The following is a 288,358-nucleotide window of genomic DNA, read 5'->3' on the forward strand; positions in this document are numbered from 1 at the left end:
TACTACAAACTGCATCCCAGCCTGTTGGACTTTCATCAGGTTGGGTGTTACTCTACAAAGGGTTAAATAAGCCAATCTTTCTGCATTTTTCAGCATGCTAGATGAATCACCGTTAGTGAATTTTTAGCTGTGCTGAGCCAAGTGATATGCTTAATTTATCTGAGCTGGAAAAGAGATCTGAGAAGCCAGTAGAAGATCTTGCTTGCCTGTGTTAGCCAAGGGAGCCCATTTCAGGGTTATGTGGCAGAGAAAACAGCAAAGAGCTGCACAGGGTTTTTTGGGGGGGAAGTTTTTGTGTGCAATTGTGTATGCCCATGGATACACTCTTAGTGGTTGTTCTTAGATAGCCTGGGAAAATCACAATTCACTTCACAGGTCTGTGTTGAAAAGTATTGTTCAAGTCCTCAATAAATGTGACAGAACAGAGTATCATTTGCAGATGAGAAAACTCTTTAAAATCTAAGCAAATGTATTTCTCCCGCCTTCCCCCCCAGGAGCCACAGTGTGGATATTTCAGCAACTGTTTGAAAAGCATGCATGATAAGCTCATTTTCACAACCTTATCTCATATTTTCACATATTTATATTTTAGCTGACATGGAGCAAAGTCATTGTCACTCTCATTGGCTCCATCACAACCTCTTCAACCTTTGAAAATTCAGGATATCATTATGCAAGTGGCCAGCAGAAATGCCTTACCCTGATCTATCTGCAGTACTCGCCATTAGATGTGGCCTGGTCTGTGTAGGATTGTTTCTCAGTGAGTCATGCAGATCCCTCTGTAGTTTCTTCTAGGAAGTGCTGTGCTATGCATGATTAGCGGGCTCCGAGGGTGACATTGTTTCCTGAATGATGTAACTGAAAATTCCCCTTCCTGTGCTTCTTGTTTCCTGATCAGTTTTCTCTTTGTTTTCAAAGACATTCCAGCAGCTGCGTATCTTTTGTTCCTGATCTTTTATTCCTACAAATCTCTGTGGAGACAAGTTATGTCAACAGCTACTTTAATTAATTTGGTACGAAACGGAGGGTATCAAGTAAGAAGGAGAGCCGTGCTGACGTCCCGCCTCTTGCAAGACGAGAAGCGTCCGACAGCCGTGTGCTACAGCTCCACCTCCGAGCGCCGTGCTTCCCGCTTCGATTCAGACGGGAGTGGGCGACCTACCACATGGGACACCTTTGGCATCTGGGACAATCGCATTGACGAACCTATTCTCCTCCCACCAAGCATAAAGTATGGAAAGCCAATTCCAAAAGTCAGCCTGGCCAACGTGGGCTGTGCTAGCCATATTGGGAAGCGTAAGGAAAATGAAGACCGGTTTGATTATGCTCAGCTGACGGAGGATGTCCTATACTTTGCAGTATATGATGGACACGGTGGGGCGGCAGCAGCAGACTTCTGTGATAAGTACATGGAAAAATATATTAAGTAAGTGCGCATCAAGTGAATGTGTCTCAAATTACAGTAGAGATTCCCTCCTTAGGACTGAAAGGGAACCAGTGGGTCATATGTTGTTGCCAATCCTCCTAGGTTATATAGCCACCTAGCCCAACGGGACAGCCGGAACACTGGGCTGGAGCAGTCTGTTACATTGGACATGCTATGAACTACTTATTCTGTATTGTGCCTTCCCCATTGAGCAAGCCTGCAAAGACAAGAGAGGAAAATACGATTGTACCCACCTTCCAGGAGAGGACTGGGAACACAGGGAGAGTGTGAATCGACTGTTTTCAGATGGGGTCACTGGGATCGCTGACCTATGGCTTGCTTACACTTTTCTGTATCTCTGTGTCGTATCCCTGGGTGTTGGAAGAGGAGTTTTATCTATTTGCACAATTACAGGATTATGCTTCCAGTGCAGGTCATTAGTAAAATCATATTACCTGTTCACTGAAATCCAGCATTATTCAATGCATGCAGGGAGGAGATAGGGCCATAGAAGAGATTGACCAAGATGTATATTTCTTGGAAAGAAGTTTAATTTTTTGTTTGCTTGTTTGCTTCCAGAGAATTTCTTGCTGAGGAGGAGAACTTGGAAAATGTTTTGAACAAAGCTTTTCTAGAAATAAACAAAGCCTACGAAAGGCACGCTCATCTGTCTGCTGATGGTAGGTAAAAAAATATTCTACTCGTATGGGTGTGGAGAATAAGGTTTTTCTTATTTGCTCAGTAGTTTTGTAGTAAAATGTCCAGAAAAATCCTTGAAAAAAGTTTTACTTAACATAGAATTTTGCTCTGATCACTTACTGCAAATGAAACAATTATGCTTTACCTCCTTAAAATGCAAAAGCTGTTAAAAAGTCTAAATCAAATTTCCTGGGGGAGTTTTAATCTGAATGTTAGCATAATCATAAATGAATTTCTCTTAATGTGATTCTGTCAAGGAAAGTGTTCGTCGAGTTAGCGAAGAATGATTTAGATTTGCAAGGAGCATAACTTTACTGTGCAAGAAAAGCTGGAGGGGGGTTTTGGTTTGGTTTTTTTGGTTGGGGTTTTTGGTGTTTGGGTTTTGTTTGTTTGTTTTTTCGTTTTGTTTTGTTTTGTTTTTAAAGCTGTTATTCCTGTGGGTTAAAAGTGACAGTATCAAAAGTTCCCCTTTCTAACTTGGCTGCTGCACCTGAGGAGAAACGTAAGCCAAAATTAATACCATTGATATTGCTTCTGCACAAACAGAATCACAGGAGTAGCTGAGTGTGAAAGGGAAAAAAGCAGTGAAGAGGAGAACGAGGTTGGCTGTGGTAAGGCTGTGGTAAAGCTGGCACCAGCCCTTTTAGACTCCTTAGTCCTGGCTGTTAATCAAGTTCTTGTACATATGTCTAGAGACTAGGTATTTCTGAAGGTCCTGTTCTAGCAACTGAAGCTTATAGAGAGTAACTTGGGAAGGGAGCTAGAGGTCCCTGCCCCAGGAGTTTCCTCAACCATGAGATACAATTTTAAGAGTCACTTTAGCCAGTCTTAAAAAAAAAAAAACCAAACAAAAAACCCCCCAAAACGAACACAATCAAAACCCCCCCAAACCCACAACAAAAAAACCAAACAAAAAACCTGTCCCATTGCTGGTGCAGGAACTGGCAAAATGACTGCGGTCGTTTCAGAAGAACAGAAACTGTGAAAGTTTTCTCTCCAAGAAAGACTTGAATCCAACAAGCCCTTTAGGGACTGAAGTGATACTGCATTCTCAAGCTACTTTTCTTAAGCAATGAATGAATACAATCAAGTAACGGACTGGCTTTCTCCACTTTAACTACTAAATGGATCTAGGTAGACTCAAATATTTCCTGGCAGGACAGGTAGCCTGACTGTTACAGCACTGTGAGGGATACACACCTTTCCTCTTACCTGGTACAAGCTAAGGTATCAGGGGTATCAGGAAAAAAAGTCTTAAGTCCTGAAATGCAGCCATTAAAAAGGGGGGATTCAATCTATAAATCTTATTTCCCCATTATATCCCATTTTACTTTTTTTTTATATTGAAAACCTTTAAAAAATAACAACGTGGTAAAAAAAGTCCAGAGTCACTTTTGACCTACAGGGTGAGTTTTAACTGAGCTTATGAGAGACACATCAGTAAAGCAGATGTGCTTTTTATCCAAGATCCTCCTTACAAATGTGTTTTCTTAAAAGCCCAAATTCAAGAAAGTGTCTGAATACAGGCTTATGTGCTTCCCTGGATCAGGACCTTTCATTTTCACTAACATGAAGATCTGTTATATTTGTCCCCCTCCCCGCCCCTTTGTTAGTGGGACAGCTCTTGGCTTGGCTTATTGAAGTGACCTCTGTTGAGTGTCAGAGCAGCTCCTTGACGAGAAGGACTGGGAATTGTACTTGGTATTATTCTGTTATTCTGAAAACGGTTTCTGATTATAGCATTTCGTACGTGAGACTTGTGGAACCGGATAGCAACAATATTTGACATAAAACTTGTGCAGCAAGCTGAGCATTTTGGAACTGCTTATAGGATTTTTTTCATATCATTTAACTAACTGGTACTGCTTAATGAAATCTAATGCAAATGCCAGCAAATTTACGTAACAGTTACCAAGATACTGGACAAACCCTCTTCATTAAAAAAGCTTGAGGTCAAGCAAAATAGAGGGCAAAAGTGTTGTCAAACATTGACAGGGGCCACGCTCTGGCACGGGCTCAGTGTTTCTCAGGTAGGCTGAGCACCTGCAAGCTCTTGCAGGAGCCAGTGGGATCTAAAAGTGCCCAGTGCTTGTGACTGGTTGCCCAGCTGAGAATCAAGCTATAAGGCAAAGGGTGGAGTAACAGGATGCAAAGACAAGTGTGGATTTCTGAACAAATTAAACTTTTTGCATATCTGTTGTTAAAATAATTCAATGCTATGTTGACTGCTTGGTGTGGATATTTTTGTTGTTGCTGTTGTTTTGAAAGTTATATAAAATTTCAATGCTTGGCATGTGTTCTTGTTAGAAGCCTACTTCCAAACTGATTCAGTTTGCCAGCAAAATGTCTGATTAACTGTGGCTATTCTGGATGTGACAGTCAAGACCGTTACTAAAGTATCTTGAAAATGGTGGCTGGTTGTGTAACACAGGGTATCTGGGATACGCTGGATGCTCCCCAAGACTGACCTCCTTTTGAAATCTGGCCATAGTTGACAAAGTGGAGAATAACAACTTAGTCTTTTTCCAGTAGATGACCCTGTCAGGGTTCACTCTTTTCACTGTATCTGAAAAAAAAACAGTGCATGTTCAAGATGTCCAGGTCTATACTAACACACGACCATCTTTGAAAGTGTGTGCCTGGGTGTTTGAAGGAACGTAAGTCCTGGGACAAATCCCTGTAGCCAAAATTGCATGGATTTTGTTTGACACATTGTTGATAGTGCTATTTAAGGGGTAAAAACCTCATATAATGGCACAAATTTAACAGGACTAGAGATGTGCCTCGTTGGAGCACCTAGCTATGTCTTCAAGGGCATGGCCCTTTGTAGGTCATTTTACAATTACAGGATATTTGAAATTATAGATGGAAAATACATAGCATAATAGTTTCTGTGAGCTTTCAATAAAAAAAAAAAGTGTATGTATGTGTTCCAGGTACTGCTACTGTATCTGGCGTACAGCTCACTAGTGCTGTTGGAGTGCTGTAGTGGCCCGCTGGAGACTGGTCCAGTATCCCCTCTGACAGTGATCTGTACCTGTTGTTTCACACAAAAGCATAAGAAACTTGCTGTAGGCAGATCTGGGATAATCTGTCCTCCACCTAAATCCTTTCTAATCACTAACAGCTTAGAGATATGCCTGAGCCCTGAAGCATGGTGTTTGATAGCTCTTCAAAAATGCATTTTCATTCACTTCCACGCATTTAAATATATCCAGTCACTTTTAAATCACTGCTAAACTTAGGTATAAGACACAGTAAAGGAAGCTCACGTTCAACAAATATGTCATTATCCACAGGACAACTGTTAACACAGAATTTTCTGGTATTTTTTTTATCAGCCATAAAAACTGCAATGTAAAGGCTGAATAGCTTTGCCTAGCTAGGACAGAAATAAGGAATTGAATCATGTGCTTGAGGAAATTTGAGCATCTCTCTGGGGAAATGTAAGACAAACCTTCTCCTGGCCTAGTGCGGTCCTACAAGGTACTGCTACTGCTTCTGTTCACTGCGAGCCACTACTCGGAGAAAAGAACAGGGAGTCTTCCCATCGACCTCCGTGTTCAGTGCATCCAACTCTAATCACATTGGCCGCTCACTTCTGGAATAGCCATGTTATTAAAACATAGCCAGGTATTAACTGATGCATCTATGTTTGAAAGGCACTCCTGGAATCTTATTATGCTGAGCAAACAGCAAAAGTTATTTAAAAATAACTAAATTTAAAAAGTAGTGGGTTTTGGTTTTGTTTTTTTAAGTTACCATTCAAACATATGATTTTTATTTCTTTGAATATGTTAACCTGCAACACTGAGGAAAAGGGAGAGCTGCAGAAATTGTACTTAAATATTTCATAAATCCATTAATTTTACAAAGGCAGCTTTTTTATCCAAGGCCCCTGATTATTACCTAATCAAGTTAGAAGATACTAGTTACAATTTAAAGGAGTATTTTGCATATTTTTCCATGGGTCAGAACGATTCATAAGCTTACATTCAGTGCCTTTAAGATGGCCCTATTTTAGTTGGCATCAGTTTGAACTCCCCATTTTTGTGTTGTATATAAATATGCATATAAAAATAGATAAATTGCCTTGAGGAAAAAGATTGGGCCATATTCTGTACTGAAGATGTTCTTCAGAGTGGCCACTCTTGCCATGTATGAGACAGCTGACACTCTAGCATTGATACAATTCTTTGGTTGATTTGCTGGTTGGTTACTTACCTCCACAGGAAAAAAAAAAAAAAAAAAGTGGCTTTTATTTTGGCGGAATTGAAACTGGTTTTGTCACACAGTTTTAGCAAGAAGGCGAGAACGGTGGCAATTCCCCAGAAATACCAAAGCTGATCTATCATTGGCCAAAGATGCATGTGTAAGCCTGAAGTACTTCCTATATGACCTGCAAAAGACAGTGCAGGCAAACCCAAAAGTGACTACTTCCCCTGTTCTGCAGCCCTTGTTCTTTCATCTCCAGTGTTGCAGGTTTATTTTGTTTGAACAAAGTCCCTGGGTGAATTTCCTATTTGCCTCTGTGTGCGTGTTATTTGTGGCAGACACTGTACCTGGTCAGCAGCTCTAGAACTGGAGGCCCTGGACACTATATGCTGGGCTTCAGTGGAAAGAGAGATCTGCTTAATTTTGTCCCAGGTGAAGGAGTCCGGCGGTTCCTAGCCTGGACTACTGGAAGGTTCCCACATCCTCTTTGTCACATTAGTTGAGATGACTTGCAGTAAAAGTTGTCCAGTGAGTGTTAAGAACCTATTGAAAGATCTTAGTTTTATAGTGATATTGCTAGGAAAACAAAATAAACTCTTTAATTGTTAAAACCAATATATATGCTGATGCAATGTATTTTGATATTATTAAATAACCTAGCAGCAGTTGTTGTAAAGCATTAGAAATGTTATCCCATCATCATTCCTGTGTTTTTGAGCTGTGCTAGAAATCACATAATGCATGCAGTCTAGCTGCATCCATGTTCTTGCACCCCTACCCAGATCATGAACTGGTTCCAAGGAAGAGAGCGTGAGCAGCATTTATTTTTCTAGGAGTGCTATTTAACTAATAAAGGTATATAAAGCTCAAGTCACTATGACCATTACCATAATTCTGGACAATATCTTGACTTGTTCTTTAGTACTATCCCTGAATTTTGTGATAGCGGCTCTTTTAGCTTTGAGAGTCTGCACTTGAAAGATGCAGATTCACTCAAATGTCCAAATGTTTCCAGTCACTTATGAATTAAAGACTACGGATCTTAACTTTTTCAGAAACTGCTTATGTTTGTCAGCATAGTTCCAAAACCAAGGAATGAAATGGGAGAGTAGTGGCAGTTCTGCATTAATTTTAACGTCTAAATAAAATGTGTTTTCTGTGGAAAAAAAAAAAAGGTAGTTTTACTTAGGTTCTTCATTTAACTTCTTTTAACTGTTAGCTAAAACAGGTATTTTACTGGTTCTACTAAAATTTCTAATCACACTGGTACTTGTTAGCATCTTACTTTCATAATGTGCCTCAAAGTGAGCCTGCACTGCGCTAGTCCTTGCTCCAAATTAGAAACAGGATGTCAGTGCTTACCTCAACAGTCAGAAGCTACTGGCATCTAAGTAGTTTTGAATATCGTAGCCTGCATGGCAGCCATAATGTAGTCCAAGATTTGACCTAGGTTACCATGGTTACGTTCACGATTGATGTGTTGTTTAAGTGTATAGCTGAACCAAGTCCTCACTGCAGTAATAATACCTGTTTTAAATAATAACACAAGCTTAGTTTAGACTGTTTTGTGAGGTTTTTTTGGATTCATCAACTCACCGCTTTCACTGCACAACAAGGCTCAATGCATCTCTCAGGGCTTTGCGCACTTCAATTTACTCCTAACCCTGTTTTACCTACAGGGTGCCGAGACCTCACAGGGTTGGTGAACGAGGTCACCAAGATCCCAGAGCGCTCGCGTTTCTGTTTCCGTAGTACGCAGGGGGTCGTGCTGCGTGTATGCAGTTTGCTGGCAGCTGGTCAGAGATGGGGCTGGCTGGCATTCCTCCGGCTCAAACGCACAGCCCTGTCTGAGCTCCATCCCACCTCCCGGGGTCAGGGCTGCAGGGCCAGAGGTAGTAGGCATGTAGTTGTAGCTGAGCTCTGCGGGAGCGGTGGTGGAAAGATCTTTAACTGTTAGTCGTGTGAAAACAGGAATATAACAGGGGATTCTCATTCCTCAGTTAGCCCCAAGCCACTCTCGAACTGGCTTGCTTTTAAAACCCGGAAAAACTGGAAAATTCCAGAATGCAGGAGACCTACAGAGGGCCTTTCAAGGGGATTTGCACTGGCTGTGAATGCAAATGTGTTCTAGGCCAATAGCTTGTCCTGGCCAGACATTTTACTGTAATAGCTCAAGTCGGCAAGAGTTACTGCTTTCCAGGCACCTCTCACTGGGTTACCTTTGCATAATTTGCAGGAAGGGAAGATGCTAACTGTAAAATGGGACTGCTGCTTTCAACAAGCAAACAAAAGGGAAAGCTGTACAGTTATTCTGGCATTTCCTTCACCGCAGATCTTTTCTGAAATAGTCAAGACTCGCATTTCTCCTTTTCAGGCACTTTTTTTTTGTTCCCAGAGTGTTGTAGAAATTGAAAGGAGAAGCCCTTAAATTTACTTGCACCAGTTAATCCAGCCAGGTGCCTGAACACAGCCAGTCAGCTCAGCTCACTCCCTTACCCTGTAAGAGAAGGAAGACAGCAGCTAGGGCTCTGTTTTGCCCTCTAGGCAGGTACTGTACACCCCTGTCAAATGATCTCACCAGTGCCCGGGGCAGGATGCCCAGAGAGGCGCTGCCAGCTGACTGCATCCGTTTGAAGGCACAAGGAAAGGCAGAATCTAGCTTCACCTTTGTGGTGGGACCCGCAGCAAGTTGACAGGGTCTGAAGGGAGCAGCATCCCTTGCTGAAAAAAGCCATCAGCCTGTTGGCTGAACTCTTTGTCTCCTGGCAAGGCTGGGGGAAGCAGCAGGAGATCGTACCAACTCTGGCAGCAACTGGGAGATCCCACAGACTGGGGTAAAGGAGCGATCTAGTGTTTCTCTTCTGGTGAACCGTGTGGAGCTACAATTACTATTACCCAATTGCCCACTTCACCACCTAACAGAAGGGAGCCATCAGCTTTATGTTGGGCTACCCATGCAGTCACTGTGCCCAGGGATAAACACAATAACCCGGTAACTTCAGGGAGCTAGTGGGACAGAAAAACTATTTGCTACAAGCTGAAAGGAAGCCACTGTACCTTGTACCACTTTTATTCCAGTTGCTCTCTTTGCATGGAGCCATGTTGTTGCACATAAATACTTACCCTTTCCGCTTCCTCTCTCTCCCCCAGTCCTCCATGCATGCATGTTTGCTGTATGTTTTTTTATATGTAGATTTAGTTTAAACTTAAAAGCAGTTACTTACTGGTAATGTAGAACACAAGTTGTCTTCATTTTTACCAATTGAAATGGTTGCTGTTGTAAATGGTCCCATGCTTCGAGGCAGTGCTAAAACCTCTCTCTTTAATATGACATTTATAGCAACTCTGATGAACTCTGGGACCACTGCAACAGTGGCTCTGCTCCGGGACGGTATTGAGCTGGTTGTGGCAAGTGTGGGAGACAGTCGTGCTCTGCTGTGTCGAAAGGGAAAGGCCATGAAACTCACCATTGACCATACTCCAGAAAGAAAGGAGGAGAAGGAAAGGTACCTGTCAGCTGATGATGTGGCTTCCCAGGGAACGGCCTCGGTCAGGATGTGCTTGTGTTCTGCTGCTGGGTTGGGCCTGGAAGAAAGCAGAGAGTTGAACTTAACACCCTGAGACCACCTCTGAGCTGGCAGAAGGTGGCACAGCTCCAGTTAATTCATTTGGTTCCATTTAGAGGACCGGGAATATAGAAAGCCCTGCATGAGCATAAACTGTCTCAGCAGTAAGATCAGCATAGCTAGGACTCAGTACAGAGCCATGACCACATGGTAAAGACTTGTCCAAGACCACCAAGTTAGAGCCATGACCTGAAGAAATGCACTATGGTTCCCAGGTCAGGGCTCAGCCTGCCAAGCCACATCCCTTCTGTGGAGCCCTTCAAACAGCAAAAGCCAACCCTCAGTCTTCCAGCTTAGGTCCTCCATACCCTATTCTGCATCAGACAGAAACTGCAGATAGAGACAGGGCTAATGGTGTGAAGCAGTAACTGATATTCACTTTTTCTTTTGTGCCTCTGGACAGGATTAGGAAGTGCGGTGGCTTCGTTGCCTGGAACAGTCTGGGACAACCTCATGTGAATGGTAGACTTGCAATGACGCGGAGCATAGGAGATTTGGATCTTAAAAACAGTGGTGTGATAGCCCAGCCAGAAACAAAAAGGGTTCAGGTAAAAGAAGGCCTGGTTAATAGGGACAGCAACATTCGGACTAAGGGGCGTCATAGGTATTTGATGCAGGTGGCGGTACCCACATGACATGCGCCCACGTGAAGCCTGATGGCCAAGCGCTGATTTCTATTTGTGGTGAAGTAACTGGAGACCAATTCTAATTAAGTCATTTCAGATTCACACTAACAGGACGGAAAAGAATCTGGTCCTGATACTACATTCAATCAGATCAACTTCTAAATCCCATTTATCACAGTACAATATAGGATGAGGAAAGAAAGGTAAAACGTGACATCCACTACTGAAATACAAAGGCCTTAGTCTGCTTGGGGCTTGTGGTCCAATGAATAATTTTGAGGTTAATGCCGATATAAAACCATCACTGAGAACTAGGTGGGATATGGATGGGCTGTCATCAAAAAAAGTAGACTATGCAGAGGTTTGCACACTTGGGAGGAAGGGAGGAGGACAGGCCAGTTGCATGCATCTTACCAGAGCTCTGCAGTTGTCCCGAAAACAAACTAACCACCCAGAAGGTATTCAGCACAGTTGCCTTCACTTTTGTAGGAAGGCTCTCCTCTCAGCTCCTACTCTGTTTGATACTTTCCCCAATGCACCTCCCAGGGCACGGGGAACTTGCATTCAGTTGGTCCTAATTAAACACCACCCACTAGGCCTGAGGGGTTTAGGGAGATGACCGCTGTGCTATCATGTCTTCCTTGAAATCCTCAGTTTAAGGAAGCATTTTTTTTACGGGGTAATGTATGGATCTGGTCTTTTGGCCTCAGTGTATTCAGAGGCTGCTTCCTAGAACTGGAAGCACCTTAAGAGGCTCTCCTCCAGTACAGGGAACACAGTCTGTGTGGCTGATGGATGTGCTCGAGGATTCAAGGGGCAGCCTTTGGCTAGCTGAGGATTTGGGGGTTCCAGTTAGTCCTTGCACAGAAAGCAGGAGAGCATGCAGCACCCCCAGAAAAAGTGCTTTGCAACAGAGTAAAAAATTAAGGCAGTTACTTTGTCTTGCAGCACTTGCTCCATCATTGTGCATACTGTCTGCCTTTATTGCAGCTGCATCATGCGGACGACAGCTTCCTGGTCCTTACTACAGACGGTATTAACTTCATGGTGAACAGTCAGGAGATCTGCGACTTCATTAACCAGTGCCATGATCCTGCTGAAGCTGCCCACGTTGTTACTGAGCAGGTAACGCCAGGGCTTCTCTTGGCACCACATGCTTGTTGTTGTTTCTTGTTTGGTTTTTTAAAAAACAAGCATACAACCACACATTCAAGTGAATTGAACTGTGCTGGTTGAGACATTCACTAGTCCCACCAGCTGGTCTTTTCCTTACCCTGAGTCTTGCCACATCCTTGCCGGGCATCATTTCAGTTAACTTGCTTAGCTCACGATCCACTGAACTGTGTGGGACCGTAACTGCAGTTTCTTCCTGTGCTGAATATGTCATCAGCATAGACAGAAATGGCCATTTTCTCACCAGGGTTCTGGATAGTGGCATATCCTGTGGAAAGCTCTGGGGCATACCAGAATGCAGCATCAGGGCTGGGAAGGGGCAAGGAAGTCTTGGGCCTCAGGGCATGCTGTCCCATGTGGAGCCAGACACTTGTCTCCTTTTCCAAGCAAGATGATGATGCTGACAATTTGTTTCTTCTCTCAGGCAATGCAGTTCGGCACTGAAGACAACAGCACAGTTGTCATAGTGCCATTTGGAGCATGGGGAAAGTACAAAAACGGTGAGATCAACTTCTCCTTCAGCCGCAGTTTTGCTTCCAGTGGAAGGTGGGCGTGAAGATCTGCCACAGCTATCTTTTCCTGCCATAATCTGGACACAGCGTGCTACAGGAGAACAAATCCATCTGTTCTTAGGTTGGCTCAGTGTCTTGTCCATCTCTTCTGTTCCCAGTGTTAGAGAAGATGCCACTGTTCCCTCGGTGCGTAATGCCCCGTTGTCACTTATGGCTGATTGCATTTTGCTGTGTTTATTTATTCAAGTCAGCACTGAGGCAGCTATTTCTGTGGGCTTGTAGTCCCAGCGGCTCTGCACATCACTTTTGTTCACGTAGACGAGGCTCTGGGCTTTCACCTAAGGCTGGAGGTGTTGCACAATTGTTTCATACCTACTTGTATTACCTAGGACCCTTAGTTACCTGGCAGCTGTGTAAATCTGAGTCTCTGAGCCACATGCTGGCTTCTTTGTATGCTAATACACGGGGGAACAAACGCACAATGTTCTTAGGTAGACAAGTAGCAGGTTTGTTGTCTTCCTCTGCTGTGCAGCCACTCAAAACTCCCCTGTGCTTCAGGAGAAGCAGGTGAAAAATACGGGGGAAGTTTCAGAAGCGTTTAGGTTCTGATGCCAGTGGCATTTGGTGTAGCTGAACAACTTCCTGAGACAGTGCTGGGCTTTATGTTCTCGCCACCATCATCCGTGATCCTCTAGCTCCAAGGAGACAGAGCAGGCTGGAGCCACGTGCCGTTGGACAGGTGGGAACATTTTTCCATTGGGTCCAAAGCCTGTACAGTCTCTGTGGACCATGCAGCAGCCCCTTGCGCTGTCTTCTCTTTGATGTGCCAGTGCTTGACAGGAGCACAGAGGAGGGAAAAAGCTGCACATTTTTGATATCCAGAGACTCTCATCAACTTGAATTTTTTTTTTTCTTTTAAAAAGAAAACCAGCTAATTTCAAAGAGTTTGCTAATCGAGATTCTTTGGATGTGTAAGACAGGAGAGTTTATTTCTTCATAAATATATGAGGATTTTCCTGCCCTCTGCTGAAGGTTTCTTTTAGTTAGTCATGATGATCTCCTGTGTCTCTTCATGGTATGCAGGGAGCTGTAAAACGCCCAAAGCAAGCAAGCTAGAGAAAGGAGAGAGCATTGTAGTAACATAAGGTAATTTTTATAAGTTTCAGGTATTGTTCTTAGTAGGTGTCAGATATTCAGACACCAGAAGGTAGTTTTATACTTAAAGGAAGCGTTTCCACTTCCCTTTCCGGAGGGAGTCTGCATCCAGTGAGGCACAGGGGGCCAGAGCTCTGAGCCAGCTCCTATCACTGCTGTGACACAGACTGCAGGTGACGTGTTGGCAGCAGGCAAAGACCTGTCCCAGCGTGCCTCGTTCAGGCCTCCTTCCTCCTCTGCTCCACATCAGGTGTGCCTCCGAGTCACCCTGTCGCAATGAAATACGGGCAGAGAAGTACTGGGCTCTTCTCAGCCTCGCCGCAGTATTTTTCATTGTATGGATGTTTCCAACGGCACCATTGTAAAAACAAAACAAAACAAAAAAAGGAGTGAAAGAGAAGGTGCCTGATACTAAATCACCTTGCAGTAAGGAAAAATATTTCTGAGATGCCTGGCCTGATTCTCATTTTCCACTATGAAGTACGCATCTTCGTTACTTTTAGCCCTTTCCTTTTAGCACAGGGTAACACGTTAGGCAGTCATTCCACGTTTTTCCTTGCCTCTGGTTGAAGGCCTAGCAGCACCCAGCAGAGCACAGTGTTGTACTGACAGCATTAAGTACTAAGTGTTTAGAGAGTATGCTGGTTTTGTCCCATCACTTGGTGTATTACATGGTGTATATAATGTGTATATTCAGTTTGTAAGTACGAAAAGCTTGCGAGTCGATAAATGTAAATCTCTGTTGTATTGGATGCTGTTGCCCAGGCCTCTGTAACGAGCACATCACTGGTTTACAATAGTAATCCCTTCTCTCTCCCCAGATTTTCCCCAGGGTTGGGATTCAGTCTTCACCTGAGGTCAGAATGTTTGCTGGGCGTGGTCCTGGGCTCAGCCTTGCTTACCTGAGGCAGAGGGGCACTTTTAGTTGATACCAGTGAGGGCAGGTTCTCAGTCTGCAGCAAGTTTGAAGATTCCCACAACCCATTTGTGGCAAAAATGACAAAACCCAGCCTCTGAGCACTTGAGGAGAGGTCGCACCTGACAGAGGTTCAGAGAGCTGCTCCGGGAACATGGTTATGGCCAGTTTGCGCTGCAGCGTGACCAGCTGACGGGCCTTTCTCCTGCCAAAGAAGCGACCTGCTAAAACAGCAAGTCCGATAGTTCCTAGCAAAGGGTTAACCACAGCACGCAGCGGTCTTACTGGGAGCACAGTGAAGGATTACAGTCAAGCTCTGGAGAGGGAGTTGCTGTGGGGGTGGCTTTGGTATCAAGTGTCAGGGCTGTGAGCTGTGCTGCAGGGATTTGGACTAGCTCCATGGACGCTGGCCTGTTCCAAATGCTGCTCATTTCTGTTCGGCCAGCTAACCATCTATCCAGACAGAAGATATCAAGGGTGCTGGGGGTGTTCGTGACAAGTACACACCGATTTTTTTTTTTTTTTTTGAGCAGTACTGGATACTTGCCAAGCTGAAGACATGATATTAAACGCAGGCTGCTAATGAAAAACAGGTGCTCTGAGGAATGACCTGGCAGTTCGAGTAGCTTCTAGAGATTGACCCAGATGTAACACGAAATGACAGTTTTTTTCTTCTCATTGGAGGTTTTGAGGCATTTTTTGTTTTATCCCTATCTGGTTGCCTGATTTCATAGAGAACAAAAGTGATTGGGGGCTTTTATTTCTTCTAACAGAGTGATTATCCTCTCAGAGGAAGGATCCATCCATAATTTCTTTTAAATTTTATAAGGGAAGGGATAAGACAAAGCTTTGCAAAACAGAAGATGATTAGATAAAGATTTATCGGTGGTTGCTATGACTGCCTTTATACAATCACAGAAAAACTTAGATTGGAAAGGACTTCTGGGTGTCATCTAGCCTAGCCTGCTCAAAGCAGGGATAACTCCAGAATTGTGTACTGTAGTGAAGGGATGGCTGCTGACGTGGAAATGCAGTGCCTGAAAATGGATGGGAGAGAGAATTTCGCATGCAGTGTGGTTTACCTGTGGAACCACTGAATTGTATTGAAGTTGAAAACTTACCAGTATTTAACAGGCATTTTGTATAGCTGCCAATACATTTCACAAATAAATTAGCACATATGTAAAACTAAGATACGAGCCATTTTGCTCTAAGCAAAAAAGTGAATCAATAACTGACAGGAGATTACAGAGATCCATTTCTTATGCACAGGTTAATCCCTGCCTGTTCACTCTAGTTTTCTGCACCTTGTGCTGAAGTAAATGAGCCAAAGATTAAGATGAAATGCTTTGCCAAGTGGCCCAGTAGCCTGCCTGTTCCTCCTTCCATTAAGACCCGAGGTACCTTAACACTGAGGGAATCACTAAGGAATCCTCCTTACTTCATGCTGCACATGGCAAGGCTCTGAGTGCCAGCTTGAACAGTGTAGCATTTTGCAGAAGCACTCCATTACCAGGACCATTGGTCTCTGCCTCCTGAACCACAATACTGCTTTTTCCTACCACGATGACAGTGAACTCCCCTAAGACCTAGTGGCAACTGCACCAAACTTTGTTTTTTCTCCAGGAAGTTGGGAAAACCCTGCAATTTCCTGGGTGGTGGATTTTTCATCATTTGACACTTCTTACTGAAGAGTCATTAGAACAAGTCCCTGCCCTTGCACTTCATTTTTGGGGCTGTTGTAACACTGATACTGTGTTGGCAGAGTGAGCTTTGCCAACACGTTCATGTGTTGACTGGGACTTGGGTGTATGGCACTGAATTTGGAGTGCACAGACTGTGAAGTTGGTGGAGTAAAGCCATGTTGGGGAAACTGGAAGTGGTTTGTCACAGTGGTCCCAGGGGATCAAATTAGCAATGCTGCGGTAACGTCCAGCCAGCAAACCTCTTGGCATAGGGTTCTGCAGCAGAGCTGGGTACTGCTCTCCTGTGATGAAGCTAGATTTCTTTTTCCTCTCTAGTCAATAGCCTCCTGCTGCCTATAGCAGCTCTGCAAGCAACAAGCTTTACATGCCGGGGACCAGCAAAATTCTGTTGGCTAGCAGAGAGCTCCCTTCAACTTGAGGACAAAGAGCAAATTGTCCTAAAAACAGCAGTTGCCTGTCAGGGAGGTTTATTATTGAAGGATCAGTAGAGGTATCTTACACCGTGAATGAAATGAAACGGAATCTTAGTTTGCTCTCTAGCTCCCTGTCTTTCCCGTGCATCTGTTGTTTCAATGAAAAGAATGATATTTTTTGTTTATTACAGACTGAACTGAACGTAAAGGGTGACCTACTGAGCAAACCGTAACAAGTGTTGACTTTTTTCCTGCCTTTTAGGGATGGATTCTGAACTCTATTGGATCTGGTAAGAGTATTTTCTTGCCTGAACACTCCCCCTGGAGTAGCGGTACCTCTCACTGGACAGGCACTGCAGGAGGGTGGGCTGTGGGTGCAGAAAGGGGAAAAATTTTGTCCAGCTAGGTACTCGTTTTTACTGTGAGGATGTGGAAGGCACAGGGGGCCTCGTGTCGGGGGAGGATTTACTAGGAGAGGTGTTGAGACTGCAGCTGGAGTTCCAGCTTGGTCACTCCGCCACCTGGAAAAGGGGGTTTGCGCTTTGTAGAGGGAACTCGGTAAAATGTCATTTTCAGCCTTGATTTAGGAGAGCTGGCCTCTCTGGAAGGTGAACATAGTGCAAGAAATTGAAATGGGGATGAGATCCAACAGTTCGTTTAACACAGGGCCCTCAATACAATCAGTCCCTTTTGGCTGAAAACCTCAGGGTTGGCGAATAATCAAGGAGCACAGTTTGTGGTTGAGAACGGGAGTGTGGAGAGAAATCAGCAATATTACTGCTTTTTACATACTCGGGGGAAATGAAACTTGTGAGGAGCTTAGACTCACTGCAGGATTTCCGCTGACTTCCGCAGGATCAGGGTATCAGATCGCCTTTTCTGTCTCAGCAGGCGGATGTGCTGTGGTCAAAGGCATTGGGATTTCTAGCTAAGGGAGAAGCACCAAACAACAGATACCAGTGAAACTGGTTTAATATTAATTTTTCTTCAGTAAATTCAGTTGGGCACTGCTAGGTCCCTTGGTCACTCACCCAACAAGCCAAACATAAGCTATAGCAACACTCTGGCTGTTCCTTGGTTCCGAAGCTGCTGTTCTCAATGCAGAGCTATCCAGCGGGGTGTCCTCTTGACTCCGGATATCATGTGCTTGGGCAGCGGTCTGTGTCATAACTTTCTACAGACTTAAGTGCAATTGTGTACATTCGTTACATAGTTTGCCTTAGGACTGCATATAATTCCTGTGGTTTGATGTTTATGTTTGGTGTAATTAGCATCCATAATTCATCTACTTCTTAATTTTATAGAGGTGTCCATTTTGCCTTTTTTTTTTTTTTTAAAAAAAGTTTATTCGTCTTCATCAACTTAAACCTACAGCAGAGCAGATTAAGTCTGTACTGGAATGCTTAAAAGATCTTTTAATAAAGAATCAGCTTCTAGCATTGTGTCACTACAAATGGATTTTTCTTCTTTCACTGCATCGCAAACTACCAGAGAAATTTCTGCTTTTCAAGCTGCCCTGTTAGCCCTGGGCCTCAGCCCCTGCCATAAAAAGCTTCTGATAACCAAGGCTTTGCCTACAAAGATGTTCAACCAGTGATAACCGGTGCAAAGCACCTTCTGTCTCTGTGCTCCGTGAGCATGCATGGGCTCTGCTGCATCAGGGCAACATGTTCTAACTTGCTAGTTTTGTCGTCTATATTTTGATATATTACAATACCAAGAAATCAGAAAGACCTCTCTCTAAAACAAGTCTGTCTTAAAAAACAAAATTCTTTTGTGAAGCAGGAAAGCACCCTGGGTAGTTGTCATGGTGAGCAATGTCATGCTGTGACACAGTGGAAAGAAAAAAATTGGGCCTCCTCAATAAAAGAATATATTTTGGCTTCTGCATGGATTCAAGACTTTTCAGTTATCCTAAAAGAAATTAAAACCCTCAGCTGTTATTTTCTCCTTATAACTCATCCACAGACATAACCCTGAGATCACATATTATTTTTAATTACTACTGCTTTTACAGCTGCACTCAAACCTACTTTTACTCTCTCCCTTGAAAGGAGCAGCCTTGACTTCATTCAAGTCCTAGCAGTTTCCTACAGCTGAGCCCCAGCCCTTCCTTTCAGGATTGGAGCGAGTCCTTTTTTGTTACCCTTTGTTGCCCATCTGCTTCTCAGCTCAGGTCAGAGCAGATCAGCTCTTTGATATATGCATATATCCAGGGGGGTAAGCATATAGTAGTCACTGCTCAGGTGAATTTTAAGAGCTTGGGTTGTGTGTTGGGAAAGCCGCGGGACAGCTTTGCCCTTTCCTCAGGCCTGCCCTTTCACAGTATTTGTGAAATGGCTGCCAGGTTACTCTGCAGTCGGAGCGTTTGTCCGGTAAGGAGCGTCCCGTGACCGGCTGGTTCATGCACACCTGTGGGAGAGGAGGAGGGCGGCCAAGTCGAGCGGCACCATGGTGGTTCCCTGCCCAGCTTCATCAGGGTGGGCTTGGGAGAGCAGCCAAGCTTTCAGAAAAGCAGTCCTGGCTCTCACGTGGGGCGCTTACAGAAGCTGGCGCCCCAGGAAGGGCTGGAAGCTTTTGCAGGAGCTGAGGGCAGCTTGTGTCAACACCCCCCAGAGCCTACCTGCACGGGGCAGGGGTCGTGGCTGATTACACGGCGTTTTCGTCACTGCTGTTGTGCAAGAGCCTTGCTCTGCATGCACACACGCACAAACCATGTATCAGTATTTACATTTGTAACATGCTCTTTCCCAGAGATCATCTTTGCTCTTGCTCGGCCCTGCAACGCTTTAGGCTCCCTGCAGCTCTGCCCAGCAGAGCAGGCGGCACAGGCTGCAGTGGCACCAAAAGCGGGGAGGGAGCAGTCCGTCCTCCCGAGGGGAAGGTGCTGGCGGTACAGCCAAAGGCCCAGCACCTGGAAAACTGGCTGGGTTTGAGCTACCATTGGCTCTCAGAGGCCTGGTTTTACCCTTTCTTTCTTTAATGCGGTCATTACATTGTTTGGTCATTTTGCCAAAATTTGGTCGGTGGCCGTGTTCAAGGTTTCGTCCCATTTCTTAGAAATTCCCCTTCCTTCGGGGCCAGCTGTGCACCCAATGCAACATCACTCAACTCCCCCAGGAAGACAGGGCAGGATTTGGCTCCCAACCCATCAGTCCTGTTTCTGTGCTCACTTACCCCGTCCTCCTCTCTACAGCGTGTGGCACGCTGACCTCACCAGCGAATCAACCCTGTGCCCTGACACAGAGACAGACGTGTTCCACCGCCAGAAATTCTTTAAAAATACATATGCATTTTGACAATGGTATACAGCACAAACCACTTTGAGCCTAGAAAGCAGGCTCCAAACCTCACCTTTCTGAACTGTCGAAGTCATCACAACCATGATGAAAGACAATTTGGTTACAGCAAACTGGCCACAAATTCGGTAACAATGGACTGGGCTATGGCACCATCATAGAATGAAATGCTGCATTTTTTAGTTCGTAACAGCTTCCCCCGCTTCCCCTGCAAAACCATACAGCTCCAGATCTTCTGTGAACAACTGGCACACCCCACAGACGCATTGGAAGACCCGGCCATTTGTTTTAGCTGCTAAATTGAACACCGGGCCCCGGGAGGTGCCTCTGCCTGGCGGGGGCTGTGGTGGAGCTAAAGGCCGCTGCGCTTGCAGTGAGCTGCCTGCTCACTCACCGACTGCTTTGTTTCACTCCAAAACTGGCTGCTGGCCCTTCTGGTGCCTGTTGGGGATTTTATAGCTCCAACACGGACATTTGAGCTGCCACAAATGTCACAGGGCACTGTTCCTCCTTCTCCCAGACCCAGGTTTAGTGCAGGAAACTCACAAAAGGTTATGGCTTTCCTAATTAATCACCCTTTTGTTTGTCTGGACAGAAAGGAGCCAAACCAACTCTCCCAACACCTGATTTGCAACAGGGACTGTACTTTGCACTGTCTGAATGTCAACACCAAAGCCTGTGCTCCATGGGGCAGGGATGGGACTGTGCTTTCCCAATCAAAAGGTCTGTCAGAACCATGGCCCCCGCCGCTCGCCCACACTTGCTCCTGGCACCTCCACTCTCCAGTGTGCCTGGGGCATGCCAGAGGCAGCGGCGCTCACCCTCTGGCTCCACAACTCGCTGGGAAAACTCAAAATGCAATTTTTTAAAATTTTTGTTTGTTTGTTTCATCAAGGCAGGCTTCTCGGAGACCTGTGGAAGGGAGTTTTTGGACACGCCACAGGCTGGAGAGGAAGAGCATGTGCACACTGGGGTGCTGAGGGCACACGAGGGCCACAAAACCACCCCGTGAGGCTGGCTCACCTTTCCAAAGCTGAGCGAATGCCCTCCATCAGACTTCACAAGCGGTGCAGAGGAGGCACCGCAGTGCGCTCTGTAGGCAGGACGTGACACTAATTGCGAGTTCTTTGTGTCATTCACCAAGTTAAGCAAAAGTTAGCTAACTTAAAAGGGCACAGATCAAAGAAGGTGGCTAACTCATTTTTTTGCCCGCGGGGAGAATGAGGTTGAAATACTGCACGCTGAACGGTCCAGCGGCACAGGCCGACCTGGAGCTCCTGTTAGGAGGGCATCTCTCCCCCCGAAGAGTGGGCAGCGGTGCCAGACCCTACACCGCACAGTCAGCATGGTTTACTGGCTCAAAATGCTTTGATGAAGTTCATTCATGACCTGCTCTGTGACAGCAGAATAGCACGCGGGGCTGCAGCTGTCAAGTGTCTGCAGGTATGCTGAGAAGTACGGTCATTCCCCCCTAACTGTTAGAAAACATTTTTTCTAGTGTATGAAAAAGATTTAAAATATGGAAATCCCCAAGCGAGAAATACTTGAACCTATGAAAAGCAGACATTACCGATGCTATATAACCAAGATATGGCTTAGGAAGGCCACGAAAATTGCTTCTATAACTACTGTTTGAGAGCACACTTAAATATAATTAAAAACCCCAAAGAGTTCACGGAAGACGTTAAACACAGTAAGCATAGACAGTTAAGTTCATTGGTAGAAGTTCCTCTTCTTTTACAACCAAAGAAATCATACTGTCAAATACCAAGAATGCAATGTCAATTCTGGTGCTCATCAGCAAAGGAACATGGTAAGCCCAACTGCATCAAAGCCTGGTTTTTCGTTATAAAAAACCTGTTAGCCACCAGTGTTGGCACGTAATTAACTGCCACCATGAAACCGCACATTCTTTAGCATTACCAGCTTAGAAAAGGGTATAAAAGTGGATTGAAGAATTAGTAAAATATTTCAGCATTTGTGGATCTTAGGGTGTTTCTCACCAGATAAGGTCAAGCTCTGCTCTAGCAGTCATTCTCTCCTTGGGGAAGATGATTTAAATTGGATTTTGATACTTCCTCCTCTTCTACTGTCCTTATCCAGCACGACTGAGATCATTCTTTTCTATCTGCTTTGTCTATATTGGTACAGCCTATTCATCTACACGCTGTCAAATTCTGCTGGCTTCACACTCTGCAATGACACTTAAGAAGCAAAAAAGAATAAACAAAGACACATGATTTCACATTGCATCATCGTGGATGACCGTACTCATGTTCGGAAAGCAAAACCATAACAAGGAATAGAAATTTACTCCTCGTGATGATATAGAAACATGTTACTCAGTAGTTACCACTCCCATGTTAAAAACATTTATTCAGCTGCAAGTGTTGCGTCTTTCCAACAAATGCAAAACAGCTTTTTGGTGGTAAATAGCAGGTATTTATTTGAAATGAAAAAAATACTTCAGTACCTGAACTATTGCATTTAATCATGTATTGTTGTAATTGTGTTACTCTACCTTTTTGCATTGGAGACAAATATACAATGAACATTCAGATATCACAGATTGCACACTAGATAGTAAATCGTCAGGCCTTTTACGTAACCACCAAAAAACAGATATTGGATTCTGCAATATAGTACAAAATTCCACACTCCAGTCTTAGCCAGTTATCTTCAATTTACTCCTGATGCTGTACAAATAAATGGCCATTTAACTAGGGCTTACAAGTTAATAACAGGACAAAAAAATATACATTGCACTGACACAAAAAGTCAGCTGTGTTAATAGTCATGCAACAAGTAACCAAACTTGCTGAAATTAAAAATACTTTCTAAAAACAGTTTTAACTGCATAAATATTTTATACACAGTTCATTTACTGAAACAAAAGGAGTCTTTAAATGATACAAAGCAAATATAAGTTTCTACCAATTTTATACATAAGAAAGTGCAAAATAACTTATCTAAAGTGTTCTGCTATTGAACTGATGAATGTCGGCCGGAGGCAGCCAACCCCCACTCATAAGCATGACGTTACAGTTGCACACTACATACGAATGTTAAGAGTACATGAATAAGTATACTACAAAGAACAAGGCAGGAGAAGACATGTGAGGTACTTGCAGAGAATACAGTCTACTAATGTTAGTGTACATGAGTATATTTTTGCTCAACGGATTTTTACATGGAAAACAAAGCAAGTATTTGCATTAGAAGCTTGAAAGAAATGGAAAAAAACCCCACTCCCAAGTGAACAAAACAGTTGCCCACAGCACCAGCTGCCAGAGGACATATGAGCAGGTGTGTTTTTTCCCCTCCACCTCCTCCAAGCAAGAACATGGTTTTTGGAACAGCGCAACCGAAGAATTAAGTCAGAGGGCTGTGGTGGTTCGTTTGCAAAATGTAAACTGGGACTAATCTCTACACTACAGAATTTGTAAAGAGTAACGACCTTGCTTTTTTCAGTACGCTGCCAAACATCAAAAGTGTAGACCACCACCCGTACAACATGCTTGCGTAGCTGAACGCAGCCAACTACCTCTTCACTGACGGCCCACTATCTTCATGACCCCACACTAGTACTATATACCAACTGTTTGCATTAGTGTTTAGATTACATCAGTGTTATTGTCAGAAACCTTGTTTTTATTAGGGTTTAATTATGTGGCTGTACAAGTTCCAGTCCGCAGAAGACTTCCTTAAATTTGGTTTTGATTTGAAATCTGGAGGCAAGGGGAAGAAAACTCTGTGGACGCAAAGGCATTTAAGAGTTGTTAAAAGAGCCTTTTCTTCAAACTGAAAACGTTAAGGCCACTAGCCTGTCTTCTGAACTATGCTGGTTTCGCATCATTTTGGGAAGGGTGAAGGCAACGTTAGAGAGAACAGCTGAACACAGAAATTCCAGTGCTCTGCACATGCTTACTGAGGACCTCTTCTTGTTTTTAGGGACAAATCTGTCAGGGTAGCCATGCAGCGTGGCTACTTGATCATCGCTCTTTGGATCCAGAGGGATCTATTTGGGTCAGCTAATCTCAACAAACCTGCATTTACTCAACAGTGTGCAAGGGCTCTAGAGAAGCCTTTCTGTTCATTTGGGGACCTAGTATACATACCAAAACAGGAATATATCTCATTTTACAGACCAGCACATACATAATAAACAAACATGTATCAAAATACATATTTAACCTTCAGTGCATAAACATGTGATACCAGGGTAAATAGTAAGTGGTCAGGATTAACAAATTATTCACTGCTAAAAGCTCAAATCAAGAGAAGACAGGTACGCCCCCACAGTGCCGAGGACCTTCTGGAAGGAGCTCACACGACCACAGAGGGTCTGGCATTTTCCATGGTGCAATTCCAACGACAGTGCGGTTTTAACCATTTGCTGTCCCAAGGCCAGAGTCTGCCCAAGTCACTCCAAGTGAAGGTTAATCTCATCGCCTCGAGTGAAGACGCTCACTGAAGTACTAGCAGAGCAAAAGCAGGGCCACCTGTCTTCTGTTGCTTTGGGTCATATCCTTACCGCTATTTAAAAGAATCCATTGTGAATATACCTAGATCTAGATCAGTTTGTCACCCATTTACAAAATATATACACATATGTTAAAAACCAAAACAAAACCAAACACCAGCCTGCCCCCTCGCCCCCCCCTGCCCCCCCCCCCCCAACCAAAAACCCACTGGCAAGACCTCATTCAGAAATTAAGTCCATGGGCCTATCTGATGCATGTGTTCCAATCCCAGTGGATATCAGTGTCTCTACTTCATCCCATATGTAGTGCAAAATAAATGACAGAGTAGTAAAAAAATACTGCAATTAAATTCATATTGGAACCTTAAAACCAGAATGGAAATCTACTGCTGTCCTCAAGTTGATGCCATGTGCTGAAACATGAAGATAGCTCTTAGAAGCATTTCTGACATGACTAATATCACCCTGTTTTAGAGCAATGCCTATTGTTCCAAAAGTTTTTTTGCAAACAAGCTACAGGACAACAGTGGTTAAATTTTATGCACAAGGAATTAATTCTGTACCTATATGCAAGCCAATTTCTATTGACCGAAGAAGGTAAAAGCTGGTTCTTGCACTGCATGAATCAGCTGCTAATGAACATTAAGTAATTAACAAAACTGCAGCTCTGATATATGTATAAAAGAGGCCTTATTAAATATGAACAACACTGAGGTGGTAAATAGTTTGGTATAAAATGCAACACAAGTGTACAATTTAGTTCCTGGTTATCTTACAGCTAGAATAAAATACTCCAAGTCCTATTCTCAAAAATGTTTTCTTTTGAAAAAATCCATGTAATTCTATGAATAGCCTTACTTAAATTAAGATACTGTGGGCAACTGAAAGAACAAACATGCACAGACTGGATTTTTAACAGAAATACACATAATGCCTTTGAGTTTTCTGGTTTTTTTGTGTTTTTTTTTTTTTTTTAAACATTCGTATTTAAATTGATAGATGAGATAAAGATGCCACACAAAGTATAGTGGTTAATCTGAAGTCCCATGTAACAGGCAGTTAAGTTCATATTTAGATAAAAAGGCCATTATACCTATTTACAATATACACAGTCGCTTGCGAAGAAGGCAGATTTACAACTATCTTCTAAAAAGCCTTCCCCTCCCCCTCCCCCCGATAAAGATGACTAGCTCTACAAAACCAAGATGAGAATAGGTGTTTAGGATAAGTAAGGATTTTCTCAATAGCCATGTCAACATAGGTTTAGGGGTTGACAGTCCTATGGATTTGTGGTTATTAATCATGTCTTCCTGAGCCTTGCTCTTCACTTCATTATGCTGTTAGCCTCATTTACCTTCTGTCAACACAAATCAATTCAATGATCCCTTTTTACTTTTAGTGCTTAAAACTCAGTATAAACTTAAGTGTAAACAGACAACATTCTAATCCCTTCCGATCACTGCACGACACTCTTGCTAGTTCTTGGAGTGACGGTGGGGCTGGATGGGGTCTCCATTTGCCAGGACCCCATCAATTTCTGGGCCCCTCCTCTGAACCCCGCTCATGCTGCAGGTTGTAGAAGCAGATCTGGCAGACTCTGACAGGCGATGAAATCTTCAGACGCTTGATTTCAGACTGAAACCTACTGCACCTGTAGAGGAAAACAAACATCGCTGTGAACACAGGTCCTCTCACCACCTGGCCATTTTCTATCCAGGTGTGGAAATTATGACTTCAAATACCAGAAAACTGTCCAAACTTATCTTGACAAAGAACTGCAATGCAGCATGGCAGAAGCAGAATTTAACTTGTATGATCACCACAGAATCAATGCAATGACTCTGCGTGAGAGGTAGCTTAAAAACGGCTCTTGTCACCAGTTTAGACTCAAAGTATAGCTACAGAGATGAATCTAGAAATACTGTCTCTGACCCAGTGGACCAGAGAAGAGACTCCCACGTCAGCTCCTGGGTAAGGGGAGCTCACATACATCCTCTATGTCATACATTTTCCTGTCTGAGGCTGCATGCTACTGGCTCCTAAAGCAGCACCCTTACAGTCCTGCACACAGTTTACATTTCAGCTGGGTTGTTTGTAGACTGACAAGAACAACTAGTAGCTGCAAAAGAAGTTTGTTTGGTTTTTGGTTGTTGGTGTGTTCCCCCTCCTCCCCTCCTTTGCTAAATTTGTCTAGAGTTTTTCCCAGATGGGCGACAGGGAGGTTTTGAAAGCTGCAAGCAGATTTCATTCTCTCCCGATACCCGTCTTGCTAACTGGATTTATAAAGGGGCTGGTCTGTCTTTTCTAATTCCTTCCTGGAGGTTTTGACAGTTTTAATGTTTTTTCTTCATCACTTCTGTTTTGGTAAGGGAAACCTCAGTCTTTCAGCAGGGTTCTGTGGCATGCAACAGCTTTACCCAGCCTAAAATTCTGTATGGAAAAGAGCCCAAAGGAGACTGTTGGCAGGCTTACTTCTGGCAGAAGAGCTGTCCGCAGTTCCTGCAATGGTGACGCCTCTCAGTGAGTGAAAAACGCACTGCACAGCCCGAACAGCTGTCTCCGCCCTCGTCCTTCACCCAGTGATCAGCTGCAGATCGGCCGGGCTGATCACTTACGGACCAGCTGAACACTCTGCCTCGACCATCCCCAATAAGAATTCTGCTGTGATCCCTGCAAGAAAAAAGCGAAAGCATTCCTGCAACAACCCTGGCACAGTAACGTGCAGACATCAATGACTGACTTCACATGTCAGAATATGTTAATAAGTTAAACTACTAGCATAGTAACTAATGTGCAAATTAGCCTGGTCTGACTGAGAAACAGAGCTGTATCAACACTCTTATGTAACATAATGCAGCTGAATAAGTCTACTTATTTTAGGGTTTTTTTTAATCTCAGTCTTTGAACAAGGTTGCCCTAAAGAGAAGCACCACGCAACAGCATTATGCAAAGAACAATGGCTGGTTCACACTGCTTCCTGCTAACAACACTGAAAAAATGTTTTAAGCAATCACTTGCGAGCTACTCACTTAGAGATGCCGAGTGCAGTGATTTCTGCTGGATGTGCGTTGTCTTTGCGATCAAATGCCGTGTGCATAGTTAGTTTGCTTCTAAACACCAACTGACGCTCCCATCTGTATCCTAGAAATGAGCAGGAAGTAGAATGGGAGAAAGCAAATCTACTTGTTCTCATTTTTGTTCCCTCCTCCCCCAACATACTTGTATGTGTGACTTAGTAGAAAGAAAAAATCTCCCCCCAGAGATAACTCTCTGACTCAAGTTTCGCTCAGGGACAACACATTTTCCAGCTGCTCCCCAATGCATGTAAGAAAGGAAAGGATACAAAACAATGCACGGAGCCTCCAATTTTTTAAGTGCAGTTGGAAGCTGCAGAGAATGGTACAGGGAAGCCCTGTACCAAAGCCCAATAGGACTGGGATAGCTGCTTCTTTTTATTTTATTTATTTATTTTTAAAGTCAAGACTCAGATTTCCAACTATCATTAATTTTCTTCATAAAAGCTCATACGATGCTGTGTTTTGGGTATGTGGTTAGAACAGTTTTGATGACATACTAGTGTTTTGGCTGTTGTTCAGCAGTACTTGCAGAGTGTCAAGGTTTTCTCTTTTTCCGCACTCTGCTCTGCACCCCAACTCCCATCAGGAGTTTGGAGGTGTGCAATAGGTTGGGAGGGGACACCAGCTGGACAGCTGACTCAAACTGACCAAAGGGATATTCCACACCATATAACATCATGCTCAGCAATAAAACTGAGAGGAAGGTTTCTTGGGGAAGGCAGCCATTTGCTCAGAGACTGGCTGGTCATCATTCTGCTTGCGGGAGGTGGCACGTGATTGCCTTTGCATCACTTGTTTTGTCTTCCTCTTTCCTTCGCTTATTAGACTATCCTTATCTCAACTCACAAGTTCTCTTCCTTTTGTTCTTTCTATTCTCTCCACCATACTGCTGCAGGGGGTTGTGGTGGTGGTGGTGAGCAAGCGGCTCAGCTGCTGGACAGGGTAAACTGACCACAGCTTCTCAGGAGAAGCTTGAACAACATGCAACTTTTGCACACAAATTTTTCTCTTCATTGACCATTTTGGAATTTATCAGCCAACCCTGCTCAAAGCTGCATAGACAGAGAGAGACTGCCTTATGGGTCAGCGCTGACAGCACATTTATCTAACGGAGGATGTGTGCCCCATTTCTTTTACCTGGTTTAAGCTTGCTGTAGTGCCGGGCTTCAGCATAGCTGGGGTGCGGGTGGTTAACCTGAGCATGGGAATGCATTTTTGCTTGTCCCTCAGAATAATTCACAAAGATAAAGCCATCTTTCTCATCCAAGCTGAGCTGGTCTGACCAACGCCTGGAGTCATCAGAGCTGCTGTCTGCTGACCATGCTGCCGCTGCTCTGTTTGATGATGACCTAGGCCTGTGGCTGGTGCTGCTTGGTTGACTCTGGCTCTCCTGCAGTTTTGTGTCCTGGCCTATGCATGGATCATCTCCCTCGGAGTCACTGCTGTCCTCTTCGTGGGCTTCCTGCCCTGGATTCACCCAACAGGAGAGAAGACATTGTTAGCAAGGCTGCTTATAACGTGAGCTTTTTCCCTATTCTGCTGCTGCACTACCTACAACCCAACAGGTACCACTACAGCATGACTAGAGGGAAACTGCATGCAGGCTTCTCAAAGCCTTTGCAGAGATTCAGCTCCTGCCAGGAATCATCTTTTTTGCACTGGTCTGTCAGAGAACAGCACTCCTTAGCTGAAGCTATTTCCTACAATAGTCCATCTATGGCTACGATAGACACGAGTAGAATTTTCAAAAATGCTTAAGTTAGCAAAATCAAATCCTGCTGCCTTTCAGAAAAAATTACACAAGTAAGCACAGTCAGCTATGCTGAAACTCTGATTGACTGAGAAACATGATGCAGACTTGTTAATAACAGGTTTTGTTAATACAAAAAAGCAACCGCCAAAGATATTTATATTCCTAGTGACACTGAAAAAAAAAAAAAAGAGCTGTATTTATATAATAATTACTAATGAGTATCATGTGATCCAGATCCAAATCCAGATCATATCTTCAATATTAAGAGGGCAAGAGGAAGATGAGATAGCTAAAAGAAACACCCACCAAGCACAGACCAAAATCTTCCAACAGGGGAAAATAATATGGCCAGCATTGCTTGTCTAAACAGCATGCTGTTCCATTAGTAGATTTAACTCTGCTGTTATGCTACAACTCCATTTAAAAAAAAAAACAAAAACAAACCAACCAAAACCCAACAAAAAACCCCCCCAAAACCTACCACTGTCCAAAAGCTAGAATCCATTGGGTTCACCAGCAAAACAACCACACACAGAAAAGTTCAATCTTCACAGAAAAGCAGCTATGATGGGCATGATTTTTCTTACTCATGGCAGGATGAAATTACCATAAGCAAGGTGGTGAACAAAGAACTCAGATGCTCTATTTATTATGCCCACTGGATGTCTATTGTCTTTTGAGACAAAATCCCACAAAGTCCATTCTGTACAGCATAACCACAGGATTTTAGCTGCATATAGTGAAGATCAGATAAAAGGCAAATCCAAAACACTTGTCAGGAGACATACCTATTTGTGCTTCCTGACAATCCTCTTGCATTTCCAGCATCTCCACAGGCTCTGGAGCTGGCGTTTCTGGTACTTGCAAAAACTCCATCCGCCAGAACTGGAGGGACAGGTGATAAGCAAAGTGGCACGTACTGAACTCTTAGCTTTCTTCTGAGCTACTTCTAGAGTTAAGATGGCTTATTAGAACTGTGTGTTTGCACTGGTAGCATGAGAGGCAGGTCACATCTCCATACTAAGCCCTGTTTTCGGGGGCTAGACACTGTAAGAGGACCTCTGTGTTCATGCCTGAATCACAAGCGAACAAGTCTTGTGCTGTTATTTATCATCTTAGCTGTTCGAATTAAAAAAAAAAAATAAATCTACTCCACATAACAATCTGACCAGCAGACTCCAGTTAAGGCAGACCCAGGACTGCACACAGCAAAGTACTGAAAATCGGCTTACACTCGCAGTGATCAGAGATGCCACTAAGTTCCTCTTTTCCTTCTAGGCATCAAAATGAATTGTCCTAAGCTGTGTAGAACAAAAATGGTGACTGAAAACTACAATCTCCAGTCATGAAAGCTGGTGACCAAAAAGTGACCAAAATAGAGCAGGAAGGAAAACGTATGCTGCTGACTATTGCTAGTTACCACATCACAACAGGTGCATCGGAAAGGAGAAATTAAAACGGAAAGACTGCATAGGAATGTCAGTTCACTGAAAGAGTTTTCCATGAATCTTCAATGTCCAGCTAACTTGTGGACAGGATACAGTGCACCACCCTATACAGAAATGGCACACCTCATTCCAGCACCAAAACCAGTCTGCGTTGTCTACCCAGCCTGGACTCCCTCCTTCCTGCAGGACTAATTGTTCAGGCGGAGCACCCAAGCAGAGCAGGACTGCTTTTGGTACTGGCCAGGACACTGTGTTGGACAGACATGACTTCTCTAACTACTACTACTAAGGCATAAACTTATTCTTCCAAGCAGTGATTCCTGGTACTTACCCGGACAACTCCGTCTGAATGTCCTGTTACTATGACGTTCTGGGTATCCCACTCATTCATCTCTGACACAATGCAACACATTATTTGCTGGCTTCGGCCAGTGAAAGTGTTTACGCTTGCAGTAGGACTGCCATTAATGCTCCATACATGGATGTAAGTTCCAGCACACGATACAATATCCCCCTGCAAAGACAAGTAACACCTCCATATTTCAACACAAGTCTCATGTTTTCTTCAGAAAAAATATAAGCCAGGTTAATTTATAAGCCAAGTTCAGCCATCAAGGCTGGCACTTTTCAGGAAGTTCTAGTCAAGCTGAGTTTGGCCATCTCAACAAACCTTTAGGACGATATGCATTTTTTAAAAATTGTACATAGAAAACCAGACTTAGTAGCAACCTGTTGTATTTACAGCATATAACGAGTAGACCAATTCATCCACTTTTCACAGCGTAACAATCCAACAGTGTATTTTCAGTACTTTCCCTTCTCAGTTTTCAAAGACTCTGCTCACGTTGACTCTGATCTTTTTCACAAACATGTACCACCTTAAATTTCATTTGCTTCCTTATTGGGAGAAGAGCAAGAGATGGTCCAAACTAGTGCAGAGGGAAAATGGGAGCTGCAGTCAAACACTGGCAACACTACAACCACCAGACTACTAGCAGCTAATAAACTGTGCCTCTTGCTACCCCCTCCTTGCACTACAGGCCTGTTTTGTCCTGATTTCAACCACTACATCTGCTCCAGTTGCAACATGGTCCATCCAGCCCTGATGGACCAGCTACATAAAGTTTCACTCAGGCAAATTCTTTGATATGCGTGGAAGCTGGATAAATGGCAACCTGTAACTTATAGGACCACCAAGGAGACAAGCTTTTAGGATACATCTGTTTCCACTACAATTGCCACTGCAGCTCCATCCAAGGTATTTTCTGCTTCCTTTAAATTAAGCATAAAAGAACAGATGTCAACCAAAGTCACATATCAAAATCTTTTCTTGGCTCCTGTGGAAGGTTTGACAACCCACATCGAACGCCACACTAGCTATACTGCTGCCAGCACTGTTAATAAGCCCTTCCAAGCTCAAGCCTCTTTGCATGGAATAAACCCACGTGCATTCTCTGGACAAAAGATGCACATTATTCCCTAAACCAGCTAATTAATTTTCAGATGAGTTATCCATAAGTTTTGCCAAACTAACAGAAGAGCCTAGTTTGTTTTTCTTTGTTTTAACAATTTCTTGCTACTATTCCCACTGCACACTGGTGAATGGTATTTAGTTCTTACCGTTAATTCATTTATACAGAGTGCTGAAACTGGAGCCCTGTGACCTCGAAGCTGTGTTAGAAAAGAGAGTTTATTCAAATCCCAGATGATGCAGGTGCGATCCCGTGATCCACTCACAATTATGTGATAAGCCAACGATGCTGTTAAGCATGTGACAGTGTCAGTATGACCCAGTAATGCCTGCAAAACAAAAGTCAGGAGGAACATGCTGCAATCAGGAGAGGGCACAAAAATTACTACATTAAACCCACATATCTGAAAAGATTCAGGTAATGTAAACATGAATACCCTATCAGAAGATGCAACTGACTTACAAGTATTCAGTTGGCAACTATTTTCATAATTGAAAATGATAGGAGTAATATTTTTTTCCATTTAAAAAGTACTCTCACAAAACCAAATTTCAAGGGTCTAATGTTATATAACCTTCTACTGAAAAAAAAACCAAACCCAAAAATAAATTTCCAACCCATTCTGCATCCTCCATCTGCATCAGTAGCCTATTTATAATTCTTTGTAAATATAAAATGGCTCCTATATAAACTTCTGTTGATGTTTAAGAAAACATAAGGGACACAAGAAAGAGCTGCAATCAAAAAGGCAAAGTCAATTAGAAGGAGGAGAACATTACAAGCATCTACTTGTATTAGACCCTGCTGTTACATTTTAGGCTTAACCTAACCATTGGAACAGGAGTCTGGAATACAGTCAGATTATTGCAGCTTATTCAGTTATAAATCATTGCCTAAAGTACAGTAAATGGCCTTCAATATGCTACCCTGAAATTCAAGATACAGTGTTTTATCTTGCACTGTTCTTAAGTAAGAACATCACAGCTTCTACAATATGTTGAAGTAGTTGCGGGGTGGGCACGTTTGTTTTGTTTGTGGGTGGGGTTTGTGGTTTTTTTAGGGGGGGATTTTTTTTGGTTTTTTAGTAAACACACAAGACTTACTCTGCACTTAGCTGCAGCTGACTTTAAAGCACTGGTGCTTGTCTGTTACACTAGAAGTTGATGTTTTGAATTAACAAAGCAAGAGCAACTTAAGGTGATCCTGAACAAATATAGTCTGCTCCACAAACATCACTACCAAAAAGAGCAAAGTTTTGCGCAGAAGTGTAATCTAAATACATACATTTTTAAAGAAAAATGTAACAAAAAAAATTTTAAACTGAAAAAGAACCTTTAAGGCAGTCTCCTTCATTGCCCTCCCTGACACAGTTTTCAGATGGGGCTATTTTACATACAACACTGCAATAAAGCAGACAATTTCACAAAACATACCTGTATAATTTTGTTAACATTGCTACCAAACTCCCCATCTCTCCAAAAAGCTCCTGGTGATCAACTATCCTTAAAACCGATGCCGTTTTAAAGACGCATTTTGCCCACTTTGAATGCAGATCAGTACCTTGACTACTGAGCTCTCCAAAGGTCTGCTAGACTTATGGTTTCAAAGCTTGCTATTTGAGCAACACCCCTTTCATAATTCCTTTGATCTTGTAACATAATTTATGCAAAAGGTGTCTTTATTATATTTTACCTGTTTCAGTGTGAGGGCTTTAGCTTTTTCTTTGGAGATGCCCATTTCCCACACACACACCGCTGTGCTTGTTCCTCCAGTGATAACTAGTTTGGGGTTGGGGCAAATGGCACACAGTATCTGACCCCATTCTGACAAACATTCATAAACAATTACTGCCTAAAAATAAACAAAACAAAGAAGAATTACTTGCAGGATTAGTGTTTGGTAGGATAAAAATAAAAACCTGAGTGCCACCCTGCACGCCAGACCATTAGGTAACTTAAGATATCGCTGCTACCCCTTACAAAGTTTTTCCTCAGACAGAAGCAATTCCAGCCTCTGCCATAAGATGCCTCCCGAGAGAACAGGAGAGATGAGCTTTAACTGCATAGATTTAATTCACTTATGTGTTGCAGGCCTGGTAAAAAATTATTATTAATTGGTTTATGTCATTCTGTCAGCATTGTGATGAAGACCACCAGATAAGGAACGATAAAATATATGCAGTATAAGAGATTATTTCATTCACGTGTGAAATAAATTTCCATTGTTAGATTTCTTCACTCTTGAGTACTAATTGCTTTTGGTACATTCAGCACTGAAACAAATTTCAGATTACAAACCTTGTCCGACTCGTAGGTACCCAGTCTACAGCTGAAGTCTGCATAGCCCCAAGCAAAAGTTTTATTCCATGCAGGTGGGATGAGAACCTTATTCTGTTCTACTGCCAGAATGCCTTTATCGGTACACACGATCTGTCCCACGGGCTCCTTGAGCTCTAAAAAAGAAGATGGGGTTATGTTTTATTGTACAGACAAATACTCTGATCCCATTAAAGACCCAATGCTCTGCAAAAGCAGGATCTCTGTATTTGCTATGTCATACAAATCTTTGTTTCAACTGCAACGATGGCAACCTTTGCTTCATTCCTAACAAAGGCAGGGCTAAGCACCATCAGTAGTGGCGAGAACACCCCGAGGATCACAGATAGCTCTGATCCCACCTGCAATGCTGCACAAGGTGTTCTTCAGACAAGATGTCTGTGGTCATTAAAAGTGATTGTACCATTTTCAGCACAAGTAAAAGTAAGTTTTTGGTACTGATTCCTACATCTTGGCCAAGTGTTCCCACAGGCTGCATTCCTGACTACAGCCTGTGGTGTTCCTACCTGGTTTTCCCCAAGCTTTGCAAATATAGATTAGTGCTTTCTAATTTTCTGTCTTAGAGTGTAGCCCTGCTATGTCCCATATAATACTATGTCCATCTCTCTTTACAGCAGGCAGGCACAAATTCAGTTAATCAACTAGGAAAGAAATCACTGCATAGCATTTACCTGCCTCACAGACAATTAACTTCTGTTCAGTCCAGTGTCAAATATGAAGTCAAACACCACCTTTCTTGTCTCAGTGCAGCTACCAACACCACCCTTTCCTGGGAACATTTCTGAGTATTTCTTGGCACTGCGATAAAGAACCCTTCTGCTATGAAAAAATCACAAAAATTGAGGCTATCGCAGGCCCAGAAGCAGTGTACACTGAATATTATTTGTTAAATTAAAACTTTAAAGAGGTGCTTTGGCCCAATTTTATCCCTTTATTTTAAAAAAGTTATGTTAAACCAGCACAGATCGGTGCTTCCCAAGTACACTTTAAGGTAGCTAAGAACATAATCTTACAGCATTAGGCTATTTTAAATTTGTCTTTCTCACAAAAGTACAGGCATTAAGAACCTTAGAACTAAGCAAAACATGGAAAAGGACAATCTTGCTGAAACTCTGAATGCTCTAGCAAAGAGACAGGAACAATTACCGTGGTTTTACAGTTTACCTTTCACTGGGGCAAGAGATGGCCGCAGGTTGTCCAAATGATGGAAAAAAATCTTGTCACTTGTGGAACCAGGGGGCATAGAGGTTCCCACAGCCTCTCCATTCAGTCGGCTTCTAACACGCTTCGGTGGGTGTGGTTTTTTAAAGAGCTGAAATTCATCAAGAAATTAATTATCATCAAAAATTACAGGTTTACAAGAGCACAAGCTTAAAAAGATCATCAGTACGTTCAATTTACCTTTTAAAAATCCTGCAGGTCAGCAAACGTTACTTAACTGTTCTCAGTACTCACTAATAACTTATGGCAACCATTTCAATAAGAATTTAACAAATAATACGAAATCCAACAAGGATATAACAAGCAAGTATTTTTAAAGCTACCTCCAGTTGCAAAAGCAGTTGAAGTAAAGCAACCAAAAAGCCCAAAGTTGATGCATAATGCAGTATTAAATTCCAACCTAGGACAAACTGAAAGCAAATTTTTGGCACAAACTATGTCCCACAAACAGCAGCTCACACGCTTGGAGGCAGCCAGGCTACCAAAGAACAGAGTAACAGCATGGGTGGGCATGTAATTGGACCACATGTGACAATCACGCACAAGAAATGCATCTTAGCACCTGATTATCTTCTGCCTAGCTTTTCATTACGAGTGACTGAATTTCCATTTTATTGCTTCAGTGACCATTCCTGGTATCTCAGACAGTAGTAAACAAACCGATTGTCCTGGTTTCAGCTGGGATAGAGTTAATTTTCTTCCTAATAGCAGGCATAGTGCTGTGTTTTGGATTTATTAGAAGAATGTTGATAACATGCTGATGTTTTTAGCTGTTGCTACGTACTGCTTATGGTAGTCAAGCACTTTTCAGCTTCCCCTGCTCTGCCAGGTACACGAGAAACTGGGAGGGGGCACAGCCAGAACAGTTGATCCAAACCGACCAAAGGGCTATTCCATACCATATGATGTCATGCTCAGTATAGAAACTGGGCGGGGGGTGGGGGGAGGTGGCCGGGGAGCAGCGATCCGCTGCTCGGGAACTGTCTGGGTATCGGTCGGCGGGTGGTGAGCAATTGCATTGTGCATCACTTGCTTTGTATATTGTTATTATTATCATTATTATATTGTTATTATTATCATTACTATTTTACTTTATTTCAATTATTAAACTGTTCTTATCTCAACCCAGGAATGTCTCTCACTCTTACTCCTCCGATTCTCTCCCCCATCCCATGGGGGTAGGGGCAGTGAGTGAGCGGCTGCGTGGTGCTGAGTTGCTGGCTGGGGCTAAACCATGACACCGATCATTGCTTCTAATAAGATCGTCATAACACACACTAAAGCTTATCACATGATAAATTCATAATAAACATCTTGGATGGTAGATGCTATGTATTATAATATGTAAATGACAAACATAAACATTGAGTGATATTTTGTAGGATTTTGATTACTCTTTTGCAGAGAGGCTATTACAGCGCTGAAAGGAGAACTGAAATAACAAGGCTGAAAGTTGTTCTCCTTACAGCCCTTTGAGATGTGTTACCTGTTTGCCTATCCAAAGCAGAGGGAACATGCATAAGCCTGAGGTAGCTGAGCTATGAGCATGCACACATTTTTCTACTGCTCACACCTACACTCTGGGTACGAATGGTAACAACAGGCCTACATGCCACAGCTCTCCCTGAACTACGGTATGCCTCCCATCGGGCTATGAGAAGATGGAGAGAGAAGGCACATCATACAGTGTTCACATGGACAACTGATCTCAAAAAATATCAGTTCCAGCAAGAAAGAAAAAAAACCCTCCCTCCTCCTTTGAGCAACTGTTCCTCTTGCTTATTCATTCTGCCCTGGCCCCCCAGGCTGTGGCATCTCGGGACCCCCTCAGAGTCTGTGAGAGCCCTCTTCCAAATACAGCACCAGCTCTGGAATGTTTTGCAGCACAACTTTTTAAAATGGGAAACAGAACTACCACAGGCATTACTGGTGGAAAAGGTGGGATCTTAAAGAAGGCATAGTCCTCATGTTACATCTCCATGCAGCAAAGGAGTGAAAAAGTGCACAGCAGCCATGTCACTGAGATAGCCTGCCCTAGACCCCTGTGGAAAGTCAGAGGGTCATTAGCAAAACTCTACAGTTACATAAAAATGTGCTCCAAGAGCACTCACCACCAAAAATGACATAAGGAAGGAGTTTTGAGTTTCCTGAGTTTATTGCAGTCTGCCCATTTCCTCTAGCAAAGTGTCATGCAACTTCTGGTAGATCTCATCATAGGTTTGTAGCTAACAGGCATCTGAAGATTCAGGCAGACCTTTGGACTCAGCTGCAATGCTCTTCCATTGCCCTGCTCTCAGCCTGTCTTCATCTGTTCATCTGGCTTTAGCTGGGCCATGTCTGATTATCATCACATCCCAGTGATTGATTATTACTTAAAGAGGAGAAAACCCCACAGCTACTACATATCTAGACTATTGAGAGAGCGCGAGGCAGGAAAAGGAGAAAAGCAGCCCAGAGGATAGATGAGCAGTTCCTAGCCTTCCTTCCAAGCAATGAGACACAGACAGCTGTTAGTGGGTCCCCACAAGAAATATCCTGTGGCTGTCCTGAAATATTATGTGCTGCTGTCATCTAGAGTTCCCAACACGTGGGCTGGGTCCCAGTGAACTGTGGTTTCCACCAGATCTAGGATTGGAAAAATTCACTGATGACATTTAGAAGTTTCACTGGACAGTAAAAAAACACCCTAAAGGAATGCCTAATTTAAAAAAAGAAGGAAAAAAAAAAAAAGAGGAAGAAAGCAACCCTCAACCCCCCAAAAAACCTAAAAACTCACACAGTAAAACTTTAAATTATTAAATGTAAAATTAAATCTAATGTAATCTCTTAAAGGGAACACCAAAAATACGTCTATATAGCTCTTTAACTATAGCTGTCCTACAAAAGTCAGTCGTCTTAATTTAAATGTTGACGTTTTTTTCAACAGATTCTTCAAGTAAAAGATGTAGCCAAACTCTGCAAAATGCCAAGAGACTGGTGTAAAAAAAAGGAAGCATGTTATTATAGAAATTATTTTATTACAAGATAACTTAAAATACCTAAACACCAGGCATTACTTGGAAGTTGCACTTTCACTGCTCCCCTCTGGCTTTGCAGCAGGAACATACTTTTTTTTTTTTTTAATGCTGATTTTTAGAGTTGGACCATAATTCATTTTGCCTTTACTTTAAGGGTGCAAAGGGGAGGGAAAAAAAAAAACAACAAAAAAACAAAAAACCATTTCTAATCTCACAAGCAAAGCCCAAAGTTGATCTTCGTTGCATTTATGATGGAGACGTAAATTATTTCACACCACTAGAAGAATATTTATGGAAAAACACTCCCAGGAAGTTTTAGGAACGCTTTCCTGTTCTATAGTAACACATTTCAATTCGAGTGTCATCTGGCAAGTAAGAATTCTATGAATGGTGTACCTGCTTTGGTATCTGTCCAAAGTTATTAATGAATCCTATGGTAGCTGTCTCTTTTAATGGATCATTGATGTTATATATGTCCACTTGCCCCTCGTAGAAGAGATGGTGAAAGACATTTACAGCTTCTACTGCAGCAGGACCTTGCTGTTTATAGCCAAAGATCAAGTCAATCCACTCATGCAGATGTGCACTCACAAAGTCACACTCCAGAGCCTGAAATTCAAAGGGCATGCATTAAAACTAGCTGTATAGGTCATTGGTTGAGTCTACTACACCTGCCACAAAGAAGAATGTAGAATATATTTTGACATATTCTTGTTACATTTTGATAAAGCTTTTCATTGAAGTCAGTCTTGCCTCAACATACTCCACAGACAAAAAGGAATGGGAGGAAACACCATTTCTACAGATCTTTGCAACAATCAGCCATCAACTCAGAACTCATGGACTGGCTAGTAGCTGTGACTGCATGAATTGAGCTTAGATTAATATGCAGTGGAAAGTCCCAACTGACATTTTCTGTTGTCATTATTAAAATGCAAATTACCTCCCGATGAACTCTGATAAATTCACGAGGATCTCCTTTTGCCCATGGGGGGAGTATTACATCGCCAAGTTTAGTGCCATTTTGTTTACAACCTATTGAAAAAAAAGAAAAAAAGAAAAGAAAAATTTGGAGAGAAGCACTGAAACTGCACTGCAACAGCAACTGTCAAATTTTTTTTTTAAAAATCAAATTCTAACACCTTTTCTTTATAAAGCAAGCCATTTCAGTCTTTTCTTTAAAATACTGTGTCACTTTTAAATGTCAGGCAATAAAACATGAAAAATTCTGCCTCAGTTGTTCATATAAGATTACTCGCAAGAGGAAGAATTCAAATATTCCTTGCTAAGACTTTTGAAGATGATGACAGTCTATCAGCATACACTCTTCAAAACAACATTACCCTTCTAGCTAGAGGCATTCATTAGATTACTCCTCCTCAGTCTTCACAACTTCACAATGTACAGTGTGAACTCAAAAACCTTCATTTCTCCATCAAGTGCTCTTGGAACATGATTATTTTGCCTATATTTTTCTATTTAAGTAAACTTCTGCTTTTCTTTCCCCATCATGGGAACAACCCACTGCAGTGAACAAAAGTTAACGAAAACAACAGCCAGTAAAACAGCCTTGTGCAATCACTGCACAACCAGAATCTTGTTCTGTCAGTTAGCTTGCACCTAAGCAGCCAACCCTGCTACCAGGAACTGCTAGGACAGCAGCTGTCTGTTTTGCACAGGCAGGTTCATTTTCTTATCTCTTTTAGAGACTTCCTTGTTGTTATGCTATGAGGAAAACTGGGATAAATATGCTAGCCCCAATTTAAGAGAGAATGTAATTTCCTGTATTTGACCTCTGTTTAGTAAGTATATAGCAATGGTATGTCAATTGAGTATATTTTGAAGAAAATAAATCCTAGTACGAGACAGTGTAACAGCAAACTGTAATGAGAAGCCTTGGTGGAACAGTATTTCATCCCAGGATTTATTTTCTTCACAATACAAACATTCTGTTATCAAGGAATGGAATTATTGTTTTACCCATGAGAACGGCTACACATCACAGGAGTACAGGTTAAATATTCATTTCCTTACAGTGAAGAGCTAACTGGTATCCCCACAAGCTTCACATCCAAGGACACTGGTGATTCCCCTGGGCATGGTCTGGCCACAGACATTCATCTGGCTCTCGGATAGCCCCCTTCCCACTCTGAATGTTAAATGGTGGCATGTTGCGATTACTAAAATATATCTGTTAAGACTTCCCAGCTATATTCTTGTTTTGTCACTTGTTGCCAAGAGACAATTCCATGCTTCCTACTACCTCAGAGGAACACCCATAAACTTCAAAGTTTACAGGGGTACACAAGTACTAAGTACATTGCTCCAACAGAAACATTGCTTGCATCACCAGACTTTGAATCTTCCTCTCTTTTTATCTGGGGTGAAGGGGAGCAGGACTGCTATGAATTAACAGTTGACAGTTGTTCATAACAAAACCTTTTCTATTGTTGTTCCAAATGCTCAATGAAGAATTTCTAGGACTCTGATGGTCACAGTCCAAAATTATTAGATACAGAGCTAAGTGGACAAGACCTCAACATTTTTCTGGCAATGACCATACCATTCTGTGTGAAATATACTTGGGAGAGGTTTTGTGGGGTGTTCTTTTGGTTTTGCTTTTGTTTTTGTAAGGTTGTGCTTCCAATCTCTTACAATACATTTTGAATAAAGGATTTGAGGTCATTAAAACCTATGACTTGATTAATCTTTATTATTGCTATTAGATTCACAGCACAGAGCTCAGAAAATAAGTGCTTAATGCCACTGTTAAGAGTGACATACATACGAAGGAACATGTATGTCCTATGGCCAACAGGTGTGAAATTTGACTCCTGTTGAATAATCACACTCACAAAAGCTAGGTGCAACATTTCAACAAAACCTTTAATACTTTAAGAGGAAGTTCTAAAAGTGAAGACTGTCAAACAGATTTTGCAAACCTTAAAAAAATATGCAAAAAAGATGGTGAACAACATCATGGAGTAGCAAGTTACACGGAGAAAAATGTGAACCAGAGAAACTCCAAGTAAAACATGATTCTCTGTGTGTTTTGAACTGGTAAAAAGACCAAAAAGCAACTAAAACATGCCACTCCAAACAAAAATCCTTTTGGGTGTTTTAGTGTCTTGTTCAGCAGTTCTCAGAACAAACTTTGCATGAGTTGCTTAAAATGAACAACTCACTGCTTGGAAAAATATCTTAAGTCTGATAAATCTGAAAAAATAAATCTGAGGTATCACAGAGGAAATAAGAATTCCTGCTACACTATTCCTGATGAAACGATGAGTTCTGAATCATTCAGACTTTCAACTATAACACTGAATAAGCATGTAGTATCAGGAAATACCAGAAGTAGTCCTGCTTATGCTTTCATGTCAGAATGTGCAAGTCATCTATCATTTTCTCATGCAGTTAGACAGATCTTTTTCTGCCCATATTACGAGCTACTTTTCTCATGTCGGGCTGTCTGGCACTGCTCTTGCACCCGTAGCAATGCTATCAAGCTCCTTCTGCCTACCTAGGTCAAAATTGTTGGAATTGAGCAGGAACTCAGGGAGGTAGAAGAACTCCGGGATGAGCTCCTTCACGTCTGCCATGTTGTGCTTTGACGCTGAATACCAAGCCTCCCGTACGCTGTGAAACATTCGGTCAGCCAGGTCAAAGTGACCGCCCTGTGGGACAGAGCAAGAAGCATGTCAACATCGGAGTATCTCTCAGCACAGCAGATTTTGCCAAGAAGGTGAATCAGAACATCCTCTGCCTAATAAAGACACTACAGAATGAGGCACGTTACTTCCTCTAACACAATGGATTTAGACAGCTGCACATGGAGACCAGTGATGAGCGGTGTTCCTCAGGGGTCTGTATTGGGACTGGCACTGTATAACATCTTCATCGGCAACATGGACAGTGGGATTGAGTGCACCCTCAGCAAGTTCGCCGACGACACCAAGCTGTGTGGTGGGGCTGGTACGCTGGAGGGAAGGGATGCCATCCAGAGGGACCTTGACAGGCTAGAGAGGTGGGCCCATGTGAACTTCATGAAGTTAAGCAAGGCCAAGTACAAGGTCCTGCATCCGGGTCGGGGCAATCCCAAGCACAAATACAGGCTGGGCAGAGAATGGATTGAGAGCAGCCCTGAGGAGAAGGACGTGGGGGTCCTGGTGGATGAAAAGCTGGGCATGAGCCAACAATGTGCACTCGCAGCCCAGAAAGCCAACTATATCCTGGGCTGCATCAAAAGAAGCGTGGCCAGCACGTTGAGGGAGGCGATTCTTCCCCTCTACTCTGCTCTCGTGAGACCCCACCTGGAGCACTGCATCCAGCTCTGGGACCCCCAACATGAGAAGGACATGGACCTGTTTGTTGGAGCAAGTCCAGAGGAGGGCCAAAAAAGATGATCAGAGGGCTGGAGCACCTCTCCTATGAGGACAGGCTGAGAGAGTTGGGGTTGTTCAGCCTGCAGAAGGGAAGGCTCCAGGGAGACCTTATAGCAGCCTTCCAGTACCTGAAGGGGGCCTACAAGAAAGCTGGAGAGGGACTTTTTACAAGGGCATGTAGTGACAGGACAAGGGGTAATGGCTTTAAACTGAAAGAGGGTAGATTTAGGTTAGATGTAAGGAAGAAATTATTCACTATGTGGGTGGCGAGGCACTGGAACAGGTTGCCCAGAGAAGCTGCGGATGCCTTGTCCCTGGAAGTGTTCAAGGCCAGGCTGGATGGGGCTTTGAGCAACCTGGTCTAGTGGAAGGAGTCCCTGACCATGGCAGCAGGGTTGGAACTAGATGATCTTTAAGGTCCCTTCCAACCCAAACCATCCTATGACTCTATGATTACTTTTTGGTACACAGTAATAGTAAACAAAAAGCACTGAGATACAGATATACAAAATTTTAAGAAGAGAGTCATCTAGTCCTGTTTCAACGTTTAGTCTCTTCTAGAGAAACTCTTTTTGCGTGATGGCTTCTGTCTAGGAAAATATTTGACATGTAATATTTCAAACCCCATTACCCATCAAGCTGGCAAACAATTCCTGGCTCTGCAAGCATTTGTTTATTTTAACACTCAGTACTAAAATGGCTCTTTGGATAGACATATTGGTTTAAAATAACAACCTTTCAACACCTCCAGCACAGAACTAAACAACTGGCATATGATTCTTTCAACAACAGACAAATAAAGCATGATGAGCAAAGTATTTTTCACAATAAAACTTGCTTTGGTTTTTGTCTGCTGCTATTTTGTTCTGCATACATTTAGAAAAATATTCAAACTACAAGGAAAAAAAAAGTGAATTGCACTACATCATTTACGAAGAAACATCAAAAACCTCCCAGGCAATAACAACTCTGCTAAAAATATTTCTTCTACCATATTTAATGAAAACAAAGCCTATTGATCATATTTTTCACTTAGGTCTCAAATGTACTGCAGGAAAGAAACACAAAGTATCGTAATGTAATTTTTACCTGTAACCGTAAGAAAATCTGAGTAAAAGGCTCCATCCGGACAAGATAAGAAGCCACTATCATGGCCGATGAATAGTGGGTCCCATAGTGATAAGCTGGAGTTTCCCCTGCAGAAGTTTAAAAATCATAAACATAGAACAAATAAAGCAGTTATGTGACAGAATCAGTACTAACTGAATAAAAAATTAATTAGTGCTGCATTTTAATTACACTGTGACCTTGGACACATTTAAAATTAGAATTTGTAATTTTCAGTCTTGAGAATCTGAAAGCTTTATGTTTTGTCATGGCCACCACTTGAGTTTTGGCTGCAGTCCAGTAGCCCTAACTCAATGGGCTTCTGCAGAGCAATACTGAATGATTAGTAATTTTTCATTTTAACTAATTGAAATGTTGCAGCGCAGCTATGGTGATTTCTGCTGACGAGACTTTGGTTTTTTTTTTGTTTTTTTTTTTTTTAACTTTTAGTCTTATTGGTTACTGTAGAATTAAAGGCTTGGACAGAAATACGTCTCAGAATTGTTGGCTACAGATTATGTACAGCTTTCACTTTCTTAATTTCCTAGCAAAAAGTCTGCATAAATACACTTAGAACATACGGATTCATTTCTAGAAATGAACGTCTTTGCCACCTGCTGTTGTTTGATACAGTACAGCACTGCAGTAAACAGGCTTGTGTCTTCAATAAAAGCACTCAAGAAGAAATGTATCATGTAATAGCTGCCTTGCCAAACACACAAGTTTTATTTTCAATATATAAGGAAGCTCTAAAATCAAGAATACATAACTTAATTGCATCTCATTATGAGTTTTTTTTAAGCTAAGAAAATGCTGTTTCCTTAGCAAAAAAAAAAAGGTATTAAGATAAGAAATGAAAAAACGAGAGTACTACTAATGCGGAAGTATTCCCGCTCCTTTGTCCAACTTATTTTCTTGCAGCAGCACTCAAACTGTATTAGTAGAGACAGCTGGTTGCGTGCTTCATGTGCCTGCCCATTCTAGCCTTTAGACAATGTTACACTGTTCTGAATGTGCAACTGTTTTGTCTTTATTTTTACATTTAAAAAAAAAAAAATGCTGTCATTTGGATTTAAAACAAACAACACAGCATGAAAACCAATGCCCCTTTCCTCTAATTTAGTATTTGTTTGAGAGCCACTAAAACCCACAGTAGAGTTCTGCATATCCACATCCAGACCTCTTGACCAATAATATAAAAATCCATGACTCCCTACCATCATGTGACAGGCCCATGTACCTCTGCTCTTCCTGCAGGATGCATCATTACTTACCATTGGGATCTTCCCAATCTTTGTATCGCTTCTTGTACTGGGCTAACCTGTCTTCTGTTTGAGCTCCCATGGGCTTGGCCAGGTTTCTGAATGTCTTGGGATTCATAAGATCTAGTTCCTTTAAAAATAAAACAGACACCAATTTTATTAAAAAACCCAAAAACCAAACAAACCCTTTCAACACTACTGACTACCATATTTAACACCAAATACCTCCTAAGGCTGTCATCTATGTTTTCTACACACACAGCAGGTACAATATTGGATATGTTCAAAACAGTCCTTCAGTCTGATCTGAGAGAGTCAGTGTTTTTTATTTTAAGTCACATCTGGGCTCCGGATAATTTTTGCCCTGCTCCCCTCATCCTGTCCCCCAACTCTCCCTAATTCTATTCTTGAATACGCGACATACACCCTAACAATATTTTACGTTATGGTCTGGCTGGTAGCAACAGCTGCCCGCAAAAGCATTAATAGGATGTTTCATCTTTTTCAAGAGCAAATTCTTCACCGTGGGGCCAGATTCCATAGTAGCCCCTACCACAGTCTTCTGCACAAGCATGCTTTCTCTGTGGGCACAGTGTCCTTCAGGATATTCAGTAGAAAGCTAATGCAAAGACTTACAGGAACTGCTGCAACAGAGAGAGGCAACTGCCTTAGAACAAGCTATGTATCCCAGCTCTCACCTGTGCACAGTCCAGTAACATCTGTAAAATCAGTGCAGGCAAGGACCTGCCTGCATGGGACAGCCAAGAATCTCTAATATCCTACCCCACTGATAAGTGGGAGGAACTTTACAAAACAGATGAATCAAACATACTGGTTTTACCAAGGCAGTATGAGCCAGCTGTAATATCTGCAAACCCTCCAACATATAAAAGATTACTGACAAGGCTGACGATATTTTATTTACCTCTGAATCATAGTCTGCGAGGATCCAGGGAAAGACAGGGTACTGCATGAGATCATTATAGGATCTGCCCGCCAGAGTGTTTAAGTGCATCAGGTACTGGAAGTTACTGATTTCTCCTCTCTTAAGGAAGACAGATAACAGCACTGTAAAGTGTTCACTTTACAACAATCAAATGTCTACACTGCCAGACTGTCAAAGCGTTCAGCTCTCCCCAAACATACAAAACTTACTTCAGTATTACAATGCTCACTCTACTTTTACTATAGTCCCTCCCCTTGCATTTTCAACAGTAGAACCATTTCCTATTTGATGATAGTATCATGAGATACTACAAACAAAATGTTGAGATATGCTTTCTACAGTAGAATATTCCACCTGTTTGAATAAGAGGATGAAATTTATGTGCACTGATTAATTACATATCACTACAAAATGTGGACTTTAATACAAAAAAGCAACCAAAGTTTTCATACTTACTTCCCATCTTTGAGTAACAGATTTTTCTCCCACTAAAGTGCTAAGCAAGCCAGACCTAATGGGAAGAAGAAAGTGCATTTTCTGACTTAGCAGTAAGATCTGGGTTACATCTTCACAGGACAATCCAAAGTTTTAAGATTAAATTGTAATGTAAATTGTAGTAATTAGAAAAATGGGGCTTTGTTCCTTTTTGCTTTAGCACTGCCTTTTGATTTCTAAACATACAGCATTAAAATTATGCACATTAGTTATGCAATTCAGTGCAAGTACAAATCTATCTAACAGGCTGACGATGAGCAAAATATCTTTAACAACTTGGACAAATCTAATGCCTTTGGCATTGCAATTCCGTTCAGAACACATCCATACACTGATAACGTTAATCCTGATAGCATATATTAATTAGTAAGAAGATATACCAATGCTGCCAATTATATTAGTACATTTTAAATAACTGGAGCACAACATCACTAGTTATTTATTTTGGTAATTTTGAATTGAGGTTGCAGTACTCTCCAGTGAATCGTGACCTTAATGCAAGCATCATTGATGAGCTGTAGAGCTTGTGAGGAATAGAATCACCTACCCTTGTTCTACGCTGGTGTTTGGTCTCTGCCCAGACACTGACTCCGAACTGTCAGTTAGAGATGGCACCACAGCCAAAAACCTGTATCAGCAGTTGAAAGGAGATTAAGATTAGTGTTTCTGTCCTCAGTATGTCTTCTCCTTAGAAACAGAGTGAGTTTAGTACAGTTACAGGCTTTGTTTTGAGCAGCTACATAACATCTTCAACAAAATTGGAACGACCCTTTTCTCACTGAACGCATACCGCAAGTTTTGCATGCAGGCACTAGCGCTTCCTGGTGGTTCTTTCGTGCAGCACTAAGTTGCTATCAGGTTATCCACTGCCTAACACCCATCCCTCTTGCAATCTGCTTCAGGTTACTAGGTCACTTGTAGGCTCAAATATGGCTCAACACAGATATTTGAAAATACTCAGATTAAATGTTCTAATTTATTTTACAATACCTTTGATAAACTTTGTTTCTAATCCCTTTTTGGAAAGCTAGAAGATAGTTCCGTCCGTCTCCAGAGAAAACTTCAATTGCAATTGGCTGCAAACAAAGAGGACAAACCCATGTCAACACTAACGCATTTGCTCATCACCTCTGAAGATCAGGTGCAGACTAGTTTAGTGATGCTGTACTACATCTGACACCAAATTATGGTGAAGCAGATTTTGCTTAGTGCGGCCAGATGTTTTATTTTCAGAATGCTAAAATTCACTAATACACCCAATAAACTACACCACAGTAGGCCAAATGTTCAAACAGGGATGCCCAACTTAAGCACTTCAATTTCAACACAGTAAATATCTTCACTTTCCAAATACTCAGTTCCAAATAATCAGTTACGTATTTATTTTACTTTTTAAAAATGACATCATCAAATTCCAAAGTTGGCTCCTCAATTCAAATATGGTGTCCAAGTTACCTGCAAAAGGTATCTCCTTTTATGTACTTCCTTGATATCTTCATATGCAAAAATGCTGCATGTTCTTTTGAGTTGACTTGGACCTTGCCTTGCTCCCCTAGGTATAATTGGCTCATGCATCCTGTAAATGAGCATAAACAGGCAAGAGAAAAGTGATTAAAAAGAAGATTTTCACAATATACCACGCTACAATGAGCGATTTGTGAGCACAGAGGAAACTGCTCCTGAGGTCTTTCTGAATCTCACATTATTTTGGAGTTGACTCCTCAAAAATGTCATTAAATACTTCTTGTTCACCTATTAAAGATTGAGGAAACTCTCAATTAATCTACTCACTTTGGAGGCAGTGTCTCAATATCCCGTATTTCTCTGGTCACTGTCATGGTAAATCCATCAATGACATAGAAGTGCTCTTTCCCAAAGAGAAGCAGCCCTTCGCTGGTGTCAAGGCCCTGAACCCGAGCACAGCGGTACATATGCTGAATCTGTAATGAAAAGCAGACACTTAGCAAAAGCAGGTTAACGAGCTCAGGCTCAGATTGTTGCTTTGTTCAATCAAGCCCCAGACACTGCTTTATCACCTGTAGATACAGCAAGAATTCTAATATTTTCCCCCTTAATCAGATATATACCTAACACCTGCAATTAGCAATTGGGAAGGCAGTTAAATAAATCCTCCTCTGTATGATACACATTTATATATTTACCAACTTATTTACTCGCACCATGCTTCTTGAGCATATTTTAGAACCTGTAGCCCACTCGACTATGATCACAAATGTATTTACTGGTATACTTCAGACGGACAAAGTCTGAAGTAACCAATACGCAGCATGGTCATTCAACACTGTTCTTGGGGATAAAATACTAGTTATCAAGGTTTTTTATTCTAATGAAGGGAACAATTAATTATAGACAGTCTGCCAAGTTCAGTATTTATATTTTCAACTTATATTTTCTGTCTGGACTCATTAAGCCCACAGGATAATAATCCAACCATGGGATAGCTCGCAGCTTCCATTTCAGGATGGGTTTTTTTCCCTAGCAGGCAGAAGAAAAGAAAAGAACGTTTCCAGTACAGAGTTTTCAGCTCAGGATCTCTTTGAACCTGAGCACATTTGGTTTCAAGGAAGAAGCTGATGAAATATGAAGCAAATTCAGCTGTAGATCAAGGGAAGGTATTTAAGACATTCATTCACGCTTAGAATCATAGAATCATTTAGGTTGGAAACGGACCTTTAAGATCATCCAGTCCAACCATTAACCTAACATTACCAAGTCCACCACTAAACCAATCAGGGGTAGAGTAGCAACCCCACGCCTCCTGGCTTGGTGGCCGGATCATTTATAATGAAAGTAAAAACTAGGAATCATTAAGATTGGAAAGGACCTCTAAGATCATCATTCCAATCATCAACCCAAAACCCCCATGCCCACTAAACCACGCTTGTGACATGTAATACAGAAATTCCAATACAGTAAGTGCTTAGTGTGTTTGAAGTACACAGCACCTTCTCTCCTTCTTCAAGAAGTCGAAGCAAAGTTGTATTGTCAGTCTTCTCCTCTTCATCAATCGAACTCCCCTCAACAATCTGATCCTGCGATTGGTCCTGGTTCTCGTCATCTCCTCCATCAGGAGCAGAGCGAGATCGTTTCAGCGGAGGCTTCACCAGGCCTGGAGAAGAAGAACGGAGATGGGTAAATAGAAACCTGACACAGAAAAAATTCACTTTGCAAAACCTATTGAACTTTGAAATTACTGATCCAGTGTTAAGACAAAAAAACAAGAGTCCTACAGGATCCTTATGCTTATCTTAATGCAAATGCATGAGAAGATATAAAGGCAGATAAATTTGAAGAAAACAGGACAGAACAGGACATAACAAATAATCCAACCTTTGACTTTTGCAATAGTGTCCTCCCCGTGTTCTGGCTCCTGCTGAGTTGTTTCACCCACTGTATTCTCTTCTATAGCATCCTGAAAGACTGCAGGGTTTCCAGAAGCCAGGCGCATGTAGTACTCCTTACTGTCATAACTTATAGCTCTTCGGTAACGAGCAGGTTTCTTAGAAATAATTGAAAAAATTGCTTGGTCAGTCAACTCCTCACTCACTTCAGTGAATGTGTTTCAGGAATACTGTGTGCAGCACAGTGCATGCCCAAGAAGTGTTTTGTGCATGCTCAGTCACACCCCAACACATACAGAAAGAGAGACTCTTCAGTAGATCTAATCTGCCACCTAATTTGCAAGGGAGCTATTCAGCCACCCGAGTAATAACAGGGTTGCAGAAATGCCTGCAGATAGACCTGCGACATGCGAAATAAGAAGTGTGGCCAGTATGTTATGAACTGTCACAAAAGGCTGGAATACTTGTGCTTAAGACTGATAGAACAGATGGCCATTTTATCATCTTTCATAACTCCCTACAATATACATAGCTTATTCATTAGCCAGCTGACTTCTTTGCTAGGCAATAGTTTCAATAAAAAATTGCCTCAAGGAAAGATACAGATACGTGGAAGTTGATACAAACTAAAAGCAGCCAGGGGCCAGCTTTAAGGCTTAGAAATTCTTAATTCAGTTGTTTCTTTTTTAGTAAAGATTCTGATGTTTTGTGGGCAGGAGACCGGTACAAGAGTATCCATCTAACCAAAGTAATTCTTCAAGCACCATTTGTACCTTTGGGTGATGATAACGCATTATGATACATTTCATTATGGTGGTGGTGTGGTGCTTTTTTGGTTTTGTTTATTTATTTGGGGTTGGTTTTATTGGGGTGGGGTGGTTGGTTTTTGGTTGGTGGTTTTTTGGTTTTTTTGGTTTTTTTTTTTTTTTAAAACCCCCATCACAGGCTAATTCTTATGTTACCCACTTGATTATGGAGGTAACATTCGAAATAGAAGTAAGAACTAAATGAGGACAATAAATATGTCAGAATGATCACAGGAGATACAGGTGAAGATAAAAGAGGTATTAAAGAGCCAAGAGACTTTCTGAAATTAAAACACACTGACGCACATGGATAGATGAAAACCCGTTGATTTTATACTGCAGTTGAAAATTTTCTTCTCCGACTACTGTTTAACCCCACCCTCAAACTCTAGAAAGCTTTGTGAATGTGTTCAGTTCTCCATCACAAATAATTTTTTGTTTGTTTTGTAACATTATTTCCCATTAATTTCAAAATTAGGTTGGGATAATTACAAAATATTATTATTATAAATCCAGTTCAATGCTTTCAATATGTAGAATATCACTGCCATTTCAGTCAAGATTTTCCCTTGTCTGCTTTTGCAGTAATAACTGGAAATAAATAAAATGCGATTTTTTGTTTGTTTGTTTGTTTTGGTTCATCTCTATATTATAGTGGGAAACTAAATGTCCCATAAAATCAAACTAGCTTTATGACAAGTGGATGCTTGGGATGATGAAGAGATTAAAGTCAGCAACATGGAGATTTATTATTTCAGGTCAAATTGGCTGCCCCCAAAATAAAAAATTTAAGGCACTGTGATTTAATTTGCTCACTTATGTTCAACTAAGTCTTCACTGTTATCACTGCAAAAATGCCACTTAAGTGATGCTTAAATCCTCTGTGGAGACAACTTATGTATAGCCTACAAAGAGAAATCCTAACTAGCACTGCTAACATGAAGAAAGGAAAACAGTAACAAGTTATATTAGATATTCTGCACAACAGAATTATTTTCATTTATATGTATTAGTTTATTATTGAAAGTAACTCAAAATGAGTGAACGCACATTACACATTGTACTTAGTGATGGGCAAGACTGCAAATGTAATTAACAGAGAAGCAGCATAATACTGAAACGCTTGCAGAGCAGCCACTTCCAAACAAGCCTGTTGTTTTCAATGCAGGATTCATATTTTTTTTAAACAAATGTCTATATTTCATTAATAGTAAAAATGAGAAGAGTCAGCTAAGACAAAATTAATCTGGGCTCTAACAAAAGTAGGCCTGTTACAGCCCATTATGGCCAAAAAGGAGGAAAACTGCTCACCAGATCCTCTCTTAGGAGACACTTACTTTCCCCGTAAGTGCTTCCAAGTGATTGTGTTGCCCATTACTAAACATATTCCCCTGACCATTAGTTCAGATCCGAAAGCCACAACACTTCACACAGTGAGAACAGTGATAGCACAGCCCAACACAGCCTGTTAGTGTGTAGCAAAGGTAAGATCTACAGAAAGTTTTATTAGGTGAAGGTTGAGGAGGGCACAGTAACATCTTCCAATGTGATTACTGAAAAAACCTTTAGGCCTGGAAATATTTACTGAAAGAGCAAGTTGAAAGCCAAACATAAAAGCCTTGTTAAGATTGTCTAACATGCAGGAGGAAAAAAAAGTTGTATTTATTTTACATTCTTTCAGTCAGTGTACTTGTTTCTTTACCTTTTGAGGAATGGTATCATCAGATGTCTCAGGAAGTCTACTTGAGAAGTCAGACTGAAAACAGGGCATCAGTTATATAAGCGTCAGAGAAAACACTTTTGAGAAGAATGTATGATGGCATGTTCTCCACTTCGTGTGAATTACTGTCACTACAGCTATCGTGTGTCAGATTGCAAGCAGACAAATACACCTAATGGTTTAAAAGTGGTCAAACGCTATTTTTTGTTTGCTTGTTTTAAGAAATTTGACACTCATGCTTGAGGAAAAAAGTCCTGCATGCGTACATGCATGCCTAAAAGGACACAATAAAGACTGCTCCATTTCTTAAAAACGGTGTTCCAAAATTCACAGGAACTAACTGCCAAGCTTTCAAAGGCCACGTGTGCTTCTGCTACACAGCCCATGTTCATATTCGCGGATGGATGAAAGTACATTTCACAAACGCACCCAAACCAAGGCCTGTAGCCTGTTTGTTTTTTTCTTTTTTTCCAGATCACTGTTTACTGTGTTATCTAGCATAAAGCCAAGAACTCAGACTGAAACCTCCCATAGTTATGGTACTTCTCAGCCTCTACAGGCTTGTGAAGATGCCTCTGCTGTTCACTGGCATGATCACTTAGCTGATGCAAGCACACCTCATCTTATGTTGCAATTGCTAGTTTTTGAGTTCACTTAGTTTTGAGCCGAGTGATTCAGTCCCTTCCCTAAATATACTATGAGAAACAACTGGACCTTACCAACCATTTAGGACATACAGACAGAATACCAGGTAATACAGAGTAAAATAAGTTTCTTAAGAAAAACTTATAAAAAATACAGATTTTACAACAGGGCATAAAATTACTCATCATAAAATCTTGAATACTTACCAGCAAGTTGGTTTCTTGCTCAGCTTCAGGCATGTAGGGATACTGAATATAAAACATATCATTTCGCACCATCTTTTTCCTCATTCTGCAGGGACCCTCAGTCATCTCCAACATCCACTTGTCAAGATGGGAGCCAATGGGGGGGCCCCACAAACCTCGCTCTCGTAGTAACTCGTATTCAATTTGAGACCACTCTTCTGTCACGTATTTTAATGCATTCTGCTGACGCTGAATACAAAGACATTTTTATATGCATCAGGAGTGATACTTTCAAGCCTGTCTCTCATGTGAGCAGACATTTTCACTACATTACAAAATAAAAAAAAATAATTCATAATTCTAGTAGCATTTGCTAGTACACCTTAATGAGATTTCCAGTGTCAGTTACCATAAAAGCAGGGTTCATACTGTAATCTTCCCAAGAAAAGAAAAAAAAAAAAAAGGTGAAAGCTCTGCTTTTGGTTTGCATCATTAATTGAATGCATTTCTAAATGGCAAATATGAAAGAAATGCAACACTAATCCACTGATTTTAAAAAAGGATTTTAAGAATGAAAACAAAAATTGTTTTGGAGGCTTTGCCTGCCTGTATTTACACTGGAGAGAGAAGTTATATGAAGCAAAGTTTGGTGGTTGTTTTTTTTAACTAATTGCTTTCAATGACTTGTTTCTCTCAGAAGCCGATTTCTTAAGATTTATAGCACACAGCTCAGCAACTAGTTTGAACCAAAGGTCTTTGGGGATGCTTGGAAGAGACTGCAGGGTACAGTGATTTCATTCTGGATGGCACGGAGCAGCCACTTTCTATTGCTGCATGACTTGGCAAAGGTACCATAAAATTTTTTTAAAAAAAAAAGTAGCATTTGTACACAATGTTTCTCCGCATCTTCTCTTAAGTTTTTGTACAATGTTTTAGAAAGACAGCATATTCTAGCATATTTCCAATCTTTTTTTTTTTACTACTTCTAAGAAAAGACTACTTAAGCTTCTTAAAAAAAAAAATTAAGATTTAACATGTAGTATTGCTACAACAGTTTTCATCTACAACCAGATCAAAATTACCTTCCTCATTCGTTTATTTGATTGCATTTAAAAAAACCTTAAAAATAACAACTGTATCTAAACATTCAAGCATTTCACCAATATTTCACCTAATATTTTACAAGTCCCATACTGAGAAATGGGATCGGTATAACCTAACAGGTCAAAATATCAGAGTGAGGTAATTAATCCTCTGAACCATACCTCCTGATATTCTTTATACTGCATATCAACCAGGTCCCGAACCACTGCAATGTGAGTAAACATCCACTGGGAAATTTCCTAATGCAAAGGTAAGAGGACAGACAGAATGACATTTTATAAAAGATTTTGTTTGAATGAAAAGCCTGTGAATACATCACCTTGCTAAACTTGCTCACAAAGGATAGTTTCTTAAAAAAAACCCAAAAAACCAAAAAAACAAACAATAAAAGAAAAGAAGGACTTAGATGATCACTTTAAAACTATTGCATGCAACAGTATTTAAGGTTTTGTTTTGTTTGGTGTTTTCTTCTTTTTTTTTCTTTTTTTTTTCTTCTTTTTTTTTTTTTTTAAAAGGCAGTAAATTCATGTATAGGAATATCCTTTAAAAGAAACTGGCAAACATTTGGAAAATACTCCAAACACATGACTAACAGTTCAGAACATTCCCAAACAGCCAAAGATTGGCACTGACTAATATTACTACTTTTCCCTCTTTTCTTTTAAGTAATATTTTGTGGATGCTGCCTAGTTTGTTGGAAATCCTCGACACCCAGCACTCCTCACTCTGTACTGCAATATACCTGTTTTCACTTACTGCTCCCTCTACTGATACAGCCACCAATGGTTCCTGTCAGCTCAGTTTGTGAGTTGCTTCCTTTTCATTTTAATGTGTATGCCTGCTCACCAGGAAAAGGACTGAGAGCACTGAGAATTCTTTATTTTATCAAAGCCACTGAATAATTTTCAGATCAGAAAGAGAACTGGCAATGTATTTTTTTCACAGGACACAAAACCCTGATAAGTCAACAGGAGTTATACATTTCCTTGTGGCAGGAATACACCTACCCCCCTTGACCCAACATCTCCCCGATGTTTCAAGTGCTAAAAACAATAAGAACTCAATCCCCCAAAGCTTTCAAAACCCTCCCTTTCCTTTGTTTTCAATGCCTCAAGTACTTTATACTTGAGTCCTTGCAATGCCCCACCACGTACTGTCCTACTGAGAGCACCACTGCTGTGCTACTCTGGTTTAACTTTTTCTTTAATTATTTTTTTTAAGCAAGCAGGTTTGTAAAGCAAATGTCCAGTTCTACCGTCACATATTGTTTTGCTGAACTCTCCTCTGTGTAGCACAATAAAAACAGTGCAAAGTAGCATTTGTTTAGTCATGATACATACACACTCATAAGGATTTTCCTAAATGACATCATCTTAGGGGCAGGATGGAATAAAGGACAAGCATCTATCTCACAGGTTCCATTTCAGAGCAGTATTGCAAACTGAATTTAAGACCCAGACTAGCAAAGCAATAAAGCATATATGTAACCAGAAGCAGCTGAGCAGTCTCACCAACAACAAAAAGTTTAACTCTTGGCTTAATGTTACAGATATGCAGATGCACCTACTAGATTAGGACACGCAGAAGCAAGATGCCCAGTCTGGATATTCACAAAAAGGGAAAAACTAAGCACCAGATATCACTTCACACTCCGCAGGATTCCTTACGTTGGGATATTTACCACAAACCCTGAACATACATTGCTGGATTTTAGATTGCATGTTAATTAATTGACAGAAATTACCTGTGTAGAGAGGTTGTGCTTATTGAGTCCACTCTCCTTGCGGTTTCTTCTGGAGCCAGTTAGTTTAGAGAGGCCAAACCCACTGCTAACTCGTGAAAGTTTGGACTGTGTGGTTGGAACCAAAGCCTCCCCTCTACTGATGCATTTCTTCTCATGAGCTGAAAAACAAAAGAGAAACCATTGGGAGCACTTTTTAGGTGGTGGTTTTTTTTTCCCCCTTCCCCCTGCTATAGTTGTTTTTTTAAAATAGAATAACCTTTTCTGATGCTTTAAAAAGGTGGGTGTTTGGGGCGGGGGGGGGTGTTGTGTGTTTGGGGTTTTTTTTTTGTTGTTACTTGTTTGTTTTAAGAGTGCCCAGCAGCACTCACATTCTTATCAAACATTCATGACTTGTATGAGGAAAGATGAAATCTGCAAATTGCTTGCATTTTGAAATGAAACATGACAAACAGATTTGTTACTCCTTTTATCGATTATCAAAATTGGGGTCCATAAGCTATGAATTCTGTCCTCATCTGAAGAGGTGAAAACCAGCTATGTATAAACAAAATCATCACCTAGTCTCCCTTTACCCTCTCCAACTTTAATTTTGCTGACTTAAAACCCTTAAAGAAAAAGTAGGCATTCCAAAGAAGGGAGACAGCATCTGGAGAAATATTTTTTTTCTCAAAACAGTTACAAAGATAACAGAATTTATATAATTTATGTTATAAACAGTAGATACTACTGAAAAAAAATACAGCTGAGCACTGTATCTCCACCCAAAAAGGAGCTACATGACCCTGCTAACCAATCTGGCAGCAAAAGTACGCTTTATTGAGCAGAGGAGCTAGGTGGGCCTACTGCACCTTTTTGTGCACATACAACCATCACAGTTGATAGTCAAGTCCACAAGACTGGTGTGCTTACTTTGAAACTGAAGTTTAAAAAACAAAACAAAACAAAACAAAACTCCCAAACAAAACAAAAAAAACCCCAAAACCCCAAACCCAAAGAAAACCCCACCACTCTCAAGTGATTCATTCAACTCTCTCAACAGTTTAACATTCTCCTGATATTCAGCTAATGGATTGTACTGTACATCAGTTACCTTTGATTTAGAAAGTACATGCTCATGTTCCTCACTGTTTCTTTAATTCACTCCACCTCTGAGCTTTCTTCTTCTTTTTTTAAAACCACTACTACTTTCTTATAGCAATAATTTCTCCAAAGATCCCTCAATCTACTCAAAACATTTCTGCAAATATACTGACTATCAGTAAGATACTGAAAAATTGAGCAAACTTCAGCCAGGGACAAAGCACATCTAAAAATACAAAGAACACAAAAACAAGTATTCCAAGTTTCCAGAAATGCTTTCTGTACATCCAGGTTAACTTCAGTTACTTCAGAGCTGTGTAATCATCCAAGGAATCATGTCCATGGAATTTTATTACCTGCTGTCTAAACTCTCGCTAATTCAGTCCAGCAACAGTTAGCCTTCTTTAGTACAGGGGCAGAGAGCTAACTTGTGCTTAACTTGCTGTCCACCAAGATTCCCAGGTCCTTTTCCTGCAAAGCTGCTTCCTACGCTGAACAGATTTCCCAGCCACGAAGGAGAAGTCATAGTATCACTGCTGCTCAAGGGCTGTTCAGTCACATATTTCCAATTGTATCACCAGACCGAGAGTTTGCAGGCTGCACCCCGACATGCTCAAAAGGGGTCCCCCTCCCTGCCTGGTGCATCCAATCCTAAGAATGGTAACACAGGTCACCCCAATCCAAGTGTTCATGGGAAGGAGCTAAATGACTCCACCACTGTAATCCACAATACGCTATTTGGTGCATGCTGACTCACAAAACACAGGACGCTGTTGAGACCACTGACAGTGCTGCATAACGGCCCTGGGTGCAGTGGAGTGCAAGTATATCCTATACACAGTACAGTTTCTGAATGAGATGTTAAATGGTGACAGTTTAGAGTACTTACCACTACACAAAAGCTAAGCCCATATTAAAACATCCAGTGCACATGGTTCACTTCAGGGAAATCTACCATTCAGGTCAGAGAAATCCTCAGTTACACTTACCCAAATGATTTTGCCAACACTTTAAACTTGCTTCCTCAATAAAAGGTCTTGCAACAGTTATATCCACTTGTCCACGATCATTGACAGGTAGCGTCACTTTGAAAACTTCTTCTAAAACCTGTTTTTTACTATGGATCAGCTCTGTCCACACTCTGTTTATGGCTTTTAAAAGAAGCTGGCGACCTGCATAGGTACAAGATCAGAAACAGCAAGCTCTCTACAGTGCTTATAGAATTGGTATTTTTACAGTAGTGAACTGAATAATTTCTGCAATTATACTCTAGTTTTTTGCCCTCTTGCATGACTTGTGAAGTGCCTTCGGCCAGAATGTCTTTTTTTGCCATTTATATGCTATCAGAAAGTACCTAACAGTTAATTTTGGCAATTTTTTTCTCTGTGAATCTGAAACATTGGCTCCGATTAGTTGTGATTCTTCTCCCACATCTATTAACAAAATGAGATTCAAGAAAATCTTACAGAAGTATGTGTCTATATACACATATGCAATTCCATACATACATTACAGTTTAATATTTTTACATATGACTGGGTGCATAAGTACACACCTGCATAAATATTAAATATATACAAGGGGGAAAAAAACCAAAAAACCCCCAAACCACTGAATCCTTTCTTCCACAGCTAGTTCATAAATTTCCTTTGAGTAAATGATCCTGAGGATGCCACTGAATAATAATTTTACAGCTTATATCAATTATTTCTTACCTATGTTAATGTAAGATCCAGATGATACAAAACCATGGTGCACACATAGAATGACCCATTTCTATTGCATTCAACTCAATGCATATAAAGCAATATCTCTACTTCTGGTGCGTGTCCAGAAAACAATGAAGAGCTCTTGCTATTTTTACAGAGCAGTAACTTATCCTGGATATGTCTGTCTTGGTATTTCTAAGTGGTTTTTTCATCTATTTTTTATATATTTTTATACACACACCCCCCAGCCCTAAGAGTAACTGGGGTTAAAAGATTAGTGATGACAATACAGAAGTGGCATTAGCAGACATCTGTGGCTTTGTCACTCTCAGATTACCTTCGCTGACATCTTGATTGTAGACTCCATCTGGTTCTATATCAGAGGGGATCATAATGTGCCAAGTTGTCATCCTGGCTTCTGCTTCCAATCCAAACCCATCAACGTTGCTACGAATACACAATGAATTAACAACAACCGGAAAAAAAATACAAGCTAAAGCATTTGATTCCCTGTGACAGTATCACAAAGATTAATACGTGCTACTACAGCAACATATCTTCACTTCTGTCCACTTCAGTTCTGATAACCTGCAGTCACAAATTGAACTGAAGGTTTATGAAAAATGGCACATCGTGGACACTGATTTTGCTGGAGGAAGACAGTAATATTTGAAGAAACACAAAACAGCCAAGGCCATAAATGGAGAACATTAGGGTTTCTGCTGCTGCTGTTTCCCAAGTGTCTTTGGATGAAACACAAGTCGTACATATTTTTGGAAAGAAGAAACGAAAATGCCAGGCAGGCATTTGCAGCAATGCAGAAAAGTGAGTGTCTGCAGCATTTGTCATGGGCATCCGATTTAATGCCTGACTGGACTTATTCAATGCTATACATCCAAGTACTAAGATACGGCATTTATATGAAATGATTCAATAGACAATAAATCTAGTGACACACCTCTTTGACTATTAATTACTTAGCATCAGTGTTTCTTTCTACCTTGAAAATATTTCAAATTATCAAAGCATAACAACAAATGGTTAGATAAGCACTTGTGTCAGTATTTTAAATACCTCTGCAAAAGGAGGTAAGAATGTTCCTCTATACCTGGGCTCTTCAAACCTAGTTTTGTTTCAAAATGGATCACTTAAGCATCCTTGCATTTCACTGGATGGAAAGTTATAAACAGTTATCCAGAATTTGCTGACTTATTCGCAAGATGAGTGTCATTGCTGAGAGAGAACAAGTGATTTTAATACCTCACAGCCCTGGTTCTGGAATGAACTTCCATCTGAGATATTTACCTTCCCACATGCAGATTAATCAAGCAGTGAGCTAGGCAACTGATGAACTCTTGATCATGATTTCCAGGTCCCAAAATTAAGTTTCTGTTCACAGTAAGGACCCTTAGGGAATCAAGGAGAGCCACTTGCTGAGGAACAGTTTTGTGTGCCCTTGAGAACTGATACAAGATGGTCCTGTTCAGGCAGTGATAAATAGCATCCAGCGATAGTCCCTGAGATCTTCTTTTTGACTGATGTGAAGAAAAAAAAAACCATGATCAGATAGTAGCAGAAAATCAATTTACTGGCAGACAATCTTCCCCTGAATTGACCCATGCTCATTTTTCAAAATTGGTATTTTAATAAAAGCATCAATTCCATGAATTTCAGTGACTGAAATTACATCAGTACATGATGATAAACTTACAATTTTAACATCTATAAAGACGCTGCTGATTTCTAACAACAAGTCTTCCACTGATCTCCATTGAAAGTGCATGAGGAAGCTTCCCAAAAATGTCAAGGTAAATTCAGGAAGCTTCCCAAAATTCATGTGAGGTATTTTTTGTTGTTTATTTTGGGGGATTTCTAAAAAATAATATCATCTGAAAGCAGTTTTTATTCAACTGCCCCATACTGAAGCATACCACACTGACAAGATGGGCTAGGGAAGCTCTAGCAAAAAAGAGAGAAAGCCTGGGGAAGAAAAGGGTACTTCTGTGCTGACCTGACATGCGTCGCTACTAGGTTGCCTAGTGATATCACTCCATGGATTTTAATGTAACCTGCAAAAATGTTTTTGCAGACAGGCTAACAGACGGACATTGTTACCTGTGCAATGAGCTGGATTATGAAGTCAACAAGAAGTTTGGATTCTTTGTTGAACATGCCCTGCCAAAGCTTATCTACCACACGCTGCGTAAAATAAAACACATTGTTCACCAGCACTTGGTAGCTTCCTCCACTCGTTATAGGCAGAGATGCATCTTCGCCTAGGTAACAAAAAAAACCCCAAAGTTTTCTTCATTTATCAAAAAAACCCACATCTGCATAAATACATTCACGTTAGTCTGTGCCTTCTAGACTTCTGTAAAAGAGAAAAAGACTCAGTCAAGGAAAAAGCTAAAACTTCAAGGCTTCCCTACAATGAACTTTGATGGTAAGTGAACATTTCAAACAGACAGTGACAAAGGCCAAAACAGGGGGGGGCTGGGGAGGGAAGAGTCCAGAAGAAATGGTACTCCTGTGATCCTGAGGCATCATATTTATGTAAAGTCATCCTTTTCAACCGGACCTGCACATGTGCAGAACCACCCGTAGCTTTTTTAAATTATAGTTTTGCCTTTTCAAAAAGAAAAGAACTTTTCTAAACAGCTTGAGATGACAAGTGATAGCAGCTGGCATCACTTCTCCCTCACTGTGTTTTGTCCAATAAAACTGAGAGTCAGTGGCATCAGCTGCACATGTCCGTGTGTAAGTAAATGTCAGGCCAGCTATATTGAGAGAACCTTGAAAAGTACAAGTGCTTCCATTTAAAAAAAAGAAAAAAAAAACCATCAGTGGTGTTGATTTTGCTGGAAGTTCACCTACATTTATTCACTTGTCCCATCTGCACATAAAACAACTGAGAGCATCGCACCTGGAGGAAGCTGGCAAAACCTTGAAGAAGGAACGCCTGGGGAAACCAAAGTCCTGCTCCTGGGCTCCACCGAAGTACTTGTAAGGGCAGGCAGCTCTTCTAAGAGCCCAAACCTTCATGTAACATGACTCTGGATTTATTTTACTAACACACTTCACTCAGAGAAAGACAAATCATTGCTGTGGCAAGAAAGAGAGAGCCTTCCAAGCACATTTGAACAGAAATGCACGTTGCTCCATGACATCTAGGATGGAGACAGAGCAGATCAAGAGCTCCTGGGAAGTCCAGCAGGCCACCAAAAATCCAATTGGGCACTTGAGCAGCGATATTGCTACAGGCCATTTCACAATCATCTAAACCCATGCTCTGGTGGGACAGCCCACCGTACTGACACCCAAGTTACAAGCTTCTAATTCTCTTCCTGTTCATTTATTAACTGGATCAATAGAGTGCTAATCCCAGAGGCATTTTCTGGGGTGCTGCATTCATAATAAAACTACAGAAGGGGGAAATGGAAACAAAGCTAACTTTTAAAAACTGAAGCTCCACCCATGATAAATTGACAAAAGCTTCAGATCCTCTACCACGGCAAGAAGGACAAGAGAGATGATGCAAGATCCAGTTTTGTTTCTTTTTGACGTGATTACCATTTGTCTGGCTTACATATCCAAAACAGTCATCCCCCCCCCCCCCCCCCTTTTTTTTTTTTTAAACAACCTATTTTACAGCTTTGGCACAACTGAGATAGAAAGGGAACATGCAAGCACAGCAACACCATTTACACATCAAAGGAAAGGGAAGGACAGGGAAAAATATAAAGACAATCAAGTTGTAACAAAAGAGGACGCTAATAAAGAAAAAGTTAAATAACCAAAACCTTTTGCTCAAATCAACAGATTGATAATTAAACTTTGCTATATTACCCAATAAAACATCAGCTGCGAGTAAGTGATCCATCACTCCATCCAAAACGTACGTCTGAAACTCCTTCTGCTGCGTTCGTGTTGATCTTTCAGGGGAAGCCTGATAAAAGAAATACAATGTTAAGATAATGAATAACTCTGAGTGAGCAAAACGACGGAGAGGGAGGGTGTTCTAGGTGAATTCCTCTTTTCTCAGCTCTTGTGAACCATCTTTTTTTCTCTTAACATTCTGTCTCAAGTAAAAAGTCTCGGCTTTATCTAAAAATTTAAGAATGCATGTCAAGTATACACTGGCTGTATGCAGTCTTACAGAGTAGGCATTATTCCTGTTTAAATTCAGTAAATTTGCCTTCTGCCAAGAAAAGAACACATTCTGAAAAGCTGCATGGTTAACCTGTGACCTCCTCAGTTCACATAGTCACCTTCCTTCAGTTAAAAAAAAAAAAACAAAAAAACCTTAAGCAGGACAGATCAAACATGTAAGTTGATCATCACTTCTGTGTGGAGTTCTGCGTATTACTACAGCAGCCTTGGTATAGTCATATAATAAGCGGATGTGCTAAGCCTTTCTAATTTCCTTTGCACTTAAAGGGGAAAAACACTTTATCACCTTGTGTTGTTCAATGAATACATAATCATACCTAACTGAATGATCCCCTTAAACAGTCCTAGAAAGCAATATAACATTAAGTGAACCTGCTTTTGTCTTGCCCTGTAACAGTTTAGCAGTGTGTACATACCCAGTCCTCTGTTTATGCTAAGGGGTCAGTAATTAACATTGACAAGTGACAACAGATTAAAACAGCAGTAAAGCAACTACAACCAATTGAAATATGCTTCCTGATGTTCACATATAACTGCATCTCTTGACAATTCATTTTTTGCTTTGTGACAGCAAAAAGATGCCAAACTACTCCAAATTTTTTAGGAAATGCACAAGCACAGTCTAAAATTCCTGCAGCTATCAAAGAAAACAGGGAGACTCAGCAACACATAGAGGGTAACAAATAGGCAGGTCAAGCAAGAATGTGAACTGAATGTTTCAAAATACATTGTCTGAAGAAGGTGTGGCCAAGTTAAACAGTAACCGAACTCCTCATTCCCTGCCTCACCATTAAGAAAAGGATGCTTTCTGCAGATATCACAAACTTTAAAAGATAATTTACGGGAAGATAACAGTTATTTTGTGAACTTTTACAGCATATGGCACCATACGTCTGCCACTTCTTTTTATCTAATATGAATAAAACAGAAGCCTTAATATTTCTGCAGGGATTTGCAGGGATTTTATGTTTTTGACAGAACCAATACAGTTGTCATGGTCTGAAAGGTGTTTAACAAATGAATCATGTTCTACAAAAACAAAACTTGAAGAAAGCTACAACTTCTCATGCTGCACTGTTGAACATCTACTGTTGCAATCCATTACCTGGTTCCAGACGAAAGGAGGTATTGGCTAAGATGCCAAAACAAGATTCTGGCTGCTCTAAAGTGAGCACAAAATAGAAATAAAATATTGACATGGCATGCTCAGCAACTAACAGAGCCATTTGACTGGCCGAATGAGAGTTAAGGAGCCCACAAACAAAAGCAATAGCAGGGCTGTGGTGTGGAGGGGAGAACAGAGCACAGCAAGAAAAAAGCCAGGTAACCAGCATGCAGACTGTCAGCTCAAGCACGTGAGATGGTCACCAACATACATGAATGCTGGGGCGGGGAGGGGCAGGCAGGGAGGAGAAGTCCAGAAAACATTCTCAAAGTAAGGCTGAAATAAACCCTCTGCATTTGCTTTCTTAGTTTTTCCAAGCTGTTAAAGAAAGGGGAGCAAACTGCTATTTATGAGACACTAGTGTTCCTTTTCTTTATTTGCTCTTATTTCATGACAATTTACAGAATCATACTGAATCCCAGGCCGTCACTCCTCTAACTTCAAAAGGTATGTAAAGGAAAACATTTTAGGGAATAAGTGTCATAATAAGTTCAAATAATAAAAAAAACCCAAAACACAAAACACAAAGAAATGGTACCTCTAGCAGAAGATCTACCAGTGGAGTCTGTTTGCTGGCTGGTGTGAGACATAAGTTATCAATTATCAGCACACGCATGAAGTCAAACACAAACTTCTTGGCAGGATGGTTGGTTAGGTATGTCTTGGTGCCAACATTGCAGTATTCTGACTGGCTCCTGTTCATGCCCGAATCAGCTGCAAAGGCTTTAAACTCTTCAGCTGGGGACCCAACTTCATCATCAAGATCAGTGACCTGTGAAAAAAACCACGTTAAAACTCTAGAGATAGCAAATTAACAGTAGTTTGTTCGCTACTCCACTCTTTACTTGTCTTTCTAAGGCTATTCACTTCACATTTTGCTTCTTAAGAAGCCTTTTTACAAGATTATTGCCTTCAGGATCAGTCTAATACACAACAGGAAAAACATTGAAATTCTAGTTTTGTGTTCCCAAAGCAAACAGTAATCAGTGAAGGCTGGCATGTGTTACGTGAACTAGAGATCACATTTCATATTCACTTACCAATAAGAAGTACTTGAGCAATTTCTAGACACTTTGCAAAAATAAATTTTCTCATTGCAAAAAAGAAAAGCTTTGAAAAAATTAACTAAAGCAGTTAAAATAAAATCAAGACAGAAGCCAACTAAAAAAGGTTATCAAGCTTATGTGACAGAAAAAAAAAAAGCTCTCTACAGTTTTCCTCTTTCTGATGAACAAGAACCTTTGAGGGACTAGCTCTTAAGGAGGACTGTAACAAAAGCGCAAACAGTAATGACAGCTGTCAAATCCAAATGACTGGCTGTTTTTATCTAACACCCTCCTCCAAATTCAAGAGAAGACAATATGATTTCCCTCAACAGGCTTAGTGCATCACCAGCTTACATGTGAAGTAACCAAACATTTTGAATGTTTGGTCTGCTTCAGTAGGAGAGTTCTCCCAAGAAATGAAGAGAAGCCTAGACGCGTAGTCCTTCTGGTTTTAATGGCAACCTCAGAAAGGCTGAAAGATCAGTTAGGATCTTTCTCTCAAGGATGAATTTGGACTATAATGTTTTATTGCAGGGAAACTAGCTGTTATTAATCTATCTCACAAGGGATTGATTAGTTCTACATGTTTGGGCAGAGGAAAATGCTGGAGCAGCAAACTGATTTAGAGTCAAGAGAGCCCACAAAGAGCGAAGAGCTCAAGTTGTCAGGCAGCTATTGGAAGTTTCAAGGGACCTGGTAGTTAAAGTAAAACCTGCTCAGAGACACAAGGCTCCTCTAAAAAACTCTATGTAGGTGAATGCCAAATCAGCATTACCAGTTTGTAAGTGGCACTTGTTTTTTTTAAGAGTGCTCCTGGCATCTACTTCAAGAGCAAATTAATCTAAAAAGCAAAATAAACTATCTTTACGAGAGACTTATCAGCACACCCCTTTAAAAATTGATCTCCCATTTCTATTGACAACAAAAAGATAGTATGCCACCAGTATTTCCTGAAGTATTTTATCATACCCTCCCTAGTTCTAGCATTTACCAACCTGTAGCCTAACTACCCTTCCATGTTCTTAGTAAAATTACTTTTAGACGTTGGCTAACAATAACTGTTTCCTTGCCATTCATATTGTAGAAACAGTATCATTTGTAAATGATGCTTAGCTCAAAAAATACTTCAAGCGGCAATGCAAGCAAAGTTGAATTCACACCATCTCCTGGCTTGAACTCAGTAGTTCCAGGTAATACAAGAACACTGTTTTGTGGTTAAGCCACAAAAGAAGAAATGGGAAGTGGGAGGCAAAAAAGAAGTTTTAGGTTTTATCACATCCTCCAGACCAGAGGGCTGAAAGCATAGGCTGACCCAGCCTCTTTTGGTTTTGTAAATCTGAGCTGACATTGTTCATATGAGTGAAAAAACTGATCCACTAGAAAACAAATAAACCATGTACATTCCCCCTACAATTAAGTTTCAGATGTCGCTGCACAGCACTGCCCTTCAGATGAACATGCGCTTCTCTCAGTTCTACAATGCAAGTACAAAACATCCAGCCCAGCCTTTACAACAACCTCTTTCTGCAGGGTAAGTAGAGCTTTATCTTGTATGACTGTTAATTGATAAATCCTCAAAAGTAACATTCAGGGGAAAAAACAAAAGAGTGAACTACTTGGATTTCCTACCATCTCAGAGTAAGGTCGTATGTTGAAAGGAAACACTGTTGCTGCCAGCGCACACAGGAACTCTGGACTCATCCACAAGGAAATGAGGTCCGGCACATTGTGATACAAATATCGAAAGAACTGCATCAAGGTGACTGGATATTCTCGAAGCCAAGAGCCTTCTTCCTCTGACTGCCAAGGCTGGGTTGAAAAACAAACAGCACATTAGCACAGATGGTACTAACTGAAGAATGCTCATTTCAGAAAGGAGCTGCAGGAAGAGGAGCTGTAGGGTCAAATATGCAATCAAACACATTGTCAAACAGGCAATGAAACACATGATCGTGACGTGATCAAAGATGGGGCCAAATGTGATCAACCACGTGGACAAGCACTTGTTCAAGCAGAGTAGAAATAAGTGACTGAACATGTGGCCAAGCACATGACCAAGTGTGCAAAACACATATGGAACATGTCAAATGTGTGTTGGAGCACTTATCAGAACACATGACTGAAGACATGGTGTCTGAATATGTGACCTAATATCTGATCAAACAACTGACAGAAAATGTGTTTGAGCACATCACCAACGTGTTGCAAACCTGACCCAATGTGACAGAACATGTGTAAGCATGTCACCATACAATGAACACCTGACCAAACACATGGCTAATCTTGCCTCCAGAATGTGGGACAACTGAACAAGCTACCAACTTCTAACACACACATAAATCATATATTCAAACCATGTGCCTGCAACAGGTGACAACAGAACATGTGATAAGAGAACATGTGTCCAAGCCATCACAAACGCGTGACTGAACACACAGCAGCATGTCATTGTACCATAAATGCATGAGAAACACCTAGCTGAACATGACAAACATGACAACAGGACATGTCATGATAAAATAGGCTGGAACAAGTTGCAAGCACATGATGAAATGTAACCATACACATGACTGAACATGCGGTAAACCCACAGCAATAACACAGGGCAGCCTAACACATGACAGTAACTTATGCCTGAGTATGTGTTCGAGCACATCACAAACAGGAGACTGACCTGCTTACAACACATGACTGACCGTAAGACAAAACATGTGTCTTAACATGTTAATGATTCAAAACATTTTGGTAAACATGACCTGACTCATGTCAACCTAAAAATGTGATGGCACATTTGAACATACACCTGATAACACAGCACAAGACAGCAAGACAAGAGACAGCACATGTCTCTAAGCATGTCACAAATGCATCCAAACAGGTGAAGACCAAACACATGACAGAACAGGTCATCAGCAAGAGACAGAACATGTGACAACAGGAACACGTACCGCAGCAGGTCACGAACATGTAACCAGTACATACGTCCAGAAGATGCTTCTGAACATGTTAACATACAAGAGACATGCAAGCAATGCTTCTCAGAGCACATCACAAAACACATGACGACCAGACAGGCAACAACCGAACAGGTGCTGCTTTTCAAACATTTAATGAGAGAATTTTCAGCAGGTAACACACTCTGGCTCCAAGGAAATAAAAAATTTTCCCACTGAGAAACCAACTTTCACTACTCTTGACATTAGATTCAAAGATGAGAAGATGACACATTTTTCTGGCAGAAAATTCATTTCCTCCAGCATGCGGCTATTAATAGTCAGGGGACTTCTCTGCATGTGGAAGGTTCATGCACAAAATCTGCAACTCGCATAGCTCTGAGCAGATGGGATATAGAGTCTCAAACATTCCCCCACGATGTTAATCAGGAAAGAAATTCAATGATCTCTGCCAAGGGCATTTTATCCTTCTGCTTTCTTGTCTTGTTTTAATTGCAGCAAAACACAAAGCCCAGCCTTTTTGTGAAAAAGCAGCGTTAATTTTGTGGCCACTAGTATCTCTACAGATACTGAAAAATAAAGTAACATAGAATAACCCACTGACAATGATGGTTTGCACCCAAGTATTTATGAGCCTAACTCACAGCTGGGTTTGTTGTGACACTAACAAAACCTCAACTTTTCTAATTCGGCTTTTGACCACATGGCAAACTCAAACAATTCTGTACATTCAAGTATGAGCAAGATTTTTTATGCTTACGGAATTCAGCATGCTTCTCAGCATTCCCAGTAACAAGAAGGCAGCTTCTGTGCAAACACTGTGTATTGAGGAGGTAACGGTGCCACTGGAGGCAGGAACTCCAAATATGAATGTCCAAATAGAGTCTAAATCAAACTGTAAGAGGTGAAAGAGAAGAAAGAAGACATGAAATAATCCCTTTCTCCTGTGCAATTTGATACTGCTTTTTATTACATCTACAATATGCTCATTTGGCATTATCTAAAAAATTAATTGTTTCACGTCCTCCAAACTTTATCCCCAAAAGCTTCATATGAAGGTCGCGTCTCACTGAAGAAAATTCCTTCTAACCATGGGCTAATGTAACTGCAACTCGCACCTTCTCAAAGTATTTAAGTGTTTTGAAACAAGAAGAGATATGACAGCACAAGTGCTGCACAATCAACTCAGTTTACTTCAGTTGCATCTAGCCGTAAAACTTACATGGCATCCCACAGAACAAAAAAAAACAAAGAACAAACCAAACAAACCAAGTTGCTTTTTTCAGCAAGTTCAAAAAATTAAATCAATTAAAAAAAAGGACAAAGTGCCCACCTCTAGCATTAAGAGTGCTACTGCTAAATATTTTAAATAGTTGAATTCAGTTTTGATTTAACAGTGCCGTACTTCAATGCTGTAAGCAGGAGATGAGCTTCAGGCCTCTGCTTTACTTTAGCACAGTGCTGAATGCGCTGTCAAGTATTCCTCTTGAGAAAACAGGCAGGCAGAATACCTTCTGGTCTGAAATTTTTACTTTCCAGTTCCCATGGATAAATAGACGTTAGCACTGCATCCATTCTAAACAGGCACCTTGTCTATCTGGAGTGTGGCTTTTCTCCATAAAGCACTATACTAAGGCTTTCTAGGACTCTGTTGTAGACCATATAATATCTACTAATTTACATACAATTAAAAAAAGTCCAAAATCAACCTGTTCAGAATAAGAACAATAAACGTTTTCCAGCAAAAACTGAGATGCCTCCCTACAAAACCACAGAGACTTTCTGAAATAAAAGCTACCTTGTTTTGTCTGTAACCTCGTGCACTCTCTTCAAGACAGTAACTCCCCACTCTTTCAAAAAAACAACAAAAAAAAAAACCAACCAGCAAAGAAAGCAAGCAAAAAATTATGCCCCTTTCAATGCCCACACCACGCCAGCTCAAACCAGGGATCTGCTTCTCATTTGATCCCAAAACAGACAAGAAAGACACGAGCGACAGCTATGGCATAACAGGCTGGCTTCCACATACTCCCATGGTACCTTGTCCTCCCACCCCAAACAGCTCAGCACTAAACACCACATCGTGACTGTGAGTCAGCTGCAGAGATGAAGGGGGCCTGGTTAATCCATTATTTTCTTTCACGACAGACAGAATTACATTTACATCTTACTAGACAATCCCTACCTGGCAACCCTGATTACATCGGCTGCTGATGACAGGTGCACTGACCTGCAGGTTTTCGGGCAGTTCAGTGACCGGCTGCTGCAGGAAAAGGGCCATGAGGAGGAAATAGAGTGCAGGTACATTAGTGTGCTTTGGGAGGAGAGACTGCAGAACAGGAAAGCCTGGGAAGTGACAAGCATCCCGGTTAATCTCCCGGACTGTCGATCTGCCACCAGCACTCCTGCCAACATTGAACCCTAAGATGAAAAAAAAAAAAAAAAAAAAATACAAAAAGCCAACAATGTTAATAGGGAAATCCTTGTGAAGCTCACTCTTACTTAAGTAGCAAACTCGAGAGGGTACCTCCTCAGAAATTAATGCTGTAAAAAATGAATGTGTGCATACAGACTACCACACGCATATTACACAGTTCTGCTTCAGATGTCTAACTTCTTTAATCAATAAAAAAGGAAATTATTGCCTTCCAGTACCACATAGATGACACTGCTCCATACAGACTGCCTAATGCTACTGCATACACACACAGATCCATTTTCTGACCACAACCACAATTTCAGACTTTTAAAACACCCAAGCTTCTGAAAAAAGGTATTTTGCTGGCTGAGAGGGAAGCTCTCTGTACCTTAATTTCAGGTACAGATTTATATTATCAAGCAGCAATCCCATGGTTCATTTAAGTTGATGGGTGGCTGATTTGTTTCCAAAGATGTTTCAGGGCATCTTGTTTCAGCTGGTTTGTTACTGATTAATCAGTTGGTACGAAGCATTAAATGCTCTTATTTTATCTTAAGTGCTGCCAGAGGCACAAAACTCACCGTTTGTGACCCTGTTTCTACCTGGGTATTTAATTTTCCTATTAAAAAAAAAAAACACTAGGATGGCAGAAGCTCTTATTTTCAAGTGAGGAAGGAGACTAGAAGACAGTTCAGTCTCTGCACCAGCACAGACAGTGAGCTATTCTTCTGACACTGCGAGAGATCAGGTTGTTTTTCCAAGGCTCTAACACAGACATTCTTTCCACCAGAAACTGAGTTCTTAAACAGAAAACATCTACCAGGAATCAGACTAATGAAATCTTTGCTACAAAGTTGCAGGAATTCCATCAATAATCTTGAACAAAGATGGCTCATATTTGGTTTCATAAGAAATCTTGGAGCCAATGTGTTGTAATTTATTAAAAAACACAGGGTATGAAAGTTAGATAATCTGACACTACCATTTGATGAGGCACAAGTTTAAAAATATCTGTTTGGTCACAATCTAGCTTGGATTCAATTAAAGTGATACTATAATAAGAAAAATAGGAAAACTCTACAAATACTCTCCAAATGTGATTGTAAATAAAAACCTTATTTAGACAGATTTTCTAACTGAAGAAAATTTTTATGGTTTTGGACACTTAAAGCGGATACTGAATAAACAACAGTCAATTCCCTAAAATATCAATGGTTTTCAAATTTTAAGGCACATGCATGTGCATAAACTGTTTCTCAAATAAAATACAGGACCTTAATCAGAATTAGCCAAACAACAAATGCTATAGTATGTTAACAATGACTGACTGTTTGCACTTGTAGTATGGTTTCTGAAAAACTGTTTTCCTTAACCTAATTCATTAATAATGCAAAGAAACATCCTATGTTCCTAGTTGTATATCCTGAAGGATATATTATGGGAAACCACTGTAAACAGACAGACTTAATAGACAGTTTTATTTATGTAAAAAATAACAAGATAGCATAAGATACTTTGACAGATTTCAAAGAGACCAAACAGAAAAAAATGGACTTTATATTTTCATTTCAGGAAAAGTCCTCTTCCTGAAGTAAGACCACTTCAACAACACCTCACAATTACTTCCTTATAATAAACCAATTTGGAAAAACCTTTAGCGCAGAAACAGATCATATACTGCTTCAACACAGAGAGGTGGCTCCTTGTACAGTCATTTTAGAAACAACAATTAAGTTGAAAGTACTATTAATACCACTGCCCTGATCTAAAGCCTACTCAAGGTCATGAAAGACTCCCACTTAATGTCAACAGTTTTGCATCAGGGTCTGAACGGACATGTGTCTGAAAAGCACTACCTTATTTTGACTAAAAAAATACAGGTCCATGGGAAATCACCACTACCCCTGTCTACACAGAATTGACATCTGTTATTTCAGACACTTGGAGATGCATTTCAGACAGCTTAGAGATGCTGAAAATGGGTCCTGTAGCACTAAAGCCTTATACACTGAATTCTAGATCACATGGGGTAACGGAAAGTTCTGACAACCTGGATAAATGAGGCTTTAAGAACCTGCAAAGAAAGTCTTTAATAACAGACAGAGCGCGAGCGTGCATGCATGCAGGAGAATGCAGGAGAGGGAAAGAAAGGCTGAGACGATACTGTGAACAGCTCAGGTATAACATCGCATGATGCTCTAACTAATAAAAGTAAACAAACAAGTAAATTTAACTGAATCTTTAACACCTATGTACATAAGGTTCTATGCTATGCTACCTTTGCATTTAGCTCAGGTGTGCTTGCCCATAGGACATACTTAACTGTACCATGATGGTAACAGCAAAAACTGATTAGCTACACAGGCTTCATGCAGATGATGAGGTAATACTGAACTACAATGAAATCTGTGTAATGTCAGCTGAAGGGCAGTTTTGTAATACCACTTCTTTTGCATAGGAAATCTAACTCTTAGTTGTAAGAAAAACAAAGTGCAGAGGCATCTGATTGCAGCACAGACAACAGTAACAGAAAGGATGCATCTGCCAGATAGTACTCATACAATAACCTCCGCCTTGACACATACGCACACACACTTGCACACAATCCTTCAGTCATGAAGGGGCTGAGATGCCGTACCTAGCACAGTACCAATCTTATTGGTCAAGACAGAATCCGTCTGATCGAGCCAGCCTCCGCCACTGAGACCCTCCTTAAATTTGATAAGGATGGACTGGTTACTCAACAGGACCACAAGAATTCGCATGGCTGCTGTGACCGTGGTGGAATGCAGATGTTCTTCCATAAACATCATAATCCAATCAAAACCCAGTGTCTTGACCAGTTCTTCACAAGCCCTAATTAAAGAGAAAAAAAAAAGTAATCACATTTTACAGCATTTAGTTTCCTACTAGACAGCAAAAATCAGCGTCCTCCCCTACAGAGCAAACTTCAAGAACAGAGAAAATTCAGATCTATTGAAGAGTTAACTGAATTCTTAGGTGAGGTTTCTACACAATAAGAAATGTTGCTCACCAAATCTTGTTAAATGGAACACTTAGAGTGTATTTGTTTAGCAGAAAGGGAAGACTAAATACAGTTCTGGGGACTATTCCATTGCATGAGATTTCCCCAATTTCTGCTTTTGATAACAAATGTGGAATGCTAAACTGGAAATGTTTTACATAAATTACAATTTCCAAATACTTTTTGCTGAGCCATATGTAGGTAGAGAGTTTTCACAAGCCTTTTTAATAAACTGGTATTAAAAAATGAGGGTTTTTTGGGGTTATTTTTTTTGGTTAAGGGAAGAGTTGCATGGGAATATTTGAAAGAATATGGTCTCCCCCCTCCCCCCTTTTAAAAAACAAAAAACAAAAAACAACAAAAACCCAAAAAACCAGTATTGCTGAAAAGCTCAAACTGGTTCAGGTTGTATATCAACCAACACTCAGTCAATTGCTACATAATCTACATATGCCATATGTCCACATAATGTGTCCAACAAGCTCAATACAGCCTACTGGCCAGTTGCTTGAAAGTTGTATTTTGTCAAGGTTTAACTTGACAGTGTTTCAAAGTCTCTTCTCCAACTCACCATATGAGTCTAGTGCCTCATTAAACTATAATATCATGTTCCCTCACATGCAATTTTAAGGAACTAAGGGGCATTCTAGGGTCAGTGATCCTAACGATAACCCTACTGAAGCCATCTGATCTTAACCAAATGAGAAGTTGACTATCCCACTTCTCTAAAAACACAAGTTTTCTCTTTCGACAGATTTTATTTTCTCTGTAGCCACGCATGAAGTTATGAGAAAACAGCACCAAGAAGTACGCAAGGAGAGCAGAGGGTCAAAGAACCAGCTCGCCAGATAACAAACCTTAAAAAAATCAAAGTAGCCAGACATCCACTCTTGTTTCCACTGCATCCTAATTCACTTGTGATCCTCTGTCCCTCAAAGCTTTAAAATTAACAATTTTACAAAGGCTATTTTTCTTCCATGAAGTAACAATAAGAAGCAGGCAATCTCCCCCCGATCTACTACGTATTTTCCTCTCCTGCTGATACTTACTTCTGTTGTTCCTAACTTGAAGCATCAGTTTCTACTAATGCTGTCAACCATGGTCTTAATCTTTTTTTTTTAAAGATTCGAAACAAAAAAGTTAATGCCATAGCTGGAAGATACGTGTTAGTTACACCAGCATCTGCTTAGTACTGTTATTCTTGCTACCACAACTGACAGCATACAACTCAATAATCATGCATTCCATTTCTGCTAGCATACCCAAAGCTAATTCAGTGACATCTGCATAAATCATTCAATAGTTCTTATAAAATTATGCAATTCAACTAGTGAATCATATGGGGGCTGTATAATTCTCCCCCTTGAAATAAAAAATTATTTACTTTCTCTATCTCAAGCTTTTTTGTACTTACTGCAAATTAACAGTTGTCTTTTCTTTAGATGTATACAGAAGTTTCAGAAGGATATCTAAAAGCCTGTTCCGCAGTAGAATAAGATTAGCTGAAACAAGTCCTCCAAAATCATCCTCTGTTCCTAAACACCAAGTACAAAAAAAAAAAAAAAAGCAAAGTTAGGCTTTTGGAACTCTGACATTTTAAAGGCTATTCATATATTCCACACATAAGCAAACGCAACCTGATCCCAGTCAGGTCAGAAGGAAGCCATGCTAAAGTGCAGGCAGTCTGCTATACAGTGCTGAGAAACACTTGGTGCCCCATTATCATCGTCACACAGTTTGGTTAGTTTGAAGAACAGGTAAAAGGGAATCGCAGCCTCTCAGACAATAATCTAAACTGAGGTGGTCCAAATTAGCGAAACTAGTCACTCCTGGCAGGTAGAGACATAAAAACAATCAAACACACATTCCACCCCCACTCCCACAACACAACAGTTGGATAAGCATTTTGCATTATTGGGGGAAAGGGGAAATCCCAAGAAAAAAAAAAAACCCTGATACTTTTCAACTCCCTCAAAATCTAAGAAATGGGGAGAAAAATTCGTTTCCTTTTCTTTCAACTGCTCCCCAAACTCATCATCAGTTGAAAATCACACTGCAAAACAAGCAAATACATGCAGCTCAGGACTAGCTTTACAATTATTTTGTGAATCCCTCTTACTGTACCTTATACTGTCAAAGGAGGACTATGTTTTTACATTACTTAAAAAAAAGAAAATTGGAACTTGAGGCGACACGCAAAAATTAAGACAGATAAATGCACACTTCCTGGGCCAAAGTTTTGTGCACAAGTCACAGACACGAACACAAAGCATCTTCTGTGGCAGAAATACAGCAGAACTGATGAAGCCCAGTAACCTAAAAATCTCAGGTCCTTTGCCTCAAAAGCTTCTCTCTCCATTCCTTCCACAGCCTGAATTTCTCCCCAAGGTTCTTCAGTCCCCCAGGTAGGCAAAAAGCAGCTCAGGCCGTGGTTAGTCTGGGAAAAAAATATCACTGGCCTGTAGTGAGAACACCAATCTAGACCTGTCTCCAATACCCACTCCCTCTCTTTTTCACTAAAAAGCTCGACTTTAATCATCTTTGAGACTGCAATGAACAAAAGTATTCAGAAGGAACAGGAGAGGCACAGGGGGATAATGATGAATGTGCAGACTGTCTAAACCTTGTTTGTTGGGAAACTGGACTAATAAAGCTAACTGTAAAGTGGAAACACTTCTCTCTCACCTGTCCCTGTGCACCAGTATATTCCCGAGAGATGTAGAAACATAGGATCTTTGGGCACCCCCTTCTAGTTATCTGGGGGACATCCACTGTAGGGCTAAAACATTTCTGTTCAGGGAGACTGATCGAAAATACAATTGCATAAACACTTTTTCTTTAGGAAAACACGGGTAGAAATGGTCTCAAAATAATTGAATATAAGCATTCTTGAAGGACAGTAAAGAAACTTTTTTTTTTCCTCCTAAAAAAATAACTAGACTGTCTTAGTTAATTCTTTCACTTCTCCACACCTGGAGGGCAGATGCACCTAGTAATCTGTTTTTGCCTTTCTTCTCTCCCCACAAAGAAGCAGAGATGCACAGCTGATTTGAAGGAGTGAGTGGAGGAAGCAGAACAAAACTATGCAGTGTTAGATAAAGGAAAACAAAAGTACATGGGTTTTGTACTGCTTTGCACACAATACGGAAAACTGAAGCACCACAACTAACCAGCAGCTGGGTTATAACAAAATTACAATATTGCTAATGACAGTACTTCTACATTTTAAGTATTTAAGCACAGAAGAGATCGCAAAGTATTTCTCTTCTACTGCTTCTAAGCCATGCCATCACTTACCACTGTCAAGCTTTTCTTCATTGTTTATTTCCATGACCACAAACTTCTCACAGACTGCAAATGTAGGTAAAGTGGAAGAGATGAACTGTCCAAACCTTGATGCATACAGAAGAAAGAAAAAAAATCATTCATTGATATGACAGGTGCACTCTCATCTATCAATAATTCACCTTAAATAAAAAACCGTAACTCATGAGAGGGTGATACCCAAACCCATCAATTTTCTCATAGTTGAAGATTAAGGAAAATGGTCTCCATCTAAAGTTACTAGCCAAAACCCAGATTAATGTGTAGTAATTAGTAGAATCTTTGCAGACGAGTCTGCAGGTAAGGACCCTGAAAATGCTAGGATTCAAGAAGGGAAACTGGGAGGTACCACCAAGTCCTAGTAAAAGGAACACCATAAGTTAAAGAAAGGACAACAAAACATTATTCTCAAACCGCTACAGCTGAACAAGTATTACATCAAAAACAGTGATTATTTGACTCTGGTACAACGTTTAGGCCTATAGCTTGAGGTGATGTAACACAAGGTCATGGTTTTCTAAGACAAGGCAATGATGTGCTACTCAAAGAAAGGAGATGCAATATATTCCTCTTTCCTCTGGAACTAACCTGAAATGGTCCTAGCTAGTATAACTTCTCTCAAGTTATACAATATTTTTCATTTTTATTTCCAGGAAGGAGAACAAGAAACACTCTGATAGGCATTCTACAATATGTCCCATAACCATTTAAGCATAAAATCAACGGTTTTATTCTCAAATCATTTTTTGCCCTGCGTAATTCAAACAGACAGGTAAGATGTTCAGGTTGATGCTTCTGACACCTTCAGTTGTACTTAAAGTGAGAAGCTGAAAACACGACCACTTGTATGCAAAGAACCCCCAAGCCCTGCAATATTTTATCCACTTCCATTATAATGAAATGTAAGACAAGAAAAATTAAGTTTTCAAGGGGTTGGACTCATTTAAAAACATTTCAAATACTCTGTATGTATGAACTGTTATTATTCATGTAACTTTCATCGGTCAGAATTAATAGTACTGTATCTGACAGCCTTAAGTATTTTTCTAGACAGTGATGATTAAGAAAAAATCTTGAACTAAACCTTTCATGTGGGAAAGTAATCAAAGCTGCATTTTAACCAGAAGTATCATTATATCATCTTATATCATATATCATATATTATGTGATATATCACCTATATATCATCTTAAGTAATATTCAATGGTATTTAAGAAAAGTGCTCAGTGCTTCACATGAACAAGGGAGCTGCAATACAGCACCTTTCCTTTTCACCTGCAGAACATTAAGCCAGTTTAATCATTCAGTCATACCTGTTTAGATACAAGCTGAATTTAATATGCAAATTAAGGCATTAACAAAATTATTGCCTATGTCTAGTTCAGTTACTTCTCAGAGGAAAAAATTCAGTATGTGAGCATTTCATGCTACTTACTCCACAGCAGTATTACCATTACATATTTTTGACCAAGATCACCAACATAATAAAAGCACAAAAGCCAAAATTATCCTGGGTGTGGGCTACCTGAGCAAATCATAGCTGCTAGGGAAGCCTTGAAGCAGAAAGCTCAGCACATTACTAATCGCAGCAATAGTAGGCTGGGACAGAGACATATCTCGAAGAGTCAAGAGCAGTCTTGGGATGAGTTGGAATTCCCTCATTAACTTAGCGTTCTTTGCCGCTTCACTGGAAGAAGGAAAGAAAGGAGGTAGCAATTTAAAATTGGAGCATCCTCTACATATTTCCTAATCCTGTAAGTCTCATTGCTAGGCTGGCATCGGCTCATACCTGGACTCAGTGAGAAGTTCTATGAAGTGCTCAAATAATGACAGATGAAGCTCATATGGTGCATGAAGCCAGACCTGAAATACAGAATAAACAATGATATGTTTTGTACACAAATCCACTTTAAGATTTAAAACTGACTTTAGTATATCAAAGGTTACGAAAGGCTTGAAGAGATTAAAACTGTTCATCTACAAGACTATTTACCTGGCCATTACGTTTAAAAGCTCATTCCAAGGTTCTCAATTGTTTATTCTTCAACTTCAGTAAGTATTAAACATACTAGTGAAGACTAAAGAAACACACATTGGTACCAAACATATTCTCTGCTAGCGTATCATGCTGAAAACTTTTAAAGAGTTCTAGACAAAAAAGTTACACGCTATCTGGAATTTCTCTTTGAACAGATGGTGCAATGACTCCAAAGGAGTTACTGGGGTTTACAAGGCTGATGCAAAATGCTGTATTAAGTTTATTTGGCTTAAGTGAAGATTTTATCTTTGTAAAATTAACTTACTATCTGCTGCCAAGACTGAACTCAAGGTCTTCCTTTTTTTTTTTTTTTTTTAATCTTTACCCAGCATTTCCTGCACACCATTTTAAATGATTTAGCTCCTCTAAAAGAAAAAAAGTCAATTGTTCAATCAATAGAAGTAATAAAAGACATAAGTGCCAGAAAGCTCACAGTTATAGCTGCAAATCTTAAAATTGACTTGCTGTTGAACAAAGCATAATTAATACTTGCGTTCTGGTGTATAAAACTGGCTTAAACGAAAAGCTTCCTAGCTTTCGCTTTTCTTCTAATCTTATCATCTAAAATGATCAAAACAAATCTTTTCATTCCCTTGTTTAGCACAAGAGTAAGAACATCTAATTTATCCAATTTAAGTTAAAGGTTTGGGTCACTGATTTCTGAATACAGAAATAAAATAAGTAATTTAAAAAAAAAAAAAGCCAAAAACTGAGTCTTCTTCAAAGCTTCTTCTTAGTGACTCACAGACCTATTACTTGCATATTTTTTAGTTTTTTAGTCTGTTAAGCGTATTCATTCTCCAGTTGTTCTTGGTCTTCAGGGAAAAAAAAAAAAAAAAAGACATGAACTAAACAATATGAAATTGGATCTTTCATACAGTAGTTGCTGTCTGAGTGACTATATACCATTGATGAAATTTCTCAGCTAGTTCCTTTATGGGGGAAAGGGGAAAAGAAAAAAAAAGAAAAAAAAAAAAAAGAGAGAGTATTCTTCATCAGAATTCATGCCTCACTGTAAAAGGAGCTGGGCTGAGATTCACACTCTTCCCCGCTAAACAGTTCACCTACCTTAAAACCTCTACCACAAATATTACCCATTGTAGATGTAATAACTTCTGTTAAGTCTATGTTTAATTCTGTGAGCATAAAGGAAGCATTATTGTAATTTAAAAGGCTTGTTAAAGAATAACTAGTTACATGATGCTGAAGAACTTAGGTTTAGACATGGCAAAAACTTATTTCTAGTTTTAATATTATGCCTCAAAAAAAAAAAAAAGCAAACTTTGGTAGGTGACAAATTTCCTCTATTTTAGATCCCCACTAAGGCTAAAAAAAAAAAAAAAAAAAAAAGAGGCTCAGATTTGCCCTTTTCATTTCTTTTTTTTTTTTTTTTTTTATGCCATACTTATAGTGTATTGTTGATCTTGGCAAGGGGGGTTGGTTGGGTGCATTGAATATGTTTAAGCTCTTGAAAAAACGAAGTTAACAAGGCCAGTTGATTTTATTAAAATAAAGGCCATAGTAAGCAGCAGGAGTTTCTTCACAGGCAAGACCCTTAAATAAAGTTTCCAGGAGTGCTTTGAAATACTCAAACAGACATCTAAAAAAAGGGAAGGGATAACTCCATAAAGCCATTTGTGCAAGACAGACTTGCGCTATAAAGTCAGTATCTTATAGCTGGATTAGTAGTGGCAGTAGTTTATTTATTTATATTAGTATACGTGAATCAGAATACTTTTACTCAGTCTGTGTCAGGTACAGATAACGCCAAGGAGTAAACACTGAACAACAAGTTCTACGGCATTGTATAACGCTGTTTATCAGCCTCTATTACATTAGCATTTCCTTCTGAACTTTTCTGCTTTCCTTAGTTTAACACAACAACACTTAAATATTTTATAGGTTGTGGAAGCAAAATTTTAACTGCCTTACTATTAACTTCACAGGAGACATATAATAAAGTGCTTCCTATGTGCTACGTTGAAAGTTTACCTCCTGCTGTTATTTTCGGTACGTTTTTCATGCCTGAATATATGTACTGCAGTAGAGCACACAGGTCAAAACAAATCCTGTGGAACAGAAAACTACAAAACATATCTTCTAAGAACAACAAAACCAGAAACATCTGTGGTACCCATTCATTGTTTCTACAGTGATTCAAGCCATTTCAGCAGGAAAAGTTACCAATAATCTTGCTGCTCAGCTGCTTTACTGTACTATATATGAAATAGTAAGTTCTCAGGATAACAACCTAGTTTGCTGTTGTTCAATATTTAAGGTATGCTATCAGCACCTGACTTAATCACTATCCGGTATCATCATCACTTTTCTGTGTAGCTTTACATACTTCAAAATCACAGAGCAGATCCTGGAAGGCAGCAGAATTTGGTATAATGGAGGTCTCGTGCCCGCTATCGACAGTTCCCACCAAGGAAAAGGTCAGATGGAGTATGTGGCTGTTCAGAAGGGATCGTTTCTTCTTTAACAGCATTGCCAGCAACTTGAACAAGTAAACAGAAAAGGAATTAGTAGGCTATGAACACACAGCAATGCTGTATAAGCACAAAGCAGCATGGATGACATGTCCCTTTTGAGAAGGCCCTTGACCTATGTCTGATAGTTGATACTCTTGATGAAAAAGCTTGAAAGTGGCATTACGGTTGATTAGAGAAGGGGCACATCCAGGACACCCTCCAGCTCATAAAACATCTGTTCTACACTGCAGACAGTATCTAGGCTCTAAGGATCAGGCACGCACAGACACACGTCAGGTCTCTCGTAGTCAGGCACAGTTTAAGACAGCACATGACACGTTCGCAGATAGTTGTGCTCCCGGACGGCAACTGTGGACATGGCAGACTTAAATAGAGCACCCCTAGAGTATGGCATGCACAAATGAGAGGTATTCTGTCACTGAAGAAAAGTAGTCGCATGTCCTGGTTTCGGCTGGGATAGAGTTAATGTTCTTCCTAGTAGCAGGCTTAGTGCTGTGGTTTGGATTTAGTAGGAGAATAAGGTTGATAACACGCTGATGTTTTAGTTGTTGCTAAGTACTGCTTACGCTAGTCAAGGACTTTTCAGCTTCCCATGCTTTGCCAGGTGCACAAGAAACTGGGAGGGGGCACAGCCAGAATAGTTGATCCAAACTGACCAAAGGGCTATTCCATACCATATGACGTCATGCTCAGTATAGAAACTGGGGGGAGTGGGCCAGGGGGCAGCAATCGCCGCTCAGGAACTGGCCAGGTATCAGTCAGCAGGTGGTGAGCAATTGTGTTGTGCATAATTTTGTATATTATTATTACTATTATTACTATTATTATATTGTCATTATTATTACTACTATTTTACTTTATTTCAATTATTAAACTGTTCTTATCTCAACCCAGGAGTTTTCTCACTCTTACTCCTCCGATTCTCTCCCCCATCCCACTGGGGCAGGGGGAGTGAGCAAGCGGCTGCGTGGTGCTTAGATGCTGGCTGGGGTTACATGACACCATGGCAACATAAATCTGAATAAGCCTGACTTTCTTTTTTCTTGCTACCCTTTGTTGCCCTAGGCATGACCGTAGATGTCATCATTTCAGTCCTCATTTCTGCTTTAACTTCTTATAATCTGGGTTGGAAAAGTACAAATTGCTAGACGGACTACTGCTATTTCTTGTCTTCTGATGCAAACTCGTTAAAACTCTCAACATACTGGCCTGTTCAGCTTTACCATCCTCCTTGAAACATTACTAAAGAAATACAGATTTCTGGGAACCTCTCTCAAACCATGCTATTTGCTAAGGTCAATACAAATGGTATGTAAGGTCTTATGTATTGATCCACTGACTGCTTATGGTGCAAGGAGGACACTGTCTAGATTTGCTTGGTCAAAGTAAGCCAAGGTCTGCAACAGGCTTTGTGGAATAATATGTTTCAACGTAACTATACTAGCCATTAGCATTACAAGGTTTGTAAATACACTTGCCCAAACCACAGCACGAACTTTCCATTTCAGTAAAACAGTCTTCATGAGAAACATAAAATGCATTGGTCATGTGAAGATCTTTTCAAGTCAGTCAACCAATCCTTCCGCATAACTGATTACACTTTCCCTACCCCGATGGAAAACTAAGAAGTCTTCAGCTTGAAAGCCAACAGCATCACTAACTATAAAGTCTGTGCAGTCTCCTCAAAATGATGATTCTAGGAGTCCACTTGTTTCAGTTTTCTTCATGTGTCCCTATCCTCCTCTCTTGCTGGCAGATCATGGAGATAGAAGCCCCCAGGTTTGCAGGGGTGGATTGACAATCATGGGAAAAGAATCACCTAAGTACCATAGTTGTGCTCTTCCTTGCTATTAATGAAGGGTCAGTTTCAGCAAAGCAGCTAAACATGCACAACTCCTTAGCAAAACTTTCCACCCTCTCCTTTAAAAGCCATCCTAAATAGCTCATCTATGCTAATTAGCCAAGAGCTTAGTAAACTTAAGAGCAGAAACTCAGGTTACCACAACACCACAAGGAATTTCCACAGGAACTACTAGGACAGACAGTGAAATCCAGTAAGCCTGGTCTGTTTTAAGACATTCTTACATACCTGATAACCTCTGATTCTTTCCATTTCTTTGCTGGCTAGTGGATTGCTCTTTACCACACAGACCAAGGCCTTCACAGCTGCATACAACCCTTCTACATCTGATGCCATGGCTACAAGTCCCAAAATAGCAGCAGCTCCACCAATGTACTGCAGTGTAGTGGCAACAGGCTTTGGGACAAATGCTCTTACTCCTGAGCATAGGCAGAGAAAATAAATTGAAATCAAATCTAACTCTTGTAGGAAATCATTGTGAATACATGCAAGTTATTTGCATTCTTGCATTGCTTGAATTATGAAAATAATATCACTAGAAGAATCATGACACCTCAGAAGAGGAGGTAAAGGAAATATTGCACTGGAAAATAGTTTATGACCTAAGGTAAAGTAATTAAGTATATTTTCATAATGATAACTCATATAAACTGAAACAATCATCCCACGTTAGCAAAAAAAAAAATTAAAATGTTAAATAAATTTAACAATGTACCACTAATATCCATCAATTACATGATTTATCTTCTAGACCTAAGTTCTTATTGACAAGTAATTAAACATGTTTAAACATAATAACTCTCAAGTACTCAACTCACCTAAATATCCTATCAAAGCTGCACCAATGGAGCGCGCTGGTCCATTCAAATGCCCTGCTGAGTTATGTAGCAGCTTCACAGGTGTGGCATTTTCATGAGAAGAAATTGCCAGCTGAACAAAACAAGAAGAAAAGCAAGGGCTAAAGGGAAGAGGGTTTTTTATGTAAGCCTGAACATAACTTGTGTATTTTCCTCCTGTGATAAGGAGTGAGTAACATATAATAAAGCAGAACCATGGTAGAGTCATTATGACATTCTCTAAAGGAAAGAGACATCTCCAGTCTCAGAAGTTTAAGGAAGATAAATGTAACTTTAAAAATAATTCCACTGGATCATAGAATGGTTTCGGTTGAAAAGGACCTTTAAAGATCATCTAGTCTAATCCCCCTCCTGTGGGCAGGGACATCTTCCACTAAATCAGGTTGCTCAAAGCGCCATCCAACCTGACACCTCAAACACTTCCAGGGATGGGGCATCCACAACTTCTCTGGGCAACCTCTTCCAGTGTCTCACCACCCTCACGGTAAAGTTTTGCCCTTCGGCCCAATCTAAATCCACCTTCTTTCAGTTTAAAACACTTGCCCCCGGTCCTGTCACTACACGCCCCGGTAAAAAGTCTGTCTCTGTTGTTCTTATAAGCCCCCATATGTATTGAAAGGCTGCAATAAGGTCTCCCTGGAGCCTTCTCTTCCCCAGGCTGAACATCTCAACTCTCTCAGCCTTTCTTCATAGATGGTCCTTTGTACAAATAATTCACTGACTTTTAATGTACTTCAAAGAAAAATGTAAACCAATATTCTAGTTTCCAAATCTGAATCTCAGTCAAAGGGCTAAGCTATCAGCTTTGTTCATCTTCAACAGTAGAAATATTGTTTAACAATATAATCTTAACAGGATTACAACTGCCATCTACATTAAAAAGCAAAAATACCTCCAAAAGGTGCTAAGATACATAGCTACTAGTAATTTCAAGAATGCAAATAAAATCTAGGAGTACAATCTCCCTCCATTTTCTTAATTTTTTTTTTAAAAACATGAAAGTGATTATGTGCAACTCTTCTGACAAGTACATTGTTGTTCCTGGTTGCATTGAGCAAATTGCCTTGGAAGAAGTAACAAACAAGTAGTACACATTAACCAACTCACTTCCCAACATACCTGTTTGGCAATAGCTTTACTATCCAACTTGTTGTAAACTTTCCTTATTTTTGCCACTGTAAAGAAAGACAATGACAGTGCATAGAGACCAAAAGAGACCTTCTCTTCCGGTACCAAGGATACTGGAGATGGGTTGATTCCTTCAGACTTCGAATCTTTGCCTTAAAGACAAAATAAAAGTTCATGTCAGTAATAACACTGGTTTTCTTTTCAGTTTTAAGAGTAAAATCTTAAGCAAATTGTATTGCAGAAGAGATATAGAAGAAAGGTTTTACAAATAGCTGAGATTTTATATGGTCTTTGTATACTTGCTCACTGTGCCAAAGAGTAGCTTGATAGCATATGAGTTGTGGAATAAATCTGCTATTTAAGATAAAATGCCAATGCACAGCAAACATTTCTTTTCAAGGAGGTCTCCAATATTAACCCGTAATGGCAACTGGCAGTCCGTGGCTTGGCCAAGCAATAGAAGATGTGGTGCTTCCTCATCTGAATTTTTGGAAGGCAATATTACTCCTGCACTCAATTTGAGTACAGTCTAAGGGCTGTTCACTTTCCTTCCCACCTGAAGAAAAACAAAGTAATCAAAAAACAGAGGAGTATTTGGTACATCTGCATCTCTGCCTGAGACAACAAGCTTCTTCCAATGGTTTGCTAGGAAAACCGCCTTAGAGAATGGTACAAGAGATGCAAGACTGAATAAAGACCAAAAGGCCCAGGCATAAAATAGAATATATAACCGTATCTTTAGTCTTTTGTATCTACTGCTCCAAAAGTGGATGCTTCTTGTGAGACACTGCAAACACTATGACTGACAGCTGTCTACAACACTCAGAGGAACTGTGCAAAACTCAGCACCTGAAAGCTCAACATAGAGCTTCACTTCTGCATCTTCATTCCAGGTCAGAAGGTGTCTGCAACTCCAGTGAAACACATTAATAGCATTAAGAAAGCAGGAAGGCTCCTCACCTAACACTGAAACAAATGAGAAGCTGGGTGTCTACATAATTTTTTGAACCAGGGTCAAGTCTCTGTCAAGTCTCACTTCAGAAAGAATTCTAGAAGTCTTGGTTTCCCCATAAATGAAATCCTCATTGGATCCTCTGCTCATGCGGATGCCCTGAGAACATTCCTCCATTTCAGTGAACAGACAAAGGAATTCCTTCTCCTGAACCAGGAACTTCTCTCTGAGGGGTCTTTCCAAGACCTGAAGAGTATCAGGTTTTTCAGATGGCTATCTTGCTCACGGGAAACAGGGACAAAACTTCGGAAAGAACCATTGCATGGGCAAATGGCAAGTCAGACACGATTTCCCTGTTAAAGGACAACAGCAGAAGACTGCAAGGGCTCTTCCCTTCTTCAGGATTCCCACAAACAATGATTACAACTAAGGAAAAACAAGCATTTTGGAAAGAGAGGCCAAGATAAAAGGGTAACATACAGAGCTTCACACTCCACCCCCTATCAAACTCCTTAGGGTTTGGCCCAGTGCACGTGACATGAACAGAAGCTTACCCCAAATAGAAACACGCCCTTTGCTCTGGAGCAGACCACTTCTGAAATACAGCAAACTAAACAAAGCTTGTGCAGGAGAAATACATCGCCACACTGGAAAAAGTCAGTATGTTAAGAAGTGAAGAATTCTTTTAAGTTACTGTGGGCTTCCTGATGAATGTGGCCTTAGCATTAAGGCAGGAAGATCTTTAATTCTCAGAAGTGAATGAACAAATTCACATTCACAGAATTTGCTTTGGCTAATTCAGTACCTGCACAGCGCCAGTCAAAATGCCTTCCAAGAGAAATTATAATTGACTAGCAGATATCTAAATCCAGAGCTGCTTGCCAGGTTTGTCTAGCTGTCAAAAAAGCAAGTACATGACACAGATCTGTAGATGACAAAATTCAATTCTGTAAAGTTTTTCACTCAAGATGGGCAAGGAAAGCTACCTTCTTTTTCATGATACTTTGTTCTTTCAAAGCCTGAAGATCATCTACATTTGGGGTGGGGGGGGGTGTCTGCCACCACTCTAGGGAAAGCTTTCACTTTTCAGAAAAGTAAGAGTCTGTGCACTCCCTGTACATACTTTTGTTTTCCCACCACTCTTGTCACTCACTGCCTCCTTCCTTGAGGTGGTGACAGTTTCTCTCCAGAAGAGCTGGAGAGCGTTAAGGTCCTCATGGAGAAAGACAATGCAAGGACAAGATGACTCGATACGTTACCCATTTTTATTTATGTTTTGCTGCAAAGCCCTGTGATAGCCAGGTAAAGCAATGAGCATCTTCTGACACAATACTGATGTTAGTGAGCAGGTACTCTAACTACAAAGAAAGACAGGGAGCTGTACAGAACAGGAAAATCTCACTAGTGACAGTTCATCTTACCAGAGCTAATGAAGAACCTGTTGTCTGAATAGTTAAAAACAGGGTTACGGACACACATTTCTAACAAGGTTATTCACATCTTTTGGTGTTGCACTCCCCTCAATTTCAAACAAGAACACTTAAAAAATGTAACAGAATTGCCCATATGTGTTTGCAACGAATGTTTAAAGAGTATCTGCTGCACCACAATCCCTCCCTGTTTGATTTTTTTTTTCTCAGTTGACCTATTTAGGCCCTATAAACAATGACATTTCAGGACAGCTGTGTTTAAAGTACAGAATACATTGTGGATTTGCAAATGAGTGCTATCAGTAGAAACTGACAAGTTAAAATGCCTTTCCAATTTCACTTTCTACAGACAAATAGAATATACAGTATGAATAATGACACTTGTAAGCATTTCTAACTGGTTTAAAACTAAAGTAAGGAATACAAGCACTTCTAGCATCTCAGTACAAGAACTACCAGAAGTATGTTAAAACAGTAATTTGGATTTCTATCATCCTCTTCGATAGCAGCTACTAATCTTCTTCCTATGAACAGCTAGCTTTTCCTCTTTGCTACCTCATACTCTCCTTTCTCACCTCTTCTGCCAATATGCGCACAGAAGATTCCACCATACCCAGGCCAAGTTACTAGAGCTGGCATTTGAATTGTACTTACATGGTACATATACTGCTTGAAAGCTTCCGACGTAATTTGGTCCCAGCTCATAAATGGTGCTAACACCTGGGGCAGGCAAAACTTCCTCCAGGAAATGTGTAGGGCCCAAACGCCACACTAATGAAGACAGCTGGCGCTGTGCAGGTGGTGTGCCAATATAGGCGTAAACACTGCTGACTACAGGTGGATTGGCAGAACCAGACCCACTAGGGCTACTATGAATATAGTGAAGCTGTAAGGGAGAAAAACACAGTGAGGTTATTGAGACAGCATGGGTACCATGAATAGAACGTAGACTGATCAGAAGTTCAGGAAAGCCATCTGCAAACCAGGGGACGTTCCAAATGATTGCTATGTAACGCACAGTATTCTGATAGCATACAGCAAGTCAGTGAAGAACATTAATCAGAAGGTAAATGCAAAGATCAGAAGTTAAGTGGCTTTCAAAAGATGAAGGCGTGTATGGAAACACAAGATGAGAACATGCGAGTGGTGTGCTTAAAAATGCTAAAGAACAAGGGTGTATCTTGCTTCTAAAAACATGGTGCTTTATGATGGTCATTATTTTTTGCAAAAGCAATTGGACAGCCTCATAACCTTGTGTTCTTCCTCCTCCTGCTTCAGCCGCTAAAAACACGCCTTTGGTAATTTTACTGTTTTGAGCTAAAGTGCAAACATGATGAACTCAATTTGATAAGATTTTCAGGTGGCAATAAAAAAAATACACGGAGAAGATGCTGGCCTATATATAATGGCAGTAACAATCTCACAGGCATTTTCTATAAACCTTGTAAAAATTTTGTTATCAGCTATTGAATGTAGTCACGTATGACCAGATACACACGCATGTATTACAGTTATTAGCATAACAAAAAAAGTTACTATAATTCTTTCTGCAAAAGGAATACTGAAAGGTAAACTTTTAAAATCAAAATATTGTTTTACCTATAGCAGTACAGTAACACTAGCTAACTTGCACCCCGCACCAGGATTAGTTTACTCCCTTAAGGTCCATGCCTGCCAGGTGCCAAATACTTGTGGTTATCAGTTACAGGTCAGGAATACTTTGTGCTTAGTGAACAGATCCACAGTGCTCTTCACTGCTCTCTGCTTTTGGCCTCCTAGTTTTTTCCACCTAAGAACAAAAAACTGACCTTTACAACTAAATGCGCTTCATCTACAATTACTGGACATCTCAGTGGCTATCACTGACAAGTGGATGCTATTTCTGGGGTGGCAAGAGGGTTTGGAAAGGACAAACACAGCTAAACTGGCAAAACTGTCTTACTCTGTGATCTCCCTATTATTCAAAGTTAGATCTGCTACATGGTCTTGGGATAAGTCTTCTTCAGCTTCTTATCATCCTTCTAATTAGTCTAGTCAGCAGCGTAGCCATGCCACACTTGCCTCACATTCAATATAACATGTCCACTTCACTTCAGCATTACTATTGCTCATGCCCGAGAAAGTATTCATTACCTTCTCCTCTTAACAGAACTAGGGCTGGGTCTGAGCTGTATAGTGAGCAAAGACCCCTTTTTGCAAGGCTCCTCATTTTGGGTTTGGTGGGGTTTGCGGGTGGGGGGTGGGGTGGGGTGGTGGTTCTGTTGTTGTTGTTCTTGTTCTGTGTGGGATTTTTTTTTTTTTTTATTTTCACACATATGTATGCACAGAGAGAGAGAAATCACTCCAAACAGTAAAAATGAGGATTTAAAGATTTATTTTACCTTTACAGTGTTAACAAGCTGTCCATCAAGGTAGAGCGCAGCTGTGCTGTTCTTTAGCATGCCTTTACTCATGACCAGAACTAGGTGATGCCACTGGCCTTCCACAATGAGGTCACCACAGCGAAAACGGGCACAACAAGGAAGAATTTCATAAAATGATGATTCCTCGCTGAAGTCATCAACTAAAGAGAAAGTACCAGTTAGTGGGCACCGGTAGAAACGTTACTAGTCTGTTTTAGGCTTCTTCTGTCATTCAACTTTACGCAAAACAATCTACAGCAATACACCAAAGACAAAATTTTAGAAAACATGTACAGTGTGACCAAAAATACAATTAACAAGATACGAATTAAGTCATATGATTAACAAGATACAACTTCAGACTTTCAAATACAAGAACTGAAAGAATGCAATCAGAATTTTTGAGAAAGTATTCAGATCAAATTGTCACAATTTGACAGGCTGAACATCATTAGATACTTGCACATTAACAAACCAGTATAGTTTTGGTAGTATTAACAACAGGTCTCTTCTTCCTGCCTTAATTTGTCTCTAAGAAAATTCTCAGGATACTTTTAGAGTTTTGCCTATTACGTTTTACTTCTCCCTTTCTACCCTGCCTTTGAAATTTTAGCTGGAATGTCTAGCTTGCTCAAGTTTTACTAACTTTCTCATGCCGCTATGCAGGTCACAGAAAGATTTTTGTTGTTTTTCTAAAAAAGTTTTTACAGCAGTAGTCAGCAAGAAATAACAGATGTCTCTCTAAACCTATAGAACTATTTTTCACTCTTCTCATACTGTGGAAAGAAAGATATCCATACTTCCTGGACTTTCGCCTCACACTTTTCCTTGCTCCACAGTGGTCTCCTCCACAGGCCACACTACCTGCTCCAGTATGGTCTTTTCCAGGGGCCGCAGGGGGTCTCTGCTCCAGCGCCTGGAGACCCCCCCCTCCCCTCCTGCTCTCACCTTGGCGTCCTCAGGGTGCTTCCTCTCACATTTTTTAACTTACTCCTCTCTCCATGCAGCGTTTCACCCTCTCTTACATGTGTTTTCCCAGAGGCACCACCAGCCTGGCTGCTGGGCTCAGCTGTGCCCTGCGGGGGGTCTGCTGCACAGCCAGCTGGAAGCAGCCATATGCAGGCATGGGGCAGCCCCAGACTCTTCCCACAGAAGCCCCCTCTTGCTGCCCGCCCCCCCCCCCCCCCCCCCCCACCTGGACATAGACACTCAGTAGAAGCTTGCCACTATCTTGCTTAAACAATTAGGTCACACACAAAAGAAGATAGAAGTAAAAAGATCGCCTTTCAAAGCATCTGTGTCAGAATCATGCTAAATTACAAAGCATAAGTGAAGTTAAAGATGAGGTTGAAAGCCCGAGACTTTTTTCCCTTAATAAAAGCTGCAAATACAACATCTGGCTAGTGAGATGCATCAAGCACAGAGCAGGGGTACTCATAACTCAAGCCTCAGCACAGTGGCTCCTCTTCTTCCCTTTTTGCAGTTCTAAGGAAAATTAATTTTCTGAAGTGGTTCTACTGAAGGGGTAGCTCAGGGCTGAGACATTTCTGCCCAAGTCAAAACAAAGACTTCACGATGTCTCATCTGTTCCATTTCAGTACCGCAACTGCCGTGAGTCACTCTTGCCTTCCCTTCACCTTATCAGCAGTGGTGCCCAGGTCATACAGCCGCTGACCCGACACGAGCACCAGCTGCTGTGGGGTGAGGCAAGCTGCACCCGCGGCTCCATCGGCCACCCTCGTACCAATGGTGAGAGGAGTCGGAGACGCGTGGCCAGAGGAACCCACTCCCAGCCTCCCCACAGGGGCTGCAAACCACAAGCTGCTGACCACCCATTCCCAATTCATACACCTATACTCTTCAGCATTTCCCAGGTCTTTCTTCACTAATGGGTACTGAATTCTCTTCTCCTGAATGTTGAAATACACTTTTGTTCTTAGCACACATTTTTTTAAATGTCTCTAAAAGACATCCAGGGGGCATGATCAGTTTGCAAGTGCATTAGCTTCTCCATCACAAAGCTGAATGACCCACACTCTATTTCAAACACTCTAACTGCGCCCCCTTTCCCCAAAGACAAAGCTCGAAAATTCTCCACTAGGGAATGCTTCAACAGAAAACAGGAGCTTTTCAGATCTCTCTTCATTCTTTCACAGCGAAAGAAAAGAAACCACTAATCCTCTTACCTTAACAGCTGCCTGCACAGGGAGAACACTCATTTCCTTAGAAATACACAAGGAAAATGACAAAAGCAGAGTACTTGGAACTAACTTTCAGATACAAAAATAATCTCAAGCTCTTTTTCTAAGCCAAACACCTTTGAGCACAATTCTCGCTCACAAGAAAGACCCTTAAACCATTCCATTTATTCTTCAATAGACTGTCAGCACTTCCAGTCCCCACACTGGCAGGCCTGCCATCTCATTTCTTCAGGTACTTACCTGCTCAGCACTTGACGGTACACCACCAACTACAACTCCAGTAAAGCAAAGTATCCCGTTCAATTAAAAAACAGTCTTTGTAGTTAGAGACCTTCAGATCTTCTCTGACAAAACCTCTTCAAATCCAATCACTTTTAAAGAGTTAGATAATAGGGGCTTACAAACTAAAAACATACGATCTATAGCTCCAGTGCAGGCTAAAGCAATTAATATGAAGATAAACTTATTTAATTCTCTCTTGTAAGAATTCAGTCTTCTGAGAAAGATAACACTGTCAATATATTTGTAATTTAAGAGGTTTAGTTCCTCCCTTATACTATGGGTCTTCAGCTCTCGAGTTTTAGGTTTTGAACCTGACTTCTACTAAAAGCAACTACTGCAGTTAATGATGCAAATGCCCACTTATCATGAAAATAAGGAATATTCTGTAACAGTCTGTTTCACTGTTTGTTTTTGATTTTTTAAATAATAACAGTTGTATGAATTCTTTATTAGTGATCCCTACTCAAAAGGAAATAACAGAAGCAGGAAGATTTTTGATAACCACTTGTAACCCAGCGTGTTGGTCTGGTAAAGAGCTAAGCCTGAAACATATGCAGAAGGCTGCCCTGCTCCTCTCTGCTCCTCCACAGCCACAGTGCATAAACAGCCTGTCATAACTGACAATTTGTGGAGGCTCTGAATGGAGGACGAGGCAGGAGACAGGAGATAGGAGATGGCTAAGCTCAAAGCCCCCGACTGCACCCATAGCTCTCTCTAGCAAATTCACTGGCCTCACCAGCTTCACTTAGAGGAGGTGCAGTGAAGATCTATTTCCATCTTTGATCACAGATACTGAGAGAAGCTACAAACTCTTTCTGAAAACTGATCACAGCATTAAAACATGAAGTGAATGACTGATCGCCTTCAAATAGCCCTCCAGTGTTGGGACTATCCAGATTGAAAAAGCCTTCACAACCTGTTAGCTTACTATTTCCAAACTTCTTCAAAGCAAAGTTAATTGACACTTGCACCTCAAGAAATTATGTCTAAAATGAACTATACAAGTTCCATCACACACAATTCTTCTAGATACTAGGTTCAAAATAAACTTGCTGTTGCATCCCCATTAGCTGGTGACATGACATAACCCTTACCATAATTTTGAAGCAATTCTTCTTTAGTTGAAACAATCAGTGACCGGTCTTTTGCTGAGAGGACAATGGCAAGGCAAACATAATGCTGCTCCGAGGAGTTTGCACGCCGCACTACAGTAAGAAGTCTCACAGGATGGTTATTAGGAGGTGTACTAAAATGTTCAATACAAAACCAAGTTGAGTAGCTCAAACCAGATGGCGGTGGGAAAAATCTTTCACCTAAAAACAAAAGTGAAAGCCCATTATACAGCTGGAGTAGCTAGTACTTAGGATACCTACTTGTTCCTCTTCCTTTTTTCACATCAGCTCAGTTGATACTAGCTGTGCTTTCTCAAACTTTTCCTTCATGGACTTCAATGTTACTTCTTTCATTTCTGACTCAAGCTTTGAGGAAAAGCCACATAAAGCTAGCTCAGAGGGGTTTCTTTCAAAACAAAGTAAAGCAAGAATTGTACACTATTCCCTTCTATTCTAAAAACAAAAATCAACTCTGAAGCTGTGCTTGTTCAGAACAACCCAGTTTCAGTTCCCCAGACAAAAAACGTGGAAATGGATCAGGCCCTCAGAAACTGCTAATATTATGATGAGATGCTTCTTCAGTCAGTGTGACTCACTGAAGAAGCCTTTGTTGAAGAAGATCTCTCCACCACATACACCTGACTCCATTTCAACTCCTGGGGTGCTCCCACAGAACAACAAAGAGCTCACAGACTTCAAGTACTGTCTAATTCCTTCTTACTGCAGTAAACCTTCAACTTAGTTAAAAAAAGGTGTTAAGTCTAAAAACTAAGTGATCATGTTCAGTTAGCCCCACAGCACACCAGGTTCCTGTAGGGTGAACAGCCTACAGTGAACAACTATAAGGGACAGCAAACAATTTAAATGAGATTTGTGTGATGATATGTGTAACTACACCTGTAATAAATTCAGTCAAGAATTCAGCAGAACAAAGCTGCAAGTACAGCATTACAATTCATTCCACGTTTCCTATGCTCTTCACACTACTACCTCAACTTGTTCTTAATGCATCCAGGTTCATTATTCACATGCTTCTCTTGATTACAACTTAACCTTCTCCTGAAAGTTTTGTATTTTAAAGCAATCACACATTTCTATTTTGTATTGCTTTTCATTGACTTGGGGGCAAAAAGCAACAGGAACACACACAAAAAAAGACACAATGTCCAACACCATACTATCACTTCATGGCTAACAAAGAAATGTAAGAGAACTAAGCATCAGATACGAAACGCTACTAATAGTCATACTCAAGTACTTACCTGTTCCAATTCCACTGACAACCGCACCGTCAATAAGTCCTGTTGTAACAGCATTATTTGTAGGTGCATTATGTGGAGCCAAACTTGGCAAGAACAGACAGCTGTTAAACAGAAGACCCGTAACACACTAGAGTTTATGACAGTCAATATAACTAGAGTTCAATACAAACAAAATATAGCCTAGGAAAATATACCATGGGCACACCATCACTCTCCTTGACTGTACATCTTCATGAAAAGTAGAAACCAATTCTCCTTATGAGGCTAAATTATCTCCAGTGCAAAGAGCTTTGGCAGTGTATGTCTCTGGTGCAAAGGCAGACAGACTTATGCCCACATGGCTCCATAGTGTAAGATGCTCCCTTGGGGCAAACATAACTCGCTGCACTCTTTCAGATGTTCTGGACTCCCAAAGAGACTGAATTCACTAAATATTCAAAGGATCTGCTAATAGCATACCACGATGTTCTTATTTTAAGTACGTACACTCTCACAGTAACATCATATTTCACCAAATTAACTACGTTTGGTCCTTACAAGAGCCACTGATGCTGTGGACACAATGGAAACTGATATAAGGAGCACCTCCGCTAGGTACTAAAAGATTTTAAGAGCCCAGATGGTTTCAGTGACCAGACTACCCAAGGTGGTGTGAATCCCCACAGGAGTTCAGCTTCCAGTTTGTATAGATTGTCCTACTGCAGGCAAAATGATGGCTCTTCCACTTGCTGAAGAATCATCATTTTGTTGACATTTACACTTGAGCAGGCTAGTTTAAGTATACTGTAGCTGAGTTGCCTGACAGAGCTAGGAGTTACTTTGTTCTCACATAAGCTATAAAGAGTTAACTTGACCACCCGTCTTGAAAGCAACAGCAGTCCGTGTTTTGATTACAGTTCTCATTATGTACTTCTTCCTCCCTCTTGAAAATGTTCTTCTCTGGGTGAATATCCCATGGTCAATGGTGTTACAAGCATGTTCTCTCTAAGCAGATAACTTGGAAGGGTCCGCCAACTGTTGAGTTCATGAAACACCCTGGCACTTTAATACAGACCAAAAAGTTTCTAAATTTCTTTAATTGATTATAGCAGCCTTCTTAGGTGACTTGTTGAAATTACAAGAAGTCACAGCTGCATTACGTGGATTACTTTTGGACATGTTACCAGGACCTACAAATCTCCTAGAGCAACCACAGTGACAATTCATTCTGCTAGCCTATTTCAAGTTCTTCTTAAGTCCAAAACATTTTCTTTTCTTTTATGAAGGATGTAGAACAGAGCTCTGAGCACCATTTGTTTTCAAAGAAAAGTCTGTCCCTGACTATATTGGATATGAAGGCTAGATACAAAACAGGTGCTGCATCCTTGCTTTGCAAAGCTGAAAAGAGAATGCAGAGCAGCAGACCTCCCAAATAGCCAGGCTGGACTGTGCTCTTGTTCCAGTTTATTTGGGATGACTGGTCCAAGTGCACTAAGATTCAAGTGGCTCTGTCAAAGGCCACATCAGAACAGAAAGAGATTTAAGAAACACAGTAGTATAAATATTAGGCCTGGAAAGAAAAAGACAAGATGAACGATTCTGTCAGGTGGAGCTGCTTCTGGTTTTATGAAATCGTGGTACAGCTGTGGACAACAGATCATTTCTACCTGTTCTTACAATTCTTTTAAATAAAAAAGAGACTGAAAAAAACCATTGAGGAGCTACTTATCTCATACAAGAATCTGTCACACTCTTTTGGGCTTCACAGCAATTGTCATTTTTGGTGGTTCATGTCACTAAAAACCTCTTAATAAAGCTCCTAGTCAAGATTTTTAAGCTTTTAACTAAGCTTCTGAGAAATTCTGAACAATTACTTATCATTCGAGGTGCCATTTACAATTATGACTTGCATGTACCTCACAACACTGCCTTCTCCAAGATACTGGCTATTTGCAAGCCTCCACCTATGGACTAGTCCACAGGCAGTTAAGGAATACCTGTTCCTTATATATATTGGTCTGAATTTTTATAGCAATTTTTGAGATATTTACCCCTTACCACAGGAGAAAATGAGTGTTTTAAGGTTTTTCTATTCCATTTTTATAACCAAAAAGTCAAAACATTTTCCTTAAACAGATGCTGAGAATGGTGTCATGTTTTCATCTTCTGAACAGTCAAGTTAAATCATATTATACGATCTTCATAAAGTGCCTCACTCAGCAGGTGTTTAATTTTGGGGGAGGGAAACAAACAAAAAACAGTAAATGAAGGTGATACCGAGTGCTAAAAGACAAAATGAGTTAAGCGTTATATTCAGGCTACACCTCCAGTTAACAATCAGCTTTTTCCAGTTATTTGGACTCAACATAGCCTCCTTTTCATTTTACTTGTACTCCGCTTTGCCCACTTCCTCATTTCCAAGTTCTTCAGCAATTTTAAGTGGACTTCAGAGCATTTGGACCATCCAAATGTTGCACATAAACCCTAGCAACTAATGAGTTCCTGCAAGGGTATGTTGGTATTCCTTCATTTTGAAAAGGCCCATGAAATCCAGAACTGAGAGGGTACTATAAACATTTAGACACATGCCAACTTCTACTTTCACATATGGCAAGCAAGCATTGGTTTCAAGTCATTAATGACAGAGTGGAAATTTATGTGGCTTGAAGTATTCCTTTCTTTTCTTTAAAGAATACATTTGTCTCTGGTTTGCAAACAGCCCATTAAATTACAGGTATTTCTTTGAAAGAAGAAGGTAAGAAGACATTGCACTGGGCCCCATGCTACTTGAAAGCACCGTAGGACCTTACCCGAACCCTTCAAGAGACGTGTCAAACTCAATGAACGCCGGCGTAACTGATGATCCATGAAGCCTGATATCATGTGGGGTTGTCATGGAGACCAAACACTTCACTCTTGTCAGGGGTACTGTGCTCCCTTCTGCTGGCTTGAGCAGGCTCTTGCTTATCCGATAGTGGCTGTCTTCAGGCAAACTGAAGACACTGTCAGAACCCAGACCTTCCATTGAGGTAACCATGCTATCTACAGTAGAAGCCAAGAAACAAGACAGCGTTGCAAAAGGGAGGCATTTTCAGGCTATTTATTTGGACTTTTCAAGTACTGTTTCCAGCGCAACAGCTGAACTGTCAATCATCGTGAACTAGTTCAGCCTCTCAGAAGATTATGTGTTGGGAATTATTGTTCTCATTATAAAAACGTTCAACTGAGGCAGAGAGATGAGCATCTTGCACAAAGTATTATGGAAAGTCTGTCATAAAGCCAAAAAATTGAGCCAAGAGGCCATCCCATTACCTAACATCAGGAAAGTGTCCCTTTCACAGTGGCTCCATTCAGGTGCATTCCTGCTACCTAACTTAACAGGCAGGAAAAACTCTGCTTCATGTTTTTCAGATGCAGTAACTCTGAGCTAAAAGTCTCAAGAGCTCTCAAGAAGCAGGAAGGCTCAGTAAGCTTACCTTAGGAAATTTAACATAACTTGTGGTATTCAGAAGCTAGCTTTGCCTTCCCTTTCCTAGGTTAAAACGTTTTCAGACTCACATTTTCAGTTTTCATTGTTTACTTTCCCCTGTGATAATACCCTATTAAACAAATAAATAAAGCGCTGGCCAAGGTAAGTTGACTCTCTCCTTTCCTCCTCTTTTTAAATGTACTGAACCTGATCAAATAAGTGAATTGAGTTATTTTATTTTATTTATTGATTTCATTACTTAATGCTTGTAATTCAGTACCATCCAGGATATTTTCTAGCTCCTTTTAAATAATTCAAACATTTTAACTATGTGTTACAACTGGCCATACGATGACTGAGTTGACACCTAGAAATAAATACCACATGCTTTGGCAACTTATTAATAATTTCTTTGTATTACCATTTACTGAGATTCTCCTATACTACACAAACAGCTATTCCCAAGCTCTACAACTCATGGATAATAATAGGAAAGACTGCATGTGGAAGAGAAGTTTGGATCGACTCGAGGAATCCATCGGTCACAGACATTCAGTGCAGTTTATCAGATTGATTCATTAAATGGCTGGAAAACAGGTGTAACTTTCCAGTATGATAATCAGAGCTGATGTGTAATTGTTGACAGAATATGAAGTATTCCATCAGATGGATGAACTTCCATGACAGGATACCACACAAAGGTATAATGAAAATTTCCACTGCATATGTGTATCTATAATCTAGGAATATCTAGTGAATATCCTATCAAAATACATTGTGACTACCTTCCCACAGTGTTAATTCCACAACTAAAACTGAAACTGAGTTGTCATGGTGTCCTCCTGCCACGCCATTTTTTTTTTAAGCTGATAAGTCTGTCCTTTTTCTTGAAAATTTTTAAGTTACTATACACTCATAATTCAACACATGCTTATCACATACTATTAGAGATTTCAGTTTTAATATACTAGGAAAGTAAACATACTGAAAGTGAGCAATGAGTAAAACCATTGTCAATATTTACTATGAAAAATTAATGAATGTTAAAAGGGGACTGCTGAACTTTAAATAATTAAAAGTGGGTGTTCCAACTCCCAATTCTACCTCTTTAAAAGAGAAATGATTATTACATTAGGATTCTGCCAGATTAGGTAAATTGTGCTGATTTTTTTTTCCGATTCTTTTAATTTCTTTCTCATTACTAGTGATGCTAATGATGAGCCAGGTTCCTGAGTCTAGCTGAAATAAATGGAATTATGCTTAAGTGTAGGAATTTCAGTGATTTTATCTGACACCTTACTGAACCCATGAGACACTACATAAAAGACATGTAATATGCACATGAAAGTATCTGAGAAAAATACTTTTCCTTTTACTGTTAAATAACTACAAACTCAGGATCTACTAAGACTTAAAAGCAAACTACTATCATATTTAATAGTTACTGTTCCTAAAATAAAGAATTATAATTACCTCACTGGATATATATTAAATACAAGTACTACATTCCCTCTGCATTTAGAACTTTTTCCAATCAAACTGTTCTGATGATTTCACATTCATACAAAGCCGGGGCAAAGTCAGGTTCTTCTGGATGCTTATCTACAAATTTTACATAAGCATGCAATTGGGACATGTCAGTGAAGCATTCTTTATGCAAATTTCTAGCACTTCAGCACCTACTTCTCATTTCTGGTTCAAAACTCAGCGAGCTGGGTTTGTGCACTCGGTACTGTTTCAACAGCTTTTTGTCCCAAGCTCCACAATTCAAAGGATTTCCCAAGCGTAAAAATTCCCTAAGAAAGAGAATAAAAAAATTTACAAATATTTTTGTCTATTTATTTGCCTAGAATGGCACCAAATCTAATACCATTTTTTAAAAAGACAGTCATTACTTATAACAAACATAACTTTAACTAAGAAAATAAACAAACTAATGCGTAATTACATGAAACAGATTTGATCCATTCGAAACTATTTAAATTTTGAACACATGCTCTCAAAAGTTCACATTATTTTAACCAATCAAACAATTTTCATAAAGCTCCCAATTCCATTCTCTTAATTCCAAGACTTGGCAGGAGGCTGCTGCATCCTGCAGGAGAACATCAGGATGCTCACTGATGCACATTCAGCAAGCTGAACTCATCTGGAAAAGCAGACCACAGGCTGAAGTAAGTGACCCAGCTTTGTTTTATCCATGTGTCCTATTTGGCTGGGGGATAGTTTCACAGCTATCAACTATACGCTACAGTATCTATATCTACAGCTACCCAGGCTATCAGTATCTATGCTTAGGGAAGCTTATGTCCCTGCGATGCTACTACCAGCAAGCACGCTCCCTGCAGAATCATTTCTGACACAGCTACATGCCACTAAAGTCAGGTCAGCCAGTCAGTGATCCATAGGAGATAATACAATGAAGTTCCTTATTCCAGTGATCACAGGATGGTTTGGGTTCGAAGGGACCTTTAAAGATCATCTAGTCCAACCCCTCTGCTGTGGGCTGCAACATCTTTGACTATATCGTGTTGTTCAAAGCCCCATCCAACCTGACCTTGAACACTTCCAATGACGGGGCATCCACAGCTGCTCTGGGCAACCTCTTTAGTGTCTCACCACCCTCACTGTAAAAAACGTCTTCCTTATGTCCAGTCTAAATCCACCTTCTTTCAGTTTAAAACCCTTGCCCCGGTCCTGTCACTACAGGCCCTGGTAAACATTCTCTCTCTGTCATTCTTATAAGCCCCCTTTTTATACTGCAAGGCGGCAGGAAGGTCTCCCCAGAATCTAGCAAGCAATCCAAAGCATCATAGAACTGCGTGGGTATTTAACAAATGGTTCACAATATGCTCATAAACTTTTCAAGCTTTCTTTTCTAGTACTAGCATAGATGTACAAACCTACTTGCATTAATATGCAGAAAGATCAACTTTTTAAAGCTATGCAACCCCAGATTTTTCCAGACACCTCTGGTATCGCATTCCTGCATTTCCTTCACACAAACTGAAGTGCTAAATAAAACTGCTGGCCTGAACCTTTTCCAATCTGAGGTATTCAACATTGCACAGAAATGTCTAGGAATCCATCTTTTTCTATGGCAGCGTTGCTTTTAAAACCATTATGTTTCCTCTTCCTGAGGACTTAGCCAGAAATGGCATTTTTGATAGCCTCTCCATATTTGCAGGAAGGAAGCAAGCATTTAACTTAGTACAACCTCTGTGAAAAACAGCAAACAGATTTCTCCACTCCATGCTTCTTCCTCCTCCCCCGCCCTCCAATTCCCAGTGCCTCCAGGGTTACATGCTGATTAACAGAAGCAAGACAGTCTATTTGATAAGAAATAAAATGGGATCCTGTGCAATCACTACCACACAAGGTCACTTATGCTCTCTACCAATCCGAGCCATTTACAGCCAGCCAGCGACAGCACAGGCAGCAGGGCTCAGCTCAACCAGACGTCAATGCTAGCTTCCTGACCTCAACACCATCGGCTGCAGTGCCTGGGAGGCCAGCCTTTCAAACATCCTTTGGAGTGGCGGATGCAGCGAGTGGTCCTCATCAGCCAGAGCAGCACTGCATCTTTGTAGAAGTCGTGCGTGGAGCCTGGCTTCGCACATGACTTGCTGGTTTCTCTCTGTGTGCACTAGAGATTGCAGGATATTGGCCACTGCCAGCTGGAGATCCAGCGCATGCTGAAAAGAAGAAGAGCACACAACTTGAGAAGACGCAAACTGAGAAGACAAATAAAAGGAAGCCCTTATGCATAATAATGAAAAGGAAACTATCATTAACAATAAATACACAAAACGTCCTATACTTAAATATATGTGCATGTGTGTGTGTTGGGGGCGTGTGTGTGTGCGGGTGAAGAGACCCTTCCATCTCTTTATGAAAAAGGATAATAAGTTATATGAAAGATTACCACATCCATTATAAGGAAAAACAATCCAGGTAGGGGTGGTTAAACTAACCTCTCCTTTTCACCAGCAGAAGTGAGTCAGTTTAGAAGTTCTACATGCTTAGAGTGTACTAAGAACTTCTATTTTTCTGACTGCTAAGCCACTCCTAGTAACAACATCATTATCGTAATCTCTACAAAATTTAAGATACATGCAACAAAACTGCCAAATTAATGCCCCGAAGACAGTAAGTTGCCATGCTCACCAGTAGAGGACAAGAAAGAGGAATCAACTCTAGTAATTCTTGTAGGCTTTTGGACTTTTTTTTTTAAAAAAAAAAACAAAAACAACAAAACAGTGTTCTTCAGGGAAGACATCTCAAACAAAAAAAAACCCCAAACCTTAAGCAACTTTAAAAAAGGTCCAACAAATCCTTTATATACGAAACACCAGTAAAGGTTTTTGTTTGGGAATTGTACAAAGCAGGCAGTACAATTTTGGAACTAGAACATATTCCAGCTATTTCAAACGGCACGTATACACCAAGCTATAACGTCCAATCAAATGTCCTTCTCATATTATGTGTTAACACTTGAAACAGCAGGGAAAACAACAATCACAATGCTTGGAACTTATCTGATGGCCACTTCAGACATTTCTTTAAATTTACATTGCCAGGAGTTTGAAAAAGACAAACAAAACAAAGCCTATCAAATAAAACAATTTGTATCAGACCTCTATGTCACCACAGTTATTCAACTCAATTAGTCTGTGAAATGTATTAGCTTCTTAGCATGAAACAAGAGGACATCATCAGTCTTCGTATTTCCCATAGACATCCTTTCTCCCAGTCACTCTCAAAGCTTAAGACAGCAGAATTTTTTCCCTACCTCTGGGTGTGTAGCCGATCCAACAGAGGCCAGAAGATCCAGCATTGCGAGCATAGCACCAGGGTGGATAATGACCGCATCGGAGCTTTGTACAGATGTGGGTCCTGTTTGGAGTTTCACATCAGCTATGTTTTTCTGAGGGCAAACAGGAGGTGTTGAAACAGAATGATATGCGTGCCTGCAGGACAGAAAACATCCCACAGTTACAACACCCATCTACTATGAGCCTTGCATTTTTCAAATACCTGTAAAGTTGAATTGGCCTATAGATGTTACTACCCTCTCCCTTCTCTTCCCTCAGTTAGACAGACTAAGCGCTTTCCTGTTCTCAAACCTGTTGGACATGCTTCCCCAAAGACAACCTGGAAGGGTCTCAATTTCTTGACAATGCTTGAACTCAGAAGACTTTTCCCCACATGCTACACAGTTTGAAGAAGTTAAAGGTTGCTTTTACCACCTCCCTCTTTTCACTCTAGTTGCAGTGGCAGCACACAGCGACAGCAGCATGCAAGCTACCACTGGCTTCTGTTCTGGGGGACAAATTCAGCTTTGAATACATTTCTCCACTTTTGCTCTTCATTAACAACTGATTATAAAATGTGCTCTCACAAAACTCTCGGCAATCTCTAACTAGCCTACAGAAACAGAAAGTTGTTCTTGGTGTACACTCGTGCCAGCACCCCATATGCTCTCAGTATTTCCATGACTGCTATGGCACCTTAGCTTTACATTAAGCTGCTTTAGTCTGATCCAGGGAAATGAGGCTTTCACACACTGACTGAGAAGCAACCACTTGTGCCTGAGAGTTGTAGACACGTTTCCCATTGAAACTTTTGGAGGTATCAGCTTGATGCCGTTCTTCTTTCAGCACAAGATTCAACACACAAACAGCACAAGCAACTTACTGAACCTATGCTTTCAAGATGGTACTTTAGAAGCAAAAGATAGCTCAAAAGGCTCATGCTCACCACAAAAAAAACCAAAACAAAACAAAACAACCCCACCCCCCACCCCAAAACCACCCATACTCTCATGGTATTTATCATATATGCTTATTTGTAAGAAGAAAGAAAACAAACTCCATGTAAATTTTTCTTGAAGATGAAATATTGCCTGCTGTTTTACAAGAAGGGAATCCGTCTAGAAATGGGTCTCTTCCTATCAAATCAGTTGAAAGAGGCATTTCCTCTCTCTTGTTCTCAGTGACAGACATTCACCTACCCCTGACCCTAAAAGAAATAACACTCAGATTCGTTGTGCCTCACCCATTAGGCACTTCCAACTACAAAATCTCTTCTCCTGGGAAAAACAGGACATAGATGGGACATGAGGAAGGCTGCAAGCGCAACTCTGTCGTAAACACTTTGAAGGTTGCATCTTGAACACAGACACCCACCCCAGCAAGAAACATCACTTGTCAGGGAAGGCTAAGGCAATGGATTATTTAGCCTAAGACACGACACTAGGGGGTACAGCACAATCTTCTTCTGCTGGCTGGAAAATGGGCTGGATAAACAGTGTTGCAACAAAAGCGTTCCTATCGGCAGATCATAGCAGAATCAACAGGAACTTGGTGTCTGGAACAATCCAAGAACACTTTTTAAAAGAGAGTTTTTGAAGAAAGATTAAGTTACTGATGCTTTACTCATTCAGCTAACACTTACAGCAAACACTTACATGAAACAGTATGGCAATTCTATTGCAACCAACGACTAAGAAAAAAAACATGCTCAAATCAATTTTTCTAGTGTTTTTACAAACTCTAATCATGAATTTCCTAAACTTCTCAGCAGACTCACCAATTGAAACATCTGGCAGGTAGAGCAATGGTTTGTTGTCTCTTTTAAAATTAAATGGAATCAAGAACAGGAGAACAACTGGTAATACTATCATAGAGAGATGTTATCTCAACCCTTTTCTCTGTCTTAATGCAGAGATTGAAACACGGGCAATTGTTTCTTATGCATCCTAACAGCACTGCTCTTCATCTGAAGAAGAAAACTGCTAACTCTTTCCAATGTCACCTTGAGCATCTCAGTGCAAGTTTTACAGGATATAGTTTAAAAGCTAAATATCCATTTGTATTTAAGAAAGCTCTTCAGTCTAGTGAAACTCCCACTCCCCAAGACATTCTTGAAGATCAAGCTTCCATCCACTTTTAAGCATAAATTTTACTTCTAAGCACCCTGATCTGCACTATCACATTCACCTCATTAGGTAAACTGTGAGGTTATAACATGGTAGTATAGGGAGAGCCTAATAAAAACCCACGCCGCCATTGCTCAGTACGGTTCATGAACAAGCACATGATCCTGGCCTCAAATGGCCTGGACTTCAACATTACATACAACAAACTGAAAAGGGGATACAGTCAAGACTAGGCAATTTGCTTTTCTGTTAGCAATCTAAGTAAAAGTTACATCCTTAAAGCACACATTATTGAAAGTTTTTCCACATCACTTTAAAATACCTTCTATACTTAGCTTTTCCATATAAGGAGTACTTGTATCAAAACAGTGAAAAAAAACCCCACCCCAGTTCAAAAAGATTTCTCTAGGCAGGGAAAAGAAAACAGATCTTACAAAATCCTGCTAAAGTATTCATCAAATATTACAGGTCTATAGGTCAGTGCAGAACCTGCAATAAATTAATTTAGCCATGCTTTTACATTCTTTGTATGATCCCTTTTAAGGGAGAAAAGGAAGAAGTGGACAATGGAAAAAGGCAGTGTACCGAAGACAACACATAGATCTGTAATTTAACAAAAAAATAAAACTGAAGAAAAAATCAAACTTAAATTATATAATTAAGTACAACTCTTGATGAGAATTGTAACACCATTTTCATCTGGAAAGAAGTAAGATTTATTGTAGATAAACCCTCTGCACATCATTCTCTAAGAGTGATCACCACCCAAACTTTGTAAAAACAATAGCTAAAAGTACTTTAAAGTCCAAGTTACATTCTATTCTCTACTTCAGCCTGTCAGGCCCAAAGCATCCTCTCAAAAAACCAACCAACCAAAACAAACAAACAAAAAAACCCCAATGCCCTGTCAAGTCAAGTTTTTTCTGCCAAAATCTATAGCAATCAAAAAACTGGCAAAGCTGTAGTTCTTGATTCAAATTATACAGGAAGGGGGTGGAACAATCCATTCCATGTAACAGGGAGGACAGCCATGTACTGCCATCCCAACGCATGGGCTGAAGGAGTCCTACCTACTGTGTTTACATAAAGGATAATACTTGGAGGGCACCACTTCTCAGGGAAATAACAGCTTTGAGAGGTTTGAGAAGTGGCAGACATGTCTGAGAGAGAATATTAGCTTATCTATGTATCCAGAACTGCTCTAGACTGTATGCATCAAACCAGAACTGTACTATTTTTGCTTATAAGAATTATTTGTGTGCACAGTGTCTGCTTGCTCTTTTAGCCAAACAACACGGGGCTCTCCCTCAGGCACCTGTCTTACCAGTCAAATGGCAGAAAACCAAGCCACAGCAACAAGGGAGATTCCAGGGAAGCAAAGTAAAGGAGACAGAAAACAATAAGAGAAGAGCAAACACTTCTCTCAGAACAGTCAACTTCAACAGAATCTGACCGTATCTGACATTTAAAAAGAGAAAAAAAAGAAAATCAAATAATATTGGACTACAAACCCCAAGTTGCTTATTTTTGAAAGTAGGAAGATCCCAGCTACTGGCACTGAATTCGCTAGGAATGACAAACACGACGCTCAACAACCGTGAGAAAGCAGACAGCTGCTCAAACAGACTTTCTGAAAAGCCTAGCCCTGCCTATTTTTTACTTGAAAACATGCTTTTACAGAAAGGACCTGAAAAGTCACCCAGGCCAGCATGTTCATTCTTTCTGTCCACTTTTGCTTTGAGTCTTACACAACTTGTTATCACCCAAAGGCCTTTTTTGTTTGTGATCCATGTCAAACATGCTCCTTTACCTCAGCAAGCACCCACGTTACTATACTGGTGCTTACCTAAATTGCCCAAAGCACCCCACAGGGATACTGGCTTTTTAAACTATTCGACCTTTACCTCACCTTATACCACACAGTTTTCAAATAACTGCTTGCATTTTCAGTGGAAAAAAAACCCAAACAAACAAACAAAAAAACCCAAAAACAAAACCAAAGGAAGCCTAACATATCTATTCATATATACACATATATTTATATTTTAATTACCAGGCTGTGTCAGCTACCCATCTGGCACTCTTTTATTCATTACACCCTGGAATCAGCTCCTGTTTGGCAGGCGTTGCACGCGTTCTGCTGCAAGCCTTCACATACCTGTGCGTTTGAGAAATTCAGTGAACGTGAGCAGCCATGCCAGTTACACCTGGGAGAACAGCAAGATGTGGTACAGTAAAGGGCAAACCATAATGCTAGAGGTTAATATCAGGGCCAAAGCTGTAAAAAGCCTCCACAGGAAACGCTGTTTTCTTTCAAGTTTCTTCAGAGTAAATGAGAGGGAAAGGAGTCTGGCAGCTAAGGTTTTTCTCTGTGAACTGCAACTACTATGTTTGTTCCTAAATGCCTCAGTGTTAGAAAAGAAAGGAAATGACAATCCAAGAAGTTCTGAATTATTGGGAAAATGGCTTGTCCAAGCCAGACCCTTCAGAATACCCAGGTATGACTTGGGCAATGTCACTCAGCAAGACAGAAAAAGGCTTCTCTTTACTAACCTGCTCGAGTACAAACATCTCCTTTCAAAGCAGTTTCCAAAAGCAGCTTTGGTTGTTTCCCTTTGCAAAATATTTTACATTCCAAACACGAAACTTGACAGCATATTTTAAGCCAAACATGAAGCAAGAATGACCATATTTTCCACGCATGGCACCTGCACCTCAGATAACCCACCGTCTTTCGAATGTCTTTTTAGCCTTCAAAAGCAAATCTCTGCCAAACCTACATTTTCAGATAACGAATGGCTTCCCCCTTCCCTGGGGGCTCTGGGAAAAATCTCCTTTTCATCATTTGCACAGGCCTGTAACTCACACTGTTGTTGAATCAGTAAACTTTTTTTTTTTCTTTTCAAAAAAACAAAAAGTAATCTACCAGACACTAAGATGCATAAGAAAAGATAGTAGCTTGGGTGGTGGGGGAGTAGTGGTGGGGGAAGTGGGTGCTAGGATTTCTGCATTGTGCCATTTGTGCTTTCTTTCCATACCTTTTAATTTAGCATGCCTCTACATCATTTGATAGTCGAGTACTGACAGGTTCATTCTTTATTTTTTATTCTATGCAACTACTAACAAATGAGCACCTTAACAAACCATCCACCTCCTTACTGAAAGTACCTTCTCTTGAAAAATCAGTCAAGAAAAAAAGAAATCGTGCTCTATTTACTGATCTACTAGCATAGTCTGAACTTCTTTGAACTGCTCCCGAGAGTGTAATTTATACCTCCCATTTCTTATAGTAGACCTTATTTGGTTTTGAATCGTGAACTTTAAGTGCCTCAGGAGCCTGGAGACATCTCTAATCTCATACTTTAGCATCACTACCTAGGATTCACTATGAAACATACCTTTCCATTTATTTTATCCAGTAAACACGCAAGTGAAAATACACACCTCAGAAAAAAACAGCAACTTCAGAGAAAAAAAAAAAAAAAACCAAGAACTAAGAAACACAACAGTGAGACAGAAATCAGAAGCGAGGATCAACTTCTCTTTAAAGGTCGGTACCTTTTCCTGGACAAAGCTGGCGTACCCCAGGGAGAGGGGAGAGAAGTCTCATTTGTCAGGCAAGGAGGGATCTGTTCTGCACGACTACAGACAAAACAGACAGGGGTAGGACAGAGAGGTTAGAGAAGAAACCAGAGGCCATAAGCTTGTTAGTTTTACAAAAGCGCCAATAAAATAGTTACTAGGATCCATTCTTCAGAAACAACATGGATGACAAAGGACGCTACTGAATGACAAGCACCAGGTAAACACGCGGACATGCAAAGCGTGTGCTTGTTTTATGGCATGACTCTGCGGTCCTTGTTCATTACTCTGCAGAGCTTTATTGATATGACCATGCTAGCAAAACAGAACATCTTTCAATGTTAAACAGCAGAAATTCAGAGGAGAAAATAAAGCATGAGCAAAATAAGTATAACCAACATGAGTAAGAAATAAAATGAACATAAACTTTACAGGGAAGGATGATCAGAAAATTTAAGAAAGAAGGGAGAATGCAGTCACTAAAGATGACAGGGAAAAAAAAAAAAAAAAAAAAGGAACTTAATGAGATAGCTTATGCAACAGCACCATGGGTTTTACTTACCCCACTGATTCCTCATACTTTACTGTTAGCCAGTGTTATAACTTCTACAGTACATGTAACACATTCTTAATACACATTTTCCTCCCCCCATCTGAATAGTTTAATACTATTTTAAAAAGAGATCAAGTAAATTGATTTCCGTGCTTGGCTTTTGTTTTTTTGGTTTTGTTTTGTTTTGCTTTTTAAACAAGAGAAAAGCATTAAGATTTGCTGCTTTGGAGGCAAAATTTTCATTAACAAAAACATCAAGTTTATACTTCACTAGTCACCTAGTTTAAGAAAGCCTGACCAACTGGCAGCTCTATTAATATCTCAACATATGCAGTCACACCTTCAACACCTGGAAAATGAGACCCTGTGTTTGACTAACTAGGTGGCCCACCTTAGAAAAACAGGGTCACATGCATTAAATAGCTGGGGTGCAGTAGCTCCAAGGTCCCAAATACGAAGCTTAGGTCTGTGTTTTACTTTTTTGCACCTTAAAATATGGGTGACTATGACTTTCAGACAATCCAGTCTTCAGCACATACTTCAGTAAATTTTGTTATCATTTTCAAACAACTTTAAGACTTCACTGTTCATTTCAAATCTCAAGTATACTTTAAGTATAATTTAAATTCCAGTTGTTTAACTTTGGGAAAGTCTCCCAGTTAAATTTAAAAAACAGTAATTTACAGACTAGCTAGAACTTTAAAGAACATGCCAATCCATCTAAAACAAGATGTCTAGCCTATATGTGTTTAGCCTGGAGAAAAGGAATCTCAAGGGAGACCTTATCGCTCTCTACAACTACCTAAAAGGAGGTTGTAGCGAGGTGGGTACCAGTCTCTTTTCCCCAGTAACAAGTGATAGGATGAGAGGAAATGGCTTCAAGCTGTGCCAGGGGAGGTTTAGATTGGATGCTAGGAAAAATTTCTTCACCAAAAGGGTTGTCAAGCATTGGAAGAGGCTGCCCAGGGAAGCGGTTGAGTCACCACCCCTGGAGGTATTTAAAAAATGTGTAGATGTGGTGCCTGGGGACATGGTGTGTTTAGCAGTGCTAGGTTAACAGTTGGACTTGATCTTAAAAGTCTCTTCCAATCTAAATGATTCTGTGATTCTAAAGTCATCATGATATTATCTAATTACTTAAAGTCCTGTATCAAAGGAAACATGAACTTCAGGTGTGATGTTCAACAACCAATTTTTCATTTGACTTAATAAAAGCATAAAAATCTAGTAGCTCTGTACGATAAAGCAACCAGACAGTCTGCCTATCAACCAACAGGTTGCTTCAACACATCAAATATAACCATAAACTGATGTCTCTCTCAATTGCTGCCATGACAAAAACATTCAACATCAGAGAGAATGCTGCATACCCTGGAGAACACCAGCAAGCTAAGTCAATATTTGGTCAGATGTTGTCACCTTATATTCCTCTCACTGGAGTGAAGGAACAAAGAAATAGATTAAAATGGAAATACAAAAGCTTGCAACAAACATATTTGAAGAAAAATTAATTTGGGGAACACTGGGGTGGGGGGTAGGAAGAGAAAAAAAATGGGGGGGTATGGGGGGGTGTGGAAGCAAAGTTCATACCTGTCAAAAGAATCTGTTGCTACCTTGTAGAGGTAAATAAAAAGTTTGCTGCAGTGTCTTAGCATAGGTGACACAGAATCCAGGGATATTTGGTCATCCTCCAAAAGTCTTTGAAATAGTTGTGTATTTGAAGGGAAGACATTCAAGGGACTTATTTTTCTCAAGTCTGAGAAGCAGCCAAGTAATCGAACAGCATCTGCCAGTTTTTCATACTGGATCTCTGTTTTGAAGAAATGAGAGTTGGCTGGCTCATAGCGCATTGCTGCAGTCAATGTGCAGAACACAGTGTGAAGCAGTTCAAACACTTGATTCTGGTTTACTTTCTCCCAGCCATTCTTAGGCGGCGAGCACAAAGATCTTTCCATAGCAACGAGTAAAGATGTGACATACACAAATCCACCAACTTTTCTAAAAACAGTTCTTGTGCGGTGACTTTCTCTCAGCACCGAGAGTAGAGCCTATGGACAAAACAATCAAAACAAAGAAGAGAAAAAGCAGCAGCATTACAAACAGCTTGAAAAAAAGGTAGGAATTTTTTGTTTGATATGCTAGCAAAATCCTCAAGGCATTTGTCAGAATTTGGTAATGCCTGAAGTCTCCAAAGATCAACTTTGTACTGCAAGAGTCCCCATCCTCAAGAGCTTAAGAAAGAGAAAGAGTGGGTGAAAAAGTAAAGCATTACCCCTAATTTAGAAGAAATTAAGGAGGTAAGTGAAGCTGCCAACAGAAAAGACTTGACCAAGCATAGAATGGAACCCAAAATCCCTAGGTAATTCCCTTAATGATAAGGTAAAGAATATAGCTATTAGAAAGGAATCTACTCTGCCACCATATTTCACAAACAATTTCAAACAAGAGTGGGCAAACAACTGCCTGTAGCAATGAGAAATCTAAACCTTGGAGCATCCTAACACAGGCCTCCCAGAAATCTACAATGCATAAGCACCCGGCAGCTACAAAGCCACAACAGCACTCAAAGATAACAATGGCAGCAAAGAATTAGTCCCAAAACTGCACTTAGTTTTAGCCTTCCTCTACAATGAAATCCATAAATCTCTGAATCGTTTCATTCAATTCAAAGAGCTGCTGTTCAAAAATAAGCCTGAGAGAGAGAGAAACAAAAATGGATAAAACCTGATTTGCTGAACAAATGCAAAGCCACAGTATAAGCAGCGGAAGCTACATGACTCTAGGTACTAGAGAATACTACTCATTCATCTGTGAAATCAGGGAGTGGGGATGCCCATCCACCCAACCAAAAACAAACAAAAACCACAGCTGTCATGGGAAGTTTGACTCATGTGAATATGGAATACAGAAGAAAAATTCTCTCTACCTGAAGCATGACAAACAACAGAAAATGTTACTGATACAGAAAAATAGGCTAGGGAGGCGGGGGGAATCTTTCATGACCAAGAGTTTACTTCTTCAAAATCATGCTTTTTTTTTTTTAAGCACTTAGAAGATGGGTAGTGAAATAATTAGACTGTCATTCCTTTCAAGGCAGTATCTCATTTCCTGCCAAACCTGGATAAACAGTAAGGGACACATCACTGCACCATTCTGGGCTGTCAGTTCCATAACCAAAACTTCTGAAAACAGCATCGATGGAGGACAAATACAACACGTCAGGTGAAGGACGGAAACCCTGACTTTGGATGTTACATCTGTTGGGGAACTGCAATATCCTTTCTCTTCCCTTAAGTATCGTGAATGAGATGTTCAAAAACAACTGAAGACCTTGATAGACAGAATGCGTCAAATGAACCATTTTATTACTAGCTTTCCTTTCTGTCTTTTGGAATAATACGAAGCTGCTCATCTGCTAGAGAAATATTACAGCTCCTTTTAACAGAGATGAACCTAGATGTCTCAGAGTTCTCTCCGGTAAGACTAATTTACTTACTACTACTTGCTTAAAATAACAGTACTGTGTCAATTTACAAAAATAACATTAGCTATTTTGACAAGAAATTGTGGGTCTAGATTAGCAGTCAAAAAAGCTAATACGATAGAGAACAGATGAGAGTCTTCTCTCTTCCTCCTCCACTCACAGCCTTACGTTCCTACCTTTCCACTGTTTTGCTTAAGCAAGCAAGTTCTTCGGCTTTATCTTCTACTATGGTAACTACAATTTACATTTATATTAGCTAATTCAGCATTTATAACTAACAAATTGGTAAAATAAAGTAGGTCTGCCACAGGAAAACGCAAGCTGGCAGTGAAAACAAACTTATGTGTTACATGCTTGCTTTTTCCCAACCATGTATTCTCATTATTTTTAACTGAATAATACTCTGCCAGGGAAGATTATCATAACTGTAGAATCTCATTTCCTACCCACCGAAGCTGATTACAAGTGATGATGCTAAAAACACATACTCACTCACTAGCCTTCGTCTGAAACCTGCCAGGGACAGATGGAAGAAAATAAGAACCGTGCATCAAATGTACGCACTTCAAACTCCAGAGACAATCTACATTCAGTAGCTAAATACCATCCATCCAATCCCCTTCTTCAGTGTTTTCTTTTTTAAAAAGTGGCTTAGGAGCAAGAGTCCTGAGCAGTGCTTCATTTACCCTTAAGATGTCCGTTTTCAGCTGCAGTTCCGTAGGTGGAGCCGAGTGCATCAGTCCCAACAAAGTGCCCATATCATCTTCTCCACTAGGTGATAACACCAACTGCTGGATGATCATCAGGGCATGCTGTCGGCACTGGGGATACTTTACTATGTTGTGCACGCATCTCGCACCACCAAACTCCCTGAAAATACCTACTCAGAAAGGGGGTGGGGATAAGTGCATAAAGAGTATGAAAAATAAATCAGTAACAAATAATGACAACAACAAAACATGAAAAGTGTTTATATTCATTTCTACAGATTGAATGGCAGGGGTTTAGCCCTATGGATGTTTAATGACTTACTACTATTTACCACTCCTACCACAAATAAAAATACAACTTGAATGATATTCTTCTGATGGTATTTTTCACTAAACGTGTTGAGTACAAGGATGCAGGTCAGTTCTAAGAATTTCCTCAATAATTCTGTTACTCCAACAGTAGTTATTATTTTCATTCTAGAGCTCAAAGAGTCACAGGATGGAACAAAGAAAAAAATACAGCAAGCCCCCCATCTTCATTGAAGACTGTACACCGTTTTGGTTAGGGATAGTGTTTATATTACATTTAGTTCATTGCCAAAAATATAACTAGGCTGCTTCTGGACACGATGAGCAAACTAGGAGCACTGTTTGAGAAGTGATTTGGTCTATCCACAAGATTTGTAAGATGTCGCAGAAGTTTTCTTGTGGCAAGACCTATCTCTGTAGAGATAAAGCTTTAAGTCAAATAATGGTTCTCAAGCTTACTGGATACTCAGAAGAACACATAGAGCAATATTAACTGAAAATTAAATGAAAATTCATTCTGAAAACATCATTAAAAAAACATACATGGCACATATAACATGTATTTAGTACAGTCTCAGCACCTAGAGTACTGCCCTATGTTAATTACTGAAGATGAAAACAGAGTAGGGAAATGGATCAATGCTGCATTACTGCATCAAAAGGGATTATTTTCCTTTTGACCATAAACTAAAAGAGCAGTTTAAATGACCAAGTTCAGGATTAACAAGCTAGTCAGGACAATGTTTATTCCCTATAATGTACATATACAAACCTTAGTCCCACTATCCATTTCTGATTTCCTGCCTCCTGCTTTCTCTGATGTTCTTTGGATGAGATATGGACAAGGCAAAAGGAGAGGCCTCAGACCCCGAGACAGTTAAATTGGTTGCATGCCTTTGCAGGCAAAGCACTTCTCAGTCGTCAGGTCTCTTGTTTTCAGAGAGACTGAGGTAACATTTTATACTTCTCCTACTCTTGGTCTAGATTCTCAACTACGCAGTGAACCTGTCTGGGTCTGGACACCCAAATTTCTTGCTTGAAATTTGGTTATCAGTTATGCAACATTCAGGAAACCTTATCAGAGATACTGGTTTAAGATCAGAAACCAAGTTTTGAGAGTGGCATGAAGCGCTGCAAGGCTGCATAATGCCTACTTATGCCTCTCTGTGACGACCTAAAACCTCTGCTGGCCTCCGGATACAGTGCCACTGGGCTCACATTCCAGTCACGCTGCACACACAGCAACCACAACTTCTCTGAGAAATGGTTTCTTAACTCCCCCTGTACAGCTCTGTCGCACTCCTGAACTTGGAGAGCTACTGATGAAATGAGGCCTTTGGACTTGCCAGGAGTCCTCAGAAACAACATCTGTGGCATCATCCCACAGTCCTAACATGTTTTATGCTACCCTCTGTTGTTTCTCTGGTGGATACTCAAGAGATTAACTCAGTACCGAGTAGTAGTAATGAGGTACTGATGGCTGCTTCAGGCTTCCTAGGTAAGGTCAGGAACGCCATTTAACAGCAGCTGAGGATTTGTCACAAGTCAAGTGGACGCTACCACAGTCAGATCATAATCCATCCCTCACAGAAGCAAGGCTCAGGTACCACAGACGCTGACGCCACACAGGTACATGTAGTTCAGTCCTGTGAACCAAGACCGGTGGCTTCTAAAATATGAGGCAGTTCCAGTCCTTCAGAGATGTTACCATCACATACTTACACCACCTCCTCTCATTCATCCTTAGAAATCAAACCATCCTGAGGTTTTTTGGGTTTGGGTTTTTTCCCCAGTTTCTCCTTATATGGAAGCCCCCATATATGTACCTTTGTGCCACTCCTTTATGACTTGTTTCTAATTCTGCCTTTTCTTACATGGCAAAACCAAAGCTGAGTGATAGATGTACAAGTGTGTAATTGATTCATGCAATTCATCTGTAATCTATACCAATTCCTCTCTAAAACCTCCTTATTTCAGCCTAGTTCTCTTGCTTCTTGGTTCCTCATTGAACAGATTCATCTAGTAAATCAAAGATCATTTTTTTTTCCTTTCCATTGACAGAAGAGGTAGAAGTAGACAAAAGGGAAGTGGCAAAGGAGATACATCTCAACTTCAGCAAAGCTTCTGGCAGTGTCATTCACAGCTTTCTCATAAACAACCCGACCAAATGGTCTAAACGTGATCATGACAGCCTGAATGCATAACTAACTGAAATGTCAGCTTGGAGTAACCTCTGCTTCACTGCAACGCCTTTATATTTTGATGAAGGACATGCCACTGGGGTTTATCTTGAGTGCCATGAATAATGCCTTTCCTGATGGAATGAAGAACTTATTTATCAAGTACGTGGACAAAGCCAAGCTGGCAGATGTTGTAAATGCTCAGCAGGAAAAATTCAAAAGCCATCTTTGAAAGTAGTTTGAAACCACAAGCTGAAATGCAACAGAACTTGAAAACAAGCACAACCGTGAAATAACATAGACAACACTGGAGGTTACTCCATCACTGGGCCTAAAATTAAATAAAAAAATTTGCCCAGGCAAAAGCAGAAAAACCCTTAAGTTACAAGCTTTATGCCATTAGCCCATGAGCTAATGTTTAAACTGTGAGCTGTCAAACAAGCTGGACAATTTCAGGATTTCATTCTTAAGCATTTGTCACAGATTGTAGTTTCTCCTACTTAAATGAAAACAAAAACAAAACCAGAACTGAGAAACACCAGTCAGAATTGAGAAAAAGGAAAAAAACAAACAAACAAACAAACAAACAAAAACCCCTGCTAACATAAGGATGCTTCATGGCCTCCAAGGCCAGAAACTTCCTGGTTTCTTAAGGTGGTGTCTTGTTTCCCCACACTTGCTCATTTTCTTCTTCATCTAATAGAACAGACAGAAAGGGTTTAAAAACAGTTATTACCCTTTCTCAATCTGTTGTTTCAAGCTCTCAGAGACAGCTTTTACACATACTGTCTATTATCATGTCGCTAAGTCTTGGCTAATGAAACATAATATAAACCCGCCTGACTTAGAAGAGGACACTCATAACAGAGCCCTATTTATACATACTGACAGGGAATATGCCTTTAAAAATTAAAAGCCATCTTTCACTAAAGATGCAAGCATTTTTAATCACATTTAAGTAGACATGACACTGTCAACAGCAAACTACACGTCTAATTAGATGCGTAAATTTACCAATACACAACCTGTGTTACAAGCCCTACTACAAATTATTACAGTATTGTTGCAGAGTGATGGGGTGTGGTGGTTGCCTTCAGGTAAATAATATCAAAGAAACTCAAAATCAAAAAAACCCCACCCCACTATCTTGTACTCTTATTTTATGCACTCTAGTTTATGCTGTCTATTCTCTCTTCTGGAAAAACTTGGCAAGAGAAAAAGTATATTTCAGTGTGTTTGATTACTTGCCTGAAGATAGAAAGTCAAGACTACTTTGCTTTCAGGCATGATTTTCTGAGTTACTTTTTTATAAATATTTTGATAGCAGTCTCTCTACCTACCTGCATTTGTGTTTGATCCATGTAGTAGTACTGTCAAGGTCTCCATAACCAATAAAGCCAGCTGCTTTTGGTCCTCAAATGAACTGTTTCTTGAATCCCCTAAAAAATAATTTCAGAAGCCAAAGTCATAGTAAAAATCACTCTTTTCTAAGATGCTTCTTGGTACCTTCCACCAACACTTTTATTTTCTTTGCTTCCCCAGAGAACATACAGTCTAACCATATTGCAAAGCAAATTAAGATTTAGTCTACACATGCATTCCTGGGAAATCTTAACTATTAATTTATAAAGACAAGAATTTAAACAGAAACTTCTGAGCACTGTGAGCTCAGTGGCCGACACTGCAGCTGTAGGTGCAGTTTCATACCCCCAACTTCTGTTTCTTGAAGCCACAAAACCATACCATAGTTGAAGACTAACAGGATCTGTTCTTGTTCAGTATTCAGAAATTCCACACAAAAGCACAAAACTACATTCATATAATTACAGTAAATGTGCTGATGATGCAGTGTTGGTTTGTCTGTTACACCTGTTGAAAGTGGCATATTAAACACAGAGTAACACTCCAGAAAAAAACATTTCTTTTAAATGACTCTAATAAGAAGCAAGCCACAACACAAGGGCATGTGCACCCAGGTAGCACTCTAATCAGATGACAGCTTGATCCATCTACTTACAAGAACGTGAGAACTGATGTGTTTTTCAATGGAGTTGCTGGCAATAAAGCTTTCTAACTCTAATCAACTGCTACTGCTTCACTAATGAAGCTTCAGGCAATAAACCCAGGTGAAACATCCAACAATTATGATTAAAAAAAAAGTGTCACTGATGCACACTAACTCAACAACCGTTTGAATAAAGAATGTAAAATAAAAAAATATCTCTGTGTGTATGTATGCACGTATGGCACTTGCTAGTGCATGCTTCACAGGTGAAGCAGCTATGTAGCTTATCTCTGAGATGTTCAACTCTGGAGATAACTAATTTTTAAAATTTTTGGTTTTTTAAACAGTCTTAGAAAAGTGTAGACCCAACTCATAAAAAAGTCTGCAAACTTGAATACATACTCCTATTAAGAGCTCATATGTGTGCTCTATAGTATTTTTCAAAGCTGCGGCTAAACACAATGAAATGCCCAAGTACCTTTTGTGAGGAAGAGTACAGACACTATGTATTGCTCCTTCAGTTAAGTAACAAATATTAAACCAACACATAAAAAAAAAATTTACAAAGGAAAATATGAACCCTGCTATTTTGAATTCATACAGCATCTTTCATTAAAGCTTGCCCCAAGCTCCTCGCAGGATGTTAAGAGAGAAGCAATTCCAATGAGCTTTTAAGACGGCACAGCAGCCCCCGGCAGACCTCAGTCCTTGAGATACACACTCAGACTCTCTCGTTCCTCCTCTTAAGTGCTAGCCTCCACCATTCCGAGCCAAAAAACCCCATGTATTAGTAAAATGGAAGAGCATACACTACCTTGATCATTCAGGGCCTGAGTGGGATCTTTCAGAAGGGCTGCATATTTATGAAGAAGGTTTACCATCACCTCCAGAAGTCCCACTTCCCTGAAGACATCCTTAAAGATGTAGTCATGACGGGTGAACTTAAGAAGTGTCTTTATGGCAATGATGCTACACTGAAAAGAAGTGCTGGATTTTAAAAGGATGCTCACACTGATCAGTTCTTTACAGGGTATGTAATTCAAGCTGAAGACAACAAATTCCAGCATCTCAAAGTATTTGGTCTGCACTTCTGGAAGTTTAGGAATTTTCTCTGCAAACTGAGACAATGTGTGTTGTGATTCCAAAATGAAGTAGTTGGCATTGTCCGCCATATAAATATTCATGATGGCATCAAGGATGATTTGTGCTAGATAGCTGGTTTTTGCTCTCAAAAATGCATTCTGGAGGACCGAAAATGCTTGAATATTCCTCACACTGTGACCTAAATCAGGAAACAAAGTGGGATGGGAGGAAAAAGTAAAGAGAAAGTTCTTAATCACCATAAACAATGAGTACACTTATTAATAATGATCCATGCATTTTAGTAAGTGTGAATAAAATAACAGCATATGTCATGTATAATACAAATTTGTGTTAAAACTGACTCTTAAAAAAAGCCTCTGCACAATCCCTTACATCGCACATCCTACAATCTACTGTTCATTAAGATGGCATCTTCATCTTTGAAAGTAAGCGTTTACATAAGCAGCTAAATGGAAGATCATTTCTTTAAAATAGGTAAGCAAGCTGACCTATTGTTAAAACGTACAACAGGATAAAGTTCTAGAGACAAAACAAAGCCTGCTTGTCATCTACCCAGGCCATAAGAAAACTCATTACAGCAACCGTAACATATTCTGTATTCCATAATGCAGAATGCAACTCTGTCCTCTACAAGTATTCGGCAGGCTAAGTTTAGAATAACAGCCATCTGTATCCCCTCACTCAACAGAGCAATAAGCAATGACAAATCCTCATCAGCCGCGTTCAAAGCTAGACAACATGCATGGCCTCCAAATTATACTCTTGCTTCCATTCTTTGGCAATCGCCTGCGAGAAGAAGAGCGCTACGCGTAGAGAAATTCCACAGGGCAGCGTAAGGCCAGACGCTGCCTTCCTTCCACAGAGAGGCTGCTCTTGCTCAGGTTGGGATTAACTGGCATGAACTGGCATGATACTGGTATCGGAAGGTGGCATGGGGCTGGCTTTGGAAATCAGGCCTGGGAATAAGAAAGCTTTGGCAGGGTCCAGTACTGTTAACAATTAGGGAATTAAAACAAAGGGAAAGAGTTGTAAAGCATACGGTAGCTATAATATTAGCATACAAAGACCTCGCATCTTTAAAAGCTCCGTCAAATTTCTTCTTATAAGTACCTTCAAGTTGAATAAGATCTCGTTCATTTAGCCAAAGAATGCATCATTTATGAGTGCTCCCTGTGGCCCCCAGAATTTTCTATGGGCAGATATTAATCTTATTCTACTAAAAAGATGCCTCAAAGCAAACTCTAACTTCTGTAGAAACAGTACAAGTCATGGTGGACAAATCCCATGATACAGAAAACAACTAATGGTAAAAATAACTAAAAAAAACCCCCAACAATCAATCAAGAGTGAGACCTTGAAACACATTCTAAACAAAGCATTTAGGATGCTCTAATAATAAAATCTTATTTTCAAACAAGCTATCAGTAAACCATTAGCCTGATTTAAAAACCCTTTCATAAACAAAGAAACCTGATTTATTACATATGCTCTGTGGCATGCTACTCTCTTCATTGTTTATAAAATAAGTTGTCCAATTTAAAAGTAAATTTATTTATCTTCATGTCTAGCCTCACCACCTTCCCTGCCAGTATTTCTCCAGAAGGCAACAGGAAACTTCCTTGAAAACTAACATGGAACAATTTCACATACCGGAAGAATATTAATGTTATGTCGTAAGTCCCACTCATTTGTTTCTAAAAGGACATTTTTACATGCTTTCGTTACAAGGAAAAATGTTGAAAAGGGGATTGAGAGCTTATTAAATGTGACAGGAACATAGGCAGTGACACATACAACAGAATTTATATTCTAATCTAGTATCAACAGTTGTTCCAGGCAATCAAGCAGATTAATAAATTATCTTTGATTATTATGAGGACCCCTGAAGACACCAAATCTTAACCAGCTCTTCAGAGTTCAAGAAGTGAAAGGATTTAAATAAAAGCAATTAAGAAAATGAGCTAATATGGTCTTCATAAAAAGATAAGTTGCCAACATAATGAAAAGCAGGTAAAAGAAACTGAGAGATGTCGTGACAAATACCAGAAAATTAAATAAAAGAATTCCTTTGGAGATTGCAATAAGCCATAGTTCTCTTACGCTACTGTATCAGAACAGCTGATTAGTTTAAGCAAAAATTAGTATGTTATTATGAAAACATGGATAAATTAAGCTCCAAGTGTGACTATCACCTTCTTTCTCTATTTAGTTCAAACAGAAAACAATTCCCATGAACAATGAACTCTCTTAATACCACAGAAAGGAAGTTATTGTCCAAGGAACCTAGATATACAAGAGAAATTGTGAAAATAAGTCCATTAGCCTATAAATCTATAAATGTAACCCTATCACAAAATTTTTTCTTGTATCCCTGGTATTAACTAAATCCCATAAAAAGTCCAAGTAAATAGTGACCATGAAGCTAGTTTTAAATTCCATACTCTTTTGTTACATAGAAGATTTACCTGAATTTTTAAGTTTATACACAGAATATGAAAAATAAGTTTATTTTTATAAAACCCTTTCCCCCCTCAGACTTGCTCAGCCTTATCTCCATATCATAACTGACTGTGGCTGCAAGCACCACAGATTTCACCACTCTGAACACTGGTGATGAAACAACAGATTTCAGCACACAAGTTACACTTAGCCTAAGCTGACAAAAGCTAGCAGAAAGCAAATCGAGGCGGGGGGGGGGGGAGGGTGGGAATGAAACCAGCACATCAGCCTTTCACATCAGTTTAGCAAGAGCAGCTTAAAACACCATAAATCAAATCAGTGCATCTCTCCATTATGATAATCTCTTAAAACGTCCACATAGAAACTGTCATTTTTGCAGTGAGAGGTTTGACTCAGCCTTTAGTCCTCAAAGACAAAAGCCCTACACTTTCTTCTTTGGGTACCAACCCCAAAATAGAACCTTTGAGACCAGCAGAACTAAGTATTTGATATGCAATCTTAGTAAAAAAACTTTGACTCAATTGCAAACGGTTTGTGTAGTATATAGCTTCTCTGTGTTTTGTTGTTTACATTTAAAAATCAAAAAAACAAACAGAGGGAAAAAGAAAGCAGACTCACCTTTGCCTGCAGGCTGTGGGACGGCAAATCCAGGTAGTAAGAAAGGTACTCCAGTGGTAACACCAGCTGGCTTTAATTCATTGACACCATATGTTGTTAAGGAAGTTATCAAATTAACTAAGTCCTTCAAAGCATCCTTAGATTCAGTCTCTTTTGCCTGTTCTAATCTAAAGAAAATGCAATAGATCGGGTTAGCAGCACTAGTTTATTTCAACTCAAATCACTTTAATAAGATATCTGTTCCATTTTACTCTATTAATTTAAAGACCACACTTTTACTGCCCTATTCCTGTAGTATTTCACATGTTCACTGTTCATATTTCATACCATTAAGTCAGTCAAACATTATTGGATTTATGAGAGCATACATTTTTGTTTTCCATAGAAATTCACCTCATAAATCTTTCCTAGAACTCAGTCTGCTAAAAAGCAGCACAGATGTGAATATTACTTTTAAAACCCTCTTACAAACATGAAGCTACTGGATAGGAAAATACCCAGACAGTCTGTCATTAAATAAATCCATAATGAACTTGCTAGATTATAACTGCTACTTTGAGAGTTAATATTTTATGCTAATGAAACAGTACCTTGGTAGAAGCCTAACACTTAGAAGCACACAATGAAGCATCTTCATAAGAACTATTGACCCTCACCTTTGAAGGCAAGAGGATGGAAATACTAACATCCCATTCCAATCATTGTTTCCTGCCAGGAACACACCATCAGACCAAACCCTAAAAACTGACTCCAAACCCTAGAACAATCCTCATTTTCCTTCTACTTCACCAAAACTAAACCACACTTAATTGATTACTAACTCTACAGTTTCTAGAGATCTCGGGAGAAAGCTGGGGACCACGATCTCCTATTCACTCATGCAATGCAAGCTGTCGTCTTCTTCTTGCTGACAAGTGACCATGGGAGCCCTTAGAAGCAGCTCATTCTGCATCCTCCATCATTTTCTCAGTCAGACATGTGGCTGAACCTCCTTCAAACAGCCATTACAGAAACACTTAGCTCACCTCTTGCCATTCTACTAATCCTCCACACGTCCTGCCCTTTCACATCACCAAGGTGAAATTACATACTCACTCCTTTTGTCCTCACAGACCTCCTGCAATTTCTTATTAAGTCACCTTCTTCACACATTCTTCTGCATTACTGGCTCCAAAGCCTTTCTCCTTTGCAGCCTGATGCCCAGGGCCCAGATTTCATACCCCCACGTGACAGCCATCTTCACAATAGTGCCACAGAGCTGAACAAGTCTCTGTCAGTAGGTTTAAGCCAAAGCATGTCCAGGGAGAATACATTACTGTTGTTCATCACTGACCGATACATAGGCTTGTCCAAGATGATCGTTTTTTTTGAAACAAACTGTGTTTTGATTTGAAAATCAAATAAACTAAACTTGTAAGATGGCAAGAGATACAGCCATCAAAACAGCAGTCGCGTTTTGAACCATCTTCCATCTCCTCTACAATACACAAATAGCTAACAAATACACCACATGTTGGTGTGCACTGTTGACCTTATCCCAGGCATTTCTGCAAAAGTCTTAGTAAGTTTTCTAGAGCCACCCCAGGAATAAGTGAGGAAAATGCATTCCTATGCTTTTAACCTTAACTGATGAACTCAGGTGCTCTCCTTCTTCAATCAGACATGCAAACTTCTAGTCTTCCTATACCTCTGTCAGGGATCCCCCATTCTTTGATTTAAAGGATGAGCAAGCTCAGGATACGGTTTGTTTAAAACACTTGATCTACAGAGGATCACTTTTGTACCTGAAAATGAAATTGCTAATTACAGTGTGTTCCCCTCAAATTCCACCTAAACTCTGGCTGACAATTTCTGGGAAACAGCTGACTTTGAATTACATTGTTATATTTACTAACGCATTTGTTCAAAGCATACTCAAAACCACCATTTATACTACAAGAACAATAACAATTCCTTAACAGGTGTTTGAGCTTTTGTGGCACAGAAAATATTTTATGAATAATTTTAACTGCGATAAAGAATTTCAAATGCCATCTCTATGTCTGGTATCCATTTAAAACAAACAAACAAAATACTATGCGGTAGAAAATTTAGTTTGAATATTTGGGTGCCAAAACCTAGCATCCTAGCAACCAAAATGAATGGCTTGAGAGAGGGAGATAACATTAACACTTCTCATTAATGGCCTTTACAGCACTGTTTCTAAGCATCTTTGACCCGAGTTTACTTCATAAGATGTACACTCACAGACAACGTTTCCCAGTTTCTGTCGAATTTTTAAAACACATATGTATTTCAACAGCTAAGCATGCTGCTTCAGAACTTCATATCCAAACAAAGCAACCCAGACTGATGATAGGTTTTACACAAATAATGCAGCAGACATCAATTTGCTGACTGAGAAAGAAAAGAATGAAGTTTCTTTCATGGAAACAAATCACATCATGGATGGATCATACGTCCAAGTTTTTTCTGGACAGGCATTTTTATCACCCTATTTTGTGATGCATTAGTGGGTTAGCAGTACCTTTAATAAAAAATACAAATTAAAAAAAAATACATATATACACTTACTCCCTAGTAACGTGAGAGTTCTCTCCAGCACTCTGATATTAGAGCCTATGTACAAAAATGTCTCTTCAGTACTAAGTAGAATGTCTTCAATACTAAGTAGCATGTACCACATTTATGTACACGATTTTTCACCACAATAATACACTAAAACAAAACAAATGCAAAAATCTCTAGTTGCAGTCAAAATTTTATTTTCTGAATTCTTTCTAAATTTTAGTACCAGTTGTTTTTAAGCATCTGCTTTCTTAGCACATACAGAAACATTTAGTAATAAACCAGTACCAGTGAGTAAGAAGTTAAACAATATAGTTTCATAAATGGTAAGAAGCACATCATTTCATGTTTTGGTCCTAATATCTTCATTTCATAATAAACTATAATCACTTATTTGTTCAAACCTATTCACCTATTCTTCATTAAGAAACCTTTTCAGAAAAAGCTCACAGTGATCTGTCTGCATTCCTTCAAGCACTTTTGCATACCTGAGGAGGAGGTCACAGAGGAAGTTGTATCCTTGCCATATCCTAAAATCATCCAACAACGTTTGGGATACATCACTGGAGTCTTTGAGAAAACAAGAAAGTCCAGCAAACATCTCAACTATTTCTAGGGGAGAAAGGTCATCAGACTGCTGCATGTTCTGAACACATGTGGACAAACATTCCTTTTCTGAAAAGAATCGCAATTAAGAAATTTAGGATTTTACTGACACTAATCATAGCAAGAAGCATAACTAGTACAAGAATCACGGCTATAAGGTAACTGTTACTTAACTATCTCTTATCACATAACATTTAATATCAGAGCACTTGAAGACAAGTAGGATTCTCAAGTGGCTTTGGATCTGAACCCTAACCTCTTTTTGCCAACCCCTTCCTCCCTTTTATAATCTTTACTCTTGTAGGGAAGAGACTGTGTAGACAAATACTGTTTCTTCCCTAGAAAGTTTGACTAGATAACTCAGCAGAATAAAAACACAAATATGATAACTGTAAATAATTCTAAAACATCTTTTTTTTCTTTTAAAACACAAAGTTATACAAAGCACTGACTTAAACTGTTACTGATGTTAGGTAAAACCCTACACATAACCCTTTACACCATGTCTTCTTATTGCTACTCTAGTTACCATTTCTCTGGCTGGCGTATTTGCTTGCCCAATAAATCTTGATCAAAGAGACATATTGTCTCACTCCATATAGCTCTCTCACTCCATCAGTTCATTGGTCAGTTGCAAAAAGCTTTTCCAATTCTATAGTCAGATTTTAGGTTGCACTCCTGTTTTAAAGATGTTCCCTTCAATTATCTGCTATTTTAACTTCACAGTGTGTGCAAGACAAGTGCAAGTTTTTCTAGCTAGACTGATAACAAAATTTCCCAGAGATAAAATCAAAGCATGAGATAGTGAAAAGATGCTCTTTTGCATATGATAAAATGTCTTAACTCTTTTCCTGAATATGAGATAAGCCTCTTGATAGACGTTATTATCTCTTAAGTCAGGTTTATTTTTTATCAACAAGCAAGAGGGAATGCCAACTGGTTTTCTTTTTTAAGATTTTATTTCACTTTTTAAAGAACCTAGAATATCTTTTGATACGCCAGCCTCACTCCTCTTATGGGTCAAGCCAATAGAGAAGCAATAATGGCAGTAGCTGCAATGTGCCAAACACCACAGTCAAAACTCCGTTATTTTCTTTGTTGCGCTTCATAAGGTTTTCACATACACCTTCTACACTCATCAAAAACACACCAGAAGGCTGCTACAGATGCAGGCAAAATATCTATCACCTTTTAAGTCCTATCTTAAAATACTGAATTGGTGACTATTCTGTGCTTCCAAGTGATACTGTACATTCACATCTTTCTGACTGGAATTGTAAACACGCTGCTAGCACAAGAAAAAATAAAGGCTGAAGTTTTCTGTGAAGTATGTGGGAGCAGGGTGACATATTTAATAAACTGTCAAAATGGTTTTGTGGAGCCTTTTAACTACTTGCTTTCCAGAGTGTAAGGAAACTATGGGTTTCTTTTTTTCCTAGTAGGTGTACACTGCTAAAATGTATGACAAGGATGTTAGTTCACTTCAACAGTCATTCTAATTTAAAAACTACAAATGCTTCTATGTGGTCCTACAGTATAAAAGCCCTAAATATAACATTAGAAATATATTCTACCAAATTTCCTACCTCAAATCCTGCATAGCTAAACACCCATGCAGTTTTAAATTAATGCAACATGAGTATTTCATCTGCAAAGCTGCTCCCAGGTAGCTAATATCAGGATAACACTGGTTTTCATCTCGCTTTGCTCTCGCAAATTCTTTGTCATGTACCAGCTTGGCAGCTGCCCTTGCTAAGCAGACGGTGACCAGTCCCTTGTAAAGATACACAATGAATAAAGTACTTATATTAGCGACCAAAATCTGTAACCAGCCACAGAAATACCCCTGTACGCTACACTTTCCATACCTGAAACAGTCAGGATGCTATTTGTCTCGAAAAAGGACAGGAGATAAAATGGAATGATTCTGGCTGCTTCAGTCACTTGGTGGCTCACAGGCTGGATTAAGCCCATGAGATGATTTTATTTTGGCCTTTAGGATACACAAAATCTGCAATCTGTAAGCTGCATGGCAAGGTGAGGAAGAGGAGGGCCCAGCAGAAGAGACACAGGCTGACTGAACAGTCAGCAATCTAGTCAGCCAGCCAACAGGGAAAACATAGGGGCTGCAAACCCATCCAGACACCAGGCTCTTTCCAGCTGTGTCCCAAAAGCTCCACACCAGGTTGTGACACAGGCTCTAGGACAGGCTACATGTAAGCTTCCTAGGAGCACCGGTACTGAGAGGCTTGGGTCTCAGCCAAGCGAAGGAGAGCCTCCCTGGGCCAGGCCCTAGGGACAATGTCCTTGGGTTAGGGACCGCACAGGAAAAGCTGGGCTGGACCACAGAGGAGGAAGCCAGCTGACTGTTCCAACATGCCATCAATAAGCACGTGGAGGTTCGCACTCAAGTGTTTCAGTGCCTATACGCCGTGTTCCCTTGAGGATTTCCTAGTGACCCTATTACCCAGGTTTTGCTTTATCAGGGTACGCCAGCCCCCAATGCCCTGGATAATGGAGAGTACGTTGCAAATCAGTGGTGGTTGTAACAGTCTGACCCAGCCTCTTCCCACAAAAGCAACATGTCTGGGAGAAAGAACCTTCTCCCAGCATACCCAAATTAGGTCTCCCTGGTTTGCATAATGCACCAGTACTTGCTACATGGGCTTCTAATAGCTCAAACTGCGTCAGCAGAACACATGGAGTTGGCTCCCTCTTCCTGCGGCTTCCTCAGGTGTCTCTACACTTTTATCGCCAGCTAGAGTGGTACCCAAACAAGCAGCTGTAAACAGGACACTGCTAGCTTGCCTCGCGCCTTTGTGAGGAGCTACTGCTGCTGACTCAAACACAGGACAGGAAACAACTAACTCCTGTTAAGAATTAATGCTTGCAGCAAAAGTGACAAACCCATGCATCTTCCCAGTGACTACTTTTCAATATAGGCAGTTACTGAAGTTGCTGAAAGCCTTTCATTTTGGTTAGCATAAACTCTACACAAAATCATGAGGAAACTCCATCTTCCTGTGTTAACTTGAAATATGGACGGGCAGACTCAGCTACAAACACCTCTCTCACTACACAAGCGCTCTGAAATTTTACCTGTATATAAATGCCTACATGTCCAAACAAGCAACAACAAAAAAAAAGCCTGTAAGCTTTCCTTGATCTATTACTTTCATGCCTATTTCCTAACTAAGAAACCTATGAAAGAAGAACAGAAAAAAAAAAAAAAAAAGGATAAAGACACATACCATGAATGTATTTCACTACGTTGACACTAAGGCCATGACGAGATATGGTCATTAGTACTTCCCCTGCACTCTTCCTCCAAGGCAGATTATAGGGAGGGCACCATGAGGTTATTGCACTGAACAGAAGCTGGAGATCATCCTTTTGAGCCAATTCTTCCGCCGGGGACACAAAACTGCACAGTTTTACTAGGATCTGAAACAGTAAGTCATTAAACATCTACCATTAATACCCTGATCATTGCTATTTTTGTCCAGACTTAGTAAAAGGCAAAACATTCTTCCATTTAGCATACATATTCAAAAAAGGTGATGTGCTGTTTTCCCTTTGCGCGTTGTTTCTGTAATTTGAACTGAAGACAAGGTTATGCAACACATGGTTATTTCAAGTCCCAGTTCAGTTTAAAATGACTAGTAAAAGATTAGCAACAGAGTTTAAACCTCTTAGGCTGACACAGCATACTTGTATGGATACCAGGTTATTCCATTCTTGGAGAATCTGCCTGTTACCTAATTCACAGGCCTAAATACTGCAGTGGGGCAGAGGCTCTGCAAAGCAAACTGTTGTATCCCTTCCTAATCAGGAAGAAGGCTACTGATGTGTTGCTGGCAGAGCAGCATCCATACCATCTTGTCCAAATGAAAACAGCCAAAACAGTATGGCAGGAAAGGATACAGCAACACTGTAGACCTACCTCGATGACTGACTCTTGGATCTGAATTTCCAGGTTACCGTAAATAAGACAAAATGCAGCCATGCAAGCAAAGTTACTACGTTGCACTCCCTTTTCTGCATGTTTTGAGGACATCTGATGTCCATTTTGTGTCTTGTGCATGAAAAGCTGAGGCTCCCTCTCAGAAAACTGTAGGAAGAATTTGCAAGACTGCCTATGTCCGGAGGAGGTTTGGAAGCTATCTGAAACCTCACCCATTCCAGCCAGCTCATTTGAGAGCACCACTTTACAGCCTTTGAAGAGGGACAGAAAAGAGCTGAGCTGTAACATTTTGGGGGGGGCTCTATGTGGTAACATTGATCATTTATTAACGCTGCTGACTGAAACACAGCAAGGCATTTTTTGAAAGATGCTTCGCAGCACACCATGATTTCTGCTTTGGAAGACAGCCTGTAAGACAGCCTGTACTAAGACGAAAAAGAGAGGCAAATGGGTATGTTCTCATACAGTGACTGTTACTGTGCAGACTTTGTGGCTAGTGATGGTGCGAATAAGGCTCTCATCTTTATTCATGTAGTGCAGGTACCAAAATGCCTCTCAAATGTTATACTTATAAATCTTAACACTGCCTTCAAATCCCTGAAGGATGTGATTGCTGATAGACCTCTATGGTTTTGCATATGTGGCTACAATGACCCTACACAGAGACGCATCCAGTTTGCACATGGAAACTGGTAGTATGATCATCAACCCCTTTCTAACAGTAACTGTCAGCTCCTTCTAAAAGTTTCATCAGGAGAACGTATGGAAATTCCTTTGCAAGATCTCCAACTGAAACTTCAGAAAGCAGGAGCAGGTCAGATGGAGTCCCTGGTCTCCCTGGGAAATCTGGGAGATAATTGTAACAGTAACTGCAAGCTCAGATGGTTCATTCCCATATTTAAGTGATTTGTTCCCATATTTATGGTTTATTTCCATAATTAAAGGGAAAATAGCATATGTTAAATTAATTCTTAGATTATTATCGATACTAATGGTTTTTACTATGCCTACTTCAATCAGTAACAACCAAAGATACCAAAGACTAGGAACAGTTAGATTAAACCAGAATAATAGTAAACATGTTACCCCTTTTAAAGCAGCTGCACAGAGGAGCTGCATGCAATTTTTGTGGAGGAGATGTTTGCCGAGGACAAAAACCACAGGGGGAGTAGGAATTTAACCTCAACCATGCTTGAAGGAAAATCCATCTTACTCTGAGCCATCAGTTTGTGAAGAATCAAGGAAGAGCAAAACCTGGTTCAAGTGAAAAGTTTCTGGACTTTTCTCACATGAAGCATTTCCATTCCTCTTGCAAATTCCACAACCTATTTTACCTTTCTTACCTGTACAAAGACTTTCTGTAGTAGCGCTCGGCGCTCTGCGAGAGGTAGCTCATTCTGTGCTCCTCCAACTACCTCAGGCACATGTGGAAGGTCAAAAAACAGATATAGACATTTAACAAGTGTGGAAGGCACTGACATTGTAGTCATGCAGTCCACAGTTTTCTGGGGAAAAAGAAAACAGAGCAAAAAACCAGTTCAGCTTATTACTATATTCAAAAAGTCATGCTCCCGTAACACAGCTCTCAAATGCTTTTTTTTTTTTTTTTTTTCCTTTCTCACACCTTTGGTGAGATGTCCACACAGCAGTACAGATTTACCATGTATTCTTGAATGCCTGCCTAAACAGTAACCTTAAAAACAGGATCATAATTTATTTACATGACAACAGCATCTAACAGCCACAGTTCGGAGCAGTCACCACACAGGACAGAAACAAAAACTGACAGTCTCTGCCAACAGAAGCTTTCAAGTTAATTACAAGACCTTCAGCCAAGCCCTTGTTAGCTATCTATTCTTTGTAGCAGTAGAAACAGGAGTGGGAGGAGGACTATTCAATTTATACACTCACTTGGCAATAAGGTATAAGCAGGCATAAGGAGCAAGGTAGTAGAAAACATGAAAGCATCAGTGGGAAGAAAAGACAAATTGGGGTGGAGGCTGGTGACATACTAAACACAGGTAAGATGATGTGTTGAATTATAAAGGCAAATTAGAGCAGAAAGAACAAACCATGCAGCTGTCCAGCACATTGCCAGAGACTGGCTCTCTGATGGAGGGCAGCACCAAAAGCAGAGGCAGTAAAGATTCATGAAATCACCCACTCATCACTGCTGCTGGCTTCGCTTTTTGCAGCTGCTGCCGCCCTCTTTGAATGGGGAGCCCAAGTGATTTAGGAGCTGTATGTGACATGCATCTCATGGGGCACTAAGCAGCAGCATGCAAGAGAAGCCCTTGGGGAACAACAGAAGTTGCATGCATAATTCAATTGTAAAGTTCCAAAACAATGATTTTTTAGGCAACTGAAACCACAAGGAGCTAAAGCAGAAGTTCTGTGGCAGTATAACAGAAAAAACATCTTAATACAGAAAGCAGAATATAGTTACACCTTTTAGTGCGTGTTCATGCAGCTCATTATTTTATTGCTTTTCTCTCTCCCACCCCACAATTTATTTTTAGCCTTGCTGTTTAAGACTAACCTGTCCTGATGAAGCTAGTAAATTGATTGTGGTGAGCAGCATCCAACCTCTACTTGCTTCTTCACTTTGATTAACCTCCAGAAACTGGACTATGGCACGACTTGCAGCTTCTGTAGGGAAGCAGTTAAAAAAATGCAATAAGAATTCCATCTGATAGTGTGCAGAAGAGAACACATCCTCTCAACAGTCCCAAGCGCTGAGCATGAATTCACCTCTGCAGCACTACTTGAAAAAGGGACTAGGCTTAGGCCCTACACTCTCCAGATGCACATTCCAGTCTTCCACACATACCTGGCTTTGACACTAGCAAGGCTGTAAAAAGTATGTTTTTAGGTCATGCATCATCCTTTAAACCAGCAGACAGATTTCAGTAACATGCAACAACTTTTATTTGAGTATTTCGGTTTTATCAAATACAACATACTCTTTTCCAGAGACATGAAGTCACCATCACTTAGTGGTCTCAGTGGGAAAAGCTGATATTCGATTTCTGAAAAAAAGCACTGCATGGAAACAACAATATGGAGGATAATGGGAAAAGATTGGAGGGAAGAAGAGGTGCAGAAAGACAAAAGAAATAAAAACAGTAACAAAAAGTAAAATTACGACTAAGATCAGCAATTACTACATCCCCATCCTACATTTGTTTGAAAATGAAAACGCTAACAACTTATGGCTAATTCTTATGATCCAGGGACCACTTCTAGAATCAAATGCTATTCCGTATCAGTCAGAGCCAAAGATAAATATTCAGCCTAGTAAACAAGTTATCAGGACCAATAAATAAATCAACAGAAAATGCAATCCTATTTCACTGCTGTCTGAATACACACTTACGTTAAGAAATCTACAATGCCCGTCGTGATGACTGTCCATTACCCTTAAGGGAAATCTAAAAACATTTTTCATTAATAATTGTGTATCAATCATCTTCAGTGCTTTTAGTGTCAGCTAGGACAGAAAAGGAAGGTGCATAATACTGCTTAAAAAAGGAATTGCAATTGAATTACTAACAGAGGAATAAATCAGCAACTGAAGAAAAATCCAATTTTAATCTTGGTTTGTTTGCTTCATCTGCTGTCAAGATTCCCCAGCACATACCTGTGAGGGAGTTTGTTCTAAAGTAAACACATTTTATATGGCAAAGTACTTATCAAACTTCTAGCACTGACTACACTGAAAAGATAATTATCTGGAGCACCAGACCATAAGCTGAAATAGACTAGTAAACCTATGAAGCAGACAATCCTAGAAGATGTCTACAGCTGTTTGTTTTACATTCCTAACATTAACTTTTCCCAAGAGAGACTACCACCGTACAGAGAGAAAGCCATCAGCCACCACGTGTACTGGCAAATCAATGTAACAAAACCCAAGGTGTAAAGAAACACTTTTATCAACAGGAGGACAGCTGGTAGATGAAGTGATTACTCCCCTCTGCACAACGCTCGTTAGATCACATGTGGAATGATCAACAGGACTTCAGCCAAGGGCCACCAAGGTGTTTGGGGGCTGGAGCACCAACCCTGTGAGGAGAGGCTGAGGAACCAGGGAGAGGAGACAGCCTCAGGGGCATCAAACAACAGCCTTAGTGCCCACGGTGCGGGGAGCTATCGAGAAGTCAGAGCCAGGCTCTTCGCAGCACTGCATGGCTGGAGGGTGAGAGACAACATGCTTAAATCAAGAGAGGTTCAGACTGCATATAAGAGAAATCTCCCCCCACCTCAAGGACAAGAGATGCACTGAAACAGGGCCCAGAGAGGTTGTGCTGTCTCCAGCCTTGGAGGCTTTCAAGACACAGCAGGATCGCGCCCTGCACAACCTGGTCCCATCTCACAGTTGGTTTGGCTGTGAGCAGGAGGTCAGACAAGAGACGTCTCTTATTCTATGATGTTCTCTCACACAGAAAAAGGTCTATTTGATGTCTCACTCAGGGGGATTTCATTCTGCCCATGCTGGTGTCAGTTTCATTCCCTTCCAGTGCAAAGAGGATGTGTTTTTCCCTAAAGCCCAGAAACCCTTTTATAGTTATAATCCTAGAAAAAACACAGAGACACAGATTTAAGGTAAAAATCCAGATTTGGTTCATTTGTGCAATGGCTATTTTCCCATGTTTTTGTTTTGCAGCCTTATTCCCATAACAGGTTTTTGTACAAACCACTGGCTTTTCCAATTCTGGTGCTGAAGTAAGGAGAGGCACCTACCAAAATCCCTGCATGAGACCAACTGAGATAAAACAAAGCTTGAAATACCAAGGTGAAAGGTAAGGCAATTTTTAAAACTCACACAAATGCGGACATGCAGCAACGTCCCAGCATGCTGACCTGAATTACCTGGTGGGTACTTTGTTTTCCAAAACCATTGGTGCAAAACATTGGCCAGGTCGTTGGGTGTATGAGCAGACCAACTTAGAAAGCGCCACAGACATAGTTCCTACACTAGAGGCATAGCCAAATGCCAGAATTCCTGGCAAAAGCCACTTTCCTAAATTCTGAGTGTCAAGCACGTCTAAAGCATGCGCTGCTTCTACAATGACAGTGCCCCACCAGGCCAGCATTAGGTGCTATTTAGTAGGCCCATTCTCTTTCTATCTGACCACAGACAGAGCTGGGCAATCAGTCTCTGACTGTAAGCAGGTACGACTGGTACCAAATAGGGTGGGCACAGCCTCCTTTGGACACAGTCTCCAAAAGCCACCTGTGGAACAGGGGCTCTTATAGTCATCTTTGAAAGTGAGACTCAGGGGTTAAGCATATGCTTCTGAAAAATCTGTCATGCTGCTGGCATCCTAAATAGCATAGCAGTTGAACACTATAAATAGCAGTTTCAAAACTGTCAGTCTTAATTAAGCACTACCTAAAACACAGACAGCATTTTAAGTAGAGGAAGAAGTTCTCTTGTCATCTGCTCTGAGCAAATTTGATGGAAATTAATCTTAAATGATAGTGCTATCACCAGCACTAGTCTTAATTTATTTCTTTACCTTTTCCCTCGTTTTGAAGTGCTCAAGCCATCTTTTTAATTATAACATCCTTTATGTGCCCCATCCAGGTGTCCTTAACCTTTCAACTTCTGCAGAACAAACCACTAAATCTAGGAGTGGGATATGCTAGCTAGTAAAAACAGCAAAAGAACAAAGAGAAAAACCTATAAAATAATATGTAAGCATACATATCTTGACAACTGTGGAAGCATGAACGCGTAAGTATGACCACAATTATGTGGTCACATGGTTAATACACAGTAGTCAGATTTTTCATCATGGATTCAGTATATATGGTATAGAGGCCTGGCAGAATAAAACACGTGAATTTGTTTCATACTTAAGAGATGACACGGGTGCTTTGCATCCTGGACTTCAGAAAAGCAGCAGATGGAAAGCAATAGGATTAGAGCCATTCAGATTGCTAGCAGAAAGCAGCACTGCATGACAAGCAATGTTATTGCCTATAGCAATAGCACTAAGGATAAACTCAGTACACAAAGCTTTCAGTTAGATTTTCTAGTACCATAAACAGCATATAATAGCATCATCGGACTTTTGTATAGCTTATTCTTATCCTAGAGTGGAATATTAGTGAAAAAATATCCGTGCATCAGCCAAAGGGGATGGGGGGGGAATGGGAGGTATGGGTGGGTGTGTCGGGGGTGGTGGGGAGCAAGCTGAAGTCAGGGATCCCTTCTCTAATCAAGCCCTCAAGAAGTATCTACCACTTCTCACGGGGCATGCCTGGAAACACAGTCAGATACCTAGAGTTAAAGAATTCAAATTGTTCCAACTGCCTAGATAATAAGAGAGAAGTACCAACCCAAACGAAAATGGGATGGCAAAAAGTCTTCCTTCAATCATCAGGAACAGTGCAGTGCTGTCGTCACAAGCCACAGATAAGAAGTGGCTGATGCCTTTGCAGTGTGCAGAAATGAAGGACTGCTCATCCAAAGATAAACAACTCAACTGTGTCAGCATTCAGCCTCACTAACCTGGCTGATAAAAGAACGGGCTTTCTAGGATCTCTTGGAAAGGCACTACATTGCACTACACTTGCCTTGCATAAGACCTGGTAAAGAGCATCAAAAATAAATTGAAGCTTAACCAAAAATAAAAAGATATAGCAGTCGTTGATCAGAACTGATTCTTGATGAGTAGCTGATAGGACACTGCTTAACTTTCAGAGCAATTTCAATAAATTCAAAACAGAATCACCTTGTAAAGCAAAGTCACCCACAGGACAGGAAAAACATATATATATATATATATATAAAAAAATAAATATATATATAAAAAAACAGGACACGTGTAGTCACAGCACATGAGATCATTTCCAACATACTCTCTTCTCAACAGAAGAAAAGTTTAACTAACATACCAAAAAAGTCTGAAAGCAACCCCTAAGTCCACTTATTTTAGCGAGAAAGATCCTCAGCTCTTCAAAGGGAAGCAGACACTACAAGTAACACTATCAGGAAAACTTCAAACTTCATTATGGGAGGAGCCCTAAAGGGTACTTATTAGTAGATAAGAAGCTTCCTTTACCTACCCTCAGTAACATACTCAAAATGCAAGATGCACTTGAACAAATAATACTAACTCTTGTGTATTTAAGACAAACATAAAATTAGTTCTGGTGATGTGATAGAGGTGAACTGCAATAAAAATGAACAATAAAAGCAGAGTTTGCAGATCAATGGATTTTTAAAAAGAATAAAGGTAGGCATTGTCAGAGGCCAGATACAAACCACAGATGTGGTTTTCTGCAATGGTAAAACATTATGATGATGAACATTTATCAATTTGGTCTCCCAAAGTGATTTGAAGATGAGATAATGATGGTCTTTCAGCAGACCTGTTAGAGAAATGCCTAAAGAGGTTAAAAGCATTTTCACTAGTGAAACACTTTGAGCAAATCAGTGAAATGAAGAGTAAGGAGGGGGACAGGGTGGGGAAACCACACAAAAACACCCAAACAAACAAACAAACAAAAAAAACCCAAAACCAAACCACCACAACATTCAGAGGGTACAAACAGTAACTGCAAATGATGTTTCTGGAGGTAGGAGGGATTAGCTGAACAGTCTAGGTGTATGGTAAAAAATAAATTTAGCATTAAATAGTAAATACTGAGACAAATACATACAGAGAATGTTGCAAATATGGAATGAAACTTTGACTAAAACCAATGAAACAAGACACAACTATATTTATTTTAAAAGGTGCATAAAACAGTGATGTACACAGACTAGCACACATTAAACTTTTGAAACTGACCTTGAAAAGAGGTTAAAATGTTCCAGCCCTGTGATGAACTGGTTTGCTTTCTCATTCTTCAATATTCTACCCTTCTGCACAGGTTTCATAGATTGTCCCCACAACCACTTAATTCATATTCAGACTGCGAAAGGACCTTCCAGGTTGCAGGACTGCCCATCAAATAAGGGAATAATTCTGAACCTCCCTGTGATATCAAGTGTTTATATATCCTAATGCATTAAATAACAGGAGCTGCCAGTACATATTTTGGTGTGCTTGAGATGCAGACAACATAGGACTGAGTTAGAAACCAATTTTAGTAAACATGGAATAACCACTACAAGGTACCAAATCACAGGTTTGCACACCCTTAACAGCTGAAATATGAGAAGCTGTGAAGAGTGAAAGACAAAGGTGTACTCCGTACTTGCCCTGTTACTTGCTTTTGGTTTGTTAGTGACCGCAGCTGGGAACCCACCACTCAGTTACATGGGTTCATGATTTGATCCAGAGAGGACAACTTTGTGCACTTACCTTTAAGTTTGCAATGTGAAACTATTCAGCAGTCGGGATTTCTCATGTACAAGGTACAGGTACTCACTGAAATGATAAACCAAAAGGTCCCAAGCTATTCAGCTCACGGCACTTATGGCATGGAGACAGAAGCTCTCCTGCCTACCTGCACACCAGCCACCTCCACACAGGACTTCGGGGATCACACTCCACTGTGCATCAGCCCGGCTGGACACCTTGAAATGGCACACAAGTCCTGCTGTCTACACCAGAGGGATTGCCTGAACTAACCTTCCCTGCCATATGCTTATCTTTGCATTGATGCACCAAAACATGCTTATCCCTGCCGTATGCTTATCTTTATTGACGTGCCAAACACCGTAGGACATGCTGTTGAAATATTTGCAAAATCACAGAGGAATCAATTGCATCCAGGGTATGTCTTTTGGAAAAAAAAATGAAATAAAAGTGTTGCTTCCCCTCCAGCATCAGTAGCCAAAGTAGCCATTAGTAGCCATATCTATTCTAACAAGATTCCAGCTGTCCCTGTCCCTTTTATAAGAAGCCTATCTTTTTCAGCCCTGAGCCAGATGCACTTGCTCCCAAAAGAAAGCTTCATTTCAGAACTGAGACTATGCTATAAATAGATGTTTGAATGCATATTTTAGCACAGTACTACCACAACTTTTTGATCAATTCAGACACAAAATTGGATTTATTTGTGGAAAATTTGGCAGCGAAAAATCTCAAGTATATAGAGCTATCTCAACCATGACCCCACCATCTTCTGAAACAGACTAGATACCCCAGGGCAAGTGAAACCATGCGCTAATCCTCATAGATAACGGTTATTGCTGTCACCTGCAAATTATCACTGCTGTACTGCAAAGACTTAAATGTACAAGGTAATTTAACTCAATTTTAACTGCTTCGGTTTTTTTACTCCAAGGTTACATCCATACTAGAGAAACAAGACAGTTGAAACTGCAGTTGAACAGATAACTACAATGGCAATGTTCAGAGACTACTTAAGATAGGGTGCTGGCACAGTTACTACTGAATCACGAAACACTGTTCTGAGAAAACTACTACAGTCTGCCAAGAATAACTGAGATATGCCTCCACGATGGCAGGCATTACTCACATAGCTATTAGCATAAATACTCAAAGGCCTGATGAAAAAAAATTGCCCTGTGCTCCATTATGAGATGGAGGAGAGAGGGGGGAAAAAAAATTTTTAAAAACCCCAACCCCCACCCCCCACAACCCCCCAAAAAACCCCCAACACACCAACAGGTAAGATTTAATCATACTACATTCCCAACTGTAAAATACTGCCAAAGCATTTATGTCTTTATAAATAGAAAGCAAGTTCTTGTAAAATTTCTTCCCTTTCATTAACTATCTAAAGTTGACTTTTGATAACGTTTGTATGGAAAGCTCATCTCTAAAACAAGTTCAGCAATTTTGTTGACTTAGGCAGAGCACTTCACACCATCAGGAATTTGCACTTGGGTATTACCAGAGACATTTCCTGCATACAGCTGTTACTGAAGTTTTTCACTTTTAAAAACATGCTAGGAGATATAATTACCTGTTAAGAGCTATTAAGATAGGCTGTATCTTTTTGTTTGGTACACAAAAAGAATGGAAGGTTTAAAAAAAAAAAACACCCACCACAAACCAAAAGCAAGAGTCTTCACAATCCATAAATACAGTATTATGTCTTTAACATAAAGCATATTCTAAAAAGCCAAGAATTTCTATTTTTTTTTTCAGTATCACAGGAAATGTGTATCTAGCTCTGAACAGTTTAACACAGAAGTCTGCAAACTATGAGTTTTAACAGCTTGTTAATTGGTCATTTCTGGAGAGCAAACTGCAACTCCCTGGTCCTGCCAAGAGTCACAATGCAACTGCAGAAAACAGACCTCTCAGGCCTTCTTACATGAGGTCTGAAAAGGGTTTACTGACCGAAGCAATAGCAATCTTGATAACAGAGGAGAAAGGACTGCTTTCTGTTTTAATAAAAACATTGGTCCTCATTACATTAGAGCTTGGAAGAGTACCAAACTGTCTTTATTTCACTGTGGTTAAGTTTCCAAGTGGGGTAGAAAACAAGAAAACCCCCAAAACCCAACAACAACAACAAAATCTACCTCTGACTTGTGGGGTTTCACGAATGACAAGAGGATTATCTTGGAGAGGTATGGCTTAAGTAATAAACACAAAGAAATGGCCATTCTTAGCAGAATCCAACTGATGAGCAGACATAACAGATGTTCCCCAGAAAAAAAATGTCAAAAAAGCACCACCACTCTGCCAGCATGGCTGTTGGACATTCATTTCCCTTAAATACTCAAAGAAAAGACGTTTTGCGCCTGTTTACTCATAGAGAACAGGTTTTGTCTATGATATCTGTTTAGCCATCTGGAATGTTTCACTGTTAGTCACTCTACTTAAAATGGAAAGAAACTGTAATTGGCACAGTTTGTGACTCCTGACTTCATGCGTAATAATTTGCACAGCCTTTTCCAGCCCGCTATTGCCTTATTTACCACCAAATCCAAACTGAGAAGCCAGCACAGATCTTAATATTATCTAGTACACAAAAACGATACTTCTCGGAACCGCTCCTTTTCAGAAGAGGAAATCAAAGAGGAAAGCTAATGAAACATGCCTTCTTGGCACACTGTCCTCAATTATGCAACTCCCAATAGGTGGTCACGTTCTGACACATTCAGGGTTCAACAAAACCAAATCTCATCCTGACATTTAATAAACAGAGCAAAAGAGGGGTCCACTAACATTTTTCTAGGGCTGGCAGTATTGGTCCTAATATGGGACTCACTGTACTTTCACATCTTACTAGCTTCCAGGCCAACAGCTAATTTAAAAATGCATGGTTTTGGAAAGTTAACATATCCAAGGGACAAAACATACCACCAACAGGCACCTCAGGCAAGATACAGTAGCTGTCCATATGCATGCTCGTGGTCTCCTTCTACGTAGGTCATGCAACTTAGCTCACTTCTCTCTCTTCAATGTGTTGTCAAGTTTGTGGAACTCAGTTTTCTCTGTAACCCAGGGCGGAAAACTCTAGCCTCCTCCTCCTCCTCTCTCTCTCAGCCCAAAGAAACGGAAGACATCGCATTTTTGCTGCGAAGACTTCAGTTTCTGAGCCTGCACAGTTGCTCTGGATGGCAGTTCACAGTATTCTGACTGATCTGAAACTCATGGTGCACATCTCACAAAGCCCAAACTTGTGCCCCATGCAATACCTGTGGACTTATTCGATGCTCTCCGTCGAATTTCAGTCACCATCAGTCGTGACACTTGAGTAGTAAACTGCAGGAGGTCAGAAAATTTTTCTGTCATTGTACTTGGAGGAGCATTTCCAAACACCTAAACCAAGAGAAAAATACATCAAAAAGTCGTTCAGTTTACAGGGGTCACTACAAACTAGCACTTTCCTTTGTGAAGGAGTATTACTATGGAGATTACATGTTTTTGTTTTCCTGCTGCAGAATTCATCGCTGTACTGGTTTTCACAGTGCATGCTCTAAGATAGATAGTTAGATAGATAGTTAGATAGATAGTTAGAATTAAGTCATTGTTCATCAATGAAGGGGAAAGAGGGAATCACAAGTTTTCTTGCAAGATGAAAATCCCACAGAGCCCCAAAAGACTGAGATTGCACGTAATGGGGTAAAGACTAGATACCAGAGAAAATTCTCCAACAGGAGTTCTGTTTTTAAGAGCAACTCCTTTACTACCTGCTGGACCTAAACATCCCACAGGGGTGAACTGCATGTACAGAACAATGTGTAGATCTCCTAGAAGAGACTAGGAAATAGAACTGCCCTGTTAAGTCTTCGCTCGATAAACTGATGATACCAGGAAGCCTCCCAAGGCTGGCATCCCAAGGCCTTACTCTCCTCTCTTGAGGTCCTCCTGAACATAACAGTAGTACTTACTAGGGATTTTTTTTTTTTTTAATAAATTGTCACTTAATTCTAGTAACTTATTTTTCATGATTAAGCATTAATTTTGTTATTAAATCATTTATTGAATCACATTTAACAGGTAGCAATGTGTTAACTCTGTGGTACTGCATTAAGCTATGGAACATGACATTATCCCAAAATTGATTAGCTAGTTGTTGAGGTAATTTACTTTCCATTCAAGACTGCACACAAAAAGGAGTCTCCATCCACACTTCCAATGTAATCCTTGCACTAAAATGGTCACAGTAAAACCACGATATTCATTATCAAAGAAAGCATGCAATCCAAATTCTGGTATCATCGCTTGTGTCAGTGCTGAAAAAAACAGAACAGCCCTGCTACATACCTGAACAGTCTCAATACTTCTCTGCTCATTTATGTTTCTCTCCCTTGTGGCTATTCTGCAGGAGTGTCACCGGTGAGCCAGGAAGTGTAACAGATTACAGTATTTTTCTAACAAAACTTTAGTTCAATGTGTTATATTTGCCTCTCAGAAAGAGGATGCAATCTACAGCAGTACAGCTGATTCGGATTCAACAGCTGCTTCACCCTTGTCTCCTTTCCCTGGGTGACCCAGTTATACTATTGCAGCTGAGCTGCTAACTGAGGTCACTCTTAAGTCTAGGGACAGCCAGTGAAATCTGCAATATTAATGCAAGATAATTGCGGTACCAACTTACCTTGCAACGCCAAAGTTACTGAAGAAAACTTAAAAGGCAGAAGACAGAATAACCTTTGTCTAAGTTTGACTTCTTACTCCCCTTAGTATCAGTTGCTCTGGCACATTACAGAGTGCCAAAAATATATTTCCTGCCTACTCGCATTGCAAAGGCATGATGAAACAGAGCCAGAAATACAGCATTGAAATTGAACACTCAGTTTTCTCACAATAAAAATATTTTTCACCAAAAACTTAAGCATTTCTCATATAGGAAATTTCAACCACCATTATCAATAAAGAAAGCAAACAGGAGCCCAGACATTACAGGCAGACAACTGTTTTCAGCAGACCAAGAAAAACACCTCATTTGGATTACAAAGTATGCAACATTCCCAGTACAGACAATCCAAATTTCCCTAAACCTTTCACAAGACCTCCTTCTGCAGTTGTCTGCATCAGCTCCCCGTTCATCTGAGAGCCTCTAACTTCCACAAGGATATAAGGCGGCAAGAGGGCCTCAAGGCTTGCATGTTCACTGGTGTAACCTAAGCAACATAATCTAGACTAAAACGCACACTGGCAAAGCACCTTGCCATCATTAACTGTTTAAAGCTCTTTCACTCAGACCAAGGAAAGAGAAAAAACTAACAGCCCTGTTACCTGTCCTGAGCTTGCCTACAGCTGTCAGCAGATCCCAGGAAATGCAGAGATCTCAAAGTTACAGTAAAAGGCTGACTGAGGTGAACTGGCTTTTAACTAGTTGCCCCATAACGAAGTTTGCAGTATGTAGAACAAGCATCTGCATCATATATTGATATACTCTTTGACCAAAGGTGGTAGTAAAAACCAGGAAGAGGATACCAAACATTTTACTAGCAAATCATCTTTTTAATAAGGAAAAGCAAGGCTCTTTCAAGAAAATGTAAACAATGTACCACTTATTCAAACCCAGCCTCTTCATCATTCCATCCACTTTCTTCATATACTGCAAAAGGGTTACTACCGTGCCTGTAGAGCAATGCTTCTGCAAACGCAGTGAACTCTGAAAGGAGCCTTTTGAGTACTCTTCCTGAGGGCCAATCTTTTGTTAATTATGCACCAATTTAGCTTTTCATTACTATGTGATTCATCATTTCATAAGCCTCCCTGAACAATGAGGAAACAGAAATGGTCTGTAAACCCATTTGTTACCAGAACTTACAAGATGGTTTAAACTACAGCATGTTTGGCACACACTGTATCTATAAACCAAAGTTAAGTATGCTTTAACTCCTCTGGATTTACTGATTAATAGTCGTCAAAATATCAGGAAGAAAATGGAACTGCATTTCACACAAAACTTCAGATACCTCTGAAGAGAGAAAAAAAACCCACAACACATGGTTAAGCAAGAAAGCCTTGAAAGAGCTCCTGGATACACTGGCTGCTTGGATGCCTATGGGAAGCAGACTTGCCTTCCCCACTCTAGATCTCTGCATTCAGTAACAAGCATGCTTCTTCCAGAACTACTTCCTAGATTTTACACACACGTGCACATGCACACACTCTTGCTCTCCCTGCTTCCAGCCAAACACACACAGCTCCCACTTCAACAGCTCACTACTCTGTACAAGAGACATTCTGCAGTACATATCAAGGTATGGTACCAAAATCTTGATCTGAGCCCCACAGTCTATTCAGGGTTTTCTCCTAACACAGACATCCCAATCTTGTAAGAGATAATGCTTCTATGGTACACCATCATGGACTTCACTTAAGGCAGTTAATACAAAAATTACCCAATCTCACTTAAACTCATTCAACAGAATACAGATAACTATGCAAAGTAACTGAGGGATTCAGAGTGTGAATTTGAATCAAGTTATTAGCTGATAGCTTAAAACATTTGCAGCTAAGGACTCTGTTTGAGAAATGAGAAAATTTTTAAAAAGGAACTTCTAGCAATGTTTTAGTGTTTCCTGTCAGCAACAGCAGGTCTCAGAGGAAAGTAATCTCAGAATTTAGAGTGAACCAAGATTTACCATATCTCCCACTGAAAATCACATATAGGAGTCTTTGGAAAATTAAATATTTCTCCTGTTCTATTTTTAATTCCAATCAATTTCAGAGTTTGTCTGACTCGCAGTTACTAAACTAGCAGGATTGTACCAAAGCAAGCTGTACTACAGACAGCTGACACTCTAGAAGACACAAGACTAGATAAGCCAAGGAAGCCACAGCAGACTTCATACGTAAACCTCAAAAGAAGAAGGTGGCACTAACCAGGAACCTAAAAAGGTAAACTGTGGAAGTAGAAATAAATAAATGACATCACAACTGCTCAGCCTCTTGAACGCAGGAAGACAAGAAGGCATTTGTATGAAATGCAAGGAAAAAAGTTCCCCTGTAATAGGGACTGATGAGACCTGACTGACCCAGAGAAATCAGTTTTGTTTGTGCTACACTAACAGTTCATTGACAGTTAACTGATAATGGTTATCAAGGACTGAGAGAAAGGAAGTGAAAGAGCAGAAACTATACATGCCTCCCTCAATGTGCCAGACTACAATTCAGATTTTACAGAGGTTGGAAACTGAAGTGACAACAGCCTGTATTTGTGGCAAGGACAACTCCAAGAAGGTCGCAGATTAAGAACAGCCAGAGTTTAAGGATAGCGACGTTAAAACCAACAAGGAAACAAGAGAGAAGAGGAAGAGAGACAACCACAGGTAGGATCCAAAAGCAAAATATTTGGCAAGCACAGAAGAATGTGCGTCTTCAGCATCAAGTTCACCTCAGTAAAGAAGGGAACAAAAGAGTCTCCAGGATTTAGAGAAGGGAAAAGAGCCCATCCACAAAATAGATGGATTCTGTAAAGAACAGAAGAGAGACGAGGAACCTGGGGAAGGAAAAACCTGTGATAAACAAGGGAAAAACTGGGATCTAGGAGAAAAGAGTAGCCAAGATGTACTCATACAGATGGAAATCACAAAAACCATTCATCTTTTCGAGAAATCTAAATGGTACCTGAGATTAGTTAGGCAAGAGCTGATTTTGACGGAGTAAGAAGACAACTTGTGGCTACTGATTTGTTTTTCAGAATGCTTCAACACACAAGCTGAATGAAGGACAGTGAGAGAGAATAATAGTGCAAACACATGAGGCAACTACAACTAGGCTTCAACAGGGTCAAGTGGAGAGACCGAGAATTAGGACAAAGCCAGCAAGTGCTGTAAAGGAAGAAAAAAAAGTGTAGTAAGAAAGAAAGGGGAAAAAGACAAAAGGGAGAAACAACAGAGAAATTAAAACTCAACTGTTCTTTTTAATCTCTGAAGTCTAATCAAAGTCTAAGGAAAGACTGCTGTACAGAAATAGGACATGCATGCTGCACTAGTTTTTCTTAAACCCAGTTATATCACCAGTTGCAACTTCCATAGATACAATGCTACTGCAAGTAACTACCACAAGGGCCAGGAAAAAATTTCTTCTCTGCCCACAGATTACAACTACGTGCTGAAGCAGCTACAGTGGATACATTCCCCTTTTCAGAAGCATCAGCCACCTGTAACCACCAGAGGGAGATTTCTAAGCATAACTGCATCAACATAACCTTCACGGGCTCAAACCAAGATTAAGATTACATTGTGCTAATTTGTAAAAACAAATTAAGAAAGTCCATAACTAAAGGGCATACAATCCAAGCAGATAAATTAAAGAGGAAGCAGATGAACTGAGCTTACTTCCCCCAAACTCACACAACAGGTTACCAGTAGAACTAGGAATAAGACCTAGGGCAATGGAATGACATTTAGGGGATCTACCTGGTAAAGCATGCTACCTAGTAGACTGAAAACCCTATTAATACAATGCCTTGACTAGGATTAATTTTTCTACATGGCATGTAAGCAGTTCAATGTCTAACACCATCATAAGCCATACTTTCAACAAAACATCAGGCTAAAAAAAGAGAAAGCTGAGCTGATCTTCCTGTCAAGTTTTAGCATTTCAGTTTTTGGATGATTCCAGTTCTTCATGCTAGCATATACAAGCACAAATCCACCACCCAAGAGGAGCTTCGGGAAAAAAAGGAAAGCTAGATCTGTACCTACTGCTCTTTCAAGACCCTAAAACTATGATCAAAGTTATTATTTACAATGAAGTGGCAGAGTAACTGAGTGACATAAGACATCGGGAGGATTTAGCTGCTATTAATTCCAGTGACAGTCATTACAGTCCTGCCTCCAAACAAAATCTCAGTGCCTGAGCACAAGGGAATCATGAAATATGAATGGCACTGTACAAGTGGCTATTACATCTTCCCTACAGATCGCTTGTTCAAAATCCCCTTGTCCAAGAAGAGGGATTCAGACTCAATACACAGGAAAAGGGCTACAAAGGCAATGAGAATATAGAGAATTTATCACAAGAGGAGATTAAAATTAAGCTCATGTAGACTAGCAAAACCAAGTCTGACAGGAAATACTATGATTGTTATCTCTAAATAAGCATCAGTACAATAAATATGAAGAAGGGAGAGGAGTTGTTTAGACTCAAGGACAGTGCTGTTGCACAAACAAGTGGGTATAAACTTGCTACGAGTAAGTTTAGGTTGGAAATCAGATGACTGTAATAACAGCAAGCTCTGCAGGAAAGCTCTGTGACAGTCTACATGCAACTGTGGATTGCACTTCAGAAAAAGTGATAATAGAAGGAAATCTCCAACGGCAGGTTTATCGACTAACACAACAGTACGCGAGGAGAAGGGGAAAACTGAAAGGATTCCAACGGAAGAAAAGCTTCTGTTGTGCTAGAACCAAAAGGTCTTGGGAATACAAAATATGAGCAATCAATTCAAATAAAGAAAACACCTCCTGCATATTCTCTAGCTTACCCTGTTAAACACTGGCAACATCATGTAAAGTTTTTCTTCTTGTTCTTTCTGGGTCATGTGCCGCGGAGGATGACAGAGCTCTGTGAAGAGGCGACGCAGATGCATCAAGCCCAGTGCGTTATCCTGGGGGCTACACTCCTCCTGCCGTGGCCGGCCCATGATCCTCTTCACCATATTCATCTTGACTGACTTCTGGAAGCTCCCTTGTATCCTGTTCAGAAAGGAAAACGAACTTACTGAGTACAACAGATTGAGGCATTATTCCATCAAAGCCTTTAAATAGGTAGCACCGTCTCTCACAGTAAGTACCACACTGCAGTTAAGAGCATTAGCTAATTTTATATGCTAGGCATTGATTAGTACATGCCTAGGGGATTTAAAGCTAACAACTTGAAACAGGAAAATATCTAATACTCTTCAGCACAAAGCATGACTGACCAGGCTTCGAACACCACAAAACGTTCTGGTACTTTTTATTAGATTATTTGTATGATTCTTTGATGCACATTCCACAGCATTTACAGCAGTGTTATCTACATATTGCAAAGTATTCTCAAAATAATTCTAGAATAAAATCAGTAACAGTTAGGTACTTTAAAATCTAACCAAACTAGACCTTCAAACTCTTTCAGACATTGGCTTTATCATACAGAGGCATGCTTGAATTTTTTTCCTGACTTTCCTACAGCAAATAGACAAGGCTATCCAATGGAGCAATCGTTCATCTTGCACCTCAGCTGTCGGGTCTGCAGAAGAACACCTCAGTCTTCTCCCTCCTGAAGCACAAGAAACTTGTTTTAGAATCACAGAATGGTTTGGGTTGGAAGAGACCTTTAAAGATCATCTTTTGCAGTGGATGTCAGGGTGGCTGAAGTCCCCTAGCAGAATCAGGGCCTGCAAGTGTGATGCTTCCTGTAGTTGAAGTAAGAACGCTTCATCAACGACCTCCCCTTGATATGCAGTCTGTAGTAAATATCAGCCAGAAGGTTTCCTTTGTCAGCTTTGTCTCTAATTTTCATCCATAAGCTTTCAACCTGTGCAGTGCTGTTTCAAAAAGAGCACTGTGCAGTCAATCCATTTTTTTAACAGAGAGGGCAACACCCCCACCTTCCTTGCCTGTCCCTCCTGAACAGTTTCTAGCCATCAATTGCAGTACTCCAATCACATGATTCATCCCACCAAGTTTGAGTGACAGTGGTCAAATGACAGCTTTCCAGCTCCTCCTGGTTGTTACCCATGCTGTGTGCATTGGCATAGAAGCATTTCAGTTTGACTGTGAACTCTCTCACCTTTTTGGTGGAACCTTTTGGAGGGTTGGGGCACATTCATCACTGCTCTGGTGGGAGCACTCATCCACCCTGCTGCTTGTGAGTACACAAGTGTCCCAGCTTTGGGCCCTATCCCCCAAGCTTAGCTCATTAGTTTAAAGCATGATTCACTAGGTTAGCCAATCTGCCAGCAAAGATTCTCTTCCCTCTTCTAGGTATGTGGATCCCATCTGTCCCCAGTAATCTGTACTCATCGAAGAACGTCCTGTGATCACAGAAGCTAAAGCCCTGCTGACAACACCAGCTACAAAGCCAGGTGTTCATCTGCATGATGTGTCGAGCTCTGCCTGCACCCTTATCTCTGACCGGCAAGATAAAGTTGAAGATCACTTGGGCTCCTATCCCCTACACTCATGTCTCCAGGGCTCTGAAGTCCTGCTTGATCTTGCCCAGGTTCTACTTTACCATGTCATTGGTGCCAACGTTTTAAAACATCTCACAGATATGACATAGCATCTGTATTTAGCCCTGCATTAGTCTTCAAAACAACATGTACCAAATCTTCTGAATGTGAGACTGAAGTCTATGAAGCAGGACCTTGCTCAAGAGTTGAGAGGGTCACAGCAGATAAATCCCTCAACAGATGTAGCCAATTGGACACAGTAGCAAAAGAGGCCATTCTCACAACTATGTTCAAGTAAGGGAAGGAGTAAGGGGCAACAGGGAAACAGTTTTGGCTCCATAATTGACGTTAAGAACACCAACAATGAAATACTCCACAGAATTGTAATGTCTGCCTCTTGCCACTTAAAGGTGGTTGGAAAAACGAAGATCAGTAACAGCTATAAAAATTATTCAAGGGTAGAAAATGCCTCACAGCAAGAAATTTAAAGCACTTAATTATTTAAATTATCAAAAAGAGAGGCTATCATGAAGGGTCAATTATTAAAAGGAGAAGTGATTCCAAAGGTGCTGTGATTAGAGTAACGGAGGGAAAATACCCATTACTGAAGAACTCAAACCCAGAGATTAAGCTGTGAGGAAAGACAGTAGTTGGGTGCTAAAGCCAGGAAAATAACACCAGCTACAAACAAGGACTACACTTTTAAAACTGAAGATAATTAACCACTAGTAAGAAGTATTAACAAAAGAAAAACATTCTCTCTCTAACCCAAGAATGAAATACCTTTCTGGAATGTGTTCATAAAACAACATTTTACTAACATGCAAGAAAAATTAGGAACTGATGCTAATGAATGTTTTGCTACAATGCAAAAAATGATTTTTTGCAAAACAAGACGACATCAAAAAAGCTAGGCTAATGTAGAAGCCAGCAACTGTCAGCCCATGCTGGAAATTTGCAGCGGCTTTTCACATTTGAAGAAAAATGAGATAGAACGGGATGTCATCTTTTAGTGTATTATCCCTAAGAAATAACACAGGTAACAGACTTCAAATCAGCATGATTCATGCAGTTAAAACCGAAACAGCACAGTTTCTGGGACTTCCTCCAGAAACCCACACCTTTTGCCCAAACTCTTCAGTTTGGGAACTCTTCTCTTGCTGTAATAACATGTAAACAAACAGAATACCACATCCAAGCTCAAAGAGCCAAAACTTCACTGCCTAAGTAGCAAGAAAAAAGTCTGCATTTTCTTTTTCATAAATCCTTTCAAGATAACATTAAACTTCTTTTTATGATTCACAAAATGCTGAGAACTCTAAATCCAACACCTAAAACGCACATTGTCATTGAATCCACCACTGCAGCCAATTTTTCTTTTAAATCCTATTGCTTTATTCAGCCTAAGCACACACCTAGAACAGGAATTTGCACTGGTTCAGCCACACAGTTGCAGTTCCAGATCTGACAATTTTCTTACAGTCACAGAAGTCCAAATAAATGTTACACACTACTTTCCCAGTGTAACGGGAGCCTACTGGGACAGCTTCTCCAAGATGCGACCCATTTACTGGTGCAGTTTTAACCCAGGGGGATGACAAATGCAGAGAAGAATTAAAGTAGTCTTCACTTTCTCAACACAGTCGTGGTCCCTCCTGCCTACGCCCCAGTACAATCATGTATTCAACCTCAGCGTAAGAGATGGGGCAGAGAGGAGGGAAGAATGGATGTAACAGTGTAAGTAACATCCAAATTAATTTCATTTTGGTTTTTTTTCCAGCAGTAACCAAAAGACACTACAGAAGTGATATATTCCATTTGTGTACTTAATTCAGCTGGAACTCCAACCTCCCCCCACCACCACCAAAAAACAAACACCACACCAAAACACCACAATACCATGGAATTTCAGATTTCTGTCCCAAAGACACCCCTGCAACACTCAAGAAAATCTTCCTACAAGACACTGCTTTGGGAACATCCTTTGCTATAAAGTATTCACTTCCTTGATGTTTTTCACAAATACGGAGTCCATGTTGCACCGTACAAAGTAAAGACAGGGGTAGGAACACTGACATTTACACATGGAGATCTTTGCAATATATGCTGCTTTTCTTCGACAATGTTATCTGCCCCCTGGATCAGCTTTTTCTGGCAGTATTTTCTGCTCATTCTCAGTCTTCAGAATCATGTAAAGTCTACCCTTAATTCCACTGCAGATCAACTCAAATGTATGCAATATATTAATTTCAAGCAGAGTAGATGCTACTTGTGGAATTATTCCAGAGCTGAGTCCTACTGTGTTTCTGTCCTATTAGAAAAAAGCCTAGTGTGGGCTCCACACAACGTCATCTGGAACATATTGTACATGAAATCTGAAAGAATTTCTGCGATTTATTTTTGCCAGTCCAAATACAGTGATATTTTTCCTGATTACCATAACACAGATTATCTATGGAAATACAAGGAAGGTAGCAGTGGGCTCTGGGAGCTCCAGCATTAGGCCCAAATCTTATATATGTGAGAAGGATTATTCATAGTTTACAGCAGGCAAAAGCTTCCTCATTGTGAGTCTCAGTACCAGAACTTAATTATCCTAAGAAAACACTGAGGTGTTTAAACTCATCTAAAAAAAAAACCAAAAAAGACCCCCAAAACACCCCACACCACCGAAACCCCAAACCCCTACAATCTTCAGAGGAACAATATATTAGAAATACTACACCAGAACATTACACATGTTTGCTGAGTGAAAGGACAGTGGTATGTTGCTACTATGTCCTGTATAAATATTTTGACTGAGGTTTTCTTTGTTTAGGCTTAGGCCTGCAAAAGAGAAAGCAATACACCTAAACCTTTTACTACAAACAAAAAATATCTAGAAGAAAGGACCTTCCTGTTCCACTAAGTGAAAGCATCTGCACAGTCTTCACAGTCAGCTGTAACCACTGCACATGACTTGAATTCAGCATTAAGGCCTGGCAGTCTCCTTAATGTCAAAAATGAAAGGATTCCAGTATTTTCAGTAAGAATCAAGTAACCTGTTCACAACTGCTTGCTTATAGCACACAACAATCAAGCGCCCTGCACAGTAAAAGCCTACCGGAAAAGAACCTTAAGAGAAGCAAACTCACAAGTTAGGGAACACCTGTCTTGCAATTGCTTGTAGAGCTTCAATTTGGCCTGGCTCTGAGCATGCATTACAGTACAGTCTTAAATTGCACTCTCACTTCCTATAGTCCCCCAAAGGGCCTCCTGCCTCTCTCAGCAGACAGGCTGGACACTGAGCAGCTGCTCAGTATTTTGTTACTTCACCCCTCTCAGCATGGTGCTACACCTTGGTTACTGCAACCCAGACTGAAAGCCTGCTCTGCACACACAACGATGCATTTCCTCATGGGTTCTTCTGTCCTACTCATTGCTGCCAGATCAGAATGCTTCACAGCTATTAAATCAACTTATTTTCATAAATCTGCCCCACAGCATGGGCGTATTAACAGCCTCAATACACACACAATGAACAGACATACCCCCCTTACACTAAAATTGATGGTGTCTAATAATCTGGATATCTAGTTTAATAAACTTTGGAGAGTAGCTAATCCTATGTGGCATCTTGTAATGCTTGAATCTTTCTGCTTGCTGGTGGTGTATCTCTTAAAGACCAGCTGATACTCTTCTCCCTGTAGCTTGTGATCTTGAAGCTAGACACCCAGTACACAAAGGATGCAATTAGAGAGCAACTCCAAAAACCTCATTAGGAGTTTTGTGGAAGACGCAAGGACAGAAACTGGTTCTCAGGAGAGGAGGCTCTTCTCTGCCTCACATCCCCTCTTCTGGCACACACAGCCTGGTTGCAGCCACATGTGCTTTACTACACAGCCCTGATGAGTTCCTTCCCCCAGCAGGTCCAAGCAGGCACACTCCTCATAGGGGAACCTTTGAGTTGTACAGTCCAGCTGTTGAGTCTTTGGCTTTTTTAAGCTGAGTAAGAAGTTAGAAGTTATTCTGAAAGAGCAAACTAAGCAAGCAGAAGCTCTGTAACACAGCCTCACAGTGACAGGCACATGGTTTATCAGGAGGGTTGAAGCAGTTCGACCCGCTGCGCCCATCTTCTGCTACTTGAGCTAAAAAGGTGAATTAATGGCAGTTGCATATCATCATGCTCTGTATGGACCAAAACTAAACTAAGACACTTGATGAGTAGATTTCAAACATGCACAAAGACAGCAACAATAAAAATGTTGCTCTTATAAAACATATTGCTGTCTTCTCTTAGTGGTAAAGTAGAAAAGTCTCCACACGAAGAGAAATGAAGCAGTAAAGGCACAGCATGAGCAGCCTTACTTAAACAACCTCTGTTCTCTTCCACTGGCTGTCAGATGGCTGCACATTTTCCCATGAGCGTAAGCAAGGCTGACCCATTTGAGCAGCTCTGATATAAACCCATTCACCAAGTTCTTCACTTTTCTGTTAAATTTATATGGGAATCCTACAAGATGAACCCATGAGATTCTCAAGAAGTTTCACTGGAGTTGGTGCAAGAGGTAACTTCTACCCTTTAAAATAATATTTTAAAGCATTTTCTACTGCTAGTGGAAACTGTTGGACAAATGAGCATAAATTACATTACATAGAATACCAACAACTTACAAAGCTCAAAGACAGACACTGCGAGAAAAACATAACACGTACATATAATCATTAACTCAAGTTAGGGTATGATAATGTCCGTGTAATACTACTAGAGCTATCAAAACATTTGTGAAGAAAAAAAAAAAGTAGACAGACAGAAGCTGCATGAGACACACTTATTTTCACAATAGCTATTATAGGTCCAAGCTGTGCATCTAGTTCCAAAAGGCTGTTATTTAAATAAGCAGCTAGGTAATTATCTGCTTCGTAATTACAGTCACACGTGTTTCTCCAGGCACTATATTGGTATTACATCAGCAGCTTAGCAGTGAAACAGGAATCAATTTCTTTCTTTGCAGATTATAATGGGACACCAGCATACACCTCCACCCCAACTATCACAGGAAAATTAAACTTAAGGTAAGTCTTGTTGCTACAATGAATCACAGAAGGCCATTACAATCAGTAAATTCTACACCTGTTATTTCCCTCCACACTATCTCTGTTATTTCTTTCCTGATTTTAAGATTCCCTACCCATGTAGTTAGTAACATTCCAAAGATGATCATCAACATGCACTATTAAAAAGGACGTTTTCTGGCCTTCAAAAGAAACAATGTAGAGCTGTTACAGGCCAGATACACATCCATTTGTCCTTAGAACTGAACAGGAATAATAAATTCTCTTTGTGGGCAAAAACATCAGCAGGAGGGGAAGTGAGGAACACAACTACCTCCTCCTGTTCCCCCACCACCAAACAAAAACCAGCTACTTACACACAAAGAAAATCATGCACAAGGAAGCTGTGTTGCTGAAAAGGAAGCCATCAGCTCTCCCTGATGGACTGAACTAGCATGTGCTCATTTGGGGAGTATCGCCTGTAAGGCAGGGCCTGGAACAAAGCCAGTGTGCCGACTCAGTAATAAGAGCGCCTATTCCTGTACTAAGTTTTTCTCTTGTTAAACAGCTAGTCATCTGGTTAAAACAGGAACTATTTAATTGAGAAATCCTCCCAACCAGAAAACAGCATCAACTCTGATTCCAATTTTAGTATTGCAAAGTATTATTAATTAAGGAAAGTGTGCAGGCAAGGATTTGCAAGGTTGCACTATTGTTGTGGCTTTTGAGAGGTTTTTTTACATTGCACTGAAATATTTTAAAATTTATCTCAAGGAACCTTATGTTATCACCTGAAAGCTTAACCTTCCCTTTTTTAGATGAATATAAGTGCTGAAGCCAACCTAATTAAATACTGTTTTGATTCTACAGGTTGAAGAAATGCTTACAGAGGGGGTCTCTTTCAGTTCACAGGTAGTGTCCAAACCAGAGAATTCAATGCAGTTAATGCAGTTATTTTTTGCTTTAGCATCTCTTATAAAAAGATAAAAAAAAAGGGGGGGAGGGGGAGGGAAGAAAAAAAGGCTTGCTATCCTAATTCATGATGGGTTTTTCTTGTTCTCTGAACTCGAATCAGATGATTGTGTAAAGATACAATTCCTTTGTTACTGGCAACGTTAGAAATGCTATTCTTACGCTCAGTCTGACTGTAATGCCTTGACATTGCTGCAAACAAAAATTCTTAATACTTCAACAAATATGAAGAACTTAAGTAACTGGTTAGTGAGAAAGATACAGATACAAAACGCAGACTATCAGTCTTCTTTTTAGGTCAATTTCCCACAAATTATTCATGATAATGACACATAACAGCAAGTGCTGATAGAGTAGATTTTCTGTGGTTTGTACCCTCTTGAAGGTTAATGTTTTATATTCAGTGCAAAAGAAGGACAACAATTAAATAACAGTGATACTTTTGACCTATGCTGCAGGAACAGAGGAAAGCTGTCTCACTAAAGAATAATAATGCATGTATTTCTTATTTAGTGTTAACTTAAATGAAAATGAACTTCAGTTACGTCAAGTTTTTGCATTTTATTTTGTTCAAACAAGAAAATACAGTATTGCTTTTTACTTCTTCATATAGCCTATTTTTTCCTGACTTCTTAGTGTATAGCTTATGTCTAGAAGATAACCTTATCATTGCATTCTCTAATTCTGTAATTAATAATGACAAAATCTGATTTCCCAAAATCACTTCCAGTATTTTAATAAATTATTTCCAAGCTAGAAACATTTCTTCCACCACCTCTGCAACATAAAGCCCATAAGCCAAAGTATTAAGTCCTACCACAACTGAAAACAATACGTAGTACTTCTCCAAACCACAGTTCAAGTTGTATCAATTTTCTTTGCTTCTACTTCCATACATGAAAAGCACAGACAACTTTAAGATCGCAAGTGCAGACCCACCATCCATTATGCCCTTGCAACTGAAGAGCCTACTTCAACTTTATTTTTTAGTGCAATAGCACAGAACAACAATTACCTAGCATGAAGAACTACTGATGTGGAGGTAGAGGATATGATTAAAATCATTATTCATAGATATTTAGGGATGATGCTCAAAACTCCTAGCTTTATCAAACACGAGCAAGCTACAAGTCAGTTTTACAGAGAGCAAAGAAGAGACTGTGTATGAGGAAGGAAGCACATGTTCCTAGCAGGAGCAAAACTGTCCACATAGCATCTAGAATGCGATTTTTGGCTGGATGCTGATAAAATTGCTTCCTACATCTTTATTTAGCACACGTTAGGATCTGTTACCAGCATGAACACAGTTCTCAGTACTGCTTTTCTTTAAGCAAACCTTTAACAAAGCTTAAGGACCCCCATTTTTCAGCTCAGCAATAAACTGATAATCAAGCTAAAGAATTGCAAATGCCCACAAAGCAAACTGCCAGAAAGCTCAAATACAGGCTATTTAGACTGACCACACATACCAATTTAAGGTTTCTGCCTTTGCATTTTTTACTCTACATCTTTTTCAAGTAAAATGAAAGACGAATTCTCATTTTGTCTTGAACTACCACACACTACCCCAAGAACCAAAAAGTAATTCTGCTTTTATAAGCGGTTGAATAGGTACATCCACCACTTGTTTAAAAGTGGCTTTTGAAAAAGGTCAGGGAAATTTCATGAGTAATTTTCACATTTCAGAAGCCAAATAGCATGTAATAAATACTGCATCAACATCCAACTAAGAGGTGCTGAAAACCTCATCTTTGAGGTACATAAAACAGTATAGATGGTCCTTTATCTCTTCACAAAACAAGACCAAGAAATACAGTCCATCCCTAAGGCTACCCAAAATCCACATTTAACTGCTGGGTTCTACACAGCTTCATCTGTGAATTTCAATGCAAATTCTTTAATCACCTCATCTGCACATACACACAGATCTGATCTCCAAAAACCAGCTGGGATTTGCTAGCCATGAAGGAAGTCTGAAATTCCATACCTCAAACTGTTTGCTCCATGCATTTCCTCAGGTTGGGAAAAAAAGGTAATAGTTATGCCAGAAGAAGGTTTTAAATCATCTGTGCAAGGCAAAATATATTGCCATTGCAGTGCTGAGGACCAAATAAAACTCTTCATGTGTAAAAGAAGCCTTTCTGCTTTAGGAGATGAGGAATGGACACTCCAGGGGGGAAAAAAAAAAAAAGCCAACACAACACTACTTACCATGTTTCATTAACCCTAATTATTGGTTACAGTAAAGATCAAAGTAGTGGCTCTATACAGGTATTATGTCAGAAAGGAGAGACCTGCGTTAGCACATTCAGGTTGTTCATTCATAGACATTCAGACTCCGAGAAACTATTTGCTCATGCTTGTACAATCATACCATTATGGCATTTTTTCCACTCCTTTGACCTGTTCCAATGTGGTCTCAAGCTGGCAATCCAGCCCCAACTGCAACAAAGTCTGAACTAGTTCTGGGCATACAATTCCTCCTCCCTTCAAGGAGCGCAAAGGACACCATTTACCAGAGAAACGTGATAACTGAGGACAAGAGTGTGTGCAACACAAAAATCCTGACAGGCAGAATGGAAGTCCAAGTTGGCTGGAGCACAGACACAAAAGATAATGACAAAAATAGGAGAAATTTCTCCACTGACATGTATTTTTGGAACACACATTATAGGAAAATTGTGCCTAGCAGGTTAACAAGTTTCGGAATGAGATAATAAAAGTTCTGGTTTTCAATGTTCTCAGTTTGCATACATTATAAACACAGCAGATTACTTCTGGAAAGTAAGATTTACTAGATTAGTGTTAATCTGGAATTTTGTAACTGGACACTCTTGCAGGTGTGAATGATCCCCATTCACACCTGCTACCTAGCAAGACAACAAAAAAAGCAAACTCAAATTATCCTGCAAACATCGGTATTGCTATTAAGACCTACAGCTGAAAAACACACTGGAGGAAAGCAAGTACTGAAACATTGTTCTGGTTTTGAATATACGCTGGAAGAACTGAAACATCTCAGAAACATTTGCACCTCAGCAAAATCATCTGAAATGGAGGAATCAATAGATTATTCAGAATCAGAACATTACACTGAAAGCTTATAAAACAACTAATCTATGCAGCGTCAGGAAAAGTTTGGTGAACACTATAAAGATAGGTAACAAGTGGTTAAAAAAACCAAACCAAAATAGAAGAGGCTATTTGCTTCCTCAATATTTTTGGAGAGCAAATTCAAATTAACAAGTTCTTGCTATGTTCTGTGGTAAAATATCTTGAGCATCTTTGAATGCCGTTTTTCTTGGGGTTTTTTGTTTTCAAAAGGCCTGAATAAACTGATTTGCATTAATTGGACAAACAGAATGCCAGTTACAGCACGTTGGGAATAGAGCAGAACTGAAATTTTACTTTGCCAACCTGAACTGCATGGCAATGACTAAACCATGCCATTCAAGAGAGGAAGTGTTGCTAAGAAGCCCCTGGGGAAAAAAAAAAGGGGGGGGGGGGGGGGGGGGGGAGGGTTAGGGACAACGACACAAAATAACAAACAAACAAACAAAAAAGCAAAATAATCTGGGATCTGGAGAGATAAGCATGTGCTTGGTTGGCATGCAGACATCAGCAAAGCCATAGGAAAAAAAAACACTGTTCCAGAGGGTGGCTCTTGCATTAGCAGTAAACAAACTAAGTAAAAAAGCCTTCCTAGAAAAGTTAATTCTACTAGAATAAACAATGAAACAATGAGCCGTTATTAGGAACATGGAAGAGTGCTTTGGTCTGTTTGCCTTTCCAAGTAATGGCGCAGGGCAGGGGGACACGGGCAGCCGAGATGGGGAAGGAAACCTGTGAACTTGGAACAGGCTGTTACATCTAAGCAGTAAGGCCATGCACTAAACATGGTAGTCCCAACCAGTGTGTTCAGTAATGACAATAGTGAGTCTAAGCACAGTTCTGATATTTAGCTAAAAAAAGCCATCAGATTTTTTTAAAAGGAGTGTGGTATTACACAAAGTGTGTCCCCGTTTGTTGTAGTGGTGGTGGTAGTGTTTTTTCTTCCCAACAGCAATCTAAAGCATGAACTTCCTCCAGCCATGTAAACCAGCCATTTATATACCCAAAAGAAGAGCATTTCTTCTGTCTTTAGGAAATTTACATATGAAAGAGCAGTAAATAGAAGCCCGTCACCTGTAAAATTTGTCTCCATAGAGCTGCCCTTGTTTCTAACAACCTGGATAAGAAAAACAACAAAATCACCCTACCAGCACATGCTTGGCTGATGTAATAAATTTCCTCTCTCTGCTACTATCTAGTCAGAAAGTGTGCAACACAAACAGCAGCGTATCAGCATTAAAATCAGCTTAAACCCTGGGCACAAATGCTTGTTTATTTCTGAAGCAATAGGAAGTAAATAAGGGTGAATGATCACAACCTCTTAAGTTACATGTTCATAGTATTCCTAAGTGCAAAACAAAACAAAACAGCCCAAGACCTTATAATTAGTAATTCAGACCAGAGATGTACAGAAAAGCAGTAGAAATACTTGCATACCCATCACTACTGCCTTTTAGACAATAACGGACCTCTTCCAACTATGGCATTATTCCACTGTGTGTTTGCACCCAACAGGAAGCTGCTGAACTCGACCAACCCCTACACATTGCCAGGCAAAGGCCCCTCTATAAACACTGTGGGGAAGCTGGGCATTTAATAGACTACTCTTGAACTGACTTTTCTTAGATGGGGTTCCCCTACACTGAAACTAGGATGGTCCAAAGACATCCACTGAGCTCCACTGGAACCACGTGCTGCATACCATCATAGAATCATTTAGGTTGGAAAAGACCTTTAAGATCATTGAGTCCAACCATTAACCTAACACTGCCAAGTCCACCACTAAGCCACATCCCTAAGTGCCACATCTACGTGTCTTTTTAATACCTCCAAGGATGGTGACTCAACCACTTCCCCGGGCAGCCTCTGCCAATGCTTGATAACCCTTTTCAGTGAAGAAATTTTTCCTAATATCCAATCTAAACCTCCCCTGGTGCAACTTGAAGCCATTTCCTCTCGACCTATCACTTGTTACTTGGGAGAAGAGGCCAACACCCACCTTGCTAGAACCTCCTTTCAGGTAGTTGTAGAGAGCGATAAGGTCTCCCCTGAGCCTCCTTTTCTCCAGGCTAAACGACCCCAGTTACCTCAGCTGCTCCTCATAAGACTTGTGCTCTAGACCCTTCACCAGCTTCATTGCTCCAGCAGACACATTGCCACTCGGAAATATTCCTATGTTTCATGTAACTAAGCAAGTATTTTAACAATGGGGAAAAGGCACTGTCTTTGCTCCTCACCTTCCCTCTCTCCTCCTCCTCCCCCACCCCTTCTCTGTTGGGTGGCAGATCCTCTGGGGATGATAGTCACAAATTGCAGATTAAAGCAATTTGATCCTTCTCAGTCTCATCTTCAGCCTTCAAACAGCACATTGTGCCCTGAGGACTTCAGGCAGAGCTTGGGCTTCACCTTGGGCTCCCAGCCCTGGCTTTGGAAACAGCCTCCCCACACTGCACATGGAGACGCTTCTCAGGAGCCTCACACAGAGTGAAGAATAAAGACAAAATAGCTGATTATGAATCTTTCCTTACAGAAAACAGCTCTAGCTCCCCGCTAACACGCAAGAGACATTGCTGCTCCCAGATGGCCAGGGAGAGTCTGTCAGGAGGGCTACCAGTCTTGCAGAGGAAGACTGGGACAGAACCAAGGCAGGATATAGCTCTTCTGATTTAGAAGTACTCCATCAGAGCCACAAGATTTCCATCCCCCAGCAGTGAACCTGTCAGAGAAAGGATTAAACAGAAAAAAAAGGGGAGGAAAAAAAAAAAAACAATCCACAAAACCCACACAAAACCCACCCCACGCCAAACCAACCCCAAACCAAAAACACACAAACACAAACCTACAAAGCAGACTAAAACTGTGGACTTTTAAAGCAATATTAACTGCTCAAGTGAACGCATTCTTCCAGTTCTCCCCAGTTATTCAATCAAGTATTTAGCACGGCTGAAAATTTTTTTCTGGTGTTTACCAGCACACTTATTACATGAGCAGAGTGGGTGTAGATATTCTGGGACATTGAAGTTGGTGTCTCTCATACAGGGACAAAACTGCAACATTTTCAAAAATCCATGCTTATTTAGCTTACTTTTTATTGCCAGTAATGGGGTTGGTGTGTGTATTATTTACTATAACTGCTTTCAAAACTATTTTTGTTTTCTTCTCCGTTACTCACATTCTACTCCTGCTTGGCAATGACGACAACATGGAAGTTATATTTCACAGTGAATAAATGCTTTCTCGACAAAAGTTTATGCAATATACTGCAAGATTAAATAGGACAGCTAGAAATCCCTAAAAAGTGAGCTTCTCTTACTTGAAGAGGAAAAAATATGAAGCCTATATGGCACTCAGACAGGCAGATTACTATTTTAATATGATGGGTTCTTCTCCAACTTTGTTATATTAGACAATGTTCTTAGAAATGCAAGTCGATAACAAGCTTGCTTCACAGCAGAACTACTGCACTTGAGAACAGGCTCATACTGGCTGTATTTTGAAACCTATGGACATGACAAACTGAAATAAATTATTTTATTCCTTAGGTGGAATGACAAATGTAATCTACCTATTTTCCACTTATTTCTGTACAGCCAACATCCTAAACACAGAAAATTATTACTTACAGTATTCGAAATATCTCTATATTTTGACTAAATCTCAGCTTGTCGTTTGGTTCAGTTTCTCTTTATAACAGCAAGTACAACTCCAGAAGAGTCTGACAACAAGAACAACAACTTCACACAAGCTAGTCATGTAATTAATTGTTAGTCTAGGGCAGGGGGGAAGAACCATGCAAAGAAATACCAGTAGTTTGTATTCATTTAGGTCTCATCCTACCTCGAATTCTTGAAGTTCAGTGCAAGCATCTTAGTTTTCAAATCCTCTCCTTGTAAGATATTACTAATAGGAGATGGCAAGTTCCTCTGCCTACAAGCCACTGCCAGCCCATCCTTAGTAAACATCCTCCCGGCAGTCAGGCGGACCGCCGGAGCTTTGCGCCGCCATCCCCCAGCGTCGGCTGTACCAGTGCCCAGGCTGGCTGGTCTGATTGTGGAGCGCAGCTGGTCGCTCCCGGCGAGCATGGGGATGTGAGAAAGGGAAGATGAGAAAGGGAAGAACTGCAAAGCTGAAGGGAATGGATTCCTCCTCCTGCCTTACAACGCCAGGCCACAGTATCTGATATAGCTGCTTTAGAAAAATAAACCAAAATCACACAAGCAGCAGAATGAGACGAAAAACTGGATGCTCAAGTAAAAAGACACCTGGTCTGCAATACAATCACTGCAAATGAGAATGACGTATCACAGCTTACAAATGAATTTGTAAGATGACATTCTTCCTGCTTTTCTTCTCATAGAAAAGTAAATTTGTTTAAACTTCAGTTACAATAGAACTAATTAGTCTGGAAAAATAAAAGGAGTACAAGAGACTTCTTACCAGAATCCAGATCAGGTGCAACGTGGGCTTTCCTAACTAACTTTTCTGCATCTTTTTTTTTTTTCTTTTCTTTTTTTAAACAGTGTTTACTATTCTAGCTTGCAATGCTATTTTCATGCACAGCACCATACAATATAGAACAGCTGGTTTGGATCAACACTGCCAGGTGTTTTGTTTTAATAACAACAACTATTCAGAAGTGGTAGGATTTCCCAAGGAAATCTATTATCAATAACTGGTTACTCACATGTTATGTCTTGCCACTGTACTAGCCCTTTTCTCCAGTAATAACGAAAGGTACAGAAAAGAAATTAGGATTGAAGCTGCATCTCTCTGAAAAAAATTCTCCCAGTGCCACAGAAGGATGCTGAAATGACTACAGTGGTCACTGCTTTTTAACTAAATTTATCCCAGAAAAGCACCTGAACATCCACACAGTAAAAGCACAACTACTGAAGCAGAGTTTATTCCCATTCTTGCCTTGGATTGATCTACACATACACACAATACACACTCCAGGAAACATCCTTCCTTGCTGGAGGAAAAAACAATATCAGCAATGACAAGCAAAAAAAAAAAACCACCAGTAATTGTGTATCAAATGTGTTGCAATGTCATTTACAGCTACAGAAATCACTTACCAGTTATTTATTACAAGTCCTAGCTTCTGCAGTGCATCTGTGAAAGTGTATGGACTCACCTGGACACCCTGCAGAGTGCTTGGCCATTTCTAGATGCAAAGAACCTGGGGACAGAACTTGCTCTCCACAAGCGAGAGGACATGACTTTTTCTACACTATCCCTTGTCTCTAGTTTTGCATCCCTACTGCTTTGACAGTAAGCAGTGCACAAAATGAGGATAACTACTCTTGTTTATTTTTAAGACAAACACAATGCAATCAAATAAGTGAAACCCAGCAATATGTTGCCAAAAAAAAACACATTAAAAAAATTAGGTAAGTGCTCAATGCTAGGATTTAATTGCAACAAGAGTACCACAGCAAAGGCTTCTTCTCTTATATGTCCATATATTCCTTTACATTTTTACCATACGTTCCTTTCTTTAATTTGATTTCACTTCTCTGTCAGAATTTGCAGATGTTCCCTCAAGTATGCACTCCAGGTTGCTCAATCTGGGAACAAGGAGTGAGAGAAAAAGGAAGGTGTTTGGGCTTTTTACATCAACTTATTTGATAATAGCTGTTATTTGAACAAAAAAAAAGATGCTCTAAAAGCTGAGTGATTTACACAGAGCTCAGAGGGGTAGCAATATTCAGGTACTTGAAGTAAAGGGATTTATTCAAGCACTGTTACGTACTACATAAAATGCATACAGACACACACATTCCCACAACCCATCTGGATAACAACAGCCTTCAGCACAAGAGTGTATCCTGCACGCTGAAAAGTAACCACACAGTCACAGTACCAACTTCACTCTTGTTACCAAGTTCAAGAGATGGCATAATTCAAAAGATTGGCTGGTTCAAGACTGACAAATTGCACAGAAGCAACAAAGTTGATTTACTAGCAAAGATGCGCTTTGCTGTAAGGTACGGGGCCTTTCACAGTAACTCTACATTCCGTATTAGAGAAAGCATTTGTGCAAGGCTTCCGTATTAGAGGACTAAATAGAAGATGTAGTAAGATATCCATCACTACCACAGGAAAAGGTTTCATTGTCCTGAACCACCAAGCAAAGTAGAGTGTAGTAGCCTCTCACTAGCACTTCTCTCATGCAGGTATTACAGGGGTGACTTTTTTGTCTTCTTTTTTTTTTTCTTAGCAACACTGAAGAGTAAACAGTATTTCTAACAAACTCTTGCGGCAATACAGCCAGATGGCAGCCCACTTCTCCACTGTAATAAAAGTTACTTATAAAAAGTGTTACTTATCAAAGTTTCGTCTTCCAGCACTTTGAACAGTTATTCCTGCATCTACAGGAACATGCCTTTGAGATTTCTCCTGGGGCAGCTTTTGAAGTTCTAATCAAACAAGAGAGAGCTCTAAAACTAGGTTTACTGTGTCTCCAGCTTGTTTCAGTTCATGGGACCTAGAGTCTTTCCAAGGGACTGCCTAAGGCTTGCCTTTCACAGGCTATCACTTATCAGTAGTAGCTCTTCCAACACCCTTTATTTGGGACATAAGATGGGGCACAAAACATTCACAGCATTCTTGCTATTCCAATTACGCCACTGGTGCACCAGGTCTCTGCTGCTAAAGTGTATCTATTATCAACTTAATTTGTAGTTTTGCTAGAAAAACATTTGCTAGGATACCAAAGAGCGGGAGCCATACTCCAAGAAGTCAGGAAAACAGCAGTAGGGATTACAGAAGCAGAGAGCAGCTCTCCACGGAATTAACCTCAACAGAGATAATTTTTCCTCTCACTACGCTTCACATCCATGAGAGACTATGGCATCAGCAATAGACAGGAACATGTCAAAGGGAGTTTCAGGTATTAATCTATCGCTAACAAAAATAACTGGGAATACCAGTGTGAAATATTGGTGCTACCTCTAAGGAAGCCAGCAAATCCATCTTTCAAGATAACCTGACAAACTATGGGAAGCGCACTGTGTATGCAAAAGCATGGCACGCAAACTTCCCTTTCTATAATGGGGAGCTTAAAACAAAGCAGTATGTCAGACTTCTCTAACACTATCCCAGATGACAATTATTCCCGCATTTCATATCTTATTCTACAAAAGCTCTTAAAAAGTATGGTCACTCCTCCCTACTTGTACAACTACTACAAATAAACAAACATTAGGACAAAGTCCTGCAAGGAAAAAGGCTTGAGGTGCTGAGAGAAGCACTGATAACTCCTCCAGCAACCTAGCAAAAAGGACACAGAAGTTATTTTTCCCTCATGTACATCTTCAACAGGCCAAACAATAACCCACATCATGAACACCTCAAGCACTGCTTCTCCGTGCCCCACTACCCCTCCATCCTTCCTGAACCTCAAACAGCCACTCAGCAGCACATGTTTTGGACTGTGCACACAGAATAGCAGAAAGAGAAGGGGGCTGCAGGAGCAGCCTGCTTTCAGAGTCCAGACAAGCTGGTTTACCTGCATTACAGAGACCAAACAGAAGGAAGGCAGCCCTAGTGTTAGCTGCCTACCTGGATCTGTTGCTATGCCATCTGTGGAAAAGCAGGGAGGTGGCAGTGCTAGAAGCCTGCAAGAGCAGCTGCCTACTCCACAGTGCCTAACCTTCTGCTCCCCACCAGCACAAGAGAAAAATCCTGGGACTTTCGAAGTGTGTTGCTAACCTTCCACATGTGTAACTCAGCGGTGTCCCAAGACCTCAAATCCAGATACACCATTTTTTAAGGTAACAACCACTTCCATTCAAGTACAAGTTTTCAGTGCTGTGATTTTAATAAAGGATAGAAAAGTACCACAAACAAAAGAGAGTGTTGGAAGAGGCCATCCAACTCAGTAAGCTCAATATACTTAGGTTATATACACTGACTAAGTTATTGTGGTATAACAAATAAACATTGGGTGAGTCACATCAAACAAACACACACAAACACTTAGCCTACCCCAGTTACAAAGACAAACACCTTAATATAAACCCTTTGTGGTATCCATACCATCTGCTCCCAAACTGAAATCATCTGCACATTTTGTAATTAGACCCTACTCGATCATCTAAATCATGGATGCCATTATTGACAAATCCAGGCATGGCAAGCTAGTAAGGAAGCCTACTTCAAATGCCTTTCCAGGTGATCCTGAATCCCTGTTAACTGCTCCACTGAACCATTTTCAATAAATTTTGGTCCTGCAGTACAGTGATTCAAGAAAGATCCCATTTAAAAAAAAAAAAAAACCAAACAAACACCATACTACATGTATTGCATTCAAAATAACATCCTTCAAAACCTTATACACTTCAAGTTGTATCACTTCTATCCCTTCCCTCCCTTATGAAGTAATCCAATTCATCTGTCAAGGAAGCAAAATAATCAGCTCGATATAATTTTCTCCCTGACAAATTCATGTTGGTTGGCTGTCTTCCCTTATCTCATTATCTTCTACGTGTTTATAAACTGCATCATGACTTTTACTATTACCCATGTAGCTGCAGGTAAGTCATGCCACAGCTGGAAAGAAACTCAACACAGCCCCACAGAGAGCCTGACTGAATCAAACAGCAGGCTCAGGTCTGAAAGGAATATAACAGCAGCAGCACTAAACCCAAGCTAATAAGCTCTGCCAGTTCTTGCATGTCCTCAGAACTGGAAGAACAGGATGCATAAAGTGCCAAGGAAGTATTTCCTACATAAGTATCTGAATAGTAGATCATGATACTAAAACAGGCTTCACAGACTCACTAAACAGTCTACATTGAACAGCCTGCTTGAAACTAACTGCTTTTACCAAGTCAAGAGGGAGACTAATGAGAGAGGAGATGAGCCTTTTATCTTGTTTTATTCTCCATAAAGCAGAATATATTTATAAAAATTAAAATCTAAACACAATAGGTTGAAGGGAGCAAGGTACTTTCTATGGAAGTTAAAAAAGACATATTCCTATCAGACCCCCATGTGGACAGATTTCCCCCCCCCCCCCCGGTAGCGAATAAAACATTGCAGACTAAAGAAGCAGCACAGAGCTAGAATGAAAGCACTGATATTGGAATGCAGGATTTCACATGGAAGGATGCATTTTGGGGTTTTTGTTCTTCTGTGTGCTTTTCTTAAATTAGAAGTGATACCTCACCTTGAACATTTTACAACTCTCAGTTTTATAGCAGGTAAGATAAAGATGGTGAGAACAGATGAGTAAAGCTGTCCATGAGAAATGGCACCACTTACAAGAATAGTTGTTAAGCTCCACATGCCTCAAAGAGCGACACCAGCTAGCATTTCCTTCTACTAACGGGTCTTTTTCCACTGGGTCACCTCTGCACTTTCTGTGTCTATGATGTGCTGCAGCATTTCTTCCACTGTGTTTTTTTTCTTCTTGTTCCAAAAGGGTCTACATGTTAAAGGGTATCCTACCAAACATTGGACATTACTTTTTAGTAGCCACACCGCACACATCTATGCCTTTTAAGTAAGCTAACAAAGTTTAGAACTCCTTTACAGTAACCAGACAGGTGTAATAGGTTTTAACTCAACTGCTCCTATGGAAATTCAATTCTTTGCTTGGGAGCACTTCAACATGCCTACCTCTTCCCCTGCCCCCCGCAGCTTTGTCAAATTTTACTTACTACATTCGTTTCTCACCAGCAAAACAAAACATTACCGAATTTGACAGTTATACAAGCTTTTTTGACTTCACTAGTTAATAAGAAATCCATCAGGTGATAAATCCACTTAATCTTCTTTAGCTTTACACAAAATACAAAAGTAAACTAGATTGAATATTCTACTTGCAAGAGGAAGCCTCTTGTAGGCTGTAATATTTGTAGCAGGACTTTGTAGCTCTTGGGCAAAATACTCACAGCAAGCAGTCTATCCAGCTTGTACATAATCCAAAGAAACTAGGATATAAAACCAAAATACAAGTCACTCGAGGCAAATGTAGAGATACTATTACCCTTGTGTGGATAGATTAGACCTCTGCCAGCCTGTCATTCTACTGAAGAGGAGGAGTATTCTTCTCTCAAAGTAAAAATGAGAGACTTGAAAAACTCAAAAAATAATCATGTATTATGATCTCATGTATTATGATTATTCTCACCTTTTTTTTTTTTAAGCCTATCAATTAAAAACTCAAAGTTTAACACAGTTTGATTCCGAGCATGCATTGCACCACACAACTTTCTCTGACCACCCAGCTATGTATTTCTGCAGCATCTACACAGATAAACAAAACCCTAAATTTTGTTTGGGTAGAGCAATTATAAACTGATAGTGTTCTGACAGTGCCCGAATTAACTCTCTTTCTGTGACAGGCAAATGAACTGGTTCACACAAGATTTATTGAAGAGTGTGCCAATTACAAATCAAAAGGCAATTTTTACAAAAGCTCTTAAGCACCCACGTCACTAACCTCTACAGCATTCCTGGGATCAGAGCAAACAGCTTCAAGAGAACAGGGCCCATTCCTTTCCGAGGTTTTTCTTCAACACCAAAGCTGTTCTTTCACTAGGTAAAGTAAAAGGGAAAAAGGTTAGAATATAAATGTGACAATAAAGTCACAGAGCTTTGCCACTTTGAAATGGAAGAGCAGTCACTTCTATGACAAGTGGACTTTCATAAACCTAAGAAATCTTTTAAATACCTCCTGGAAAAGGAGCTGTAGCAAACTAGAAACTGACACACAGCATTAAGCTTAAACAAGCATTGTCTTCCCAATTAAATGATACTCACTGAGAGCACATGAACTGCTAAAAGAGTTACTATAAAGTGCAAGCCCAGTAATTAATGCACTGACACCCTATGATCAGCAAGAGCATCCCTCTGAGGAACTAAGTGATTTCTCACTATTACAGCAGGAAAATAAGAACTAAGCTGCACTGACCCCAACCCAGCTGAGCAACTGTGAAGCTACTAAATGCACCTAGCTTTCCCTGGCCTCTCCCCTAGTTCTTCTGCCTCTTTTTTCAGAGTTATAAAATGCTTATCTTAGAATTTGCAAGTGGACACACATAAGCCAATAAGGGGCACAGAGTCTGAGCTTACTTCAGCATGACTCCATGAAGCCATCATGACGAGATTCACCAGCTAACCCAAGGCAGGTGGCAGAGGCAGCAAAACCAGCACTATCCACTGTTGGGCCTGGCAAACAAGTACATACCGTGGTGAAATGCTGCACCTTGCTTAATTAGCCATGAGATGGCAGACCATTATTTTACCTCTGATTCCCAGTCAGCCCCATTCCACACTAGTAGTTCAGGTGTTCCTACACTACGGTGCCCTACACAGTACAGGCATACCTAAAGCAACTGGGAAACCTTTATAATACAATCCACATCGTTTGTTGTTTTGGGGTTTTTTTTTGTTTTCTTTTTGTTTTTTTTATTAAAAGGAGCAGGGATGATTTGGGCTGGGGGGAGGGGGGAATTGACACAGGTCAAAAAAAGCAGCACAGTATCAGGTACCAAAGAAAGGCTTTCTGAGAGAGATGGCACAAATGCAACAAACTTGCTCAGAGATGTTGCAGCGCTTAATAACACAAAAACATTTTGTTACAATGTTGTTGTATGCACTAAAAACTTAAGTAACTTGCTGGCAAATGCAAGGGCTCAGCATTAAAGGCTAAAGCAAGAAGTTCTCTTCTAACTCCATCCTCCTTGACCATAAAATCCTCTGCTACTCCTAGGACAGGGAAGGGAAGTCATTTAACCAAATATGCCATTTGAGACTCTCGAGAGTTTTTAAACTGTGTTTATTTTGTTGTAAGACTAAGGGCCCTTGCTTGTTCAGTGAGGCCTGCTTTTAGAAAGAACACTCCTATTTTAATCTAGGAAATTAGAAAAGGCATCTGAGCAACAAACTAGAAACATATACCAACACCCCCAAGTACACAGGACAATGGGCTAACGAGTTCGATTTCCAGCGGGATCCATCCACTCGGGCACTTCATGCGCTCACCCCACTACTATTCTCAATAGTATCTTTGCTACTTTAACTCACCTACTGCTCCTACCCACAGGCCACATGGCATCCTCTTACAATTATCTTCTCAGGAAATTAGCTCCAGCAACCCACCTGCAGTGCTCACCGTAACCAAAATAGATAGACCACCAGATAACCCTAGAATCCAGCCTCACACGTGTCGCTGCATCTATGCCAATGATTTACGCAGTATCTCAGATGCTTCTTTGCCAGTGTGAAAGTCCAGTTCATACCAGGCCTGGGCGACATACTGCAGGCCTGTGCTGCCATGCAGAATCATCAAGCCCAGAGAACCACCCTACAGTATTCTCACCTTGTTCAACACAATGTGCCTGTGGAAAGCCTTCACCCTCCGCTTCTATCCATCTCATCTCCCCTCACAGTCATTTCATCGTCATGCAATGGTTCATGAGGAAAAATAAGGAATGGGCAGCTGGTACCAAATACTGCGTGTGTGCACAGCGTGTAAAACAGTAGAAACTGCACTGCAAAAACTCAGAAATGCAAGAAGTAGGGTGAGCACTTTTATTTTTACCTCTACAGAAGCACGTAAATTTTAAAACTAAGGATAAACAAATGGTCCTTTTGTCATAGGAACAGTTACCGAGACTAGCTTGGCAGTAAACCTCAACACAAATAGGGAATTGTAGTTTCCGCTACCTCCAACTGCATTTCACTCTATTAAGACTTTATTATAGCACCAACAACCTCTCAGATTCAAAACGATATATTTTTATTTTTAAATACAGACAACACAAGTCTCAGGTATGGGCTCCAAATCAGATCAGACTCCGATTAAGCCAAACTTAATTAACACTTACTATATTTGCAAAGCTCAAATGACCAGTTACACTACAAATACTCAAAACCCACAAGCTTACTTGAGCAGAAAGCAAAGGGTAGTATCAGCATCTTCTCCAGCTAAAATTGTAAAAAACACCATTAGGAAGCGAAACCCCAAAGACAGCTTGCAACCCTCTTTCATATGTGTTATTTACTTGGTCTAACAGAAACTAGGTGCACTAAAAAGAATGCATGTTGTGGGAGCACCAAGGAACCATGCCTCCAACCAGGTCTTTCGACACCTGAACCATCTAGTTCATCTATATTCCCGCAGCACACTTGGAATGCCTTGTCTCTAAGTCTTGATTCCCTTACATTTATCCTACTTCCATATTTCAAATTTGTTAGGGTCACAATGGCTTGAGAAATACTTCATCAAAAAGCATGTGCACAAAACAAGTTGGTTTGACTTGCAGTCTCCCTCATGGGGGGCAGGAGGTGCTGTTTAAACATAGTTAACAAGAACTAAATGCCTGCCTTGGTGCCAAAAATAAACCGCTCCTACTTCACTTACATCAACCAATCTTTAGTATTGCCCAAGCTTAAATTCTCCCTGTGGTCATCAGCTGAGTTACCAAAAGTGGCTGCAAAGCCAATAGCACACCCCATTTATACTACAGCAATGACAAAAAGGAAGACATTTTCAACCTTGAATATCCCAAAAGACGGACACCCTCCAAAGAAATATAACTAAACTAAGTAATAAAATAGCTTAGGTTTGAACCCACTGGTCACAAACAGCACAACTCTGGAAGCACCCAAGACCGTTCAAGTGATGCCAGTCTCCTTGCATACCCCAGCCTAGCGAAGGCTCAGAAGCGCCCCAAGCAGAAATGGCAGCTACTGTATGCCCTCCAACTACACTATGCTCAGACAAAAACCCTGCTGCAAGTTCTGAGAATGGAGAACCCTTTCTGGTCAGTGACAAAGGGGTGGCATAGCTTGGTTACTTCCCGCTTAATCAAGTCTCCGCTGTAAAGGAGAAATGCCTCTGGGAAATACAGTGGCATGTTAAAACACTGAAAACAAAACCCTTCTTCTTTGCGCTTGAGGAAAGGATCTATGTTTTCCAAACAATCAAGACTCAAATTTACCTTTCCTAGAAGACTTCTTAGGGCATTCAACCTCTCTGCATCCGAGCTAGGTTCCTGACTCTCTGCAGGGACAGTGGCCCTCCTGGTGGCCTGTGGGCACATAAGGGACTCCATGGCTGCACTGCCTACAGCCTTCCTTACCCATCTCTGTCCACTGGAAGGGTGCAGAAAGGAATACAAGTTCACCCTGAATCAGACTGCACCTTTCCAGACACGCAGTGAGAAGACATGCGGCACCTTGCTCTCTAGCTAATGGCTTTCCCATTTGCAGATCCCACATTATCCAGAGGCTGCTGAAACCCATAATGGAATAGAAGCATAGCAAAGAACCAAACTGCCCATTTAGTATTAGGTGTATTCTCATGACCACTTCAAAAGCATATCAAGTGGCAATTACCTCATGAAAAAGTAAATTGCAAGCCACAAATATAATAAAGAGTTGCCATGTTTCCACTTGCTGTGCAAAACAAATACCTTCATGATTTCTCATCCACCAGAATACATCTGCCCTGATGTACATACAGGCAGCGTGTGATTCAGCAGACGCCAGCACAACTGCAAAGCCGTGCTGCTGGCTGCCAGCTCTGAGTCACTTCATTTTCATGACCCACCACTGAACTCTGGCAGCAGCCACATCTATTATTTTCCAGAAATCAAGTGTCATTCAGAAAACAAGTTTCAGTCACCAAAAACACCCCCACCCATGGCTTACATAAAACTCCCTGCTGCACTGAAGGGCTTCCTTTGGTTCAAAGAGTTAGAACATGTCATTTGCAACTATTTTTTCAAAACACAGTATTAGAGTGGCCCACTTGAGCATGACCAATAAAAACATAAGCAACACTTCACAGCAGTTACGATCAAGTGTAACAGACATTTTCTTTTTCAGACAAGTCCCAATCATCTACAGGCATTTCTTGAAGAGTTTATTTATGTAGCTCGCATAATTACATAAGAAATATTTTTCCATCAGATGAATAAAAGCTTTTGGGTTTTTTAACTACACAATACATTGGATCAGCATATATTTTATAATAAATACACTTTTTTTTATTATAAACATCTTTTTGTTAAGATAAAGGATATAGTCAACTGAACTTTGACTACTGCTTATCCAAACACTCTTGTTCAGAATTGATGCTGATAAGTTTAAATCAATTTCTAATAATATGTACGTATGATTTGAATAATTTCTCTTAGATGCCATTACTTCTTTGTCCTTGTCATTTAAATAATTTACTTGCTGTAACATAAAACATTTGAACTCCTGCATCCCACTAGGTATTCCACCAGGAGTTTTAGTTAGGTCTCTATTTTTATTTCAACTGAATATCTCAGTACTCCTAGGCACTGTTTCTGGAGTTTAACAAATCAAATAGAATTCAACTGCTGCCCTCACCAGACATCCCACAAAAAGTGCTGAATAACAAATCTCAGCAATCACAAACTACTTGGTTCTTGCAAAGAAGCAAACTGATAAAGTAACATGATAAAATCTGCTTTTTTGTACATCTCATTTGTGAAAAAGAAATGCAAGTGTTATGCAGACTTCTAACTTAGCTGCGTTCCCCTCACTTAAGATATTTTACAGTATTCCTCTGTGGATAAACTATGTTTATCAAGTTTACACATACCATACTGGTGCCATCAGAATATTAAAAAAAAAAGAAAAACGTAAAACAGCATCAGGTTTCTTCTGTGCTACACACCACAGGTATTAAACAGAAACCTATTCAGACCTAACCAGCCATTTTCCTACCTGTTTCCATGTTTTGCAAAGTTAAAAAACTCACTTACATTTTATATCAGAGAGAAGTTGAGGAAGACATCACATACAAACAAAATGCACATCAGTGGGAGCTGAACAAGGCATTGATGTTGAAGCCCAAACCAGTTGTGGCTAGGAATTACAAACTGAGTGCTCGTACTTACTCCATGTCTGATAGAGATAAAATCCTGCTTCTAACTGAAAGAAATCAAAGGGATCATAAACATTATGTGACCCAAGTCCAATTTCTGCCTTTTCTAGTACAGATGTGTGCTTAGCACACATTCTCTAAATCACTGGTGCACTTTCAGGTGCACTGCAAGGGACATGAAGACAAAGCACATCTTTAGCCAGATAAAGCAAGAGGTCAGGACCATATATTGCCAGCAGGAGCCGATATCTGAATTCACACTGTCTACAATGATGAGAAATAAGTTAGGTTACAATATATTTCTGCTGTACATAGAATTTGAGAGAAGGAATACAAATGTGGGCAATACACTGTCTAAGTACCTCTAACTATTTTAACAGCAGGATCAGGCTGAAAGAACCAGACGCTTCCCTTTGACAAAGAAAAGACCTTAAATGCCCACAGAAGGGTCAGCCTCATTTGTAAAAAAACAAACAAACACAAAAAAAAACCCCAAGCCCACCAAAAAAACCCCACAAAAACCCACACCCACCAAAAAGCAAAAAACAGGTAGAGCACTTCAGTTTCTGGCTCCCTCCAAAGCCCTCTTTCTTTACTGTTCCTTATTCACTACTTCTGCTAAACCAAGCTCTAGCATTGTAAACCTGAATGAAGGGACAAGTAAAGCTACCACATCTGTTTTCTTCAATAAAGTTCACAACTCCAGCAACCTGGGTACTTTCTTCTCCTCACAAGTATTACTGGATTCTTTTGCTTTTTGTTTTTAAATCCAACTGTTGGCATTCTTGTCATACTTCCAAATGAACACATACTTTCAAGCAAAGACTCCATTAACCTCCTCATGCTCAAGAAAGATCAAGAAGGAAATGCATTAAGGCACACACTTCACCTTCTCATAGATCAACCCCAGAGGTTCACAGTAGAAAACAGCAAAAATGACACACAGAAGTCTACCGACACTTGTCACCACAGATGGTTTAAAAAATTTTCAGCAACTATTACTCCATCCATCTTCAACTTAAAACAGAATATGACCATCCATAACTCAGTGTTCTTGCTGTCCCCAAGAGCAAGTGTAACACAGCTTGGAAAGCAAGCAACACCAGAAAGATGATACCAGCTGAGGGTATGGGGCAGGGAGGAAACACCACCACACCTTAAACACAACTTTCTGGGGGTGTAGGGGGCAGATCTTACATGCAGTGATCTAAATTACAAATGTCTCTGCTTTATGACTATTTAAGAAAGCATGATTCAGGGCACAAAATTCCGCACAGATGATGTCCTGTCTCCAAGCTCCAGAAATGCACATGGAACAGATAAGCACTGTAACCAGATGACACCTCTACTTCTCACACATAACGACAGACAACGCTGTTTGAGTGGGCAATCCCAATTACAACCAGGCTAAAACAATGTGAATGCTTTAGCTTATATTCCCAACAACTAAGCATCTTGGGAGGTGGGAGAAAAAAAAAGGAAGATATCCCACTCCATGAGACAACATGCCAAGTCCCATGTCAACCCTGAAAACACAGACACCTTCACACTCAACAGCGAAGGGGAGGACCCTCACGGAAGGGGTCATAATGACAGATCATTACAGCTACCTTACTAGATACAGCTCTTAAATGTTGCTCCTTTCCACTGAAGTCATCCAAGAGCCAAAAGCAATCAAACTACAGAAGGCTTGACAGATGACGTCTCAGGCACCATGGACTTCTATGCCTTTCAGACAATAGTCCCCTCTTACCTGAAAAAGTCTAGACTTTAATAGGTTGCATTTCAGCCAGATTCTTCTCAACATAGCAAAGCACTGAAAAGATATATATGCAAAGTGACGAGAAGATATATACGCAAAGTACCAGCCAGGTACAATAAAAGAAGACACCACCCTAGAGAAACTGCTTGAGCCGTAGCTGCATTCATGTCTCCTCCAGAAGCATCCTATACACAGAAAGGCAGAACACCAAAAAAGAATTTCAACAATTTGGAAGTGGGTAGAATTTAAAAGCAAGGAAAGATTAACACCAACAACTCAAGCTTTTTTAAAGCAAGACAATGGCAGTCAAGGAAATAAATCCAGTCTCATTCACTGCAGGCAAGCTCTGTTGGAGAGCCTAAGCCTTGCTTTGATGTTACCACAGTCATTCGGAAGAGTCAGGAAGACTTAATGCAACCCCTGATTTCTACGCCACTGAAAGAACAAGTGCTCCATAAACTGTGCATTTATGTTAAGTCAAGGCCAAAATTAGACTGAAAAAGGAACAAGAAAATTGTCATACGTGCTTGATGTTACTTCGCTCTTTAATTACTTCCTAATTAAATTTGCATGCTTTGATAATATCTACTATTATAAGTTGATGCTCCAAAGGGAAATAAATGCTAATTCCCCCTTCAAATGAACCATCAAAATGATGTACATTTAAATAGATTAGTAAAATTTATTTCAAGTTGTCTTCAGAATATTCTCATCTACTGTACTCAATCCTCAATTTACAAGTCTTTGCCAAGGATGCATTAATCCACAATCACCCATAAACAGTCTTCTACTCTTAATAGCAAAGAAACACGATTCTTGTAGAAAAAAATCGTCTTCTGTCAGCGTTAAACTCAAGATGCTCCCTACATAGATACACTGAACTGACTTGCATGTCACCTGTGACATAAAATTTCATTAATTAAATCACTTGATAAGAAGCATTATCTTTTTACATAGAGGTTTTCAAATTAAGTAATTGGGTCTTAATGTTACAGCACTATGATTCTCATCATAGAAATACTGGATGCTGTTTACATGCAAGTACCGAATGATATAGGCTGCCAGGCACCTATGAAGGTCATGTGGCCTAACCTTTGCTCAGCACAGGGTCAGCTTAGATCAGGTTGCTCAGAGGTCTAGGTGAGTTCCGAGCATCTCCAAGGGTGGAAATCCCATTACCTCTTCGAGAAACCAACTCCAGTGTTTGACTATCTCCATGGTGTAAATTTTTATCCTAGTTGTAATTTACATTGTTGCTGCTTGTGTCCAGTGCCTCTCATCTTATCCCTGTGCATCTCAAGAGGATAAGGATAGTGAAGCTTTCTACAGCGGTCATCTCTTCTAAAATAAAGATTAGTGACCATGTACATACTTTATAAGTTGATCAAATATTGAAAGACAGGGCCCTTAATCAGATCAGTCAAATACACTTTCAAATAGTGAGTTTGTATTGTTTATACAAGCTATTACTTTATTTATGAAAGAATAAAATAAACCTTTGTGAACACACATAACATTTTGCTTCATCAAATTGGAAACAAAACCCAGAATAATAGACAGGGGTTCTCTGTTTATTTCAGGAAGCTAATGCCTTGCTAATCCTTTAGCTCTCCACAGGAATGAATAACTCCCTCTGGATACAGACACAAACCCTGATTATCTAAATAACTGGTATCTAAAATTCTGAAACCCAAAGGTCAGATACCTCCCTTGAGGACAGATGCTCTGGCGCTCCTAAGAACAGATCAGCTACCTTGATGATATTTGGAAGCTTGCAACACAATTTTAAGTACTATGTTCAATTGCCTGGGTAGTGGGGGAACAGTTATTTGTTTCATTTCGTAAAAGAACTGTGTCAGTTTTTCCAAATAATACACTCAAAAGTAAACAAAGATTTTTCCCTCTTAATTAGCATCTGTCTACATGCTAGCTTGCTCAATATAGCTATACTCACTGATGTTATATTGCATAATGTAATCAATATATCACTATCATATCCCTGTCATTAATTCCAAGCTCATATACATTTTTATTTACTTTAATTAACCACAAAGTTACAATTTCCTAACAAGGAGTGAAGGCTGACCTATATTAGAAGGTGCCACAGGCTATTGGCAAACCAAAGACGAAGCCAGGCTTTTCACAGCACTGCATGGTGGGAGGATGAGAGACAACAGGTATAAATTGATACAAGACAAGTTCAAACTGCACGTAAAAATAAGCTTTTTTCTCCTATTGAGGACAGAGAGGCACTGGAACAGGGCCCAGAGAGGCTGTGCTTTCTCCAGCCTTGGAGGTTTTCAAGGCACGACAATATCAAGCCCAGTGCAACTTGGTCCCATCTCACAGCTGGTCCAGCTGTGAACAGGAGGTTGGACTACAGGCCTGCCAAGGTTTCTTCCAACCTGAGAGTTCCTGAGAGGTCCTGTTCCCCCACCGTCATGTATATAGTGAGTCTTAAGACTCACTATATTAAGAATCCCAGTGTCCCAGTCTAACATTTAATGTGCAAAGTCAGTCGACTTATTGCTCTCCTTTCCCAAATCTCTCAACTGTATGGTTGCTTTTAACTCTGATCAACAGCCTTCAGCTTCCTGCCTATTCTGCTAGTTTACAACAGGAAAAGTAAAATCTTTCCACCAGTGGACATAGCTTTCTCTCCAGGCATCTGCTTGGGGGCCAGAATAACAGATATTAAGTCTGCAGTAAATGAAAAACAGGAGGAAAAGAACAGAAAGCAGACATATTATAGGACACGTTGGGCAGAGGACAGGCCTTCCCAAGCATACAGACCTCCTGACTAGCAGAATCTTTTGTATTTGACTCGCATCCAGCCCTAGAAGATCCAAGCAGGTTCCTCAAGAGCCATTACAGCTGCCGTGTCCTGCAGCACGAGTCCCATGACAAATTTTTATCCAGCACCTCCAGCATGGGGGCATCATTTTGACCTGCATTAACAACCCTTCCTTAATAAGGATCACAGAGAATCATGGCATGGCAACATTTTGGTGGTCCTACCTGAAGTCACGTAGAGTCTAGGGCACTGCCCAAAAGCAGCCACCCTGATGAGCTGCCTTTGACAACAGCACAGGTATTTACATGGTGCAGTACTTCAGGTAACATTTTCATAAGGGCGAGAGCTGGCCTTGCATCAAGTTAGCTCTTGCATCTGTAAATTTGTGGTTTTTGTCCATCTATGACATGGAGAAATTGCCCCACAGATAATGGAGAGGTAGCGGTGCTTCCGGGCCAGCAGCTCTAGCCTACACATATCTCAACAGCGTCCTCACCCAAAAGCCTGCAACAAGGCTTCACAACATACACAGCACCAAGCCACTTGCTCAGTGTGTGCTGGGTGACAGGAAAATTAGGGCAGCAGGCAAAGGGGAAGCAGCCCTCCAGGTAACTGGCCAGCCAGGCTGCACACATTTCCCACCACTCTTCCTGCCCGGGGCTAAGCACACTGTTTTTAGGCTGCGTGCTGCGCAGCTAGTGTCCAGGTATTCCCAGACAGCAGAAGAAACAGGTTTGCAGAGGAGGTTCAATTTCTGGGTTGCCGGCTAGCTATTTCTGTTCTACAAGAACTCTTTTCTGGTCAGCGACCTTGGACTTGAAGCGCATGTATTCCAAGAAATCGTTTCCTCTCTGCTCTAAATGTTACTGTTCTCAGAAGGTCTCTGGGTCATACCTCTTTTTGCTTGAGAATTTTGCCAGCTCAGACAGAGTTAAGGCAATAAGCAGGCTGACCACCAAAAGTACAGATCAGTACATATTTAAATGTTTATGTATATCCTAAAGACTCTGTTCAAGGTTGCAACTGAACAAGTCGAAGATGATGATATACATAAATCCTAACAACAAAGGTTTACTTATTTATTCTATCACACGCTACACCAGGAATCTTCAGCTCCCAGACTCTGTTTCCAAAGCACATGTACAGCTATGAAACATTTCTGTAGCTGTTGTGGTGCTAGCCATCTCACCACAATTTGCCAGCCTCCACCTCTCAGAAGAGAGAGGAATTCTCCACCTCACAGAATTCCGATTCTCATGTTGCAGAAGAGTCTTTTCACTCAGCTCCTTGAACTCCCATCTGTAACCAGTTGTTCATGAGTTTGCAAAGCTAGCATATACTCGGACAGCTCTCTCCAAGTCCAAGTAATTTCTAACTTAACTGAAGTTAACAAGGCATGAAAAAGGCATAGAAAAGGAACATTAAGACAATCCACAAATATCTATTTTACTGCAGTTTACCAGCTTCTGATGGTAAATGAGATGATGCCTTATTCCAGTAGCTACCCGGAAACAAAGAAACCCACTGAACTACTACCACCATCCTGATAGGACAGAGATCTTCTGAATATTGTCCAAGATTATTTACCATGTTCCTGGGGCTCAGGCTCTATGGGAGAGCATGTTCTGCAGACTGCCTGCAAAGTCCTTGCAGCTTTGGGTTCTGCCCTCTTGGCAGCTGCTAGGGATCTCATTTTGAATCAAACTTTTCCTGTCTTGACTGGCTTAATATAAGCGTTAGAAATAAATTTTTTAAAAAATCCCAATACCAGCAGACTAAACCAATACTGAATACCCCAATAACCGTTTCAGCCTGCAAAACAAAACCAAAGATAGTCCAAAGTAAAAATTCATCTTTTCATTTAGCGATCCCTAAGTTGAACAGAAGACTAGCTCCACATCTTTTTTTGGGTTGGGGTTTTTTTGGGGGGGGGGGGGGGGGGGGGGGGGCAGGGGGTGGGCAATCAGACCTCCCCATGTGGCTCATCGCTGGCACTTAAATATACTAACTGATTTTTCCTTTTTCTTGAACCAAAGGGAAACTAAGGTACTGCAGATCAAGTCCTAAAAAGAAATAAAAGAACTACCTAAATGGAGTCGCTCTTAAAGTCATCCTCAAAAATTATGACCACGTGCTTGTTTCTCCTTTTCCAGAAAGTAGCACTCAGCACTTGGAACATGCTAGTCTGAGTTTCTCAAAAGGACTCTACTTTGTAACTGGGAGAGCTCAACAGAACGCTCAGCTCATGGACTTTAATTTGTTCAGGCACGATGGCTAAATTTTCATTGTGTGCATATTTAAAATATTCCCACGCAGTGGATCTCATGCTGTTAAATTCACATTCAAAATTCAAACCAACTTTAGTGTCTTCCCCAGACAATCCCTTCATTCCTCAGTTTATTCATTGCTTTTTCTTTTCCTTTCTTCTGAGATGTTACATCCAGAGAGGTATCCCAGGCCAGCAAAGGTATCTCATAATATACACATTCCTGATCATTATTAACTCGGGTCAGATTCATTTTTATCCTCCAATTAACCGTGTTACTTGATGTATTGCCTAGCAATCCTAAGAAGCTGAAACTGGAAGAATGCAGGTAACAGATTTAGGTTTGAATGTCTTCTTTCTGTCCAAGGGTGTATACCACACAAAGAGAACTTGTCTTGCCAAGACTTCAGACATGTATTACACAAAAAAACCATGGGTATATTAAAGCCTTCCCTTCAAAGCACAAGATCTGTAAAAAGACTCAGTAGGAAGTAAGTTTCATATCCAGATCATTTCAAATGGGTATGTTTCAAAACACAGGGGGAAAAAATTATTAAAGATACGAATGACTTAAGTCAAGGAAGTGTCACTTGCCAACACGAAATTGTGATGCCTCTTCAGTCATCCAGTAACCTCGTTATTTGAGTGGTCTGTATCATCAACCATGAAGAGATATCTTAGAGGAAGTATCAACAGATCATAATTTTTACTCATTTTCCACAGTTATCCAGTTCTTCCTGTTACCATGGGCATAGAATCATATCTTTATTAGTAAATATTGCTAACGGATTTGTAGTTATTGAGTTTGCATATGCGTGAATTTTAAGTTTCCGTCTGGACTTTTGTCTTGGGTTTTTGCAAGGGGGTTGTTTGGTTTGGTTTTGGTTTTTTGCTGATGGAGAGAGAGAGGACAACATTTAGGAAGAGGAATATTGCAGCTACTTTATGATACCGCTTGATCCTTCCTTCCCCTTAATGCATTCTTACCCAACTTGCTCCAAATATAATTTGAAGAATGTCTTCTTCCTCTGCCTGTAAGCCACCACCAATATCATTCTTTTACAATTTCTTCCTCTACTATCCATCTGGAGTATTTACCAAATGAAAAAATCCTAGTACTCTTCTACTAAACACAATTATTTTTCCTGTTGCTAAGTTAAAACTATTCGAAAATTCTGCACTAGAAATATCAGAGTAAATCAGAAAAAACATGATTCTGGCTAAAATTATTTGTGCCATAACCAAAGCATGCAAAAAAATATGTCCATAATGAAAAAAAACAAACCACAACCCAATACCATAAAATTTTATTACCATTCTACAACGTAAGAAATAAATGAACATGAAGTAAAAAGCAAGCTAGAAACTGGTGAGGTATAAAAGCTGTCTGTTAACACTATTTAAACAGTCATTTATTTCTGTTCAGATTTTGGGGGGTGGGGGAGGCAAAGGGGGGAAGCGTCCTTACAATTAGTTTGATAAATATCATTAAAGACACCAGCTAACCATAATTTGATGACTGTCGATTCCTACCAATTCTGTAAAGAAATGTCACATTTGGCTTGCTGCCTACATCATTAAAATAACTGTAATAAATCAAAGTTTGTGTGGTGTTATTTTGAAGGAATTGGGCTTTTCACAACATAATCAGAAGTCTTCAGGTTTGCGGTGACAAAATGAGAAGCAATGCTGAACGCTGCAAAGTACCAGAATAATCACATTTACAAATTGAGAGTTATGTAAACAGAGCTCAAGAAGGGTATTACAGAATCAGGAAACACCATACAAGTCATTAAGTTTATTGATGTCATCACCTTCCTAGTTTATAGGGACTTCAGTATTTTTTTTTTTTTAAAAAAAAAGCGTAACCAAGATACTAGACCTGCATGCTTTTCAACTTCGAAACACCATAGATTTTCATACTGCAACCGAGATCTGTCACAAGATCTCAGGTTGGAATTAGTTCCTTTAAAGAGACCATATTTGGCAATAATATTTTGCCTTCTTTGCAATGAAACATCACCACCTTGGTTCTCTTCCTGATCAAGATTTGAAATGTAAACAGCCTTTAAACAGTGCGATCAAGCACCATCCTTGATCAAAATTCTTCTCAAGTTTCTCCTTACCAGGTAACACAATTGAGATTTACTCTTCTAAGAGTAAAGATGCGATGGACAGGTTAGTTTGAACTCTCTCTTAAGAGGATTAACATTTCATGGATATGCCCTTAGTAGTTACTTACATAGAAAATCCAAACAGCACTTAATAGGAGACACATTACAGACTGATCAAGAAATTCCTCAAGAATATTACTGAACTTGAGCTGCTGTTCATTTCCAGTGTGTTCCTAACACCATTGTTAATTGGTACCAACCCTTATCTGCAACTTGTTAGAAGCACATGTAGAATTATCATTTTCCATTGCCTTCAGCAGAAAATAAACTCTCCAATATCCAAACTCAGCAGTGCACTAAGACTCAAAAATAACAAGGGGAGATTTACGCAACTGCAACTTGGAAGAGAAACCACCAGATTTCGGGGGGGGGGGGGGGGGGGGGGGGGGGGGGGAGTTTTCTCCAAAGCAGCAAAGAAACATCTTCCACCTAAATTGTTCAATTTCTAAGATTTCTGGCTCAACTACTGACTATTTTGGAAACCAGTAGTAAGAAAAAAAAAAAGCCTCTTAAGTTACTAATCCATACCGGACCTTGTCAAACACACCACTACAACCAGAGAATCACACGCTAAGTTATGCATGTTTTCACTGAAACTGCTAAAAAAATGGTTAAATCTTCTCAAGGATCATATCGCTTAACACTAGATGAATCAATTCCAAGAACCACATGCACAAAGCAGACATGGAGGCAAATAATAAACACTCGAGGAACACACTGATTCAAATAATCGCCTTTTTTCCTGCAGCGGACAGGACAGACACAGATTCCTTACAAATCACTCCACTGTATGTTTTTAAGGAATCACTATTACTTTGGAATTCAAATAAGTTCTTTGGCAAATTCCTGAACTAACAGGTTTGCATTTCAAAAAACATCTGACATATTTCTCAAGTCCAGGTTAAACCATGTGTATTGACTTCCATTTCACTGTCCTTCAAGTGTTTGTTTTGGTACCTGGAAATACCACATACACAAATCTGACACAAAGATGCTTTATGCAGGGTGATAAGGTGATGTTTTTCCAAAAAAAGTGTTTTGAGGCAGGTCTTTAAGGACCTTAAACCCTTATCCCCAATTCATTTCCTAGTATAGGACACTAAGCACTAGAGCCTATTTATGACTGATAGAGATCACACATTTGACATGGAAACACAAGCAGTGTAGTAAACAGTGTGGTATCACAGATCAACTATTATTTCTCCTCTGTTGGGATCTGTATATGGTATACTCAGTTCATCTGTAAGCAGAGAACAGCGTTACAGTCTAAAAATCTACCGTTCCTTGTTCATCACCTGGTATTGTACAGGCAGGTTTCTGAAGGCTTATCACAGACCAAAACAGCCTGTCTACAGTCACTTAAGCTCATGGGAAGCCATGTAACCTTAAATGGAAACAGCATGACATAAAACTGTGAACTGAAAATGAGGTGTGAAGAGGGTAAGATGTACAGCATTTTTAAAATGTATCTACTGCCTTTATTACACTGCAGTTACATCACCTGGCTGTGAAAGCATGAGGTTTACAAACTACCCCATCTCACACACAGGAGTGCTATATTTTATTTGGTGATCCCGGGGGGGGGGGGGGGGGGAGAGAATTAAAATTTCTCTCAGGCCCACCCTTTGAAGAAAGAAAAAAAAAAAACCCCACGAACATCTTTTTACATGCTTCTAGTATCATGAGAACACGAACTCGTAACTTTTGACCTTAGCTTCAAAGGCCATTGGCAATAACATTTCATTTAGATCCAAGCAAATGCCTTTTCTTATATACCCATAAAGTATCAAGCAATTCTGCTTCTCACAAAAAAAATCATTTCTCTATACGTTTCATACTTTGCATGATATACAAGAGCAGTTTGATTTTGCAGCATACTGAATTGAAGAATAAACCCAAGTGAGCCACTGTCTCACTGGCATTGGAGAGAGAAGGAAACAGCAACACAGAAAAGAAAATAACTTGTTCACAAACGAAGCAGGGGGCGGGGGAGGAAGAAAGAAAGGGAAAAAAAAACCAGCAAACAGAACACAAGCAGCTGGCGCTCAGGGACTAGGAAGGACGTTAGCTCCACAATAACAGGACCAGTTGCATAATTGTTGCTGCCTGAGAAGTTATACAATGTCCACCCTTCTCCTCAGGAAAACAAGTAAGCAACAAAAAAGTCCTTTTAGCGCACAGCAGCTAATAAATGAAATACCACGTGTCAAATCCTACTAAAGAGAAGGCCGTCTGTAGTTTCAAACATTACTTTTTAGCTTAGTGGAAAGTAAAACATTAAATTCTAATGTTAACCCTTACTAAAAACATCTTATTCCCCCCAAACACATCCAGTGCCAACCCACAAGAATTTACCACCTGGCTTTTCCAGCCCTGCTCTCAGAAGACATGCTTGCGTTGGAGAAAGCTGTCTCTAAGGCTAAGTTGCATGAAACGTGACCTCTCCTGTTGCCGCAGGACTTCCGAATTCTGTGCCTATCACTACATTTGAACCGGAATTATAAACTATCAAAAAATCCCAAACAGTAACACAATTCTAATTCCATAATTGGATATTCTGCAAATACTTACAGCAGAACTGGCAAAATATTCATAAGAGAAATGAAGACAAATCAACATACAAGGAACGACACATCACTGAAGAACGAGCAGGAAAGAGTTTTTCCTGAGTGGTTACGTATTGTGCAGACCTGTACACTGTGGCATTGCACAAAGAGTGAAAAGTGAGGTTTGACTCAAGCGTGAAAGACCATGAAGATACTGCATGCTTATTAAGAGGCAGTTGAATTTTAGCTTGCCAGCACTGAATCCATAAAGATAATTCTAGCCTAATTATAGCCCTCTCACTTAAGGACTTGGACCAGAAGAACAGAAGTTTTATCTCCTCATCTAAAATTTGCACTTCTCTGTGATTATCTCTTTTCTGCTGTTAAGTCTTGCCCATTTGATTCTTCTTACGTCTGGGTCAGAAGGTTTATATCTTCCCACTGTGATTTGGGCTCATAGCCCAATGCTGCTGCATTGCAGAGTCAGCAAAGACATGATGCAGCAATATTCCGGAATTTCTTTGGATGTGGAAGTACATGTCATTGCTGCCAAACCCTGAAAGCCATCCAGATAAAACTCAGAAGCCCCACGGCACTTCAGAAAAAAAAAAAAACCAAAACAAAACACTACAACAATGACACTAAGATGGCCGTCTTGGCCATTTTAAGCCCGGTTTTTATTTTCTAGCTACTGTCCAGCATATTGCAAAATTCACTGATTGTGCAAAGACAGAACAAACATTCACTCTTCTGCTCACTCCTACAACTCCAAGCATTACCCCTGTGCTCAGCATGGACCACTTTCAGCAACAATTGCAGGAATCAGCAGCTCCCCTTGAAGAGAAGACGCCACCTGGATGCTCACAAGTCTATGGGGCCAGATGGGATCCACCTGAGAGTACTGAGGGAGCTGGCGGAGGAGCTTGCCAAGCCACTTTCCATCATCTATCAGCAGTCCTGGTTAACAGGGGAGCTCCCTGATGACTGGAGGCTTGCCAATGTGACGCCCATCTACAAGAAGGGTCGGAAGGAGGACCCGGGGAACTACAGGCCTGTCAGACTGACCTCAGTGCCAGGAAAGATTATGGAGAGGTTCATATTGAGTGAACTCAACAGGCAAGTGCAAGTCAACCAGGGGATCAGGCCCAGCCAGCATGGGTTCATGAAAAGCAGGTCCTGCTTGACCAACCTGATCTCCTTCTATGACCTGGTGACCCACCTGGTGGATGAAGGAAAGGCTGTGGACATCATTTACCTGGACTTTAGCAAAGCCTTTGACACAGTTTCCCATAGCATTCTCCTTGGGAAGCTGGCAGCTCATGGCTTGGACAGGCGTAGTCTTCGCTGGGTAAAAAACTGGTTGGGTGGCCGAGCCCAGAGAGTAGTGGTGAATGGAGTTAAGTGCAGTTGGCAGCCGGTCACGAGCGGTGTTCCCCAGGGCTCCATTTTGGGGCCAGCCTTGTTTAATAACTTTATCAGTGATCTGGATGAGGGGATTGAGTGCACCCTCAGTAACTTTGCGGATGACACCAAGCTGGGTGGGAGTGTCGATCTGCTGGAGGGTAGGATGGCCCTGCAGAGGGATCAGGACAGGCTGGATCAATGGGCTGAGGCCGGTTGTATGAGGTTCAGCAAGGCCAAGTGCCGGGTCCTGCACTTCGGTCACAACAACCCCATGCAATGCTACAGCCTTGGGGAAGAGTGGCTGGAAAGCTGCCTGGCTGAAAAGGACCTGGGGGTGCTGGTTGACAGCCGGCTGAACATGAGCCAGCAGTGTGCCCAGGTGGCCAAGAAGGCCAACAGCATCCTGGCTTGTATCAGGAATGCTGTGGCCAGCAGGAGCAGGCAGGTGATTGTCCCCCTGTACTTGGCACTGGTGAGGCCGCACCTGGAATACTGTGTCCAGTTTTGGGCCCCTCAATACAAGAAAGACATTGAGGTGCTGGAGCGTGTTCAGAGAAGGGCAACGAAGCTGGTGAAGGGTCTGGAGAAGAAGTCTTATGAGGAGCGGCTGAGGGAACTGGGGTTGTTTAGTCTGGAGAAGAGGAGGCTGAGGGGAGACCTTATCGCTCTCTACAACTAGCTGAAAAGAGGTTGTAGTGAGGTGGGTGTTGGTCTCTTCTCCCAAGTAGTTAGTGATAGGACGAGAGGAAATAGGCTCAAGCTGCACCAGGGGAGGTTTAGGTTGGATATTAGGAAAAATTTCTTCATGGAAAGGGTGGTCAAGCATTGGAACAGGCTGCCCAGAGAGGTGGTGGAGTCCCCATCCCTGGAAGCGTTCAAAAAATGGGTAGACGTGGCACTTTGCGACATGGTTTAGTCTAGTCTACCCTTAATTGGTTTAGTGTGGACTTGGTAATGTTAGGTTAGTGGTTGGACTGGATGATCTTAAAGGTCTTTTCCAACCTAAACGATTCTATGATTCTATGATACCAGGATATGTATTGCAGTGGAAGCACAGATCAATTTAAGAAGAAAGGGAGACACCTAACCTATATTCCCCATAAGCCACAACTCCAGACTGTCAGCTCCTGGGTAAGTAGACAGATGGCACGGAACCATCTCTAGTCAAGGGAAAGAGAGAAGCTACCAACCTGAAAGCCTGAGCAAATGAACATGCTGGCCACAACACACATTGATTCTGTATATCCAAGATATTCAGGGACCAGCAGTTACAGAAAGGCCCGCTCTTCGCTGCTTAACTCACCAGCCCTGAACCTGCCTCAGGAAAATGATACAGATGCTATTCTGCCACACCAGCTTCTTGCTGTCACTACACCTGCAGCAGACTGTCTCGAACAGTTAAATTTCTGATGCAGTGGCCAGGTCACAGCAGTATTTCACTAGCAACCACCATAACAGGAGAGCACCACATTTCAAACTCCACTGTTTGGGTTTTTTGGGTTTTGGGTTGGGGTTTTTTTTTCACATTAGGGATTGCTGCAGATGGCAATAATCCAATCCTTAAAGCCCCTTATTGTGAATATGCTATGAAGGAGCATTGCTTTTATCCATAATGTCTCGGCTTTGAATTAAATAAGCCACTTAGCTTTCCTAATGCTTCTGCAACAACTCAGAACTTTGATTAATGGCCTGCTCTGCACCGAGTGCCCCTTACACCAACTTCATCAGCAGTCCCCTCGCTCCCCTCCTGGCTCTCTGCCAAATGCTGTGAACAATTCTCACATTCAGGACTCAGGGGAGCCATTTTACCTGTTCAAAGAATAAAGCAACTCCAGCCCACTCTTAAAAGACTACTGTACACTAATCCACATGCAACTGGAATAGCTATTGTGCATCAAGAGTGTGATGCCCTTGTGGAGAAGACAAGAAGATCTGACACCCCCACACACTGCCATTCTTTTTGGTTTTGGTGCTAAGGAAGGAGGAGAAGGAGAAAAACCTAAAGTGCTCCAGGACTCCAACATGCAGAATCTGGCACTGTTCATAAATTTATTTACAAGATAGATGCCTAAATGCTAAAAACTAAGTAAGTCAGAAAGCTCACAGCTAAGCTTCCAATGCTACTAACTCTGCTACCCACTCTCTAATGCACAGAGAAAGGGCTTACATAAAAATACTGTCTTATTAGTAAATTTATACATCTAAAAGATAATCAGCTTAAATGACTCACTTTTTAGGTGTCTAGGGTTGCTCTATGGTTCATGATTTCTGATTAAACATCTCTCTGGAAGTATGATCGTCAAACCAGCATCTAAGATAATGGGAATCAAGTACCTACAAACAGCAATTTTTTCCTCCCAGGGCAATTAGGGCATCCTTCACATCTATCTTGATTTTGGACAGCTGGATCCACACACTTAGGAGAGGTGAACTCTGCCCTCTGTGTGGCTCAGTTGATGAGCAGTTTCTTTTAACTCAATCACCCGCTATCTGCTATCAAATACTTCAAGTCTGTAATGACCTTTTTTTCAATGAAGAATGGACAGACAGTTGTCTGTCCATTACTTAGTTGTCTGTCTAACTTAGACTCATTGGAAAACCCCTCCTAAGCCACTAGGCTTTTTATACCCAGGTAATTTGCCTCTAAGCTTTGCAAATATAATTGAGACTCATTCTGGGTCGCAAAAAATCTTCACAATTAAATTAAAAATATCTCTTTCTTCAAAGAGGGAAAGAGAGAAAGGCACAAACTAGAATGAAAGAGAAAGGGGGGGGGGGGGGAAGGCAGCATAATGGTAAGCAAAGTAATTATCAGTGACGTGGAAAAAAATGACAAAATTGAGTGGGCGAGCCCTGGATGCAGGAGACACGAGAGGTACAAGGAGATACATCCAGAAGACATGAAGGAGATGCAAAATGAAAGACAGACTACAGTTTTGTGGACACAGAAGTCCTGAAAACCTATTTACTTAAACCACTAGAAGCTCAAATGCACATGTTCAAATCTGATTATTCCTGCTTTATAGCCCTAAAGCTTAGTTTGGTAAGAGGTCAAAAAAATGAAAGCGATAATAGCATAAAGCAATGAAAATAATTGTCATTTGTTTTTCCCTTTAAACCATTAAAAGGCTTTTGCCTGCTTTCTCAGTAGCATACTCTAGGAAACCCCAAAGATTACTGTGTTTTGGCCTAAAAAGAACACAAACATGAACATACCATTTCCTAAATTTGTCAAGTCTCAACAACTACTCCCCTGCCTAGCAAAAGAAACAAACACGGAACTTTCACCCTTACATCATCTCAGTCAAGATGAGTTAAGAAACTAACACAAAGAAACAAAATTAGGATTTATGTATCTTGTATAAAACTGAAGTTCTTTAACTCACTGATCACCAATCCTATGGACAAAGGGAGCCAATCCAGATTCTCTGAATCAGAAACAATTATGCTGATCCCAAATTACCTGTACGCACATACACTGAAAGAAAAATAACAGCAAAAGATTTAAGCCTAAAAAAAGCAATAATATTTGGAATGTCAATGATATTCTGGATTTAGATGAACCGAAATTATCAGAGGCAACTAAGGAAGAAAAAAAAAAAACCAACAAACCTCTTTTGTGTTCAGTGTATTCTCCCTTTGATTTTTACTGATAATTAACAAGACCTCCATATCTTTAAAAAAAAAAAAAAGGCGGGGGGGCGAGTTTTCACAAGGGTCTGGGTGTATCAGCCCCATGCTGCTGTCTGTGGTTTCTCCCCTGCTCTGAAGAATTTCCAAGAGGACACTGCAGGAATTCTCTGTAGCAATCTTTTTCTAAGGAATATTTTGGCATAAATTCAAAGCATTTGTTTTAAATCTGAAGTCCATCAGACTTTATCAGCAATGGACCTGTAGAAAGTCCACAAAACAGTTTTGAAAGAAGAATTTTCTTTCAAGGGCAGATCAGGAAGGACATGCAATTGAGATTATGACACACAAAAAAAGACCCACAAAAGAACCCCAAACCAGCAGAAAGGATAAATGAATGCTCTCACAAACCAGTACACACATACACACACACTCTCCCTTGCTCATTCTCATAAGCGGGGCCTTTCGAAAGAGCAGAATATCAAAGCAAACTAAAAAAGGAAAGTGAAATAATGCATTTGTTTCATTCAAAGCGCTCCCAGGAGCAAGAGTAGCACGTATGCCAGGCTTACAGGAACAGACACTACAAGAGAAACACTGTGAAACAGAGATGGGTCCCTAACCTACGTTCTGTTACTTGTGGCAAGCTGACACATTCCTTTCGTCTGCCTGTCCAGACTTGTCAGCATACCGCTTGGAAGCAGCTGAAAAACTTATAATGATGTTGATAATGCAGAGTGTACATTCAGACAGCACCTCCTCCTCTATCAACCGGTGCTGACACCCCAAGGAAGAACAATTATTCTACCATCCAGCAAGAGGTGCCCAAAAGGGACTGGTAACAACGAGGCAGGGTGTCACTAACCAGTGAGATGAAGGAAACAAAGAGTATGAATAAAAACTCAAGGGTGACTGAAGAGCAAACAGCATCAGCGGTGGAAAACAAATATTCCCTTCCCAAATCCCCAAACTCTTCCCTCCAATTAAAAAGCAGGGACAAAAGCTCTGTCTACGTCCAAGTGAGACTGACTACTGCTATTTCCTAAACTGAAAGAGGATGAGAAAGAGTATTGCGTGATGACTGCAACACAGTATTCTTTGGCTTGCAGATCCACTAGGGTACTTTCTCTAGAAAGCTCGGAAGAGAAATGGTCTTCCAAGAACAACTGAAAGGGATAACCTGCGAATTTTTGTATCACGACCACGGCACAAATGACACTGCTCTGTCTCCACCTCCCTTTCCCTGCCCTGTTGACAACATAACCAGCATAATGAAAGCTGAAAAGAAACAAATCGGTTTAGTACTGGGAGGACCTCATATTCTGAAACCATCTGACATGTTTAAACTACTGGGAGGGGGGACCAACCCCCCCAAAACACCCAACAACACCACAAAACACACCACCACCAAAAAACCCACCCCACACCAAAATAACAACAACAAAAAAAACCTACCACAAATCAAACCAACCAAAAAAATCAAAAAAACCCAACCCCCTCCAAGTCCTCGCCTGCTGGGTAGAGTAATTAAATTTCTACCATTTTGAGACTGAATTATAAGTGACTACGATAATGTTGTTTAGACAAGCTATATTAGTTCAGATTTTCCAGATATCTTTCTCAAAGGCATTTATATTTGCTATCTCACCCACATTGTTAGATTGATCATTTTGTGATAAACATGGTCTCCTCACATGAATATACTCATTCACTACTAAAGCTGGCATGTGCTGCTCAGCATCATTAAACTGATACCTTCAGCTCAGCAACTTCACTTTAATCACATTAAAGTTACACCAGCTAATACAACCAATATATTAACAGCAGCCAGTAATTCATGCACCTGGATGAACACACAGGGGGATAGGTGGTAACTGATGATTGACACCATTATTTGGATCTCTTCCTAGACCAGGCACCTTCTAACGTCATCCATTTTAGTACAGTACATTTAGCACAGTTACATGCTAGGAACCAGAGTGGGAAGAAGGGATCAAAGTACATAAAGCACATATTCCAAAAGGGACAACCAACAAGCCCATGGCAACAGGAGTTACATGACCCTTGGATGCAGCAGGAGGCACCCCTTAGTGGGGAAGGAGGGGAGGGTTTCAAAGCAGGCAAGAAATATTACTCCATATACCAGAATGCTGACAGACTACCCTGAGACATCGAAAGGTCACTCTTAAAGGATCACTTTTAAAGCTCAAGAGGGCAGCGAGAAAACAAATAACGACCACTAATCACTTAGATATATTTTATTTATCACTGAAAGCTAAATTTATTACTGAAGGTCAAGAGAAAGTTAAAAAGAGACTGGGCCATCTTCTCTGTATGCAGATCATATTTACATAGCACAGGGCTCTTTGACCTAGTGGATAATGGTATTACAACACGCTCTGGAAGGTAAGCAAACTCACTTTCAGTCTGGAAATAAAAAGCTCTTAGGACAGTGATAATTGGCCAGGAGAACATTACTAACCATGTAAGATATCCCCCTCAACTCAGAGCCATTCATTACACAGGACATCTTTCTAAAAGACACACTTCCATTCAACTAAAAGATGTTGCAACCAATGCAGTGACGTGTCACTGCTTATGTGGAAGGATAGTCATTTCTTACTGGAAAAAACATTACAATCATCCAAAGATCACCACTGAAGTACCAGATTCTTTGAAAGACAGTTGTTTTTAACTAAGAAAGGACACCACAGAGAGTGAAAAGATGTCAGGCACTGTAATTATACTGCACCAGCACACACATTTTTCAGATCCTGCTCCAAAACATCCATGTTCTTGGTTCCTTTTTCTTTCTCTCCTCCTCCTTTTTCATGCCTTTTTATTGAAAAAAATCTAATTTAGACTGGGCTAGCTATTCTTCAAGACGAATCAACAAGACCTTGCACAACAAACAGCAGAAAATAAGAATAACCTATTAAGAGATATAAATTTTGAGACAGTACTCTATTTTTAATACAGGCCTCCAGCTCACAATGAAGTTTTGCCATCGTGTTCTTCCCAGCCCTGTTCAAAATACTCTGTTAGATCTTAGGAATCCCATCTCAAAAACACTCACTACAAATGGTATAAAGAAGAGTGAGAAGCTTACTTACTAATATCAAAATACTTAAGCATAGGAATGAAAAAATAAGGGAGGGTGAGAACACCACTTTCTGTAAGAGAGAAACAAGGAACAGCATTAACGCAATATGCATGAACACATACGGATGTGTCCTGCCATTTATAGTCAGTTCAAAAATAAAAGGGAAAGACACTGAAAACAGGAAGCAGAAAGCTGCAAGGATAAATTAGAAGAAACTTAGGTAATGAAACTCACTACCGCTTTTACCAAGTTTGCTGTAATTAAGGAAAAGCATTATTCCTCCATTGGACACAATGAACACTGCCACGCTTCCAACAAATGGTGTTTCAAAAACACGACTATAAACCCCCGTATGTTGAGGAGACCAGTCACATAAGCAGCAGCTTCCCCTACGGACAAGTGATTTCACCTATCAGCCACAAAAACTGTCCTTTCTCCAGCCTGTGATTTTTCTGGGGCTGGCCAGCATCAGACTCATGGCTGCCCAACAGGTCACAAATGACAGCAAGGCCCATACTCCACATACCACCCTATATTATAGCCCTAACGTGCAAAGCCTAGAAACTTATATTTCAGAGCACGAAAGCAATCAACTGCCATTCTTCTCTCTTGATACAGTTCGGCCTAAGCGTTATTCTAACAGTACCTGACGAGAGAGCTGGAGGGCAACAGAAAACTTATTTTTTACCCCAACACTCAAAGTCACAGTGAACTGGTTGAAACAAAAACCTCATGATTTGTTTGCCAGACTGCTTTTTTGCTCTTTTCCTACAAAAATACTTAATTGTTGTTACCAAAGAAACCGGGGGAGGAGGGAAGGGGATCTATTTTGCTGTTTTTACTTTTTATTGGTAGATATTTCTCATTAATGGCAAACTGGCCATGGCCATATAAGTAGTCATTAACATGAAGGGGAGAAGAAAAAGGTCAAGTATTCTTGGCAAAACAATTCTACAAAATTCTTCAAGATATCTGCAGACAAATACCTCTTACCCAGTCTAAAGAAATGGTAGCAATGTTTGTGTTAACGAGAAAATAACAGACAAATAATACAAGTCTACATGAATTAGAAATGGAGGCCTGATGAAGACAAAGCTATCTTCCTGAAATAGTTATAACGAAAACTACTCAGGGAGAGTTTCCATACTTCAACAAGAAAACGCAACACTGTGCACCGACCGTGATTTTTTTTTCTTTAAATATCAAGATCATCCATTAATCCCAAGCAATAGTGTTTCTCTAAAAACCTGGGTTATTCAGAGACTTTTTTCCAAGCATTATTTAATGCTTTAACAAGAAAGTATGACTTCTGACCAATATTCTTCCTGTGTTCCAAGTTAATACTGAACTTTCAGTCAAGTCAGTGTTCCTGACAGAACTCCTGCCCCCTCGCCCCTGATTAACTACAGGCTCATTTCCTTGACATACAACCTAAGCAAAGTAAAAGCGTCAAAGGATACTTATTGTTTGTAATTGTTTAAATTCACAAAAGCAGCCCACTTTCTCCTCGGCAGAGGCAAGAGCCTTTCACATGCTGTGCTAATTTTCCAGTGAGGTTTACATTACTCACTGCCGGGACCTCATGGCCGCCGACACCAGTCCCTGCTGCCCACCAATCCAAGAGCAAATGCAGCAGAAACGTAAGCAACAGACCAGTTATAAGCCCAATGGTGAAAAACAGTTACAGTAAAATATCCAGTACTTCCATATCCCATCAAATAACAAATGATCTTACTATTTTCATTACCACATCAAAAAAAAAAAAAAAAATCACCTTCTGCCTAACTGCCATAGTGCTTCACAGTGTACCTGAAAGATTCACATGTCTTCATTTGCTGCTTAAAGCACATCAAAAGCTCACCCCACACCCACCATCTCTTATCTCTTTCTGTAAAAAGTCAGGCCTCCAAACCCTATGCTCCCAACTAAAACACCCCAGCAAATGTCCTGCTTCAAGTAGGACTCGATGTCCTTTCCAACCAAAATTTCCTTGACGTGTTCAAACTGTCCTAGGTGAACTTAAATTTTAAGATGAGTCCTTCCTCCCAACACATAATAACAATCAGTACTCAAAGACAGCAGTGGTTAGTCTGTTGAACCCAAGTCTTTCCCCATCATTAACACCAGAATAAACCCTTCAATGTGGTCCTGATACCCATAGATACCAGAGAGCCCTTCTCAGAGCATCAGAGAAATTAATTTTAGAACACATGACATAACAGGACTGCTAAAAGCATCTGGTTTTGCTGGGCATTTTGGACAAGGCCCAAGACATAAAATAATTTTTAAATGCATTTTTGGAAGTGGCAAGAAGTTCATCATGCCTCTTTAAGCACACTTTTAAGGATAAGTTTGCAGAGGTAGGCTGTGAAACTAAAAAAACCTGACATCCATCCATCCCTCCCTCCCTCTCCACACACACACACCAGAACAGTCTCAAAACATAGCTGAATCCTGTATAACTTATTACAAATATTCACAGAAATAGTTATAAAGACAACTGTATTTCAAGAAAGCTCCTAGAAGTAACCTTCATCCTCTTATAAACAACAGAGAGCAAAAGAGACTACTGGTTTCTGGACACAGAACATCTGGCCCTCCATCACACAGATTCACAGGCTGGTTAACTTCTCTGGTAACTTAATGTTACAATACCAGGAAATTAACCAAAATCAAGAAATGTATTTCAATTGACCATGACCCTGCAGTGTCTGAGATTAACCAAAATCAAGAAATGTATTTCAATTGACCATGACCCTGCAGTGTCTGAGGTGCTCCACTTTCCTACTCAGAAGCAGCATTGAGAGGAGTTCTACAGAAGGCAGACAACAAGCAGGTCTTCTAAGGATTTCCACTTCACCACCACAACCCTCTGCTTAATGCAACAATGAACTGAACTCCACCCAACATGAACACTCACTAACGATGGTATTCCTTTGTTTTTTTTAAATGATTTAGATAAGCTTATTCTCATGTATTTTGCTATTACATTTTCATTTGAAATGTTCGTCCTTACTCAGGCTGCAAGTTCAACTTCATTTCTCAAAGGAGGATGGAAAAGAGGATGGGCAGGAAAGAGGAGGAGAGTTCATCTCTCAAATTTATTCTGCCTGTGCCATAGGAAGCTAAACCCTTACTTTGGTATACTCATTACTGAAACTCAGCTACTTCAGAGAAACATCAACTATATTGATCTCCTTTTATAATGAAAGATGACAATTTAAAGATACTTACAGCCAGAGGAAAACCATTTTTCCAAGTACATTATTTGCAATACACACACCCCCGTCCTCTGCTTCCATTTATTTAAAAAAAACCCAAAAACCAAAAAACCACAAACCAACCAAAACCCAAACATTCAGATAATCATATGTGTATATATATGCTTCAAATATACATGTGCTTTACTGAAATAAAAATAGGTTATAGCTTTAGGTGGTTTAACTGATCAGCAGGCTATTCCAATTCACACCAAGAAACTGTTCAAGTAACTAGGGAAAAAAAAAAAAACCCAGCCACTAATATAGCATATCCAGATTCCTGTCTCCCTAACTACAGGGATATCACCAGTGAAATTGCAAGTGATTTCAAACAGAGAGCAAGGAAGCCTTCCCCTCCACACCCCAATCCAACACTGCTAGGAACATGGTTATGCTCCTGGTAAGAAACTGGAAGCAAAATATTTCTGTCTCCAGAAGCTACTACAATCAAAGTAACAAGTGTTGCTACTGTACACTCTCTCATAATGAAAAGCTTGAAGAGATACTCCCTGGTTACTTCATGACCCACTCGAAACCTAAATTAAATATTCTTCACTAGCTTATCCTTACCGCTCAGAACTGTGAAAAAGAAACTTTTGCAAACCTAATTAACAAGCAAATTAGCATTCTCTTAGATCATATCCACAGAGACTTTGTTTTTGCATTTCTATTGTGGCTCACTGCTCAACCGCTACAGACTCAAGTGTTAGCATTTAATTTGTGATGCAATACCAAAACTATTTCTATGCCTATTCCACATGACTGCTTATAAAGAATGTTTACTTCTGCCTGTTCAGAGATGCATCCTTTCTTCCACAAGTGTAAAGAAACTCCCAAATAAAATGAATTTCACTCCTCTTCAGTCACTTTATCAGACAGGAAACCACTGATGACAAGAGTATTGCCAACTCTGACCACATCCTTCTCAATCTCATCATGTTCATAGCATCCTGACTCCGAGCATTTTGCCATGTGAAGATTCCAAAAATGTTGTAGCCCTCACACTTGTGGGGAAAATTTGACAACTGCATGCTCAAGGCTCAAAAATCAAAAATGAAATCCATTTATTTTGTGCTTTTAATGCTTTAAAATGCTTGAGTCAATCTCACAACTGCAGGCCTGCACTGTGACATTTCAACTCTTAGGTTAGCAACCCTGAGAACATCAAAAAGCTCAACTTTTACATTAAGAAACATACTCGTTATCTGCTTTGTCTGTCATTCTACCATGCGATACATTCTGTACTCTGTGCACTCACGCAAATACAAAGCAAGTCCTTGATCTCATTGCTGGCTCTCACATGAAGACCCAAGGACCTCCATAAAACGTCATTAGAAGTAAATAAGTCTTGGCAAGAATACACCCGCAGAGACAAGTCCTAAGATGATCAATGGCACTCTGAATGCTATGGACGTGGTGAATCTTAGTGAAAAACCAGTAGGTAGTGGTCCTGTTATCATCAGCCTGCAATGAAAGCACTCTTTCCTGTTGCAAAGTCAGAGCACTAAAGCCCACCCTCTCCCATTCAGTGGGGATTCAAAAGCTTCTGGCATTAAAACAAACACACACGGGAAAGCCCAAAGTCCTGTAAGTCTCCTCCACTGTCAGAACAGTAAGGCCCTGGTTCTACAACAAGACAACTTTGACAGATACATGGGCTTATAGTATTAATCCTGAAGGAGCTGGGTATTCCCAGCTCTTGGTTCCCATTACTCCTTTGGCTGTCCTCAGACAACTGCTTTGTTCCCTTTTTTCAAAAATTAAGGATCATTTCTGAGCTTGCTGCAGTAATTCCATACAAGACTTGCCCCCTGCTCTCCACAGTCTGGGTGCAGGAACCACTTCAACTAGTATCGCCACTGAAGCCTCTTTATCATCGAGCCAAAACAAAAAAAATGCTTCCACTAGTACAGTCCACCCACTGTGAACAACTCAAAGGCCAATACTCCACACCAGTGTAATAAACATCAGACAAAAGCTGAGTCTGATTATGCCAAGTGCGCTTCTATCTGATTAACGTTCTTGATGATCTTTACCCTCCCTAAGGCATTCTGAACTGTCTTTCTCCCTTTTGGGATTGTCCATCATCCAAGCACTTGAAAACTCTTTTCAAAGTTTTGTTACCAGGCCAAGTTGCTATTTTGTCATATTTTTAATGAAAAAGCACATGCATTCCCTCTGTGTGCTTTTTTTTTTTTTTTTTTTTTTTAAAACATCATACCTTCTGGACACCCTAAGCATTTTCCTAGCCCTGCAATTTCTCTTTCTATTCCCCTAATCTCAAATTATACAAAAAAAGGATATACTTACAGTGCCAAGTAACCAAAACCAAACTTTAGGAAGCCCCTGGTGCACAAACACCCTCTTTCTATTATAGCTCATCTGTGAGTTAAGATTTTGGTCCTCAGCAAGAGCTAGGGGTAGCAAGCAACACTACTTATCACCATGGCATTCAAATACAGTCCACTTCCTGAAGCAACATCCCATCAGCTACTAGTTTACAGCAATCAAACCACCCTGCTTTGAATTTTACTGAGATTTTTACCATGTCTTCATCTGAAAGTAATAAATCATCTGGTAATGTAAGAACATAAAACATGGTTCACTTGAAGAATGATACTGAGAAAAGCAACAGCAAGACAATTCAGGTAGAGCAACCCTCTAATACCCACTGCATGGTGATACCTCTGATAAAACCAGTAGTGAAATAGAAAGCCAGATGAACATTTCTCTCAAGAGCTCCTGATCCACATTCTCACTAAAGTCACACTGTTCCAAAAATGAAGGACCCTAGAAAAGGTCTAAGGAACATGCAGAAGTATATTCCCTTTCTAGCCATGTGTCTATCTCATCACTACCAAATTGTCAACTCTGAAGGTTCTGCTTTTTCTCTGTTTGCTTATTTGACACAGCTGCTTTAAGTTAAGCATTGATTTTGGTAGCTCCCCCCCTACTCTGAAACCTTCACTGCAAAGCTTCAAATGCACATCCAAAACCAAAACTGGTATGCCATTACAAAGAAAATGGATGATTCAAGAGAGGGAATAACTTCTTTCACCAACTAGGAAGTTCACAGAAAAAGCTGCTGGAAAAAAGTGGGCAAAAACCAACTATGAAGGGTCTGACTTCTCTAAGATAGGTGTCTTAGAATTAGAATAAGCAGCTTAAGTTAGGCATGTAACTGATAAATACCCACCCAACCTGAAAAAGTAAGAATTTAACTCTTACATACTTTCAGTGTAATATGCAATTTCTCTAGAGCAAGAGAGAAAGGGATGAAATAAGCTATCTGGAAACTCCACTTCTTCCATGTGTTTTCAAATTTATTACTGTCTGTACACTAAGTTAGCCAACCTGCCTAAAGCTTTTTCTTTGTAATAAAATGCATAACATGGAAATAACAACATTTGTGAAGGTATAAGAACTAAACATTCTTTTAATGCATACCTGATTGTTATAATTCAGATGTATCCATCTTATCTTTCTCCTACATTTCTTAATGTTTACCCAAAAATATGAAGCTATGTGCCTTCATACCATTCAACATCCCTTATCGTTCATTTCTTCCACACAATTCACTCTTTCCTAGCATAACACTGTTCTGTTGTTTAAGAAATTTTAGAAGATACTGTAGCATGTGTAAAAAAAGTAAGTTCTGCAAATCTGTTCCTATTCTGCAATATGACAGAAGCATTAGAAGTCACATGCTTAATACATGCAGAAATCCATCACAGGACATTGATGAAACAGCAAAACCAGCAAAGCAATCAAAACCATTTTCCCTTAAAAGGGAGAGATCCCAAAAGATGGCATGTACCTCTCACTGGAATAGTCGAATTCCAAAGAAACATCAAACAATTTTTTTCCCAAATCTCAATAGAGACTTCCACACTCACAGCTTTGCGCAACAGGTGGTGAGAGAAAAGAGGGAAAAAAAAAAACCCCAAAACACCACACCATTAAAAAAGCCAAAAAGATTCCCTGCTGTTATCCAAAATTCCAAAAATATCAGCACGATTGTCAAAAATTATGTCAATTGCACATTTCCACACAGAACAGAAATCAAAATTTTGCCCCAGAGCTGTTCATGGGGAAAAAACAAAAGATGTCATCTTCACTCATAAAAGACTTCAAGGAAAGGAAAGAAAAAAAAAAAAAAAAACCTCCTGCACATTTAGAGCAAAGCAAATAGAAAAGGAACAAGACCTATTCTTCCTTCTTTATAGCTACTGGACAAAGCTGCACTTCACACCTGTTTTGAAAGCCTTGGTACCAGCCAAGAGCTCCTAGCAGGTATCAGCCAGTTCCCCCAACAGTGACCAGCACCTGAGACTGAAGCCAAGGCCTCTTCACCAGGCTGCTGCTATCTAGTCCTCACCACAGTCATCAAGTCCCTTTTTGTAGCAGCTTCTAGAGACAGAGGAAGAAAAAGATGCCCAGTGTGTAAAAACCTATTTCAGTTGAGTAACTAGCTATCTTTGGTACCTTCTGACTAACCTTCATGAAAAAGGAGGTACGTTGAGCTGGGCAAGGGGCATGGGGAATAACCAAAAACTCCCCAATACCCTTCAGCTGCCTTAAAGACCAAGCAAAAAAGCCAAGTTCCCGCAATCCTTACAGTTACGTATTCAAATGCTTTATAGCATGTATACTACAATCAAATTAGCTACAGACTTTTCCCCCTTCACCACTCATACAAAAATTCCTTTCAATTACAGGTGAGTATCAAATCAACATAGAGAGGTTTAAACAAACCACTTGGAGTCAGAAAATGCTACACAATACTAACCCAACAGTTTTACACAGTATTTCCTATTCCACCTTCACCTGCTAAGCTCTGAGACAGTATTAGCATAAAGATTGAGCAAGGTACGCAACAACTGTGCTACAGATCATCTAGCTTTGCTTAAATAATCATCCCCATCATCTGATGGGTGACCCAAACACAAAGAGTCTGTAGGTACTGTGTTATCTTTCACTGTCAAAAAAAGGAAGGTGCTGTACGCACTTACCTGTAATATCACAGACAAATGGGGGATGCAACCAACAAGCAAAAGCTTGCAACACCACATCACGAAACATGGGTTGCTTGCCAAACAGATGCTCTCAAGGCCGGATCACCAGTAATGCATATGCAGTCTCACAAAGTTTGTAGTGCTATCACCTGAGCCAAGACGCTGCTCTCACATCCGCACCAATGACTTCAGTTAAAACGTTACAAGCCACTAGCAGAATTTCATGCATAACATCAGAAGCTTTGGCAATGAGAGTGCAAACAGGAATATAAGGTCCTTCTATACTGTCTGTGGGACAGCTGGTTAAAACAAACGCACATAGGGGCCTTATAATTACATCCTGTCTTCTCCTACCCAGTCTGGACAAGGTGTGAACAGCCCAACAGCAGGATGTAGGGTCGCCAATAGAAGGTAATAGGAGCTATACAAGAGCGAAACTGTTTATTGCAAGATGAAAACTGAAAACCAAATTACAAAGCTAGAGAAGTGAGCTGTTCCAGGAGACGTGCCAATCTTATGTCAGCGCGCCTCAGTCCCTTCAACACTGAAGGGTGCGTGAAGTCTTACAGTTATAACTCAAGTTGTAGGTCCCTCAGGACACATAAGTAACAAAGAAAGTATTTTTAAAAACAATCAGCATTGCCAATAACTCAAAGAAAGTAATAGTGTAAGCATTTGTCACAACTTGGGCATTTTAAATGCTGTACTATTGCAATTAGTAACACCACCACTAACAACAAAAAGAATCAAGGAGGAAACCAGTGAAGTTAAAAGCTTCAGTATTAAAGCCATGAAGAAGCCATTTGTTCTCCCCCTACACACATACCTCAAAATTGTACTATGGACCAACAAAAGATTCTACTTCCCATTTCAAAATGCAAGTTTCATTCCAGTAACATATCATGAGAACAGACTTCCACAGTTAATTATCAGAAAGGCAAGCACTAGGGGGTAAATTGTGACTAAAATGCATGGTTTCTCACAGCATACCACATCCGCTCTCTCCAAAATCTGTTTATTTTGGACAAATGGCACAAGACTTCCTTATAGCAGGAAGTCCTGCAAGTCAAAGGCCACTGCTGAAACAGTATTTCCACTATTTTGCAATAGGAACTTAACATCACTTACAAACATGACGAAACTGCTAATCAACATCAGCAGATTTGTCCTTCAGCAATTTAACCATCAGAGAGGGAACTACCAGCTTTTCTTTACATTCTTCAGCTTAGCACATCTTCAGAAACCCAAGTAAATCCCCACAACCCAATGCTACAAAACAGTTAACATCAACATTTGGGAAGTGAAACACCATGTTCCAACACCAAAGTTTCCAAACAATCTCATGACAGTCCTGAGCATTTCAAAGGGTAAGCAGAACATCTGCCTACACTTATCACATACTCTGCACATGAAGCATCCCAGAAGTTTTCTGTATGCTAAAAAATCCAACTGAACACCTGCAGAAAACTATGCAATAAAGTAAGACAGGCAATTGAAACACATTGCTGAATTCCTCTATCCGCAACACACATCAGTACATCCTGAAGACCTGATTGCCTGAAATACTTCTTCTGGCAGTTTAGCTCCAGTACACCAGAGCTAAATACCAAGGCTTTCATACCTACCCAGATGGCTGTTAGCACACCTTCTCAGACAATTCTTGTAGCGAGATGCAACAAGATAATGCAGCCTTCTGAACTAAATTTGTTATTTCCAGCTTGAAAATATTAAGAATGGTAATAATCTTGTTACTTGGCATCTTTCTGTTACTGTTTTGAAAGAAAAATCAGAGTTACTTTCCCATAGTACTGATACCACACAATACTATCAAGCAGCTGATCTTGATGCACCAAACTGCAAATAAACAAACAACTGACTGGACATACTAACCCTTACTTAAACCTTGATATAGAAATGTTGTAATACATTTTTAAGTGGGTGCTGAAGACATTAAAAATCACAGCAGCATTGTGCTTAACTTGCTTCAATTTGAATCAAATAGATAATCAGCTTGGTAAGAGCTGCAATATAATTGTAACCATATAACCCAAAACATACTATATTTTCATTCCAAGTCTAGCAGCCTAAAACTGCCCAGCAAATTGGAAAAGCAAACAAACATGTCCAGTTCCTAGCAAACACATACTAAACTGAAGAATACTATTCACTGATCTCTAGTCTACCACACTGATATGTCAGGCATTCTTCTACCCAAAACACGTTGCTATCAACAGTGTTGAGTATTCCAAAGCTGGCTCCAATTGAGCTCAACAGATCCACACCACATAGCGTGGAGATACCCATTTGTAGTCCAAATATGCAGCCAAAGTTAGATTACCAGCACTTCTTGACCATGATCATGGAGCAAAGGCACAACACTATATTAACATGGATGCATGTTTCCAGCACCCAATGCATTCTGCTTCGTAAACATGCCTGCCTATAACCTAAAAGCACAGAGAAGGATTTGGTTGGCTTACTGCAACTGACCAATTCGCACAGCAGTAAGTTTCGCATTTGCAAATGCTGCGAGTCTACCAACATTGCATAGGATGAGCAAAATACTGCAGAAACACCAGTTCACGCAAACTGTACAGTTTGTTCACATAGCCTACTTCAAGATACTGCTAGCTTGTCACCAAAATGTGCCAAGGATGCAATCAAGCTGGCTCTCTGCAGAACCAGCCTGGATCCATGGGAGTCTTTGAGCTCAGGAACATCATATGGCTGTACGGCCGTAACTGGGCACAGGGGCATGCACAGGCACCAGGTACCAACACAGCTCTGGTACAGTTTATGACTTAGCTAGTAAATTTTTGCTAAATGTTTGCTACAACATGCAAAATTTACTTTACCATTTGTTTTCCATAGTAAAATATCATGGTCCAATACATGGACATGCACAGACCTTGTCACAAACCTACACTGCCAAGTAACCAAAATTCAGTCATTAAAATAAGGCCACGACTTGCAGGTCTACACTGAAATCTTGGCAGTCACTCTAGTTAGCCAAGAAATGTCAGTTAGATTATTCATGAAACAACATGTCAAAATACATACATTTACTCCTCTGCACTATTTCTTCCCTAAGCCTTTCTCTATGCAGGCATACATAAGCACAGCTAGAAATGATGGTCCTAATCTTTCAAGGGGAACATCACACGGGGTCTCAGCACCCAGCACTACTGACTGGCCTCTGTGTAAACCTCTTTCATCTATGCAGATCACCTCCCAGAATTGCAGGGCAAAAACCACGCTGAAAACAAGCAGGTACCTCAGCACCTCCGCACATCCCCCCGCACCATGCTTCGGACCCCCCGGGAGCCACAACCTCCCCGTCCCCGGGGACGCACCGGCGAGAAACCTGCCGGGTACTTTAACTTGAATGTCCCTGGCGCACCACGGCGTCGATAGCTCGAGGACTGCCGCCACAATAACTAACTACATAAAAAATAGAAATAAAATTAAAGGAAAAAAGCCACCTGCCTGCGAGCCGGGCTCGCTCCCCGCGCTGGCCTCGGGCGGCGGGCGGCCCCCCCCCCCGCACCCCAGGGCTGGGGCCGGCGGGCCCCCTCCCGCACCCCCGCCGGGGCCGGGGCTCCCGCGGGAAAACCGCCCTCCCCGGCCACAACAAAGGCCGCCGGAGCGGCCCAGCGCCGCCGCAGCGCCCGCGGGGCTCCGCCGTCCCCCCTGGGTCCCCCTCACCCCCCGCCCCGGCCACACCAAGCCGAGGCCCCGGCACAGCCCCCGCCCGCCCTCCGCAGCCCGGCGGGGCCCAGCCGCCCGCCCCGCAGGCAGCCCTGCCCCGGGGGCCGCGGCCAGCGAGCGGCCGCTGAACTAAAACATGAAAACAGCGAGGGGGGGTTGCCCGCGCAGTGACAATGATCCATCACCCCAGGCACCTGCGCCGCCGCCCCCTCCTCCAAGCCGGCGGAGGGAGGCGGCCGCCCGCACGGCATCCCCGGGGATCGGGGCGGCCGCCGCGGCCTGCGGCCGGGCCGAGCCAAGCCGGGCCGGCACCCCGGCAGGGACGGGGGCCGTAGCCCGGCGCGCCGGGCCCGCGGCGCGCCCGGGCCCGCCGGCGGTGCAACAAAGCGCCGGGGCCCGAGGAGCGGCGGGCAGGGCCGCCAGGCACTCACCGGGAGGCGGAGGGGGTCTCCGTCGGTGCCGCTGTGCCCGGCCCGGCCCGGCCCGCCGGCCCAGGGAGGGGGCAGCGGGCGGTCTCTCCTCCCGTCTCCTTTCCTCTGGTCTCTCCGCTCCTTTACCGCGGGCACGGCTCGGCGGGGGCGGGGGGGGTTACGCGACGGGGTGGCCGCGGCCGGGCGGTGCGGGCCGGGCCGGGAGGGCGGCTCCCCCGCTGCGGCCCGGGCGGGCTCCGGCGGGAGGTGCCGCCGCCGCTGCAGCGTCCGGGCGCTGGGGTCGTTCCGGCCCCATCAAGGCCGGGCCGGGCCGAGGGGGCCGCGCGAGGCGGGGCGGAGGGAGCGGGGCCGCTCCCCGCGGCGGCTGGTGGCCATCTTAGTCCTCCTCCTCCTCCGCGGCGCCGAGTGCCCCCTCCCCGCCCGGCTGCCAGCGCTGCCTCCTCCCTCCGCTCCTGCTCCTCCTCCTCCCGGCTGGCTGCGGTCGCCGCCGCTCCCGCCACCCGGCGAGGCCGCCTGAGGAGAGCCGGTCCATAATGGCGGGCGGCGGGAGAAGCCCCTCAGGCGGCGGCCCACCGCCCCCTCCTCTCAGCGGGAAAGGCAGCGCGCCGAGGGGCTCCTCTCCTCACCCGGACCGGGTCGGCTCGGCAGACACACCGGCCCCCTTCTTAGTTCTGGGGCTTTTTACGATTATTTTACTTTTTAGAGCGGTGGGTTTGGTTTCTCCCTGTTTTCTGACAGAGACCCCGCTCCTCTAGCACTGACAGCCGGTGTCCTTTCCCCTCTGCCCCGCCACCAGCCCTGCCACCACAGGCCCGAGCAGCGGACGCGCGTCCCAGCCCGCCGAGAGGAGAAGCCGTCCCAGCCAGGAGCCTGCATCTGGGATGAGGGGAAGGAAATGCAGGTCAGTGCAGGAGCAAAGAAGCCACCTTCGGGTTGGGGTTGAGGTGCTTTCCCTTAGCTTTTCGTCAAGTGTACATCTAGGGAAAGTCCACTGGATATCCCTAGTATCGACCACAGAGAGGATTGTACACCTGTGCTGGCCAACCCATCTCATCCGTACGATCCAAATGTTTAAACACAGAAATAGTTACTCTTTTCCTAATTAAGCCAGAAGTTCAGTTAAATTCCCAATAGCTGAAGGACTCCTTTTTGTCAGTGGGACAAAGCATCAGTTTAGACACGTGCTGGGTACACAACGCAGGGGGTCATTGCAACCCTGGGGCAAGCTTCATCCACTCGGATACTCCTGGGGAACAGTGCAAAGGTGTGTCCACATGCATGTGACCAGATACCCTTCTGCCTTTTTCCGTCATTTATGAACTTAGCTCCTTCAAGAAATCAACTGCTAACAGCCATTCACTCCTGGCAGTTTTGTTTGGGGTATTTTTTCATTTACAAAATCCCTTCTGAAGTCTTCACTGAAAAGACTAAGTAACAGTTTGGAGAATCTGGCTGCAGGGGTAATAGCTGCAATAAACAATGCACAAACCATCCAAGACCTCTGTGTTTCATGGGCAAATTATCACAAGCACCAGGAACCAGGGCCATTGCCTCTGCTAGGGGGTCTTATTATACAAAGCTGCGTACCCTGTTGTACTTGAGGACAAATGGAGTAAATGCCATTTATCCAGTCTTCCTTCTCTGGCCATTAGCATTGAGCATGTAAATCCATTTAATGTTCTTAGTGGCTGATGTACTGCTGTTCAGCTGGCAGTGGAAATCATCCCATTGCCGTTTAGGTGGAGGAGGCCTCTGCTTAAGACTCATGGATGTCGGGAGCAAGGCTAACTCTAATTCAGCTGCTAAGGAGCACTCACTGAAAACAAAAGTATAACTCCAAATGAACAAACCCTACTTCTCCCAACTGAAAAACAAAATAAGCAAGGACAAGTTGTTAACCTCCTTGCCTACACAGTACTACGCTGCCTTTACTTGTCAAAGGCGTCTTCAGACATCCCTAAATTCACTGTATTAACAGGAACAAGATTTAGCCCAACTCAGGAGAGCAGCCCAGGCTGTAGTTCTGGTTGGAATGGGGATGACTGGCCCTTTGCAATACCTGTATTTTTTTTCTGTGCAGGATAATCAGTGAAGAATAGGCACCGAGAGAAAAATCATGCACAGTATGTCAGCCATATTCCTATCACAGCAACTGTAATGTGATCAGAGGAAGAACATCTTAGATAGTATTCTTCTCTTCCTAGAAAAAACTTGAATTTTATGCCACATGTATCTTGTTTTGTCCCTTCTAACTAAATGCCTACTTTTCCCCACTTTTGGGACACAGAGCATTTTAACAACCTCTTCCTCAACCACTTTTTTTCTACCCGACCGTTCTTTGCAGCCTCCTCTTCCCACATCATAGGCTAACAGAAGTAATTGTCACTGTCTGCTATGGAAAAAAAAAATAAAGTTGTCTATGGCTAAAGCCATATGAGAAACATTACAAGAATAGGAGGGAAAAGTGAGGAGGGTCAAAACATGGAACTATACATTTGCTTTCAGGGGATGCCTTTTGAGGGCACTCACTGTTTTGTGTACATCGTAGAGTAATATGTAGACAGAAGGAAAAATTATGTGTTGAGTTACATTCTATCACGTACCAGACTGAAATAATTTGCCCCTGGAGTGAAGGCTAAGCTCAAAATCAGTGGAGAGTGTGTTTGTGCTACAGAACAACCAAGGTCTGCGTCTCAGTCCATTCAAAGCTAATATGTACATTTTTTTGCATGCCCAAATTTTTACAGGTGTGTTCTCCTTAGTTAGTAAGCCATGCCAGTCTAGAAGCAAAAACAGCATGCACGCTACTAGGCAGAATTTGGCCCCGTTTGGTATATTTTCATTATGGACTGCAGCAAGGGGAAGCACTGATTTCATCAGCTTATTTCTACAGTTACTGCACTTACTGTGCAAGATGCAGTCTGTGAATGGTACATAGCAGTTACACTTCACAAAACAAACAAATCTTTACTGTAATTTATGTGTAGGAGGATACTTGCATCTTTCATATGTAAAGGATTAACAAGATCTATCTTAGCCAGCTCTACTGAATAAGAATCAAAGCTTACAGAGATGATGCTGTTCCTAGATTCTTTATTGGTAGAGGTAAACTTAGTCAGAAATCACAACAATCCTCCAGGATGGCAGTAGGAGTTGCATGGACAGCTGTATGCCAGATACAAGTTTTGCTGCGTGCCAAGTTATATTGCTTTTTTCTTCTTGCGCAGTTAATGCTCATTGCATTACTATTTATAGTCCCCATGTTTCGGTCAGTTGTCACAGTTCCAAAATAAAAAATGGCAAGCCATAACGATCCATACTGAGTGACACCAAACACTCTTTTTACCTTCTCAACATCTCCTCTCCTCTTGTAAAGCTCATCACGGGTACCTGCTTATCTTTCTCAGGGAAAGTGCTAGTTAGTACTGTTTACAGTGCTATAGTTAGACGAAAGAAAGTACTTAGAGTTAATTTTTCTTCCACTTTGCAAAGCAACTGTGCACAAGGGATTGCATCAGGCATTAAAAACCATGGAGATGTATTTCAAATTCTTTGCCTCCTGCATTACAAGGTAAGGCAAAACTAACACAATTGTCTTTCAGTGGTGCAATGACGCTCACTCAACTTTCAGGTGAGATGCTCGCAAACTTCCATTGCATTTATTTCATACTTCTTGGGCAGTAAAGCTACATCTGTCCTGTTTGCATATATTAGCTAATACTAAAGTACAGAAAAATCCAGAACTGGAAAGAAATTGCCACAAGAAAGTGAAAGAAAATTGAGGGAATTTTAGACTTTTTTTTCATTAGAATATTTTTAACAGAAGAAAATGGCACTGTTTTCCAAATTTACGCAGCCTAACGTTTTCATTATACAAGATTCTTATGACTTCCTTTGAGAAGTTCTGTTCCCTCTCTCCCTCCCTCCTTCCTGCTTGTTTATAGATAACTTTTGGTATTAAATAAGAGGAAGGGTGGAGTTGTGGAGGGTCTAGTGTCCCTGTCCTGTGACACTCATGTTGAATTTGGCTGAAATTTGAAAAATTAAAAAAAAAAAAATACCCCTTGTCACATATGTTCTTCAGAAAAATAATAGGCTGCATGTCAGAAGTTAATAAACTAAGCAATCCACAAATAGTCTTCAGCTGAGCTCATAGCATTTGTAAAGCATTAACAGAGTCACCACAGCAGAAACACCAGCAACCTGATGGAGTAACAGTGGGAGAAGGCAGCAGCCAGGGCTACTCCTCCTTCACCCTCTGGGGCCCAGCACTCCAGCCCTATTTTGGATAAACAGCCTTTCTTCTGCTGACTGTTGATGTTAGTCACATAGTTCAAGTAAATAAACATTTGCATCCCAGCACTGCAGGTTCAGAGTTCAAAGGTTAATGAATTACGAATAGTTTGTTACAGCTGGACATAATGTGGGTTTTTTTCTTCTATGACAAAACCACTGATAAAGCAGCGTTGGATTTATAAGCAAGAACATGAGGATGAGGGGAAGAAGCAGGACAGAGGACAGTGCAACAACAGAATTCCCAGCCCGCAAAGCTTTACGCCACATTTGTAACTATAAAAGAAACCATAGCTTGCAAAGCTAAGTTCTCAAAGTCCCTGCCCTGCCTCAGATTATTTGTGCAGAACAGTTCTTGCTACAGAGGTTACAAGCCTAGTCACACATAACTAGTCATACATAACTGGTGGACAATGAAATATTATTACAAGATTCAAAGAATAAAGCATTGATAGAAAAGAACACACACAAAACTCGCTCGTAAACAAGAATTACATTGTGCATGCCTGTACATGGAAAAGAGCGGGTAGTTAAAAAGAAAATCAAATTAACTGCATGCTATTTAATATTTAGAGGATATGAAAAATTTAGAGCTTAGAGCCGTATTCACTGGGTCTAAATTTTTACATGCCTGTATGCTATGATTCTTATGGTTTCTCCAGCCTGCACAGGCAAAAGGCAAACCACAATTTCAAGGGCCTGGATTGTGTTCAGGCCACCTGAATGTGACTCCGCACGTCCAATGAAAGTGGGAAAAAGAGCAGGTGGTGACAGAGAAGGTGCAGTTCAGTTGAGGTCGTGGTGGCTTTACGCAGCCTCAAAGCCTGATGATCCCAGGAGTGAATCAGAGAGGATGAGATCACGCTCGGAGTGAGGGAAAATGCTGCCATCTGGTGCTGCTGGAGAAATTAATAAAAAAAGAAGTTATCTTGGTGGTATGCTTCAGCTGCAGTGGTGTCAGTGCTGCCAGTTCAGTCCTACAGACCTCCGGCTGTCTTTGTTGTTCAGCGGTGTTACCGTTTTGCATGGCATATGAAAGATTACCTTGTGATGGCATACATTAAATCTCAAAACAAACAGGCTGAAAAAGTGCATTTTATGGTGGTTTGCCCAGAAGAGAAGTATCTTTAAATATTAATGTAGTCTTCCAGGCGGGTGATTTTAGGAAAGACTGTTTTAAACAAAGTCCCTGCGGTCTGAGAATAACATACACCTTGTTTATTTTGATGAAGTTATGCATACTCACACCAAGAGACTGCAAAATGCTCTATCACAAATCCTATATATACATATTTTACTACTGTGTATCAGAAGAAACTTGAAATCTGTACAGTAGACCTGAAAAAGAACCAAGAAGCTGCTCTTTGCTGTCAGGTTTTGTGAAAAAGCTTAACAGAGCAAGGAGTCAATGCATTTCTTTTGCAGAACTGACTTTGACCTTGACAGTCACTGCACAACCTCTAATGCCCACCATTTTATCCTGCGAGCACTGTAGATTATACTTAGCACATGTCAGAAGCCTCAGAGGATACAGCACAAGACACTAAACACCGCTTATTTTTATGATTTGCCTTTTACAGCAGCCTATTTTGGATTGTTGTTGATACAGCCTCAGAGGATGTGCCAAATATGTACTGAGACACTCTATGGTGTTAGAATGAGGGAGTGTTATTTTCATCCAAGATATTTTTATTTTTACAGGCTTTCACAGAAAGCTGTAATGGTAGCTTGGAGAGATTGAAATGACTGATCAAATAAAAACCCATACATTGCTCTATTTTAGATGTAGCAATAATAAAGATAGCTCTTTCTGTGAACTTAAATTTGTTTGTCCCTTGACCAAGGCATAGGAAAAATCTGAGGCCCACAGGTCAGCTTCCCACTGGAAGAAAACTGAGTGAAGTGGGTTACATACCTTATTTATTTTTAAACATATCATTTTTGGAACAAAGTGGTCATAAAACCTCAGACATGTAATCCACTTTTGCAGATAAATGAACTCCCACACCACCATTGATTTCCCAGGAAGATGCTCTAATCCAAGAATAGCTTCAATCTCACAGAATAATCTAAAGACCAGAGAGTCTTTCAAAGGGTTTCTTGCTTGTAAACTCTGCTCTGCAGAGTTGTACAAAGGCATTTGTAAAGTTATAACTAAAAGGACTTTCTCATAACTACCTTGACATGTACTTTCCCACATCAACTAAAGTACCTGATTTATCAAGATGCAAATTCAGTGCTAACTTTCTCTCTTCCAGCAAGCAACTGATGCAACCAAACAGAAGGTAAGCTATATGAAGCTTGATGTCACTTCAGAGAGACTGTTCCAAAAACTTACCCTTTCCATGGTAAGATAATTCTTCCATTTAATTCCTAACCTTAATGTATTTACAGCCACTTCATACACATTTGTTACTAAAACCCTACATTTTCATTCAAAACAGAGCTAGATCCCTCTATGACTAATGTTGCACTGGAAGAACTTGGGAGTCCCTTCCTCTTCAACATCATTAGATTTGCTTGTGGGTACACGGGGGGAGTCTGGAACTTTTAGATATGTGCGTAGCTTACTGTAGAGAAGGAGTAATTTCTTTGACAGTCCCTTGCCCATGAACAGATCAGGCAACTTGAAGCCCTTCTAGTTTTAAGAAACAACAAAAAATCTTGTCAGTGCCTCTGGCAGCCTTGTTAACAGCAACTTACATCGTCAGTCTGCCTTCAAGCTGCAGTCTGGGAAGGGCATTTCGTTTCAAACAGAAAAGTGTTTTCCATGCATCCTCCATCTCCAAGTAGAATAATTGTATCACATCAGTTGGGTGATCCAAAGAGATTTCTTATTAGCCAAACTTTTGACCATCCAAAAGTAGATTATGAGAATTTTCTATAGTAGATTGCTAGGTGGCTAAGGGCTACTTCTGACCAGGCCATGTGAAACATGACTGGAAAGAGCTCATGCCTTGTCAGTAGGCTTAAACCCAGTATACAGGGTCAACATATCCACTGGCTCATTCTTTAGGAGTCTGCCTGTTGAGAAAAGTGGAAAAACAGGTTAAAATAAGCATGACATCCAGTGTCCAGAGAGGTGAAATTGTAGTAGAGGTAAGCTACAGCCTTGGTATGTTTGTGTGGTCTCAAGGAAAACAAAACACATTTCATGCTATCTATCATCAGAAGTTACCTGGTGCCTTTTGAACGGCTAGATGTGTTAGTCTCTGGGCCCATGTTACCATGCGATTTCCTTACAACCCCAGTTAGTTTCCCAGAATATTCTAGCTATTAGCCTACAATTGTCCCTCATTGTACTTGTGCATTGCAAAACCTCTACTGCAGGGTCAAGAAATAGATTTAATGTGCCTTAGCTTTTCATTGATTTATGCAGACTGGTACTGATAATTGTCTGTCAGCAACATTGGCTAGCTGTACATTAGCATACACTACTTTAAACGTGTAAAAATGGCAGTTTACCTTGAGTTGCAAGAGGAAAGAAGCAACTCCAGGCTTTGTTTGGTTTCATTATTTTGGCCAACCAAAACTTTTTGCAAAAAAGTTTTTCTGGTAGGCATAATGAACACTTAACCAAAAGTTCTGGAAGAAGCCATGTACAAATGTCCCATGGCAAAACTACCACCAGCTCAGTACTTGGATGTGAGCTTCCTTATGCTCTTTATTCAAATTTTTCATACATAAATACTGCCTAAAAGAATGGGTTCTTCTCTCAACACCCGATTGACACTATCAGATGTAAAATGTAGTCTTCTGAAAATGAACCAGAGCCCCAGCCGCAGAGTCTGTAACTCTACCTCCTGAGGCAGAATTGGTCACAGCTTGATGTGATCCACTTCTGAAGTTCAAGCCAGCCACATGGGTTGGTCAGACAGGATGGGGTTTGAACACTACCTTGCCAGATATGCATTCACCCCAACAATGTTTGTAGCTAACACGTGGAATTATTTTATTGCTAATGGATAGCACGTCTGAAAATAAGACTTGGCTATGAAAGGCAGCAGTTTCCCTGCATGATTTTAAGCTTACTTTTTTTTCTTCCTTAGATCAGCTGCTCAAAATGCACACAAACCAGTTTGCATATTCATTTTAATCCTCTCATCTATCCCCCTGCCTCCTCCTCCTCCATCACGTGGTCCTTTCTTCCTCAAAACACCAGGTAGTTTTGTATATTGTCAGCAGTAAGAAACCAAGTGCAGGACTCTGGAATTTGATGGGCCTCTGATAGAAGACAGTCCTGAGTGTTATTACACACTCACTGTCACTGCATGACCCACCCTCTTCTCTCAAAACATGCGATGAAGGCTTCTGGAAAACAGTCCCTTCCCACAAACTCATCCTGCTGGTGTTCCCTCATTTGGAGCACAAATCTTTCCTCTCAACAGATTAGGTTTCTCTCCCCATCATTTCCTCTTGTCCCCTCTGAAGGGATAAACCGCAAACCCTGCAACTGATTTTATTTCCACTTTCAGGCATTGATCGGAAAGGTGTGGGGATATACTCTTGTCAAGTCATCAGCAGGAAACTCTGACTATCACAACTAAGCAAAGAGAGGGCAGTTCCTGCAAAATCTGTGTTCTGGGAACTGGCCAACAGAGCTTGAAAAACCTCTCTTAGCTGGTTAATAGGAATATTCACTACATGTGTCTAAAACCTTACATTTTCCAGCAGATGCTACAGGAATTAAATCAAGGTCAAGGAGTGATCTATAAGGAAAATAATGAATGTCATATTCAATTGTTCCTGAATGTTACAGAGATGGACCTGTGCAGACAACACCTCAGCTGTTCCTTCTCCATGTCACCTAATGAGAGATCATGCAAAGAGATTTTTCTTCCCCATTTGAAGGAAAGCCACAAACCACCATTTTAGAAGACTGCCCTGCTTAGCTCTTCTTGTCAAAGCCTAAGAAGTAATATTTGCAGAAACAGTTGCTGCGGTAATTCCATTCTCCAGCATCTTCAAGAGGTGCTAATCTTTTGGCCACCCAAAGCCTCAGTTATCCCTCATAAGCACGTCTTTGATCTAGCCTTTTCTATAATTTGTGACACAATATTGAATTATTATCAAAATGACTCACCTTCAGTCAGAGATAAGGACTGCAGGAGAAAATGTGCTGGACTTCAGCCTCTGTGATACAGACTTGCCAGTTACAGATGCTTATCTTCTCATTCCCCTCACCTGGGAAATCACAGCTGGTTCTCAAACAAACCTATTACACATTTGAGGATAAGACTCCCATGGAAGTGGTCTTTGGTCTAGATCCTACTCGAACAACTAGTGCAAAGGAAAAATGAAGCAAATTTAAACAAACACTGGGACTACAGCATAGAACATCCTGAGTTCACAGCACAATTCATACTAAGAACCAAATTTGTGGTAGGCTGGCAGTATTGGATTAATTTAGAGGACCTTAACCTTTATAAATGATGCAACCATAAACAGGAATTATTAACTGGGGGGAAAAAACAATCAATATAATTTTAAGTTACAGGATTTGTCTTTTCCTCCACAACTGTTTAAAGACCACGGGAAGCCAAGACAAACCAAAAAACCTTAAGTTACGTTGGGTCACATACCTCCTAACACTCTGAGAAAGGAATCACATTTCTGTGACAATTTTCCAGTAGTAAAATAGCTTCTAAATTCAAGGCAAGAGTGCTTTGTTAATAGGACTTGATGGTATAGTTGTACCTGCTGTAGGGGATTGTATTATGTAGCCTACGAATGCCAATCTATTCCCGTTTCTTCATCGCACAAACTGCCCGTCAGATTTACCTAAAACTGAAAGGTGACTCAATCTCCCTATCCAGAAATAACATTGATATTTTTTGCATGAGTGTAAGCTCTAGCTTGCACTGTGATGATGAACTCCTTCCTGAGACACCCAAGGAAGATCTCTACCATGTAGGAGTTTCCATCACTGTTCCTAGAGGCTTACTGAGCAATTCATGCTTCCCACGTACCACATTTCCACCATCTGCAGCTTTCACATGGTTTCCAGATGTCCTATTGCTACTAGCAGCCATTTGTAAAGCAGCCTCCAAAGCAGGGCTTTCTCACTGTTTCCAGGGCAATGCCAACATGATCACATCATAGCCCCAGCACACCAAAACACCATGTCCAGCCTAGGCAGCATCTCAGCACCTTCTCACCGCCAGCCAGAAGGCTAAACTCAGGCCAGACTCATCTTGCTTTAACTGCACAAAGCTGCTTGGTTTCTGATTTGCAGTTGCACCCTGCTTTTCTGCCTTTTGCCAGTCCATTTGGCAAATTCAGTCTTTCCTTTACCAGGATTTTCAGAGCTGAGTCTGCCCTGCAATCACACACACCACACCTGGAGAGACTTCCCCTAATTGCCCTCCTGCAGGTGCCATAGGGATGGGAGTGCCCTGATGCTGCACAAACGCTCCAGCTTATGTTTTTTTCTGCATGGGGGCAGTTATTTGGAACAAGAGGAATTGTGTCTAACAGGTTGCAGAGGGGATTTTTTTGGAGGTAGGTTGCAAGAGGAGAGAGCTGCTTGAAAGAGCTAGGTGCAGGGAAGGGCACAGAGCTTTTTGGGAAGGGGAATGTTTTATAAGTTGAGAGAAAAAAAAAAATGAAGAGTATCATTTGTGTATTTGAATAGGTCTAGCTGGCCTAGCCAGCTTCAGTCAGGAAATGCTGTGTGTTCTTTCCCAGGGCCAGACACAGCATGCTGGTGCACGTGAGCAGCACAGATCAGGGGAACAGACCTCTGAGTTAGCTACTTTGCACAACTGCTTTCATTTTGGGTCATCTCAATTCATATAGAAAAACCTTCATCTGCTTCTTCCCTCATCCCCTTCCCAAAATACACAAAAAGCTATTTTTTTGGCTCAACAAGCAGTTGAGAAGCAGAAGTGGCCAATTCAGAAAGATGGTCTGCCCAAAACTGTAGGAGACATTTGCATGCTATTGTGAAAAAGATGTGGTGCCTGGATAGATGACTTGATTTTCAAGTTGCTGCACCTAGACAAGTCATAAGTTAGAAATTTACTTGGTTTTTTAAATAGCTAATTCTGGGTAAGTACAATTTTTCCCTCAGGTTTGGGGTTTTGGTCTGTGAATACAGCTAAATTAGGCATTGCACTCTAGTCTCTCAACTGGGTGGGTGTTGGATCAGGTGTTCCTGGCTCTGTGGGACAACCAGGTGAGTGCACTCTGCAAGGCCACCCTTTGTGCCATGGGCTGCAGGCATCTGGAACCTGATGATGCAGGGCAGCTGGAACCTGAGAGCAGCACCTAACACCCATTTACTAATTGTTAGAGAACAAAGCTTAATGCCAATAAGGTTGATTTATAATGCATTTTCTCAAAAAACAATTACTGTGAGAACGAGGCACAAGCAATGGAGAAGTTTGCGGGGACTCAGGGAAAAAGGGAGAATCTACCACCTTTGGAAGAAGGGGCGGGCAACTCAGGAGGTGTACAGGGATCTTGTTAGGTCCTGCAGGGAGGAAATTAGAAAAGCAAAAGCCCAGCTAGAACTCAATCTGGCCAGTGCTGTAAAAGACAATAAAAAAGGCTTTTATAAGTACATCAGCAATAAAAGGAGAGCCAAGGAGGATCTCCATTCTTTGCTGGATGTCGGGGGGAACATTGTCACCGAGAACAAGGAAAAGGCTGAAGTACTTAACGCCTTCTTTGCCTCTGTGTTCAACAGCCAGACCGGTCATCCCCAGGGTACTCAGGCCCCTGAGCTAGAGGATAGGGATGGGGACCAGAATGAAGCCCTCATAGTCCAGGAGGAAGCAGTTAATGACCTGCTACGCCACCTGGATGCTCACAAGTCTATGGGGCCAGATGGGATCCACCTGAGAGTACTGAGGGAGCTGGCGGAGGAGCTTGCCAAGCCACTTTCCATCATCTATCAGCAGTCCTGGTTAACAGGGGAGCTCCCTGATGACTGGAGGCTTGCCAATGTGACGCCCATCTACAAGAAGGGCCGGAAGGAGGACCCGGGGAACTACAGGCCTGTCAGACTGACCTCAGTGCCAGGAAAGATTATGGAGAGGTTCATATTGAGTGAACTCAACAGGCAAGTGCAAGTCAACCAGGGGATCAGGCCCAGCCAGCATGGGTTCATGAAAAGCAGGTCCTGCTTGACCAACCTGATCTCCTTCTATGACCTGGTGACCCACCTGGTGGATGAAGGAAAGGCTGTGGACATCATTTACCTGGACTTTAGCAAAGCCTTTGACACAGTTGGCGGCTTGGACAGGCGTAGTCTTCGCTGGGTAAAGAACTGGTTGGGTGGCCGAGCCCAGAGAGTAGTTGTAAATGGAGTTAAGTCCAGTTGGCAGCCGGTCATGAGCGGTGTTCCCCAGGGCTCTGTTTTAGGGCCAGTCTTGTTCAATATCTTTACCAATGATCTGGATGAGGGGATCGAGTGTGCCCTCAGTAAGTTTGCAGATGACACCAAGCTGGGTGGGAGTGTCGATCTGCTCGAGGGTAGGATGGCCCTGCAGAGGGACCTGGACAGGCTGGATCGATGGGCCGTGGCCAACTGTATGAGGTTCAACAAGGCCAAGTGCCGGGTCCTGCACTTGGGTCACAACAACCCCATGCAACGCTACAGGCTTGGGGAGGAGTGGCTGGAAAGCTGCCTGGCCGAAAAGGATCTGGGGGTGTTGGTAGATAGCCGGCTGAACATGAGCCAGCAGTGTGCCCAGGTGGCCAAGAAGGCCAACAGCATCCTGGCTTGTATCAGGAATAGTGTGGCCAGCAGGAGCAGGGAGGTGATTGTCCCCCTGTACTTGGCGCTGGTGAGGCTGCACCTCGAATACTGTGTCCAGTTTTGGGCCCCTCAATGCAAGAAAGACATTGAGGTGCTGGAGCGTGTTCAGAGAAGGGCAACAAGGCTGGTGAAGGGTCTGGAGAGCAAGTCTTATGAGGAGCGGCTGAGGGAACTGGGGCTGTTTAGCCTGGAGAAGAGGAGGCTGAGGGGAGACCTTATCGCTCTCTACAACTACCTGAAAGGAGGTTGTAGTGAGGTGGGTGTTGGTCTCTTCTCCCATGTAGTTAGCGATAGGACAAGAGGAAATTGCCTCAAGCTGTGCCAGGGGAGGTTTAGACTGGAAATTAGGAAAAATTTCTTCATGGAAAGGGTGGTCAAGCATTGGAACAGGCTGCCCAGAGAGGTGGTGGAGTCACCATCCCTGGAAGTGTTCAAAAAACGGGTAGATGTGGCACTTCGGGATATGGTTTAGTCTAGTCTACCCTTGATTGGTTTAGGTGGGATTGGTAGTGTAGGTTAATGGTTGGACTGGATGATCTTAAAGGTCTTTTCCAACCTAAACGATTCTATGATTCTATAAGTTACACAGCATTTATAAAACTAAGTTGCTATATTAATCCTCAGTAAAACAATAGTTTAGTCCTCCTGCACTCTAAAAGTATACTAGAACTACAGTCTGAGCAACTGTAATCTCACTTAGGTCAAGTTTAATTAAGACTTGTCTTAATTCAAACAGTAATATCGCATCCCTGAGAAAGAGCAAGTTAAAACCCCCCTTGCATTGAACACCACCATGTTCCCAAGAGTTTCAGTGTTAGCTCAAGTTAATTATGTTTCAATTATTTCCTTTGGTGTACTGATGTAAAGATCATCTTCCCAACCTTAGAACAAGAGCAGCAAATTAAAGCTTTCTGCCCCTTACAGCAACCCCTTCCTGCCTTACCACTGCAGCCTTGTGGTGGACTTTGCCTGCCTTAGATGTTAGCACTGAAGTATTAAATCATTAAAAAACCCGTTACTTAGGTACATTGGCTTCCTACCTCTTAAAACTTCTTCCAGAGAGTCTTTCAAAATCCTTACCTTCCAAATACCTTTGTCTGGCAGTGTCATGAAAACAAAACAAAACAAATCACTGCAGCCTTCCTTCATGCTTTTGCTTATGGCTAGTCACACTGAACTTACAAGTGACTGCAAGTCCTCAAGCTTTTAAATCTAGAAAACACATTAATTGTGTTGCTAGCTTTCATCACAATGTTGGCGATTTACAGTCACCGCTTACTTGAACTTACTAGTGTAACAGCAGCAAGCTTAAAGACGGTAGCAAAGGAGGTCAGCTGGTTTTCTTCACTGCTTTGATGGACATCACTGCAGACTGGGTCTCCAGTGTGCAGCCATACTTGGACATCACAACTACAACTGAGCATAAATCCTCACCTGTGGAAGTTTTCAAGCATAGGAGTGTGTAAATTGGAAGTAATTGCTGACTACAGCACAGTTAAAGCTTCCAAGCAAGGCAATTAAGAGAAAACCCTGCATTTCTTGGGCAGCATTCCTTTTTGTTTGTTTGTTTGTTTTTAAATGAGCCCTTCAAAAAGGGAAGGGACAGGAGTGGAAGAGACTGGACAAAATTGCTCTCAATTAAGTCTGTTTTACAAGAAGTTTTCAATGTTTTTAGCCTAGGAGCATTCAAATTATAAGGCAATTGGGACCTTTTCCACATACTTGGAGTCTACAGGTGCTCTAGCCACAAAACCAAACCAAATAACCATGAACCAGAAGAATTTGTCTGAAGTTAATGTTATTGAGCTACTGTGAATAAATCATCCTTGTGTTAAAGACATGCCAAATCTCTGCATAAATTAAAAAGCAACCATGAAGTACACAAAGGGGCCTTGTCTGAGTCTGACAAATGCTCTCTTCTGAACATTTGCAGTATGTTTCTACAGACTGTAAATTAAAAAAAAAAAAAAGAAAAGAAAAAGAAAAAAAGGCATTTAAAGCTTTCTTCCTAGAGATTTACAGTTTGTGATCTGGTGGCTAGAGACAATGCCATCTGCAGTAGACAGGCCATTCTGTTGTCCTGCTGTACGCAGGTCTTCACGGGAAAAAGCTCATAAGCAGCAGAAGTCTACAAGCTATTTTTTTTCTGTCTTACAGCCTTTGTTCAAAAGGGGTCGTATGACATTTGCTGTATACCTGATGAGATAAATATGATAACCTCAATGCTGACAAATATTTAGAAGAACATAAAAGACAAATAGCATTTTTTTTGTTTTCTAGCCAAAGCTTTGGAGGACATCTCCTCAGTTTGAAGTGAGGTCAAATACACCAATGCCTACAAACTAGCACTCTTTTCAACGCCACCATCTAAAGAGATTTCTTATTAGCCAGACTTTTGACTTGGAGATGTAGGACACACAGAAAATGCTTTTATGTTTGAAATGAAATGCCCTTCCCAGACTGCAGCTTGAAGGCAGACTGACGATGTAAGTTGCTGTTAACAAGGCTGCCAGAGGCACTGACAAGATGTTTATGTTGTTTCTTAAAACTAGTTTTGTATGACATGGCTAATAATACTAGAAGGGCTTCAAGTTGCCTGATCTGTTCATGGGCAAGGGACTGTCAAAGAAATTACTCCTCTACAGTAAGCTACGCACATATCTAAAAGTTCCAGACTCCCCCCGTGTACCCACAAGCAAATCTAATGATGTTGAAGAAGGGACTCCCAAGTTCTTCCAGTGCAACATTAGTCATAGGAGGATCTAGCTCTGTTTTGAATGAAAATGTAGGATTTTAGCAACAAATGTGTATGAAGTGGCTGTAAATACATTAAGGCTCTTTCCAGTCATGTTTCACATGGCTTACTCAGAAGTAGCCCTTAGCCACCTAGCAGTCTACTACAAAAAACTCTCATCATCTACTTTTGGAATAGTCAAAATGCTTCCTAGCAGAAGCAGGGTTATCTACCTAGTCTTAGATTATCAAAGATCTTTTGGTTTAATTGTTAGTGCAGTGGCGGCTTGCGTCCCCACTCGGTGACATTCTTGGCCTTAAGAGTTGCTATGAATGTCAGTCTCTGGGCTTCTTTTATAGCTATGCCCTGTGTTTCTCTTTGGATAGGAAGTGTTTGTAAACATATTTTTGAAGTGTGAAATTACTTTAGTTGTATAACAACTATAATTTGTCAGTTTACAACAGAGCAGGCTAAGGTCAAATTTACATTCTGCTTTTGAAAGTACATCTGGCATTAGAAGAGGTGAGGATGCTGCAAGCTGAAGGAAAAGCTTTCCCTCACCTCCATTCACTTCACTGAGTGGCCTCCCTAGTTTTTGTTTGAGGCTGAAATTAGCTAGCTTGGGACTGGTTTGGAGACATATCTTTGCTGGAGAGAGGAGGGTCATTCAAGCATGGGAAAAGCTGTTTAATAACAAGGCGTCCAATCGCTTTGAGCCCAGGTTGAAAACCTGAATTTTTCCTTTCTATTTACTAAGTGTATTTAGCCTTAGGTACTACTGACTGTATGGGGGCAATCTGGTCACTCTGCTCAAGCGTCTGGCTATAAAAGCCTTCAGGAGAAAATCCATCAAGGTAAACCAAAGGCTTTCAGATCAACATGATGGGTTTTGATTAAGCCTATTCCAGTCACTGTGAAAGCTAGAGTTAGCAGCCTTTGCTGCATGTTTGGGAAGCCATATTTTTGAAATACATTGGAAGTTACTTTTGCTCAAACAGAAAGGTTATGGGGGATTTAAATACCCAAATCCAGATTTGTGCTCTGCAGGATTCCCGCTCAGCTGCTAACTAACCCTGAAGGCTTTTGAAAATGTAAATGCCTACATACTTTCAAGTTATAGCTTCCCAGGTCTCCTTCAGGGAGGAGGTCTCCTTCAGCCTAAGGATTAGCCTGCAGATCCACGCTCATCCCAAACACACCAAGCCTGCATATAGGGCCTTCGACGTCCTCTCCTCTGGAGGTGCTTGGTGTGTAGCATCTGCCAATGCCAACTTTTTCCAGAAGGGAGCTGGAAGACATGTTTGCTTCCCAGCACAAATAATGGCACTGGGAGCTGGGACTGAGACCTGCAGCTTTGGAGGGGAATACCTTGTCCTTTAGGATAACTAAGCATGCGTTTTCCTTCTCAGACAGTCTCCGCATCAAAGATTTCTGCTACAAACACCACCATGGGAGATAAGGAGGGTCACATTCCTGACATAGCACAGAGACGCTCTCAAAGACAGCAAGGAGACAGAACCCTGAGCTAGGCAACTACTCTTCCACTGCTGTATGCCGGAGTAGACATGGAGGGGTGATGGCCGCCCCCCTGTCCCTCTCCTGGGTGTGGGGGGGAATGATGGTCATTGGTTGGCTCTCAGGAGAGAATAATTTGTTCCCTCTCTTCAGCAGTAGGTACCTCACTACAAATCACAGAAACAAAAGACACTGTATTCTGACCAGAAATTTAAGCGTCTCTAGGATGTAAAGAAAGTTTTCTGCAGCTGGCTTTGCCAGTCCCCTGTTCTGAAATACCTAATTCTTACAAAAATTTCAAAAATTACCTGATGCCAAGATTATTCTCAAGTCCCTGAATACATCAGGACATCCAACTGTCTAGCTCCAAAGTGGTGTACACCTGGTGAAACTGGGATTCTGCTGAGGCACAGCTTTGCCCAGTAGAAGCTGTCCTTTCTGCCTGTGACCTGCGCCATGGCTGTCTGTCTGTTGCTGTGCTCGCCAAGGAAAGCTCACCGTAGGGCAGTCGTCTGTCCCAGGGAAGGCTGGTCTCCTGAGGAAGTGAGCACCAGGGAAGCAACCTGGGTGGAGATGCTGAACTTCAGCAGGGCTCATTTGCTTGGGTGTGGACCCTCCAAGCCCAGTCTGCATATCTGCTGAAGCCAGCATACTTGGTCAGCCCTTTTTATCTGCTCTGGTTTCCTCCACGTGATAGCCATTCTTCACCTTCCAGGTGCTCCTGTTTGTTTTGAGAAAAGCACTCAGAAAAACTGTACAAAAGATGGCTCAAAGGAGTGGAGAAGATCCCGTGACACAAAGGCTTATATCACTGCCAGGAAATTGAACTCATTTTTCCCTCTGCTGCTGCTCAAACATCTGGCTTCAAGACTTCAAGCATTAACAAGAAAATTGACTTGTGGCTCACTGTTGATGTTTGCAGCTGCTCCACATCACGTCTGGGAATAAAATTAATAGCATGTAATTGAGCCAGCCACAAGTTTTATAAAGCATTTCTTCTGAGGAGAGAGGGTTAAACACACTCTTCAAAATACAGTAAAAGACCCATCTTCAATCTGAGTTTCAGCTAGCTTCATATACCACCATACTGAAGGTTTTGAAAACCTAGTGGTTGGAGCTCCTGAAGCAAGCCCTTCTAGTCCCTGAAAGACTAATGTATTAGCACCTCTCTTCCTGGTCAAACACAGGTAATAGGGAAACTCCTCCTTTACCGCACAGCCCAGGTGATTTTGCTGCTCACATCAATGAAGTAAAACTGAGTGGTCACCTAATGAACAGCAAACAGGCCTCAGATCATCCCATGCCAGGAGTTTTGTCTTCTGTGCAGGAGCTCAGCCTTGGATATTTATTCAACTCTGTCCTCTGTCCACAAAGCAACTATTTCTTCAAATTTGATTTGGAAAACTGCCTCACAAGAAATAAATCATTATAAGCAACTGCTTAGTAAAGTTACTTTCTGCTAGAGGATTTATGAACGAGTCACCTCATGCACCAGCACCCATTGCACTCAGAGCAGGCCTCCCACATTTAACCAAGTGTCGCAAATGGAGGTTTGTGAATCCTGCTGGTTATGTTAATATATCATGAATGAGTGACTTTACACAGTTTGATTTAGTAGCAGTTTAGAATTTACTTGTGACAAATTGCAGGATTCCATTGTGATATTTTAATAGCACTCAATCATCAGTGATTAACAAAGTGATTAGACAAAATCGATCAAAGCAGTGACTTTGTTACAGATTTGAAGATGGCAAGGTTCACTCTTTTACTACATGAAAGTGCATAAAGGAAAATTAAGTTACACCGAGTTGGAATAATTCACAGAGAGATTGTATATACAGGGGATAAGGAGGACCCTCCTGTTGAATCACGAGGTTCAGAATAGACCCCCTTGCTTTCTAAACTCCTTCTCAGAAAGGAATCTAGGTGCAGCTAGGTCTAATCGTAGTCTTGGACTTGGTCAATGGTTTATGTGAATAAGGATAATGCAGCAGTATAAGACTCACTTTATAATTAAATCATACATCTACAGACTACTTAAATTGATTTACACATGCATACACACAGACATGAATATATAAAAATATATATATATGAAAGGTATACCTGTTAAAAATTCCCCTCGAGTTCAGTGAAATAGTCACATCGAATGCTTTGGCATTTCTCAACGGGCGAGGGCTGAGCCTCAAGGAGTGAAGGGTTTCAGCCCAGGTTCCACTGTTGGTCTTCAACAAGGGGCCTGCAACTTCAGCAAACTTTAAGAGTTTGCTAGCTCTGAGAGGCGTCCCACTCAGAGGGAGATGCTGGTACAGCCCGCTGCAGTCCAGGAGAGCTCAAAGGGCCTCACTTAGGACTGCTGTTTGTAGGATTGTGAGATGATTGGCTTTAATCATCCATCCGAGCCACGATCTGGGTCGGTAACTACTGGAATTCCAGTAACCATAGTACTGCTCTTGTTTCAAGGCTGCCAGGTAACTCGTTGTTCTCATTCACCGCTTTTGTTTCATTCCTGCCAGGTAACTGGTTGTTCTCACTCCCCACTTCAACCAAGTAGGAGTTCTGGTACAATTAAGGGGCGCCTAATTGACCAACTCACTACACAATGGTCACAGTCTGGCAGGAGTTCCTGAGGTCATAAAGTGGTTGAAGAGAGAAAAGGTGCGGGGTGGGGGGGTATGCACCACCACAATCCAATCCACCCTGTCACAAGTAAATTCTAAACTGCTACTAAATCAAACTGTGTAAAGTCACTCATTCATGATAAATTAACATAATCAGCAGGATTCACAAACCTCCATTCGCAACACCAAGGCACAAACTGGATTCTCTGAAAGGCTTAAAACTATTAAAAACTTAAAAGTATTTTCCTTATGGAAAAGCAAACTGGACATTGTCTCCCCTTATTAACCCTCACCTCCTGCTTCCCCCCTCCCCCCTGCCCCCTGCCACAGCCACAACGTTCTGGTTTGGTCTTCCTGTCTGGTCTTGCAGGTGCCCCACATTCACCGCAGCCTACACCGCAAGCTACGGTTGTGTGAAGACATGACACAGGAAGCAGGGAAAGGTTATTGCACACATCTGAGCACCACAGAAAAGTGCAGTGTGTTGCACATTCGCCAGGACTTACAGCAGGGTTTGGACCACAGGCTTGTCTGGAGGACAGTGGGCAGTTAAATGGGCAATTCTTGTCAGAACATCCCCTTTCACCAGTCTTTTTGCACCTCTTCCTTTGCTTGAGCAAGGCAGAAACCTTGTGGGCAACTACCAAAATGTAATGGGAAAAAATCTCGGTGAAACCTTGTTCTGTTCGGGTCTCAGGGTCAACAGGCAGCTATGCAAGGAGCAGGTTTTTCGAAGTCAACACACACAATACTGACAGCGAAAACTGACTGAGGGTCCTAGGGCTGGCAGTCAGTGGCTCCAGCACACGGTGTGCAGAAGGACATGAGGAAGAGAGATTGTAGTAGCGATAGAAATGGCAGTCTAAGGATACCTACTAATGCATAGATTGTCAGTGTCACCTCTTTTCAGATCATGGAAACAGATCATAATGCTAGAAACTTCTGACTAGCTTTTAGTGGATTACTCTGCACTACTGAATTAGGGTTTCCAGAACACCACCTGTTTTAACAGTGTACCCCGTTGTCTTGGCTTTTTCCTGAAGCTGACACCCAGAAAAAAAAAATGGTAGCACAACATGCTGTTGCAAACTGGTTCAATCTTAACTCTTAACTCCAGGTAATAAATCAGTAAGAAAATGTGGAGTAAGATCAAATCACAAGTTACTCAGGGCAAGCTTTGCAATGGGCAGCACCGAGCATCAGCTAAAGTACTCATTCCCGTGCTCTGCAATTCAGCTGCATGGTCAGCTAGCTGACCGTCTGGTCCTTGCTGCTGTTGCTATTAATAGGAGACTGGCTGGGATGACAGATGCCACAGCTTTCCAGACTCTTACAGCTTCTCTATTTTTAAGCTGGTTATATGAGGGGTTTTTTGGGTTTTTTTTCATCAGGGTGATCATAATCTAAGACTGCCTCAGCTAAGGGGCTGTAGCTCTCTTCAGCACTGAGCAGCACGAGGCTGCAGCATCTCTCTTAAGGCCACCCGTAGTTGTGCAGTCCCAGCCCTCAGCATTTCCACATCCCCTCGCAGGGGAGGGCCCTGGGTCTGCCTGGAAGCCACAGTGCTCTGCGGAGCGGGCTCATGTGAGGCATATTCTTCCTGGTGTTTCCTCATATTCACCAGCTGCTTGCTTTTTGGCTTCTGGAACCTCAGGAGGCTTCAGTGCAATAGATAATCTTTTCTGTGACCATAACACCACCACTTCACCTACTAGAAATGTGAATTTTGTCATACCCTGATGAGGATGCTGCTAGCCAGGCAGGGAGGTGCTCTCTGCCATGGGTCAGTGTTCTGCAGCAGGTGTCTCTGCAGAGCTGGTCCTTCCAGATACATCCATTTGCAAGGGGACTGGAGGTCAGGCTGAAGGGAAGACGCAGAGGAGGAGGAAAAGAAAAGGGTGGTTGGAAGCATGACAGGGCATAGCATTGCTTTTGTCAGTCGTTGCAGGGGTTACCTGCAGAGGTACTAATTTGTGCCTTGTAAAATCATGGGGGATATTAGCAGAAGGGATTTGGTTCCTGAAATCTTCACATTTACATTAGCAACCTCTGCATTTAACCCCATGAAGTCAAATATGTCCTTATCCTGAAAAGCGCAAGCATTGCAGACTTCATAAGCATCCCTTTGTGTGAACACGAGCAGCCATTTGAGAAGCCAGCTGCTGAAGCCCCGGTGCAGGCGCAGTGAAGGTTTTACTGTACCCGGCAAGGCTCCCCCTCACAGCTCCAGCCCTCCTGCTGCGGTGTCTCTCACCGAAGCTGCTTTCACAGTCCAGGCTTGCCAGTTCCTTTTCCAAACTGTGAGTGCATTACTATTTTAGCTGAGTTGGCAGTCTTGTCCTATCTAATCACATCCCTTCTCATCTAGTACCTTCCTCTTTGTAACAGCCTTTTACTAATTTCTCTTGTGTGTCCCCTTTCAAGTCATCCCTTCCCTAGACTGACTCTGTTGGGGTGATCCAGACATCCCTTCTAGGCTGCGTGTTTGAACCTTCCTCTGATCGTGCTGTTTCCTTGAAAAAACATTCAGTCTGGTCAGTGTGTTTCTCGTAGTACCGTGCTTCAGTGTGGACTGCCCACTCCAAACAAGCTGAGTAGAGCAGAAGTGTTCTTCTGTGCATCTGGCGCATTCCCTCCTGCACCTAGAAACCAGCCAGCCTGCTCCAGCTGCTGCAGCTGGAACAACTAAAAAACAAAACAAAAAGCAAGAACCAGTACTGTGGCCACCATTATGTGGCCTACTGACAGCAAGCTTGTGGTCCCACTGGTCCTCAGACAAAGAGCAGGAGAAGCAGTGATGTGGCACGTATCCACTGCTTAGGTGTGGCTCCTTCTCCTTGCTGAGCTGTCCCCAATAACTTTTGCATCATGCCTGGGTTCTGGCAGCCCCCGTGCTTGTGTCGCTTGCAGATGCAGCGATGCTGCGCTCCTCCGCCAACCTGCCGTGACTGAGCCCAGTCTTGGCCCACTGCTGGGAAACACGCCCGGCCATAAGTCTTCTCCTCCCATAAGGCCTCCTGCCCTGCCAGGCTGGAGCAAGAGCCGCAGGGCCAGCAGCGGTGCCCGGGTGGGGGTCCCAGGCGGGATGCGGCGGACAGCGGGGGGCCTGTAGTGGCACGCCTGGCCCTGCCGGCAGGAGCGCACCGAGCCCAAGTGTGACTTCAGGTCCTGCTGCTCCGCATATGCTTGGTGAAATGCTTGCAGAAAAAATGAAGTCTGTTTTGTTGGACCACACAGTATGCTTTGTTTAAAAGAGGGAAAAAACAAGTTCAGTGGGAGTGATGTCCATGTCCTGCGTGGTTGGGTCCACAAAGTGAGGCTGGTTGCAGGTGAAACACACTTGTTATTTAGCCTGACCCTATTAGGGATGTTTGAGTCTTACAAACTGAGCCTAAAAAGGGAGACCAACAGTTAGACAGGACAAGGAAGTTCAACAAAAAAAGGGCTGTACTTGGTCTGACCAAAGGTTCACCTGAGTGTCCTGTGCCCAACACTGACCGTAAGCAGACAGCAACAAAAGCATAAGGCCAGAGCAGGTATTTAGGATACTCCAAGTACTCTTCTGGCCTTCCGTAATTTTCAGATCACCCTAGGCCACATACCCGTGTTACCTGTTTAACAAACGTCAGTGTTGGCCAGACTTGCCTCAAACCCATGTAAATAGTACGCATCCAGAAGATCCTTTGGCAAGAAGTGCTGGAGGTTTGCTGTCAGTTGGCTGAGAACCCATCGCCTCGAGAGGCATTATGCCTTGAGAGACTCGCTGCCTGGCCACGCAGCATGGAGACCCTGGCTCACATCTGCTCAGCCCAAGCCATCCCCTCTCACGCATCCTCTGTGCCACCCAGTAGCCTCCCTATGTCACGGGGCTCAGCCTCTCCTCCCCACCACAGCGTGTTGCCTTGTGCAGGGGGGCAGAAGGCGCAAGGGGACGGGGTCTGCCCACTGGTTACCTTGTGTTGCCACCCATGCACTGAATGAACTCGGTGTTCGGGGTTTCACCCCAGTACTGGCAAGGATTTGCTCTGGAATGGCCGCTCCCCACCTCCATCTTCTGCTTATGTGTCTCTTAGAGTGAGTGTCTCTGGCTGTGTTCAAGATAAACACGTTTTTCTCCTCCGGTACGTGAAAACCAGGTTAATTTGCCCGGTGTATGCTTCAAGCTTGCCGAGTGCAACAGTTCCAGAAAAAAAAAGAAGCTTATGCTCCTTGACTAGAAGCCTGAGGTCCAGCCAGGTTTAGAGCCTGGTCACTTACCCAGGTGGGGGCTTAGGAGGACAGGTACCGAGGGAAAGCCCTGACTTCTCCAGTGACCCAGCACAGGTGGGCAGCTCATGACCAGAGCCACACTGACACGAGGCTTCTGTAAGACAGGCAGCAAGAGGGATCAGGCCTCCCCCTCCAAGCTGTAAATGTTCTGGGGCAGGTGTCTGAGAAAACCAGGCAGCAGGTAGGACGCTGTCTGCTGGGCTCAGGTATAATTCAGGTGGATTGCAGCGTGGTAGTTGAAATACCTTAAAGCATTGCTAGTGCCAGTTGTGCAGGGGTTGAGAGTTAGCCTGAAGGACACTGTACGAAGAAAAGGTTGTGCACAATTAGGCACGATTAGACTAAATGCAGACATGTTGGTTTTCACACTGAGTTTCTTCTTCAAAACAAGTATGAGTCAACTGTCCGGAGGCTTGCCTGCATCTTAGTTGCTGCAGGAAGAAAGGACCTGGCCTGTAGTTTTACAGAGCTTCTGACTGAATTTGAAGTCAGAAACTTGTTTCGGTGCAGCTGGACATGCACCGCACGGACTCTGGCAGAGCTTGCTTCTCACTGTCTTGGGGTAGCCCACATGTGGCGGGTATGCCAGTTTGTCACACCAGAAACAAGGTCAAAGTACGCAGAGCTACACACGCCCTTCAAGTACATACAAACCCCAATGATTAGCCACAGCTATGTGGTTAATATAAGCCACTATTGAGCAATTAGAGCTCTCACTATGTTTTCTTTAGAGGTGTGCATGATTTCTGCCAGATAACACAAGTATTTAATTTCCTGTGATCAAAGAGCAGGGTCCTAACAGCAGAAGTGAGAACCTATCCTCTTGCTCCGAAACCTGCACGTGGGATTAGCTTCAAAACTGGAGTCCCTGCTGAGCCAGGGGCGGCTGGCCTGGTTGCTTTGCACGGGAGCAGCAAGCGCTTGAGGAAGCAAACTGCTGCCGTTGCACCTCGACTTTGGCAGGTGCAAGTGAACTGGTGGCAATTAAATGGGGCTGAAGCTTTATAGCTTGATTTCCCTATGACAGTATGTTGCCTTTTCATACTCACTTGCAAAGGATATGTCTGTGCTAACAAAATCCTAGTGAAACCAGTCTTTCTCACCCGTTCCTTTAGAGATCAGAACATGTCCCTGTAATTCGCAGAACAAGCATCAGTACTGGGAAGTCAGGTTGCGACACATATGCAAGGAACAAATCACACTGTCTGTAGTATTCAGCGGCACATTAATGGTGACCTTGGTAGGGTTAGGTTAACAGTTGGACTCAATGATCTCAAGAGTCTTTTCCAACTGAAATGATCCTGTGAGTGTAGGATTCTCTATGTTTATGACACTTACGTTACTGCCCGTTTCTGGAATCCTGTCAGATACAGGACTTATGTCTAAGTTTATGCAATTTGAAATTGCTAAACCATGGAATTGAATATCCATTTTATAACTGAGAAACTATTTGCAAGAGAAAGAGCAATTGTACCTTAGCTATGTGCAGGTTCTAGTACAAGCTGGACAAAGGGACTCTCTGCAGTGTGGCTTAAACGTTACATAAGACAACTGAAGTTAACATTTTTAAAAAAAAAAAGTCACTAATTCCCTCCGCTGCAACTGCATGACCAAGGATCACTTTGGCTGTCAGGCCAGTCCACTGCTATGCTAGCATGCCTGAAAGCAGCACCTTCCAACTGCCTCAGCAAGCGGGCCTTGAAAGGTTTTTTTTCTGTTGAAGATAAAAATTTCCTGTTTCTGTGCAAGTAACAGTCCAAAACGTTATCTGCCTAGCGGGAGAAAACTCACCACTAACTGTCCCCTTCCTTTCCTCAGAAGAGCGTCAGGAAGCAGATGCAGGCCACGGGAAAGCTCCCTCCGTGCTTCCGAGGAGGTGCGCAGCGCAGATGTGATTTCCTGATGGTGAGTGTTCAACAGATGTTACAATTGTCTTTGTAATTTAGAAACGAGATGCATTTGTTACCCAGCTTGTCTGAGGCTGCGGGAGGTGAAGGACCTCGAACCCAGGACTTAAAAGGGAAGGAACAGGAAAGCAGGGGAGAGGCAGCTGCCAGCTGCCGCCCCATCATCCCTACGCACGGTGAATACTGACAGGCCTGTGCCAGCGGCGCCAGGAATAACGAACAGGAAGTGGGGTTCCAAAACAAGAAAATTTCACAACCCCCAACACCAAGAAAACTGAAAGATTACTCACGTTTCCAGAGGCAGAATGTGGCAGGGTGGGCAGAGGAGTCACTGACTCCTTCCTGAGCAGGAGCTTTAGTCTTGGCATTGCCGCACCCTCCCCCCTCTGCCATTTCTTTGCGGATACCTGGAGTGGAAGCAAGAGGGACCAGTGGCAGCCGGGAGCAGCAGTGCCATCCCGCTGACACAGCGGGGGCCCGGACACCAGTGGAATTCCCACCCGGCTGTCCCAGGAAGCCTCCCTAGGAAGGGAGCTCACCCTCTGAGCAAGCGCCACGCTCGCTCACCGCAGCGCTTCTGGTTGTCCAGTCCAGCCCAAGGGAGTGACCTCTCTTACTGCCTGTGATCCATAGGGAGAACCAAGAGAGCTGGGGTCAGGCCTCCGTGCCTGTGGCAGCCTCTTCCCGCCTCTCATGGCTGTGCCCTGGAGGCGGCAGGCAGCAGCATTTCCTACATGGAGGGAAGTAATTGCCGAGGGCAACCAAAGCGTTGCTTTTCCACTCTGTCAGCTGCAGGTAACTGCAGTAGCCACGCTGCATTGCACACCGTACACCATCCACGCGGGGGGAAAAGCACGGAGTGACGAAGTGAGCACCTTTTGGAAAAGATGACAAGTTTGCCTGTCTTTGGAGATAAGGCACATCGTACAAGTTGCTTGCAGCAACAGTCAGGGATGGCCTGAAGTCTTGAGGGGCAAAAGGTAGGAAATGAATAGCAGGCTCTGCTATTAAGAACACAACTTTAAGGAATAATATAAAGGAATATAAATTCTTGTTAAGAAATGTCCACCCACTGTGGATGCTATAAGAAATACAAGACAGGAGGATTTCTGTCCCAGTTTTATTTTTATTTTTTTTTACAATGCCTGCTTCAATGAAAGATTGAAACAGTCAAACTAAAACAGACATTATATGCTCATACCATTTACAGTATTTACATAATATACATTTTTTTTTTTGCTCAACATCTAATTATAGCAACTTGGAACAAAAGTGCAAGTTAAAGAATCACTGGTGTAAAAAGTTAAACTTTCCTGTCAATCATGTTGCAATGCTTGAACTAACAGAACTAACAAGTGGGATAAATGCACTACATAGTAAGCCAGTGTAGCTGTCACTTCACAGTGACAGGTCCTGCTGAGCTTTATTTACACCAAGCCTAAGCCAGCAGGAAGCTATTACTCTATGCAGAAAATCGATGAGTGAGGTCGCAAGTGATCCCATCTTCATTTTAACATGGAACAGCAGAATCGCAGTGTTGAACTTTTGATTGTGCAAATAGATAGCAATTAATTTCAAATGCTCTGTTGTATTAAATGCTAAAATATATTTCCTTATTATACATGCTATAAAATTACACTAGAAAGTTCAAGTTTCCGAAGTAACAATTGCCTTTCTATATATATTCTATATATATTTTTTAAATGTTAATTTTTTTTTTAAATACCCAGGATAAAGATATACCAACTCCAGTATGGCTGTGTTTTTTCATAAGCATCTACCAAAGTCCCATACATAACCAAAGCCTCATCTAAAAGTTAGTCTTCCAGGTATGCTACTTTGGTCGCCCTCTCATTTTCCCTTCCCTACTTTTTAAAGCACCTTTCCTCGTGTCCCACTACCTGGCTGTGCTACATTTAAACCTCAGGCTGTACTGCCTTTACGGTGAAAGCGCTGAAATCCAGTCCCCTCCAATTAATAGGCCAAGTTGCATGGCCGCTGATGTACAAGCAGCTGGCGACATTTTTCGCCTCTTGCAGTGTTCCTTCAGTACAGTACTGCAATCTCCAGGTCAGGCGTAATTGAATTCTGTCAAATACCCAACACAAACTACTTTAGACCTGGATGTCATTTCATGGCCGTGTGCAGGGGTGCTTTTCCATACACAAGCTGCACAGACGCTACCATGGCCTAAGTGCAAAACAGGGTGCACAGTGGTCTCAGCTGCATGGTGTTCAACAAAAAGCAGTCTGAATTTTAGAGATACAGCTTATCACACACCCTAGTGGTTTTCTCCATGGTTTTATCCTCAAGTAGCACCAACCATTTAAAATTTTCACCTTTAATATATATACACATACACCTTTTAATATTTTATATATACATACACACACCCACACATATGTGGCATCAGTACGTTCACCACAGGAGAAACTTATTTACAATTAGTTGGAAAAATTAAATTGTATCAAGTTACAGTATACCAAAACAAAACTGGCATTTGTGCTTTCTGTTTCTACAGGAGTAATTTTTGTCATTTCAAAAAAAGTTTATATTTTTATTTGCATCAAGACATGTCACATGACGAAGAAAGTTAGAAACAGCTAGGATTGAGAATTACAGAGCATTGGCTTTCCTCACATGCCCCACTAAGTCTACAGAATAGCTGCTTTCTATAAAAATTCTCCATTCAAGCTTGCTTGAGGATCTTCTTAATAAATAATAACACACAGCAGAAGAACCATGCATCCTGTCTTGCACTGTGCACATTCATGAGATAAAAGTTTCTGCCTTCACTGAACAACACGTTAATGAAACAGCACTTAAACTTCACTTTTTACTCAGGACCTCAAAGTGCTTTTAAAAAGAAGGAAATACCCTCATTCTACACAGTAGTTAAGAGGCACAAGGAATAAGGCTTGAATTACTGTCTTCAGACACTGACCAGGCTGTGGAAACCAAGGGCTTAAACTCCAGATTCTCCCCAATCTGCTTCCTGGGTTGGAGGATCCCATTATCTCAGGTAATCTCTACTCTTGGATGTAGACGCTTGTTTATATCTGTAACATCAACCAAAACAATAGCAGCTCCACAGCCCAAACAGCCCAGCTATACTTCAGTAAAGGTACTTTTCTCTTGAAAGCATGAAATAGTTTCATAAGAAACCTGTTTAGTTAAAAACAGAGATAAGTTTAACCTTCATAGCGATTTCGTAAATACAGGTAGTCTGATACAGCCGGCTCTAAGTTCCTCTTTGACCGGGCTAACAAGTCTTTTCTGGCCAACTGTAATTTCAGCACTGGGCCACATAGAAGTGACCACCTGGCTCATCTGTTTACAGTTCAGTAACCACTGGAGACCAAAAAAGTATTGCTAAGATATACAATATTAAATAACTCATTAAAAACTAATGGTGACTTTTTTTGTTTGTTTTTAAAAAAATACAAAGCCGGTCAGGCTGGGTGCTGAAGGAAGACTCCTGCCATCCACTTCAGGAACTAAAATATACAGCATGTGTACTGTTACTTTGCAAGCATTTTAATTATTTTAGGAGTAAGAGATTTTCTGTGTCCTAATAGGAAGTCATAGCATTCACATTTAATTCAGGAAACATTCACCTCTTTCAGACCACAAACTACTCTTCCTTTAGCTATTATCTATGTGCACATTTGCGATGCTTTTCCACAGGTTTCTTGTAAATGGAGGTTTCTTCTAGTCCTCCGTTTTGACAAACTACACTTTCAGAGATGGCTGCAGGATCCCTTTTTCGACAAGGTGAGATTTCAGGGTTTTATACACGCTTAGTTGTTGCTCAGGCTGAAGTATCAACAGCTGTTTCAGTAATTTGCTGGGATTTGGACCCCTGCCAATGAAAAAATAAATTTTTTTTTGTGAGCAGCAGCTCTAAAGAAACTTTTCAACAGGTTTCCATTTTCCTCTTGCTGCACAAACAATGCCTTCCCTTTTTTGGGGACACCAAGTTATGGATTTGTCCCAGTCTATCTCCTCAGGATGCATGGGCGAGCATTACTGGTAAAGCATACTCCTTAGCTCAATCTGAATAGATACTAAAAAGCATTTCTTGTATTTGCTGTCAAATGGGGATATTAAGAAGGTTCATGACAAATAAGATTCACTGATTCATCCTTAATCACTGTAATCAACATTTTTCATCAACAGATCTTTTTTAGTTTAGTATCTGTTGCCAGATAAGCTGTGTACTATTGAACTAAATGGAAAGTTGGCCAAGACAGCAAAGAAAACTGCAAATTAAATCAAGCTTTTCTAAATAACAGCCTCATTTTTAGCTAGTCATTTATTTGCAGTCTACTTCTAAGATGGAACGAATACGAGGCAAAGAATCGTATAATTAATAATTATTTAGCCATATGTGTTTACAAAACTAAGGGCATGTTATCAGTTTGGACACCTACAGCCCCTTGATCCCCCCACCCCAGGAGCTATAATGACTGACAGTGAAAGAATTGTCATTCCCATGATTTCTTCTTGAAAGCTGGCATGGTGCAGGGAAGATAAGCAGCATTTTTTAAGAAGTTGTCTCCTCTCTTTAACCATAGTGTTTTCATCTTAAACAGAAAAACCCAAGTCAAACAACAGAAATACTGAAACTTACAGGAAGAACTGCGGCCTCCCAACCTACAGGCTCTTCAGGAACCACACAGGGAAAGCAAACGCTGCAGCAACCCTCCTGCCCAAAACCCCATCCTCATACCTCCCTGTAATCAGTAAATTCTCGTAAAACTCCTAAGAGGCTGCTACACAAAACTTTATGGTATTTAGGGTACACAGGTTACCTGTAACAGCAGTCATAGAAACATTAAGGCATAGCTTGAACCTGACACAAATCCTAGGCAGTGACATATGTTTTCTTAATAGTTCTGTATTTGAAATCATTGCATAAATCAGATTTAGACACCTGCAATCTCCATTATGCTAACAGTGCAGAACATAACTTGTATGAAGTAACTATGGTACAGCTCCTATGCAAGCTCAAGTAGTTAATATTGTAAAAAGCCCATACCTTATGAAACTGGTGATATAGACATGAACAAAAGTGGCCATCAAGTACTGACAATCAAAGCGATCCATTATCCCACCATGCCCAGGGATTGTGTTTGCAAAATCCTTTTGGGTGTGAAGGACGGGAAGGGTAAAAAAAAAACAAAAACAAAAACAAACAAACATGGTCAGTGATTCCAATGAAACACACTAACGATGTATCACTTGACGGCAGCACATGAAGGCTGTAATTAAGCTACAGTTTCACTGCACTCAGCCAAAAGTTAGCAAGAGCCTCCTTTGCTAAAGGAGTTTTTAACTGCAAAGGTGAGTCAAGGGGTGACAAGAAAAAGAAGAGAGGAAGCAACTTGTCCACTGTATCACACAAGAGGACAGTGGTAGGTCAGGTGCTGGTTTGCCAGTACTGAGTACACTTGCGTGCCTATATATATGTACACTTCCTTTTGTAGCAAGCCTCTTAAACAAATGGCTGTCATTTCTTGCCTCTGCAGAATCTAATTCTCCTCTTTAATATTTTTATTGCTTTATCCTCTACTGGTAGCTGCTGCTGAAGCACTTGTTACCAGGGAATATATATTTGCTCTAAGAGAAGCAGTAACCTGAGGACTCCTTCCACTGTCTAACACTGGCTTTGCCAGTCATACTGCCCATTCACCTGCCCTTTTTTTGCACTGGGTTCTTGGTAACCATAGTTAAAAACCGTAATATGTGCATACAGTATAAATATATTTAACAGAATCAAAAAACCCTGCAGTGAAAAAATTATCACTACTTTAAAAAAAAATTCTGATGCAAACAAAGCTCAGTACACTACCTTTGTGTTACCCGATCTTGTCTGTAGAACAGCTTTATCAGTCAAACTACCCTCATGTATCCTTTTTGTCATCCATACTTACTTGTGTATTCGCTGGGTGAAAACCCTGACCTTACTCACATGGGGTGACTGCCAACAAGTTAAACCTGTCCGGTGCCAGTGCCACTCCAGCCCTCCAGCACTGGGCAGTCTAACCCAACCTACGCGCTGCCTTCACTAACAATTCCACAATACCCTTGTCTTCCTGACGGTCCTTTGGTCACCACCTTGGGGCCCAGAAGTATTAAAAAAAAAAACCACCAAACCAAACCCCCACTACTTTTTAATGTTCTATAAGAGTAAGTGCTGCTTTTCAGAAGCATTCTTTTCTGCCAAAAGCCCTTCTTCACACAAACAGTCTTTCGCTACCTGGACATACAGGTATGACAGCGCATGAGGCTGTAGCTAGCAAAGTGCCGGACAAGCTGCTCGGACCGGCATAAGGAAGAGGGGTAGGTACAAGCACATGTATGGGAGTTCAGCACAGAGAGGTTTATATGCTTCTGTGCAAAGCACATGCCAAAACTGGTGGACATAGGGAACAACAGGAACTACAACAAGCAACAGGATAAGAGTTACAGCAGTCCTACCAAGTCATAAAGAAGGCTGGGAGAAAATTTGCAGCTGCCCTCTTCCCATACTCCTGCTGCCACTTAATACCAGCCAGGGGCAACACTGCCGCAAGCAACAGTGCACACCTTGCAGTAAACAGAGGTTAGCACATCACATCATTTGCCAATACACGCTCTTGTTACAAGGCAGCACTCTATTGGCAAAGGCAGCCAAACATCTCATGCTTTGGTGAACCTGACACGTCAGCATCTGCATATGACACAAATACTACTGGTAAAACACAGCCAGCCACAATCTGAAGGGTAAACTACTGTTGGTGCTTCTTAGGCATCTACAGATTGTCTTTCATGTCAAGTATAATATCTCTCATCTTGCTTGTCTAAACCACTTCTGCAACATGACTTGGAAGAGTAATCAACCAAAATACAAAACCAAATCATTCTTAGATTTCCAACACTAAAGTCACATGTTGATTACATAAAGTTTTAAGAATAACACATACATATATCTGATAAAACTAAGTACTGCTGCTGATGCTAAAAAACAGCTCAAACATCATCCCACCTTAGTAGAAACACTAGGTACTACAATGAACAATTAAAAAAAAAAAAAAACCCAACCACCAAACCCAATCCACCAATTTATCTAATGCAAAGAGAAGACCGAAACAAAACCAGCTTAACAGGAGTCATTACACACCTTGATTTTGAAAGCTCTTTTAAATCCACTGGCGAAGAATCCTCCAAATGGCCCAATTAATGAGGCAAATGTTGACAGTGCAATGCTGTGCATCTGAAATGGGTACATATTCACAGTTTCCTACAAGAAAAATAATTAGCACTGTATTTCAATATGTTTGATTGTAGGCATCTTAAGCTTAAATATTTTAAAATGGGGCTGTTACAGAGCAAATTTCCACAAAGCTCCAGTTTTCCTGACACAAAGTAATACTGTAAAGAAAGGAAAGGTAGACACGCTGCTGAAAGGTCTGGTCATGTGAACAGGATGAAGTATTCGGGGTTGCTAGGGCAGTTAACTTTAACAAATGATGTGGTTTTCAGCCAATCCCTTAGTTAATCACAAGGAATACAACTACTAATTCCATAACGTACAATGAGACTCTCTAGTCTTTCCTGGCTCTGCTTTTCCAGCTCCATTTCCTGTAAACAAAGGAGCCTTCCACAAATTCCTAGTATTGCTCTAGTAAGTGGCCCAATGCTCTCCACAAACTTGTCATCTTCATGCAATTCACTGTCACTTCTTTCAAGTGCTCTCATGAGATAGATATGAATTTTGCACCAGTCCACCATACTGTCACCTTTGTGTACATGGGGCAATAATGGGAGATAAGGTTTACCCCCATTAATACTTTCTGGTTTGCATTTAAACAGATATTGTTCCCTTCAGCCTTTTCACGGACTTGAAATTTGTTTTGATCCATTCAAGTTCTTACAGATAAGGGAGACTTCATTGGCAACAGGTACCTGTTTTCCTTCCTGACACAGATTAGAAAAAAAAGGCATTTTCGTGGTTGGTTGGGGTGTTTTGGGTTTACTGGGGTTTTTTGATTGGGTTTTTTTTGTTTGTTTGGGTTTTCTGGGTTTGGGTTTTTTTTGTTGTTGTTGTTTTTGGGGTTTTTTTGGTAACTTAGCATTGAGCACTTTCAATTCAATGGTACAAGCTCCAGCCTTTGAGGGAACACTATGCTGGCCTCACCCCTGAGAGCAGAGCACACCTTACCTGGCAAGTCTTGATAAACACCATCTGTAGGTGAAAAATCCTGTACCTTGTGTTTCTGATTTGCATCACAGCTGGCCAACACCAATTTGACTTTCTATGAAGAGTGCTAAAACTAATTCTCTCCTCAAAAGGCTTGTTAGAGCCTGGCAAAAGTACTCCAGAAGTGCACATGGAACTACCATCTCTTTTTAGGGTTAACTGATAGCTCTCTATTAGACTGCCACAGAGCTGGGCTTTCCCATCTCCATGCCCTTTACCAAAATACACAATATAGCTGGACACAGTAAGATTTCTCTCTGCTCAGTCCACATTATGTTTTTATGCAGAATTTTAAATTTGCAATCAACCCCACAGTCCCTGAAGCAACAGTATGTTCATCTGGTATGAAAATATCCGAGCTCCTTCTAGATGTGATCTTACTTTTCTAAGTACCAGCTGTAGCCATTAATTACTTTTAGTCTTAGGTTTGGTTGCTTCAGTTTCCAGTTTGTGCTTTCTTCTTGTAACCACATCAACTTCTGTCCTTAAGTGTTACACCCATGTAACCACAGGTGAAGCCCACAGCCTTCCCTAGTGCTGTGCACTCACTCTCTGTGCTGAGCCACTGCACAAGCGAGGGGAACACTGCAGAACCCACTTGCTCTGCGTTTATCCCAGTCACTTCCTCTTTGCCCTAAAGGAAAGATAATGACAGGCTGCTTTGTTTCTGTTTGGCATTCTCTTCCTGTTGGAGGGCCTCTGGAGTCTGTGACTTCAGAAGCACTGCTACGTATACTAGGATAATTGACGACCTATTTCCTGACAGGTAAAGGTACAACAGCTCACTTAAAAGAGTTTGCAGGCTGGGTGTGAGGAAAAGGGTCGGTGACTACAGTACATGGAACTACTACTGGTACTGCTTTTTCACTCAGCACGAGAGTAATGGCACTAACGCACAAGATGCTATGTGGTGAAAAAAGTACAAGTCCAATCCTAACAGCAGTTACACACCAGCTGAAAATGGAATGAAGTTCTACAAGATTACTTAAACTTGCTACTAATTCAGGCCATAAAGAGCTTTTGTCCACTTTCAACAAAAATTTAAAGGTTACTCTTCAAAAATAGGTTTGTCTGCAAAATGCTTAAGTGACATCCATTTCCAGCACAAAGAGAATATAGGCCACAAGAACACAGGCGGGTTTCCTCAGGTGACTCCAGCATTTCAATTCTGCCTGGGTGACCACATCCCCCATCTGAGCAATGGAGAGGCTCATGGTATCGATTCAGTTCTTACCCTTCAAGCCTGACCAGCATTCATATACCTTTCTAAAAAGGTTTAGAAAAAACATTCAACCTGGGAAGTATGGTTTCAATTTTAACCAAAGCCTTGGTTTTTTCCTTACCCATCCCAACACAGCCTGAAGCAATGGTGGCACAGAATACTTCTTCATCTGAAAGAGCTCTGAAGGTTCACACTCTGTCACAAATCTGTTGGTTTCACTGTTATATTCCACAGGGCAGACAAAGTACTGATGTTGAGCCAAAAAATAGGAAAACTGAAAAGCAAAACATGGACTCCTGAAATAGGCATTTGTTGTTATGGTAAAAAAAAAAAAAAAAAAAAAAATCACACTGTAATGGATGGCTCTGTCATTGCAAGCTGAGGATAATGAAAATCTTTTTAATAACAAAGAGACCCAGAATGAAGTAAAATCGGCCTGTTAAGTTGGAGAATGTCTCAACAAGGCAGACAAATGTGGACATTCAATGTGCTTAGTGATGATTTCCCAACTTGTTTTCCTTTTTGTTTCTCTCAGATTCGTATCTACTGGATGTTTCTGGATTATAATATCCCAGAACGTTAGCCACTCATCATTTCTTTGCAGTTCACTTCTCCATTAAGACTTGAACTATCGCTTCTACCAAGTTTGGGAGTTATGAGTTCTGCTGACCTTGGTGATAAATTACTTATCAGAATAGTTACTGTATGCTGTTGTTATCTTCTATGCATATCATCAGTGTAAACTACTTCTCAGGAGAAATGTCATTATAAAGTACGTAATAAAAAAGTACTAATTTACAAAATGTAAATAATACTATCAATAAACTTGAATTTTAAAATAGGGATGCAACTAATAGATAAAACAATTCCAGATATAGTAACAGTAATGGCAAAAACGGTAGATACAACCTGTTCCTGTTCAGGAGAGGTGCAAGCCTTGCCTAGCCTTTCCAGCTAGTTACAAATTGGCAGAATTCTCTAACCAAAAAAAAAAAAACCCTAACTCTTAGGCTTTCAGCAGTTTGAGATGACCAAATTTGTCAGTAATTTTACTTTGTAAAACCAGGAAGTTGAAGACTGAACCTATACAAGGAAAGTCCTGTCGTACTTACAATAAATCCAAATACAACCGTGGAAAAGAAGCCTCCAATGAACCCTTCCCAGGTCTTCTTGGGAGACAGCTAGGCACAAAACAGGTAGCGTTAGCCTCATCAGTTGCATCACTGAACCCTTTTTTACTCTATTTCTAGACCTTGTTTGTGAAAATTAAGCTCCTACTTGGTTTTTCAAAGGTATGTGTGAAATATTGAATGTCAGCAGCTGCAGCCACTGAACATGATAGATACAGGAGTATGGCTAGGACCTGTCCCAGGCAAGGAGGGAAAGTGCCACAGTTTGGCTGGTGGCACTGGGCAGCGTGAGGGAACGGAGACCTCCCTTCCCATCTGCTGCTGCTGTCTGGAGGCTGCTGCCTGCCTCTGGCCACAGCTGACCCTGATTAAGCAGCTGAGCTCCTTCAAGCAGAAGACTTGGAAACCTACACAAGCGCACCATCGCTCTGCTTGAGGCCTCTGCTAGCAAGTGCACATTTAGATAGCAAAAGAAGCCTGGGTGTTAGACAACTACTGCTGGGGATGCTCCTCGGGAGACACTAGCTTCCTACATACAGACAGGCAAACTAATACAGCAAATAACTGCAGGCCTAGAGACCAGCGTAGCAAGCTATTTTCTTCATCAAATTCTATCACATTTTCAATTTAGAAGCAGTTTAATATCGGAACCAACTAAATACACAAAAGTTAACATGGCAACATCATGAAAATAATAATTCATGGCTTTCTGTGAGGTCTTGCATATTCTACCAGAGTAGGAAGATTACTGCTTGAGGCCTTCTCAGTGCTACGCCACCAAGACCAGATGAGGAATAGGTATATATGACCTAGCACCTTACTTCAAATTACAGTTTCTGTACAGTAAGCATGCAGTTAAACCTGCATATGAAAGCCAAAAACCAAAGCCATTATAAATGATGATGCAATAGGCTCAAACTGTATTACACTGTAATGTCAGTATTACATTTACATTAATCCCAGTTTCCACTTACAAATCTTCAGAAACAGGATAGTCGATTTGTTTTTTTAACAAAGATGTGCATCATGCAGTACAGCAGAAAGTATTTTTTCCATGAACATGTTTTTGAACAAGTATCAAAAATACTATAAATTGTAAAAGCTTGTAAGTGAGGAAGTGCCTAAGTACATACCTTAATTAACGGAGTTCTGCCAAAGAAGAATCCAAAAATGTAAGCGGTAATATCATTGCAGATAACACTTGAAATTGGAACCAGAAACCTAGAGAAAGACATCAGAAGTTTCATGGAGAAAAAGAAAAGCTGACTGAACCTAAACACGCGGCAGAAATTGAAACAGCAGCATTTCTTTCTGAGAAATTTTTCTGTAGCATTTAGAAAGAATTATGTTTCATAACATGTTCACCTAGTTCCCCCATGAGCAGCATATTTAGCTACACTGGTTTTAGTCTTCAGCCAATCAAGACCATTACAGATCTTGGTTAGTTCAAGTTAAAATATGATTTTGGTACATGAGCTTAAAATGTGAACAGGCTGGCTTTTTCCTTATCAGGCTTGAAGACTGGTACCAGTTAAGAAGAAATCAACAGATATAAACATGTTAATGTTATTGGTAACATCAAAGCAAGCAAATTCCTTGTAAAGTTTAATTATATCTAAATTAAAAAAAAAAAAGTTTTCCTTTTTTTCCTCTTGTCAGTTTGGAGCAGCCTGTGTTAGTTTTCTAAGTGTTCTTTGCATGCAGACAGCATCTGAATTTGTTACTCAAGCCTGTTAACCTCTTTTTTTCCCCTCCCTTTTCAAAGCAGGGATGTATTAATAAACTAAAAGTCAAATTTTGTGACCATCCGCCAAATTGCCTAGCACCACTGAAAATAAGAAATAGTAGGCTAGCAAGGCAACAAGGTTCAGTTTTTGGCACATGAACATGATCACTATGAAAAGAATTTGTTTATACAAACTTTGTCAAAGGCTTTGAGTTTTCTTTCTAACTATGAGCACACCTTTTCTGCAATAATCTCCCCAGTTGTACATATATCAGGCAAAGAAAAAAGGAGAACATGCAGTATTATGTCCTTAGAAGAACACAAATCATCTTCCATGTGCTACTTCCTTCTTTCTCAACTTGTAACTTACTCTGTCCCTAAAGAAGTGGGGAGGTGGGGGGTGGGACAACACACCGTCTCTTTGAGGAACGGTTTTAAGTAATCAAGTTTAACTGCATCATCAGAATGTAATATATCACTGGAAATGGGGCATTAAGATGAGCCAACAATATCAAGATTTAAACTCTTAAAATATTTTAAGTAACCTGAATTTATCTGAACAGGGAAGGTGGGAGGGAAGGCAGCCAGATTTGGGATTTCAAATTAAATGGTCCAACTTCAATAGCTCTGAGCAACCTGAAGCTCCCAAGTAATTGAAAAAGAATTCCTGGATAGTTATTCCTTCAGCAAAATGCTATGGAAACTGTTTCACCAAGCATGCAAGCAATCCTATTCCTTGCAAGTAAATGAAGTGGTTGTTCAAAACTATCATATTTGTGGCTGCCAGTCTAGGTAAAGAGGTTTCTGCTTCCTCTCCTGTATCCTTTACCTCTTTGCTCCCAATTCCTCTGACTCCCCTTCCAACTAGACATTAATGCTCCTTTAATTTGTGCTGCTTTAACTGTTCCCACGATCATTCCCTAACCAGATATATGTAAAAGAACCAACCTTTCAATGCAACAGAGTTACAAGTCAGTTTATTACTGTCCCCTTACCAGATCATGCCTTCAAAGAGATTTTGGATGACAAGATGAGATTGAGTTACAGTGATCAGCAAAGTGACATGAGTCCATGCGAACTGTTAACAATGCAACAACACAACAGTTAGTGGAAACACTGATTCGTACACCTTGATAAATACTGGTGTGTCAGCTAGAAGAGCTACTTAGTTGCTCACAGGGAAGACCAGTTCTAGTGATAATGCAAGAGATGTGTGTATACAGTATATCACAAGTTAGCTGGCTTTCTGAAGCAAGTACTGGAACTTTAACAGGTTTCCCCACCACTTACCTCCACCCAGAATTTTTTAACGTGCAGTTTAACATCTGACTTAATAAGACATACACCTTCAGCATGAAAGCAAAGAAATGTAAGCAATGTGATATTCTGTATATACATATAACAGGCATGTTAGAACTGTAACAATAAAATGGCAATGAACTACTCATGAAAGAGTCATGTTACACAGATGTGGATATCTCTCATAACAGAATACCAGTCCTCTTATGAAACATGAAAATTCTCAAGATTAGCAAAAACAAAGTGTTAATTTTTATGTGCATGGTCATTTAAGCAGTCATTTTCCTCAGTATTAATGTACATACTTGGTGCTTATTCTGTAGCGCCAGTGTACAATAAAGTCATTTCCAAACAGTTTACCAGTAAAGATTCTACAATAGATTTTATTTTCCAAAAACTTTAAAATCAAGAACTAGTAGTTTTTCCATGAAATACCAAATTTAAGCACTCTAAATGTCTGGGCGATTTAACACTCAGAATGTCCTACTTCTTTAATTATTCTGTGTTTTCCTACAGCAGCCAGCATCTACTTCCAGTTAAGACAACTCAAGAAGGCTGAAAGGGGTGGGGGGTGCAAGAACTGACTAAAGGTTTCTGAAAATATTACCTGCTGGTTAATTAAAGTATCTCTGCAGCAAAATTTTTAGTATTTGCACAGTGATATTAAAACACCACCTAAACCCAATTGACTACTCTCCTTGTCTGTCCAAACACTGTGTTGCTACACAGTGGATACACAGCTTCCCTCTGTTTTACTGCAATTCTTAGGTAGTCACACCTTAATGTTTTCTGGGCAGGCACCAAGTCATATGACTGACACTACATTGTTTCTGCCTTCTTTCCAGAAGGGGGAAAAGAAAAAAATTATGGAAAATTAACTTATTTACCAATCTGAAGATGAGGACTTTTTTTGCAGATTAGAAGATAAAGACCACCTCTCCCTAGAAAAGCTACATCTCCTTGTCAGGCAAGTTCTCCCAAAAACAGGGTAAATTTTTTTGAGTAATAGATTTTTTTACATGCTCATAGAGGGCTCAGCTAAGTCCTAGTCTAGAATTAGGGATCCTCAATGGCAAAGTGCTACCTAAAGCAGTGTAGAAACAGAGGGGTTAACTGCATCCCTGGAGCTTTAGGAAATCATTAAGGTTGTGCAATGGCTCAAGTTCTTTAAAGACAGCAGCTGTAGTCATTATTGTTTTACTGTGCCTCTAATCATTCCAATATAGAAGGGGGGGAGCAGGGAGGGGGGCGGGTCAGTGGGGTTTTTTGGGTTTGCTTTGGTTTGATTTTGGGTGGGTTTTTTGTTACCTGTGATGTTACAAAATTAGTTTTCGACCTATAATTACATGGAAGAAAAAGGTTCATGCTCTTGATTAGCTACTATGCTGTCTATTAGGTAGGCAAATACAAGAGATGAGAACACTGGTTTCTTTTAATAGATTAATGATCTCTTGAGGCACAGCAGAGCAGAAGACCAGAACTGCTGTTAAGTGTCACAGAATAAATCTTCCACATAGGGGTTAAGATCAAGTTCCCTTCACAGTACTTCAGTGGGGCCTCTACAAAGTAACACTTGAGTCACAGGAACCACTTCCCACGCTATGCTGAACTATTTGGCTTCAGACCTGGGAGGGAGATGCACACCCCTTTCTCCAGGAATCTCTTTCGTATCAGCCTATCACTAAGGGAAACGTATCACATTGTATATGCACAAGGCCTCACCAATGACAACTTATATTGACTGAAAGGCCACATTCCATGATATAATAAGCTGCAAAGTGAACAGATACTGAACAGCCCAACACCACTTGATTTCATGTTAGTGTTGGTTTAAGCACATTTTCCACACCCCTCTTCCAAGCTCTTTTATGAACATAGGGACATGACTGTTTCTAGTGGCATTCATAACGTGAGCGACCACAGCAAAGTGGGTAATACACACCATGTAAAACTGCAGACGATAATGTTTCTTCACTAAACTCAAAACAAACATGCAGAAGCCTGTAAAACAAAGCAAGTGTAGTTTGTACCATCTTATATTTAATTACACTGAACTGTGATATACCAGTAATTCTCTTCCCTTGAAACAGCTGTTAATCCCTCTGCTGCTAGGAGCGTTTGCTTGTATTCAGTTAAGTGTACATATAGAATTATTCCCATTAGAGTACAAGATTTCGTTAACATCAGTAAAGAGCACGCATTTCATTACTTACAAGGTCCCATCATAGACATCAATTTTTAGGGGAGGAGACCATCACCTTCAAAAACCACTCAAAAACCAGGTCGACAAGCTGGTTTTGAATAATTAACAGAAACAATTGAAAGGAAAATACCAGCTTTTCTCTTTCCCCAGACAGGCATAGGGAGGGCTGCATGCAACGTAAGCATGAAGTGCAGGCATTGGAGAATTCAGCTGACTGAAAGAAATGTTCTGGCTGGCTAACAGAGCACCACTTCTCCCCTAGGGCGACTTAACCCTGGGGACAGCCCCTAAGTGATGCCACCATCCCAATGCAGCAGCTGCCAAGGGACCCTGCTATGCTCTGCCTCCTGCTTTTGCTCATGACTGGCTTGTCTCATGTCTCCCCTCACCGCCCTTCAGCAGTCACGAGGCATTAGTTAAGTTAGTTTCCTCAAGCCAAAGCCAGCTGAAAAAGGTCGTGTTGCAAAGCTGGTTTCAAGTTTGTGATGTAAGCACCGAGTAGAATTTTTACCTGGTTTAAAAAAAAAATTAACAGTAGACAGACTGACAGTTCTTCATGAAGATCAGGTTTCTCAATATATTTTACAAGTATTTGTAGCACAGCAGTCTCCTGTCCCTTAGGCCAATATGAGTTTTCAATTGATTTAATTTCAGGCTAAAATAGTATTAACTGCGTTGCTGAAAACAACGTGGACTGTATTTACATGTTCACAAAGAAATACCCCACAAGACTGCCAGCTTATGTCTCTTCTTCCTAGAGGAGAGGCTCTTAAAAAGTCTTTCTTTGGATAGGGAGGAAAATGTATCCATGAGGCAAGCGTTTGAATATCTTGTAGACAAAATAAAGCCTCACACATTTTGAATAATCAGTTTAAAATATATTGGTAAATCTTATTGCTGTAGACCTAGCAGAACACTTGCACAATAAAGCATCAACCCAGCACAGCAATTACACATATAAGTCATCTCCACAGACTGCCAAAATAGCATTCACGTATTCAGGTGCTGAGCCCCAGTTCTTCAGCGATCAAAATTAATTCATGCCAACTTCTCTTGAGCACTATTACTTCAACTTTCTCAAGATCATCTACTTGTTTAGGCTGCTTTCTTCTTCTCAGTGAACGCAAAATTTGTATTCATCTTTTCACAGGAAAAATGGAACTGTGAACACCTAATTTCCTCGAACATCAAGAGGAAAAAGAAACTGAAAATACATAAAGCTGGTGAGCAATTATTTAGAAAAAAAAAAAGCACAGAAACAAATGCAGCACAAAGTTCTTTCATTCTTGCAATTTCCTATGCTTACCTGTTAAATAGAGTGCAAAAGATATAAATCTGTGGTAACGAATTAGGAATTGAAGCTGTTCTCGTCTCTGAACAAATGTAGCAAAGTAATCAGCTACAGTCTCTCCATAAAAGAAGTAGTTCACACACAGCAAAAAGTACCTACAACATACAACAGCTAGCAGTTATTTTAACAGGATAATATATATTTAAGTGTCATTCTTAAAGACAAAACAAACAAAAACACAACAAAAAACACCACACAAAAGGAAACCCAGAAAGGTAGAAAAGACACATGATAAAAATAAAATTCAAGTATAAATCCAGTCTTATAGTTCTCCTCTGACAAGCCAATTTTTGTAATTTACTTCTAAAGCAACTGCACTAGAAAAACAAACACATTTTGCAGGATACAGTTGGAAAATTAATTTCATCTTTATCTACAGTACTGAATACTCCTATGCAAGTCCTTTTCAGATATTCTAAAAGTACAGAACAAGTACCTACTATCATCGATAATGACACAAGCAATTCTGCATATTCTTTTCCTGTATCCTAATAAGGGTAGTTTGTGATTTCTGCCTTGCAAACAGGAAAAAAGGTACTTGCATAACAAATCCTCTGAGGTTATAGGACAGTGAATCTGACATGGGGGTTGAGGATCTAAATCGAACTATACTTTTGCTATCTGGCCTGAAGATTCTCTCTGAAAGAGTTACTGCTGCATCTCCTGCTCAGCTCCACCACGCACTTTGCCTTTTAGCTTTCTTGACCAAGCAATAATCTTACAGGCTTAAATCCATCAACTAACTAGTAAATGCAGCTATTACTACAACTTTTTCGAAACATTTTTGTGGGAGTATGTCCACACCCAAGCTGCAACTGAGATGAAATGTCACGTTCAGCCATCTCTTTTTGAAGGATCTTCAAAGAAATTCCTTTCAGTCAAAACAGTCAGTACACAAGTAATTCTGTCACAGGTTTTCATACAAGCTCAGTTACTCAGCTTTCTGGAGTAAAGTCACAACGGGATCCTCAAATGCCAAGGCAGCACTCAATAAAAACCAATAAATAGCAAATCCCAAACCACTAAGAGATGCACCTCTCTAGGCAACATACTCTTTGGCTTATTACCAAAGTCAGCCACAGAAGATAAAAACTTGTGATTCAAGACTGGATCTCCAGATAGTCTCAGAGCAATTAGTACTCATTCTCTTCCCCCCAGTAGATGTTAATGCTCACTTTGCAAGGCTTCACATCTCTAAATAAGCAAAATAGTTGATCTTCCAAATACTAATAGGATTCCCTCATCTCACTGAAATGTCTTAATATTTAGTCTCAGCAGCAAGATGTTGGACTGAAAGGAGCTTTGATGTTAACTAGTGTGGCAATGCAGAGGAGTTGATTTTGAGCTGCACATACAAAAGTGACAGTGGTCAACTGCCAAAGTAGACTAAGTGGTAAAGTGCACATCTTCTCCTCTAAAAATTTTGGCAAGACTGCAGAATCATTCATGTATGAGTCTGCTCTAGCTGTAGATCCAGAAGCCATGGAATAAAGCAGATAATAAATCAGTCCCCTGGATAATCCAGGAGTGACCAGAAGGGAACTGATTAGCATTTACAGAAGAGCCGACAACAGGAATCCACTGCATCACACAGTAAAGTTGCTTCTAGAAGTGAAGAAGCAATGTGACAAGAGACAGGGAATAACCTAGATATTTCAATTCCTTAAAAACCCAAACCCAACAGAAAACCAAACCCACACAACATAGGTCATGTCTGAAGAATTATGTCCTTAAGCACCTTAGAGACAACATGTGCCCAACACCTTCCCATAATGCTGACTTTAATCAAAAGCCTTTATCTTGCCTCCCAGAATTCAGGAGAAGAGTTGATTTCCCCAGTTCTATCCAGCCCTATATAAGCTGGACGTTGTCACAAGTATCTGGGATTTGCCAGAAAAATTAATCTCGTCTTTTGGCTTTCAGAAGATCCCTTAACACTATATTTATGCAGTCCAGTGATTAAGTACATGACTGGAAAGGATTTAAAACTTGTATGTTATTATTTTAATTCTTTGTGTGTGAAAAGGAGCCTTTAAGGTACCTGTTCTATTTATTTCTTGTGCAAGGTTAACAGACACACCAAAAAAAAAAAAAAAAATAAAAAAAATCAAAGCAGTTCAGGATTACATATCAGGTCATTATTTGGCTATGCACATTTTTAGATAGCTTACACATGCTCAATTCTGATTTAAAACATCTATGCATACATACATACACATGTACGTATATACATATTTATAACAAGGAAAAAAATTGTAGCAGTAAAAGGCTGACTGACTTGTCTAAATTCACAGGTGGAAGACAACTACAGAATCCTGTATTAGAGACAGATGTCAAGTTTTATGTCTGCACATGACCTACAAAGCTATCATTCCACCATGACGGGATATGAAGAACATGAAGACTTAAGTTTCACATCCCTACTTATTGACATTCTTGCTTGTTACTCACCAGCTGAGGGATCTAAACCATGGTAAATCATATGAGTGGTAGACTCTGTAACCTATAGTAATGATTTCATGGTAACACTTCACTTGGATGCTTAAGACCTAAAATAAGAGAAATAAAAAACTATGTAAATATGCTGCAGTTGTTTCTTAAAGGCAGTAAGTAGTACTGCAACCTGCATTAAGGGGAGAAATTATTCTGAATTCAAATTCCACACAAAACAGACAGCTTCAAAGCAAGTCCAAGGAAAACTAAAGCTCCATTTATACCCCTGCAAAACCACTAGGCATGCTGAGAAAAAACACATTGGGCTTGTGTCCTGGTTTTGGCTGGGATAGAGTTAATTTTCTTCCTAGTAGCTGGTATAGTGCTGTGTTTTGGATATAGGATGAGAATAACATTGATAACACAAGGACGTTTTAGTTGTTGCTGAGCAGGGCTCACACTAAGTCAAGGACTTTACAACTTCTCATACTGCCCTGCCAGCAAGGAGGCTGGAGGTGCACAAGAAGCTGGGAGGGGACACAGACAGGGCAGCTGACCCAAACTGGCCAAAGGGATATTCCATACCATATGACATCATGCTGAACAAAAAAAGCTGGGGGGAGTTGGCCGGGGGGGGCACGGCTGCTGCTCGTGAACTGGCTGGGCATCGGTCAGCGAATGGTGAGCAGTTGTATTGTGCATCACTTGTTTTGCGTGCTCTTCTATCATTATTTTTTTTTCCTTCCTTTTCTGTCCTATTAAATTGTCTTTATCTCAACACAAGAGTTTTACCTTTTTTCCAATTCTCTCCCCCATCTCACTGAGGCGGCGGGGAGACGAGTGAGCGAACGGCTGTGTGGTGTTTAGATGCCTGCCAGGCTAAACCACAACAGCTAGCTGCAAGAATACGCTCATGAAACAAGGGAAAGCTCCTGACTTTTCATTAAAACAGTTTGGCAGCAGCAGGTCAAAAATACTTCTTGTAAAGAAGGCTCTTCTATTTCTTTTGGTTAAGTTTTATCTTTTAATTTAGTTTAAGAAATATTTTCTAGGCCCAATGGAAAAAACTAGCTGTGCAATACAACTTGGACACCCAGGTCTTCTACTTGCAAGTGTCTCATTAAGGGCAATTAGCATTGATGATTAGAAGCAAAGCTCGTCTAACCCAGGTCTGAACATCACACCCTCCATGGCCTTTATTTTGTTTTGCTAATCTCACTACTTCAGTGCTTGCCCATGCAAGTCTGGTAGCAGTCAGTCTTTGGGCTCCAAAGGACTTTCTGCCAGTTTTGTCTAATCCACAGTCACCAAGCAGATTGCCCTGCCCAGATATCAAGTATTGCCAAACACAGGTCATCAGTAATCCCATGCAGAGGCAGGAGTAAGAACCTACCCATGCTGACTGCGCATGTCAGTGTGCTAGGCTTTGCAGTATTCTTTTACCACCTGCATTCATGAATAAATTTCATCTTGCTCAACGTGCGAACACAGTTTAAAACAGCCTTACACCACCTCAGTGAGTTTATTTTGAAGCTCCCCTATCTTGTGCTCTTTCTTCTGCTTGGCCTATGTTATAAAACTTAAATGCTATATGCAAAAGCAACATGAAAGGATTGCACCTTACAGTGGAAAAGGACATCGGGGTCCAAAGGCATGGAAGCTTGTGCCTGTTACCTTAGTAGCAGGCAAACATAAAACTTGCCTCCCAACTTTTTAGAGCAGGCTCAGGGCTTGTCCTCCAAACTACACTGGATTACCCTTCCTACAAGTCTCTGTGCATTTTCAGTCTCAGTATTAAGATTTGGTTTTAGCACAAGTCTTGTTTAGATGTAAGCTATTTGATTCCAGTGAAATGAAATAATTCACGAACAAACCTGTTTTTTCCCTCCATTCTTCTTTTTACGTAGTCTGAAATGTCAACTTTATAGAATCATAGAATCATAGAATGCTTTGGGTTGGAAGGGACCTTCACAGATCATCGAGCCCAACCCCCCTGCAGTAAGCAGGGATTGAACCTGTGAACTTGGCGTTATTAGCACCGTGTTCTAACCAACTGAGCTAACCCGGCTATGAACAGTTTATTACATTAGAAGATAGAGGTTTTGCTTTATGGTACAACAGAGGAAGAACTCTATTCCAATTCTGTACTAACTTTAATTACTTTTTGGTTCATCTCTTGATAGCTTTGCCCATGACTGCAATCTCAGAGTATACTATGAATATACTGAATCACACTGCAAATTGATTAGTTCCTTTTTGTTTGTTATCATCATTCTCAAGTGTAACAGACTACTAAAGGAAGGATTGCAAAGAAACAAATCTCTCTACAATGACCTACACTTTAAAGGGGCTTTTTTTGTTGTTTTCTTCACACACACAAAAAGAAAATCCTCCACTAATGAAAAAATGAATTACTAGTTTGTTATGTCCTTCACCTGAAAACAGGAAACATAAACCAGACTAATTCAGATGTAGACACTGTAATGCAGACCATTAATACTGGTGAAACAGCATTCCAGTCTCTTGAGACAGTACAGAGGAAAAAAAGGGAGTTTATGACCTTTGGAAAAAGGGGCAGGCAACTCAGGAGGACTACAACAATGTCGTGAGGTTATGCAGGGAGAAAATTAGAAGGGCCAAAGTCCAACTAGAACTTAATCTGGCTACTGCCATAAAAGACAATAAAAAATGTTTCTGTAAATACATTAGCAACAAAAGGAGGGCTAAGGAGAATCTCCATTCTTTACTGGATGTGGGGGGAAACATAGTGACAAAGGATGAGGAAAAGGCTGAGGTACTTAATGCCTTCCTTGCACCAGTCTTTAATAGTCAGACCAGTTGTTCTTGGGGTACCCAGCACCCTGAGCTGAAAGACAGGGCTGGGGAACGGAATGAAGCCCCCATAATCCACAGGGAAATGGCTAGCGACCTGCTACACCACTTAGACACACACAAGTCTATGGGGCCAGATGGGATCCACCCAAGGGTACTGAGGAAGCTGGTGGAAGAGCTCACCAAGCCACTTTCAATCCTTTATCAGCAGTCCTGGCTAACTGGGGAGATCCCAGTTGACTGGAGGTTAGCAAATGTGACGCTCATCTACAAGAAGGACTGGAAGGAGGATCTGGGAAACTACAGGCCTGTCAGTCTGACCTTGGTGCTGGGGAAGGTTATGGAGCAGATCATCTTGAGTGCCATCACGTGGCATAGAATCATAGAATCATAGAATGCTTTGGGTTGGAAGGGACCTTTAGAGGTCATCTAGCCCAACCCCCCTGCCGTTAGCAGGGACAGCTTTAACCAGATCAGGTGGCTCAGAGCCCCAGCCAACCTGACCTTGAATGTTGCCAGGGATGGGGCTTCCATTACCTCTCTGGGCAACCTGTTCCAGTGCTTCACCACCCTCATTGTAAAAAACTTCTTTCTTATGTCTAGTCTATGTATGCATGTACAGGACAAGCAGGTGATCAGGCCAAGTCAGCACGGGTTTATGAAAGGCAGGTCCTGCTTGACTAACCTGATCTCCTTCTATGACAAGGTAACCTGCTTAGTGGATGAGGGAAAGGCTGTGGATGTTGTCTACCTAGACTTTAGTAAAGCCTTTGACACCGTTTCCCACAGCATTCTCCTGGAGAAACTGGCTGCTCAATGGCTTGGATGGGCATACTCTTCGCTGGGTAAAAATCTGGCTGGATGACCAGGCCCAAAGAGTTATAGTGAATGGAGTTAAAATCAGTTGGCAGCTTGTCACAAGTGGTGTTCCCCAGGGCTCAGGACTGGGGCTAGTTCTGTTTAATATCTTTATCAATGATCTGGATGAGGGGATCAAGTGCACCCTCAGTAAGTTTGCAGATGACACCAAGCTGGGCAGTGTTGAGCTGCCTGAGGGTAGAAAGGCTCTACAGAAGGATCTGGACAGGCTGGATTGATGGGCCGAGGCCAATTGTATGAGGTTCAACAAGACCAAGTACCAGGTCCTGCACTTGGGTCACAACAACCCCATGCAGTGCTACAGGCTTGGAAAGCTGCCCAGCGGAAAAGGACATGGGATTGTTTGTCAAGGAGATGGATGAATATGAGCCAGCAGTGTGCCCAGGTGGCCAAGGAGGCCAACAGCATCCTGGCTTGTATCAGACATAGCGTGGCCAGCAGGACTAGGGAGGTCATTGTCCCCCTGTACTCAGCACTGGTGAGGCCACACCTCAAATACTGTGCTCAGTTTTGGGCCCCTCACTATAAGACAGACATTGAGGTGCTGGAGCATGTCCAAAGAAGAGCAACAAAGCTGGTGAAGGGTCTAGAGCACAAGTCTTATGAGGAGCAGCTGAGGAAACTGGGGTTGTTTAGTCTGGAGAATAGGAGGCTCAGGGGAGACCTTAATGCTCTCTACAACTGCCTGAAAGGAGGTTGTATCAAGGTGGGTGTTGGTCTCTCCTCCCAAGTAACAAGTGATAGGACAAGAGGAAATGGCTTCAAGTTGCACCAGGGGAGGTTTAGATTGGACATTAGGAAAAATTTCTTCACTGAAAGGGTTATCAAGCATGGGAACAGGCTGCCCGGGGAAGTGGTTGAGTGCCCATCCCTGGAGGTATTTAAAAGACGTGTAGACGTGGTGCTTGGAGACATGGTTTAGTGGTGGATTTGGCAGTGCTAGGTTTACAGCTAGACTCGATGATCTTAAGGGTCTTTTCCAACCTAAATGACTCTTCGAATACAATCCAAAAGGTGTTTCACAGGAGGCCATGAAAAAAGTAAAAGCACATTTTGACAGTTAAACAAACTTAGAGTAAAAAAATCAAAGCAGTTAGCCAGAAGTACCAATATCAGTGTTTTAGAAGCCACATCCCTGCCTGTTACTTGCCACGACTGGGAACGATAGTTAAACCATTATTCAATAAAAATACCAACAATAAAAATGACAGAAAGAAGCAGTAAAGGTTGATCAGGTATGCAGGGTGTATGAATATTATTATTATTACTATTATTATTTAACTTCATGACCTAAAAACACACTTATCTCTGTACCTTGGAAAGGGATCTAGCTCCATTCTACAGATAAACCTGAGGCCACAAGGCCACCCCGTAGAGAAGTAGGGAATTAATGGAGCGTGCCTGAGGAAAGCCTTTCAGTGCCAGTCACAAACAGCAGACCAGAGCTGCCTGCTTTCCTCAGCCTCAAAAATGGAACTCTTGTGTCTTTGGTTTTTTGTTTTTGGGGTTTTAGTTGGGTTTTTTTGGTGGTGGTGAGGTGGTTTGTGGTTGTTTTTTTTTTTTTAAAACAAGCCTCAAAGGATGTAACAATAGGTGATGGGAACTGGACAAGGAAATGGATGACAGTAGTTTAGTAAACTTCAAGGCAACAATCGTTCAACTTCTTAGAGTTACTTTAATTCCTACTTAAAAAAAAATAATTATGGTAGACAAGAAGTCCTTAATCCACAAGGCCCAGTTGTGAATCTATCGAGTATTTTTCGAAAGTATTTACATTTACACAAATAAAATGCTCTGAATTGTCTGTGCAGTTTGCTTCCAAACTGTGTCTTAGGCACGATGAACGAAGAGATCATGTAACTCTTGCATGGTAGAATGTACTTAAACAAACTTACCAGAAGCATCAGCATAAATGATCCCAGGTATATGATCAGAAAAAACACAGAAATCATAGCTAGAGTGAGAATTCCACGAATCCACCAATTTTTCCATCTATTTAAAAAAAGGAGAATAAAAAGCAAGCAGTTATAAATGAAAATAAATGCCACTTCTTTACTAACTAGAGATTAAAATGTATTAGAAACAGTGGGAGTTCCAGAAATTTTCGTGCTTAATAAAACACAGAGCAAGAAACACAGAATCAACCAACTATCCAACTAAACAGGATACACAGTAAAAGAAATTAAAGTTAGCCACCTTTCTTCTTCCCCCATGCTCCCCCCCACAAACGTCATTTGCAATTAAATGCATCGATCATAGAATCATAGAATTGTTTAGGTTGGAAAAGATCTTTAAGATCATTGAGTCCAACCATTAACATAACACTGCCAAATCCACCACTAAATCATGTCCCAAAGTGCCACATCTACATGTCTATTAAATATCTCCAGGGATGGGGACTCAACCACTTCCCTGGACAGCCTCTTCCAATGTTTGACAACACTTTCAGTGAAGAAATTTTTCCTAATGTCCAATCTAAACCTCCCCTGACACAGCTTGAGCCCATTTCCTCTCATCCTATCAGTTGTCGTGGTTTAGCCCCAGCCAGCAACTCAGCACCATGCAGCTGCTCGCTCACTCCACCTACCCCAATGGGATGGGGGAGAGAATCGGAGGAGTAAGAGTGAGAAACACTCCTGGGTTGAGATAAGAACAGTTTAATAATTGAAATAAAGTAAAATAGTAATGATAATAATAACAATATAATGATGATAATAACAATAACAATATACAAAGCAAGCGATGCACAATGCAATTGCTCACCACCCGCCAACTGATACCCAGACAGCTCCCGAGCAGCGATTGCTGCTCCCTGGCCAACCCCCCCCAGTTTATATACTGAGCATGACGTCATATGGTATGGAATAGCCCTTTGGTCAGTTTGGATCAACTGTTCTGGCTGTGCCCCCTCCCAGTTTCTTGTGTACCTGGCAGAGCATGGGAAGCTGAAAAGTCCTTGACTAGCATAAGCAGTACTCAGCAACAACTAAAAACATCAGCGTGTTATCAATATTCTTCTCCTACTAAATCCAAAACACAGCACTATGCCTGCTACTAGGAAGAAAATTAACTGTATCCCAGCCAAAACCAAGACACACTAACTACTTGGGAGAAGAGACCAACACCCACCTCACTACAACCTCCTTTCAGGCAGCTGTAGAAAGCAATAAGGTCTCCCCTGAGCCTCCTATTCTCCAGACTGAACAACCCCAGTTTCCTCAGCTGCTCCTCATAAGACTTGTGCTCTAGACCCTTCATCAGCTTTGTTGCTCTTCTTTGGACACGCTCCATCACCCCAATGTCTTTCTTGTAGTGAGGGGCCCAAACCTGAAGACAATACTTGAGGTGCGGAATGCCTTCTTTGAAAAAATAAGAGTTCTTTTTTAAAAAGAAACCAAACAACTGGGAAGTCTTTGCTGGTTTGTTTGTTTGTTTGTTTTTGCTAATTTCTAGACTAACCAAAATGTTATTTCCTACCCACCTCCTTGTCCCCAAAGGCCAGTATCAGAAAAAAATCAAGAGCCCATTTCATTTAAAAAAAAAAGAAGTTTAAAAAAACCTCATCACATGTTCCACTCTGCCATGAAAACGTTTCTAGTTATCAATAGTCTGTAGTTTAATGTTCATATTACTTTTCAGTAAGTTTTTCTCCTCTTTTGCCTGTGTTTTTCCCTTCAGGAATTTTGCCTCTAAAAGTACACTGAACCAACTAATCACAAGTTACTGCTAAACACAAAAAACCCTACTATAGCTTTAAAGAAATTCTTTCTAATGTTTTGCTTTGTATCAGTCTTGTGTTTCATTGCTGCATCAGGAGATACACCTGATTCAGGGGATGCTGTTAGTTTTGCATCATACTCCAGTTGTAATGTAAACTTCAACTGCATTAATTGATTTTCAAGGATATTATTCATCGGCAGGTTAATGGCAGCTAGAGACACTAATTGGATTTGCCTTAAGTATTAGAATAAAGGCTTTATCGCAACAGATGCTTTATGTTCCTCTGTGACGTGGGCTATAGAGCAGCAGCTTGCTCCCAGTGGCATATCTGTAGTGAGCAAGACTCCTTTAGAAGAATTCAACTTCCCTTAAGAATAATGTTAAAAAAACGCATACTATCTTGAGGGTGTTGTAAGTGCAGCACTGGAAAGACAGCTTCAGTAAGACAACAAGCTCCAGAACCCAGGAAGCCAGCTGACAAGTTTATTGTATCCTAACTCTCCACTGGGAAGTTATGGATACCATTTCCTCTAAAGACCAAATACAAAGAGAAAAAATATTTCTGAGAGTTACAGTGCAACTCACTCACGTTGAACATTATAACAACAGCTCTGGTGGGACTGCCAGTTACTAAGCTCAACGGGTGATTTTAAATCTAGCATTCATAAAGCACCAAGAATTTAATTTTGCACTCAAAGCACCTTTGTGCAAACACTCCAATAAAGAATTTTAAGCATGTGAAAGAGGAAAGGTTTTGCCTGCGCCTCTTAGTTGCAGGCTTTGAGGTATCACCATGCAAGTGCCCTTTGGAACAAGTCTGATTTGGAGACCTAAGACTTCCACAAGATTTAACATGATAAGAGGACTCTGAAAGAGACAGGAACTAGATACTCCTTGCAGTGTGATGGCAATAGAGAACATCACATTCTGCTCGCAGCTGGTGAAGTTTAGAAACATGCTTTTTGAAACCTGGGAACAATATGTTTGTTTATAGCTCCCAGACGTCACAACAGAAACAGACAACAGATTAGAAAAGGAGCACGTCAAAAAACTGTAGTTTCACAGTGCTATTGGAGATATCTGCTGGAGATCAGTTTTTTTTACAAGGACTTGGAAGTTTTTAATCATAGTCTGGATTGGAGGTCCTTCTGACTCTTGCAAGACTTAAGTTGCATCTAAAATATATATTGTATATTGCTTGGTTTGTAATGTTGAGCATAAGGTATACACAATACCAAAAAACTACCTAGTAAAACAAATGCGTGTATGGGATCTGTCACACACCTAAATGCTCTTTCACTGCATTAGTGAAAAAAAAACCCATAATGCGAATTGCCACCCCCAAAAGGGTTTGGCTGATTGAGTGTTATAAAGGGACTGTATAAAGAATTGTACTAGGGGTTTTATTCATTAACCTCCATGAATATGCAGGTGCCCACGATTAGCTATCTCTCTATACACATACACCCCACACACACACATTTGCTAGCCTTTAAGCTCCTGTGAACAAGGGTTGGAGGAAGAAACCTAGGTTTGAAAAGAGGCAGCAGGAAATAATTAAACATTGCTTTAAAAGGTATGAAAATAAAAGCTACGTTGTATTTAAGTGTAAAGAAAAATTATTTAGAAGTGGAAATGCTGTCACAAAAAGCTAGCAAAGCTTACCCAGAGAATGTACCCTTCTTCCTCTTCAATTTATACACAAATACCGCTGCCCCTCAACCTTGCATGTAGAAAATCAGTTTATTATAATGCCCAGAAATAGCTGTTCTGGTTATCAAACCCAATGACTATTCTTTAGCCCATTTTATTACAATGTTCAGACTCAGCAATGGCAAATGTTTATGTAAACTGTAGCTAAACATTGCAGCAGTTTACTTAGAAATGCATGCAATAGGCAATCTTCACGTATATGCAAAAAATACTACACTGAAGGGACTATCAAAGCATAAATAAATCAATGATATCCAGTAAAAATTTATCCTTGAATTTTCATGTCTATCATATGAAATTTAAAACTGCAGTACAATCTGTAAGAATTAAAACTGCATCATAATCTGTAAGAATTTTAGCCAGCAGCTATTAAATTTGAGAGCTGTTTTACCATACCTGGCAGACAAGCCTGACAAAGCTCTTTTGAGGATTTCTGGAGTGCTGTCTGTTAGTGGAGGAACATCAGGAACATCTGAATCACTTCTAAGATCCAACTCACCAAGTCTTTCTTCCAAATCCACTTCCTATGACCAGAAGAAAAAAAAAGAAAACCAACACAACACGCAAGATTAGTAGTTATTATGTCAGCAAACAGTATTCAGAGTCATAAGCATTACTTTAGGAACCGATAATATCTACATTACCTTCTAAAAAGACAACAATGGTGTACTAGTGAAACTGTACATGTGGTAGGAGACAAATGTATCCCAATAAATGTTTATAAGAAGTCGAGTACTCGGATGTTGTGACATTACCCTGCTGTGCTCAAGAAACTTCACATTCTAGGCACTTTTTCAAACCACCTACATAAGCATGAGGATATATGTTTCCAGAAATACTGCAGCTGACATAGAACACAGCAGTTTAACAGAAATCCCCAACCCTCTAACACATTCCCTCACCAACATCTCAAACTAACCTTTTATGGAATAAGGAGAAGGGTCTTCTGGTGATTTACCATCACATAAAGAAAAAAAAAAAAAAAAAAAGAAATGGAATGCATGAAAAAACAGTCCCTTTGTACAATGAAAAGAGGTTGCTGGCACAGTCTCATACATACATGTGCTAGGACTTGAACCCTCCGGCTTGAAAAGAACGATCCAAAAAACAAACTGTGAAGTGACCAAGTGTCCTATGGACACAGTATTACTCAGAATAATTTCTTGTACGACTCCAACACCGCAGTTGTTTCTTCAGTATTCACTAGTGACCACTCAGGAAGACACCATCTAGACAGACTGTGTGTCTGACCCAAACGCAAAATAGGCAGTACATATTTTGGTGACAATGTACAAATTGTCACCAATGGTCAAAGTAGACTGTCAAGACTCTTCTTCCCTCAGTTACAGCAAACACTGAGTGTGCTGATGGTTTACTTCACCTGTTCTAATGTTACAAACACCACAACTCGGGGGAGTCAGAGGGCTGCACTCGGCCCTGGTGCAGCGGTAAGGCAGAGAGCTGTCTCTAGCTCAGTGTCTGGCTCTCTTGAGACCTGAACTTCCTCCTGACCTCCCTGCCTTGCCTCACTCCTTTACAATCCCAACCAGCTTCCAGCCTGCCTTGCCGCCTCAGGTTCATCAGTTCTTAACAGCTCTGGGGACCGTGAAGTAACGGTGCTTAAAAACTTTTTTCACCACTGCTATATACTGCTATTTCTCAGTCTCCCTCTCTTTCCAACTTCCTCATCACAAATCTTGGTTCTTTCTCCGTAATCTATTTCCATGAACGTGACCGCTTTTCTTTCCTACTTTTCGTTAATAATGTTATTTTCTTCTCTTGTTCTGAGTATTTTCGGCATTTTGGAAGACCACAGAGATATATCCTCCCCCTCGACCCCTCCATAAGACACCGCAGAATTAAGGCAGCCCACAGTCCCAGCCATCGCACGATTGCTCTGTCTGTAGGCTGCCGCCTTTTCCTCTCAGTCCGCTGGCCTTTTCCAGGAAGTTACGCTTCAGTGTAACCACTGCCTCAGTGACTGACCTCTGTAAACGACGCAGGCGGAAAGGCCCAGGCTTTTCAAACGCCGCCGTCCAAAGGCGAGGGCTAAGCTAAGCCTACCCCCAGACGCCGCGCAGCAGCAGCGGCGGCGGGGAGGGCGGGGGCCCGGCCCGGCCCCGGCCCCGGGCGGCCGGGAGCTGACCAGGGTGCTGCAGGCGGGCCCGCCCCGCAGCCCCGGCCGCGCTGGGCTGGCGCCTCCGAGCCGCCCCAGGGCCCCGCCACCGCCCAGGGTGGCCAGTCCGAGGGAGAACACCGGCCTTTGCATTTAGGCGCTGCTTTTGCCTTTCCAGAACCCGAGACCGGGAGCTGGCGCTGCCCATACGCACCAGGGAACCAGGTAACAACAGGACGAGTAATTCTCTTTTTTAACATAAGCCTGTGCTTTTCTCACTCACTTTATGTACCACACACATGCCCAAGATGACGTTCTTGAATGGATTTTACATCATTTACTTCTCTGAAAAACATGGTCAGTGCTTTTCCTATCCCTTGAAACCCCACAGTTGAATAATTATTAGACAGACATTGTCTGTAATTAATACAAGTAAAAAGAGCAAATACTCTGTGATCCAGACTTCAGCAAGTCTGTAGAATGCCTGAAAAAGCACATAAATAAATAAAAATTTACTGTGCTTGCAGCCTTGTACTTTAGAGATGCTTCTCATAGTATTGTACCGTAGCTTAGGAAATCAATTACAGATGCGATTGCGGGGGGCATCACAGGTCTCTCCCAAAGCCACGTTCCAACTACTTTGGCCGGCACTGGAGTGCAGCAAGCTGTCTGTACAGTTCTAGAAGACACTACTCACTGTGCAGATGATGGGCAGTAATCCTGGCCCTAAGACCACGACTTAGCATCTTTAATATTAATCCCTGCTTGCACATGGCAGAGATGTTCTCTCTTTTAAGCACTCAGAACTAAGGATACCCCCAAACTTTCTTGTTCCATTTTTGGGCTTTCGGTATTGCAGAAAATGTTTCCATACTCAACTGGTGTTTAAACATTTAAAAAAAAAAAATTAAAAATTCATACTTAGTTTTATCCCTCTGATATTTAACACACAACTGTCACTTATGCCCCTCATTAGAAGCAATGTTTTAGATTTGCTATTTCCAATATCTGAATTCACAGGTGCATGGCATTTTTCAGAGTATCCGAACATCTTGAAGAAGGAGTTTGTGTTTATCCAACGTGTTTTTCAGTAGCTTGTGCTTCATACTGGGAGCTTGGCTGGTGCGACTTTCAAGTTGCGTAGAACATGGTGTATTCAGTCATTTTTCAGCTTTACATTGCTACAATAACCAGTGGGAGACAAACTGCCAACTACCTTCAACTTCCGTTTGTAACATACCTTAAAAATGATCTTGAATACTTTATTTTCCAGTTAATTGCTATAATGGCCACAACCATTTCCTGAATAAGGCATTTAATTTGCAAAGTCAGAAGCCAAAGAGGAAGTTGTTCACTAAAAGCTGGTTAATTGTCTTCTGCATCATGAAGCGCTTAGAGAACCCCATCACTGGGGGCAAGTCTTTCTTGCTAATTGTTTTCTTAGTTATTTTACATGATTAATCATAAACATTCCAGTTTATAGCCACGAATAACAACAATCATTATGGAAGGAAACACTAAGTTAATCACCACCAAAGCCCTCAAAAAAAAAAAACCAAAACAAAACAAACCACCAAACAATCAAGAGTCTTGCTACTTCAGCTTGACCCTGTACAAGCAGTTTTGGAGTTCAGTATGAAACCAAGCAGCCCTTCCTTCTCCTGCTCTTCAGGTCTGGGATTTCACCACGCTGAACACAGTAACAACAAGGTCCTGTGAGGGGTATTAATTGAAATGCCATGGGTTTCATACTATGAGCAGGTATTTACAAGGTTTTCAAAGGTTAATTGAAAACAGCAGAAGTTGTACTGTCCTAAGTGACTAAGACACCTTTCAACCCCAACTCCAAATTAAATGTTTGATCCGAGGTGTTTTCATTTTTTTCTAGAGTTCTCAAACTGCAGGTGACAGAGCCTTTTACATGCAGAACGTGGGCCACTCCTGTCTCCTTGATTCACATCCCAAGTGTCTGTAACAGATAGATGTTGCAATGAGATCGTTGCCTTGCTTCTCTTCATTTGAAGGCACATGTTCCTTCAAGAGAACCTATCTGATCAGCTCGTAGAATACAAGTCCAACAAGACTGAGATGATGCAGGCCTAACAAGTGCAGGGAAGAAGGTACACATGACAGTTATTCACACACTACAAACAGCTCAGCACATAAGAAACATGCCTATCTGACACACTATGACACTCATCGTTTTTCACCATTTCCAAAGTACCCCGAGGCAAAAGTTTATTTAGTTGTAGGGTTTTGTTTTGTTTTAATTTTGGTGTTCTTAAAGACAAGACTTTCATCCTTAAGCTAAATCTTCTGTACCAGACCACAAATATTTGGCCATACAAAGGATTAACTCAAACAGTCAGGAGCCTGAGCCTCCCTGACAGGGGTTCAAAACATCTTGCCACAAATTAAGCTTCCACGCAGATTTCTGCTTGCTGGCTACTTTGCAACGGCTACCAGAATACAGCCATGTGTCATGCAGAAAAAAACAGACATGTCAACCTTTCATCATCTAAAAGGACATACGCACCTGAATTGCTGTTTTGTACCACACGCCCTCCACTACAATTAACACGTGCCGAGTGAACCATGCACAAGAGTTATTATAGTTACAAAGGCACTTGCAATGTTTTGCTTGTACTGCATTTTTTTCCAGGACACAATAAGGAACTCCCAAGTAGAGGGCAAATATGTTTTTCTTGGAGAATGCAGCATCTACATGAAGAGCAACTGAGAAAACGAAGACATTTCCCAAGAGCTTACGTGGAAAAAAGTCAGCAAGCAAAAGAATTTAATTATTGTCATTTTACCTGTATAAGTGTTACTTAAAGTAAGTTTTCTCCTCCAGCTTTGACCTTTCTGCAGTCTTTCTCATAAGTTTTACAATGAAGTCAATCGTTCAGTTAGACCACATTGTAGCGTATTTAATTAGATGTAGCTTGACACCTTCCTCTGAAGTCAAGATATCAAAGTGTCAGAAGATCCTGAATAATTAAACCTTTTTTTTCCGAACTGTTAAAGCCTGACACGCACAGAAACACAAGCAAGAGAACTGCGCACACTGAATCGAAGACTGAAACCTACAGATCCTTTACTATCTGCATTAGTACTAATTCACCACCACTTCCAAGAAAACAGAGGTTTGGAAATAGTCAGCCCTTATTATTATTACCACACTTGTAGCAGACAGCATAGTGGCCAAACTTCTCTGTGAAAATTAAACAGATCCATTTTCTGGATATTCCAAAAGAAGTCTGTCGAAGTAACTAAGTGATCCATGACAGACTGTGTTGTTCCACCATAACCCATACTGCCATCTGGAATTTCATTTATCTCCAAGTGGGTTTGAGAAGTTTCGGGCATCAAAGACCCAAGTCCCAAACCCAGCTTCACAGGTCTGAGCAACTTATCTAGCAATTGATTCCTTGGAAGGGCTGTCTCATGGAACAGAAACAGCTTTTTCAATAAAGCAGGAGAAACAGGGGTCAGTGGTTCCAGGCTTGTTTTAGTTACAAATAATTAACAATGACCCTAGGCAAACTTGCACTTGTTCCCACGGCCAGCGATGCAACACGATTCCACCACCCCTCCCTGTCCTACTCCAACAACTCTGCACAGTACAAAGGGGAATAACTGTGTGATTACTTCCAGGATACGCTAATTTTTTTTGAAGTGTTTGAAAGCAGTGTCACTTGCTTTTTAGTAAAGAATGCAAACAACTGGAATTTTAAAAGAAGCATTAACACACGCAGATTAATCTGTAAAACTTTAACTGACTTATACACATTAAGTATCTGAATGCCAAATCGTTCCTCTTGCTCCCAAGGGCCACAGAGTATTTACGAACGCACTTTGACAAGACATTCTTAGGAAAAGAGCGTCCAGGGAAAGCAGCAGCAAATAAGAAATGGATGACCAAAAAATCACTCTTGCATGTCACAGGACAACACAAAGAAAACAAACTTGTGAAATTGCAAAGCCCTGCAGGGCAAAGGCATGTTCACAGGAATTTTGCAAAAACTCATCAGCTCAACAAGCTAGTGAGCAACTGAAGACACCGAGACTTGCAGAGCTTGGGAACTTCAGGAAGAAGCTTCACAAAGGGCGTGCCATATTCCTTCATACAAAACCAAGGAAGTTAACTTTTATTTGAAATTATATGGATGTAGAAATGGCTACCAGTTGTTTCCAGTTAATGGTAAAAAAACATGCAAGTGAGAAAAAAAAAAAAAAAGCTTCACTTAAATTCAGTAGGAAATGAGCATCTATGGACATAGTAAGCCTAACATGAAAAGTATCAGATTACCTACTGAAAACAGGACTAAAAGTACAAAAGATAAAACCCTACAAGCATAGTTAGTGCTGGTGGAGTTCTTCAGCAAACACAGAGCGTTTCTCTACTTTGGCAAACAAGGTGCTTGAAAGCATGTTGCCTTTACATATCTGGAAGTCTGGATTGATTGGGTCAGCAACAGCAGAAGCAGCACAAAGCAGTTACCATATGAAAGGAGACAACCAAGTTTTCTCCTTCATTACAAGTGAGGAAGAGGCTCATGTTTCTGAGCTGTGTGCTAGGAAGCAGTGGAAACCCACTGCATCATGGCCGTCCTGAGTAGTTAGGAACAAAAGAACAAGTTTTGGGTCCAAATATGCAATTACCATGCCAAATAGGTCATATAGCCAAAGGACAATAAGCTATCCACTTGTTGTAAGGGTCAGGCAAGAGGTAGAGCAGAAAGATAACCGTCTAAGAAGGCGGATAACGTGGCATCTGTGAATCCAGATGACCAGATGCTTCCCATCAAATCACCTACAGCAGAGAGTACCTGTGTACTCATACTCAAAACTGAGAGCCAAACTGTGATCCACTGATAGAAAACTCAGTACAAAATGCTGGTTTATCTTTTCAGTTACCAATGGCACTAAAGACAGCTTAATATGTAAAATCAATCCTTAACATCGCTTGTGAGCCACGATAAGGGTCACCGGCACTGTGCACATCGTAGATGGGTTGAACAACTCCAACGGAAACAAGGAGAGTCCCCCAAATAATCCATCAAAAAGTCTTCTGTGCAATGGAAAAGGCTTTCCGTATGTAACAGTTCAAGTGATCATCACAAATGTATGCATACTGCAATTAATCTCCTGTAACCAACATCCTAGCTGCATACACAGGAGCAGTCTTTCTGTTCAACACCATCTGAAACTGGGTGAAACACTAGACTGTCGAGCAGCTGAAGTAAAAGCGCAGTAGGCCTATAGGCGAGAACAGCATTTTCCTCTCCAGAAATCACGCAAGTAAACCAAGAATAATATTAGCAAGTTTTAGGTACGCCCTTCTGAGATCTGGAGAGTAGAGGCTTTGAACAGGAAGAATTCTTTGAAGGCAGCTCACTGTGCACCTCAGAAATGAACCTAGCCTATAAAATAAAGCAAACCTGAACAACTCTGCAGCAAAACAACTTTTCGAGCACACTGCTACAAGACACCATGTTTAAAAGTTAATTCTCATCTACAAAGAAATACTCTCTGCACAGCTATAGTCTAAACGTTACCTTATTTGATCACAGCCCTCAATGCGGCACAGGACTGCAAATTTTCAAGTTCATTGGCTTTGAGTTCACGCAACCAAAGCACAGAATAAAAACCGACTATTGAGTTTCACTTTCCAATTCCTTGCCACAGCACCTAAGGCAGACTGCACACTCTGCAACTTCGACATCCGTGCCGGTTTAATAAATAGTCACCGATTCGTGAGCCCTCCACCATGTATCGCAAACTCAATTTAGCAATCGGAAAGCTTTTTTTTTTTTTTTTTTTTTAATTCCAGTTACCAAAATGAGAACATCTCTTTCATTTTATTCAGCCAATTAGCAACTGCGATGCGCTTAGCTTTTGTAGAGATAAGCCTTAACTCCACGGCAAACAAAAGAACAGCACCGTGGCTGTTTTGCCACTATAATGAACCTGATGCATAGACTTAGTATTTCAAAAACCTCTTGCCTTAGCAGAAATGCCATACTGTAAGTCCTTTCTGGGCCAGAGGTGAATGCCTGTCACTTAAAAGGCCATAAACCAGAAACGGTTGCTGGGGAGGTGCTGACACAGCCTTTCACCGGCGCAGATCACCGCTCTTCGCCTGCCCCAGCGACTCCGGCGAGGGGGGAACCACACCACGCAGCCCGACAGCTCAGCGGCGCTGAGCTCTTGCTGCGGGCCCGGAGAGAACCCGGACGCTCCCATTTCAGTCTCGCCGGGGGGGACGGGACACGGCAGCGGGGCAGGCCACGCGTGGGCCCCTAACCCCCGCGCACCGGGCGCTGAGGCCGCCTGGCGCGGCCGCGCGGGGCGGGGCGGGGCCGGGCCGGGTCCCTTCCCCAGGCAGGGGGCGCGGCGCGGCGCCCCACGCGCGGGGCGGCCCGGGCCCGCCGATCCGCGGGGGGCGGCAGCGCCGCTGCCCGGGCCCGCCCCTCCCCTCGCCGCGCGGGGCCCCCACAGCCGCCCCAACGGCCGCCAACGGCCCCCGGCCGCGCGCCCTCACCTTATCGCTACCCGCCTCCTCTTCCTCCGCCGCCGCCGCCTCCTCCTCCTCCTCCTCCTCCTCCTCCTCGGCGGCCGCCCTCCGCCGCCGCCGCGCCGACATCGCGCCGCGGGAGCCCAACGCCCACCCGGCGGCGAGCGGGCTCAGGCGGGGCCGGGCCGATCGGGACGGGGAGGGCGCGGAGGCCGCGCCGCGGAGCCCGGCCGCCGCCTCCTCCTTCTCCTCCGAGGAGCCTGGCGCTATGCCCCCCCCCGGGGCGGGGGGCGCTCTCGCTGCGGACGCCGCCGCCGCCACGGCTCGGGGGCGCGGCCGGAGCCCACCGCCCCGGGAGCGGAGAAGCGCCCGCGTCCCCGCGGCGGCGGCTGGGGCGGAGAGGGCGGGGCGGTGTGGCCCAGGTGCGCCCGGCGCCCCGCCCCCGGCACTGGCCCTGCCCCCGCCGGCGCAGGGGGCGGGGCGGGGCGGGGGCAGCGAGCGGCCCGGTCCCCGCCCGCGGCCGTGCTTCCCGCCACCCCCCCGCGCCTCCCCGCAAGCCCCCGCCACGCGGGCCTGCACCTCAAGGTTGTTCTCTCCTGGGTGTGGGAATGGCCCCGGCGTGCTGCGTGCCTGCGGTCCTTCGGTGAAATGCCCGGGGAGACGGGGGCGGGCATCTCCGCACAGCCCTGGAACCAGCTCCCTGTGGACACCCGTGGGCGCCGGTGCTGGCATCGCTGGTTGCCTGTGGAGTGCTTGGCTTTCCTCTGGGATACTTCTGCCCACCTGCTGTATGTCCATTTAAAAAAGCAGGTTCGGTGCGTGCCCTGTTCCTGCCCCACCATGCCACGCACCCTGCCAAGCACGGTGCCACCGGCCTGTACAGAAACATACCGCGCCTGCCTAAGAGTTCACAGTGAAGAAAAACGCTCTCAAGGGCAGTTACACGTGCTCTGTAACAGATACCACACTGTCAGCTCTATCTCCCTCTCAGAATAGCCACTCTCTGCTGGACAGGCTACCCCAGGAGCTGCGCAGAGGGTGGCTGTGAAAGGCACGCAGTGCACGGGCCCTCTTCACCCGAGCTGCACCTGTGCAGGAGACATCGGGGGCAGGCTTGGGTGCGCAGCAAAGCGGAACGCATCCCTGTGCCAGGACAAGCAGACCCTGCTGAACACCGTGACCTGACGAGCTGTCCGGAAATCACCCCTGTCAGCTGGGACTTGCCACAGTTTGGTGTCATCCCAGCTCTCTGGTCCAGTTCAGATGACCGTGTGGGAGTGCCTCTCAGCTCTAGCACACTGCTGTTGGGTGATCAGGAGAGCAAACGCTACCTTCGCTTCCCAAAGCCTGCTCAATTCCTCCGGCTGCCCTGTTACAGTGCCCGTCCCGCTCCACCATGTTTGTATGGCTACTGACAGTCTGGCCATGGCAACAGCCGGCTGTCCCAGAGCATTCCTGTAAAGACACTCAGTCTAGATGTCACCTCGGTGTCCACATGCTGGCTGACTGTGTCTGCAAACACAGGGCCAGCACCTTTTGCAAGGCAGCATCTAGCAGCGTCTGCTGTCATTTATGTTATCCCTGTGGTGACTGGTTTCACTAAGCTTGATTGGTTTAATCTCATGATTTAGTTTTATTATGTAAATAACATTGTTATTATGTCCCTCCGAAGGTATGCTCGGCATGTTTTTAATGACAACTCCGTGGTTCAGGAAGTCAGAGTGAGCTGCTGCGAGTGGACACAGATTATGGCATTGATAAACCAACTCCGACCTTGCTGCTGAGAAGCACGGACCCTGCGGTGTTCAGGAAGAACAGCCGTTTCTATGAAATGTTTTACCCGTGCACCGCTGACAGTGTCAGGAGGTAGCATTCCTGCAGCGTCCCTAAGCATGTGCAAAAATCTGGTGTGCTAAGAGAAGGGCTGCTTCAGCAGCAGGCAAACCAGAGACCCAACACCAGACCAGACAGGCCACAGAAGCACAGTTTCTGTCATCGGGTCCCTTATGGATAAAGGTGACAGCGGCAGCCCACTACAGATCAGCAGTATGGCCATATGGCCTGGATCCTCCAGCACTTCACTCTTACTAAGTATAATTGTAAATGTATTTCTCCATAAGTGAAATATTATGGGGGAAAATGGAGTTAAAACTCAGCACTCCTTCCTCAGAATATACAAGGGTGGGAAACAGTTCTGCAGCAGGGAAGGAACCAAAACCATACAGGCTGAGCTGCAATGGGTAACAAGGTGTCCTTTCCACTCCCTCCTCTTTCAGTATGTTTCTACTATTGAGTTTTCCCTTGCAGATGTTTCTCCAGCAAAGCTTTCAGAAGAAACCAGTTTCCCTTACTTCAAGCGCAAGACGTGCACTTACTCTGTTGGCCCTGCAATGGGACTAGCTGTCTAGAGGAAAGCATAGAAATGTATTTTCTCTGCGCAGAGAAAAGAAGTGCTTTGCCTGGTCTCTGCAGCTTTGCCACCTGTGGTGGCTGCAGCGCATGGAGCAGACATCCAGGCTGTTTTCCCCAGTGCACGGATCCCACATGTGGGTCAGGAGCCTGGGGTGGGGTGGACACCGACTGCCCTACAGCCACCATGGGGCAGCCAGGTCTAGCAGAAGAAGTACATGCCTTGTTATAGACCTTCCTGGTAAACCTGGCCTAGCAAATACAGGCCTGAGAATGACTAGATTCTACGCTTTTGCCACGGAAAAGGCCCTTCTGTGGTCAACAAGACAGAGACAATGCTTCAATACCTGCATAAAGATCATTAAGCAGATCTTTACATCCCATCCAGGAGAGGAGTAAGAGCCTCCATTTCTCCTACATCTTTGCTCCATCCTTAACCTGAACAGTGAAGGGGAAAAGAATTCTCCTAGAAAAGCTCGGAGGAAAAAATATTTGTTTAGCAAATGGCGTGATGGAAGAAAGTAACGATAATGGCGAAGGAGGAAAAGGTGAAGTACTCAGAAACTTATTAATGAGCAGAGGCAAGGTGAGCGCAAGAAGATGAGTCACTGCATTTTGGGAATAAGAAAGAGAGCAAGCAATGAACAGCTGGTGACAGTGGGGTGAGGGAATGAGCAATCTTCTGGGCAGGGCCACCAGGAGAGAGAGAATTAAAAACAAGGGCCAGGCTCCTGCGGGATCAGGTGGGAACCCAGACCCAGCTTCGCTCCTTCTCTCTCCCAGCTGGGTGCTCCCGCTGCTGCCACGCGCCTTTTCAGCCATGGAGTGTTCAGAAATGCGAGGAGGGCCAGCAAGACATCTGTATCGCAGCAAAGCATTTCAAGCCGCTCCAGCCCAGAGGAAAGAAGCAAGGTGTTCCCAGAAAAGCTGCAGGGCAGGGGGCTTAGAGAGCAAGCAGAGTGAGGGATCGTGGTTGTCCTGCTTCTTGGTCGCAGCCCCTTGCAGTCATGGCAGCCCAGTGTGTCTCTTGAGTAACAGCTGGTTAGACTGGTCAGATGGGAATTTTTCAAGTCAACACCCTGTTACTCAGGTTCCTTTGGGGCAAGTAACTACACTGGCTGGAATGCAACATCACTTCTCCAGACGCTGTGACCCTGCGTGGTTTCCCAATGCGTGGCAGAAACCTGCGTGTTCTCTGCGCACAAAGGTATTAGCATGTCAGCTGCTAACTTTTCTGATATGCAAATATTATCACCTGTCTTGTTCAGTATCTTGATGTGTGAGGCCTTGGAGGTTTTTGTTGCTCTGTCTTGCCTTTGCCTTCTCCTTGTATTCCCACATGAATTTAGTGGCTCAAAGCTGCCAGCAAACAATGAAAACCTCAGGACCTGGCCCAACATTTTCTGCAGCACGGGAAAGCCCCTAACAAGCACCTCCCTGTACTTCCCCCAGGTGCCCAAAGTTAAGATGCATCACCTGCCGCCGCCACGCTCCCCCCTGCCCCACGCTCCAATTATCCGCAGCAGGCAGGTTTGCCTTGCCTGCTTAGCCAGGAGCTACCTCTCTGCTGTGTGCCTCGACCTACGTACAGAAGCAGGAGTTCTCCGCAGGCAGACGCAAAACTAAAGCCTTGACATTAAAACAGTTATATAAGCCCTGCGTTAAAGCACTTACATAAGCTGCATACAGCCTCCCGACAGAAAGGCAGCTGGCTAGGGGCTGCTGTTGTCTCCGCGGACCAACAGAAAGCCCCCTGTGCAGGAGAGAAGCAGAGCAGGGTTGCTTCGTTGCTGCGGCAGCAGAAGCAAATGGAAGGAACTGGTCCTCTGTCCGCTCAAAGGCTGAGGAACAGAAGGTATCCGGCTCAAAATGCGTGCTGGAAAGAGCGGCACATCTGCAGATGTAACGCTGAGTAGCCCTATGGCTAGCAGTCTCGGAAACAGAAGTTGTTTGCAGCTTTTGGGTTTTTTAAATGGATTCCTACTAATGTGCAGAACAAGTGAGACAAGTGGAAAATGTCGATACCCACTTGTCAGCATAGACAGCAATGTCAAATGATGTCAACAACAGCTTGGTATCCCCTCAGATAATACTAATTATGAACGATATTGTAATGCACTGCATTTAATCAGTTTATAATCTTTTTGCATCCCTAGATCATTATAAAGAGGATAACCCCAAGCCAGAAAGAAGGAGAAAGAACAGCTATACAACAGCCTCAGATCACGCTGAGTGTTTGTTCTCCAAAGCACAAGGCGAGCTATTAATACCCTGTGCTCCCCTGACAAAACCAAGAGCTGCAAAACACTGCCTGGCACTGCCTTGAGACTGCGCGTGGGAGCAGGGTGCTGGAGCCCAGGTGCTTGGGCTATGCTCAAAGCTGAAATTCCAGGCCAGACACTTGTTATTACACAACCCGTGCACTCTGAGATGAATCCTCCTCCAGCTCTAAGCAGTAGACTCAGATGCTGAAAAAAAGGAAAGCTGCACAGGAATATAGGAGCATATGAGTCAATCACGAGGCTGCTTTTCCCCCTCTAAATGAATATAGCATGAGCTCTAATACTGTCTTGCTGGGTTTAACATGGGTCAAAAGCCAATGATGCTTTGCCAGGGCATCCTGAATAGAGCATACATATCTATATTTTAGTAATTTAAATCCACTGACAGCACTGAACTGTTCTTTTGTGTTTAGTTAACATGTCACGTAATCTGTTTATGTTTGCTAGTCTGGCATAAAAACATCATAGTCCATGGTATTTGTGGCCGAGAATTATTTACTTATTACTTGCACATTTGAACTTCATAAAGTAGGCCACTTGTATGCCAGAAAAAACAAAACAACAAAACAAACTGACCTCATTATTTCCAAATTAAGCACGAAAGTCTGAGGAACATAATCTAGTGACCACCGTGAAAGGTCTGGCTGCAGAAACCTTTGCCCCAGGCAGCTGTCACCTTCTCTTTGGTCCAAGTGGCTGAGTATTGCACAACTACTGAGTTATCCTTGATCCTTGCCTTCTACCATAATCCCTGGGATGCTCTTGCTTTTTCCCAAAAAAGGGTTCATACATGGTGGGTGTTTGGCAAGCTGCTGCTGTTTTCATATGAGATGTGAAATTAATTCTTGAACTTACTTGTTACGGTTGTCTGAACATGCCACGAATCTGCAACACCCTTCCTGTGAGGTTTCACATGCACTATATGTTATATTATCCATGCAGATCTTTTCCTTTAATACAAACCTCTGTTTGGAATACCATAATTTATCGGCTTGCAGCTCTTCACTGCTGGCAGGTGTACCTTTTGCAAGGAGTGTGTGGGCATGGAAAAAGGCGGGGACAAGCCTGATGAGGAAACAGACTAGCTGATGCCAGGGGTAGAGACTATACCTTTGCAACTCCAGCTGGGTAAGGCTGCAGGGGAAGTCACTGGATGCTTTAAAAGGACTGATGGTACCACTCCGTCAAAATGGAAGTGACTGCCAGAGAGAAAAGAGGAGCTGGCTCTGTTCTAGACAAGTCCCACAAAATGTAGCACTGACAGAATCAGCTCTTCCTCACCGAATTCAGTCTAAAGTCTTCGGAGAAATTAGCTTACCCCCTGAGTGCTTTGGGCAGGGCTGAAGAGCAAACCACTCTCTGTAAAGTTTTACAAGATGCTTTTAAAAAGGCCTCACTAGATACACAATAGTTCCTTGAGGTGATCCCACAGCTGGGGCACGGTGCGGCAGCTCACCAGCACCTTCGGAGTCATGCCAGCCTGGCGGAGACTCAGGGGGTGCTGGGACACCTGGTCCCTCACAGGACACGGTCCAGAACCCTAACCCACCGCCTGCGGCGGGCAGGGCAGGAGGGAGGAACAGGAGACCTATCGCCTCCTACACAGACCCCACCACTGTTTGGCAAAACCTCCTTGACAGGAGAAACTTAGCCAAGCAAAATCCTTGTGCCCAGTACACTTCCCAGCGGTTTCACTGGAGGTGGAGACCGTTTATGTTAACACACAGATGGCTGGCACCAGCCTTAACACTGCACATGCCTGCATCTAACAGCCAGCTGTCCTCATCTGCAAGAGATAATCCCTCCTGCATGATCTCAAAGGGACTGTGCTTGTGCCCAAACTTTATTTTCCCTCTTCAGTCTCAGGTCATTGTGGTTCTTCCAATGTAACTGAGCAGACCATAAAGCGCTCTGACAGTTGGGCTCTCAGGGAAGGGGCTTTCCTACCACACTATGAGCAAACCCCATTTCGTCCCGTTGCAACAGACGTGCTCCCCCACATGCCAGATACGAGGCTGAGTCCCACCAACGGGTGTTTTGCCATCTTGTTACGCCGAGGCAAAAGCTGTTCTGCAGTTTCAGCAACAACTTCTCCCATTCTCAGGTCAGAGTAACGCTTCCACCTGAAGTATTTACTGTTTACTTGATTTGTGGTGCACGGAGCACAGCTTGCACTTCTCTCTGCTTTCTGTCACTGGAGTTGCTAGCCTCCTTTTTATACTGCTTTCAAAAAATTTTATGCCATTTCATTTAATCAAACTCTAGTATTACCCACCCTATTACTTTCCAGTTCATATGAAAAGTTCACCTAAGGCATGAGCAGGATATCACCATTGATTTTTAGCAGTTTATGAAATACCACTCGGTTTTGCCAGCAATACCATCTTACTATCCTATCTCAAGGGACAGGTGGAGCATTATGGCACACTCAGAGTGTATTTTATAAGTGGCAAGTAGTCGGCAGGATGCAATTAGGCCAAGCATTACAGTCATGATCTGGAAAGGTTGCCCTGTAAAGTCCTGGTTTGCTGCCATTTTGTTGTGGTAGTCTTCAGATTGAAGTATATCTTGTGCTTTACAAAGGTACTCCTACATATTGATTTAGGTGAATTCTCTGAGAGTTATCTTCCAGTGGTATAGTCATCAAAATACACTAGAAATTACTAACTGCTTATACCTTTAGCATTTTTGCCATCTTTCTCCAAACCCTGTGGACTGGAACTGTGTTATATGAGACCCTGAGCTCTTTACTAGGTTGAGAGAAGTGTCTTCCCCTCACCTAAAAAGAGCCAAGAAAACATGAGCTACAAAAGACAGAGACTCAAAGCCTCTACTCTTTCTTAAGTTTTCAGGATTGTGATTGAAAGCTCCTGAGCAAATCTTGACTGGTGACTTCTGGATGTATGCCACAGCACTCCTGTTCCTGATCTCACCTCTCCCTAAATCACCAGCACAGATGGAGGCAGCTGTCCACAAGTTCTTCTCATGCCTCTTTTTCTTACCTGCAGGTGCCAGATTTATTAGAAAAACACTTGATCCTGAACATTTTTAGCTCCCTCTGGGGCTCTGACCAATCTGGCTGGTCCTCAGTCAGGTACAGCCAGAAGAGCAAGAGCCAAAATGGGAATGGAGAGCAACCACAGCAAGTGGCTTTCTACTGCTTCTACTGTTGTGCCAGATGGCTGCCTGCTTACCTGAAGCCTGCAGTGCAAAGCCAAAACAAGAGAAAGAAGTCCAGAACCATATCTTCAGGCTCACTCACTCTTCGATCCAGGTTTTTTTCAAGCAGTTGCAAACTAAAGAACTTCCTTGCTCGCCAATACAAGAAGACGCACTTTCAGCCAGCTGCTGTACCAACACACCCAGAAGGTGCTTTTGGAACAGCATCCTTCATGCCACCATGACAGCTAACCAAAGCTAGTATTTGAAGAAATTATTTCAAAATAGCAAAGCATCAAGAACACTCCTGGAGGTAGAAGAGACAAAACCCCTGGGTATCTTACTGCAGCTGAGGATTCCCTGCTGCCCTGTCCCCAGTACCACTATAAGTTCATGCAAGCTGCAGAACATGACTCCTATTGACACCATGGGCTATGACAGAGAAGAAAGCAAGCTTGAATGTGAATAGGAGAGGAAGCCGGTAGAGATGACTAAGAAATCTGTAGAAAAATGACAGTTTCCTCTGTGGGGCAAGAAATGGCAGCATGCTTTATCCCAGGACTCCTTGGCCACTGCAAACTGAGGTGGGAATTTGGATTCAAACTCTCACAGTAGGAAATTGCCCCTTCCAGCTCCAGGTTTTTATCAGTCTGCATCTCCTACCCTTCTCTAGAGAGAGGAAAACACAGGGAAATAAACAAAACCTTGAACAATCCTCCTCTCCTAAGGATTCAGCTATTTACAGAAAAATCTGACCATCAGTCTTCCTGCTTCCCTCAGCAGCTCCCAGGCTCCACAGCATTCTCCGTCCAGCGCTTCCCTACGGCTGTAGGGCCAGGCCGGCAGCCCTGAGCGGCTGCAGGCCTGTTGCCTCTGTCGTGTGAGGCACTTTGTCCTCTCCCCTGGAGAATAGACTTGAGTCTGGCAGAAGCCACCACATCCCCTGAGGCCTCTGAAGGTGCCGCTCAGCTCTCAATGTAACAAAACCCCACGCCGTTGTTGGGGCTGGTAAGGCGACCCGGAGTTTGCAGGGCTGGATGGTGCCGCATGTCAACATGAGGGAGGGAAGTAACTCCTTCCTGCTGCTCAACCTGCTGCCAGGCCACTCTGCTCCAGCAAATGGCCAGGAAAGCAATGGCGCACACCTGAAGCAATGGTGCAGCTTACAGTCCTGGCCCTGTCCAGGAGGAGCCACTCTTGCCTCTTCTGTTATGGCACAGCAGCCTCTGCTGGCATGGGGCAGGCGGAAGCATCACGTCCTTCACAATTATACAAATAGGTTTGTATCTCCCCTTATTATATTCTAATAAAGCTACAAAGCAAGCAGATGGCCTTCGTGCAGGACATGACCTGGTAAGTAAGGTTTTACGGTGATGGGAAGGAGAGCGCAGGGTCTGCTCTGCTGCTCTGCGGAGGCAGGGGGACTGGCCCAGGCAGCACGTCCCTCGGCATTTGCCCTGGATATTTGCCTGCGCACTGAGACTAACCAGCCGCTTGGCCTCTTGTCACTGGCCTGTGCCAGGCCAGGTCCAGCATGGCCAAGACAGCAGGGCCTTGCTGAGCTGGCCCAGGTCCAGAGAAGTGAGGCAAGGGGCTTTGGAGCAAGGGAAGCTCAGTGTGACCTGAGTGTGTTACAGTGATTCACAAGCGAAGGGCTTGGGGGTGGCAATCCAGATAAAGTTCCTTATTGAGATAACCCCCCTGTAGACCAGCTGAGGTGTTTTTTCAGCAGGCTGTGAGAGAAAGGCTGAAAGCACCAAGCTTCCACCTCGGTCCTCGCACCCTTCCCTGACAAGAGCTTCTCTCTCCCAGCCTTGCTCCTCGGGAGGCTCGGCCAGGAGAGCTGGGTGCTTGAGGTGGTCCTTGCCGCTGCGGGGCTGGGGGAGAGCTTGCCTCCGCCGGAGCCCTGGCCTGGGCTGCTGGCCCCAGGACCGAGGAGGGTGGGGAAGACAGGGAAGGCCTGCCTTGCCCTGCGGATGCAGGGCTGTGGTCTGCAGCGGCGGAGAGCGGGCGGAGAGCCCGCACCGCCGGCGGCCGGGAGCGCTCCTCGCTAGGTGGAGCTGCCGGAGCGGGCACGGCGCCGGCGCCCGGCGGCAGCCCCGGGAACCCGCCGGCTCCGGGGGCACGGCCTGCGGCTTCCCCGCACGCCGTGCCCCAGCCCCGCTCCCTGAGCCCTCCCTGCGCCGGCACGCCGCTGGTGCCCCTCGGCGTGTTGTTACGCTGAAGCAAGCGAGGTCTTTTCTGAAACAAAGTCGCGTTACCAAGTGTACCGCTCCCAGTAATTTTCTCTGTCATTCAGTCTGAATCTGCTAATCAATGCAGCCCTGCCAGCCTTCGATGTGATGGAAAATGCTGAAATACGATTTTCTAAAAATCATAAAAATATGCACATAATGATAGCTACTGCCATCGCTTTCTCCCTCCCATCCCCATTTAGATCATCAATTTAACGATTTCCAGTTCCCTGACACTGGACCACCCTGTGCCAACAATTTCTAAGCAAAGCTCTCTCTGCTGATTTCCACGGGGGGCTGCTTAAAGATCGATAGCCAGTGATGGCCTACCGTACATATATTTGTCTCACAGAGTGAAAGAAACTACATAAAAGCTCCAGCTACGCCAGTTAAATTTCCATAGATTTTTGCTATTAATGTGAAACCAAAGTAAAGCCAGACATTAGTTTCAGCCTTACAGCATACCTGGTTATCCGCATCAGGAAAGGGCTCGCATGAGTGGCAGGGTAGTGCCGGGACCCATACCCACCAACTGCAGCCATGGGGACACTCACTGCCCTGCACATGCTTGGGTGGCTCGACTGGCCAACCGGGGCCAGGGGATGACGGGTGAACTTCGTTTGGGTCTAAACTGGTATCTTTATCCACAGCTCATGTGCACATACGCAGCACAGCAGGAAATTTATGTGCAGCAGTGCGCAATGGAAAGAAAAAGGGAGGTAACTTTGGAAGGGTGGCACCTTCACTGTCCTTAGGCAAAGATAAGCGAGGGAGATAGAGCACCAGTGCTCCTTGTCGCTGCTGTTACACATCTGGCCTATGACACATACATTTCAGCATGACTGTTAATAGCAGGTTTCCAAAATAGTTTCCTTGCCTGTGTCTGATCAGCCACACATGTCCAGTCCTCGTGGTGCTCCCCAAGCCCACCTGGAAATGGAGCAGGCCGCTCAAAAGCAATCACGCTGCATACTGAGGTGCACAGAGGCAGGAGCCACCCCTGGCGCTGCTGCTCCTGTTCCCAGTGGAATGAAGGGCCATCCCTACCGCCAGGACTGCGGCCCTTCGCAAGCACGTGGCTAGAGGGAAACAGCTTCTCCAAATGCTGCGTTGCATCACAGCCACATCTGTGCTGGCTGCAGCTCTCAGTAGTACCACACAGGAATAGACAAACATGGCATTTGTTGAGAAATCTGTTGCGCACTAATTAGTTAGGACAAACGGAGACCTGGTAATCAGTAATGCCACACAGCTATCGCTAGCAGGTCTTTGGAGCCAGGGTGCCAGCGGAGCACTGGGTGCACCTGCAGCGGGTCCCTGCGGCCACATTAAATAGATCTATGTCGCCTCCACACCACAGCGTAACAACGGAGGTGGTGGGCCGTCTTTGGAGATGTAAGCCGGACAAACTTCGGGTAAGGCTTGCACTGCCGAGAGGGGAGCGTGCAATGAGGGCAGAGCCTGAGCAGGGCATGGGCTTGGGGCTGGGAGAGGCGTTCAGAGCAGGACTGCCCCAGGAATGGTCTCTGGTGAACCTGTGGATCCCGGACAGACGGATACTTCGCACTTGTAATCCTCTCCTCCTGGCTTTCCCCCAGCAGGGGTCAGGCTGGACCAACGATCACAAATCAAAAGTAAAAGTAACTACTCTGCGCCAGCATCAAATATTTTCAATGCTCCGGAATGGAGAAAAATATTTTGCCTTACTGAGGATATGGAAAATACATGAGCATCTCATTTAAGAAAAGCAAAAGAAATATTGAAATGGCAACAGAGGTGGCTGTAAGCGGCAGCCTGCAACACCTGCCTTGTCCTTGCGGCTGTTTTTAAAAGGCAACGACCAGGTCCTGTTCCCACTCAGTCTCATTACAGCCTCAGCCTCTGTTCCCAGTTATTCTTCAGTGTAAACGGAAACAGAAATTCGGCCAGCATGTGGGGAGCACAGCCTTAGAGCAGCAAAGTGACATGAGCGTGTCCTCAGAAGTCACTGGAACCCCCCGGGAAGGCAGAGCTCACAGCATCCGCCACGGGCTGGGAAGGGGAAGCTGCTACCCACAGAAACCATTCCTGCGTGGTCAGACCGAATAAGTAACGCAAAGCGCTGTCAGTCCTAGGTTGACCTCTCCAGTACAGCCCTGGCTAGAGCTGGCAGCGTTTCACGGCCCTTGGCGCTCTGAAGAGCAAACCAGGGGGTCCGCAGTGGGGTCACCCGCCAAGTGATGCCTCTGCCTTTGGCTGTCACCAGAGGTCTGCAGGCAGATACTCTGGGACAAGAATGCTAAAAAGCAGGTGAGATGTATCCAAAGGCCTGGCTCCTGAAAAATTTTCTGGCCAGCTTTGCCTCGGTTTGTCACCTAGCGAGAGAGGACACAGAGGATGGCATTTCATGCGTGGAATTTTAATGATAACTTTATTATATTTTAGTGTATTATTGGCTTGCGATTTTGTCGTCTTACAAGAAATTTCCGTTTCCACATCTCCATTAAATGTCTGATTCATTTTCTTGGCTCGTGGTAATGCCTCAAAGCTACATCACTAAAGAATCAGTGCTCTGCATTAGATAAATATAAGACTGAGCCTGATTAACCTATTAACTATTTTTAATTAGCTTTTACTGTTCTTCAGATATTCCATGTTTTTGAGGAAGCGGAAAGAGAATGAGAGCACACTGGTACTATAGAGCTGTATAGAGCTAGCATATGGACCGAGATTGTTCATCATCATTGGCAGGATCTCTGCTGTAGGGAATCTTGCAACAGCATCACAATTTTCCTGCTAGAGTGAATGCCATAATGGACACATTTGCGGCGTGAATTATGGGCAAGAGAGAAAAATTTTAAATCTTTATAGCATTTTTATGCTCTGTCTTCCTTTTTGGTAATCAGAACTTGATTAAGAGATGGAATTAGCACCCAGAAGAACATTAGGCTTTCCTGGCTCAGTTCCTCTCCACCACGTAGGGCAGGCAACAAATGATTTGGTGGCTTTACAGTGCTGCTACAACAAAAAGGTGCCTAAATACCTATCCATCACTTTAAGAAGGTAACCGGCTGCTTGCTCGCCATGAAGAACATACGGTAATGGCAAAGCATTTTGTTTGCTAAATAAAGCGATTACTTGATTTAGTTCAGACAGAGCCTTCTCCCGATGACGATGACTTCCCGGGGCAAAAGCTGGGCACGGTGGGGTCCCTGGCATCTGTCCCCACTGCTGGGGGGCTGAGAGCTGCGGGCAGGGCAGGGCCAGCCCCCCCTTGGGGGCACCGCGCCGGGCACAGCTGGACACCGCAGCCGGTGCAGCAAGGCGCAGTTCGGGTCCCCGTCTCATCGGCGTGAAGAATATCTGCCCCTGCTATGCCAAAGCGCGTTGGACCTTTTAATTTTAGGTGTTCTCATGGGTTCTTTTTTCCTTTCAGATAACGCTGGGACCATTCCAGCCAACGTGAATTTCAGAGGCGCAGCTGCTCCAGCACTCGTACTTGCTACGCCTCGAACGAGCAAACAAATAACTACAGCTTTTTTTTCTGACAACGCTCCTTCCGTATACCTCTTCATTCACATCTCTTCTTCGCCTCCGCTCGGGGTGACCGGGGTCTCCATCGCAACCTCAGCCCCCCCCACCCCCCCGCCCCCGCCGCCGCCCCTGCCCGCCGCCTCCTCCAGCCCGGGCCCCCTCGCTGCCCGGGCCCCCGCCGCCCCCCGGGGGCTCCGCGGGCTCCCTCCCCGCGGGCCAGCGGGGTTTCCACGGGAGCCGCTCTTCTCCCGCGGCATTGCCTCCTTCGGGTGGCTGCTCGCCCCCTGCCCCGTCCCGCAGGCCGGCTGCTCGCCCCTCCTCGCCGCCCGCACCGCCACGCTCGCTCGGCGGCCGCTCTCTCTTGTATCGAACTTGGCAGTTGCGTTATCTGCGACAAGGCGGTGAAGCGCTTATGATGAGAAAGTGGAATTGGTGAAACGCAGCCGGGTGTGGGCGAGCACCCCCGGCCACAGCGGACCCGTTCAGCACCCGCGTGTGCTCGTGGAGAAGCGTGGCTGCGGCGTTTGCGGGCTGCGGTTTGCTCACCCCGCTGGGGAAGTTTGTGATCGGGGTGGTTTCCACTCCCACCGCTGGTAGGGTGCTCACGGTGCCCCCCACCCGCTGCTCGGCCGCTGAGCGGCACGGCACAGCCCCCGGCCGCCGGCTGAGTAACTTTGCCTGCCCACGGCTGTGCTTGGGCAAAACCAAAAACCGAGCGTGGAAAAGGAACTAGGTATCACTATTCTCAAATATTTCTGGGTGACAGTTATTAAAGACACAGAAGGGAGGTGACGTTGACGGCTGATGTTGAATCCGAACTCTTGCTCGAGCACGGGTCAGCCCTCTGAGCGCCATCTCACCTGCGACGCGATTTTTAGGAAAGAAGTTGCACGAGGCGGCCCCCAAATACACGCTCCTTTCCACGATGCCACCCGTTCATTGCAGGAGGACGGAAGGAGAAGCGGTTTGTGCGGGAGGCACTGTTTTGTTTTGCTTTCTCTAGAACACAACCCCGGCGGTGGCTGGGCGCTGAACTCCCGCTTCGGCCGGGAAGGAAGCGCGGAGCCAGCGGAGCAGCCGGTGCCGCTGCCGGCGGGCTGGGCACGGCGGGGGCACGGCTGGCTGCCCGCCGCGGCCCCGAGGGGCACGGCAGCCCCGAAGGGTACGGCAGCCCCGAGGGGTACGGCAGCCCCGAGCGGCAGGGCAGCCCCGAGGGGCACGGCAGCCCCGAGGGGCACGGCAGCCCGCGGCAGCCCCGCACCGCCGGCCCCGCACGGCAGGAACAGGCGCCGGGCGGCCGGATCCATCCCTGCGGGCTCAGGCCCCGGTTCCCCCCGCCGCCAGCGCGGAGCCGCGGCTGAAGCTGCCGCCGCTGCCGGTGGCCGCCCCTGGCAACGCTGCCTCGGGGCGCTCCGAGGAGGGAGGCGGCGGGTGCGGGGCGGCGGGGGGAGCCCCTGCCCGCTCCCCCCGAGCCAGGCCAGTGCAGACCCCGGCCTCCGCGCCGTCTCCTCGGCCGGCGGGAGGAGAAGCGGCTCCCCTGGGTGCTGGCCGCACGGCCGGGCCTCCCCTCGCCTGCCTCTACGCTTCCAAACGCGGCTTAATTTTTCTTCCCCCCATTAAAATGCAAATCGGACGCTTTCAGAGGCAGGCTTCCCCCTCCCCGCGCCCGCTGCCCGCTGCCCGAGCCGAGCCCCGGCGCGCCCGGGGCCGCGGGGCAGGTGGTGCGGGGCTGCCGCGGCCGAGCGTTCGCTGGCTCCCCTGAAACCGGCAGGAAAGGACTTTTTTGGTTCTCCTTTTCGAATATTTGAGAAGTGACCCAAGGACAAAAAAAAAAAAAAAAACCAAACAACCCAAAACAAACAAACAAACAAAAAACCAAACCAAAAAAAAAAACCAAAACCAAAAACCCCCCAAACCCAACACAACAGCCCAAAAAAACCCAAACCCAAAAAATCAAACCCGGAGACTTAAACGCGAGCTTCTCAGAGGCGCAGTTTGTGTGGCTGTGCAAAAGTTACGGCGAGGCAAGATCCTGCTCTACGCGCCCTTTCTCCAAGTACATTTTTTTCGCGGCTTTGTAAATGAAACTAAAACAATTCCGAGCAACAGGGGATATTTAGAAATAGAAGGAAACACCGTCGCAGGTCGAGGATCAACATGCTTCCGCTTTATCTAAGATCCGTAATTACCAAAAAAAAAAAAAAAAAAAAATCGAAATTCCACACCAGCCCCTTTTTCCACGCTCGAGGAAATAGAGTTCCCCACAGGCACACGCACCCGGGCACAGACAGCACAGGGTAAAAATTGTTTAGGGTGGCTTTGCACCGCTCTTCTCTCCGTGGGACGCTCTCAGGGGCCACACGGGATTTTTTTCCCTTCCAGCCCCAGCCGCCGGGACGAGCCGCCAGCAGCCCCGGGCGCTGGGGACCGGTGTCGAGGGGGCTCGTCGCGGCGGGCCGCGGGTGCACAGCCCCGGGCAGCGGCCGGGAGCCCGGCGGGACGGACACGCCGTTCCGACATGCAGCGGGTACAGGGAGCACCCACGCGTGTCGAGAAGCGTGCGGGGAGGGTCGGGCGGCGCCGCCGGCTCCATGCGGCCGCACGGGGGGGGCGGCGGGGCAGGCCCGGCAGGGACTCGAGAGGCTCCGCTCCCCGGAACCGTTCTCGGTGCGGGGAGGCAGAGCGGGGGAGAGAGAGACAGGGAAAGGGGAGAAAGGAAGAAGGAAGGAAGGAAGGAAGGAAGGAAGGAAGGAAGCAAGCAAGCAAGCAAGCAAGCAAGCAAGCAAGCAAGCAAGCGTGGGATGTGAATAGATAAGGGGAGAGAGAGAAAGAGTGAGAGGGGAGAAAAAGAGAGGAAAAGAGGGCGAAAAATGAGAGAGTGGGGGAAGGGGGAAAAAGGAAAAGAAAACGAGAGAAAAAAGAAAAAGAAAAAGAAAAAGAAAAAGAAAAAGAAAAAGAAAAAGAAAAAGAAAAAGAAAAAGAAAAAGAAAAAGAAAAAGAAAAAGAAAAAGAAAAAGAAAAAGAAAAAGAAAAAGAAAAAGAAAAAAGACAAAGAAAATGAAAATGAAAACGAAAAAGAAAATGAAAAAGAAAAAAGACAAAGAAAAAAAGAAAAAAGAAAAAAAAAAAGCCTAAAAGGAAAGGGGAACGGAAAAAGCAAAGGAAAAGGCAAAGCAATGGAAAAAAGGAAAGGAAAAAGAAGAGGAAAAAGGAGAGGAAAAGTCAGGGGAAAGGGAGAGGAAAAAGGAGAGGAAAAGGGAAAAGGAGAGGGAAAGGGAAAGGAAAAAGGGAAAGAAAAAAGGGAAAGGAAAAAGACGAGGAAAAAGGAGAGGAAACGGGAAAAAGAGAGGGAAAGGGAAAGGGAAAGGAAAAAAGGGGAGGGAAAGGAAAAAGGAGAGGAAAAGGGAGAGGGAAAGGAAGAAGTAATAGGTTGGACTAGACGACCTTAGGGGTCTTTTCCAACTTTAATGGTTCTGTTCTTTTCTAAAAAGGAGAGGAAAAGGGAGAGGGAAAAGGCGAGGAAAGAGGAGAGGAGGGGAGAGGGGAGAGGGGAGGAAACAGGCGGGAGCGGGAGCGGGAGCGGGGGGAGCATAAGGGGAAGGCGGCGGGGAGCCGGGGGGAGCCCGGCGAGGCCGCGGCGGGCGCGGCGCGGGTGGGCAGGCCCAGCCGCCGCCCCGCCCCCGCCGCCGCCGCCGCCGCCGCGCGCGCCGCGGCCGAGCCCCGCTAAAGGAGGCGGGAGCGGCGCGGGGCGGCAGTCAGCGCGCCCCCAGCCCCACGGCCGCGCCGGCGGCAGCAGCGCCGGGAGGGATGCGGGGCGCCGGCGAGGAGGCAGGGGCGGCCAGCGCGGCCCCCGCGCCGCTGTGAGCCCCCGGCCCCCGGCGAGAGGAGAGAGATACCGACGCGCGTCCGCACGGACCGGCGCCGACGCGCGTCCGCAGCCGCCCGCCGGCAGCGGCACCGCTTTTCTCCGCGGCAGCGGCCGCCCAGGCGCAGCCCCGATGCCCGGCGGGGCGGCGGGGCCGCCGCTCGGGCGCGCCGCTCCCCGCTAGAGGCGGCGGCCCCCGCGGGCTGGATGCGCGGCGCCGGTGCGGGCGGCACCCCCGGGCCGGCCGCCGGGGCCCCGCGGAGCTAGGGGCCGGCCGGGCCCCCCGCCCCGGCCCGGCGGCGGCGGCGGCGGCGGCGCGGGGATGCTGGCGCTGGGGCAGATGGACGGCGCGCCCCGGCAGGGCGCCTTCCTGCTGGGCAGCCCGCCGCTGGCCGCCCTGCACAGCATGGCCGAGATGAAGGCGCCGCTGTACCCCGCGTACCCCCTGCCCGCCGGGCCCGCCTCCTCCTCCTCCGCCTCCGCCTCGCCCGCCTCCGCCTCGCCCTCGCCGCCGCTCGGCTCCCCCGGCCTCAAGGCGCCCGCCGCCGCCTCCGCCGCCGCCGCCGCCGCCGCGGGCGGGCTCTCGGCGCTGGGCTCGGCCCCGCCGCAGCTCTCGGCCGCCACCCCGCACGGCATCAACGACATCCTCAGCCGGCCCTCCATGCCCCTGCCCGGCGCCGCGCTCGCCTCCGCCTCGCCCTCCGCCTCCTCGGCGGCGCCCGCCGGGCTGCTGGCCGGGCTGCCCCGCTTCGGCAGCCTCAGCCCCCCGCCGCCGCCGCCGCCCGCCCTCTACTTCAGCCCCGGGGCCGCCGCCGCCGCCGCCGCCGTGGCCGCCGGGCGCTACCCCAAGCCGCTGGCCGAGCTGCCCGGCCGGACGCCCATCTTCTGGCCGGGGGTGATGCAGAGCCCGCCCTGGAGGGACGCCCGCCTCGCCTGCGCCCCCCGTGAGTACCCGGCGTCGCGGGGCAGCGGGGGGAGCGGGCCCGGGGAGCCCCGCCGGCAGCCCGTTCCCGGTGCCGGGGAGCCCCCCACGC

At 42.0% G+C, this 288,358-nt stretch overlaps 4 protein-coding genes across 4 annotated transcripts in view; 2 read left to right on the top strand and 2 right to left on the bottom strand.

The window, feature by feature from the left end:
* Positions 1-953: 953 nt before the first annotated feature.
* On the top strand, positions 954-12,336 carry PPM1K (protein phosphatase, Mg2+/Mn2+ dependent 1K). The gene is made up of 6 exons (XM_009489416.2): positions 954-1,426; positions 2,006-2,106; positions 9,681-9,846; positions 10,370-10,514; positions 11,583-11,717; positions 12,190-12,336. Exons 1-6 carry the CDS (start codon positions 987-989, stop codon positions 12,319-12,321), a joined length of 1,119 nt encoding a protein of 372 aa, XP_009487691.2. The 5' UTR covers positions 954-986; the 3' UTR covers positions 12,322-12,336.
* A 13,443-nt stretch (positions 12,337-25,779) lies between these two features.
* WDFY3 (WD repeat and FYVE domain containing 3) lies at positions 25,780-147,792 on the bottom strand. Its single transcript, XM_075708881.1, has 65 exons — positions 147,613-147,792; positions 141,356-141,479; positions 132,314-132,423; positions 131,118-131,279; positions 129,062-129,254; positions 125,693-125,879; positions 122,637-122,803; positions 119,269-119,736; positions 117,790-117,888; positions 113,937-114,130; positions 111,357-111,814; positions 109,190-109,273; positions 103,484-103,661; positions 102,172-102,386; positions 100,371-100,487; positions 98,033-98,260; positions 95,244-95,344; positions 93,964-94,182; positions 90,366-90,547; positions 88,639-88,870; positions 85,594-85,754; positions 84,436-84,547; positions 83,846-84,036; positions 81,609-81,761; positions 79,013-79,086; positions 78,749-78,910; positions 77,197-77,291; positions 75,314-75,434; positions 73,513-73,730; positions 70,641-70,876; positions 69,216-69,350; positions 67,131-67,310; positions 64,994-65,227; positions 62,967-63,066; positions 61,236-61,396; positions 60,426-60,655; positions 59,458-59,567; positions 58,401-58,583; positions 56,332-56,489; positions 54,749-54,826; positions 53,505-53,732; positions 52,636-52,689; positions 50,117-50,285; positions 49,732-49,895; positions 48,557-48,705; positions 48,221-48,341; positions 47,756-47,841; positions 47,313-47,393; positions 46,727-46,781; positions 46,250-46,369; positions 45,337-45,454; positions 44,045-44,151; positions 42,094-42,247; positions 39,517-39,608; positions 38,970-39,182; positions 35,500-35,647; positions 34,297-34,451; positions 33,692-33,850; positions 32,148-32,327; positions 30,859-31,041; positions 29,868-29,964; positions 28,464-28,793; positions 27,279-27,390; positions 26,722-26,919; positions 25,780-25,900 (listed from the first exon to the last, which is right to left on the bottom strand). Exons 1-65 carry the CDS (start codon positions 147,790-147,792, stop codon positions 25,780-25,782), a joined length of 10,584 nt encoding a protein of 3,527 aa, XP_075564996.1.
* An 88,413-nt stretch (positions 147,793-236,205) lies between these two features.
* CDS1 (CDP-diacylglycerol synthase 1) lies at positions 236,206-269,991 on the bottom strand. Its single transcript, XM_075709409.1, has 13 exons — positions 269,890-269,991; positions 261,623-261,750; positions 257,689-257,785; positions 252,101-252,198; positions 249,605-249,744; positions 248,038-248,096; positions 245,792-245,874; positions 244,204-244,291; positions 243,053-243,121; positions 242,062-242,214; positions 239,639-239,758; positions 237,515-237,618; positions 236,206-236,335 (listed from the first exon to the last, which is right to left on the bottom strand). The coding sequence occupies exons 1-13, from the start codon at positions 269,989-269,991 to the stop codon at positions 236,206-236,208; spliced, it is 1,371 nt and encodes a 456-aa protein (XP_075565524.1).
* A 17,655-nt stretch (positions 269,992-287,646) lies between these two features.
* Positions 287,647-288,358, top strand: part of NKX6-1 (NK6 homeobox 1) — a 2,795-nt gene continuing 2,083 nt past the window's right edge. The window contains exon 1 of the mRNA XM_075709661.1: positions 287,647-288,268. Coding sequence (XP_075565776.1) covers positions 287,647-288,268 — 622 coding nt within the window. The remainder of the gene's footprint in view (positions 288,269-288,358) is intronic.

Source organism: Pelecanus crispus, chromosome 4 (assembly GCF_030463565.1).
Source record: "Pelecanus crispus isolate bPelCri1 chromosome 4, bPelCri1.pri, whole genome shotgun sequence".
Taxonomy (NCBI): Eukaryota; Metazoa; Chordata; class Aves; order Pelecaniformes; family Pelecanidae; genus Pelecanus; species Pelecanus crispus.

Bases quoted from the DNA above. Each gene is read 5' to 3' on its own strand.
- PPM1K (XM_009489416.2), top strand. From the start codon at position 987: ATGTCAACAGCTACTTTAATTAATTTGGTACGAAACGGAGGGTATCAA. The intron at 9,847-10,369 runs GTACCTGTCAGC...GCCTCTGGACAG, and splicing joins AGAAAGGAGGAGAAGGAAAG to GATTAGGAAGTGCGGTGGCT. The intron at 11,718-12,189 runs GTAACGCCAGGG...TTCTTCTCTCAG, and splicing joins CCCACGTTGTTACTGAGCAG to GCAATGCAGTTCGGCACTGA.
- WDFY3 (XM_075708881.1), bottom strand. From the start codon at position 147,792: ATGAATATGGTGAAGAGGATCATGGGCCGGCCACGGCAGGAGGAGTGT. The intron at 73,731-75,313 runs GTAAGTACAAAA...CTCTTTAATTAG, and splicing joins AAGACAACTGTTAATTTGCA to GGCTTGTGAAGAACTGGTCA. The intron at 61,397-62,966 runs GTAATATAGCAA...TTTGTTACCTAG, and splicing joins CGCAGCTGATGTTTTATTGG to GCGAAGATGCATCTCTGCCT.
- CDS1 (XM_075709409.1), bottom strand. From the start codon at position 269,991: ATGTCGGCGCGGCGGCGGCGGAGGGCGGCCGCCGAGGAGGAGGAGGAG. The intron at 245,875-248,037 runs GTGTGTATTACC...CATTGTTAACAG, and splicing joins ATCGTCTGCAGTTTTACATG to TTCGCATGGACTCATGTCAC. The intron at 239,759-242,061 runs GTAAGGAAAAAA...TTTTTCTTGTAG, and splicing joins TTCAGGCTGTGTTGGGATGG to GAAACTGTGAATATGTACCC.